Source organism: Capricornis sumatraensis, chromosome 16 (genome assembly GCF_032405125.1).
Source record: "Capricornis sumatraensis isolate serow.1 chromosome 16, serow.2, whole genome shotgun sequence".
Lineage (NCBI taxonomy): Eukaryota > Metazoa > Chordata > Mammalia > Artiodactyla > Bovidae > Capricornis > Capricornis sumatraensis.
In genome coordinates, this window is record NC_091084.1 from 74,630,096 (window position 1) to 74,915,735 (window position 285,640).

Genomic DNA, 285,640 nt, shown 5'->3' on the forward strand with positions numbered 1-285,640 from the left:
TGCAGAGGATCAAGCCAGCTAAAGGAAGATTGGTGCCTCTTAGGCCTTTCCTGGGTGAGCTAGCAGCCCTTGGCATGTAGGTTTTTAGATTCTCAGGGAACCAGTGGCACTTTTCACAGTCCCCTATGGACACGTTTTTATTTTTAAGCTTCTGGCTCTGAGTGGGACTAGGAGAGGGGAAAAAAGGAAGACAGGACGGGAACTACAGTTGATAAACACTACTAGCCAGGCTCAGTGCTAGCTTTCATTATAAGCCTCTTTACCTGATTCTTATAAAAATTCAGTTGGTTCTTCAAAAAAAAAAAAAATTACCTATTTGGCTTCACTGGGTGAAGGTGTGGCATGGGGAGCTTTGGTCTTCAAAGAGAAGAGCTCTTTAGTTGAGATCTTTAGTTGCAGCGTGCGGACTGCTGGCTGTGGCAGGTGGGATCCAGTTCCCTGACCCCCGCCCCCTGCCTTGGAAGCCAGGAGTCTTAACCACTGGACCACCAGGCAAGTCCCCAGTTGGTTCTTTATGAGCTCATTTACTTTACAGATCAAGCAAGCAAACAAACAAGGATCCAGAAAGGTGAAGAAATGTGCTCCAGGGCACATAGCTGCTTAAGTGGTGACCTCCTGTCTGTCTCCACGGCCCTTGCCTCTCTACCAGTGTTTCTCAGTGGTGAGATGATTTGAGGTAAACAGATGACCATTCAACAGCTCTAATCGCATGCTTGTGAGTATGTCTAGTTTGTACACCCAACTCATGACTTTGTGCTTAGGACAAGGCATATATCAGTATTCAACTTTTAAAAGTTAGTCTAAATACAATTATTAAGTAGGATGTGAGTCACATGGTGTGTTGTCAGGGCAAAAGTTGAGAACGATGGAAGTTGACATGATGCCACGTACCGCCCGTAAGGCCTCCTCTCTGACACTGGGAGTTGGGCTGGGCAGGACCCAAAGGGCTACCTGTCGGTGTAGTGCCGTCCGGTAGAATCTTCAGTGATAATAGGAGTGCTCTCCTATCTGCACTGTCCAACACAGCAGCCACCAACCACATGGAGCACTTGAAATGTGGCAAGAAGGAAAATTAAATTTTTAGTTGTATTCAATTTGAATGAATATAATTTGAATTTAGGGCTTCCCGGTAGCTCAGCTGGTAAAGAATGCAGCTCCAATGCCAGAGACCCCGGTTCGATTCCTTGGTCAGGGAGATCGCTGGAGAAGGGATAGGCTACCCTCTCCAGTATTCTTGGGCTTCCCTGGTGGCTCAGCTGGTAAAGTTTAAACAGCCTTATGTAATTAGTTGCTACTGTACCAGCCAGTTCAGCCATAGACCAACCTCATCACAACTGCTCCAGAAGTCATCCATTGAGTGGAGAGTGTGGCTCTCAGGGCCCTTACCCAGGAGGCCGCAGACCCAGCCTCTACCCTGAGCCCCTGGACTGTGCAGCTGTGCCCCTTAGCCTGAGGCACTTAGCCATTCCGTGCCTCAGTCTCCTCATCTGTAAAATAGGAATGCTAATGCCTGCCCCACATATCTCACAGGCTTGTGATGAGGGTCATGCGGAATAATACAGGAAAGAAGGGTTCATACACTGTGAAGTAGTAGAGAAATGAAAAAATTTGTTTAAAAAATATTTTCGCATAGATGAGTCCCTTGGGAAGATGGGTTCAGGCTGGGCCAGGGTGTGGAGATGTGGTATGAGTGAATTGGGGGTAATGGAATATAACAGAGCCTTGACTGTTCCTGTCTGCTACATAGCCTAGGGCTGAACTTGGACTGTGGGTTGTTCCAGACTAAAGGCACCAAGTGATCAGTGAAAGCTTCAGGGAACTGATTCTGACCCAAGGCTGGATCCACACACACAGTCCTGATCTTCCCCTCAGATTTACCCCTCCTGCGGTTTCCTTACTCCAAATGGCAACTCGAGCTTCCCAGTTGCTCAGGCCGAGGCCCTGCCTCATCCTTGATGTGTTTCTCCCCACCCCCAGGCCTCATATCTGATCAAGCAGCAAATCCTGTGGCCTTGACTTCTACCCAGCATGCAACCACTTCTCCCCCTGCTCACCCCCTTAGCCATGTTATCCTCACCACCTCACCCTGGGCTCCTCTGTCTCGTCCCATCCTTGGCCTGCTTCAACAGCATCCTTTCCACATGACAAGGATATTGCTGTTGCTGTTGTTCAGTCACTACGTTGTGTCAGACTCTTTGCAGCCCCAGGGACTGCAGCACGTCAGGCTCCTGTGTCCCCCACTATTTCCCGGAGTTTGCTCAGATTCATGTCCATTGAGTCGGTGATGCTATCAAACCATCTCATCCTCTGTTGCCCCCTTCTCCTTTTGCCTTCAATCTTTCCCAGCATGAGGTAGCCACAGTATTGGAGCTTAGAGGGATCCTTCCTGCCACACCTGGCGGTGGGGGAAGGGGCGGGGTAGGGGAGGATGGAAGCGGGGCACGGGGAGGGGGGTGGGGGTCGGGGATGGGGGGAGTTGGTGGGGGGAGTCAAGCTTCTTCCAGTGGCCTACAGAGCCTACCTGTTCCATCTCTGACCTCATTCCCAAATACTCCACTCCAGCCATCCAGCCTCTCGTGGGCCCTTGAACACACTAAGCCTCAGGGCCTTTGCACTCACTGTTCCCTCAGTCTGGAATGCTCGTCTAGCGATATCCTCACAGCTCACCCTTCACTGATTCTAGGACTCTGCACAAATGTCATATCAGAGAGGCCATCTCTGTGCATCTCTAAAGCTGTCTTGTCCCACCCTGCATACCCACCCGCCTCTGACAGCGTGTGGTACATAGTTGTTGCTCAGTCACTCTTGGGCAAATGACCTTCGGGACAGAAGGGGTCACAGGCAAATGTGCAAGGCAGCAGTGTCAGAAGATACCGACAAGCTGCTCATCCTGTTGGATTTCAGACTCAATGAAATCTGCACAATGAGCCCTAAATAAGGGACTCAACAACGCAGAAGATTCCTCTTCCTTTCAAACAGTCTGTGATCCTGAGCTCCTAAGGGTCCCTGAAATTCTAGCTGCGCACTTGCCCCATGGCTTGGTGAGCTGGCCCTCCAGAGGAGCATTAGACTTAGGCTCACCGAGGGACCACTTAGGAAGGAGAAGGACAAAGTCTAAGCTGGGGCCCCTGGGGCAGGGCTGGAAAGGGTAAGGGGACAAATTTTGCAGAACTCGAACCTCTTGGAAGTGCTTCCATTGGCCTGGATTCATTTCAGACACTCAAGCCAGGGTCCCCTGGGCCTCTGTGTTTCCGTTTTTGTTCTTTTTTATGTACACAAAGGGGCTCCTCCTGGTCTTTCTGGCTCGGTGGTGTGGTGACCTCTCTCCCCTTGGTCTAGCAAAGTCTAGCTCCGTGTCCTTGGTTTCCCTGCTCCCCAAAGCAGTGATTCCTCAGGATTCTCTGGCTCCATGGATCTGGGGAGCCCTGACCTGACCATTTCTTCCTTCCCTTCTCCAGGAAGCTTCTTCTCCCCACCTCCCCCTCCAGCCCCAAATTGCACAGCCCCCCCTCCTGTTTCTCTAGGATACAGGCATCAGGGAGGCAAGCCCCCCTCCTTCCATCCCTCCCTTCCTCTTCTCCAAGCCCCAGAAGGGGCCGCCTGCTGCTTGGCTATTTTTATCCCAGGAGCTTTCTCAAGGAGAAAGCAGCGTGGTCCCTGAGCCAAAGCACAGGGCTGTGTCCCTGTGGAAAACCTCCCTTCATGGGGAAAGAATCCAGGGGATTTTTTCTGGGTCCTGGCTGGGAGCCTTTGATTTTTGTGAGTCGCGCGCACATTTGTCAAGGTTTCAGTTTGTTGATGTGTTGTTTTATTATAGAAATGAAGGCAACACCATATTATGAATCAGGTCTGATTGCACAGCTGTGATCATTCTGGGGCTTGGGTTTTTCAAAAAAGTGCTTATCTCATTGGTGTCAATAGCAGGATGGAAACGAAGTGCTGTAAGGGAAGACTGGAAGGCCTAGAGGCAGGGCCGAGGGCGTGGGGGCAGAACCAACGTGCATTGAACACCCACTAGCTCCAGACTCCATCTGCTGTGCTTCCAAGGCCTCTAGGAAAAAAGGGGCAGTGGGTGCCCAAGTTTTATATGCAACAACCGATTGGTTCAAGACTGAGAAAGGAGGGTACAGGGCTGTCTGCTGCCACCCTGTCTGTTTGATCTGTACACTGAGCGCATCATGAGAAATGCCAGGCTGGATGAGTTACAAGCTGGACTCAAGATAAGTGAGAGAAACATCAACAACCTCAGATATGTGGATGACAACCACTCCACTGGCAGAAAGTGAAGAGGAACTGAAGAGCCTCTTGATGAGGGTGAAGGAGGAGAGTGAAAGAGCTGGCTTAAAACTGAATATTAAAAAACTAAAATCATGGCATCTGGCCCCATTACTTCATGGCAAATAGAAGGGGACAAGATGGAAGTAGTGACAGATTTCCTCTTCTTGGGCTTCTTGCTTGCTTCTTGCCTACTTCTTGCTTCTTGGCAGGAAAGGTATGACAAACATAGGCAGTGTGTTGAAAATCAGACATTACTCTGCTGACAAAGGTCCATACAGTCAAGGCTATGGTCTTCCCAGTAGTCACATACGGTTGTGAGAGCTGGACCGTAAAGAAGATTGACTGCCAAAGAATTGATGCTTTCAAACTGTGGTGCTGGAGAAGACTCCTGAGAGTCCCTTGGACACCAAGGAGATCAAAGCAGTCAATCTTAAGGGAAATCAACCCTGAATACTTGTTCGAAGGTTGCTGAAGTTGAAACTCCAGTATTTTGGTCATTGATGCAAACAGCCGACTCATTGGAAAAGTCGCTGATGCTGGGAAAGATTGAGGGCGGAAGGAGAAGAGGGCATCAGAGGATGAGATGGCTGGATATCATCACCGAAGCAGTGGACATGAACTTGGGCAAAGTTTGGGAGATGGTGAGGGACAGAGAGGCCTGGCGTGTTGCAGTCCCTGGGGTCACAAAGAGTCAGACACGATTGAACAGCTGAACAACAAGTATCCAAGTTTTATGCATGGGAAACTGCAGCTCAGAGAGGTTAGGTAACTTGCTCACGGTCTTTCTGGGACACATAAAGGAGCAGGGAGTCACACCCAGGGTTTGGGAAGCACCTGACTACTCAACTTCCTTCCACCTGGGTCTAAGTCTCAGCTGTGCCACATGGTAGCTGTGTGACTTGAGGCAAGTGGCTTCACCTCTCCGAAGCTGTGTCTTCACTTGTAAAGTTGTTGTTCAGTCGCTCACTTGTATCCAACTCTTTGCAACCCCACAGACTTCAGCATGCAACACGCCTGGCTTCCTTGTCCATCATCAACTCCTGGAGTTTGCTCAAACTCATGTCCATTGATGCCATCCAACCGTCTCATCCTGTCGCCCCCTTCTCCTCTCACCCTCAAGCTTTCCCAACATCAGGGTCTTCTCCAATGAGTTGGCTTTTTGCATCAGGTGGCCAAAGTATTGGAGCTTCAGCTTTAGCATCATTCCTTCCAATGAATATTCAGGACTGATTTCCTTTAGGATGGCCTGGTTGGATCTCCTTGCAGTCCAAGGGACTCTCAAGAGTCTTCTCCAGCACCACAGTTTGAAGGCATCAATTCTTCAGAAGGAGTTGTAATTTTGGCTCTATGGGCATTGGGGAGAATGAAGTGAGATACTGCGAGTAAAGGGCTTGGGGCAGAGAAGACCATAAACCCTACCTCATCACCCCACCTCCACCCCCCGCTGCCACCATTCCTTCTGTGGAGGCTCCTGGTCCGTGTCAGTTCCTGCAGAGCCGGGTCTGTCTGGCCCCCCAGGCGTGTCTGTGGAGGCTCCTGGTCCGTGTCAGTTCCTGCAGAGCCGGGGTCTGTCTGGCCCCCCAGGCGTGTCTGTGGAGGCTCCTGGTCTGTGGTGTCAGTTCCTGCAGAGCCGGGGTCTGCCCCCCAGGCGTGTCTGTGGAGGCTCCTGGTCCTTGTTCTCCTTGTCCTTGGAGTTTCCCCCTCCTGTGGCCTTAGAGCTTCTGTGGGCTGTCTGCCCTTTTGAAGATGCCTTTTCTCCTGACAGGAAAAGTGTCTGGAAAGAAACAAAAGGAAGCATCAGGCCGAGGTTCAGTGGGTTCGAATCTAACAAGCTTTCCAGCATGTTGGTTCATGTCCTCTGAGAAGCAGACACCAAAATGGGATTCAAAGCACAACATATTAATTGGAGGAAACACCTGTGAAGGATAAACGGGAGGGAGTGGGAGGAGGCGGAGAGCCTCGTGACTGTGGTCCTCGTGAAGGAACGAGAAGGAGAGGGCGGGGCAGGAAGAGTCTCAGACCACAACAGGATTCCAGAAAAAGCTCAGTGGCCCCCACCGCCCCCCCTCCCACCATGGGGAGTCCTCGAGTCAAAGCAGGCTGAGGGGGGATTTCCATATCTCCAAGGACCCGGCCTGTGTGAGCCCCCTCATCACAGCCCATCACGGGCTGGGCATAGCCTGGGGGCAGCAGGAAGCCCGCCTCAATGAGGGCTCATGGTGAGGCCTGGGGAACAGAGCTGGGCTGTCTTCCACTCAGCTCCCCCAGCAGGAAAGCCAGAGAGTAGACAACCTTGGCAACCGTATTCGAGCTCTCTGAAGCTCAGGGTCAGCATCTGTGAAAGGAGGATGATGATCTCAGTGTCTGGACCTCGGCGATTGTGTCCAGTTTCTCTTGCCGCGTGACACACCATCCCCTGAACTTAGGGACTCAGACCAGCAGCGATTTGCTGTCTCTCTGTTCTGCGGGTCGGTGGGGCTCGGCCAGGGAGCTGGAAATGGGCAAGGTGGCCCCTCGTCCAACCGGCTGCCTCCCCACGAGGCTCCTCACCGCTCCACAGCCTCGCCTGAGCGTCTGTGCAGCTGAGGATGAGCCCCAGGGCGCAAGCGCTTGTCAAGGCTCTGCTTGCATCATGCTGGCTAACGTCCCACTGGCTGACCCACGACACGCATCGCCAAGCCCAGAGCTGGCACGAGAGGGCACTGCACAAGGGCATTCATGTGGTCACCAGCCTGACGGGCTGCCACAGGGCTGTGTGTTGGTGCAAGGGAGGTGTTGCTGAGAGCTCAGCGCAGTGTCTGGCCTGACCTAGGTGTGTGTCCAGGGACTGGCATGATGAAATCGCCCTCTGAAAGGCTCTGGGGTGAAGGAGTCCGCTCTGACTCTGCGAAGAACTTACAGTGGGCTGAGAAGAACATCAGAGTGGGCTGATGGTGGAGGGGACCCTTGGACCTTGTACCTGCTCAAGAATTTCTAGGAAGAAGGGAAAGCAGTAGAGTCCAGCTTTGCAGATTCTGGGTTTGGGGTGAGGCCCTGGTCAACAGAAGCCCAATAAATCAGAGCAGGCCTCCCAGGGGATGAGGAGAAGACATCCTGCCAAGAAGATTGCCAGTGGGAAGGAACTCACAAATGTGGTGTGACTGGAAGAAAATGTCCTGTGGAAACTCAACCCGCTGTCATCTGGGTCTCCTGAGTGAGACCGAGGGGAGTGAGCTCCTTCCAGAACATTCCGTGTAACGACTTGCGTCTTGGGAGACTGGCAAGGGCACAGTCGGCCTCAATAAACATGAATTGAAAGAAGGAAAGTCGAGACGGTCGGGTGGAGGAACAGCTGGGAGGCTCAAATTTATAGTCGTTATTTCACGTAATTTTCTCACCCCCTCTTCCCTCGCCTATTTTCCACAGATGAGAAACTGCTGCCCTGTGATGCTTAATAATTGACTTATGGTCACACAGTTTCCAAGTGGCTGAGCCGGGATTTGAACTTGTGACTTGACACCCAGACTTTTGACGACAACTGCGGATAGATGATACCACAGTGCGCCATACGCCATTCAGAGAAAGGGAGATTTCAGGGGCTCACAGCAAACCACAGGGTCCAGACAACAAGCTGATGAGCTCAGCACCTGCCAAAGCCAGACAACACCGCCCGCCTAGGGAGACAGGCCGCCCAGTCCCCCACGGCTGCCTTCTCCCGCCAGCTCTCCCCCGGCTCCCCCAGGGCCGAGGTCACTCGGGCCCTCTCCCAGGACCAGCACTCCTAGAGGGGGCCCCTCGGCTTTGAAGTATGGGTGACAAGAGTAGATAACGTCCACAGATAATGAAACAAAACCCTTTTCTTTGTGTCCCGGGGCCAGTATTCTGGGACCTGGGCAGCGGTGGGCAGAGAAGGGCGGCTGGAACGAACTTCTCTTTGATGGTGAAGCAGGAAGACCTTGGGGGAAAAGCAAACAGAAAGAGCCCAGAAAAGCCGGACTTAGCTGAGCCGCAGCTCTGATGAGGATAACAGCTTATTCATATTTGAAGAGGTATTGAATGCTGGCAACATACTGAGTATTGGAAGGAAGAGAGACGCTGCCATTGAAATAGACTGAGGCAAAGTAATGCGATGGAGAAGCCGCAGGAACAGCATTGGCAGGGGGGCGGGAGGCTGGGCGGGAATGAGCAGGAGGGTGAAGGGGCGGTGACGGCAGGGTGAAGCCCGGCGGTGGGCTGCTACTGTGCTTTCTCTGACAGGCCTACGTTGTTTGCCTGGGAATATGATTCTTCATCTTTGGGGGACCCTGATGAAAGCCTGGTCCTGATCATTCCTTTAACACCAAATGTGCCTGCAGATAAAATTTGGGATGGGATGAGCAGTTCCCTGAGGCCCACCCACAGCCCCACTCATTAAGGTTCGTAATGAGTGGTCTTCATCCTCAGGGTCCACCCCAGACTTTCTGGGTCTGAGAGGCAGAGGTGGAGCTTGGCCTTGGTTTGGGGCAACGCCTCCCAGGGGACTCCAATGTGGCCCAGGGTTGAGAATGTTGTTCTGCGACTCCAGGAACCCCAGAAGAAGACCCTGGACTTTCAAGGAGCAAAGGTGGTCTACTTGGGCACCGAGAACAAGGGAATCCAAGCCAGGCATGCACCTCACACAGCCCCAGGTGTCCTGACTAGTTTGGGACCCCCTCTCCTCCCCCCGCCAGCTCCACAGGGCAGTTACTCACTCAGATATGAGCTCTAGAGCAGCGGTCCCCAACCCTTTTTAGCACCAGGGACCAGTTTCGTGGAAGATGATTTTCCCACAGACCTGAGGTTGTCGGGGGATGGTTTGGGGATAATTCAAGCACGTGACATTTATTGTGCACTTTATTTCTCTTATTATTACACGGTGATATATAATGAAATAGTTATACAACTCACCCTGTGGAATCAGATCATCAGGCATAAAGATTCTCATAAGGAGTGTGCAGCCTGGATCCCTCGCAGTTCACAGTAGGGTTCACGCGCTTATGAGAATCTGACGCTGCTGCTGATCTGACGGGAGGTGGAGCTCAGACTGTAACAGGAGCAATGGGGAGCGGCTGTAAACACAGGTGAAGCCTCACTCACCGCCGGCTGCTCACCTCCTGCCGTGTGGACCGGTACTGAGGCCTGGGGTCTGGGGACCCCTGCTCTAGAAGATCGGTACTGTCTTCCCATCATGCTCAGAATAAAGAGCTTAAATCCTCATCAAGATTCACAAAGCCTGTGAGTCTTTCCTCAGATGCTTCCCTGATAGCTCAGTTGGCAAAGAATCTGCCTGCAATGCAGGAGACCCCGGTTCAATCCCTGGGCTGGGAAGATCCCCTGGAGAAGGGAAAGGCTACCCACTCCAGTGTTCTGGCCTAGAGAATTCCATGGACTGTATAGTCCGTGGGGTCTCAAAGAGTTGGACACGACTGAGTGACTTTCACTTTCTTTCCCTCAGATACAGCAAATACGTGTTGTCACCCAGGACCTTTGCACTTGCGGCTCCCTCTGCCTGGAGCTGTTCCTTCCCTTCCTGTGGGTCTTTGCCTAACTTCCCTGTCTAAACAGCACTCCCTCTTGCTCTTATCCTCTGCCCAGCTTGGGTTTTCTTCACAGAAAACCTTATCCAGCTCTACTGGTTTACGTATGTTGTTCACTCTCTGTCACCTGCTTTAGGAGGTAAATTACAGAGGGTCGCCCCTGTTACGTTGCCTTCTGTGTCTCCAGCGCCTAGAACGGTGCCTAGCACATGTCAGTGGCTCATTAAATATATGTTGAATGAATAAATAGTGATAATTCATTCCTCCTAGTTGTCCTAAAGGACACAGAGGTCATTTACAAATTTTGGTTAAAAACTCCCTGGACACAGAGAGCTGCTTTTTAGATCTGTTTTCCCATGTAAACAGTCAACAAGTAAACCGAGAAGCAGCTCCTGGACACCTACTGTATACTCAGCCCCCATAAGCTAAAGGGAGGTACAAGCAGAGAGCTGGTCTCTCTTCCTCCAAGGTCTTTACAATCCAGTTGGGGGTGAGTGCCCAGGTCAGAGAATGCCTCACCTGGGTAGACAGCTGCTCAGAACCTCGAAGGGCATTGTTGGAGATCGGAAGGGCTGGCGTAGTCAGGCTTTCTGCAGAAGGGAGCACCTGCAGTGCCCTTTGAAGAGCAGCTTCTGCTGGGTAACTGGCTGGAAGAAGCATGTTCCCCAGAGGGCAACTAAGTGGCAGCCAGTGGAGTAGCTGGCCCTGCTTGTAGTCAGTAGGATGGGTTGAGTGGGCCAGAGCCAGCAGACCTCAGCATCGTGGCATTCTTTCTCCTCAGGCTCCCACTCCAGGGCACCTCATACAACCTGGAGACCAGGCCAGACCTACTGGGATCGTTAGGATACTGTCGCTGTGTCTCAGGAACCCTGGAGGAGAGTGCACACTAGGAATCAGGTGAATGCAAGCAGCATGAACGTGGACAAGCCTGAGGAAAATTTGCTGGGCCTCAGTTTGTCATTGTTCAGACACTAAGTTGTGTCCGACTCTTTTGCGACCCCATGGACTGTAGCCTGCCAGGCACCTCTGTCCATGGGATTTCCCCAGGCAAGAATATTGGAATGGGTTGCCATTTCCTTCTCCAGGAGATTTTTGCAACCCTGGGATCGAACCTGCATCTCTTGCATTGGCAGGTGGATTCTTTACCACTGAGCCACCAGGGCAGTCCGGGCCCTCAGTTTACCCATCTGTAAAATAGGGCCAAGGATCCGTTCCTCACCGTATTGCTGGGAGGCCCAGGATGTGGAACTGTGGATTCGTGTCCGCCAAGAAAGCCCATCATTATAGACTCCCAGGTTCTGGCCACAAGGGTGCTCGGGTCGGGGTTTTCTCAGGTCGCCCCCTCTCTGGGCCTCCATTTCACTACTATGTATCTCAGAGATGGGTCGGGGACACTTTGCAGTCTCCTCCCATCCTGCGTTTACTCCGTGCTTGCCAAGCTCCTCTCTCCCAAGTGAATTTGCGTGTGGCCAAGTGGCTACTTAAACGCCTAGGGAACTGAAATCAAGGGAGCAAGGGTGATACAAGGGAGGTGGGGCTGGGGGGAGGGTGGGAGCTGAGGGCAGCTGCTTCTGTGTCCTTGAGGGAGGAACTCAGCCTTTGCCCCACCTCCCGCTGCCCACTCCTTGCTTTAAGCCCCACCAGAAACAGGACCCAAGGGCTTTCTACATGAGGCCCAGTCAGACGCTGGGCTTGCAGTCTTGCTCTGCTTTTGCAAGGGAGATGCCCAAAAGAGCTGGGAGGGGAGGGGGGAGGGGAGGCGGTCGAGGGTGGGAACGACAGGGTTCAGCAAATCTGAATCTCTGATCCTACCAGGAGGTCTAGTGGTGCTACGCTGGCTGCCCAGCGTTTTTGAGCCTGGGATCCTATCAGAAAAACAGATCCTAGAGGACCCTAAGAGTGCAGGGGTCATAGGCTTGGGCGGAGATCATACTGCCTGCCCCTAGCGCTGTGCTTGGCTCGTCTGGGTCTACCTAGGGGCGCGCGCTCTGCGGCTGGCCGGAGAGGGTGGGGCCTTCGCCCATCTTTTCTCTCATCCTCCCATCTCCGCTTTCTCTGCGTCTGCACAGGCCGCCACCCTGAGTTCTCTGCGCCTGGAGGGAAAATAAGAGTTTAGCGACCCCTCTTGGCGAATCCATGTTACAGCTGTGTTTTCCAAGGGGTCCCAGGGGCAGATGGTGGGAAACCGAGGAGGTTGGGGCGGGGAAGGAGGGTTTTCCTCTGGGCATGTCTTCGTTCCACCGTCAGCAGGAACCCGGTGACTACAATTGATTGACTGGTTCCTTCATTCCCGTCCTCGGTCCCTCATCAAATAGTGACCAATAATAGTCAACAAACACTAACTCGAGAACCCCCTCCGTACCTTCAAAACTGAGAAGCCTGACTGTCCAGAAGGGGACCCAGACCTCAGATAAGTGTGTTAATATTATGGCATTCGTTCATTTGTTCCGTTGTCCATGCATCTACCCGTTCATTCATCCACTCTCTCATTCATTCCTAAATACTGTTGAGCTCCCCTATGGGTCAAGTACCTGTTCTTTACATTTGAGGAAAAAAAAAAAAAAGCAATCAAAACACTTGCTCTTGTGAAGTTTATATTTTAGAAGAGGGTATTGAAAATAGTGCACCTAACAAATAAGCATACAGCACGTTTGAAGGAGAAAAGTGCTATAAAACGCAAAAGACAGCATGCGGGGAATCACTGCAGTGTGGTGGCAGCAGGCGGCAGAATGAGGTCGGTGATCACAGCTGGCCACCGAGAGAAGGTGATATTTGAGCAAAGATGTGTAGGAGGTGAGGAGCAGGGCAGGTATCTCCGGGGAACAGAGGTCCAGGTGTTGGAACCCAGCTAGAGCAAAGGCTAGGAGGCACTGCTGTGTTTTGTTCAGTTCAGTTCAGTCGCTCAGTCGTGTCCAACTCTTTGCGACCCCATGGACTGCAGCACACAAGGCCTCCCTGTCCATCACCAACTCCCGGAGTTTACCCAAACTCATGTCCATCGAGTTGGTGATGCCATCCAGCCATCTCATCCTCTGTGTTTTGTACTGTAGGCATAAGCAGAGAGGATGCAGGCTGCGGCCCCTGCATCCTGCCTAAGTCAGGGAGGAAGTGTCCTTAGAGAAGGTGACACACAGGTGTTGCTGGCCAAAATCTTGGCTTCCTCTGCCCATCGAAGCCGAATGAAAAATACGGAGACAGAGTTTGGAGGAAACTGAAAGATAGCTTTAATTCTCAGCCGGTGGAGAGGAGAAACCAGTAGGCTCATGCCTCAAGAACTGTGCCCCTCTGCCAAGCCACGAGGAGTCTAGGGGCTTGTATAAGGCAAGGACTCGCAGTCAGGGGTCGGTGATGAGGAACAGAGGTGATAGGATCTTGATTTCTTCCTCTTGCATCGTTTCAAAGACAGTCATAGCCTGGCGTCAGCAACCCAATAATTGAGTCTGGCATTTGGTGGCTCTGTGGCCTTCTTTCTGATACATGACTACAAGGGGAAGGATGTTGAAAGGGTAAGCACCAGATACAGGATATATTTAGCATAGAGTCAAGAGAAAAAATGTGAATTGTAGCTCTTGCAGAGTTACGGAGCAGAAAAGCAAGCTTTGTTCCAGACATGCAGAGTTAGGAGCAATTGAAGTAAAAAAACTAGGAATGTTCAAACCTGCTCACTGTTCTATCTATTTTCTTTGTTCTCTGGAAAGGGAAAGAGAAAAACTCATTCCTCTTTTTTCATTTTCTCTGTAACACAGGCACGGACTTGAAGGAGAAGCAGAAGTCTGCCAAGTGGCTGGGTCTGTGAAACGTTTTCTGAGCGGAGGGAACAGCATGTGCGAAGGCCTAGAGGAATGAGAGATGGTGGTGAGTGGGCCAGGAGAGTTACAGGAGGCTCAGCTTTCAGCTTTGCTTGTTTGTTGATCCTCAGGGAAGGCAGACTAGGAGCTCCAAATGCATGGTGCTCATTCAAGTACACCATTCCCATCCATCACCCTTCGTGAGGTCGGTTTCCTCTCCCTTCATCAAAGAGAAACCGAAGACCAGAAAGGCTTGGGTGGGTTTACCAAGGACACACAGGCAGGTAGGGCTGAGAAGACTGGACCAGCAACCCCCCACCCCTGGTCATCACTCCAGTGCTTCCTCGTCAAGCTGTCTGTCCTGCCCTCGGTTAACCCACTGCAGCCTGCTCGCAATTGTGGCCTCAGAGGTTAGTAGCTCACTTGTGCTTTAATTGAGATTTGCTTGCTGATGTTGCCAAGTATTCAAATCACCTGACAGTCCTGAGGGTCTACCCAGGCTCAGACCCTCGCCCACCTCCCAACTCCCTCCTCCTTGCGAGCTCTCCAGGTGACGCCGATGCCTCCAGAGACTGAGAGCCACAGCTCCAAAGTGTGGTTCTCACAGGCGTGGGGGCTGCTGAGCCCTGCACCGTAATAGTTCAAAGAAAGGCCATGTTATTCTCAACTTTTGGAGGAATCTGCATGCTGTTTTTCACTGTGGCTGTGCCAATTTACACTCCACTTCTGGGTTTATTCAAAGAAAATGAAAACACTAATTTGTAAAGATACACAAATGTTCATTGGAGGGTTACATATAATAGGCAAGATATGGAAGCAACCCAAGTTCCATCAATGGATGAATAGGTAAAGAAAATGTGGTACACACACACACACACACACACACACACACACCGGAATACTACTCAGCCATAAAAAAGATGAGATCTGTCCATTTTCAACAACATGGATGGACCTTAGGGGCTTCCTAGGTGGCTCAGTGGTAAAGAATCTGCCTGCTAGTGCAGAAAACACAAGAGATGTGCATTCGATCCCTGGGTCAGGAATGTCCCCTGGAGGAGGAAATGGCAACCCACTCCAGTATTCTTGCCTGGAAAATCCCATGGACAGAGGAGCCTGGCTGTCTGCAGTCCAAGGAGGTCACAAAAGAGTCAGACACGACTTAGCAATAGAGCACACGTGCACTTGGATGGACCTTGAAGGTATCATGTGAAGTGAAATAGACGGAAAAAGACAAATACTATATGATTTCACTCATAGGTGGAATATAAGAAACAAAAAACAAAATAGATGAACAAGACCAAACCAAATGAAACAAACATGTAGATACAGAGAACAGAGTAAAGGTTATTAGAGGGAAACGATGGGAGTGGGGTGTGAGTAAAGGGTATTAACTGTGTGGTGATGGAGGGAAACTAAATTTTTGGTGGAGAGCATGCAGTAAGTGTATACAGAAGTTGAAATATAATGTTGTACATGTGAAACTTATATAATGTTATAAACCAATGTTACCTCAATTTAAAGTAAATAATTTAAAAAATTTTGTAAAAAGAAAGGCCATATTAGGTAATTAAGAGCACCTGAGGGAGATCCCCTTGGAAAGGACAAGGTGGAGGTTGTTGCCCTTGAAACCCTTAAAAGCAGAGCGCGCAGGCCCAAAGCAGTAAGCAGGCTGAGAGGAGCATGCGGTGGAGCGGTCTCTGAGGCTCCCAACGATTAAAGGATTTTGACCAGAGCAGAAATGAGTGGAAACAAGGAGAGTGGTAAGAGCATGGTGGTTGGGTTGGAAGCCACGGATGTGGACTGAAACGGAGCTTCACCTGGACCCCCCAGTGGGGTGGGGCCAACGATGGACTTTGGGGCTTATGGATTCCTGATAGTGAGTGCCAGGCTTTGAGGGTGTGTGTACCCTTCCAGCAAGCATCCTCGGGAAGGGATGGTTAAGAGGGCAGTGGAGCCTGGGGTTTGCAGACTTGGATTTCAAGCCCCCCCTTACCCATCCTGCTACTGCTGCTAAGTCGCTTTAGTCGTGTCCGACTCTGTGCGACCCCATAGATGGCAGCTTACCAGGCTCCCCCGTCCCTGGGATTCTCCAGGCAAGAACACTGGAGTGGGTTGCCATTTCCTTCTCCAGTGCATGAAAGTGAAAAGTGAAAGTGAAGTCACTCAGTCATGTCCGACTCTTAGCGACCCCGTGGACTGCAGCCTTCCAGGCTCCTCCGTCCATGGGATTTTCCAGGCAAGAGTACTTTCCCATCCTACTTGTTTGAATTAACCTCCTGCCTTTGAGCCTCCTGTTTTTAAGCCTCTTCCTTTAAGCCTTACCTGTAAAGTGAGCCTAATGGTGGTACCCTCCTCATTTGTTATTTTTGTTACTCAGTTGTGTCCAAGTCTTTGTGGCCCCGTGGATTGTAGCACACCAGGATCCTCTGTCCATGGAATTCTCCAGGCAGGAATACTGGAGTGGGTTGCCATTCCTTTCTCCAGAGGATCTTCCAGATCCAGGGATTGAACCCAGGTCTCCTGCATTGTAGGTAGATTCTTTACCCTCCTAATAGAGCCACTTTGAGGATTAAATATAAATATAAATATAAAGAACCCAGACAACAGCCTGGCTCAAGGCAGTACCCAGTATAAACTGTGATTGATAATGTTGTGGTTTCAAAGGGCCTGTGACCCCCAAAAGCTTACACCATTCAAATCAGGCTGGGTATATTAGGGGACTGTGTTAAATTCAACAGCCTATTATAAATTATGTCCTTATTCACCCAATCTGCAAATTGTGGATAACTCTCAACTCCTAGCAGCCAGGATGAAGTGGAAATAAAGCTGCCTGTGGCTGGGGCTTCTGGGCAGTCACTAAGCTCTCTCATTGGGTACATGGCCTGGGTTGAAAACACTGGTCTAAGTTCGTCTTATTTTTGGTGCATGTGCTTCCTCGTTTTTTCCTTGATTAAGTTAGCTCTGCTTGCATCTCTCAAGAACCGTCTTTTCATTTTCTTCTAGTATAGTCTACCAAAGTCTAGCCAGTGTATGTTTGCCACATGGGTGTAGCTGTGTTCCAATAAAACTTTATTTACAGAAAGGTGAACTGAGGGTACTTCCCTGGTTCAATGGTTAAGACATCACTCTTCCACTGCAGGGGTCATGGGTTTGATCCCTGGTTAGGGAATTAAGATCCCTGCATGCTAAACAGCCAAAGGGGAGGGGGGAATGAAATGGGGTCCTAGTCTATAACTATACTAAATTCTTTTGTAAAGCATCTGTTAATTCTTTTGTGTCTTCCAAGTAGCCATTAGTAATCTGTAGATAGTGTTAACTCAATTTCCTATTTTTAACTCTAATTTCTTTCCTTGTCTGATATTTTTGGCTGAGACCTCTGGTGAAATGTTAGGTGTTTTACAGTGACCATGGGCAACCTTATCTCTTGCTCAGGATTTCAAACCCTTTGGTTTCTCAGCTAAGTTGGAGGCTGGCTTTTTGGCTGAGAGATGTCTTATGTTAAAGAGGTGGCCATTCATTGTATTAAGTTGTTTAAATCAAGAATGGGTGTCTAATTTTGTCAGATATTTTTATAGCATCTATAGATCAAGTGACTTTTATTCCCTTAGGATCTACTAATGAAAAGTTAATAGAAGTCATAGAATTGAACTTCCATTCTCAATATGACCCCACGTGGTCGAAAGGTTATTTTATTATGCTGCTGGATTCTGCTTGCTAGGTGCTATTCAGTTTTAAGTATTGATAATCTAATCATTTGTCCATAGATTTGTCCGTAGGTCTTCATATAAAATTCATCAAGTCTAGATATCGTTGTTTATTTGATTATGAAATGTGGATTTTCCTTTTCTCTAGTTTAATAGCACTGAAATAATATACTCCTTTATATCTATGATGACATTTCCTTATGAGACCCGCTGGGCCAGATATTCTCCAAGAGACCTAACTCTTTGATAATGTCTATGGAAACTGATTTGCTTAAGATTTTATTTCTTATCTGGGACTGTGAATAATTAATTACATTTTTAAACTAGATTATCCATTTTTTTCCAGACTTAATCATATCCATTAGAACAGTGCAAAACAGTCTCTAGCTCATCTTATTTCAGTGCATGTGCTTTCTCTTATTTTTCTTGACGAAGTTAGCTATGCTTGTCTCTCAAGAACTGCCGCTTTGTTTTTTCTACTATAAATTAATCATGCAAATATCCCTCTGCATAGTTGGGGCCTGTTCCCATAGTGGTCTTTACACTGGAAGGGCTCACATTGGAGATAAACTTATTTAGCTATTTATAATCTAATGGAGCCTTAAATTGGGCTTCTCAGATGGCTCAGTGGTAAAGAAACTGCCTGTAATGCAGGAGACTTGGACTTGATCCCTGAGCTGGGACGATCTCCTGGAGAAGGAAATGGTCACCCACTCCAGTATTCTTGCCTGGGCAATCCCATGGAGAGAGGAAGCTGATGGACACAACTTAGTGACTAAACAGCAACAATAAAGCCTTAAATTAGCTATACCTGCATTTTAAAAACCTACTTAAATATAGCAAAATTCATAAGAGTACACCTTGAGCTTTGACATATGGTTACAGCCATGAAACCATCACCCTGTTAAGATATGTCAATATCATCTCCCCAGAAAGTTTCCTGCATCCCATCACAGTCAACTTCCCAACCTCCTCTCCAGGGAGCTGCTGTTCTGACTTCTGTCATTACCAATTACTTTCAGTTGCCCTGTAAGTAGAACTGTACCGTATGGACCTTGTCTGGTTTCTTTCACTCAGTTGGCTTTAGCTTTTAAAGGTGAACCTACTTGCTCTGATTAGTAGCGTCTGTCCTCTTCCACCTCTCGCTACTTGCCCTAATTAGTAGGTCCTCCGCAGTAAATCCAACCCCTCTAGTGGGAGAAATTGGTACTGCCTGTCGAAGTGGAGATGTGTGATGGCTACAAGATTCCAGATTGGGAGTTATTCCCTTTCAGCATATTGACAATAGAATATCACTAACTTCAGGTTTCCGCTGTTGCTAACATCAGCTTTTGATCTGTGATTCCTTTTAAGATAACTTTTTTTCTTGGCTGCTTTTGAAATGTTTCTTTGTCTTATTTTTTTTGTTGCTTCACAAAGAAGCTACATATATATATAATTATAATTTATCCTAATTTGCATTTTTACCCTTCTTGATGCTATGCTTTGGTGCCTGGTTATTTGGCACTGATGAAACACCTGATTCAAATTGCTTCTCTTCTGCCCCATTTTCTCTTCCTTTGGGACTCCGAATGAGTATGTATATGTGTATGTATACCTTAGATTTTATATCTTTTATGTCTCTTCTGTGTCTTCATGCCACATTCTAGAAAGTTTTCTGCAGCCTCTCTTTCCAGGTCACTAACTTTCTCTTTAGTTGTATCTAATATGCCATTAAGCCTTTTCCATTGAGGCTTTAAGTTTTCAATAATTGTGTTTTAACAACAGAATCTCCTGTTTCCTTTAGATCTATCATTTTAACAACTTTTAATTTTTGTCAAGTTCCAGGCTTGGGTTTTATCTCCTTGAACAGAAAAGCAACGTTTTTACAGTTGACTCCTGGCACCTCAAGTCTAGCCGGTCTTCGCTGTCTCTGCTGGTTTTAGCTCATGCTATTGATTCATTGTCCAGCACTCTTGCCTGGAAAATCCCATGGATGGAGGAGCCTGGTGGGCTACAGTCCATGGGGTCACTAAGAGTCGGACACGACTGAAGCGACTTAGCACCAGCAGCAGGGCACATTATGTGAAGTGAATGTGCACAGACCAGGCTGGAGTCTGTGCTAGCACTGGTTTCCTGCCAGTTCACTCTCTTCTCAGGAGTTCTAGGCTACCATCAGAAGGCTGAGGTTTAAATCTTGGTTTTATTATGGGACATTAGAAGTTCCTTGCCTTCATGGAGTCTCAATTTTACTTCCATTTGAGGTAAGTATTAGGATTCCCTGGTAGCCCAGCTGGTAAAGAATCTGCCTGCAACGTGGGAGACCTGGGTTCAATCCCTGGGTTGAGAAGAGCCTCTAGAGAAGGGAACAGCTACCCACTCCAGTATTCTGGCCTGGAGAGTTCCACGGACTGCATAGTCCTTGGGGTTGCAGAGTCGGACACAGAAGTGACTTTCCCACCTGGTATGAGTAACTGGTGCCCAGACAAGAGAGAGAATTCTTCCAACATCCTACAGTTGGTGAGTGGTAACAGAATCTAGTCTTCTCAAGGCTGCTTTTACCTGAGTTTTCAGTTTTGCAACTTGTATTTAGGGATCTATACCCCCAAACACCTTGCTTCCCATGCACATGAGGCAGACTTGATGATCATTATCATTATGTACTAATTATTATGTAGTAATCTTAATTACTACATTGAGAAGGAAGAATCTCAATTAGGTTAGGGTACTGAGACACCAGGGAAGGCTGATGCATGGCAAGGGGAAGGAAGGCCAGATGGCAGATCGAACTAGAAGGGCTTGTAGGGTACTAGAGAAAGAAGCAGAAGTATCCTGGCATAAATGGTATACCCATGTACTGGCATCCCAAATGAACAGGAGACTAGCTTCCTAGTTCATTCCCCATTCTCGGTTTTTACTGTTTAAGGTCTGTCTTTCAACTCCTATCAGAGGGTAACAGCTGGGCTGGTTCTGAGATTCTGCTTTTATAGAAATCCCCTGTGTATGCTTTGGCAGGAAAATAGTTTAAAGGTGAGAAATACTGAAACTATGAGTGTAGCCAAGATTGAGAGTTTGTGTGTCCTGACACCAGACAATTGAGGGCTGAGATTTGGGGACATTATGGCCTTTGTGGAACAATGTCAGTCACAATAGACTTTTCTTATAGAAAAGACCAGTCTTGGTGGAGGTCTGACTTCTTGGTTTTCCCTCAGCCTTGCTGCATACTCACTACCTTATCAGAAAATACATTTGCCAGGAAATACATACTTTTTGCAGTTACTTGCCTTGGCCCCTGCCTGGAGAGCTCTAATTCCAGCCAGTCTCCCTCCTCCAGTGCCTGCTGGGCCACGCTGACCTCTGGTTTCCTGCCCCTGCCTGACCCATTTCCTATGAGCCTGAGGTCCCTGACTGAGGGCTGGGTGGATGGAAGGACCCTGAGGTCCACCCACGTTCCTGGAGGACAGCGTGACCTTCTCAGCCCCAGAGTTGAGAGCCCCATTGCAATGGCCCTGTTACTTCTAGGGGATGGAGCTTGGCCCAGAGCAAAGCTTTTGCTTGTGAAACAAGTATTCGTCCAGCAATAAGAAAATTTTGTTCAATTTCTATCTAAACATTAGGTTTCTAATAGCGGTGAGAGAAGTTCTCTGTATTACTGATGAAAGGTTGGCTTCCTAAGTCAAGACTCGGTACCTGTTTGTCCCGTGGCTTCATCCGACTGTCGCTCCATCTTCCATAGCTTACAGTCTCCAGTCGTAGCTTATCTCTCCACGGAGTCAGCCACATCCCTGGGGTTGCGCCTCTCCTGCTAGTTCCCTGTACGCCAGGTGGTGTGCTAAGGACATGATGGGGAAGGCTGACCGGGGCAGATACTGAACAAGTAACAAAATGAAGTGTCATTACAGAGAAGTAGAGGTTGTCATGGAAATATCACAAGCAGACTATTAGAGAGGTTGGGCAGTGTGTCCAGTATTTTGACGCGCTGGTCCCACAAACTGTAAAAGTAGCAACAAGGTTTTGCATATGTGGGGGGATGATAATGAAGAAAAACTTAGAAGATGACATTTGATGGAAGGTGTGTAAGTCTAGATTTTTAGAAAAAGGGATCTCAGTGACTGAGGATATGAGGATTATTTTACAATGAATGAGAGGCAGTGGTCCGCCTCACATTGTCATACCTCCTGGCTTCTTAATACTTGATTTTTTTTTTTTTATTCTTCGATGCTTTACAAAGGTGTACAAAGTCTTATCCAGCATTTGGACTTCTTTTCAGACAGAAGGTTGGGCTGAATAGTTAAAGGTTCAGAACGTATAGTCCTAGGAACTTTGTTAGAACTGCGATTACTCAGGCTCCACCCCAAAACCCCTGAAAGAAAGTCCAGTGATGAAGACTAGCACTGTGTCCTTACAAACCCTCGAAGTGATTCTGGTGGACTTTCAAATTCGAGAATCATGCATCTTGCCCATGGTTACTGGCGATGGATGTCCAAGGCAGCCGTCGCTGTGAGCAGGTCGACGGTGTTTATAGGAAGTGATACGAAGTAGGAGGATGGAAGAAATGAGTTTTGAACGTCTGGTATGACCAACTTGGGGGAAAAATGGAAAAATGAAAGGAACGACCTTCTAGAACAAGCCTTGGCAAACTTTTTCTGTAACAGGCCAGATAGTAGCTATATTAGGCCTTATGAGCCATACGGTCTGTGTTACAACTTTTCAGCTCTGCGGTTGAAGCACAAAGGCAAATATAGATAACACACAAACAAGAGACCATGACTATGCTCCAATAAAACTTTATTTACAAAGACAAATGGAAGGCTGGGCAGTAGTTTACTGTCCCCTAGTCTAGCAGAATGACTTAAGGTTTTGGTTTATTGGTTTGGTTTTAACGGCAGAACCCCTTTTCTTCCTTAGAACTGTATAAAGCAGGAGTCTCTCTGATTGAAGAGTCTACCTCTTCCATGTCTCCTTTTCCTTGAAGTGGACCCTAAGGTTCTTCCTAAGAGCACATACTAATGACACTTACGTCCGGTGCTCTAACGTCTGAGCTTGGTGCCACCTAGGCATTGCCCTTGAATGAGCAGGTAGCCCTTCCTCAGCCAGTTTGGGCCTGTAACCAAGGCGTGGTGGTAGAAGGAACTGGGGGCCAGCCTGAGATCACGCCTGGGCCTGAGGTTCAGGAATTCTCTCCTTTGCTGCATTGCGTGGTCTCTCTCTGCAGGTTCCAGCCAGCCTGCTGAGGCCAGTGGGAACACCCAGAGTACGAGGGGCCCATCAGACACCCCCCACACGCCCTGTGTCCAGATGAGGGGCCAGGCCCTCAGATACCGCAGCATCCACACCCAGCTGATGGAGATGGTGCTGACCTTGCGGCAGACTGTGGAGGATCACATCACGCGGCTGACGACCAGACCTCAGCGGCAGGACCTGGCGCTGGAGGAGCAGTGGCACGGCCAGGCCATCAGGGAGCAGGAGGCGCTCCTGGGTCGCTTATTGTTCCAGATCGTCAGCTTCCTGCCAGCTGGGGCCCCAGGCGACCAGAGCGCCCAACCACCTCGCACGTCCACGGACTCCAGGGGTGATGTCGGAGGTGGGCAGCCAGTCCAAGCAAACAGGCAGACTGGCCAGATGCTCTACCAAGAGAGTGGTTTTGAAAATACAGTTATCAGCTATGACCTGTCCAACCGTGGGATTGACATCTCTGCCTTATACCGCTTGAGATTCCGGGACTATGACACCTACCAAGGAAACAAATACCACAAGGACAAGAACACCTTGGTGAGGATGGGGGGACAGGCTTGAGGGCCCCCATCACTGGGATTTACTGAGTCCTGTGCCAAGATCTGTGCGTCCTCATTGATTCTTCCCAGCCCCATGGAGTAGGTGCTATTGTCCCCTGTAGGTGAGGGGGGTGCACAGGAAAGTTGACAAGCTGAGTCTGGTTTCCCCTCCTGTCCTAGCTCTTATCTACCAGGAATCGCTGTGGTCACTGTGGTAAGTGAACCTACCCTTGTGGAACTCAAGTCTAGTAACAGATCTCAGCTGCTGGGGAAACAGATGTGAATAACGTTCCCAAGAGCACCAAGGGGCTGCCTGCTTTGGGTGGTCAGGGAAGATGGTTTAAAGGTTGAGTCCGTCAGTCAGGTGATGGGGGTGAGGGAGGGGTCTTCCAGGAAGGAGGAACAGCATGGGTGGAAGCTTCAAGGTGAGAAGAGCTTGGAGTGATTGGGAAAGGAGGCCTGTGTGGCTTGAGCAGAGATGGTGAGCGCTGTAACAGAGGTACAGATGGGATCGGGCCATTGTAAGATGTTGGGATGTTATCCCAATGGTGATGGGATCAAGAACAGGCTTCCAGCAAGGGAGGGTCCCAACAGTTCTCCAGCCAGAGGGCAGGGGGCTACAGTAGCCTCAGCTTTCCTTCTGTTCCCACCCAAGGGATATGTGGCCAATGGCCATCGGCTTTTCTGGGGCCAAATGAGTCGGGTATCCTGATCGGCCTCTGAGGGGCCGTGCCCCTTCTAGAAACTTGAAGGGGCCCTTTCATGTAAGTGGAGATGGCAGAGGTGATACAGGCAGGGCCTGGTTAAGGAGCCAGGCTCTGGGGCCTGTCAGGTGAGATGCTGCTCATCACCAAGGTCATGTGGCTAGTGTAGTTTTTTCAACCTTTCTGAGCTTTACTCTTTCAGCAGGAGATCAGAGCATTTTCTCAGGAGTTGTGAGAATCAAGGCAATTGACAGGAACCACTTAGTCTAATGTCTAGAATATAGGAGCTCAGAGAATGATGGCTGGTATATAATATAACTATCACTACTTACGTTGTGGGTTGGCCAAAAAGTTCATTCAGTTTTGAATAAAAATAAGACACTTTTCATTTTCACCGAGAACTTTATTAGAACAAGGTACTCACTAACTGAATGGACTTTCTGGCCCACCCAATATGGGGCTCTAAAGAGGGAAGTTTGCAAGCTGTTAAGATTTGGGAGAATTTGTGGAATTTTTTTTCTAGTATTAAGGTTGTCAAACATGGATTTTATTGCCTCATGGAGCAGGGAGACCTCCATTTGGGCTCATCCAGATGAGTAATTATGACCTGTTTAAAGAGGTCCCTGGTGGGCAGGGCAAGAAGACTGACCTTCGATTCTGCCTATCTCCAGGGCTACATTAACCTTGGTACCAGTGAGAACAAGCTCTGTACTGATCTTCTGGCTGAGAGGGTAAGACACGTTCCAGCCTGTGCTGGGACCCACCTTTAGGCCCAGGTCCCCCAAGAATGGGTCTTTTAGCACGTGGTAGACACAAGAATAAGACTTAGAAATTTGAGGAAGGGAGTGGGGAAATAGCTTCTAGAATAGCGCATCTAACCTGCTGACTGGCCTTGCTGTGTTGGGAAGTTTTCTCTGGATGGGTATGTGGTGGGTAAGCTGCCAAGGGAGCGTCTAGATCAAATCTAGGGTTGGGGAGGTTGTCAGACACTTCCCGGGGGAGATCTAGTTGTATAATCTTTGACACGAAGACTGAAGCTTCTGTTCATCAGGGAGCATGTAGCATAGATGCCCATTTCCCTCCGGGCGGCCCTGTGTTGTAGGGCAAACGCCCATGGGCATCCTAGGAGTAGGAGGAAGCCTCCTGGGCACCCCGGCCCGGCCGTGCTCACTCTCTGTTTGTCGACAGTTGAGTCAGAGTGACGTGACCTACATTGATGAAGACCTACTGCAGTACTCTGATTGGAGAGGGCAGCCATTGTAAGTAGCCCCTGAACCTGGGGTCTCCTGGTCTACAGGCACCCGTCCGCATCCAGGGAAAGACTCCCTGGTTCTCTGCGGGGTGCCTACCTATTTTGGGCGGTAATGACGTCTAGAAAATGCCTAGTGTAGACTATCAGAGCAGGCAAGCTGGTGCAGTAGAAACAGCGCTGCTCTGTCATTCAAGAGGCCCAAGCTTTTGTCCGTACTCTTCACATCTGTGTCTCCTGGGGTGTTGAGAGCCTTGGTCCCCGTTCATCCTGTAAGGACCCTGAGGTTGCATGCTCTGCTCTCGTGAAACGACTGAAGTCGAGGCTGTGGGGAAAGCCCAGGGCTGATCCTGGGAACGACCGGTCTGTCTGGGTCTGTCCACAGCCTGCGGAAAGAAGTGGCCCGGTTCCTGACCTTCTACTGTAAGACACCTGAGCCCCTTGACCCAGAAAATGTGAGTCTCTTCCCAGCCTTCCTGACACCCTGGTGGAGGACCGTATTCTTGGGGACCTCTGCATTTCCAGAAGAGCCTCTGAGTTGGGGCAGGGTGGAGGCCAGTGGGTCCTCGCTGAGGAGACTCCCCGCGGGGAGGGAGATGGGGGACCGATCCCTCTTACAAGGATTGGTTTTCAACTTCTGCCTTCTGTGTGTCTTCTCCAGGTGGTCATTCTAAACGGCTGCTCCGCTGTCTGCTCTGCTCTGGCCATGGTTCTGTGTGATCCAGGTGGTAAGTCAGTGGGATCTGCGCTCCCTCAGGGACATAGCCCCACGTAGGCAGGCATACATGGGCCCTGGGCCCTGAGGGAGAAGAGGGTCTTGACTGAAGACCTTTCTCCTGAAGCACTGGGGTGCCTCCTGGACCGATTAGAGCATCTTCCTACTTCTTCTGCAGGAGTGAGGGATTTGAATTCCCATTTAATATGGGCATGTTACAGGCCTCCAGTCTGCCCCAGGAATGGTGACATCTGGAGCCAACTCTGTCTAGTATTAGTCAGACTTTTGGTCTCAACCCCAATACAGAGAGTCCTAGTCAACTGGCTTAGACAATACAGATGTTCTGTCTCTTCAACACACAGCAAGTTGTGTGTCTCTGGAGACTCCCTGGTGGCGCTAGTGGTAAAGAACCTGCCTGCCAGTGCAGGAGACTTCAGAGACTCGGGTTCAGTCCCTGGGTTGGGAAGATCCCTTGGAAGAGGGCACGGTAACCCACTCCAGTATTCTTCCTGGAGGATCCCATGGACAGAGGAGCCTGGTGGGCTATAGTCCATAGGGTCGCAAAGAGTTGGACATGACTGAAGCAACTTCAACAAACAAAAACACCGAAATAAAAAACTAGGTTCTAGATCAAGTAAAGCTTGAGAGATCTGTTCTTGGTCTCCTTAATGATGCCGCTGAACAATTTGAAATAAGAAACTCAGATTTCTTGATGAGCCTACTGCATGGGACACTTGTTACCAAGATGGCCAGTTTCACTGGAAGGGGTGGGTCCTTGATTAGCTCATCAAGGAGGCCAAATGGATGGAAAGAAAATAACACATGAAGTCACCAAGTCCGGAAGAGCTGAGCCACGTAGAGAAATGAGAGCCCTCTCTGCGTGTGGACCTCTGCCTCCAGTGTCGGCCTGGAGCTGACAAGACTTGCGGATGGCTCATGCTCTACCTGCTGCAAGCCTAGCTTGAGTCCCTGGATTCCGAGTAACTTGCAGCAGTATTCTCCCCTTTTCTCTTCTAGTGTACCCACAAAGAAGAAACTTGGGTTTTGTTTTCCTAAATAACATTTTTAAGAGTAGATTATGTATAGAGCACTGGCTTATCATAGCTCAGATGGTAAGAAATCTGGCTGCAATGCAAGAGACCTGGGTTCCAGCCGTGGGTCAGGAAGATCCCCTGGAGAAGGAAATGGCAACCCACTCCAGTCGTCTTGTATGGGGAATTCCATGGACAGAGGAGCCTGGCAGGCTACAGTCCATGGGGTTGCAGAGTTGGACGCGACTGATCGGCTAACACTTACACTTACGTATACAGAGCCTGTGCTGCAAAGCGCTCACCCCTAAGTAGGAGGGATTACACAGGAAACCTTCTCTGAGGGGTGTGTTGCTGCTGATCTGGGGGACTGCACTGGGAGACCCTGAACTAACGGCACTGTCTGTCTGCTTCCAGAGGCCTTTCTAGTCCCCACCCCCTCCCATGGGGGCTTCGCCTTTAGTACCCACCTGTATGCGAAAGTCAAGCTGGTTCCTGTCCACCTGGAGAGTCAGGTCAGTGTCGGTTCAGTGTCGACTGGTAGACTGGTTCTACCGACCCAGGCAAGGGAATGGTCTAGACATTGCCAAGGTGGAGGTTGGTTTTGCTTTTCTCCTGTATAAGTTATGGGAGAAGGATGGCGAAATTGGGCCAAAAGGGCACGTGGGACTAGTCCCTGGGTATGAAGGGAAAGGATTGTTCAGGGTTTCTAGGAATGAGGAATCCAGGCCTGGAAGCTTCCAGATATGTGGTTCTCAGGCTGGATCTGTCTTCCAGGTCACTGAGGCAAACGACTATCCTTTCCAGCTCACTGTGGATAAGCTGGAGCAAGCCCTGCTCAGGGCTAAGATTGAGGTGAGGTGGGAACCGGGTCTCCAGGGTGGGCACTGCTGCTCCGGAAAGGGGCTGAATATGGAGACAGTGGGATAACTTGTTCACCAAGACAGTGTGGGTGCCTTCTTCAAAAGAGGCAGTGTCCCAGGGCACATCCCCCGAGGAGCCCTGAGCCTGGCTGTGGGCCCCCAGAGCTCCTTCCTAGTCCCCTCTGTGGGCACCATGCTAGTTGCTCCTCCAATTGCCCACTGAGCCCTTGATAAGGGGTCCGATCCTACTCGGTGCCCTGGCCTTGACCTTCAGCTGAACTTGATGTAGAGGTGAAGGATTTGTGTTCACTTGGTTATGCTTGGTACTTTTCAGGGGAAAAAGGTCAGAGGTCTTGTGCTAATGAACCCTCAGAATCCTCTGGGAGACGTCTACTCCCAAGACTCCATGATGGAATATCTGGAATTTGCCAAGAAGTATGACTTCCACCCCCTTGAGATGAAGTCTGTAAGAAGGGTTCCCATCACTCACAGTCAAGGAGTCAGAACCGGAAATAATATACCCTAAGTGTTCTCACTGTGTAGTATACTTTCTGCAGTCATGGACAACTAACAGAAATGGACATGAAGGAAAAGGCACCCACGTGCTCACTGCTTCAGACCGCCACTTCCCTCCTAGCCTTTGCTTGTGTGCACATACCCACATAACAGTCACACACCCTGCTATTTCCCACCCCTCATAGCATAAGCTCTTCCTGCATCCATTTCCCAAACTCCTTGGCTTGAGGTGCCAAGGAAGGTGTCTCTCTAGAATTTTCCTGTCCCTGTTTCTAAGAACATGTTAACATCAGTTATTAATATCTCTGAAGTCTGGAAATAGCCTTCTTAGGGTAGATAATCTTCCACGGTTGAGAAGAAACGTGTATTCAAACTTCATAACACATCCAGACCAACTGATGGTGGCCCATGGGGATAAGAGGAAGAGTGCTGGGGGTGCTCTCCATGCCAGCTCTAGCACGGGCTAGGGGAGGGATTAGCGTTCTAGCTCAGAAACCAGTTTCTTCCTGTGAAACAGAAGTAACAGTACAGCTTCAGACTGCTGGGAGGATAAAGAAGATAAGGCAGGTGTGCATTTAGCCCACTTCATATCCCTGTTTGAACCAGACCCTAGGTGGGAGCTCTTTTTTTAAAATTTTGTTTGTTTATGAACTGCACCGGGTCTTAGTTGTGGCACACAGGATCTAGTTTTCTGACCAGGGATTGAATCTGAGCCCCTTGCATTGGGAGCCTGGAGCCTTAGCCACTGAACTACTGGGAAGTCCTGGTAGTGCCTGACTATACCAGCGGAGATGTCTCTGGGACGTCCAGCCCCTACCACGGGTCTCTACTTGATGGTTGAAGCGTGGGGCCGGATGTTCTCACGCATGTCCCTCAGGTCCTGTCCCTTTCTAGTACCCCCAAGTCAGGATAGAAGGTCCCCTCTGGTGAAGGAGAGGCCCCCTTCTACCTTTCCACACCTCTTGGAAACTTTGGATGGGCTTCTGGGGCCTTAGGAGTGTCTGATCTGTGTTCAGAAAAGCCTAACAAATGAGGTGTGAGTTACAATTGGAGCCTAGATAATCGTTCTCTTTCACCCAACCTGTAGGTACAACCTCCACGTGATTGTAGATGAGATGTACATGCTCTCTGTGTTTGATGAAGCCATCACATTCCACAGTGTTCTGAGCATGAAGAGGTGAGTTGGTCTCAGTGGGAGCTAGGAACGAGAACCATGAAGCTCCTGCTTTTTCAGGGTGAGTCCATGGGCAGTAAACTCCTTTGGCTATGAGCCAAGAATTGAGCTTAGAGCCCCCAGGAGTGTGAAAGTGAGCAAAGCATCATTTGTCCTCCAAAGTGTCTTCTCTAAATGCCGCTTTGTACATGAGATAGTTTAAGAAGAGGGTAGAATGAGCATGGTCAAAAGTCACGATGAAGCCCTACAGAAGGTCAGGGCTTCTTGATAAGTAGTGCACAGGGAAAGAAGAGAAATAGAGGAGAACTTTCTTCAGGGTTGGTATTTGGGCCTAGGACAGGATCCAGCAGGCAAAGCAAGAGAAGAACATGCCTAGTGGATGGAACAGTTTCACCAAAGGTGGGGCAGAAAGAAAGAGGTGAACACATTTTTGAAATGTTTGGAAAGTCTAGAAATGGTGGCCCACTTGCATGAGGAGCCAACTGCCAAGAAGGTGGCTTTTGGACTCGTTATAGGAAGACCCTGAGCCAGGCTGAGAGTCCTCAAGTACCTTCAGTGGGCACATGAGAGCTCTCCCATCTGGTTCGGCAAGGATACCTTTTGTTGACTTCCTGGCTTAACTGGGGCAACTGTGTCTTGGACTTTGGGTCCCCAGGCCCTTCTGTCTAGGAAGGCCCTCAAGGCCACCTTCATCTTCCCTTCATAGACTGCATGTCATCATCCTTCAAGTATTTCTCCATCATCTTGACTCTTTCCTTTCCAGTTTGCCTGACCCCAACAAGACCCACGTGATCTGGGGCGCCAGTAAGGTGAGCCCCAGCCGCCTGTCCTTGGGTAGGGAAGGAAGTGGAGCCAGGAGCGGAAGGCAGACCCACCGGGTATCCCCTTCCCTTCTTCTCTTCCTCTAGGATTTCTGCATCTCTGGCTTCCGCTTTGGTGCCCTGTACACCCACAACAGGGAGGTGGCCTCTGCCATGAGCTGCTTCGGCTACCTCCACAGCATCTCTGGCATCGCCCAGTACAAGCTGCGTCAGCTGCTTCAGGACAGAGGTACCGAGCCCCGTCCCAGGCTGGACATCGTGGCCACCGGAATTTCTGGGTCTGCATGGGCCTCTGACATGGCTTCAGTATACTGAGAGCCTGTTCACTGTCTCGGGTTTAACAGTGGCAGGACGGGATGTTTATAGGAGGGCAGATGCAGTTGGGTACAGAAAGAAGACAGAGATGCTGGTCTAAAACTGACCATCTGACAGCTTGTGCTCTGCTTGCAAAAGGGATAGTCAATTGTACTCTAGGACTTGAAGGTGGGAACTTCAGAGACTGGCCTTTACAGGAAGGTCAATTTTTCCTCCCATTTAGGTGGCGCAGTTGGTGAAGAATTTGCTTGCCAATGAAGGAGATGCAGGTTGGATTCTGTGTCTGGAAGGTCCCCTGGAGGAAGAAATAGCAACCCACTCCTGTATTCTTGCCTGGAAAATTCCATGGACAGAGGAGCATGGCGGGCTACAGTCCATGGGGTGGCAGAGTTGGATACAACTGAGCACTGAGCATAAATCTGGCTTATTTCAGGCAAAGATTACCAAAGAACAGCTGACTCTTCAAATACGACTTAACTTCATCTTCCAGGGTGGCCAAAGGAGAGGCCGTTTGGGCAAGCTGGTGCTCCTACATCTATGGCACCTGAATTTACCTTCCCTCTTAGATCTTAAGTGAATGCGGCTTCAGAGGGAATTTCCCACCTTTAATACCATGGTTCAAACTTAGATAAGAGCTCCCTTTTAAAAATTCCCTGTCATAGAGCAGATGCCAGGCCCAAGGATTTAAATTGAGAGCAGGGATACAGGAAACAAAGTTATCAGATAAATCTGATTTAGAAAACAATCTGCTTTCAGCTTTGGGTGGAGAAAGTGGTAGATAGGAGAAATCCAACTGGATGCCTCCCTGCAAGGTGCCAGGCCCTCTGATATTTGGTGGAAACCAGATTCCCAGCTTCTTGAACACTGGTTCTCAAATCTTGGATGCACGTGGGAATTATCTCATGAAGTTGCTCAGTCCTGTCCAACTCTTTGCAACCCCATGGACTGTAGCCCACCAGCCTCCTCCATCCATGGGATTTTCTAGGCAAGAATACTGGAGTGGGTGGCCATTTCCTTCTCCAGGGGATCTTACCTACCTGGGGATCGAACCCGGGTCTCCTGCATTGCGGGCAGACGCTTTACCATCTGAGCCACCAGGGAATCCCTCCTGGAGAATTTAAATACCGATTTGTAGGGAATTAGGGAATTTAGTCATTCAGTCGTGTCCGACTTTTTGTGACCCCATGGATTGTAGCCTGCCAGGCTCCTCTGTCCATGGAATTTTCCAGGCAAGAATACTGGAGTGGGTTGCCCTTTCCTTCTCCAGGAGATCTTCCCAATCCAGGGATCGATCCCAGGTCTCCTGCATTGCAGGCAGATGCTTTACCATCTGAGCTACTAGGGAAGCCCAATGTGTAGGCTGCATCCACAAAGATTTTGAGTTAGATGTCTGGGGATATAATCTGGTCCATTATGCCTTTTAAAATCTCCCCAGGTGGTTCTAAAGTGCTGCCAATGCTGAGAATGGTTGTGCTAGGATCATCCCCAAGCATAATGAGGTTCTTCACAGTCCATTTGTTAGGGTCTAAAGCAGAAGGTGCAGAGAAGGCAATGGCACCCCACTTCAGTACTCTTGCCTGGAAAATCCCATGGACAGAGGAGCCTGGTGGGCTGCAGTCCATGTGGTTGCTAAGACTCGGGCATGACTGAGTGACTTTACTTTCACTTTTCACTTTCATGCATTGGAGAAGGAAATGGCAACCCACTCCAGTGTTCTTGCCTGGAGAATCCCAGGGACAAAGGGGCCTAGTGGGCTGCCGTCTATGGGGTCACACAGAGTCTGACACGACTGAAGTGACTTAGCGTCAACAGCAGCAGCAAAGCAGAAGGTGAGGGAACTATGAGTAGCAGCTACTTGCCCGGTTGACAACAGCAGCATCAACCCCATTTAGGGGACACCTCAACTTCTTGCCTCAAGGGTGTAAATTCAAACATAACCTGACTACACAACTATTGAGAAGCCCACTATCCCCACCTTACACAATGGAAGTGGTGTCGTGGGTGGTGGTGTTTAGTTGCTAATCGTGTCTGACTCTTTGTGACCCCGTGGACTGTAGCCCTGGGATCCTCTGCCCATGGGATCCTCTGCCCATGGGATCCTCTGCCCATGGGATCCTCTGCCCATGGGATCCTCTGCCCATGGGATCCTCTGCCCATGGGATCCTCTGCCCATGGGATCCTCTGCCCATGGGATTCTCCAGGCAAGAATACTGAAGTGGGTAGCCATTCCACTCTCCAGGGTATCTTCCCTACCCAGGAAACAAACCTGTGCCTCCTGCATTGGCAGGTGGGTTCTTTACCACTGAGCCACAGGAAAGCCCAGGTGTTAGGTACGATCAGCTCAAATATGATGCAGTCAGGGTTGGATAGAATCGGCAGGCATGAAGTCCAGGGAGGGAGCATTTGGTCAGGAGCCCTCTGGCAGATGTCAGCCCTGAAGTATGTAACGGCTCTCTTCCTCCATCCGCTCAGAATGGATTGACAATATATACCTGCCCAGCTATCACTTCCGGCTGCAGGAGGCTCACAAGTATGTCACTCACAAGCTAAAGGCATTGAAGGTCCCTTTTCTCAATCGTGGCTCCGGCCTCTATGTCTGGATCAACTTGAAACAGGTGAGCTCTGGGAGTGAAGACGGGTGTTAAAGGGCAGATCTGCCGGCTGGGTCTTGAGCTCAGCTCTGTCTCTCCTCCCCAGTACCTGGACCCGTGCACGTTTGACGAAGAGCTGCTCCTCCATCGCCGCTTCCTGGACCACAAGCTGATCTTGTCCCCGGGCAAGACCTTCATGTGTAAGGAGCCTGGCTGGTTCCGCCTCGTCTTTGCAGCCAGGCCCCACCTGCTAAGAAGCGGTGAGTGGAGCTGACCTGCCAGTCCTGGCATCCTTCACAGATGCCCCAGCCACTCCTCTGTAACCCAGGAGTGGAGTCACTCCTTATTCACCTTTAGCAGCCTACATAGCTCCAGTCCTTCTAGGCCCTCTGTTACCACTTTCATACCTTCAAGTGAAAGTGAAAGTCGCTCATTCATGTCCGACTCTTTGTGACCCCACGCACTGTAGTCCATGGAAGTCTTCAGGCCAGGATACTGGAGTGGGTAGCCTTTCCCTTCTCCAGGGGATCTTCTCAACCCAGGGATTGAACCCAGGTCTCCCACATTGCAAGCAGATTATTTACCAGCTGAGCCACAAGGGAAGCCCATATCTTTAAGCTCCTTTGCAAATGAGAAACTGTTAGGCACTTGAAGTATATTATACTCTTGGTATGTCAGGTCTGTGTGTGTCGCTGAAGAGGTGCTGCGACTGTAAGCTATCCAGAAATGGAGCTCTGCCCATGCAGAACTTGCCAGCTACCAGGTGAGATAGATAGCACGTGATCCAGAAGTCCCTGTGTGCTATACTGTGGCGCTGCGATTCTCCTCTGAAGGTTACAGAAACATGACAATCATTTTATCTATTGCATCTCAGCACATGCAGGTCACTGTTCTACCTGCTGGGAACATAGCAATGAATATTTATGTTACATATCTTTTGGGCTAATGTGGAAAATAGACCGAGGGAAGGGCCACTATAGGCAGACAGAAAATGAGGCCAAGGCTATAAGCTGCTGCTGCTGCTGCTAAGTCGCTTCAGTCGTGTCCAACTCTGTGCGACCCCATAGATGGCAGCCCAGCAGGCTCCCCCGTCCCTGGAATTCTCCAGGCAAGAACACTGGAGTGGGCTGCCATGTCCTTCTCCAATGCATGAAAGTGAAAAGTGAAAGTGAAGTCACTCAGGCGTGTCCGACTCTTAGCAACCCCGTGGACTGCAGCCTACCAGGCTCCTCTGTCCATGGGATTTTCAAGGCGAGAGTACTGGAGTGGGGTGCCATTGCCTCCTCCAGGCTAGAAGCTAGGTGACAGGATTTGATCTTGAGTCATGAAGGTAATCTGGCAGGCAGGGGCTGTGACAGTGAAGCCAAAAGGAGCCATGGGGGACGTGGCAGGAAGACTTGAAATCTGTCCCCCAAAAGGGAAGGCTCAAGTGCAGCATCCCTGAGGCAGACATTCTGTGGTGGTCTACTAGGACCTGCATGTACCTGGGGCCCATGTGCACACCCGCTAAGTATTTCTCTGTCTTCATTTGGACCCTCTAGCCATGCGTCGGTTCCAGCAGGTGCTAGCGGAGCAGGCGCAGGATTGCAGAGTGAAGCTGCTGGAGGATGCAATGAAGGAGGAAGTGTCTGCCTCTCAGCCAGAGGCTCCAGCCAGTCCCGCTCTCAGGAAGTCCTGATGTCAGCCTCGGATCTGGAAGGCTGGCCGCTGGCCTGGAGCTGTGACCAAACAGTGGGCTCCTCCGGGCATGAGTGCGTTTGACCCACCATCAGCCCGCTTAAGCATCTGTCATTTTGGAAGCTTTCCATCTTCTTAGTCTCTAGGAGCCATTGCGTATGTGCAAAATGTTTTTATGGGGATTCTGGTGGGAAAGCCTAGAGGAGGAATAAAGGGAGCTCTCTGGGCCCCTGTTTAGGTGGGTTAACTTTTATATTCTGTATCTAATAAATTCCATATTATTTAAATTGCAGGCCTGTTTTATTTCACATTCTTCATATGACCTTTTGGGAGCTAGATGATTTTAAAACTTAATTTTTAATTAAATTTAAATTACATATTATATTTAGTTTTGAAATTCTAAAGCAGGTAAAGCAGATTATATGTGAAGAACACTTTCTAGGGCAGGCCAGAAAGGAAGGGAAATCATGATCCCCAATTGGTAGAACATTTTATAGGTGTTGGATGTAGTGTCCCATAGGATCCTTACATAATCACACTCACCTCAGACACATGTGACTCCGTGGTAGAGTGAGAGGATAGTTTCAAATGTTTCTGCCTTCAGATATGAGTTCTCTCCATTTTTGCCTTTTTGAAAGGCTTTTAAAATGAATCTCTGGTGATAGGCCTGAATGAAGTCTTCCATTTTCATCTCTAGGGTTTTCAACTGTTCAAATCATACCTCCTGAGCATTTCTCTGCAAAACATTTGCACATCTGAGCTTTAGTCTGAGCATCAGAGTGGTGAAATGGGCAGAGTAGGGGCTACTACCATCTTATAGATGTTGGAAGAACTATTAGCAGCCACTGATGGCTTTGATCAGTCACTTGGGTTTGGGATCATCCTCACTCTCTTGGGCCGCTTTGCAAGCCCACCAACAAATCCTGATTCTTTAAGACTTTGACAGCAGGCAAGTTTCTTTAGAAATAAACTTGAGTAGCAGACACAGAAAGAGAATTCTCTGGTTGCATGAAGGATTTCATGAGACCAGAAGAGATGATTTTCCCTCTCTTCAATATATATGTCTCTTATTTTTCTGTTGTAATTTCGTGGCCGAGAACCTCAAGTACACAGTTGAATTAAAAAGTAAGAACATTCTTGCCTTGTTCTCAATCTTAACAGGATCGCGTTTGGTCTCTCATAAGTATAATGTTACTGGAAATATTCTTCATACTGCCTTTACCAGATAGAAGAATTTCCTTCAGTTCCTAGTTTGCTGAAAGTTTTACCATAAATGTGTGTTCAGTTTTTACCAGATGTTTTTGCCTGTACTTTTAGAGATAATATAATTCTTTTAGTTATTAATGTGATGAAATTATATTGATTAAAAAACATTATAGTCCTGCAATAGCCCCGTAGAGTCATGATGCATCACCTTTTTATATATCGTTGGATTTGGCTTTGATGTTAAAAATTTTACATCTATTTTCATGAAGGATATTGTTATAATTTTCTTTCCTGATATTGAAATGAATTTTTTGATCAGTTAATTTAAATGTTTATCGATTGTATTAATATTTTCCAAAGACCCAACTTTTTATTTCATTGACTTTTTTTTCCACCCCTATATGTTTCTCTTCTGTTTCATTTCTACTTTTTATTTCCTTTTTTAAACTTTGGGTTCAATTTGTTGTTTTTCTAGCTTTTTAGTAGGGAAGACTAGACCAAAATTTTTTTAAAGTTATTGATTTCTCTCCAAGCATTGCTCTAGCAACATCCCATAAATTTTGATAAGTTGAGTTTTTATGATCATTAAGTTTTCTACTTTTCCTTGTGATTTCTTCAGTTCTGTCACTCAGTTGTGTCCAACTCTATAATGTATTTAGCAAATATTTAGTTTCCAAATATTTGGGGTCCTTCAGCTATCTTTGTTAATGATTTCTAGTTTAATTCCTTTGTGATTAGAGAACAGAAACTACTAATTTCAATCCTTTGAAACTGAGACATTTTAGGGCCAAGTATATGGGGGCTTCCACCCATGGCCGCTCAAAGGTAAAGAGTCCGCCTGCAATGCAGGAGACTTGGGCTTGATCCCTGGGTTGGGAAGATCCCCAGGAGAAGGGAATGGCAACCCACTCCAATATTCTTGCCTGAAGAATCCCATGGACAGAGGAGCCTGGCTGGCTACAGTCTATGGGGTCACAAAGAGTTGGACACGATTGAGCCACTAACACTTCCATTCTTAGCTATAACTTTTGACTTTTTAAAAACTGTTTGCTCTAGATACTATATATACATGTATATATGTGTATATATGTATGTATACATATGTGTGCATACATATACATGTGTGTATACATATACATGTGTGTGCATACATATGTGCATATACGCGTGTGCATACATATGTGCATATATATGTATGCTAAGTTGCTTCAGTCGTGTCTGATATATATTATTACATACATAATATATAAATAATATACTTCCCATATATGTATGTATGTATATATATGTATATATATACACAGACACACATATACTGTATTGACGGATCCTGCTAGGTTTTTTTTTTCCCCATGGGAAAAGGAGAATTTTACCCTAAGGCTCTGCGTAGGCCCAGGTCCTGGGTGGTCTAGTTCTTTTCCAAAGTCTCAGAATGTATAGGTCTAAGGTAGAGTTCAACAAGTGTTCTATAGTACGAAAGGAGGAGGAGAAATGACAAACTCAGGTCAAAAGCTCTCTCAGCAGAAGGATGTTTTAAGGATGCACACGCCTTAATCCTAAAGGCTTTTCCATAGGCCCCAACCAGGCATCTATTTGCCCAGTAACCCTGGTAACTGCCTTAAAATGGGTAAGCTAAGGCCTGGAGGCAGAGGAAGGCGCCGGCGTTTGTGGGGCGGGGAGACCTGGTCGGGAAGGCGGTCAGCGCGCCGAGGCCGTAGAGCGCGGGCGGTGGCAGCGGGCGCCCGCCCCTTCCTGGACCGGCTTAGGCCGGGGCCGCCTCCCCTTCCCTGGCTTTCCCTCCGGCTTGGGCGGCCAAAGGTGGGAGCCGGTCTCTGGGAGAGAGGCTCTGGGGGGCCCCCAGCCCCATGGTGCGGCCCCTCGTGCGCCCACTGCGCAGACTGGCCCGAGTGCGGGTGCCTGGGCCCGGGTGCGCCCCGCTCAGCGGCGGTGGACGCGTCCGGGGGAGGACACAGACCGCGCGTCCCCGGAGCCTTGGGTGCCGGCGCCTTCAGCTCCGCCGAGGAGGTGCGATCCCCGCTTTGCAGAGCAGGAGGGCCCGTGGGGGCTCGGGCTCGAGGTCTCTGTGCACAAGTCCCGGCCCTTCCGTCTCGAAGCCCTCGGCCCCAACTCTCACTTCCTCCCGGAGAGCGGGAGCCGGCCCCCGCGGGCACTCGCCGCCTGCAGGGGCCTTGCTCTCTGCCCCCAGCCCTGGCCGCCCTCTCGCGGATCTCCGAGGCCGGCCACGTGGGTGTCCGGCTCTGAACTCTCCCGTCCAAGGCTGCGGGGAGGGGGATTAAGGCGGAGTGGGGGGTGGTGATCCGAGTTAAGGCTCAGGAGGCCCAGTCAGTTGGGGGAGGACCTAGAAATGACTTCATGGAGCAAAATTTAACCCGGCAGCCCCCGTGCGTTTCTGAGCCGCTGGTTGGTCCCCCATCATCGGCTGTTGTGAGGCTTGGGCATCAGGACTAGGGAAATTGGCAGGGAGTTTTATAATATCAGTAAATATAACTTACTGAACTTCGGCCATGAGTCAGGATTGTTCTAAGCCATTTACACTAACTCATATTTTTCTGTCCTCACCAGGGCTACCGTATGGAATAGTTACTGTTACACCCACTTTGCCCAAGAGGACACTGGCTTAGAAAGTGGAGTTCACATCAGAGCACAGGATCAGACCAGCCTCTCCCTGAGGCCAGAACTGCCCCACTTTGGGAGTGAAGATGGAATTCTAGGCGCTGCCCCGGGTCCCTGCACTTGCAGTGACCCCCATTTCCCTCCTCTCAGGCCTCATCCATTGTCTGCTCCAAGTCGTCAACATCAGTCACCGCAAGACCCGTGGACTCCAGGCCCTTTCTGCTCTAAGTCAGAAAAAAAAAATTTTTTTTTAATTGAGATCAGCAAGAAGGGAAAAAAGAAGCTGGTGACACTTTAGCCTGCAGAATCAAAGACTTCTCCAAAAGTGAAAGCAAGCGGAAGTGGCCATTAGTTAAAGTTGTATACAGTAGCAAATAAACCCTCTGCCTGTAAATCTTTAGTAGGGTTGATGCCTTGAAGCGAATGCACACATGGTCGCAACTAGTAGGGGACACAGGAAGTGATAACTGTATAAACTTAAAGGAAGAGGAGACAGAGAAGGGGGAGGGCCCCATGCCTCACAGTTCATTTTTTAAAAGATTTTTTGTATTTGATGCGGACCACTTTTTAAGTCTTTATTGCACTTGTTATATTATTATTATTTTTTTAAATTTTGGTTTCTTAAACCACACGGCATGTGGAATCTTAGGCGCCCCCCCCCCCCACCAGATATTGAACCCTCACCTCCCTGCTTTGGAAAGGGAAGTCTTCACTGCTGGACCTCCAGGGAAGCCCCCCGCACCCCTAACAGTTCATTTTTGATGCTTGGTACTATGGAAGGTCTTTGATCAGATCAGAGATTGAATGCTTTTGTTTTTCTGCAGAAGTTCACCCTCCCTCAGAAGGAATCCAGGATGACTACCGCCTGTCCAGATTCAGACTCCATACAGGGCCTGCCCGGTAACAAGGGAGATGGTCTGGAAAGAGAATGCTCCAGAAAACCCGACCAGAAGCCGCTGAAGTTCTACGGAGTGGGTGACCCTGCTGCCATGCTCCCCTCCAGCAGCCCCTACCTGTCCTCTAGAGGAAGCATCATTAAATGGTTCTGGGATTCAGCGGAGGAGGGCTACAGGACCTACCACATGGATGAATATGATGAGGACAAGAACCCCAGTGTGAGTGACGCCTCCTTCCCCACCGGGACCCAGGAGAGAACTAGGGGAAGGCACCCTACCTTGAACGATAAGGCAGCACCCAGCTTGCTCTTGTCACGTTAGAGTCATGGACTTCTGACTCCCAGTGGGGTTTCCAGTGTTGCTTAGAGAGGTCCCAATATACTACCTGAATCAGAAAGTGTCCCGCTTATAATTAAGGGAAACTTGATTTGTGGGGGAGGAATTCAATAACCAGGGAGTGCTCTTATATGGCTTCTGGTCCACAGCCCAACTATTCACCTTTAGAGCTGGGACAGAACTAGGGTTCAGGCTGAAAGGGTTGCACTTTCAAGTTGTATATTCTTGAGCTAACTACTTAAAGTCTTTGAACTTCAGTTCATCTCTATATTGGGGTAATAATACCTGCTATATTCTGTACTGTCACAACTAAATGTTATCAGGTATGTAAATTATTAGCACAGTGCTTCACATAGAGCATTCAATAAGTGGTAACTGCTATTATCATAAATGTATTATTATAATAAAACAATTACTACATATTATAATAATACAATTATTATAAACATATTTTAATTATTAATTATTATATTAAATACTTATAATATAGTAAATATTATAAAATATATTATATTATAATTATAATATTTTATTAAAATTGTTATAATTATAATATGCTTTATTATTATAAATTATTACTATTAATTATTAGTTATTGTAGTAATAGTGTAATATTATATATTATAATTATAATATATGATATATTATGATTATATATTAAATCTAACATATATATTATTATAATATATTATGTATAATATAATATATAATCATACAATATATTAATATAATATATAACAACTTATTGCACACTAATAATTTATTACTATATATTATATAATGTATTACATATTATATAATACTATATATTATATATAATATATTAATACTGTATTAATATATAAAATACTTTATTATATACTAATAATTTATTAGTATATATTAATATGTATTAATATAATGATATAATATAATATGTTAATATATAATTTATAATCTATAATATATTAATATGATATAACAATATATTATATAATAAGATTATATTATATATAATTATATATAATATATCAATATATTTTTATTTATTCATTTTTATTATTTATTCTATAATATATAATTATATTAATATTATTATATATATAATATGTTTATATTACATATTAATATAATATAATATATTGATATCTTTAAATTATATCATATAATAGAATTATATTTTCATTTTATTATTTATTGTATTTATATTATATATTATAAATATATATTTTATAAATTATATATAATTATATTATATTAAATATAATAAGTATATTATCTATAAAATAAATAAATAGAATATATTATAATATTTATTTACTTATTTATTTATAATATATTTATATATTATATTATAATTTGATATTATACTAATTATTACCTGTTATTATAAATTATTACTAGTAATACTTCAGAGCACAGAGAGCTGGCACAAATAACCCTTTAATAATTTTTATTTATTGACCATGTGCCAGGTGCTGGCACTGTTCTATATGCCAGAATTACAGCCATGTTTGCCCTCATGGAGTTTATAAGATAATATGGGAGATGGGCAGTGAACAGACATAAATATATAAAATATTTTGTGGTTAGTGTTGTAGAAAAAAATAAAGCAGGGTAATAAGACAGAGCCTGGTGGGGTGGGCTGGGGATGTTGCCATTTAGGTGACGTGGTCACAGAAGGCCACTTTAATATGGTGACATTGGGGCAGAGACCTGGAAAAAGTAAGAGATTGTATTGGTTATCTCTTGCTGTGTAACAAAGTGTTTCAGATCTTAGCAGTTTAAAAGAAACAGATCACAGTTTCTGGAATTCAGGAATCAGAGTGGTGCTTCAGGCTGAAGATATTCTGGGAAGTTGTGATGAAGCTGGGGCTGTGGTCTCACCTGTAGACTCGGTGGGGCAGGGAAATCATCCATTTCCAGGCTCACTCACATGATTACAGAGTGGGCAGGAGGATGATCCCTTTCCGCACTCACTCACATGGTTATTGGCAGGCCTCGGTTCCTTCCCACATGGTCTTCTCCATGGGGCTGCTTCATGACACAGCAGCTGGCTTCCCCTGGGGCAAGCGATCCAAGAGAGAAAGAGAGAATGAGAGATGAGGAGTGCCCAAGATGGGAGCCACAGACTGTAGCCTAGTCTTGGAAGTGACATCCCCTCACTTCTGCATGTTTGGTTCATTAGAAGCAGGTCACTAGGTCTATGCACACTCAAGGAGAAGGGATCACGCAAGGCCCTGAACACCCTCAGGGGGTCACTGAGGGCCATCTTGGAGGCTGCCTGTCACAGGGAGTGAGCTTTGTAGTTATCCGGGGGAAAAGCATTCCAGGCAGAGGGGACAGCCAGAACAAAGTCCCCAGAGCGGGTCAAGGGACAGCAGAGGGGCTTACTGGCTGGAGGCTGGCGTGAGGTCAGAAAGGAGATGGGGGCAGGGCTGGCACTAGATCTGTAGGGCCTCATGGGACATGGTGAGGCTTCTGATTTTAGACCAGATGGGATGGAAAGTGCTCAAAGGGAGAGCAATGGGATCTGATTTTTCTTTTAAAAAGATGACTCAGACTGCTGGATGGAGATTCAGTTCGGGGAGAATGGGGATGAGGGAATGATCAGGAAAGGAAGGAGGGAAGCTATTGCAGTAATGTAGACAAGAGAGACTGGTGGCTTAGCAGTGGAGGAGAACTGCTTGGACTGTGCCTGTATCTGCAGGTACAAGAGACAGGATTCGGCGATGGATTGGTGGTAGGGAAGATCCTATAGGTTTTCTCCCCGGGGCGTGAAGAAGCACTGCCTTTTATTTGTCATAAGCTGAGCGCAGTGAAGCTCTACTCTTTCATCCTGCCTCCTTCCCCATCCCCTCTAATACCTTCGGGGTCAGGAATTAGCTGTGCATGAGTCTTTTCAGGGACCCTCCAAGGGGCAACTTGAGCTGTGCCTGCCCTCCTCCTTGTCCTATGAAAACAGTGCCTTATGGGTGTGGAATCTGCATGCTGTGTAATGTGGCGTGGGTCCCCACCCCAGGGAGAATTTCCACCAGCCCAGGGCCTCTTCTTGTTGTATAATCAATCACCCTTCTTCCTGTTCCTGCCAGAGCACCAGTTTATTGTGTACACATTCTGGCAGCCTGTAAGCTGAGCCTCTTGAGAGATTCAGTGTGTGTCTTGGGCATGTGGTGTCTTCAGGGACCTTCCCATGTTGTAGGGGAGAGAAAGCCTGTACATCAGGCTTTGTGACCTGGGATGAAAACTGACCAGTGCTCTCAACGGGGACAGCTAAAGCGCTTTGGGGTCCCGAAGAAGAAAAGATCCCCTGCAGGTGGGATTTTAAGGAGGGCTTCCTGGAGGAGAAGGCATTTGCACAGAGCTTTAGAAATGGGGAGATGCGATCAGGGAACCCTGTGGAGGGCAGCGCTTGAGCAAAGACCGGGTGGGGTGGTGGGAAGGTCGAGATTGCAGAGCTCCACTTCGCTGCCTTGTGCGCTCCTGGAGCCTTCTGCTGGCACCCTCTGCTGTGCTTACGTGGCTCTGTACCTCTCACCTCCAGGGCATCATTAACTTGGGCACCAGTGAGAACAAACTCTGCTTTGACCTGCTGTCCAGACGGGTAAGTCCCACTGCACCTCTGAGTGGCATCCGCAGCTCCGAGGGGCTGTCTTCTTTGGGATTCCCTGGAATGCTCCCTCCGGAGAGCCGGCTGCTTGCCTCAGTTGCCCCAGTCTTGGAGTCAGGAGACCCAGCTCTGCCTTGGGGAGCACGTTCTCTGCCGTCTGGGGCGACTCTTGATTCTGCTGCGTCTCCTCTTCTGGCTCTTTCCCGCCTCAGCCCCTCATGCTGGGTCCCTGCTCTCAGGGGGAGACACTCAGTGACGTGTGGTCAGTGTTTACCAACTGGCCCTGGGGCAGGAGAGGTCCGATCTGTAGCTTTTGCGGAGTCCCCCACAGTGCACATGCCCCCACTGTGACTGGTTCTGGGTCGTGCTGTACTCTCAGTGTACGCAGAGCTGGGAAGAGAGGCGCACAGCACCATCATGTGCTGGCCCCACCATGCGGACACCTGGCCGGGAAAAGCCCCCGGAGCCCAGATGGGAGCCAAGTGGATAATGTCGACCATAAGCAGTATTGTCTGAGTACCTTTTCCCTTTCTTTTTACTATGATTTGATTTACTATGATTTTTACATATGTTTTTATGTTTGTTTTTACTATGATTGACTTACATAATATCTATATAGTTTATGTAATTTCATTTTTGAAAATGACTGGTTTTTAGCACATGTTGAAAAATTGCTGAAAATGTAATAATCACATTATTTTATTTATTTAACTTGAAGTTTACTTTCATGCATCGGAGAAGGACATGGCAACCCACTCCAGTGTTCTTGCCTGGAGAATCCCAGGGACGGGGGAGCCTGGTGGGCTGCCGTCTATGGGGTTGCACAGAGTCGGACACGACTGAAGGGACTTAGCAGAAGTTGCAGTGTAATTGCTACACAGTATTATTTAAGTTATAGGTATATAACAGTGATGCACAATTTTTTAATGATTTTTTAGTTAAAATTTTTTTTAATTTTAAGAAAAATTTTAAAGATTATATTCCATTCATAGCTACTATAAAATATTGACTATATTCCCCATATTGTACAGTCTATCCTTGTAGCATATTTTGTACCTAGTAGTTTGGACCTCTTAATCGCCTACCCTTATTTTGCCCCTTGCCCTTTGCTCTCCCTGCCCACTCACGTATAGAGAGAATAATCAGGTTTCTTGAGCTAGTGAGAGCCATCTCTAGCAAACCACGGGAACCACCTGTCTCTTAAGGCCTAGGGGGCAGAGTCTGGGGCTGTGGAAAGAGTGGTACTTCACCCAAACGAGCATGTTTCCAAAGGGGAACGTCTGAGCCGTGATAGGAGAGGGATACAGGCAGAGGACTTGAAGAGCCTGTTCTACCAAAGATATCTCCCTGCTCTAAGGCAGCTCAGCGCCATCCAGTAGAAATAAAATGTAAGCCACATATACAATTAAAATTTTTCTATTAAACAAGTACAAAGAAACTGGTAACATTCATTTTCATCATGTATTTTATACAGTTCAATATATCTCAAATTTGGCCATTTCAACATGTAATCAACTTAAACATTATTAATGAGATATTTTACATGTTGCTGCTGCTGTTGTTTAGTTGCTAAGTCGTGTCTGACTCTTTTGCGACCCCATGGATTGTAGCCCACCAGGCTCCTCTGTCCATGGGATTTCCCAGGCAAGAATACTGGAGCGGGTTGCCGTTTCCTCCTCCAGGGAATCTTCCCGATCCAGGGTTCAAACTCAAGAATTGGCAGGCGGGTCCTTTACCACGGAGCCACCTGGGTAGCCCCATGTTTTATGTACTTATTTCATACACGTCTTCAGAATGCAGCGTCTCCCTTCAGGAGAGTCACACGTAAGGAGCCAGGAACCACAGTGGCCAGCGGCCTCTGTATTGGACAGCGTGGCTCTCAGGAGAGAGGGAGAACAGGAGGAGGGTGGAGTTGTGGACACATGGCTGATTCCCTCTGTTCCTTTTTGTTCCACCGTCTGCGGCTCCTGCCTTTCCTCGACTTTGTGTGCAGGATGCCATGGAGCCCCTAACCCAGCACCGGGGCAGTGGAGGTGGTCTGGAGATGGCCGCATTTTCCAAAGTGTGAGATTGAGCTGAGGCTGCAGGAGGAGAGTGGCCTGAGTCCCTCCAGGACTCAGAACCAAGACCAAAATAGGGCACCCAATTCTGGGGCCTCTTCCGCCACCCCGCAGAGGAGCTGAGGGCCGAGGAGCTGATCTGCCTCTACAAATCGACCCTCTGGTTTTGCTAGGTGGCGTATTGTATAAAGAGCCCTGGACTAGGGTCAGAGATTCTGCTTCATCTCAGCTCTCTACTCGCTAGCACTGTACCGTTGCCTAGCTACCTGACTGGTTTTGGCCACGCTGCATGGCTTGTAGATCTTAGTTCCCAAATCAGGGATGGAATTTTGGGCCTGCTGCAGTGAAAGCCAGGAGTCCTAACCACTGGACTGCCAGGGAGTTCCCACACCTGACATTTTTAAGCCTCAGTTTCCTCATCTGCAGAATGGGCATGAGAATGCTGTTCCTGGCCTGCCCCTGCCCCTGCCCCTGTTCTCCGATGAGCAGCCCTTGGATTGAGAGGCCCCAGTGCTGTGTGAATACGGGCGCCCATGAGCGGGTGTGGCCCTCAGTCCTGCTGTCCCCTCTCTGTCCCCAGCTGAGTCAGAGCGACATGCTGCACGTGGAGCCGGCCCTGTTGCAGTACCCCGACTGGAGGGGACATCTGTTGTAAGTAGGACCTGTGGGCCAGTGGTTCTCACCTCCAGGGTGGTTTTGCTTCCCAGGAGACATGTGGCAACATCTGGAAACATTTTTGGTTTTTGTAACTTGGGGGAGTGGATGCTGCTGGCTTTTACTGGGGAGAAGTCAGAGATGCTGCTAGATTCCCTACAATGCCTGGGATGGCCTGCATGGCAAAGAATAATCTGGTCCCAAACATCAACAGGCTTGGGTTGAGAAAGCCTGCCCTGGGCTGAGGCCTGGTCCTGGAGAGCTGGTGGTCACAGGGTCTCGTTGAGCATCTGCAGAGAACTGGTGCCTCCTGCCTGTCCCACCCCCGCTCAGAGGCCCCCAGACTTGGTCTCTCTGAGTCTGAGGCACGGGAAGGGCCTTCAGGCCAGGAGTCTTTATTCCCAGTTTCTCAGTAGCTTTATTTAGAGGAGCCAGAATCAGCTTGGGAACTCCTGCTGCTGGTAAGATGGGAGATGATAAATGAAACTAATAAGCCTTTATATTTGTTGGGCACTTACTAGGGCCAGATGCAGTCCTAAGGATTTAGTGCTGGAGCAGGACTTGATTCCAAGGGTGATTCCAAGGCACCTGCTCTTGTAATAATGAGGATGGTGGCCCTAGAGTCAGACCACTGGGCTTGAGTGTGGACTCTGCTGCTAATCAGCACATGACCTAATTTCTTCAAGCCTCAGTTTCTTTGTCTGTAAAATGGGAATAGTAGTAGTTGTGTTATAGGAGTTTTATGAAGATTGAGGAAAATTCTCTAATACCTGCATAAGGTAAATGCTTGTAAATGTTAGCAATAACTATGATAATAGTTATTGTTATAATAATTATGTTGTTATACATTATACATTTTTTATGATAGTGTGTTATTATTATTATTACTATTAGCTAGATCTACATAGAGAGTGTTACTTGTGATATTCCTACAGTCTGCTGATTAGGTAGGTAGGGTGTCCTACAACTATTGGACTAAAAGTTTCCATGCATGTGGATAGTGTTGGGGCCAAGAAGGGAGGTGGGGGCCAAGGAGTGGATGCCTGAAGATGCGCCAGAGGAGCTTTGGGATGGAAGGGGTTGGGGAGGAGTTCAGGCCCCGCTGACAGTCACTGCTGTCTGTCTGTCTGATTTCCAGCCTCCGGGAGGAAGTGGCCAGGTTCCTGTCTTTCTACTGCAGAAGCCCCGCACCCCTTAAACCGGAGAATGTGAGTTACTCCCCTCCTCTGCTCTTTCCCCCTCTTCTGCTCCCTCCCCAGCTTCTGGCTGACCAGGGGTCTGGTGGGGTCAGTTAGTTTTGATATGGAAATTAGGAAGACACCCCTCCCTTCTTTCTCCTCACCCTAGATGTTTAGAGTTTGGGTATAATTTCTGCAGGACTTCCCAGGTGGCTCAGTGGTCATGAACCCGCCTGCCAGGCAGGAGACACTTTCAGATTCCTGGGTCAGGAGGATCCCCTGAGGAGGGCCTGGCAACCCACTCCAGTGTTCTTGCCTGGAGAACCCCATGGACAGAGGAGCTTGGTGGGCTGTAATGCATGGAGTCACAAAGAAGTCAGACGTGACTTAGCAGCTAAACAGCAGCAGCAGCGTAATTTCTGCCCTGCTCTGTCCTGTGGCCCCTCTTTGCCTCCACATCTTCGGGCCGGACTCTCTGAGTGACCAGCTCCCTCTTGCTTGCTCAGGGGATCTGGAACAGGGTCCTCACAAATGAGCCACACAGATGGATTCGGCTGTTAGTCAGGAGGGGCCTGCGGGGGCCCCCATGGCTTTGCTGTGACAGTGCCCAGGTGGGCCCCCCGAGCTGTGGCCTGGCCCTGCCTCTGTGCCCCCGGGATCCAGGCTGCAGGCTCCCTCCCACACAGATTCATCTTGGTCCCGTGGACCTGTCGCCCTCAGGTGGTGGTTCTGAATGGCTGTGCCTCTCTCTTCTCTGCTCTGGCCACGGTGCTGTGTGAGGCGGGGGGTGAGTAGACCTTGGCCCTGGGCCTGCAGCCCCCCTACCCTGCCACCTCCCCCACCCCTCGCCAACCCCAGCTGCTGGGCCTGGAGGGCTGCATCAGATGCTTTTGCCCTAATAGACTGTTAGACCATCGCGGGGGGCTGAGCTAAGTGCCCTGACAAGACAGCATGGGTTGGCAGTTCCAGGGAAATGAAGGTGATGCCAGGCTTCTGGGCTCTGCCTCCGTGACGACCTTGGTTTTTCCTCGCTCTCACCAGTGGCACCCACAGCCTCACGTCACAGCGTGTCCTGAAGCAGGAAGAGAGGGAGGCTGTGCTTTGCCTGTCTCTTTTTTGAGGGGAGGGAGGAAATGGGTCTACTCTTTTCCAGGAGAGTCCCTTTCAACTTTCTGGCCAGAACGGACTCACAAAGCAGTCCCTGGCAAAGAGTAGGAGAACCCTGGTTGGTTTAAGCCGAACTTGCTTCATCCCCAGCGGCTGGGGGAAGGTCCGCTTTCCTTGGATTCCTTGCTAGTCATAGCTGAAAAATCTGTGTGCTCTCTTAGGAGTGGATGTTGCCTGGCTAGCCAGCAGCGCCTATTGCAAGAGCCACGGTCATGTCAAGGACATGTTGTCCGTAGCCATGGTCAGGGTTGTTGGCTGCCAGGAACGGAGGCCAGCTCACACTAGCTTAACTTCTAAACTACTATTAGTAGCTTTTATTGACCACATACTATGTTTCAGGCACTGGTCTAAGGCTAGGCACAGTCTGTCATTTAATCCCCACTATAACTTCAATGAGATAGGTTCTGGGCTTATTCCCATTTAACAGATGAGGAGATTAAGTCCCAAGGGGTTGAGTTACTTCTCAGAATCACACAGAGAGCTGTAATAATTTGAACCTAAAAGAAAGATTCATTGAAGGATGTAACAGGCAATTTCCTACCCATTCGAGGACAATCAAGAGTAGGAGAAGCACGTACTCTCTGTCTGTCCCTGACGTGTGCGGTCCCCCTCCCTCTTCTTCTGGACCATCCTCAACTCTGTAGGGCCCCGGGTTGTTGACCCAGCTCTGACTCCATGACCTCTGCATTCGAGTGCTCATTCTCATCTCACAAGGGTCTTTGCTTCTTGGAGCAAAGTCTCGAGATACAGAGAACGTGATGGCTGTCTGGCCAGCCGGTGCATTGGCTCCGGGGGTCATTTGTCTACCTCTGGTCCAATCCCTGTGGTCAGCGGAGGGGACATGTAGGACAAAGGCCACTCCTTCCAGACCTGGGAGTTGTGGGAGGGGGTTGTGCTGAAGGGAAGGCTGAGGAGCTCAGCCTGACCGGTGTGACCGCTGCAGAACTGGGGCGGTGCCTTCACCTCTGTGTTAGAGCAGACCTTGGACATCATCTCATCAACCCCCGTCCACAGCGTCTTCTGCATGACACCCCCTCCCACCCTGGTGGTCTCAGCCTTTGGCTCAGTGCCCCCACTCCTCCAGGAGCAGCACGTCCTGCCTCTGGGCAGTTCTAGCCACTGTCAAGTGTATCCATTGGTCAAACCCAGACCATCGCCCTGCAGTCTCGACTCCTGGTTCCAAATCTGTCCTCAGAGTGACCCAGCGTGTCCTGTGCTTCTGAGGGACTTAAGTTTCAGTTTGCTCATCAGTACAGTTAAGATAATAACAGAGTGGCTGTGATGATCAAATGAGATTAGAAAGTATTTAGCACAGAGCCTTGCACATAGTAAGTGCTCAATAAATGTTAGCTACTAATTATTGGAAAAGGGACTGATCTCAGCGGATCCAAGCTTTAGAAAGAGTTTTGGGAGCTGAAAGAGAGGAAGCATGCTCCCCAAGGACACTGAAGGCTTAGAGAGGCATGGGGGTTCAGTGGATGGGGCCTCTGGGCATCCTGGCCAGAGGGTGACAGGCCCTGGCTCACTCCTGCCCCCAGAGGCTTTCCTGATCCCTGCCCCTTACTATGGAGCCATCACGCAGCACGTGTATCTCTATGGCAACGTTCGGCTGGTCTGTGTCTATCTGGACAGTGAGGTAAGAGTTTCTGGGACCCCCGGTGGGCCTGGGCCTTCCTGTAGGCCAGGATGTTTCTGCTTCTGAACTTGACCGTGGTCCTGAGAGGAAGTGCATGCCATGGGCTCTGGGGTTGTGGCCAGAAGGAGAATGGGGCCCATTGGCCATGGCTGCCCTTGCCTGGGCGCCCTGGGGACCTGTTTCAGCTCTGAGATCCCTAGGGTCCATGTAGAAGCCAAGGGCATCCCAGGGAGACCACACAGAAACGGTGGGGGTGAGAACAGGGCAGAGCAGATCTCCACATGGAAGCTCAGGGACCCCAGTCAGAGGGCCTCAGGGGGCTTTTCTCCAAACCTAAGAGCTGTGAGGCTGTCCCTGACCTGATGTATGTGCGGGTAGCAGTGAGAAGGAAGTGACCCCTCACATCCTGTGTTTTCTGAGACTGTCCTAAGAGGAGGCTAGAGACGACAGTGGGGAGGTGAGACCCCCGCCTTCTGGTCCGGAGCGAGGTGACTGAATCTGGCGGGTGGCTTTTGTGGCTCTCTTTCAGGTCACTGGGCTGGAAACGCGCCCCTTCCAGCTCACAGTGGAGAAGCTGGAGATGGCCCTGCAAGGAGCTAATTCTGAGGTCTGGGGATCACATTAAACCCAAGGCTGGAAGTGGGTGGGTCTGAGCAGGGCAGGGCCCCCTTCCCGCGGACTGATCTCCTAGGGAGAAGGGTTGAAACTCTGTGTTGGGGATGGGGATAGGGTGGAAGCATGGAACCATTCTCGGGGTCAAGAAGGAGCCTGCCCACAGAGGTCTTCCCACTGGAGAAAATCCCTGAGACTCTCGGTGTGCAAAGAATCAACCAGGGAGCCTGATTAAAACCACTACCCCCTGCTCAGCCTGATTTTGATTCAGTGGGTCAAGCATGGAGGTTACAAGTCTGTGGTTCAACGATCTCTCTGGTAATTTGAATAGGTAGCCCCCTCGCTCTGAGGGGATCCTGAAGAATGAAAGAGACCAGTGGTTCCTATCCAGTCCACTTTTCAGAAATCTATCAATCTATCTTTTTTTTTTTTAATCTTTTTTAACCTTGGTCATAAAAGTCATACATGACCACTGTGGGAATTTTAAAAGCACGACCTTCCACCCATATTTCTACCAACAAAGGCAACTTCTACTGGTGTTTGGACATATTTCCTTCTGAGCTTTGGTCTCTGCATTTGTTTTCTTTTATAACTGATACGATGCTGCAGATATGATTCTTTGGTCTTCTTCATTTCATGTTGAGTGGTGAACAGATTTCCCCGGGATCCTGCCCAGTGCCCGGCCTGTCTGGTGGGACTCTGCGGCCTCGGGGAGGAGCTGAAGGTCTCCTGCCCTGCTGATGTTTCAGGGTGTGAAGGTCAAAGGCCTCATCCTCATCAACCCCCAGAATCCTCTGGGTGACGTCTATTCCCCAGGGGAGCTGCAGGAGTACCTGGAGTTTGCCAAGAGGTGAGATGCCCCACGCTCACCCCACAAAGCCTGGGACAGGTTAGGGTTCTGATGTGAGCCTTGGTGTGGTGCCTGCTGCCCTCTTGACCCCACTGTAGGTTCCTACCTGCTTCTATCCTTCCTGGCAGGAGAGTCGGGGGTGGGGCGGGGAGCAGTTCTCTGGTGGGATGCTGGTTCTCTCTTTTTTGTAACAACTGTCATTTATTGCCCGTTCTGGGGGCCAGGCCCCTGCTAACCCTCATGCTCTCGCTCATGCGATCCTCTCAGCAGTCTATTAGGTGCAGATACTGTCTTTATCCCAGTTGACTGAGCCTCAGAGTGAGGGGTGGAGCCAGCTGTGAATCTGGGTCTGTCTGTACTTAACTAGGTGTGAGTGTTAGTCACTCAGTCGTTTCTGACTCTTTGTGATCCCATGGACTATAGCACCCCCAGCTCGTCTGTCCATGGAATTCTCCAGGCAAGAATACTGAAGTGGGGTGCCATTTCCTTCTCCAGGCGATCTTCCCAACCCAGGGATCGAACCTTGGTCTCCTGCATTGCAGGCAGGTTCTTTACCATCTGAGACACTTAAGTGTCTCACACCTAACTGTGTCCCCCTGTAGGGGTGCCTGGGGGCTCTGCCTCCCCTCACAGCGGTTCAAAAGCCCCACTGTCATCTCTGTTTGAAAAAAAAAAGAAAAGACAGAAGATGGATATTCTTGGAAAAAGCAAGTTGGGTAACCCTGGGGTAGACTGTGGTCCTTCTGGATTTCTGACTCACTGCCATCCCACCCTGCTGCTGCTGCTAAGTCACTTCAGTCATGTCCGACTCTGTGTGACCCCATAGACGGCAGCCCACCAGGCTCCCCTGTCCCTGGGATTCTCCAGGCAAGAACACTGGAGTGGGTTGCCATTTCCTTCTCCAATGCATGAAAGTGAAAAGAGAAAGCGAAGTCTCTCAGTCGTATCTGACTCTTAGTGACCCCATGGACTGCAGCCTACCAGGCTCCTCCATCCATGGGATTTTCCAGGCAAGAGTGCTGGAGTGGGTTGTCATTGCCTTCTCCAATTCCACCCTCAGTTCAGTTCAGTTCAGTCGCTCAGTCGTGTCCAACTCTTTGCAACCCCATGAATCGCAGCACACCAGGCCTCCCTGTCTATTACCAACTCCCAGAGTTCACTCACATTCACGTCCATTGAGTTAGTGATGCCATCCAGCCATCTCATCCTTGGTCGTCCCCTTCTCCTCCTGCCCGCAATCCCTCCCAGCATCAGAGTCTTTTCCAATGAGTCAACTCTTCACATGAGGTGGCCAAAGTACTGGAGTTTCAGCTTTAGCATCATTCTTTCCAAAGAAATCCCAGGGTTGATCTCCTTCAGAATGGACTGGTTGGCTCTCCTTGCAGTCCAAGGGACTCTTAAGAGTCTTCTCCAACACCACAATTCAAAAGCATCAATTCTTGGGCTCTCAGCCTGCTTCACAGTCCGACTCTCACATCCATACATGACTACTGGAAAAACCATAGCCTTGACTAGACGGACCTTAGTCAGCAAAGTAATGTCTCTGCTTTTGAATATGCTATCTAGGTTGTTCATAACTTTTCTTCCAAGGAGTAAGCATCTTTTAATTTCATGGCTGCAGTCACCATCTGCAGTGATTTTGGAGCCCAAAAAATTAAAGTCTGACACTGTTTCCCCTGTTTCCCCTGGGGGGGGGCACATTTAACCAACAAACCAAGCTCTCTCCCCACAACCCCCACCCTCCCCACACCTGCCCTCCAGGCATGAGCTGCATGTGATGGTGGACGAGGTCTACATGCTGTCCGTGTTTGAGGAGTCTGCTGGGTACCGCAGTGTCCTGAGCCTGGAAAGGTGAGATGACTCTTTCAGCCCTGCCCCCGCAGGGCAATTCCTCTTCGTTCCTGCTAATCCTGCAGTCTTCAGATCCCCCAAGGAGAAGAAGGGAGGCGGGGCCAGTCACTGGTTTTCTAACTGTTCTTTGGGGTTTCTGAAAGCTCCAAGGAAGGGTCTTAGGATTCCATGAGGGAGGGTTGGGAGGGTGGGAAATGGGCCTCTCTGCTGTTGCCTTCATCTCCAGAGTGGCTCCATTTTCTTTCATTCACTCAGCAAATACTCCTGGGGCTCCCTGCGTGTGCCAAGCCCTGCCAGCTATCGGAGCTTTTTTTTTCTTAGATGCAGTTTGAGTCAAGTTAGATTTATTCTTGAGTCAGGCATGTGTAGGCAAAGCACCTGTGAGATCACTTGGAGCAGGTCATCTGTCAAGCCCGCATATCCAGCATTCAGGGATTCTGACGGTTCCATGTTTGTTTAGACCTTTCAGCCCTGCTGAGTCCCTTTGTGTCTGGGAGAGGGACCCCTTCCAGGGCCCGAGAGTGGGCTCGTGCCTAGCACTTGGAAGTGAATTGTCCGAGAAGACACGCATGCTGACAAAGCAAGAAACTTAATTGAGAAGGGGCGCCTGGGAGGAGACCAGCAGGGCATAGGGACCCAGGAGAAGCGCTCTGCCACGTTGCTCAATATCTCGGGTTTTATGGTGATGGGCTTAGCTTTCTGGGTTCTCTCTGGCCAGTCATCTTGCTTGTGCCCGTTTTTGGTTCAATTCAAGCTCCTCCCTGGCAGCATGAGCATCTCTCAATCAAGATGATCTCCAGCGTGAGGGCTTCTGGGAGGCTGGAAGGACATATTATGGGCTGGTGTTTCCTCCCTCCTTTCGGCCGCTCCCAGATTCTTCTGGCAGGCAGTAGCTTGTCAGTTGATCAGGTCCTTGATCAGGACCTCTCTCTTGCTGTGAGATAACTCACACGAGTGGCTATTATCCTGCCTGGCTAGGGTGGTTTCAGTCAATGGTCCCTTAACATTTTCCTTTGCTCTGTTCAGTCAGTCCTCACAAGGCTCTGCCAAGTGGACGGCACGTGGGGTTAGGAGACTGAGACTCGGAGAGACAGGGACTTGCCGCCTACTGTGGTCCAGATGCTGTGCTGTGCTGGAGATATGTCAGTGAGCAAGAGAGACACAGGCCCTTCTTTTGTGGACCTTATATTTCTACAAGCTTTAGCAACTAGATACATAGCTAATCATTTGATGATTAAAAAGTAGGTGTCTGTGGAGACAGCAGAGGATCGGCTTGGGGTACCCAGTTGGCCTGGTCTACAGGGAGGTGGTCAGATGAGCTCTGTTTGAGGAAGTGATGCTTGAACTATTCTCTGTATCAGAGGTTGGCAATATTTTTGGATCAGATGGCAAATATTTTAAGCTTTACAGGTCATATGGTTGTTCACTCAACTCTGGCATTATAGTATAAAAACAGCCCTGGATGGTATGTATGTGAAAGAGTGTGGCTGTTCCCCTATAAAGCTTCAATTCCAAGAACAGACAGAAGGATGGATTTGGCCTGTGGGTTGCAGTTGGCTGACCCCTGCTGTAAGGCATGTAAAGGAATTAGCGAGTCAGGAGATGAAATCAGGTTCGTCCATACATCTCCTCATTTGACCAACTCATCCTGTGAGCTCCCGTGGATCTGTGTTGCCTCTGTTCCCATGCTGTGCTCTCCGCAGGCTGCCTGACCCCCAGAGGACCCACGTGATGTGGGCGACTAGCAAGGTGGGTTCCTGGCTGGCCTCGGGGGTGTCAGGGAGGTGGGAGGGCAGAGAGGTGGGTGGAGCCGGCTTCCTCTGGGAGGGCTGGCCACCGCCCACGGTGCCTGTCTCCTGCAGGACTTCGGGATGTCTGGGCTCCGCTTCGGCACGCTGTACACAGAAAACCGGGCCGTGGCCACGGCGGTGGCCTCCCTCTGCCGCTATCATGGCCTCAGTGGCCTGGTCCAGTATCAGATGGCACAGCTGCTCCGGGACCGTGGTGACTGCCTGGGCCTGGCCCCTTGAGGTTGCGGGAGGGACTGGCCTGGGGTTGTGGATACTTCTCCCACGAGACGAATTTAGGGTGGTGTTTGAGAGTGATCGGAGAAGGCAATGTCACCCCACTCCAGTACTCTCGCCTGGAAAATCCTATGGACGGAGGAGCCTGGTAGGCTGCAGTCCATGGGGTCGCAAAGAGTCGGACACGACTGAGCAACTTCACTTTCACTTTTCACTTTCATGCATTGGAGAAGGAAATGGCAACCCACTCCAGTTGTTCTTGCCTGGAGAATCCCAGGGACGGGGGAGCCTGGTGGGCTGCCGTCTATGGGGTCACACAGAGTCGGACACGACTGAAGTGACTTAGCAGTAGCAGTTGAGAGTGCTGGCTCTGAGCCCAGACTGGGTTCATGCCCCACTCCATCACTTCCTGACTACGTGGCCTATTCCTTCACCTCCCAGAGCCTCAGTTTCTCATCTGCAGAGCAGGGATCATCATGGACCCCATCTTGTAGGGATGGTGAAATTTGTCATTCAATTAGAATGGCGCCTGGGATATAGCAGGCACTTAATCAATGTGAACTCGTTATTCTTAGCTGTGAGCCCTGGGAAAAGAGCAGACACTATTATGGGAAAATTGTTATAATGGAAGTATATCTTTCTATGCAGATCGGTTCTGTTCCTGGGTTCAGAGAGTGAGTTCAGATAGAAAGGTTACCTGTAATCGCCCCCATTCATTGAGCCCTGCAAGATGCTCTCGATGCATCATCTCATTCGCCCCTCCCCAGAATCCTCAGAAGCAGGTGTACCTGTAATTTCCCCATTGTTTTATAGATGAGGAAAACAAGGACCAGGTACTACACACCTGCGGTAGTAGCTACATTTAAAAAGATAGTGATAGTATCAAGTATTGGTGAGGACGCAGAGCAGCTGGAACTGTCATTTGCTGCTGGCGGGAATGTAAGACGGAACGGTCACCTTGGAAAACAGCTGGGCAGTTCTTTATAAAGCTCAGCACACGCTTACCAAATGGCCCAGCAACCCCACTCCGAGATATTTGCCCTTGCGTGTGCGCTAAGTCGCTTTAGTTGCACCCAACGCTTTGTAACCCCATGGACTGTAGCCCGCCAGGCTCCTCTGTTCATGGGGTTCTCCAGGCACGAGTAGTGGAGTGGGTTGCCATGCCCTCCTCCAGGGGATCTTCCTGGCCCAGGGAGACCTTTGCCCTCATGGTCACAAAAAGCCTCTCCATGAATGTTAATAGCTGCTTTATTCATAATCACCCCGAACTGGAAACAACCCGAGCGTCCTTCCGCAGATGGATGGAGAAGCAAACTGCGGTTCACCCACACAGTGGGATACTGCGCTGCTCTAACGCCCACGATGACCCAGCACAAGGGCATTGTGTTGAGTGAAAGGAACCGGTCTCAAAAGATTACTGTACAATTCCACTTACGTCATGTTCTGGAAAAGGCCAAAACTACAGTGATGGAGAATAGACCAGCAGTTATAGGGAAGGGGGTGATGTGACTTCAAACAGCATGAGGGTGTTCTTTGGGGTCAGGAAACTATTCGGTAGCCTGCCTGTGTGTTGGGGGGGGGGCGGGGGTTGGTTTACACAAATATATGTATATATTACAGTTCATCGAACTGGACACTGCAAATAAAGGTCAGTCACAACATGGGGAGGATCAGGGAGGTGAAGCTGTCCAAGGCTCCACACCTCATCAGTGGCCACACTGAGATCTGGGCCTCGGCCTGGGTGACTCAGAAGTGTCACTGTGTAATGGGTGCACCTCTGGTGAGGGTCTGGGTCCTGAGGGACTCTGGGGGCTCCTGAATGGCTGAATACCTGGATTTAAGGTGCTTTTCACTGACTGTTCCCATCACCCCCAATCAGTCAGCAGGGTGGGGCTCACCCAGTCTGGGCAGCTCCGGGCTGTGGCCCTTCAGTGCTCCGGCTCTCGGGACACAGTGGAGGGTTGACGGGAGGTTGATCTTCTGGCTTCTGTTTCACCCACGCAGACTGGATCAACCAAGTGTATCTGCCGGAAAACCACGCCCGGCTCAAGGCTGCCCACACCTATGTCTCAGAGGACCTCCGGGCCCTGGGTATCCCCTTTGTGAGCCATGGGGCCGGCTTCTTCATCTGGGTCGACTTGAGGAAGGTGACGCAGGTGGAAATACAGGTGGTGGGGTGGTGATGGGAAAGCTCCCTCCAGCAGGCGAGCATCCCGAGCTCCTCTCACCCCTCCCAGTACCTGCCCGAGGCCACCTTTGAGGAGGAGGTGCTACTCTGGAGGCGATTTTTGGAGAACAAGGTGCTGCTGTCCTTCGGCAAAGCCTTCGAGTGCAAAGAGCCTGGCTGGTTCCGCTTGGTCTTCTCCGACAAGACCCACCGGCTTCGCCTGGGTGAGCGGTCTCGCCTCCTGACCGTGCCCTTCAGCCCGCCCTCCCACTTCTGGCCCCACTGGGGCCCCGGCAGCCCGAGCTGGTTGGTCTGCACCCGCCCAGCATCCATGCTGACCCTCACTCCCGCTTTCCCACCTCCCAGGGATGCAGAGGGTCCGACAGGTGCTTGAGGGCCAAGCCCAGCTGGCAGACGGCGCCCCTCCCCGCCAGATCCAGGAGCCACAAGGCCCCCACAGGTGAGCTGGTCACTGCCTCGTGGCCACAGGGCCCCACAGCCACTGTGAAGACTGATGCTGGACAAGCCATTTGCCAGGCAGATACCCTTCTCAGCTTTGCCCTCGAAGAAGAATCCTTGCTCCTTGCTCTCCCCGGGGGCAGTGAGATGCGCCTTAAGTTGTGGTCCACCCCCTCTCTCCTGCTATTAAAATGAAACAGGGAAAAACTAGAAGCCTCTGCTGTGAGTCATTTACGGAACGGCGGAGGAGTCGTGACTGTGCCTCACGCAGCCCTCGGCACCCCAGGACGTGAAAACAAACAACCTGTACCTCCTTCTGATGGTGCCTTCAGTCTTCTGTCTTTATTGCCAGGGAAACAAATCAAAGGAACAACACATGTCAGAGAGAGCACGCCCCCCAAGGGAGAAAAGAGTGATAATTTCCAAAGTACCAGGAGAAAGGAATTCAGCTCTGTTATGTTCAGGTTATTCTCCCTGCACGTAGGATGTGGGGGCCTACAGCACACCTGGGACCAGGACGCGGGACCAGCCTCCGCTTGGGATGAAGTGAACGGGCCCCTGGGGGGAGCCGGGCGGGGCGTCTGTCTCCAGGGTGCGGTCTTCCTGGCAAGGAGCTCCCTTTACCCTTGATGCTGTGCCAGGGTGACCTTGCCATGACTGCAGGGAGATCAGGGGCCCTGAACTGCTCAGGGGACGAGCTGTCCCAGGCTGGCCTTTCCCCCCCTAAGCATGAAAGGGCCACCCACCCCATCCCCAGGGATGCTTTCTTTCCGAGCCCAAAGGAGCTTTCTGAACCGCTGCTCACTTGAGGCCCCTTCTCTGGTGCTGGTGCTCCTGTTTGGAAAAGCCGTCTCTTTCCTCGTTCCTCTGTAAAGAGCATGTTGGTGAAATCAGCGTTCACTTTCTATAAACTGTGCTCTGTGGGTTAGGATTTTTCCTCTTCCTGCCTTTCACTGATGGAGAAGGCAATGGCAACCCACTCCAGTGTTCTTGCCTGGAGAATCCCAGGGACGGGGGAGCCTGGTGGGCTGCCGTCTATGGGGTCGCACAGAGTCGGACACGACTTAGCAGCAGCAGCCTTTCACTGATTGATCCCTCTGCCCTGTCTTTACGTGAATGCCTTGTATGCCTGGGACACCACGTGGGGTGATTTACAGGTAGCATTCCTAACTCTAACCACACTGGGAAGCTGGCATTATCACCCTCCATTTTAGAGATGAGGAAAGTGAAGTCGCTCAGTTGTGTCTGACTCTTTGCAATCCCATGGGCTGTAGCCTGCAAGGCTCCTCTGTCCATGGGATTTTCCCAGGCAAGAACACTGGAGTGGGTTGCCATTTCCTTCTCCAGGGGATCTTCCTGACCCAGGGATTGAACCCAGGTCTCCTGCATTGCAGGCAGACTCTTTACCATCTGAGCCACCAGGGAAGCTGGAGATGAGGAAACTGAGTCCTAAATAGATGAAATGACGTTCCCAAAGTCACATACCGACAAAAACAGCAGAGCCAAGATTCCAAGTCAGGTTGTGTGCGTGCTAAGTTGCTTCAGTTGTGTCTGAGTCTGTGATATAGACTGTAGCCCATCTGGCTCCTCTGTCCATGGGATTCTCCAGGCAGGAATACTGGAGCGGGCTGCCATTTCATCCTCCAGGGGATCTTCCCAACCCAGGGATCGAACTTGAGTCTCTTACATCTCCTGCATTGGCAGGCAGGTTCTTTACTCCTGGAAATTGTGTTTTGAAAAGTCATGACCCCAGTTTGGATGAAGGCCAGGTCAAACAGAATTTCCAGTTCTGATGTGAACATTTCTAACAACAGTTCTAAGCCTACATGATTCTCAACAGGATATTTAAGGTTTGACATCATGTTTTCTCAGACTCCACCACCCTAAGTCAAAATTTAAGGCCTTCGTTTTTGCTTACAGAGTCTGAAAAAGAATTCAAAAGAAACTAAGACTAGTATTTGCCTACAGGGTAGGGGAATTGGGAGGATGGGAAACAAAAACAGCGGTGAGAATTTTTTTTTTTCCTTTCACTTTTTTTGGTTTTCTTGGGTTTGTCTTTAATGCTTTTTGTTTTTTAAAACCATATGAAAGTTGTACACAGTAAAATAAAAAATTCTACTTAGGGAAAGCCCTAGGAGAGTTAAAAATACCATCTAGGTCTAGTACTGCTCTTAAAAGTCTTTTGAGCTTCAGCTTAAACATTGCATTCTATTGATTTGTTAAAAATGTGGTAAAGTTTACCTACAGTGAATTGGACAGATGTTCATTGTAAGACTCAATGGCCTTGACAAATATATACATCTATGTAACCAATATCCCCATTGTGATGTGAAACACTGCCATTACTGTATAAATTCCTTTAAGCTCTTACTGAAGTCTCTCAATCCCCTGTTGCTGTTGTTTGGTCACTAAGTCATGTTCGATTCTTTGTGACCTCATGGACTGCTAATCCCCTACAGGCAAATGCTATTCTGACTTCTAGTTCCACGCTTAAAGTTTCCAGGTCAAAGGAATTATATATTTGTTCACTTTGGGGTCTGGGTTATATCACTCACCTTGATATTTTGAGGTCTATATGTTTATATATATGAGTAGTACATTCTTTTTTTTTTCTTCATATAGTAATATCCCCCCGTCTACTCCTCATATTGGTGACTTCTGTTCTACATTTATTTTTATCACGAAGTCTTATAATGTCTTTTTAAATCAGTTTTACTAGTTTATGAGTTATTCATGAGGAATTATTACTTTTGTTCATTCTTTCTGTTGCATATTTGTTTCCTAACTTAATTTCTTTTTTTAAGGTGTTTATATGAGTATAGGGGAGGTATAATTTTTGTATGAAGGAAAAATCATTTTTCTCCTTTCTTCTGCCATTACTTTTCGCCCTTCATCTGCCAAAGCTCTTGTTATTCCCTAATTTAAAGAAAAAGTACAAAATATGTGCATGTTATTATACATAAATTTTATCTCATAAGAAATAAGAACTGCAAAATATTGATCTCTAGTTCATTATATACATTCAATAAAATATTCAGATGGAACTGCTGATATCTGCAACTTATTTTGAAATGTAACAGAAAAATGATGGATCAGGAAATAGATAGATAGACATGTGACAAGTACTGTAAAATAGTAATGGCATATATAGATGGTGGATATATGGGTATTTGCTACAACATTTCCATTTTTTTCTTTTTGCCTTTCACCCCTTCACCCAGTTCTTCCTCTCCCCACCCCCACCTCTGGCAGCCACCATTTTCTTCCCTGTGTCTATAAGCTGAGTTTTTTGTGTGTTTGTTTTGTTTTTTAGATTCCATATAAAATAACAGGGCTTCCCAGATGCACTAGTGGTAAAGAACCCACCTGCTAATGCAGGAGACACAGGAGACACGGGTTCGATTCCCTGGGTCAGGAAGATCGCCTGGAGAAGGAAATGGCAACCCACTCCAATATCTTGCCTGGAGAATCCTATGGACAGAGGAGCCTGGGGGGGCTACAGTCCATAGCGTAGCAAAGAGTTGGACACAACTGAGTGACTCACACACTCCTCTAAGAAAGATCACTCAGTATTAACATTTGTATTTCTCTTATTTCACTTAGCAAAATGCCCTTGAGGTTCATCCGTGTTGTCAAAGATGGCAGGAGTTACTTCTTTTTCATGGCTGAATACTATTTCACTACATGAATATACCCCAATTTCTTTATCCATTCTTCGTCCATAGACAGGTTGTTTCTGTATCTCAACTAGTGTGAATAATGCTTCAGTGAACATGGGGGTGAATGCCTCGTTTTTAATTTCCAATGTGTTATCGTTATAGTTTTATACAAGGACTATTTGTTTTGATTTACCCATGAGTTTGTCAATTTCATAACCTCTCTACTTCATCTCTTTACTTCTTTATTTCATCTCTTTTATCTTGGTGGCTCAGATGGTAAAGAATCTACATGCAATGTGAGAGACCCAGGTTTGATCCCTTGTGTTGGGAAGATCCCCTGGAGAAGGGCATGGTAACCCATTCCAGTATTCTTGCCTGGAGAATCCCATGGACAGAGGAGCCTGGTGGGCTACAGTCCATGGGGTTGCAAAGAGTCAGACATGATTGAGTGACTAACACATTTGCTTTCACTTCACTTTACTTCATCTCAGTTCTTTCTTCTGGTTTTAATATTCTTTTTCCTGAAATACATCTCTTAAGATACTCTGTTAGGAAGGGTTTGCTGATGGTAGATTCTTCCTATTCGTATTTGTCTGAAAATGTGTTTCTTTCTTATTCTTTTTGAAAAACGATCTATGTATTTGTTTATTCTGGCTGCGCTGGGTCTTCCTTGCTATGCATGGGCTTGCTGTAGGTGCAGCAAGTGGGGCCTGCCCTCTCGTTGTGGTGCTCGGGCTTCTCATTGCAGTGGCTTCTCTTGCTGGGTAGCACGGGCTCCAGGGTGCGTAGTCTTCAATAGTTGCCGCTTCCAGGCTCTAGAGCACCGGCTCAGTAGCTGTGGTGCATGGACCTGTCGCTCCGTGGCACGCGGGAATCTTCCCAGATCAGGGATCAAACCCGCATCTCCTGCCTTGGCGGGCAGATTCTTCACCACTGGGCCGGCAGGGAAGTCCCCTTTCGTTTTTGTTGAGGCGTCTGCTGTTAGTCTTCTTGTCCGTCTATTACAGATGATCTCCTTTGTCCAATACTGGAAGAATCTTGGCGACCGTCTCCTTGCGCACTGCTCCCACCGCACTTACTCCGGTCCCTGCTTCTGGATATATTCTGCGTTTTCTTCGTTTATTCCCCCCCCCCCCCCACCCCTTCAACTTGCCTGTCCTGTATTCCATCTCCTTGTGTGTGTTTTTTCCTTGAATTTGCATTCTGATTTATTTATTCAGATCTCTATCTCAGTTGATTAATTGTGTCTAACCTATGATTTAGCTTATGCATTGCGTTTTTAAGGTCAATTTTTATATTTAGTACTTCAATCTCTTTGGCCTTTGGGGGAAAATCATCTTGTTTCTTTCTGATATTTAGTGTTTCATCTCTGAAGTCTCTGAGCACCGTAAACTTCCTTATTTTCTATCTGTTTCTCATAATCCAGTTCTCTGTTCTGCAGGTGAAGTTTCTGCTGTTTGTAAGTCCTGCTGCCTGGTGTATTCTTTGTGTGCTTCGTAATTCCAGATTGTGAGCTGCTGTTTGTCTCGGTTTGATCTGTCAGAATCCTGGACAGCTTGCATTGAGGGCGTGACCCTCCAGAGAGGATTTCTGTCTCCTTCATCAGGTGTCACCAACCTGGGTTGGTAACACTGCAAGTTACTCTTCAGGTGCGGAACCTCCTGAACCATGCCTGAAGTGTCCATTCAATGCCACCTTGTGAAGCTTGAAATTAAGGACTCAGCAGAGACTCTTCTTTTTCCATTCTCTAGACCAGGATAGACAAGCTTATTTATTTATTTTATTTTGGCTTATTTATTTTGCTACTGATGTTGAGCAAGTTCTTTTTCAGTCTTCCACCTCAGGCTGATAGCTTTACATGGGTTTTCCCACATGTGCTGTTTGCCCACGCTGTAACGTCAGCCCTCAGTTTTCTCACATCACCTTCACTTTTGGCTCCTTGTATATTTTCTTTACTTCTTCTGTGAGCTCAGGGTCCTTCTGAGAGAGTTCATTATATTTGCTCTGGTATTGATAGATGTTTTCTGGTCCACCAGGCTGCCTGCCCGTGTTGTTTAAGCTGAGCCAGCGTCAAATACAACAGGATAATCCCTTCACGGAGTCTTCTTCCTCGGGGAATATAACTTTCTCCATTCTTGCAAGCTGATATGATGTAAAGGAAGTGGTAAGCCTGGGATTCAACTCCACACTAGCAATGCTTCTTCGTTGTAAACTCACTTTCAAAAAGTGCCCAGCAGAGAACTCCAAGAGTGGTGAAAGTGAAAGTCACTCAGTCGTGTCCGACTCCTTGTGATGCCATGGATTATACAGTCCACGGCATTCTCCAGGCCAGAACCCACTGGAGTGGGTTGCCATGCCCTCCTCCAGGGGACCTTTCCAACCCAGGGATTGAACCCAGGTCTGCCAGATTGCAAGTGGATTCTTTCCCATCTGAGCTGCCAGAGAAGCCCAAGAACACTGGAGTGGGTAGCCTATCCCTTTTCCAGGGGAACTTCCTGACCCAGGAATAGAACTGGGGTCTCCTGCACTGCATGTATATGCATTGCATATCACAGCTTCTATACTTTCTCATCTCTTAATTCCTCGCATGATTTCTACTCTTTTAAGTGTAGCCCCATCATTTTAGCCACACTGGATTAACCCTTGCTCTTTCTGATTGCTTCTCCTTCTTTCTTGTATCTATGCCTTTGATTATGCTTTTTTTTCTCTGCCTGGAATGCCCTCTTCACCCTCTACTTGTCAAAATCCTAACTATCCTCTGGGACTGGCAAAGGTATTAATTTTTGCATGAAGTCTTCCTGTGTGCATACTAAATCACTCAGTCATGTGCAACTCTGCGACCCTACGGGCTACAGCCTGCCAGGCTCCTCTGTCCATGGGCTTCTCCAGGCAAGAACAGGTCTAACCCACGTCGCCTGTGGCTCCTGCATTACAGGCAGAGTCTTTACTGCTGAGCCTCCGGGAAAGTTGTCCTATGTCTTTCCAATTGGATGTGACCACGTTCTCTTTTGAACTCTGTGGCATCTTGTTTATATTTTCCTATGTCACTCTTCCTGCTCTGCTTTGATGAATCCTCCTTGCATCTCTGTTTTCTTTTTATTGAGCTCCTCCCAGCATCTGGGCACCCTTTAATTCTGGGTACCCTTTAATTCATTCAAAAAGTATTCATTTAGCACGTTTCATGTGCCAGGCACTGTGCATGTTTAGGGTTATATAAAAAGTGATTAAGATAGGCAGGTTCTTCAAAGGTGATGCCTAACACTGGTCTTTAACACAGAAAGTCTTCATTTAATGAAAATATGAATAGTTAATTTAAAACATACTATATATATATATATACAGAAAAAGAGAAAAAGAAGAAAGTGAACATGCTTTCCACTTATCCATATCTCAGATGTGGTGTATGTGTGCTGAATGTCTTATCATTTTTAAGGGGGATGTGGGTTTGGGGAGCAGAGCAAATGTTCTCTTAGATGTAGGGATGCAGAATGTGGGTTTCCTGTCTCCAGAATAGTCTTGTCCCAGTCTCTCTGGATCTGTGACAAGCAGGCATTACCTCACAGGAATATTCTTGGAATCTCTGTTGCTGCTGGAAGCCCCAATGTATATCTAGCTTCAGATTTACCCTCATGAATATTTAAGCTCTAAATGACGGCTTCCACCAGATGGTGCTGAGCTACAGCTGGGACTAGATGGATATGGATTCTGCAGCCAGTGTCTATAAACTGCACAGGCTCAGTGGGGTCATTTCATTAACTTCTCAGTAACATCACTCTGCATTTTGATTGAATTTTTAAGACTCCACTTACTGTCTTACATAGGGGTTTTGCTGTGCATGAAGGCTAGATCATGTAAATAATACAGAAAGAAACAAAATTAAAGTGAAAGTTTTTCCTCCTCCCATTTCCACCTCCACAATTAATTCCTTTAAAACTGTTTATTGCTTCTTGGCTTCTTTACAGAAAAAATGATATATATGTGTGTGTGTTTATGTATATATATCCTTTATATATATAAAACATATATATATGCCTGAAGTTAAGCATCTATCTATATATTTTGTCTTCTGTTTCTGCATACATATATATGTATATTTTATTACATAAAGAGAGTCATACTTGTCTACCTTTTTTTTTTTTAAACAAAATTTATTTTGTTTTGGCCATACCGGGTGGCATGTGGGATCTTAGTTCCCCAATCAGGGATCCAGCCATGACCCCTGAAGTGGAAGTGAGGAGTCTTGACCACTGGCCTGCCAAGGAAGTCCCCTGTCTACTGTTTTAAACCATGTTTTCATATTAACATGTTTGTGATTTTTCTATACCAACATACTTACGCATTCTCTCATTATTATATTCTCATCATAATTTATTTTGATTAATATCAAGTTTTCCATAGTTTATTTTGGTTGTGTTTGGGTTTTTGATATTATTAGACACAGTACTGTAATGAATATTTTTGAGAAAATGTCCGTTGAGAGTATCCATAGGGTAAACTCCATACAGAGGGATTGTTGGGGAAAGTTACTGGCATTTTATGTTTGATCAGTTCAGTTCAGTTCAGTTGCTCAGTCGTGTCCAACTCTTTGCGACCCCATGGACTGCAGCATGCCAGGCTTCCCTGTCCTTCACCATCTCCCTGAACTTGCTAAAACCTATGTCTACTGAGTCGGTAGTGCCATCCAACCATCTTGTCCTCTGTCATCCCCTTCTCCTCCTGCCTTTAATCTTTCCCAGCATCAGGGTCTTTTCTAATGAGTTGGCTCTGTGCATCAGGTGGCCATAGTATTGGAGCTTCAGCTTCAGCATCACTCCTTCCAGTGAATATTCAGGGTTGATTTCCTTTAGGATGGACTGGTTGGATTTCCTTGCAGTCCAAGGGACTCTCAAGAGTCTTCTCCAACACCACAATTTGAAAGCATCAATCCTTCGTGCTCAGGTTTCTTTATGGTCCAACTCTCACACCCATACATGACTGCTGGAAAAACCATAGCTGACTAGACGGAGCTTTGTCAGCAAAGTGATGTCTTTGCTTCTTAATAAGCTGTTTGCTGCTGCTGCTGCTAAGTCACTTCAGTCGTGTCCGACTCTGTGCGACACATAGAAGGCAGCCCACCAGGCTCCCCTGTCCCTGGGATTCTCCAGGTAAGAACACTGGAGTGGGCTGCCATTTCTTTTTCCAAATGCATTAAAGTGAAAAGTGAAAGCGAAGTCCCTCAGTCGTGTCCGACCCTGAGCGACCCCACGGACTGCAGTCTACCAGGCTCCTCCGCCCATGGAATTTTCCAGGCAAGAGTACTGGAGTGGGTTGCCATTGTCTTCTCCAATAAGCTGTTTAGCCATAGCTTTTCCTTCAAGGAGCAAGCGCCTTTTAATTTTTTTGCGTGTGATGGATACTAGCAAATTACTCTTCAGGAATGTTGCACCGTCATCAATACTGATTATACTCAGACTGCTACATTTCTGTCAGTTCTACATTTTTACAAGTGAACCGTTGTTCAGTTTGCAGTTTCTTTCGTTGTGAAGGAGGCTGCCGGTCCTCTGAATTTCCCTGGGAGCCTGAGCCTCACCCACCTGCCCGGGAGAAGCCCTGAGCGGTGCCCTGACTCCTCCCGTCCAGCAGGAGGCGCGGCCCCGGCCGCTCCCGCATGCGCGGTGCGCTGGGTGTCAGACCGCCGAGCCCAGTGGCCTTCCCGGGGCTCCTCCGCTCGTTCCCGCACTCCCGGCCCGGCGGTGGCGGCCGGGAGCTCCGCGCCATCCCACTCGGGCGGCTGTGGCCCGCGCCCCGCGGCATGAGCCGGTGACCAGCGCGGGGCCCAGCCGGAGGCAGCCGTGGCCGAGGTAAGCGCGGCGCGGAAGGGCCGGGCGGGCCCCCGATGCGGACTCGGGCCTCCCCGGGCCGCGGGATCTCCGGGGAAGCGCGGGCCGCGCGGAGGTCCGAGGGCTGCGGGAGACGACCTCCACCCCCTCCCTGGCGGAGCCGCTCCTGGTGCTCTCCCGCTTGGGGGGCGCCTTGACTCCCGCCCCGCCTGCTCCTTCATCACCCGGCCCCTCCCCGCACTTTGGTTGCCCACCTGTCCCCCTCGCTCGCTTCCTGCACCTTTCCTTTCTCCCGGGATCCTGTGGCTTCCTTTCCCGAAGGGCCCACCCTCTGCCGTGACCTTTGCCCGCTGCCAGCTCCTCCCCGCGAGCTCCAGGGTTCTGCTTCCTCCAGCGGGGGTGTTTGAGTTCTGGGCCCTGCCGTGGGCAGTGGCGTTCCGTGCGGTACCCGATGCCTCGGGCAGGACTGGATGCTCAGGTGAGCCGTGGCCAGCGGTATTTGGGGCTCTGGGCAGCTACTTGAAACTCAGAGGTTATTTGGCGTTTTACATACTGGCGGTGGGAACTAGATAATATGTATACAATTTTGAGGTTAAAGTTGCTCGGTGTAACTTACTGGGAAGCGCTCATCTAGCCCTGTCCTTGATATATTTGTCTGAAGATGTCTTGAAACAGAAATATGTCCATTTCAGTCCCTTTTCTCTGTCAATTGCATGCCCTGAGAACTTAAACTGGACTTAGTCTGTAAATTTCAGAGCTCAAAGGCTATTTAGAGTAATAAATATATGACTCACTTTCCATCACTCCTCACTTGCAATGACTTTAAGCCATCTGGTTGCAAACGCTGGTATAAAATGGATAGATTTGCCTCTGTCTAGTTATGCTGGTTAACTGAGAAAAGAAAAAGGTGTATCTTATTCAGGCTTTTAAGGGTCACTGCTGAGGAGGCAGCTCCACCTGGGGGTTAAGAGCTCAGGCTCCAGAGCCAGACTGCCAGCCTCCAAATCCTAGCATTGGCATTTTCTAGTTGTATGGAGATGTAGCCTTCCTTGTTACACTTTCCCTGTTTGTAAAATGAGGATAATCATAGCTCGTCACTTGAGACTGTTAGAAAGTCTGTGCTATGCTTAGTCACTCAGTTGTGTCCGACTCTTTGCGACCCGATGGACTGTAGATCGCCAGGCTCCTCTTTCCATGGGATTCTCCAGGCAAGAATACTGGAGTGGGTTGCCATGCCCTCCTCCAGGGGATCTTCCCAACCCAGGGATCGAACACAGATCACCCGAATTGTGGGTGGATTCTTTACCAGGTGAACTACCAGGAAAGCCCGTTAGGAAGACTAAGTTAACACCAAGTTAACAAAGTACTTAAAACAGATCCTGGCATGTAGTAGGTCTGCAGTAAAGTTTAGTTATTAGTTCCTTAATCATATGCTTTGCATTAATTATAGTATAATTCTCACCAAGGGACACAGGGTTTTTATTTTTTTTTAATTTGAAATCATTTTTAGGGGTAGTTAGCTTTAACAGAACTTTAATTATAAAGGACCCTATCAGGTAAGGCAGTGAATTGGAGATTTTCCTGCTTGGGCCAATATTTAGTTCCTTTGTTTTCAGGAACAGGTGGGTTGAGTTCCACTGTAGCAGGCCCTCCAAGAGTTCAGCTTCTACACAGTTTAAGAAGATGAGAGTTTGTGGCTGAAAACTTTGGACTAAGCATCGCGGAAAGGTTATTCAGGCAGAGTTTAGGAATAAATAATTCCAGGAACAGAAAACGCATCTCATCTTGACAGTCGAGTTGGAAGATTTTTCCAGTGATTCAGTGCCTGACCTCCAGCCGGATGATTCCAGTGTTTAACAGGGACAAGTTTGGTGTGCTTCAAGAAGGCTATTGTTTATAGGACTTTGCTCTGAAATTCTTATTTTGACCCATGTTGTGGTATTATATGGAACAAACATTCATCATTAGAAAATTCCTCCTGGTTCGTCCTCTGTGGGGAAACTCAGTGTTAGGGGAGAAGAGGGCAGTCAGGGGTAAGTATGGAAAATTCTGTCTGTGGAATTACCTGGCCATTTTTCTCTTCTTTGGAAACCCTAATTCAAGAAAGAAAATAATCAAAGTTCATCACCATGTAATTACTCAAAACTGGGACCTTGAACAGTGTGTGCATTGACGGAGCCAGGAGGGATAGAGACACTCCCTTCATTCAGCAAACATTTCTGTTTATGTGAAGTGTGTTCTAGACATGGTATTATTAGGTTGGTACAAAAGTAATCGCAGTTTTACATTGTTGAGCTTTGCCATTTGGTATTGGAATGCATTCTTAAATAAATGTGTTTATGCTATACATCATTTCAATGCTCATTTCTCGCCTTTTTGGCTAATGAATTATTACTTGCTTTTTATTTTATATGTATTTTAGACAATGGAAAGGTTGTTAGGCAAAAAGCAAATTCCAATGATTTTCTTATTTGAGTTTAAAATGGGTCATAAAGAAGCGGAGGTAACTTGTACCATCAACAGTGTATTTGGCCCAGGAACTGCTACTGAACGTACAGTGGAGTGGTGGTCCAAGAAGTTTTGCAAAGGAGACAAGCGCCTGGAAGTCGAGGAGTGCAGTGGCTGGCCATTGGAAGTTGACGGCAACCAACGAGACGATCATCGAGACTGATCCTCTGACAACTGCATGAAAACTTGCCCAGGAAGTCAACATTGACCATTCTAAGGTCATTCAGCATTTGCAGCAAATTGGGAAGGTGCAAAAGCGCGTTAAGTAGGTGCCCCACGAGTTGACCAAAAATAAAAAAAATCATCATTTTGAAATGTCATCTTTTATTCTGTGCAGCAACAACAAACTGTTTCTCTGTTGGATTGTGAAGTGCGACAAAAAGTGGATTTTATACAACAACTACTGATGACCACCTCAGTGGCTGGACTGAGAAGAAGCCCCAGAGCACTTCCCAAAGCCAAACTTGCACCAAAAAAAAAAAAACGGTCATGGCCACTGTTTGGTGGCCCGCTTCCCATCTGATCCACTGCAGCTTTCTGAATCCTGGCAAAACCATTACATCTGAGAAGTATGCTCAGCCGTTTGACGGGATGCATCAAAAACTGCAGTGCCTACAGCCAGCACTGGTCAACAGAAAGGGCCCAGTTCCTCACCTGACGATGCCCAGCTGCACATTGCACAGAAGTTGCACCAACTGGGCTGCCAAGTTTTGCCTCATTTGCTGTATTCACCTGACCTCTTGCCAACTGATTACCACTTCTCCAAGCATCTCTGCAACTTTTTCAGGGAAAATGCTTCTATAACCAGCAGGACACAGAAAATGCTTTCCAAGAGTTTGCTGAATCCCAAAGCGCAGATTTTTATGCTACAAGAATAAACAAACTTATTTCTCATTGGCAAAAATATGTTGATTGTAATGGTTCCTGTTTTGATTAAAATAGATGTGTTTGAGCCTAGTTATAATGATTTAAAGTTCAGGATCTGAAACTGTAATTACTTTGGCACCAACCTAGTAGATGCTGGGAATTTTTAGCAGAGATGAAAACTCTGACTACAAGAAAATGATGACCAGTCGAAGGGAGACTTACAGTTATATAACCAGTTAATACAATCTGGCGAGTGCTGTAATGAAGCCTGTAAAAGCTCTCTGTCCCTAAAGCTCCACTTGGTAAGGGGCTGTTTTTTGTTTAAGGCTCTTCCCCTCATTTCTTCCATTAGGAGTTTTTATTCCACCTTCAGGACTTGTCATCTCTCTCAGCTGTTTTTCTAAGTGCTCACTTAACCAGGGCAGGTAAACCTCAGAAACATGAGTCTATATCCTGGGGAACAGCTCTCAGTGGAGGTGAGGGGGTTGGAGAATGGGTTTGGATGGATTTTAGTGGATGATGTCCTTGCATGGAACGGTTCTCAGGTGCGTTTTTCAGAGGGACACCAGTAGGAGAGCCCGATCCGCCCAGTTCAGTATGGCATCCAGCTCAGTAGCGCCCTCCTGGCTTCCCATTCTTCCCTGACTGTGCTCCTTACTCCCTCTCTGCTACCTGCACCCTTAGTTTGGCGGAACATAAACTAAGGCTGCTACTGCAAGCGGCTGTAGAAAGCAGGCCCTGAGAATAGTGTTGTGAGATTGGACTGACTCACCCTAAAGTGGCACCCAGGACCCCTTTGGTGGGGGTAAGTAAGGTGTTGAGGACCCCCCGGCGCCCTCTAGCATCGCTGAGCAGTCAGACTGACCAGTGGTGGATTGGGATGAGGTTCAGGTCGAAAGGAAAGCATTGGCTAGGGCAGGAACTCTTAAGTGCTTGAGAGCGTGTGGACCAGGGTCAGGATAAGGCTGGTGGAGTTGGTTGGCCCTTGTTAGCTCCCTTGGAGGCCTTGAGGTGTGATCTGGGTCAGATTAGCCAGGTATCAACTCGGGAGGCACTGTGAAAGACGTGGTTCCGTGGCGGCATTTCCTGAAGCTGGCAGGAGCGGGGAGCTGGGGAGCACATCCTGTGTTGAAAACCAGGCCCAGAATTTAATTGCAGTTGTGGCAGAGCTGCAGAGGAAGTTGAGTGCATGGCCTTGATGCACCGCCTCTGCTAATGTCGGGGCCATGATAGGGAAGAAGTGGGACCCAGGGTCTTAGGATGGAGATTTTGGGTGATGCGCTGAAGAACTGTCAGATTTCCTAGATCCCCTGGACCAGCCCAAGTATCTCTCATTAAGAAGAAACTCCTCCTGCCTAATGCCCTGCAAAGCCCTCTCTGGAGGAGGATACCTCGCAAGGTGGTGCTTCTCCCCCCTCGGTGTTGCCCGCCCCTCCCTCAGATCTCAGCACCAGCTAAGTGGGGGAGTACAGCCCCTGCTGCTGGGATGGTAGCTGTTGCATTGGAAGAGCTGTAGGACCTGGCTCCTGTGGACCAGCGGGAACTTGAGGAACACATGGGCAAGAATCTTGACAGGGTCAGGCCAAGCGTGGGGTAGCGGGGACTGTGAAGCTGAATGGAAGAGACTTTTGGAAGTGTACTCCCCGGATTCAGAATGTAATGGCCTGGCAACGACAAGCTGGTTCTGATATGCCGCTGGGCAGGCTCTTGGAAGCTTGGACATGGCAGTGATACAGTTGGTTCTCAACTGGGGGCGATTTTGCCTCCACAGGGATTATTTGGCAATATCTGGGCATATTTTTAGTTGTCATAACTGGTGGTTGCTTCTGGCTTCTCTTGAAGAGACTGAGGATGCTAACTAAACCTTCTACAGAACAGCTCCTCACAGAAATGAACCATCTGGCCCAAAATGTCAGTAATACTGAGATTGAGAAACCCTAGTCTGGAGTACCTGAGGTAAGGGTGCGGGAGCTGTGTTGGCAGGATATTGAGGAAGGGCTTAGAAGGTTCAGAGAGGTGGAGATTTAGAATAGATTTATTACCTGAGGCCGGAGGCTCAGCTCCTGCCTGTGTTCCCAGGAGGGCGGTCTCCCTTCCCTCTGGTGATGTGGAACTCCGATGAAGGGACCAGCATGTTTGAGAGGCTCAATGTTGGTTCTCCTTTGTAGACCAGGATTGACTTTATGAGGTTTGACCGTGGAACTGGGTCCCCAACTATCAATGAGGATGACAGGATTCTGAAATGGCAGAGGCTGGGTGCTGGCACTAACCATCAGAGGCAAGGTAGACACGATATTCATAATAAGCAATGAGGCCCAACTCAAAACCAGTGTTTCTGGACCCGCTGTGATGCTAACAGAGCCTGGAATTCCTATAGACAGTGTAGACGGGCAGCCAACTAGGGTATTGCTTCACTGTATAACCTGAAGGAAAAAAAAAGGCAAGAGCTGGCAGGTGAAAGGCTGATGTCAGCTGCTGCAGTGGAAAAGTCATGATCACCTGGTTTTTAGATGTGAGCCCGCACCCCGACCTGTGTCCCATGGACTGAGGGGGAGGCTGGATCTCTTGGAAGAGAACCTTTGCCGCATCCCAGAAAATATAGACAGATACCCCTCCCCCCCCCCCCCCCACCAATTCTTCCTCAAGGGAACTGCAGGTTCTTATCAGACTTGTGGTACATCGAGGAAAGGATAATAATATCCAGACCTTTCGAGGGCTGTTAAGTACAGGGTGTGACCTGATGCTAACACGTGGTAACTGGTAAGCAATAGTGGATAGGAGTCGGCAGATAAATGCCTTGGCCTCTCCTCCTTCTGAGGGACGTGTGAGGTCTGCATGGCTCCTCAGAGGCTTCCTAACGAGCCCCTGTTACCCAGCTTAGTGACACACTTGTAGTGGCCTTCCCTGGTTCCCTCTCTCCCCTCGCTCTGTACTCCAGCTCCTGGGTAAAACTACCTGCACCCCCGTTCGGTCTCTGGTTCTTTTTTGGGGGTATTATGGGGAGACCCAAACTGTGACAGGTAGGAAGCAAGATGTGACGCCTAGGTGTCTAGCATGGTAGGTGTCAGACTCTCCTCTCTCCAGGCCTCCTGCTCCCCCTGTGGGACCCTGGAGGTCATACTCCTCCTCTTGGAGTCCTGTGGCTCCAGGTCCCCTCCAGCACTTGGTGATATTTGACGCTGACTTTTTCCCATGCTTGTGTGTAGATGTCTCTTGTGGTTTTGCTTTCCCTGCCCATTAATTCGGAGAAGGCAATGGCACCCCACTCCAGTGTTCTTGCCTGGGAAATCCCAAGGACAGGGGAACCTGGTAGGCTGCCGTCTATGGGGTTGCACAGAGTCAGACATGACTGAAGCGACTTAGCAGCAGCAGCAGCAGCCCATTAATTAGACTAAACATCTTTTCAGATGTTTCTGTGCCATTTTGTTGCCTCTATTGTGAAATTCTTGTTTAAATCTTTTGTCTAAGTTTTCTTTTATGTTGGATTTTTTGTTTGTTTCTTATTACTTTGTAGGAGTTCTTTATTCTGGTTGCTATTAATAGTCCTTATTGGTTATGCGTATTGCAGATATCTTCTAGTTTGCAGCTTATCTTTTTATTTCCTTATGATGTCTTTTGATGTGCAATATTTCTTAATTGAAACACTGAATTTAATCTTATGATTTGTGCCTTCTGCATTTCACTTTGGAAATCATTCTCTGCCTGCCATAGATATTCTCTTCAGTGTTCTAAATGTCTTTAGCCTGTCACATATAGCTTTTAATCTTGAGTAGATTCCCTCCCCTCTAGCTGCTTTTAATATTTTTCTTTGGCTTTCTTTTCAGTGGTTTTATTTTGACATATCTAGTTGGCGTTTTTGTTTTTGTTTTTTTGTGTGTGTGTTTTGTTTGGTACGTATTGTACTTGGAGTTGAGTATCTTGAAGCTATGAGTTGGTATCTTTCATTATGCTTGGAAAAACTTAACAGAAGACGGGTGGATTCTCACATCTACTTCTGCCTTCAGTCTTTGCTTTATCACACATCATGTCATCTCTGGCAAATGAAGGTGAAAAAATAATGTCCACATTGTTATAAAAAATAGTTTAGATCGTTTGAAAGAATCTTGGGGACCCTCTGGAGTCCCTAGACCGAAATTTGAGAACCTCTGGTCTAAGATTTTTGGTATTAATATTATACTAGACTCCTAAAATAGGTTGGGGAATAGTTCTTCTTTTTTCTGAACTTTGGAGTAATTTGTGTAAAATTGGAATTATTGTTTCTTGAATGTTTGGTAGAACTTGGGAAATCTTTTGGACCTGGAATTTTTTTTATTGGAAAAGATTCTTAATTTTCGATTCAATTTCTTTAGTGCTATAGAGCTGTCAAGGATGGCTATTTCTGCCTGAGACTGTTTTGATAAGGGATAGGATAAAACAATTTTCCCATTTCATTCAAGTTTTTAAGTGTATTGGCATAAGTTCATTGATACCCATCTCATCTTTTAAATACATGCAGTATTTAGAGTTATGGTCCCCATTTCAGTCCAGGTATTGTGCTTTATTCTCTCTTTATCTTGATTAATCTTACCTGAGTTTTGTCAAACGTCAATTTCTTTAGTCTTTTTCTTTTTAAAAAATTTAGCTTTATAGATCCTGTTTGGTTTTTCATTTGTGTTTTTTAATTACTTAATTACTTCTATTATCTTTGAATTAATTTTGTTGTGATAATATCTTTTTTTATGATCTGTTACTCATTAAAATTTGTAAAGCTCATATTTGGATACTGCTTTTGTTCCCTTAGCCCCGGTTTTGTTAGATATGAAAACAGTATGTTTTCACATGGTGGGTAATTGATAATTAGGTGGTATAATCATTGTAGTAGGCTATGGCCAGTATTTTAAAAAACAGCGATAGAATAATACAGGAATACAGTGTTCACATATTCTATGGCTAATACTGAGTATTAAGGTTAAATAAGCATTGTTTTGTGAAACTTATTTCAAATACATCTGTGTCTGTGTTAGATCACAATATAAAATGTTTTATTGTAGGTTTTAGTAAAAAAAAAAAAAGTTTAAACCACTGTATTAAAAGGCAGTTGGTCTCACATTTAGTAAAGATTTCAAACCTGGCTGCCGAAAATAAACGTGTGAGGGGCTTGCTATTTTGACACATTCTGTGACTTTATTTTAGGCCTCCTGCTACAACCCTCCAGTGCTGGGGCCAAGGGCTCTCTTTTAACATACTCTGCCTGTGTAATTCTTACAGTTCGGGTGTTTGAGAACCACTGATTCAGGATACAGATAGACCTTGAGAGCCTGTTGGGCTGCTGTGACACGGGGCTTGTGGAGAGTACGGCTCCTTGCATGCATCTGTCCCAAGGCTGCCTCTTTTCTAGCTCCAGGGGGGACATGGGGAAAGAAGGAAAGCGATCGGATGGGCCCGGTGGTAGTAGGGGTCAGGGACTGGCTGGGAACATCTTGTTCATTGTTAGGATGACAGAAAACGTGAAATAGCTCTCGTGCCTGCATTTCTGGCAAGGAATCGGTTAGTGTATGTTGAATGGCTAATGTATATACCCCAAAGATGATTATCTTTAAGCTTAAAATGTATAAACTTTCATACATTAGTCCATGACAATCGTGTTCTTTTGATACGTCGCAGACCATGGTCTCAGATACAGCAGATACAAGTTGAAACCATTAATGATCTTTCAGCACATTTTATCCCCAAAGCTGATAATGATTGCAACATTCAGGGCTTGACAAGACCCTGCTAAGGTAGGCAGGAAGCAGTTTTACCATGTAGACATGGTTGGAGAGAACTCTGCCTAGCCAAAGTGAAAATGGTTCATAAACCCTAAGATGGTCTATGAGCTTTTCAATTATTTTCCTTTATGATTAATGTGTGCTTGGTCGCTCAGCTGTGTCTGACTCTGCGACCCCATGGACTGTAGCCCACCAGGCTCCTCTGTTCATGGAGTTTCCCAGGCAAGAACACTGGAGTGGGTTGCCATTTCCTACTGCAGGGGATCTTCCCAACCCAGGGATCAAACTCGCATCACTTCCATCTCCTGCATTGGCAGGTGGATTCTTTACCACTAGCGCCGCCTGGTTTGAATAACTTTTCTGAAAGATCAGAGAGTAGAATGAGACCATTTTGAAGAGTGGAATCTTGACACAAGGAATGCCGAAGTCACTCGTTGCAGTGACATGACTGTGACAGATGAAGGAGTCATGCTCAGGGTATCGACATAGTAGGTCGGCATCCGGTGTTGGGGGGCTTGTTTGGTAAGGATCTTAATTTGTGGTCTACAGGGGTACTTCACATTTTCAGCTGAGGACTAAAGATTTTTTTTTATGTCTCAGTCCATGATGCGTATTGGCTGTTTCATTTTTTTATTGCTACGTTACCAACCTCTACAAACCTTACAAACAACAGCAGCACTAGCAATCATATGCTCACTCAGGATTCTGCCATCTGTGCAGAGCTCGCTGGGGATGGCTCATGCTGGCTCCACGTAGTCTCTGCGGTCTTCCTGAGCTTCCTAACTGTGGGCAGCTGGCTTCCAACGGCTACAGGGTCTATTAAAGCCTGGTTTCAAAACCCCCAGAATCTTACCTCTGCCACTTTCTCTTGGTCAAAGCAAGTCCCAAGTCTAGCCCGGATTCGGGTAGAAGGAAAAGAGATTCCACGTTGTGAATGGACAAGTGGCATGCGCGTTCATCAGTGGGAAGAATTTTTGGCATCTGTCTTTAGAAACAGATCTACCTCACTGGCCTTTCTTTTCCTCCGCCTCTCCTTTCCTCCTTCCCTATTTCTTTCTTCATTTCTCCCTTCCATCAAAATGTGCCAACTATCCCCTTATTATAAAACATCAATATATATTTATTTAAAGATTAGTCCTTTTTTCTCTAATACCCTTTTCCCCTTTCTTGATATTTTCCTAGTGGTGTTTTTACATTGTACATTTTGTTATAGTTTTGTGTATCTCATTAGTATCTAAATTCCTCTAAGGTAGATCTTTGCTTTCTTCTTTAGGTTTTCTATGAGGTTTGAATGAATGAATGAATGAAAACTTTAGTATATCAAACAAAGGGCCAGTTTGTTCAGATGAAGCATCAGTTTTTGTTAGGCAAGTATTTAAAAAACAGAATGAAACAAACTGTCCTTCAGCTATTCCACCTCTAATTTTTCTTGCTTCCTCAGCGCTCCTCTTCTTAGGCCCGACATTAACCAGCTTATGCTTTCAGAGAATTTGTATTTATAGAATATATTCTATAGTAAATATATAGCATATTCTCACATGTACAGATATTTATTTATTTATCAGTTCAGTTCAGTCACTCAGTTGTGTCCAACTCTTTGTGACCCCATGGACTACAGCACGCCAGGCTTCCCTGTCCATCACCAAGTCCCGGAGCCTACTCAAACTCATGTCCATCGAATCAATGATGCCATCCAACCATCTCATCCTCTGTCATCCCCTTCTCCTCCCACCTTCAACTTTTCCCAGCATCAGGGTCTTTTCAAATGAGTCAGTTCTTTGCAGGGTCAAAGGTCCCTCTTCATTATTTCATCAAATTGCGTAAGGGAAAGAAATAGGCCGATTGAAAATGTACCCGGGTCCTTTCAAGGGTCATCTGTCTCCCTGAAGGCTTCATTTTTCTCTCTTCTCCCCTGGTAACCAGGAGTGTGAGGAGGAGGCTGTCGGGGTCATTATGTGTGCGTCGGTCAAGTACAGCATCCGGGGTCCCGCCCTCATCCCGAGAATGAAGACCAAGCACCGCGCCTACTACATCACCCTCTTCTCCATCGTCCTGCTGGGGCTCATCGCCACGGGCATGTTTCAGTTCTGGCCGCACTCCATCGAGTCCTCCGGCGACTGGAGCGTGGAGAAGCGCAGTGTCCGAGACGTGCCGGTGGTCAGGCTGCCGGCCGACAGCCCGGTGCCCGAGCGCGGTGACCTCAGCTGCCGGATGCACACGTGTTTCGACGTCTACCGCTGCGGCTTCAACCCCAGGAACAAGATCAAGGTGTACATCTACCCGCTGAAGAAGTACGTGGGCGAGGCGGGCGTCCCGGTGAGCAGCACCATCTCCCGCGAGTACAACGAGCTGCTCACGGCCATCTCAGACAGCGACTACTACACCGATGACATCACCCGCGCCTGCCTGTTCGTTCCATCCATCGACCTGCTCAACCAGAACTCACTCCGCGTGAAGGAGACGGCGCAGGCGCTGGCCCAGCTCTCCAGGTATCCGCAGGTCTCCCAGAAACTAGGGGCAGGGGAGGGCAGGCTCATCTCCTGTCTCCTAGGTGGGCACGTGGATGGGCGGCTGACTTGGAGGACCTGTGCTGCAGCAGCCGGTCTCTGCACCACCCTCTTGGGCCACTGCTGTGGGTCCCCAACTTCTTAACATTTAGAAGCTAAGGAGGGTTCATCTTCCCAATCCTTTCCTTTTAAATGTAAATGTCTTTCCCCACCTCCCCTCTTTATTACTCACATATACATATTCACTATAAAAAGCTTGAAAATACAGTTAAGCCAAAAGAAGAAAGTTAGACTCATCCCATAAGCCTGCTTTTGACATAATCATTAATATTTTGATGTTGCTTCTCAGTCATTTATGTATAAAACAGATACAGGGGCACGCATATATGCATTGTAGTATATATATGCACACGTGTATACACATATGTGTATATATAACATTTTGGTCAAGAGTGGGCTCACACGGCAAAGCGTATTCTTTCTGCTGCCGGTTCCCCTTCATTTACCATGAATGTGTTTCCAAATAATTTCATCTTTGTATGTCAGTGCTCTTTGACATATACACAGAATGTATATGTATTCGCATATACAGTTCTGTATGGGACTCCATTTTGCACACGTTCCCTAATGTCCTTAATTAGCCTTCTATATTTCTTTGTGTTTTTGTAACCAAATGCTGAACACTGTGGTAGCGTTCAGATTTTCATCAGCGTAAGCAGTTCTGCAGTGGACCAGCTTGGAGGACACACGCCCTGGCTTTCCTTTGGAGGAGCCAAGCCAGTGCCCGCATGCACTGGCGATCTTCAGGCATGCAGGTTGCCCTCCTGAGAAGTGACCCTGTTACAAGTCAGGGATGCTCGCTACTTGTTGTCCGGCTTCCTTTGTGGCTCATATCGTGAAGAAGCTGCCTAATGCAGGAGGCCCGGGTTCGATCCCTGGGTCTGGAAGATCCCCTGGAGGAGAGAATGGCTACCCATGCCAGTATTCTTGCCTGGAGAGTCCCCATGGCCAGAGGAGCCTGGTGGGCTGCAGTCCGTGGGGTCACACAGAGTCATGGCTGAGCAACTATCATTTTGACTTGTCATCCAGAAACTGACTTGTCTGTTTCCTCATAGTTGATGTGTGAATTCTACATGTTTACTCTCTCAATAGGTGGGATAGAGGTACCAATCACCTCCTGTTCAACATGTTGCCTGGAGGCCCCCCAGATTATAACACGGCCCTGGATGTCCCCAGAGACAGGTAGGTATATTTGGGGTTGTCCGCCTGACGGGTTTCTGAGGATTAAGTCAACGTAGGACCCTTTTGTTCACGTGAAATCGTATTTCTAAGCCCACTAGGACATAACGTTGTAATCAGAATTGTTTGTTCAAGTGGAAGATTGTCCTCCGTCTTTTCCTCCCCGAGACCTGGCAGCATTGAGACCTGCCAGAACCTGTCCCGGGAAACTAATGGAGGGTCGGGTTCCAGTGGAGCATCTTAGAGGTCTGTCTTGTCTTAGTCTGGGTTGTGTGCTCCTGAGCGCACCCTCTTTCCCCTAGAAGGCCTGGTTCGTATCACTGGCTTGTGTCAGCTCTCTCCACATTTGGGAGCATTAAGTAGTCTCAGGTCCTGGGGGGAGCAGGCGTGGACGTGTCTTTGGAGCCTGTAACGTCCGGGAAGTGAGGCACTCTAAGTACCGCTTACTCTCTTCTTTCCTTCCTTCCTAATGAAACTTCCAAACAGGTAGAAGTGGCATGGGGTGGCCACGATGGCGATTCAAGTTCATGTAGTGTGTATTTGGCCCTTTCGTACCGACTGCGTCGCTTCCTGGAAACCTCAGAAGGGAGGTGCCCCTTTAAGGTTCTGCTCCTAGTACTTGGCCCGAGGCTCCTAAGAGAGCGGGAAGTGTGGGCCTGGCATGAGGGTCCTGGGCAGCACCCACCGGAGCGGATTACTGTAAGTTCAAATATGAACTCATTTATGACCAGCTTTGTTGCAGTTGATGTTTAATTCTTGAAATCATTGTTACTGAAAGAGGTGAGAACAGCCTCAGGCCCGCTGTGGTCTCTGCTTACTTGAGGCCAACATTGTCATTTGTGAAAATCTACACTTAGTACCGCTTTTCCCCAGAAAATTAAGTCTAAGCCCTCTTTGCTTTTAAGTGCTTATCTAGAGTCAGTATTGAGTTTCTATCTGGAAAGATGATTACACTAGAAAAGACCCCAGCGCCATCCCTCAGCTTTGGTGTAGAAACCATTTTGGACGGTAGAGGGCAGTCAGGCCACACAAGTTCTGTAGAAAGCCGCTGAACACAAGGTGATCTCTGATTTGGCTCTTAGCCCCAGCGTTCCTGAGTGCGTTACTGTCTTATGCATTTGCTTGTTCTGGGAAAGTGAAATGTGTTAAGAGGACAGAAAAGGGAAGGCAGAGAGGTGCTGGGAATGCAATGTCTTCACCTGCTGTTCTGGGTTTAGTTTGAGAAGGGTTTATTTCTGTTTGGGACATGTCGGTTCTTGTTGACACTTTGGTATATATGTATCTGATTGGGAGAAAGATTTCATTTTTATCGAGTGCACATGTTAAAAGGAGTTTCATTTCTCTGCAGGAAAGTGTCAAGTAATCAGGAGAGAGTTGAAGTTCTTGCTGGTGCTTAGGTGTTAAGGATCGGGAAGGTTAAATCGTTTTCCCTGGGCGTGTATTTTTGGGAGTGATTATAGGCAGTCCTGTAGCAAGTAATGAATCGTCGTCCAGTCCTTCTTTATCTTTCCACGTGGGAGATTTCATTTGGAAGCCGAGGTGGTCTTCGACTGGTTGGAGTAAGGAATAGTAGATTTGCTTGTTAATTTTTCTGATTCTTTGTCCTTGCTCCTGGATTCAGAGGAGGCAAGAACCATGCGTGTAAGATGGTTTTAGCAGAAGCTGCATATCTGGTTATTCAGAAATTAGAAAACAGGCTAGATTTAGACTGTTTCTAAGATGTCCCTGAAATCTAAAGTCATAAGTGTGATTTTTTTTTTTTTAAGAATTATCTGACTCAGGAAGATGCAAGGACCAGGACTAAAGCAAATGTCAGCTCAGCAGATACATCTTTTATCCTGGGTTTCTCTTTCAGTTTTTGAAAATCCTATGTATGGTACACATATACCTTCTGGGTACAAGATTGAAACAATGTGCAAGTATTCAAAGAGGAAAGTGTAAAAATAGGTTTTCAAATTTTCCTCTGGTTTTACTGTTTTACTGAGAGGTAATCATTGTTCTCAAATACTGTGTATTTTGTGAGTCTTTGTTTGATGGATTTCTAGTCAAACACATGCATATATTCACCTACCCATTTTATTTTAAGTCAAATGACAGCAAATTATACCTCTTCAATGCCTAACTTTACTGATCTTTGTTTTCTCAGATACATTCTGTAATTTTATTACTGCTTTAGATTTTTGTTATCTTTTCTTTGCAAGTATCTTTCTCAAATTTTTACTTTTGTATAGGTGTATATTTATTTAAACTTCTTAGAGAAAAATGTAAACCCATATAAAAGAAGTACAGTGAGCCCCACATAACCACTGTCCAGCTTTGTTAATTGTCAACTTGATTCATCTATACTCCTACTTTCTCCCCACCAGATTATCTAGAAACAATTCTCAGATGTTGTATCATTATGTCTGTAAATATTTCCATTTGAGACTGCAGAAGAGGTTTTTGTGTATAACTCAGTGGCTTAGTCGGTAAAGAATCCGCTTGCAATGAAGAAGACCCTGGTTTGATCCCTGGGTTGGGAAGATCCCCTGGAGAAGGGAATGGCTACCCGCTCCAGTATTCTTGCCTGGAAAATCTCATGGACAGAGGATCTTGGCGGGCTGCAGTCCATGGGGTCACAAGGAGTCGGACATGACTAAGTGACTGACACTTTCAACTTTTTTCAAGGGCTTTTTAAAAAATATAACAGCACTAATATCATCCCTACAGCAATTTACATTCAGTTCTTTAACATCACTAGATAGTCACCAGCTATCTAGCCGTTGCTCAGATATATGTGTGTCTCATTTTCTTTTTTTACAGTTTGAATCTGTAAACAAATGAGGATAGCCAGTCGAATTGGTCAGGTTTTTTTTTAGCAAAACCTGAAACTTAAATCTTTATATTTGAGGGATTCGCAGGCCTGATTAAAAGGAAGCAAAAGATACACTTGCAGACAGACTGTGTTTCGGCTCTGTGGATACTCAGATGGAAGGAGGCGAGCTGTGAGAGCATCTGGGGCAGACCCAGTGTAGGAACAAGGGTCCACAAGACGGAGAGGAAGAGGGCTCGGTGACGTCCATGGGTCTGCAAGTCCCGGGAAGTGCTGAAGATGCTGGCGGACACTTCCAGCGATAGGACACCTGGCCTGGTGTGAGTCGTGGTGCTCATAGTCATGCTTTCTTAGGTGCACGGTTCCCATTCATGCTCTCACAGCTTTGGAACGGATCTCCGATTTGGGGATACATAATGGGAAAACAGCGCGCTTCTCAGCAATTCACTTTTCAGTCAATGTAAAACACATGTGCTGTAAAGCAAGGGAGGCTTACACTATTTTCTCCTTGGTAATGTTCAGGAAAGCTTGGCAGAAGAAGACACGGCGATCTGGAGTGGAGGTCTTGTCAGCAGCAGGGCCGGTGGGAGGCTTGTTTGACTAATTGCCGTGGTGGCTCCCCCCGAGAGCTCCGACGAGGTTGCATGTGCGTGATCTGTGACATGAGGCATGCTTCCGGTTGCCTGCTTTTCTCCTCCCAGGGCTTAACCCCCTCCCTCAGCCCCGGGGCCCCAGGGAGAGAGTAACGGGGAAAGTTGGTGTCGTGTACACCTGCTTTCTCACCACAGACGCTCGCCCCTTCCTCTGGGGCGTGGGTGTAATTGCATTACCCACCATGCCGCTTACCTGGGCCACTTGGTGCCGGTATATTGGACCCATGTTTCCTTCTCTGCACATCCGTCGTGGGGGCCCCTGCAGTCTGCTTGCCATCATGGTCATGGAACCCACCCAAATTCATGTTGGACGGAGTCACTGCCGAATGCTAATCAGGAAAAATGAGACCGTATGTTGGTACTACGGCTAGTCATTAAGTTTTACAGAGCGGACTGGCGGCTGGAGAGGTGTTCCAGCCTGCACATTACCTCCCTAACCAGTTCTTGGTTTCATAAAGCTTAAACAAACAGATTGGGATTTCCAGGGGTGGTTTGGAAATCTTTGAACTTAAACTGGTCATGTAAGAAGGGAATGTAGGCTGTCATCAGGGCAGGGAGGGGATTGGTAGCAATCAAGATTGCAAAAAATGTGGCTTTGCAGTTCATACATTTTGGCTCAGACTGTGCCGCGCACGGACCTGGCAGCACTCTGCCCCAGTAAGTGACTTGATGGGCTCGGGGCCCCCCGGGACAGAATAACCGTAAACGCTGGTGCAATGCACACCTGCTTCCTTTCTAATGAAGTGTCACTGTACTACTTGCTGGATCCAGTTAAGCAGCGTGTTCATGGTTTTCTAATTAAGGAGAATAAAAGCTCGTGTGGGTGGACTTGCAGGAGACGCACTCGAGGTCAAGTTCTGGATTCTGCTTCCTGTGGAAGGAGTGGGCTTGATAAGACTGAGTAGCTGGAATGGGTGGTGAGAGCTGGTAGAGGCTACACGGTGCACACGTAGCTTTGGGACAGCAGTGGAAAGAGCTGCTCTGGTGGGAACAGGAGCAGGCTGGGGCGCAGGCAGCGTGAGATGGGGTACTTTGCTGTCACCATGGCTTTTATTTCTTTTTTTTGCTCATTGTCCCCTGAGCTTCCCGTCAGTGGGACGGTAACTGACTGCCCCAGCCAGTCCTGTTATTCGTTTTACTGTGAATGGGTTTAAGAGTCAGGGCCTCCTTGGTGGCTCAGATGGTAAAAATTCTACCCGCATTGCGGGAGACCCTGGTTTGATCGCTAGGTCGGGAAGATCCCCTGGAGAAGGGAATGGTAACCCACTTCAGTGTTCTTGCCTGGACAACTCCATGGACAGAGGAGCCTTGAGGGCTACAGTTCATGGGGTTGCAAAGAGTTGGACGTGACGGAGTGACTATCACTTTCACCATCTGTGACTTTTGGGAGGGGTGAATGGGATCCAAATAAGGTAGCGAGGGGCCGTTCGTAGGCTGTCCTCCTGGCTGTGCTGTATGTTAAAGTAGGGAAAGTAAGGAGAGACTGCTTAGGACCCCAGAGGAGGGCGGGTGACTCAGGAATAGGTTGCAGCTAGTGTCCAGGAGACGCTGTTGTACAACGTTTAGCACAGTGTCTTTCTAGAAAAGTGACTTGGTAAACATCAGCTGTGGTTGGTACTGTTATGCATATCCGGCTTCCCCTTTTCCACAGAACGAAGACTGTCTTTCTTTCTCATCGTTTGACAAAACCCTTTGCTTTTCAGGGCTCTGCTGGCTGGTGGTGGCTTTTCTACATGGACTTACCGGCAAGGCTACGACGTCAGCATTCCTGTCTATAGTCCGCTGTCAGCCGAGGTGGACCTTCCGGAGAAAGGGCCTGGGTAAGGCTCCTTGGCCCCAGCCAGCCGTGCTGAGAGATGCCAGTGAGGGCCAGGGGGGCGGGTCGCACTGCAGTCGAAACCATCAGTGACAGGCCAGGGTCCTTGAGGGTCTGTCATTCCTGTCCCACCCCAACCTTATTTATCCTTCAGTTCTCTCTCTGTCTCTCTCTCTCACTCAGTCTCCAGCGCTGTCTACCAAGCTCCCCAAATCAGAAATCTAGTTGCTGTCCATAAGTCTTTCCTCTCCTTTACTTCCTGTGTGGAATTCCAGGCTTCCAGAAGGAAAGCAGGCATTCAGCATAAATCCTGTCATTTGTACAGTTTTCCCCCGAAATCGAAGTTCCCACGCACCAGCCAAGGGCCAGCCTTTCAAAGAAGAGAGCCGCCAGGCCTACTGTGTTAAGTCTGTTCTGCATGGGGGACTGTGGGCAGCTAACAAGCGGAGGTTGGTGATGCCTCTAAACTTCTGCCATGCCCAGGGCGGCCCCTCACCACAAAGCATCATTGGGTCCAATTGTCAGCAGTGCTGTGGCTGGAGAAAGCCTGGGGGAGATAGGGTGAGCAGTCTTAAGATAGCTCAGACTAAAACTGTATCATCTACTCTCCCGAGTGTAATCTAGGTCTCTAATGTTGGTTGAGGACTGGCACGTCCCTTAAGATTTAATCCAGGGCAGAAAACACCCTGCAAGGAAAAGATTGAGAGAGATTGAAACGAAGGAGAGCAAACCACTCTGAACAGTACAAATTACCTTCAAATAATAGTTTCCAAGAATTACAAGCTTGCTCTGTTGGTGGTATTTTCTTGGTAACTTGATCTCTAATTTCTATGTGTAACTAGACTTAAATGACGATGCTTACATGGTTTAAGGCCGCTGTTGATTTCCAGAGTCCTGAGGCTCTAGAAACCAGAGCAGCAGCACGATGCTGAAGACATAGGGCCATGTCCTCCCCCTGCCGGACAAGCGGTGGATTTCTGTGGCCCGACAGGGACCCACCCGCCTCCGTTTCCCCTCCAGGGTTTGCCGTTGGGCCCTGTAGTTCTGCTGTTTCTTTTACAAACAACACTTCTCTGCCTCAGGGGAGAAAAAAGAAAAAGAAAAGCAAAGACAGGCTCTAGGCTCATCGCACTTTCCAGGGATCTGGGAGGAGGCAGTCTGGGTGACCTCACGGCAGCATTTGGAATCTGTTGCTCTTTGTGAGAGTTGCTTTTTAAGGGAATTCCCACATCTCTTGAGGGCTGCGTAGAGTAGCAAGAGCTTTGTTTTTATTTTTATTTTAAATCTCTCTCAATATTGTCCAATGGGAAGCTGAGGATTGGTGCTATTGATAGCTTCTTCTCACAGATGTGTTGGCCTCAGCTGGAATTCTCGTCATTTCTCTCTCTAAAAGGAACTAAATTGGGAGTTTACAACGGTTACTATGGAGGGAAACTTGGAGTTCTCAGCAGGATTTTGCTGAAGCTTCGATATCAGCCCTGCTGGGAAGAAACATGAAAGTCATCGCTGGTCATTTTAGTCCTCGAAAGAAAAACAAACCCACCTTAAGATTTTGTTTGCTTAAAACTAAAATGGGCCTGCTCCACCAACCCACCATCTGCCAGGTCAGGGCGAGCCAGCAGGCAGGCAGGGGAACGTTTTTAGGCTCTTGTTCACATCTGCGCATTTATGTGGAAAATGGTGGTGTTGGGTGGGGACCCACTGAGCGTGGTGACTGAGCGTCTACAACAGAACTGTGTTTCTTAACAACAACAGCAGCCCAGAGTCTGTCTTTCCTCCGGAGTTTCTTTGAGCACCATGTGTTAGCATCTGTACTTATTTCTCGTCTTATATAGATGGCTCTCTCTCTTGTCTACATGTATTGAAAACCATGCCTTCCCATCTCTCTCTCCTGTTCCATCCAGTGCTGCAGGGTATTCTGGCTCTCTCTCTTTCTGTAGCTGTAATTTCCTTCTCAGGCAGTGAGGAGTCTGGCTCCTGTTATCCCCTATATCATGCACACCCTGTCGTGCGTGACCGGAGCTCTGTGGTTGCCTCTGCCCCTCACTGTGCAGGCGGCCTCTGTGCCCCCACTCAGCTCTGACCCCCTGTGCCGCGCTCCCGCTCCCCGTCGTCACCCTGGGGCAGGCCCCCTCCTCACCCTTCCCGGGCTCTGACCCCCACACTGGATGGGCGCTGCCCGTGCCATCACCCTCCCTGTGCCCCTGCAGCCTGGGCTGCCCTCCTGCCCTGACGTGGCCTCCGCACCCCAGGCGGGGAGGCCCTGACTCCCTCTGCCCCCTCCCTGCTCCCTCTTTCAGGGATCGCACAGTCTGGGCCAGGCCACCTGCCCACTCTTCCCCCAAGAAGTTCTCCCCCGACGAGGACTAGAGCACTCCCAGCGGGCCCCCCTCACCACACGGAAATGCTCCCTCCCCTCCAGGGCGCCAGCACTCCACTCCCGCCTGCAGGGACACCCCTCGGACACCGAGGCAGCCTGGAGCAGCAGCTTTGTGTTGGCAGCTCTACTTAAATAGGAAGTCTCCGGAGACACCCAGAAAGTCCCAGGGCCCTGTGGCAACCACCGTAGAGCCAGCGTCTTGGGGATTGGAAAGACCTTTAGAGGCCGTTTAGCTCTCCCTTTGGAGAAGAAATGGCAACCCACTCCAGCATTCTTGCCTGGAAAATCCCACGGATAGAGACGCCTGGGGGGCTACTGTCCATGGGGTTGCAAAGAGTCTGACACGACTGAGCGACTAACACTAGTTCTGACTTAATGTATACCTCGTTACTGCAATTTCTCCCTGAAAAGTTTTCTGATTTGTAGTAAAAAAGACTCACCACCTCACAAGACAGTTCATCTTCAGATGGTGTGAGTTGTTGAGGTAGTGTCCATGCTTGTGTTGAGAGTTTGTCCATCTTCCTCCTGTTTTAAGCGGACGAGCTCGGTTACAGAAGTCCTCCCTTTGAGATGACTGAAGAGCACTCCCTATACGTGATCTTCCCATCGATACCTCTCCCGTCTGAAAACCGATGATTTTACAAAAGAAGAATGATTGAGGCTCAGGGCTGGGGGTAGCATTCAAGAGTCTGTTTCAGTGGCTAGAAGGAATCCTTTTGGCTGTCAATAGCCAATGTATTGTTCAGCAAAATGCAATTGAAGGAGAAGTTGTCCAGGATGAGAGAAGCCAGTCTGTACGGCTGATCCAAACTGTCTCCTCGACGGGCAGCTCTTTGGTATCTTTCTTACGTCTGCTTGCCTCTGCCCTGGGCTCAGGGTCTGCACTGCCATCCGGGGCAGCTCTCTCAAGCAGGACTTTCAGTGAGGAGACGATCTGTGTTTAATCAGGTGCCCACTTCCACATGTAGCCGTTGAGCCCTTGAAATGGGGCTAAGGTGACCGAGGAACTGGATTTAAAATTTTTAATAGATTTCAGTGGTCTCACGTGGCTAATTGCTATCGGACAGTGACGTTCTAGGGGATCTGCTTGTCCCTGTCTTCCCTGCCTGCCTTTGCTTTCAGTTTGGCTGTAGAGAGAAGTGACCGGAAGAGATGGTTCCAGGGACTTGAGGGCCATCAGCTGTGGTGTGCGCAGCCCCATTTGCTGGAGTCGAGCTGCTCTGCCGGCTGGGAGAGCGTTCGTTTCCTCACTCCCTGCTCTGTGTCTTTTGGGTGTGACACTTAAAGCTTGGGAAAGATGACACCTTCTCAGAGAGTGATTCTTTTTTTGGCCACGGGTAGATACGTAAGGTGTTCTCCAGCTGGACCCTCCAGCTAAGCCTGAGAAATGAAAGGAAAATAAAGCAATTTCCCTTTCTTTCTCTCCAAGGCAAGAAGAAAAGGGGGTTCGGGGTTGGGTTCAGACTAGAGGGTTTGAGTCCTTTCTTACACACCGCTTCCTGTGAGCTCCCCTGGTGGCATTGCCTAGAGATGGCTGTCTTGGGTGTTTCCCCTGGTCTGTACAGTTTGAGGAAGATTGGAGTCCTGCTTCTGGGTTTGATGGGGGTTTCATTTCTTCTGGAGCCTGCTTCATATCATTCCTTTCTTCTTCAGTGATCCCTGCTGGTTCCTTTGCCGACGTCGTCTTTATGGCCCCTGTACCCTCTCTGCCTTGTGGGAATCTTGCCTTCTCAGAGAGAATTACTTACCTTCTGGTCTCCCCAGTGTGTTCACATTTTGTTTCTCATGGAGATCTGAGTGGTGCTGATGCTGCTAAGTCACTTCAGTCGTGTCCAACTCTGTGCAACCCCATAGACAGCAGCCCAACAGGCTCCCCCGTCCCTGGGATTCTCCAGGCAAGAGTACTGGAGTGGGTTGCCATTTCCTTCTCCAGTGCAGGAAAGTGAAAAGTGAGAATGAAGTCACTCAGTCGTGTCCGACTCTTAGCAACCCCATGGACTGCAGCCTTCCAGGCTCCTCCGTCCATGGGATTTTCCAGGCAAGAGTACTGGAGTGGGGTGCCATTGCCTTCTCCATGAATGGTGCTAGACCCTTGGAAATCCTTTCTTCAGTCCATTTTCTCTTACGCATCCTTGCTATCCGATGTTAAGACTGGTTCCATCCGTTGGCGAAGCTAGTTTTTTCCATTTGTTCTCCATGACCAAGTTTGGTCTTCCTGAATCCATCTGGCCTTGAGAATGGGGACTGCCTTTCCCTGGAGCTCCCCCATAGCATAGGGTGCCCCTCAGCAGCTGGCAGTGGTGTGCTTTCACCGTCAGTGTGGCCCGTTAAGACCCCTTGTTTTCCTCTTTGAAGCTGCTTTTCAGAGCAGGGAACTCAGATAGAACTAATGCTTACATTGGATGTTCTTCCAAATAATCAACCAGTCAGTCAGTTTCTCTCTTTACACTGACACACACACACACGCACTTAAAGCATGCTCCCTAAGCTTGGCTTATTATAAGCATTTACACATACACACACACACACCCCCACACACACACATACCATGCTCCCTAAGCTTGGCCTATTATAAGCATTTGCTCAAAACGCTAAGAACTTTTCCTAAATGAACCCTTTAACAACATGATGCTTCAGCATGTGAATGGTCATCGCTTGCCTTCTCAGCATGTATAATAGTTTAAGTATTCAGCAGTGCTACCGAGTGTGGTTTCCCCAAAAGTCAAGGATGTGAGCAAAGATGGGTGAGAAAGCACTCGTTGCCCTCGGCTCTAGACCCAAAGTTGGCCTCACCGTGACTCACGCAGTGGCTGCCAGGGTCGCAGTGCCCCCGTTTTCTGCTTCGCAGGCCGAGGCGGTACTTCCTGCTGTCGTCCCAGGTGGCCCTGCATCCGGAGTACAGAGAGGACCTGGCCGCCCTCCAGGCCCGACACGGCGAGGCCGTGCTGGTGCTGGACAAGTGCAGCAACCTCTCTGAGGGCGTCCCCGCCGCCCGGAGGCGCTGCCACAAGCAGCAGGCCTTCGACTACCCGCAGGTGCTGCAGGTGAGTGCTCCGCCCGCCTCGCTCCGGGCCCGGGCTGGGGCTGACCCCGGCCAACAGGCGCGCCCCCTCCAGGCCGCGCTCACCGAGCTCCCTGAGGGGAGAGCGAGACCGGAGGGCTCTCCACTGCTGCCCGGTGGACTTCCGGGAGCTTCGGGGTCCGCGTGCCGTTAGTGCAAAGCTGCTTGGCTGGTAAGCGTTCCTGCTCCTTCCACAAACTCATCTTACTGCAAAAAGACACCCCCCATAGATGTACAGAGGAGCTGTGTAGTCAAGGCAGGCGCGCCTGTGTTGCTTTTATTCCTATATTCCTTATCCAGCCCGGAGGAGCTTGCTTCTTTAAGCTGCAGCTTGTATCCGCCGACTGAGCCAGCTCACACGGCCACAGCTAGTTCTTCCTGGGAGTGGGAGGTCTGTATTTTTTGTTACCGTTTGGTCTCTTGGTGTTTTTGCCACCCAGTATGTGTCCTCCTGGTGTCGTGGGAGTGCCAGCACTTCGTAACTGCAGGCAGAGTCGTCCTGTATTGCACTCCTGTATTATAAGCAGGCTGTTTGATGCTCCAGGAGCCAGGGGGCCGGGAAAGCACAAATTGAGTTTTGCTCACTCCGCTGTTGTCCCGCCGCTCAGTCGTATCTGACTCTGCGATCCCATGGACTGCAGCCCGCAAGGCTTCCCTGTCCTTCATCATCTCCCACAGTTTACTCACACCCATTGCTATCCAACCATCTCATCCTGTCATCCCCTTCTCCTCCCACCTTCAATCTTTCCCAGCATCAGTTCTTCACATCAAGTGGCCAAAGTATTGGAGCTTCAGCTTCGGCATCAGCCTTTCCAATGAATATTCAGGACTGGTTTCCTTTAGGATTGACTGGTTTGATCTCTTTGCAGTCCAAGGGACTCTCGAGAGCACCAACAGTTCAAAAGCATCAGGTCTTTGGCACTCAGCCTTCCTTATATTTTAAATATTTTTTTCGCTTAAGTATTTAAAATACAAATAGTTCAGTGCAAGGAGAAATCTTAAGGGGCTGGTGTGATCGTGTGTGATTTTTATTTTTTCAAAGTCTCTGAAGAGAACTGGCCTGTGCTGGGATTGTTAAAATACCTTCAAAAAGTGCTGCATCTCCTCTGGAATGTCTGACTGATAACAGTGGTGATGTGAGCAGGAGTATTTATAGTAACCTTTGTCTAGACAGGAAAAATGGTTATCAGCACACGTGTCCACATCTGGACGCTGACTCTTCGGGGCCGGCTGAGCGTCCACCTGCCCCTCCGCGCGCCATGACCGATGCCCCTTCTCCACCCTTGCCCTTTCTCATCGCTTTCTCCTTTATCCCCAGAGGAATTTGGCATATTGAGTTACTTCATATTTCTTCTGAACTCTCCTGTTCTCTAGCTTTAAAGATTAAACAGTATTTTTGCTTTTTTTTTTTTTTTTTTCTGTTTTCCTCCTGAAGAGGCAAAAACTGGAAGAAACTTGAGTATTAGAGACAGGAGCTTTCCTTATTTTTTCGGTTGACCTATTACAACCTTGTTTTTCTCTTGTGCATCTCTCCTTTGCCCAAACAGGCCCCACACCCAGTGGGTTCGAGGGAGTGAACGAGGAAGACCTTTAGTGAGGTCTTGCTTTTGTTTCAGTTGTACCCAAATAGAACCTATCTGCCTTAATGTGTTTTTGAAGGCATAGCATTCATGAGATGAATGTCTTCTGTATGCAAAGCACACTGCTGGATGCTGTGGGGGGTAGGAAGATGAAAGGAGATTTGATGCTTTCTGTGTAGGGGGTCCTCTCAAGAGCCAGATATGCCCAGTCCAAATAACAAGGCAGGCAGAAGTAAGTACTCTGAGCCCTGGGAAGCCATGGTGTATGTACACAGCACCTCAGGGCTGAAAGAATCCAGTCCGTGGGAAGTCACGCTGTTGAGTTTCCAGAGGAAGACCTGGAGGTGAGTTGTGAACATTTTCAGAATCTAAGCAGCGGAGGGATTGCAGTGACACTCAAGAGTGGAAATCCAGAGCATTGCAACCGCTTCAGCTTTTCAGTCTCACCCGGGTGAGCTGTTATCTTTTAGCATTTTCGGTGTTGCTTGGCTTCAGCCTTTGAGAGAGCTTTGTGGTCTGCCGGGATCAGAGTAAGTGGATCAACGGAACTGGTTTGTAATCCCCTGCTCTGCCTGTGTTCCTGCAGGAGGCTACTTTCTGCATGGTCCTTCGTGGAGCTCGGCTGGGCCAGGCGGTGCTGAGTGACGTGTTACGGGCCGGCTGCGTCCCAGTGATCATCGCAGACTCCTACGTTTTGCCTTTCTCTGAAGTCCTTGACTGGAAGAGGTGGGTGTTACCTTCTGATGAACCTTTATCCCAGGGTTCCTGCATGGATTATTTTTAAAGTCCCCCAGCAATTGTAATGCATAGCTAGGTCTGAGAACTTCTCCTTCAGATTTGTTTTGCTCCACTTTCCATCAGGAGAGTTAGTCCGTGGACCTGCAGCAGAGGTTGGTCACCTGAGGCCTCTGGACCACATGTGGCCTGCTGCCAGAGTTTGAAAATAAAGTTTATTGCCTCACAGCACACCCATTCACTGACACGTGATCTTTGGTGGTTTCTGAGCTCCAGTGGCAGAGTTGAGTCCTGCAGTTTAAAATGACACAGATTATGTGGCCTTGCACTTAGTAGGGGCTCCATAAATACATGCTGAATAAATGAATGGATTGGGGAATACAGCTGAAGGAGAAGTCATTGTTAATTTAGAATGGACAGTGACAAGTGAAGACGAGTGTACCGGGCAGGTAGAACTGGACACACAAAGGCCCTGTAGTCGGGCAGAGTGTGGTGTATTCAGGAGGCTGAGAGGGTACCTGTGTGGCTGGAGCACAGTGGGGAGTGGATGGAGGATGGCAGAGGCGTGGAGTGGTGACAGGGAGGTGAGAGATGGAGCTGGGGGGAGCTCCTTTGAGCTGATCGGCCCCGAGGAAGGGAGAGGAAAGAGGGGCTGCTCACAGCAAGGACCCTGGGGCTGAGGGAGGCATGGGGCATTGTTGCCTCGGTTTGTGAGACCTGAGCGGGACACACATGCAGCCGTGCTTTGTATGTGGGGCTGTCCGTACATCCGCTGTCTCCCTCTTATCTCTAGAGCATCTGTAGTTGTGCCAGAAGAAAAGATGTCTGATGTCTACAGTATTCTGCAGAGCATCCCCCGAAGACAGATTGAAGAAATGCAGAGACAGGTAAGGGGCCAGGCAGCCCTGCGGGGGAGGGGGCGAGGGGGAGGTGAAAGGTGGCCTCGACTGCTTGGATGCAGAGCAGTATCCGTGCCGCTGAGAGCCGGCATGGGATTGATGTCCTCCGCTGAGTCGATCAACCAGACCTAAAAGAGGAAAACAGCGTTAGGGAGTTGCATCAGAGAAGGCTTGGGATAATAAAGATTCAGAAACGCTCCTGAAGCCAGCCTGTTGCGATGCCAAGGCCACACCTCCGCTGTGTGTTCAGGACGCAGAGCTGCCCGTCCCTGGAAGGTTTACACAGCAGGTGAGGGCTGCGGTGACTGAGACGGACATGGAAGCCGGTGTGTTTCAGGGTGCTGCTTCTCAGGAGCTTTGACCTTGAGTGTTGCGTATCAGCTAGCCTGGGTCCCCACAGAGTGCTGAGCAGAGTTTCCTGTGCTATGCAGTAGGGCCTTATTAATTGTCTATTTTATGTATAGTAGTGTGTATACATCAGTCCCAACCTCCCAATTTATTCCTCTCCCCCTTCCACCCTGGGAACCCTGAGTTTGTTTTCTGCATCTGTGACTCTGCTCTGTCTTGTAAAGAGGTCCATTTGTACCATTATTTTCGATTCCACATATAAGCAATGTCGTGTGCTATTTGTCTTTCTCTGTCTGGCTTCGCTTACCTCTGGGTCTGTCATGGTGCTGCCAATGGCACTATCTCCTTTGTGTGGCTGAAACTCCATTGTAGATGTGTACCCGTTCCTCTGTCCGTGGGCATTTAGGTTGCTTCCTTGTCTCGGCTGTTGTTTAACAGTGCTGCCGCGAACGTTGAGGGGGGTGCCTGCGTCCTTTCAAATCATGGTTTTCTCTGGTTCTTTTTCTTCTTTTAATGGACTTTTACAAGTTTTTATTCTCATCAAAATTATCTGTGTAGGTGACGAGCCGGAGAAGAGGTTCGGAGGGTTAGGGTTAGGCTGTAGCCTCCTCCACGCACCCCGGTGTCTAACTTGGTCGCAGGAATGAGCCTCAGGTCTCTGTCCGGGTGAGGGCAGGGCCGTCACTGGCGGTGTGGAAGTGGGGAGGGGCTCTGGCTTCTGGCGGCTGCTCACACACGTTGTCGGCCTGTCCTCCCGCCCCGAGCTCCGCCTCTCCCCCGAGTGCGTGTAGTGGAACGCAGGGGTTTCTCCGCTCCTCTCGAGTGTGCTGTCTTGGGCCTGTCGCGTCAGCCACCACCTGCTTTCCTGCTTCCACACTTTGGTAGTGTTAGCTCCTTCCCCGTTCTCTTTATCTTTGATTATGCCTTCATTTTAGGGTTTTAGGAGGGAGTTAGTGGATGTGTTCAGTCCATCTCTTTATTTTGATACCCAGCTCCTTAGACCAAACAGATGGTTCATCACACAGTGACTGAGTCTGTAGGTTCTGACCCCAGACTGCCTGTGTCGAATGCCGCCTCGGCCAAGGCTCTGCCTTCTGTGGACCCCCGTGACCTCATCTGTCAAGCATTTTGACGTTCCGATTTGAAAACAAATCACAGGTTAAGTTTAGCCTCCCCGTAGTCTTTTTCCTAGCACACCCATGTTCAAGTTTCTGGGCTTCCCTGTTTGTTGCTTAACTGCTGACCTCATCTGAGTTGTAGTGAATTAGAAAATCAGCCTAGAGATCTCTATAGTCTTGATCTGAACTTGTGGTTCTTACAGCTCATAGGAAAAAAAAAAATGCTCCTTGAAGGGACCTGGTGTTTATGCTCTTTGTGTTTCATTTTGTGGCATCTTGATTTGTTAACATAGTAAAGAGGGAATCATCTGCTAAACCAGATATCATCTTTTATGGATTTATAAAAGGCTAAGAAAACACCAGGGAGGTAAAAAGGAGCAAATTCTGCCCAGTTACCTTCTCTACCCCACTACCTTCCTGTTGGGAAGAGAATCACTTAGTTTTTAGAGCAGAGCACCCAGAGCCAGCTCACAGAATGTGCTTTTGCCTGGGAACTTGGCTTAGGAACCACAGGTCTGAGACAAGCCTTACCAGTCTTTCCAAGTGACAGGTTCAGAATCCTAGAATCATTGAAGCAGAGTGACTAAAGGTTACTTAAAACTGTACTTTTAGGTTCTTTGGGTTCCAAGAGACACATGTGGGGTCTTTAAAAGACTCTGGCTTGAGCCCTGTGTCTATCTCTATTAATTGTGCGACTGTGACATGTCTGTGACCAAGGCTCCTCGGACTTCCTCATTCATGAAATCCAAGGTGGGCTAGATCAGCTCTCATGTTCCACTCAGCTATTAAAAAATACTGTGAAACTCCTGTCCTTGACAGCATTAATAATGGAGTGATCATCTCTTTCCCATGACCACCTCCTGTTATGAGGGCCTGTTACTGTCTCTGGTGGTGAATAACCTGTATTATGTCCACTGGTACAATAAAGGTGATCTCAGTACTTTCCTGGGCTTCCCTGGTGGCTTAGATGGCAAAGAATCCACTTGCAGTGCGGGAGACCCGGGTTCAATCCGTGAGTTGAGAAGATCTCCCGGAGAAGGGACTGGCAACCCCCTCCAGTATTCTTGCCTGGAGAATTCCATGGACAGACAAGCCTGCTGGGGTACAGTCCATGGGGTCGCAAAGAGTCAGATATGACTGAGCGACTCACACTTTCGCTTTCAGTACTTTCTTCCCTCCCGTCCTAAGCCTCCCTTCTGCTTGCTGATGCTCTTCTCTGTGCTACTTTCAGACCTTCTGAGATGCTCCGCAGCCGTGGCCCATTTAGTCCTGCTCCACTTTCTGTGAATAGTCTGCTTCCCCAGAATGACCTCTTTTCTTCTCCCAACGTCACATTTCTAGACTGAACTGATCTCAGCCAGAGGTGAGATTATCCGGTTGAAGCAGTTCCCAGAGAGTTCGAAAGGATGGCTAGCTTCCACTCCCAGATGCCAGTGGTACACCTGACTCCCAGATTGTGACACCTTGAAATGTCTACAGATGTTGCCAGATGCCCCCCACGGGGGCAAAAGGGCTTGGGAGCCGCTTTCCTGTTGATACCGTGGTCGTCTCTCTTAAGATTAGAGACAGCTCTTTTGTTCTTTCCAGAATATGCTTGTCCTTTATCTTTTGTGTCCCCCTCATTGATTCAATCAGACCTTGGCAAGAGTAACTGAGAAAATAGCACACGCTTGGTTCTTGAAAGTTATTACACCTCAGTGAATTCTCTTTAGGGAGGTCCAACTTGAGTCTTTGTAAGACAAGGATAAACTTTTAGGGGAAAACCTGTTACATCAGTAGTTGATACCTTAGAACCCGGGGTTGTTTATGTTAGAATGAGCTGAGACTGAGGAACAGATCGAGGGTCGGATTTTCTTGCTGAGCAGCTCAGGACCAGCCCGAGGGGCTGCACGCACAGTTGGAACCAGCAGAGGGCTCCATCCACTTTGAAGTGACTCATTTTCCTTCTGAGTAGCCGCGTCCAAGGAGTCCTGAGTGCCCTGAGCTACGCGGATACCGTTCTTCAGAGCCGCTCTCTAGAGAGACCCGCTCCTTCCTGTGCTTTTTAGCACAGGATTCTGCTCTCCTGTGATGGATCAGAGCCAGAGTTTCTGAATTTGACCCCCGAGATACGGGTGGGATCTTGGTGAGGACGGTGATGCAGCTGCGAGTTCAGGGGCTATAATCTGATTGATGGATACGCGGTGACAGCCCTTAACATGACCCAGGAGTTAGGATGCACCCAGAGAGGAGGGTGTTCTGCCTGACAAGGAAGCGTAGTTAACTTTTCCTCCTCACCTGAGATGCGATAGTGAAGCAGCCGTTAAAGTTATATGCAGGGCTAGAACCTGAAGCAAGAGCTAGACGTAAGCTAAGACTTTTGAAGTACAGCCTGCATCTGTGTTATCTACCCCTGAAGACCAACAACCGGCTGTGTTGGCGTACGTGGCATTGGAAGAGCTGGGGTGGCTTAGAGAGCTTTCTGTGGTTTAGTTAGCAATCAGTTCCTTTCATTAATAGAGGTTAATAGTTGCTTTTGTTGTCCAGTTGGTAAGTCATGTCCAACTCTTTGCAACCCCTTAGACTGTAGCATGCCAGGCTTCCCTGTCCTTCACTGTCTCCCAGAGTCTGCTCATCTGCTACTGGTGCTAAGTCTCTTCAGTCGTGTCCGACTCTGTGCGACCCCATAGACGGCAGCCCACCAGGCTCCGCCGTCCCTGGCATTCTCCAAGCAAGAACACTGGAGTGGGCTGCCATTTCCTTCTCCAATGCATGAAAGTGAAAAGTGAAAGTGAAGCCACTCAGTCATGTCCGACCCTCAGCGACCCCGTGGACTGCAGCCCACCAGGCTCCTCTGTCCATGGGATTTTCCAGGCAAGAGTGCTGGAGTGGGGTGCCATTGCCTTCTCTGGAGTCTGCTCAAACTCCTGTCCATTGAATCAGTGATGCTGTCCAACCATCTCATCCTCTGCTGCCTGCTTCTCCTCCTGCCCTCAATCTTTCCCAGCATCAAGGTCTTTTCCAATGGGTCTGCTCTTTCCATCAGATGGCCAAAGTGTTGGAGCTTCGGCTTTAGCATCAGTCCTTCTAATGAATATTCAGGGTTGATTTCCTTCAGGATTGACTGGTTTGATTTTCTTGCTATCCAAGGGACTCTCAAGAGTTTTATCCAACACCACAGTTCAAAAACACCAATTCTTCGGTGCTCAGCCTTCTTTATGGTCCAACTCTCACATCTGTACTTGACTACTGGAAAAGCCATAGCTCTGACTATGTGGAACTTTGTCGACAAAGTGATGTCTCTGCTTTTTAATAAGTTGTCTAGGTTTGTCATAGCTTTCTGTCCATGGAGCAAGCATCTTTTAATTTCATGGCGGCAGTCACTGTCCACAGTGAATCAGTAGAGGTTAATAGTTATAGAGGTATAAAGCCAACTTGTCAGCCTTTTATTATCTTATTGAGCTGTATTAGCTCGTTGACTTAGTGGAGCCCTAATTATGTTTTTTTTTTTTCCTCCAAGAGGAAATGATGGGAGATAATTAGAAATTTGTGACCCCTACCCACACGTGCCTAATAGCCATCCTGGGGATATGTGGGTGTAAGCCCAAAGAAAGCTGAGAAGATGGTGCAGATTTTCCAAAGCATGTTAGTGGTCTGAAATGGGAGGAAGTCTGGGTTAAAGCTGTTAGGGACAGATTTATTGGGGAGGTAGTATTTGATGGCAGCCTTAAAGATAGAGGGTTCCATCTACTATCTTTCTCATGTTGGAAGCCAGGAAGAAGTTATGCAACTAAGTATTTTTCTATAGTCTAATGGAACATTCACGTCCCCAGTCTCCTTTGGAATCACAATGAAAAAGAGAGCAACCCAGGATATTGGAAGGCTGACTAGACACTGGACTGTATAGTTGGCAGTGTTTGTGTGGATAGGGAGGAAGGTGTAAATGGATCCTCAGTTTATCTGTTGAGTGGAGTTTCCAAACATTCTTTTATTGGTCAGTGGCTCCACCAGCAGTGACCTCTAACCTCAGCCACACTAGGAGGTGGAAGTCAGGAGCCTGCCTTGCCTTTGAACTCTTCTTTGTACTCAATTGACTGGGAGCCTTTGAGGTGGCAGAAACATTCAGCATCTTCTTTGCTGTCTCTCGTTGAACGCGTGGCCAAGTTAAAATATCAGTTTCTTTTCTATTACCCTGACCCATCTCAGCCTGCCTTCATATTTTTCCTATTATACTAAGCATACCAATTATTTGTTCTCCGGAGGAGTATGTGAAGATACAATGGGCTGATTAGGAGAAAGAACATGTCTTTTGAAGAATACGTGGTCCCCTCACCTGGCAGGACGGTTGTCAGGCCTGGCTGTGGTCGAGGAGAGAGCAGAAGAGACCGCAGAACAGTAAGTGTGTGTGTGTCCACCGGAGTTCATGCACTTTATTCAGGGGAGAGACCCCACAGGAGGCTGCTCTTTTATCTTACCTGTGATTTCAGCACATTGAACTGCCTGCTTTCCATAGACATGGTAGTTTCGAAGTTACATCTTTGAAGGACCAGAAAGGCTGTAAGTGAGGGGCTGTGACATGGGGCATCTGCCAGTCAGGCATGAATAGAGAAGACGGAAAAGCTGTTTTAAAAATAGAACTTGGATGGAATGCTCTGTAAATAATAAATGCTGGAGAGGGTGTGGCGAGAAGGAAATCCTCCTGCACTGTTGGTGGGCATGTAAATCGGTATAGGCATTTTGAGAACAGTATGGGGGTTCCTTAAAAAATTAAAAATAGAGCTGCAATATGACCTTGCAGTCCCACTCCTGGGCATATATTTGGAGGGAAACTTGATCCAAAAGGAAGCATGTGCCCCAGTGTTCACTGTAGCACTGTTTACGATAGCAAAGACGACCTGAATGTCTATCGACAGAGAAGTGGATAAAGATGTACATATATACAATGGAATATTACTCAACCGTTACGAAGAATGAAATAATGCCATTTGCAGCAACATGGATTGACCTGGAGATTGTCATACTGAGTGACATAAGTCAGAGAAGGGGAAACAGCGAATGGCATCCCTTATATGTGGAGTCTAAAGAGAACTGGTACCAATGAGCTTGTGAAACAGAGAAGGACCCGCAGACCTGGAGAGTAAACTTATGGTTGCCAAGATGAGAGATGCGGGAAGGAAGAGCTGGAGAGTTTGGGATGGACCTGCACACTCTGCTGTGATTAGAATGGCTAGCCAAGGATGCCCAGCGAGGACCTGCTGTATAGCAGGAACTCTGCTCAGTGTTGTGTGGTGGCCTGGATGGGAGGGGAGTTTAAGGGAGAATGGATACGTGTGTATGTATGGCTGGGTGCCTTCGCTATTCACCTAAAACTGTTATAACATTGTGTGTTAATTGGCTATACCCCAATACAAAATAAAAAGTTAAAAAAAATGGAACTTGGGACTTCTTGGCACTCCAGTGGTTAACACTTCACCTTCCAGTGCAGGCTGTGTGGGTTTGATCCCCTCCCTGATTGAGGAACTAAGGTCTCACGTGCCTCATGGCCAAAAATGCAGAACGTAAACAACGGAAGCACTATTGTAACAAATTCAATAAAGACTTTTAAAAAATGGTCCACATCAAAAAACAAAAAACTCAAAAAATGAAAACAGAACTCTCAGCACGCTGGATACATGGCAGACAGCAGAACATGCTTTTCGATATCCTGGGTGTGTCCTTGTAAGATGGTAGAATTCCTTGGTTCAAAGAAATATGTACGTGTTTGTTCTGCATGTTTTGGATTTCTGGCATCCGAAGGAGTCTTACCATCACTTTGATCGTTGAATATAGTTTCTGTTTTGTCGCCTTGAAGCTGTTTCTGATGGAGCATCTTAAAATCGTGGAAATACAGAGACGGCTGTCCTTGAGAATGCCCTGCAATCTTTTCAGGGAAGGTTTACATTTCGCATATGTAAACGTGTTTTTAAAATACTGGCATTTCGCGTCAAGTATTTTTTAAAGTTTTCTATCTAAAATAATCTGCTTTTATTTTTTTAAAAGTGTTTTGTGATCCGCTTAAAGGTGTCAGCCCTCGGATGTCTAGAACCCCTAGTAACCTGGATGGATGCGTTCTCTGAGGGTCCCCTGCGCTTGACTGTTGTGTCTGTTGACAACTACATAGCAGTCTGTGTCCATTTCTCCCTCCCTCCCTGCCCCCAAATACACACAGTTTACAAAGCAAACTCTATAAACAGAGCAGTGAGACTAGGCAGTGAGAAGAGTGATCTCAATTTTTTTTAACATGAGCCGTGAAGCGACGTGAAGCCGTGAAGAGCCGTGAAGCGACGCTCCGGAGACCACACAATGCGTGAGGGACAGATGGGGAACATACTCTTTTTTGCTGCCCACAGCTTTATTCAAATCCTAGAGCTCTGTGGCCTGGATTGAGGTTGAATGTCAGGATGAGCTTCCCAGCAATTCAGGTTAACTGCTTATTGGATCGTCTCTCCTAAAAAGTGGTTGCCCGAGACACTGGAGACTGGACACGTCTCTGGAAATATGAAGAATGTGGAAAAGACTTCACTTCTAATTTCCAAGATTTGACATTGTAATGTCTGTCACTCTTCCCCGCCCCTCCCCCCCGAAAAAACTTTAATATGCAAAAAGTGAATTCTCAGGGCTTTGAAAAAATGCCAAGCATTCCCTTCCTCCCCCTGCTCTCTAGTCCCAACATGCCACTCCAAGCTCTGTTTGCCAATCTCTGCTTTCATACTCGCCCTTAAAAAAGCTACTGGCTCACCTACCCGTCAACGAAACACATTGACCTTGATCCTTGGCGTTCTCCTGGTGAAACAGACAACCGTGGTTCTGATACAAAGCCAGGCTCTTTGGCCAGTGGGAGAGCCTTGGGGAAGAGTGTGATTATGGGATATTTTGAGTTTCATAATTTTGTTTCAATTTTGTTACTCTGTTGGAGTTTTCCTGAAGGTATAAATCCATATTGTGAAGGAGATCAGTCAACTTATGTTTAAAGCAGGATAAAATAAGGACTCATTTAATTGGAACTCTTAAGGAAGAGCATTTTTATGTGTTTAACTTTTTTTTTTTTCAACTTTAGCATTAAGAACCTTATTGGAAAAAGACTTTTGCCAAGTATCTGATGGGAAGCCAAGAAAAGCATTTTAATAGAACGGTCTCAAATTTATAGTACACTAGGGCCTGTAAATAAATTTCCCTGTCTTTAAGGTTGGGGCTGATTTGCAGTTATTTTCTATAGCTTCTGAGATTTAAATCCTCACAGTCCAGATGGGGAGACCATAAAGCTGCTTTCCTTGGCAACCCTGGCATACATTGTCCACGGCGAGCTCTGTCTGTAAATGCTCACTTCCAGTATTGTGATGCCAGTTTTAATTGGTTTAGTGACTTTTCCTAGAACAGCTCCCCCCACCCCAAATATTCTCAAAATCTTGGAGAATTAAGAGTCCTTGATTTCATAATGCAGACTCGTCAAATAAGTATGTATTAAGTACCTGCTTTTTTGCCAGAATTGTATAGGTATATTAAAGGAGATTTTTACAACGGGGAAGGGGAGGAACACAGATCCTGTCCTCAGGGTGCTAGGGAGAGCACTTTCAGTAACAGTGAATGAAGAGGCGAAGTGCTGTCCCTCAGTTGAAGTGTGGAATGGATCAGGAAGCGAAAGCAGGCTTCGTGACTGGGTGGCCTCGAATAGGGTGAGAGGATGCTCTTGCGAGGTGCTGAGCTCTGCCCAGAGGTTGGCTTCTGTGGGAAGACTCCGTAGGTCAGATGGAGCAGCCCGAGGGGGAACTTGAAATACCAGCAAGAGAGAACTTTCTAGGGAGCAGGAAGGACGGGAAAGGCAGTGGCAAGTGGAGAGTGATGAAAAAATGCGCGATGAAAGGGGAAAGCAGTATCAATTAAGGAGACTGAGGGGGAAAAAAAAAGAGCTGGAAGGAACCTTAGCAATTATTCAGCCCTTTCTTCGTATTTTATAAATGAGGTGGAAGTCCTAGCGTTCAAGTGATCTTGAGGATGAATTGTTAGGGCCAGAGCCTTGCCTCGCCTCGAACCCAGGTTTGCTGACTCCAGCTGATGGATTTTGGGTGGAAGGGGGACCTTGTGTACTACAGTATTTTTCAATTCAGGGAGTCTTGAGTGGCATTTTATTTTTTAAAAAATGAAGGATAATATAAAGGAAGACATCAGGGTATTACCTAGCAAGGGTAAATCTTTCCTGAAATCTTTTCTTTCATATGTATATGTGCAGTGAGTGCCAGTATTTAATGTATTTATATGTTTCTTGGTGTGGGTCCCAGTCCAGAAAGTTTGAGAGATGTTGATAGTGAGTGGCAAGCACATGGGCTTTTGAGTTGAGGAGACCTGAATTTGCATCCCAGGCTGGGCCTTCTGTCTGCCAGCTTTGTGAGCATGGGCAAGTCACTTTGCCAAGCGTCAATTTTCTTATCTCAGACCTGGGGATAATAGTCCGACTCTTTGTGAGCCCATGGACTAGAACCACCAGGGCTCCTCTGTCCATGGAATTCTCCAGGTAAGAATACTGGAGTGGGTTGCCATTCCCTTCTGGAGATCTTCCCGACCCAGGAATCGAACCCAGGTCTCCTGCACTGCAAGCAGATTCTTTACCCTCTGAGCTACAGGGAAGCCCCCAATAATACAATAGAGCAGTTGTGTTGTTTAAATGAAACCCTTGACTTAAAGCATCTAGAGGCCGGTCTGCCTGCTCTGTGTTGGCTGTCTGGGAGTGCTCCGCCTGGGTCTGGGTTTGAACACTGGTAGGAGCCTCCTGGTTTGGAGCTTGGGCTTCAGGAACCACAGTAAGTTACCAACGCAGATGTATTATGCATTTGCTTCTGGGCTTGGAAACTTGAAACAGAACTTATTCCTGTGGGTCTGGTGTGCTTTCTACATCTTGGAATAGAGGGAGGTTCCCCTCTCTGGTTTTCAGAATGGCTTATGAAAATCAGTGGTTCTTTAGCTGGCCTTAAAAAAAATTCATTGGCACGTTTGGGTGCCAAAATTCATAAAGCAACGTTTGGGTCAAGTACTATTACTTTTTCCCCTTTCCAATGAGAGCGATTTTCATACTGAGTCTTTTCCCCCCCTCTTTTAATGTATCCTCTGCTGGATCATGATTTTACTCATTTTTTTTTTTTTTTGAGCCAAAAGATTAAAAAATAAGCATAAAGAGAAAAGTCAAAATCAGAATTGACATTTGGGTGGTGAACACTTGGAGAACTGGCGTTTTACTAGGTATGTACTGAAAATAAAGCAACTTTTTTTTTGTGAATTTAAGAGGACTGGTGAGATACCTCTTAGGAATAGCTGTTGTTCGCTTCCTACTGAAAGGGTAATGAGTTGTATCATCTGGTTTTCCTGGTTCTCTGCTGTTCCCCTCGCCACTGCCGCCCTTCCCCCACCCCGTCCCGCCAGCTCCATCCCATATTTGAAATCCCGCTGGAGAGCGAGTCGAGCGCTTCATCCCTAGATGATTTGGGCCAGGGGCTAAAACACTGCCATAAATCTGCAGCTCATTTTAATGCCACGTTAAAACAGTGTGAGCGGCTGGTTTCCGTGGCCCCTGCCCTCTTTCTTTATGGGCTTCTTTGGCTCTTCTTTATAAAGAGGCCCTGTGGAGTCATTTTAAAGTTCTTATCAGTTTGCTGACAGCTATATGGGCCTTTCTGCCGAGTCCAGGAGCTCAGGCAGGCGTGTGAAACTTCTGATATTAAAATTGAAGAAAAATGCCAGGCAGAAGGGATTGGGGAGCGCAGCGGTGATTTGGAGGTGAAAGACTAGCGAGGTAATTAACCTCTGCAGGTCCGGAACTCCGCCCTTGGCCGGATAAGTTGCTCCTGGTTGGTGGGGGCAGGGCAGCAAGGGTTAGGCCGGGAAGGGCTTTCCAAGGGCTTTTATTTTTATCCCCTGATGAGAAATGCCGTTTAGCTGGCAGCCTGTGCTTTCAGGCTTCAGCAAGTGAGTTGGGCAGTCCTGAACGGCTAAGGGAGCCAGGTTTACAATGCAGTTTTTTTGTTTGCTAAAGGCTGTCTGACTGGCTAGACCTCGGCTCGCAAGTCTCTGGCAGCTCCAGCTCACTGTCTCTATGTCCACAGCATCGCTGTTATCGAATTTAAAGGGACTTTCATCAGTCTGCTCCGCTGCCCCTTTTAGACCAGATTGCTAACTCCCAGTAATCCTCGCAGAGTGCTTCGTGGAAGCGCCAGGCCCTCTATAAATGTCAGCCTGCAGAGCTTGGCCCTTTTTACCCTCTCAGTTACAGAGAGGTGGGCTGGAAGCTGCTGCTCCCTCTCCTCCACCACTTTTCTTTTCTCTTTGCTGGAAAACTCTAGCGGCAGACAGCTGAGGGGAAGGAAAAACCATTACCTGGATCAAGGCCAGGGGCTTGATGGAGCCTCGAAATCTCTGGCATCTCCTGACCAGAGTGTTTTTCCAGGCACTTCAAAAAGTACACCCTCACCTCCTCCAGCTTTCAGCTTTCCAGCCTTGATTCCAGGTGGGCTGGCTGGGGGCATCATGCCCTCAGAATCTGTATCTGTCTGCTCCTCTTCTCCTAACTAAAGTGTTTAGGAAGAGGACAGTAGAGATAAGCAAAATCCGGTGGACATATATTTTTAACTGCCCTGCACCCTTTTGGCGCAAACACGTTATTTTTCCTTTTTCAAGTAGTTTTGGACACGAGTACTTTCACAAGTGTATTCAATTTAAAATAGTCATTTAACTTGAGGTTGAAGCAAAAGCAAAGAATTTTTGTAGTTAGTCAAATTACATAGCTGTTGGTCTAGGATCGATGATTTTCATTGAGCAAACAATAAAAAATACAGGTTCATTTTAATACTTGTGTGGAAGTAGCCCCTGTGGGGAGAGTAATTAGGTAGGAAAACTGACCAAGCTATAAATCAAAATAAAATACCCCAACCTCCAAAGCAACCAAGCTACTTTTTTGAACATTTCTGACAATATCAATAGATACTCTGATATTCTGAACAATATCAGTAGAATAAATTGATTTTCTATAATTAGTTAAGTTTACTGAATCAGAAGTTTTTGCTTGTGGTATAATTTTAATAAATTTACTAAAAATATTTTACAAATAATGTACTGAAAGTTCTCAGTAAGTATATGATTATGAGCAGTCTTCATTATACAGCCTTTGCAAGAGGTGTGGTTATATTATATGACCAGTTTCCTCCTTGGGCATTGGTTGCAGAGCCGGCTCTAGAGTTAGCCATGGGTTAATCCCGTGTAACAAGTCCCCAATATGGGGCATTGCTTTAGGAAATGGCCTCTCTAATAAAAGTGTTAAACATTAATTTGCAGCCTATATAAGGATTGTCTGACTTTTGGGGGCTGGTTTCCTACAGAGTGGAACTATTTGTGAAGCATTTCTGAGAAATAACTGCTCATTACAGGAAGTGTAGTGCAGGCTTTGTGAGTTCATTATATATCTACTTGGAAAAATATCTAGGTTTGTTTACAGAAGAATAACTTGTAAATTACCAAGTGTTGATACATTTGGTAAAGAATTCACTATGGTCAGTTCTTCAGTAAGGGTCAAACTGATCCATTAGATTTCTGTCTGTATTTATGAATCTTAATATTGATTATTTTATATTTGAATGTATTTTTCTGTCTCCCTCAGCATTGAAGAGGTTGAGAGAGTTTGGAGTTGCCTGACTACTTTGTAATAACACCATCTTGTAATTCCATGCTACTGTTCTTGGGAATGTAAGACAACAATCGTGTGTATTTATTTCTTTTTATTTGACTAAGTGACCTTTAATACTGAATCAGACCAGGACTGGTACAGAAATAGCTTCATATAAGTCATTTCTGGCAATGTAGTTCTCTCTCTCTCCTTATAAGTTTAAAGGTTAATTTGTATTCAAATGAGCACTTATTTCCCATTTTGATAAGATTTCAGTAGTAAGTAAGCAGGTCATTTGTTATTTTTCAGAATTCAGTACTTTTTATTAAAGGGAGCAAGTGGTTTGTCTTCAAGTGTTTGAAGCCCATATATGTGTATATATATATTGAAGTGTTCTGAATTCTCAGGTTAATTTGGCCAGGTCTTGATGATCTTATATATATAATTTGTATTTTAGAGAGATCTTTGAGTTTTGTCTGAAGCTACAGACTGAGGGTGAATTCTCTTAACTCTTGCTCTCACTCAGATTCTTAGATGCTTTCTGGAGTGGGGAATGGGGACATAAATTTCTCTTTAGAGTCCTTGCCATGATGAACCTCAGCTATTCTTACTCAAAGGTAAAGAAGGGCACGGGGTAAAGATGAGAACGACTCAGAGCAAGCATAGCTCTTTCAAACTTCTCCCTCTGTTCAGAGTCCCAATTTAGGGAAAACACGTTGAGGTTTCCACCCAGGATCAACAGGAGAGCATGTCTTAATACCTGCCTTGTGATCGGACCCAGGCGCTTCCCAGCCGCAAGCAGCTTATGTGGCGGGATGTGGGCTGAAATGAGCCCTCAAGTTCTGTCCTCTGTCCCTTCACACATGCTGTTTGCGTGTGTGTCTTAATTAGAAGGGGTCAGCCTTTCAAGTGTGCCTGTTGCAGTGAGACTTGTTTTATGTTTACCTTTTCTGATCAAACAAGCTTGCAGCTTTCTCCCTGTTTTGGGATAGCAAACATGGGAAATTTCACCCCGGGCGGATTCCTTTACAACGAACTGACCCAAGTCATGCTCTTATTTATTTATTTTTGATGACAGATCCTGATTAAAGGTTTCCAGTCCAAACCTTTTAACTGGTCCATGAACCCAGCCAGGAGAGAGGGCTGGTCACCTGCTTATCGCCAAAGAAGCTCCCCGACCTGACTGAGGGAACAGTGTAATTCAGAGGTGTGGGTAACTGGGGAACCGAGCACAGCAGAAATGAATCTCTCGTCTCTTTGCTGAGAAGGTTTGACCAAACACGGTTTTATTGGTTAGTGGCTCCTGCTTTAGTAACCTCTCACCCCCATGGCTCTTGGAGGTGCAAGCCACTGGCCGGCCTTGCCTTTGAACTCCTCATGGCTCCCGTCACCTCAAAGACTCCCAGTTGGAGCTTGTGTTTTGCTTGGGATCTCTCCTCACAGCAGGGCATCAGCAGTTGGGAAAACTGATCCTTTGACATATTTGAAGGTGATACCCCTGAGACTTGAAACCTATGGCTTTCTATTTCAGGAGCTGCCTGTCACATGTCAAGAAACACGACTCAGGCTGCCCACTTTGCTCCTCTGTCCCTCCTGGCTTCCCATAGAATGGGAGATTGTAACATTTGAGCACACCCTACAAGTATTCACCAAGTCCTCCCCTCATCTTCAAGCTCTTTTACCCATTTTTCTTCTGACTTGCCCCAGATAGAGTCTATTTTGAAATAAGTTTTCTTTTAAATAAGGCAAAAACGTGCAAATCTAGCCATCTTTGGTGTCTGGGACCTTGATGCATGGTGAAGATGATGCAGTGAACGTGTCCCAGGGCTTACATTTACAAGTTCAGTCTCAGTGGTTCCAGGTCAGATGAGCCATACTTTTAAGATGGCCCAGCTTCCTTGTGAGATGGGACACTCTCCCCTGTCTTCTTGAGTCGTTCTACATTATGGAAGAACTAGATCTTGCAAGAAGAGACAGAAATAGCATGGGTTGTTCTCCCATACCTGCTTGGCTTCCAGCCTACGGAACAAGAGTAAAAGCTTTAGTGTTGGGAGGTGAATCCAGGGACCCATGGTTATTGGACGACTTCAGTAAAGCTTCTTTGGCAAGAAATCAAACCTCATATTCTAAGAATATTGAGTTGAAAAATGCCTTCTACTTATGATGCCGTTAGCTTAGCAAAGGAGTAAATGATCTCCATCAAGTTCCTCTGCTTTCCTAGAATTCAGGTAGAACATTACTGATAATCCTTAGCAGAAAGAACACTCTGGCAGAGTCTTTTTCTGCTTCAGAGTAAAGGTTGAGTTTTTAGCAGGTACCCAGGTGTCAGAAATGGCAGCCCACTCCAGTGTTCTTGCCTGGAAAATCCCATGGACGGCAGAGCCTGGTAGGCTACCGTCCATGGGGTCGCAAAGAGTCAGACATGACTGAGCAACTTCACTTTTCACTTCAGATGTCAGAAGAGGCAGGCCTGGTTTTTCTGCTGTCTTGTTCTGTGGTGTGAGTATGGTCGGGAGCTTGCTCTTGACCAAGGGAAGCTTGGCAAAGGGATGGGGAGAAGTAGCATTTATGTTAACTCCCATGTCTGATAACTGACCTCATGAAAATCTGATGAGGCAGTTGTAGTTCTTCTAATTTTTACGGAGGGGGAAGGTGAACTTAGATGCTAATGGATGGTCTGTAGTTACAAAACTTTAGTGGCAGCTTGGGACTGGGAAGAATTTGTAGCATATTATTAAAAAGTTCACTTTTCTCACCTTTCCTCTGGGGGCATTTGCCTTTTACACTGAGATAAGTATGTCTTTGAGATGAGTATAAACCATCATCAATACAGCCATTGCTTCTCCTTGCCACTATTTTCTGTTTTCCACCTACTGGCAAATTTAGTTCTCCCATTTCTAAATCCTGTTGCATGACTCTTTGGAGAAGGTAATGGCAACCCACTCCAGTACTCTTGCCTGGAGAATCTTATGGACCAAGGAACCTTGCGGGCTGCAGTCCATGGGGTCGCAAGAGTCGGACACGACTGAGTGGCTTTGACTTGACTAGGACTTTTGCCTGGAAAATCCCATGGATGGAGGAGCCTGCTAGGCTGCAGTCCATGGGGTCGCTAAGAGTCGGACATGACTGAGCGACTTCACTTTCACTTTTCACTTTCAGGCATTGGAGAAGGAAATGGCAACCCACTCCAGTGTTCTTGCCTGGAGAATCCCAGGGATGGGGGAGCCTGGTGGGCTGCTGTCTGTGGGGTTGCCCAGAGTCGGACATGACTGAAGTGACTTAGCAGTTGCATGACTTAGAGAGAGGAAGGAATTTGAAATACCCTTTCTTCACTTGCCTCTCTTCGTCCCATGTTCCAGTTCTTTCTCTGTATCCTTTCCCTGATGAAAACTCAGATTTTTCAACTCTTTATGGGAATCAACCATGTTATATGATGCCATGCAAGCTGATAAGGAACCTGTACATATTTGATTAGCCTTTGAATAAAAAACCCATGTCATCTAATTAATCATTGTGAACTTAACTGAGCACACCGTCTTGCTATCAGAAAGTATTGCCCTGGCCTCATCCTCCTAACCTCTTCCTTACATTTTTGTCATTCTTCTAAAAACATGTTTACTTCTTTATCTGGCTTTGCTGGGCCTTCTCTGTGGCACGCGGGGTCTTCTGTCTTTATTGCAGCGCGCAGGCTCACCTAGTTGAGGCATCTGAGCTCGCAGTCGTGCCATATGGGATCCAGTTCCATTTGAACGTGAGCCCCCTTCACTGGGAGCCATTGGACCACCAGGGAAGTCCCTCGTGATTCTTAAGGAATATATGCTGGAACTGTTTTCTCTGATAACTGTAGGTGGAACTAACTGCATGTCCATTCTTTAATCACTCCCCGTAAATATAAATACGGAGGCTGGAGATGAACAGAAGGACATCTTTGGTTCTAAATGGACGACATGTGCTTACGTATAGGATTTTTGGGGATTTTCTACACAGCTCTGTAGCAAAATAGGATTTGAATGCTTGTCCACATACTTGCTTATTTTCTAACCTTTGAATGACTCAGGGTTTTATATGTAAAGCAAGGTCTAGAACTCCTAGAAATAAGCACAAATGAGCACAGGTGGGTGTGTTCAGCTCTTCCTATGAGGCTTGGGCTGCGACTGGTGTTGAGAAGCCTTCAGCAGTTGTTGGGAGCAGGCTAGGGGGAGCTTGGCCTGGAAGACTGTGTAAAGAAAGACCTCTTCCTCTCAGCACCAGGAAAAGGGGATTACATTGAGGAAAGTTAAGGGATGGTTAACAAAAATGGTACGCAGGGAGAGAGAGAAAACTAGATTTAAAGGAGTGAGGACTCTGCAGCCAGCCAAGGGGAAAGGCTGTGAGCAAGTTCTGAGAGTCCTCACCAAAGGGTGAGAAGGCGAAGAAAGGGCGCATTTTGCATGGCAGAGGCTCATAGCCATTTGTTGTTATTTGCTAAGTTGTGTATGACTCTTGCGACTCCATGGACTGTAGCCCGCCAGGCTCCTCTGTCTATGGGTTTTCCCAGGCAAGGGTACGGGCAGGAATGGATTGCCATTTGCTTCTCCAGGGGATCTCCCCAGTCCAGGGATTGAACCCATGTCTCCAGCTTTGACAGGTGGATTCTTTACCACTGAGCCACCAGGGACACATTCATAATGATGGTCACCATTATTAAGGTGATTTTATTTTTCTCTTCGCTACCTATGTGCCAACTGGGTAGAGACTATTTTAAACAAGACACAACAACAACAAACCTACTGTGGATTCTGAATTCTGATATATTTTTAGAAGGCTGGGAATGTGGAAGAATGTGAAAATAAAAATAAAATAGAGATTAAATCCTAGGAGAGATTAAAGTTCTAGCAAGAATCATCAGGTTCTATATGAGATCCAAGGAGGAGAGCAAAAATTTGTTCATTAGGTGTGATACATTAGATCTTGCACTCGGTAGTGGCTGCATTTCACATTTATTATGGTTCTCAGCTGTTCCCCTGCAGTGACCCAGCTGAAAATAGAGGCCTTGCTGGTTAAGCCAAGTCTAGTCAGTCCTGCTTTGCTGCTGCTGTTGGGGAAAATGAGACATTGAGAATGGCACTCTATCCCCTTAGTCTGCTCCAGTTTCTCGACACTTGGGCATCACTTTAGAGGAACTGTAGGATACCAGCATAAAGAAGCCACGAGAACCCGCGGAAACCTACGGCCCCAAATCTGTAGTACGTATGGGCCGAGTTTTCAAATCCTTGCCCTTGAGTGGGGCCCAGCAGATTTTGCTGTTTACTCAGGGCCATCAAAGAGTTTTCAGTCTAACTAGGAAGATAAGTATTTTCACCCCATGAGATAACAGTAGGGCAGAGAATAGATGCTGACTCTTGTGTAGAAATTGTCAGGTGAATTGGAAAAGGGCCTCAGGATGCTTTCAAGGAGATAATACTTGAAGTCCAGGTAGGATTTTTTGTTTTTTAATTACTAAATTTAAAAAAAGGTATGTATTTAATTTATTTAGTTGCCCTGGGTCTTAGTTGCAGCTCGTGGAATCCCGAGTTGGGTTGTAATGCAAACTCGGTTTGCGTCACTAAGAGTTGCAGCGTGTGAGCTCTTAGTTTCAGCATGTGGGATCTAGCTCACTGACCAGGGATTAAACCCAGGCACCCTGCATTGGGAACTCGGAGTCTTAGCCACTGGACCACCAGGGAAGTCCCTTAATCACTAAGTTTTATTTTTCAGAGCAGTTTTAGGTTCACAGCAAAATCAAGCAGGAGGTAGGGAGAGTTCCCACACACCCTGTGTCCCCACAGATGCATAGCCTCCCAGCTAACAGTGAGCCACAGCGGTCTATTGTTAGAGGGGACCCTACACGGACACAGCCTTCTCTCTCAAAGTCTGTAGTCCTTGTTAGGGTTTGCTCTTGGGGTTGTCTATTCTGTGGGTTTTTAACAAACGTATAATGTTTCCTCCATGTCACTATTTCTAATTTAATTCCATTGCGGTCTGAGAGCAGACATCATATGACTTCTTTTCATGGTTGTTCAAGTATGCTTTATGGCCCAGAATGTAGTCTGTCTTGGTGAATGTTACATGTGAGCTTGAGAAGAATGTGTCCAATCTGCCACTGTTGGATGAAATAGTCTACAGATGTCAGTTATTTGGTGCTGTGAATACATTCAACTATGTCCCTTACTGATTTTCTGCCTTCTGGATCTGTGTGCTTCTGACAGAGGGCAGCTCTGGGAGAGGATTCATCTGTTTCTCCTTGAATTTCTACCAGTTCCTGCCTCATGTATTCTGATGCTGTTTTGTTGGTTGCATACACATTGAGGAGTGTTATGTTTTCTTGGAGTATTGACCTCTTTTTCATTGTGTATGCTGCTTTTTATGGGTTGTAATTTTCCTTGTTCTGAAGTCTTCTTTGTCTGAAATTAACATAGCTACCTATATTGTCTTCGGATTAGTGTTAGCATGCTATATCTTTCTCCGTCTCCTTTATGTGTATCTGTTTATTTAAAGTGGGTTTCTCATAGACGAGATATAGTTGGGTCTTGTTTTCTCATCCACCCTAACAAGCTTTTAATTGTAGTATTCAGGCCATTAGCATTTAAAGTGATTATTGATATACTTGAATTGACATTGACCATATTTGTTACTGTTTTCTATTTGTTGGCTTTGTTCTTTTTTCCTGTTAATATTTTTGTCTTCTACACATTTTATGTCTTTTGTGGTTTTAATTAGTAGTTTATATGATTTTATTCTCTTTGTTAGCATATCAGTTACATTCCTTTTTAAATACTTTTTTAGTGGTTGCCCTAGAGTTTGCACTTTACATTTGTATCAAATCCAAATCCATTTTCAAATATTCCTGCTTCAGTGATAGTGCAAGTACCTTCCTTATGTTAACACAGTAATCCTGGTTCTTTCTCTTGCCCGTTGTATCATTGCAGTCACTCATTTTACATATGCATATATATATACACACAGAATCAAATAAATTTTTTGCTTTTATAGATTATTATCTGTTAGATCAGTAAAGAATAAGAAAAGTGAAAATTTTAATTTTACCTTCACTTACTCCCTCTCATGGAGAAGGAAATGGCAACCCATTCCAGTGTTCTTGCCTGGAGAATCCCAGGGACCGTGGAGCCTGATGGGCTGCCGTCTGTGGGGTCGCACAGAGTCGGACATGACTGAAGCGACTTAGCAGCAGCAGCAGCAATCCCTCTCTGTGGAGAAGGCAATGGCACCCCACTCCAGTACTCTTGCCTGGAAAATCCCACAGATGGAGGAGCCTGGTGGGCTGCAGTCCATGGGGTGGCAAAGAGTCAGACACGACTGAGCGACTTCACTTTCACTTGTCACTTTGTTGCACTGGAGAAGGAAATGGCACCCCACTCCAGTGTTCTTGCCTGGAGAATCCCAGGGACGGGGGAGCCTGGTGGGCTGCCGTCTATGGGGTCACACAGAGTCAGACACGACTGAAGCGCCTTTTAGCAGCAGCAGCAGCAGTCCCTCTCTGATGCTCTTCCTTTTCTATGTACATCTGTTTCTGACTACATCGTTTTCCTTCTCTCTGAAGAACTTCTTTTAACATTTCCTGTAAGCAGAAATACTGGCAACAAATTTTCTCGATTTTTGCTCGAGAAATTATTTATTTCTCCTTTACTTCTGAAGGGTTTTCCAGGGTATAAAATTCTGTGTTGGTGGGTTTTTTTCTCTTAACCCTTTATAGGTGTCATTCCACTCTCTTCTTGCTTTTGTGGTTTCTGAGAAGTCAGATGTAATTGTTACCTTTGCTCCTCTATAGCTAAAGTGTTTTTTCCCCCCCTCTGGCTTCTTTCAGAAAATTTTTAAATATTTGTGTTTCTAAAGTTTCACTATGCTGTGCACAGGTGTAGTGTTTTTGGTATTTACCCTACCCAGTGTTCTCTGAGCTTCCTGGATCTGTGGTTTGGTGTCTCATATTAATCTGAGGAAATTCTCAGTCATTATGTTTCCTCTCCCATTTTATTTTTTCTTTCGGTGTTTGTATTATGTGTATGGGACCCCTTTTATAGTAGTCCCATGGTCTTGGATATTTTGTTCTTTCTCTTGTCTTTTTTCTCTTTGCAGTTTTTGCAAGTTTCTGTTGTGATATTGCCAAGCTCAGATTTTAGCTTGCTAGTTATGAAAACTCACATGTCCAGGGACTGCACCCAAACTGTGTCACAGAGCATCCATTGTCACATAGTATCCGTTGCTACAGAAGAGGCTGGGTAGTTTAGTATTATAAAGTTGATTTAGTATTTTTAGTTTTATATAAGTTGATTTTGTTAGGAAAGATGAGCAAGGTACTGGATACTGGGGAGGCAGCTTAATGTCTGTCTGGAGGACTAAGCAGAATCTGGATGGGAGGAGTGAGGGTAATGAGATGAGCTTTTTCCTTCTTTGGTTGGGCTGGGTCTTCCCTGCTCTGCGAGGGTTTTTCCTGGTGGCCGTGAGTGGGGACTACCCTCACGGTGCAGGAGCTTCTCACTGTGATGGTTTCTCCTGCAGAGCACGGGCTCTAGGCACGTGGGCTTCAGTGTTGCAGTGCTTGAGCTCAGCAGCTGTGGCTTGTGGACCCTAGAGCACGCGGCTCCAGTAGTTGTGGCACAGGGCCTGGGGAGTCTTCCCCAACCAGGGATCGAACCCATGTCCCCTGCATTAGCAGGGGGATTCTTTTCCACTGTACAACCAGGGAAGTCCAGTAGAATGAGCTTTGCCACTAATTCTTTGAATGAGCTTTGCCACTAATTCTGTGTGTGTGTGTGTGTGTGTGTGTGTGTGTGTAAAATCTCACTGGGAATTGCTGGCATAGAAGAGTTTTGTTTTTTGTTTTATTTATTTTACAAATTATTTTGTAGCTGGCCACTTTATTGAACTTCCTTATTAGCTTTGATGGGTTTTTAGTTGATTTTCTAGGATTTTCTTAATAGAAAATGAGTGGAAAGCTCTTGGATGTCTTTTCAAATACTCTTCCTTTTTCTGTTTTCTTATTAGTTCCTGCTACTAGTTTCCGTAGGTTTTTTTCCTTTCTTTCCCAAATTATCAGATTGGGGTGCTTACTCTATTTTTGGATGATAATTCTGGGTATATATCAGAGTAAAATTAAAATAGGAGATTAGAAGCAGTTGAAATTTAGAAATATTTGCGGTCTCAGTAGATTTCATCTCTTAAGATGTTTAGTAAAAACTGGCTACATGCTTTTTCTTTTCAGTAGCTGAGATATCTTATCAGGTTTCAACTTAACATTTAAGGCAAATGTCAGATTTTTTTATTTAGTGGAATTATTCAAGAAAGAAAATGTTTTATACTTCCCTAAGCCACAAATACCCAGAGGCTTAAGGATTTTAATAAAATCCTGTTCTGTATATACGTAGACTAGCTGTGTGAGTGTGTGTGTGTGAATAGAATTTCATAGGTTTTAATTCTTTTAAACAACACCAAAAACAGTATGCTATTTCTCTGATACTGCCTCCTCCAGGATGTAAAGCTTAATTATCTTCTCTTTGAATATGGTCTGAACATAGTGACTTGGTTCTAATGCATAGGCTGTGAGATGGGGATGATAACTTTACAGTGGAGAAACCTGGAAGACCTCACCATTAACTAGGTAATCAAGGTGAACTTCCCCTGTAATAAGTCATGGAGATACCCACCATGTGTCCCCAGTTATGAAGTAAAGAGAAAGGCACATCATCTGCGTAGTATTCTCCAAAATCCGTAACCTCAGTCTTAACAGTTAAAGATCCTCAGACCGACCAGACTGAGGGACATTCTACAGAATTCCTGACCACATTTGGCAAGGTGTTAAGGTCATGAACTATAGGGAAAGATTGAAACTGAGGAGCTGTGGCAGCCAGAAGCAATGCAGGGTCCTGGATAAGATGCTGGGTCAGAAAAATGACCTTAGAAGAAAACTAGGAAGATCCAAAAAGAAAACAAAAGTCTTTGGCTGAGTTAATAGAATTAACCTAATTCTAACATCTCAGTTTGGATCATTGTACCATGGAGATGAAAGAGACTAACGTTAGGAGAAGCTAGTGAGGGTATTCAGAACTCTGTTGCAACTATTCTCTAAGTCAAAAGTTGTTTCAAAATGAAAAGTTCAAAAGAAAGCGATTACAAGTAGGCCTGGTAAATAAAAACATTTTTTATATTTATCAAAAAATTGTAAAGTGAAGTCTGGCACTGTTACCCGAACAGATGTCTGTGGCTTTGTGGAAGGGTCAGTGACTGGTGGGTGTGAGCGCCTCAGGTGCTGGGATCAAGCAGTGGAGATAATGGGACTGGAGAGACTGTGGTAGGTGCCGGAGAAGGGCTTCCGGGGGCACTAGGGACAGGTTCCGGTGCAGGATGCTGGTGTGGCGAATGCGAGTGAAGTAGCTTTGTGAGTACAGAAGTGAAAAAAAGCACTCTCATGTTTTACGGAGGAAGGCATTTCAGCTCAGTTCAGTCGCTCAGTCACGCCTGACTCTTTGTGACCCCATGAACCGCAGCATGCCAGGCCTCCCTGTCCATCACCAACTCCTGGAGTTTACTCAAACTCACCTCCATCGAGTCGGTGATGCCATCCAACCATCTCATCCTCTGTCGTCCCCTTCTCCTCCTGCCCTCAATCTTTCCCAGCATCAGGGTCTTTTCTAATGAGTCAGTTCTTCACATCAGGTGGCCAAAGTATTGCAGCTTCAGCTTCAACATCAGTCCTTCCAATGAACACCCAGGACTGATCTCCTTTAGGATGGACTGTTTGGATCTCCTTGCACTCCAAAGGACTCTCAAGAGTCTTCTCCAACATCACAGTTCAAAAGCATCAATTCTTCGGTGCTCAGCTTTCTTTATAGTCCAACTCTTACATCTCTACATGACCACTGGAAAAACCATAGCCTTGACAAGACAGACCTTTGGCAAAGTAATGTCTCTGCTTTTGAATATGCTGTCTAGGTTGATCATAACTTTCCTTCCAAGGAGTAAGTGTCTTAATTTCATGGCTGCAGTCACTATCTGCAGTGATTTTGGAGCCCCCCAAAATAAAGTCTGACACTGTTTCCCTGTCTGTTTCCCGTGAAGTGATGGGACCAGATGCCATGCTCTTCGTTTTCTGAATGTTGAGCTTTAAGCCAACTTTTTCACTCTCCTCTTTCACTTTCATCAAGAGGCTCTTTAGTTCTTCATTGCTTTCTGCCATAAGGGTGGTGTCATCTGCATATCTGAGGTTATTGATATTTCTCCCAGCAATCTTGATTCCAGCTTGTGCTTCTTCCAGCCCAGCATTTCTCATGATGGACTCTGCATATAAGTTAAATAAGCAGGGTGACAATATACAGCCTTGACGTACTCCTTTTCTTATTTGGAACCAGTCTGTTGTTCCATGTCCAGTTCTAACTGTTGCTTCCTGACCTGCATATAGGTTTCTCAAGAGGCAGGTCAGGGGGTCTGGTATTCTCATCTCTTTCAGAATTTTCCACAGTTTATTGTGATCCCCACAGTCAAAGGCTTTGGCATAATCAGTAAAGCAGAAATAGATGTTTTTCTGGAACCCTCTTGCTTTTTCGATGATCCAGCGGCACTTAAATGTAATTAAATTAACAAATGATTTAAGTAAAGAAAAAAATGGTGTGCTGATAAATCCTCGATATGTTGACCTCTTTTGCTTCAGAAATCTCTTATTTTAAAGCAGATAAACCCTATTTATTATTGTTTGTTGGACCACTGAGTAAAAGTATCAAATGTCAATGAGCTTCTCCTTTAGAGAAACTGACAGCTTGGGCCTACTACATTTTTATAAAACCTTCAGTCCTTGAGAATTGCCCCGAGGGGATTTTGTTGATTTTTTTTTTTTTTTTTTTCCTCTCCCTGTTTATGTTGGCAGTTAACGCTTTGGTTTATAAAAATGGAGTCAGCAAAAGAATAAACAAGAAGCCAGTCTTGCAGTAATCTCCACTGGGAATCAGGATACCCTGATTATCCCTCGACCTCACCGTTGTGTGTTTTCAGCTGCCAGGCGGAGGCTGTCCATGCCTGTCTCCGTTGCCTCCAGGCTGGCCATGGGGTTAGCCGCACCCCGGAAGTGAGGTTAGCAAGAAGGGCACTCGGGTCCCTGCTCGGGCCCCTCACCTGCCCGGGAAGGTGACGGGGAAGAGAGCCCGTGTGACCCTGCAGAGCTTGCCGTGTACGAGGCTCTGGGGCTGTCATAGGAATGCTCACTGGCTCCATTTGTCACAGCAAAGAAACGAAAAGGAGCTCGTCTGCCGGTGGTACGTTAGTGGTTGGAAAGCCTCGGAATCCCTTTGGAAGTTTTCAGATTCACCTTCAGACACAGCTTTGAAAAATTAATCCATGAGGCGTGGAAATATTTTCCAGCCCTTCACCTGAGATAAATGGATCTGTCAGTGCGGTGAGCTGAGAGAAAATCTCCTGGCCTCAGATCCCCCGGAATCTCCCAGGTTGCTGCTCAGAGGCAGAAAGGCTTCTGCGGCCCGAATGGTGCAGCTGTTTCTCAAACTTCCAGAGGGAGAAGGCAAATGCTTTATTTAATCTGCCTTGGTTCTCTGTGCTTATTCAGTCTGTTTTGTTGTTTTTCATTAATTTGGGAAAACTCTTAGCCACTATTTCTCTAAATGTATCTGTTGCCTTATTTCTGAACCCCCTCTCTGGAACTCCGGCTCCAGGTACTGTTAGGACCTTCTTTGTGGTTCTAGAATTCTTGGAGACTATTTTCTTGTACTCTTTTTCTCTTTCATTTCGGTTTGGATCATTTCTTTTTTATTTCCAAGTTTACGACCACATTTCTTTCCTCTGCTCTATCTAGTGTGCTGATAAGCCAGCTGAAGAAATTCTATGATACTACGCTTTTTATTTCTAGCATTTTCATTTGGCTCTTTGTTTACAGATAGTTTTCATCTGTCTGCTGAATAAGCCCATCTGTTCATGCAGGTTGTCCACCTTCTTCACTAGATTCTTTCACATATTAATTATAGTTATTTTGAAGTCTCCATCTGGTAGTTCCAAATATCTTGGCCATCTTTCAGCCTAGTTCTGTTGATGGGTTTCTGTTGTGACAGTGGATTGTTTTCTCTCATATTTTGTTTCTGATAAACTTTAATTGAGTGATGGACTGTGTTAGAAAAACAGGTGACCTAAAGTAAATGTCATGTCTAGCAGTGGGCAGACCTCTTCTGTGAGCCATTCGCATGGGAGGTTGACTCAACCTAGCATATAACAGGAATGGGTCTGGGTTTTTCTGTCGCTGGACTTACCTTCAACACCACTGACTCCAGATGCTGCCAGTGGTCTCCTCGTTCTTGTGTGGGGCACAGGATACTGGGGCTTTTCTCAGAGTTCCAGCTCCGCCCTCCGCTTCCAGCAGGCGCTGCCCACCTGCACTACGCAGGGAGCCATGCTCCCGTCAGCGGGTGGGTAGACTTCTGTTGCCTGTATGTGGTGCCAGACCTGCAGTGGGCCAGGAGGGTTCTGTTCCCCTGGTCCGGCCTCAGTCTCGCAGGCTTCTTTGCTGGGGCCGTGGGGGGGGTGGAGGGCTTTCTCAGTGTTCCTGGAGCAGCTGGAGTCTGCCCTTTGTCTGTGGGGGTCTGGGGATGGAGGGAGTCTCCTACCCCTCCCCTGGGAGCAGAGGCTTTTGCTTCCACCCCAGCCACAGCTATGGCCTGCTGGGAGCTGGAAGGGTTCCTGCCCTCCCAGTACGGGACAGGTTGCCTGTCTCCTCCTCTCCCAGAAGCCGAGGATCTGCATCCACCTTTGGGGGTGAGGGCTTTTCCTGCTAACCCCCCAGCAGGTAGAGATTTGGCTTTGGATGAAAAAAAAAGATTCGAGAAAGGGGCATCTTTCTGGTTTCTTCCCCTGCCCCCGTCTTTCTCGAGAACATCCAGCAGAAAAGGGCTCGAAAGTGAGTGCAGATTCTGCTTGTGTCCAGAACTCCCAAACTGCCCTACTAGCCCACACTCAGTTTGAAGAATCTGTTAAAATATCAGCTGGTTTTGGCGACTGCCTTTGTAGCAGCCACCCTGCCTTCTCTGCTCTTCCCGAGCTGGAGTTGAGTGCCCATGGCTCCTGGATGGCACTCATGGAAACTGGGTGTCCCTGATTGCCTTCTGACCGCAGCTCTCCCACGTGCCCAGGGCAAGTTACAGTGTTGGTGATGTATCTGGTGGCTTTTTCTCATTGTTCCCGTATATTCCAGGTTTCTTTGTGACTTTCTAGATCCCAAGCAGAGGCAGATCTTTTATTTTGTGGCCAACCAGTGTGTGGGGGTGGGGGAGTAGAGTAATATTGGGGTACCTACTGATCCACCGTTAACGTGTTTGGACAGCGTTGCCAGTTTTCATTTTGTGGTTTTCATTAGAAATGTCCTTTTAATATATTAAAACGAAGTCTGTTGGCGTGGGTCACATTCAGGAGTTTCTGCTGGAAAGGGCAGTGCGCAGCTGGCTGCTGATGAAAGGGTGTTGGAGACTCGTCACTGTGCTTGGGATGCAGTCACCCTTGGACTACTTTGGGGTCCTGGGGTGGTTCTGTGTAATTTCTTCATGGTTAGATATCCTGGACAGTTCCAGGTCAGACTTGCAAGGCATAGTTCTAACTACTGATTCTCTCGTGGTCTATACACACACAATATAAGGGACACCCATGATCCCATTTCCGCCTTGCCATTTCACCTAGAAACAAGTTTTCCTTTTTTTTTCCCCTCAAGTCCACTCCCTTCCCCCCACCATCTTTTCCCTTTTAAAATTCTGCATGCAAGAGGTGATCCTTTTTATGAAATGACGGTTTTCCTCCTTTAAGGTCATGGGCTGGTGCTTAGAAGATCTGGAGGGTTCCGTGAGATGTGTGTGGTGCCTATGAGGGAGATGGATTTGTTCTTTCAACAAACATTGGACTGTCCACTCCTTGACAGGTGCTGTGCTAGGGGCTGCAAGACCAGTGATGAGCAAAACCAGATGTGCCCCTACTCTCACGGTCTGCAGAGAAGGGCTGGCCTCTGCCTTGGAAGCTTAGAGACTCAGGTAGAAGAGACATGTTAGTGGGTGAGATATTTTTCAGTATTAAGGTCTGTCATCCTTGTATTTATTTTTATTATACCTACCTCCCTTGTCTGACCAGTTGGATTCTTTCCCTGGCTTCAAGAATTGAAATGAATGGAGTGTAACCTTAGAATCCCTTCTGTCTCTCCCCTTCCCCATCTCCCTCCCCGCCCCCAAATCGCACGGAATGTAGTATATACTGTAAGTGACCTCGAGGGGCAGGATGGGTGCAGGTGTGGAGGAGATGTTCTGATTATCTGCTCTGCACGGGGCAAGGAGCTTTACAAACCTCATCTCACAGAACCTGCAGCTCCAAGAGAAAGGTGGTGTGGTGTCCATCACATAGATTCAAAAAATAGAGAGGGTTAAGCTGCTTAACTCTCTTGCTTTTTCCAATGATCCAGCGGATGTTGGCAATTTGATCTCTGGTTCCTCTGCCTTTTCTAAAACCAGCTTGAACATCAGGAAGTTCATGGTTCATGTATTGCTGAAGCCTGGCTTGGAGAATTTTGAGCATTACTCTACTAGAGTGTGAGATGAGTGCAATTGTGCGGTAGTTTGAGCATTCTTTGGCATTGGCTTTCTTTGGGATTGGAATGAAAACTGACCTTTTCCAGTCCTGTGGCCACTGCTGATTTTTCCAAATTCGCTGGGATATTGAGTGCAGCACTTTCACAGCATCATCTTTCAGGATTTGAAATAGCTCAACTGGAATTCCATCACCTCCACTACGTTTGTTCGTAGTGATGCTTTCTAAGGCCCACTTGACTTCACATTCCAGGATGTCTGGCTCTAGGTGAGTGATCACACCATCGTAATTATCTTGATCATGAAGATCTTTTTTGTACAGTTCTGTGTATTCTTGCCACCTCTTCTTAAAATCTTCTGCTTCTGTTAGGTCCATACCATTTCTGTCCTTTATCGAGCCTTCTATTTCTGCTTTATTGACTATGCCAAAGCCTTTGACTGTGGGGATCACAATAAACTGTGGAAAATTCTGAAAGAGATGGGAATACCAGACCCCCCTGACCTGCCTCTTGAGAAACCTATATGCAGGTCAGGAAGCAACAGTTAGAACTGGACATGGAACAACAGACTGGTTCCAAATAGGAAAAGGAGTACGTCAAGGCTGTATATTGTCACCCTGCTTATTTAACTTATATGCAGAGTCCATCATGAGAAACGCTGGGCTGGAGGAAGCACAAGCTGGAATCAAGATTGCTGGGAGAAATATCAATAACCTCAGATATGCAGATGACACCACCCTTATGGCAGAAAGTGAAGAGGAACTAAAGAGCCTCTTGATGAAAGTGAAAGAGGAGAGTGAAAAAGTTGGCTTAAAGCTCAACATTCAGAAAACGAAGATCATGGCATCTGGTCCCAACACTTCATGGGAAATAGATGGAGAAACAGTGAAAACAGCATCAGACTTTATGTTTTGGGGCTCCAAAATTCCTGCAGATAGTGACTGCAGCCATGAAATCAAAAGATGCTTACTCCTTGGAAGAAAAGTTATGACCAACCTAGATAGCATATTCAAAAGCAGAGACATTACTTTGCCAACAAAGGTCCATCTAGTCAAGGCTATGGTTTTTCCTGTGGTCATGTATGGATGTGAGAGTTGGACTGTGAAGAAAGCTGAGTGCCCAAGAATTGATGCTTTTGAACTGTGATGTTGGAGAAGACTCTTGAGAGTACTTTGGAGTGCAAGGAGATCCAACCAGTCCATTGTGAAGGAGATCAGCGCTGGCATTTCTTTGGAAGGAATGATGCTAAAGCTGAAACTCCAGTACTTTGGCCACCTCATGTGAAGGGTTGACTCGTTGGAAAAGACTCTGATGCTGGAGGGATTGGGGGCAGGAGGAGAAGGGGACGACCAAGGATGAGATGGCTGGATGGCATCACTGACTCGATGGATGTGAGTCTGAGTGAACTCCCGGAGTTGGTGATGGACAGGGAGGCCTGGCATGCTGTGATTCATGGGGTTGCAAAGAGTCGGACATGACTGAGCAACTGAACTGAACTGAACTGAAGCTGCTTAATGGAGAAGGCAATGGCACCCCACTCCAGTACTCTTGCCTGGAAAATCCCCTGGACGGAAGAGCCTGGTAGGCTGCAGTCCATGGGGTTGCTAAGAGTCGGACACGACCGAAGCAACTTCGCAGCAGCAGCAAGCTGCTTAAAATCATGCAGGACACTCATCACCATGACTCTTTCTCCCATATTGTGCTTGCTTCCTTTAAATACTTGTTATTGCTAGTCCTGTTGGCTTTATGTTACTGAAAATCAAAGAAATTAAACCACGGTAGCAGTTTTAGTTTGAAGTTTGTATTTGCTTGAGATAGTTTTAAGTTGGCCCAATCCTTGCCTTTTGCTTCATGATTCTAATGTTTGAAAGTGTCATAGGACCTTTAGTTCCCATGCTTTGAAATCTGCTTTTACAAAATTACTGTGATATAGGTTTCATGAGGAAAAGTTAAATGCTTTGTTGGAGGTTGTTGTATGACCTTTTCATATATGACTTAGCTTTCAGCTGTGTAGATGCATAGAGTAGAGCATGTGGGGAATCCGCATGTTTGTGGAAGAATCCCTCATTTCAAGTTTTCAGGTAGAGATAAGTGTGGCCCATATTGATGGGGGAAAAAACCTCAAAACAAAATGAGTGTTTGCATTTAGCTCACTGGATGGGAATGGTGGTGCTTTCGTGTATTGCAACAGAGCTGAAAATTCCTTCCTCTCTGCTGAAAAGTGGCCTAGGCTGAGTCCTGGGGGCGCTGTAAATTATGCCTTCTAAATGCTGCAAGGTGTTAAAGAGGTCCTGCAGAAATAATTAAGCCTGTGAAGTTCACTTATCCACAGGCCAAGACACTTCAGCTGTGATTATTGGCAAGGCTTGCTTCCTTTCCAAGAGAACTGCAATTTGGTGGACAGGACGAGATGATTTGAGACATCTTAAATCAGAGTCTCTGTCCTACACTTGTGCCTCTGGCTGGTATTCTAGGTGGATTTGTTCCCAGTCATTGTTTCATGTAAATCCCAAACGCTGCTGTCTCCACTGTGATTAAATGTGAACACAAAGCTTTGGAATGCTTGAGTTTGAGTGTGGTGTGATTTGAAATTAAAATAAAAAATGACGATGAACCCATTTGGGTAGAAAAGGAGGTAAATATTTAAGCTGTGTTTGTGTGTGGGCTCATGCATCTTGGTGCCTTGGTAGAGGACCATTTCCTTACTCTGTGCTGGTACTCTTCATATTCTAGAATGAGATAAAAAGTCTGACTTTAGAGTTAGGATTCACGGGTTGGATTGGTGACTTTGCCACTTAATAGCTCAGTTTCTCACATATAAAATGAAATTTGTATCTGCCACCCCACCCCCAAAAGTTGACAGACTTGGTTATAAAGAGCAAATGAGATCATGGGTACAGTAGTGCTTTGCAGCAGGCAAAACTTTCTAACATTTGTAAGGATACTAATGAGAAAGAAAAAATGCCAGTTTCCACAGCCAAGAAATTCACAGTGTAGCTGGAGAGAGAAAAGTGGTCATCTGAAATGCCTGTAAAGCAGTGTTAGAACGGTGTATCAGAGAACTAAGCTGTAAGGTAAAGGCTGTGAATGGGGTGGGATGTCTTAGTAAGGGAAGATTGTTGATGTTGGGGGTGCTTAGTAAAGGTTTCACAGAAAAGGTAGGTTCTCTTAGGCCTCATGAACTGTAGATGCTTTGGCTGGACGATGGGAGGGGAAGCAGCAGCGTGGCTGAGCAGGAAGGAGACTGGAGTGAGTGGAGTGTATCTACGAAGTAGCAGCAGGCAGCCAAGAGGCCCCCCTGGCTGTACCCAGATGGCAAACCGCAGGACGGCTTAAGTCAGATGGCCCTGGAAGCTAAATCTGTTTCTGATTTTCTCTGAATAGGAGAAATTCTCATTGTGATGCTTTGCCTTCTCCTTATTGTTAGTGGAAACAATAGTTGCCATATTACTCAGAAGTTATCCAAGGCTTTAACTAATAGAGGACTTGTCCAGGAAACCGACCCAAAGTCAGTAAGTCTAGACTAGAAAGTGTCTTTTTTTCCTCTCCCTATTTTGGTTATGCTTCCAGTTTCTCATGCTAAACTTGGATATGTTCGGCCCCCTTGCATAAATGCAAACAGCCTCTGATTTTGAGTGGGATCGTAGGCTGAATGAAGCTGGAGAGGTCATCGGCATCAGCATCCTGCTTTCCTTAGGAATTGAGTTTAAACTCTGCTTGGATAAGAAACTGTCTTCTTTCAGAAGACTCTGACAGAGTGGCTGGTTTGGGAGTAACCCTCCTGTCAATAAAAGAAAAAGAAGTACAGAAGCTCATTATAATAGATGAAACAACTGTTCAGAGAGCAGCCAGGACTTGAGGGACAATTCCTGAGAGACAGGAGCACCCTGAGAGGAGCTGCCTGTTCACTCTGACACCATCCGCCAAGGACTTCTAATTCACAGTCCCTGGTATGAAGTCTTCACTGGAAACAGCAGCCCCAGAGGGCTGACAGGTTGGGGTTAGGGGGTTCCCAGAGTATCTGGGATTTGAAGGACAAAAGTCTCAAGAGAAAGGGAATCATGGGGAAATAAACAAAAAATGAGTGTGCAGTCTTCCGTTAAGGTCTTTGCCAACTCCTAAGGTGCAGGCGATCAGAGCAAGACTCCTGGAGTCCCTGCAGAAAGAGGCAGCTGGGAGCCTAAGGGGCTGTGCAGCTATTTCGGCAACCATATACAGCGCTAATGAGACAAAGGTCCATGTTCAGGGCTTGCCAGGATGGAGGGGTCCTGGGAAACACCCCAGGCTTTAGTTGAAGGCCCAGAAGGCCACAACTTCAGACTAAGGGCAAGCTGAAAGTTAGTCCTGACCAAAGTTGAAGCTGACAGGATTAAAGTGGTCTGACTGCATTCTCTGTGCCTGCCAGCAGAATGTGTTATATTCTTAAGAGAAAGATAATCTGGATTGTCCAGAATCTCCATAATTTTTAATGCAGAATATTGGTATCTAATAAATTAAGATGCAAGCTAGAAATTGAAACCAAATGACCAAAATGAAGAATAAAAAGAGATGGCAGAAAGAGACTTAAAGTTTATTCAGATATTGGAGTTATCAGTCAGGAACTAACAATACTCAATAATATAGAAGTAAAGGAGGAGGATTTCAACAAAGATACAAAATCTTCTTAGCCAAGTGGAATTCTGGAAATGAAAAATATAAGAAGTGAAATTAACAGTTCAATACATGGATTTAATAGCAATTTATAGACTTACACACACAAAGGATAAAGGATTATTGGAAAAGGAAAAGGATTATTGGACCAGAAGGAGTATTAGTAGAAAAATACACAGATTGAAGCACAGAGAGCAAAAATACAGAAAAGAGAATAAGAGACATACCGGACATGGTGAAAACATTTACATACATGTGTATTTGGAGTGGTAGAAGAGGAGAGTGTGATAGAACCAACATTTAAAAAAATACTGACAGAGTTTTCTAAAAGCATCAGGAGACATAAAGTCACAGATTAGAGAAGCTATACAGTTCTCAGTAGGATAAATACAAAGAGCTGCACTGAGGTACATCTGTGGACCTCTGTGAACAAATAAAATGAGCAAACACTTAACTGTATCAGAAATTACATTAAGTATAAATGGACTATATGTACAACTGAAAGTCAAAGATTTTTAAATGGGATAAAATATTAAAATCCATTTATATCTTTTTATGAGAGATAATCTTTAGACAAACTTTAAGGGCAGAAATTTGAAAGAAAAAATTTTGGAAATAAACACATACACACATGCATACAGGCAGAGAACAATCAATAAAGGTATAGAATATTTAGATTGTACTAAATAATCAACTTACTCTGCTTGACAATTGTAAAACATTACACTCATCAGCAGCAAAATACTCTTTTTAAAGTGCACATAGATCATTGACAAAAATAAACAATGTGCCAGGCCATAAATCAAGTTTAAATAAATTGCAAGGTTTTGAAATAACATGTATGTTCCCGGACTACAGTGCAAAGTAGAAATCAGTAACAGATAAATATAAAATCTGAAAATGTTTGGAAGTTAAACCGTATACGTCTATTAATAAATGCCCTTTGGGCCAAAGAAAGTATTACAATGGAAATTAATTTTTTTTACCTAAATTATAATGAAAATGATATGTAAATGTGTGGGATGCATTTAAAATAGTACATAGAAGTAAATTTTTAGCTTTGTATTTATGTATTAAGAAAGAAGAAAGGTTGAAATATCTAAACTTCAATCTCAAGAATCTAAATGCAGTATGGATTAAAGTCCCCCAAAACCAAAGAAAGTAAAAATAAAAGCAGAAAGGAACAAAATAGAAAAAAAGTTAGGTGAAGAATTAAGTAAGTAAGTAAGATACCGCACAATTGCACTCAGCTCACACGCCAGCAAAGCAATGCTCACAATTCTCCAAGAGGGGCTTGAACAATATGTGAACCGAGAATTTACAGATATTCAAACTGTGTTTAGAAAAGGCAGAGGAATCAGGAATCAAATTGCCAACATCTGTTGCAGAGAGTTCCAGAAAAACATCTACTTCTGCTTCATTGACTATGCTAAGCCTTTGACTGTGTGGATCACAGCAAACTGGAAAATTCTTAAAGAGATGGGAATACCAGACCACCTTGCCTGCCTCATGAGAAATCTGTATGCAGGCCAGGAAGCAATAGTTAGAACCGGACATGGAACAATGGACTGGTTCCAAATAGGAAAGGAGTCCGTCAAGGCTGTATTTTGTCACCCTGCTTGTTTAACTTCTATGCAGAGTACATCATGAGAAACGCTGGGCTGGATGAAGCACAAGCTGGAATCAAGATGGCCGGGAGAAATATCAATAACCTCAGATACGCAGATGATACCACCCTTATGGCAGAAAGTGAAAAGGAGCTAAAAAGCCTCTTGATGAAGGTGAAAGAGGAGAGTGAAAAAGCTGGCTTAAAACTCAGCATTCAAAAAATTAAAATCATGGCATCCGGTCCCATCACTTCATGGCAAATAGATGGGGAAACAATGGAAACAGTGACAGACTTTATTTTCTTGGGCTCCAAAATCACTGCAGATGGTGACTGCAGCCATGAAATTAAAAGATGTTTGCTCCTTGGAAGAAAAGCAGTGACAAACTCAGCATATTAAAAAGCAGAGACATTACTTTGCCAACAAAGGTCCATCTAGGCAAGACTACAGTTTTTCCAGTGATCATGTATGGATGTGAGAGTTGGACCATGAAGAAAGCTGAGCGCTGAAGAATTGATGCTTTTGAACTCTGGTGTTGGAGAAAACTCTTGAAAGTCCTATGGACTCTCAAGGAGATCAATCCAGTCAATTCTAAAGGAAATCAGTCCTGAATATTCATTGGAAGGACTGATACTAAAGCTGAAACTCCAATACTTTGTCCACCTGATATAAAGAGCCAACTCATTAGAAAAGACCCTGATGCTGGGAAAGATTGAAGGCAGGAGGAGAAGGGGATTAAAGAGAACAACATGGTTGGATGGCATCACCGACTCAATGGACATGAGTTTGAGTAAGCTGCGGGAGTCAGTGCTGGACAGGGAGGCCTGCCTGCTATAGTCCATGGCGTCGCAAAGAGTCAGACATGACTGAGCGACTGAGCTGAGCTGAAGAAAAGCAACAAAATGAAATGGAAAAGATTAATAAAATTGATAAACATCAGTAAGACTGGTCAAGTACGAAGGGAAAACACACATGATCAATATCCGGAATGAAATGAGAAGTATTACTACAGATTTTATAGGCATTAAAAAGACATTAACGTACGTTTAGTCCAAACATTTAACAGATTAAAGTGAACAGATTCGTTGAAAAATACCACCTACAATACTGACATGAAAATAAGCAGAATCTTATGTCTGTGAAAGAAAATCCATGATTTAAAATCGTTACTCACCCCACCCCACCCCCCAAAAAACCTGAGATGGCTTTTTTGATGACTTCTCAGTCTTTCAAGGCAGAAATAATGCCAAACTCGCCTAACATTTCTCAAAGAATAGAACTTTTTCTACTCACTTTTCAACTCCTTTTATGAGGCCAGCATAACCTGACACTGAAATCCAATTTCAATATTACAGTGTTCAGCCAAAGAGGTCCGACATAGAAGAGTAAACACCGTTTGGTTCCATTAATATGGAATTCCGTAGTGGGCTAGGAGAAAGCAGAGTAGGGATTACTCTTGGAGAGGTGAGATGCTGATGGGGTGCAGCAGAGCAGACTCTCCTGGGGTGCTGGAATGTTCTATATCTGGATAGTAATTATAAGAGTGCTGAATGTACTTTATGTGCACTTTAGTAGTAATATTCAAAATAAAGACTGTAAACTTGACATTTCATCCCCACGTCGTTTCTTTGATATCTAAATTGAATTCCATGTGCGTTGCCTGAGCTCATGTCCCGTTTTGACTGCCTTGGATGAAAGCCCACTCTGATGGAGTTGCCTTGCACAGTGGGCAGGCTTTTGCCTTGGGCTTGCTCTTCTTTGAGAATAAGGAAATGACCCCGACCCAGAGGTGCCTGCGATGGAGCCTCTAGTTCTTCCCTCACACAGTGTGGTTTTCTTCCCAGGCACGGTGGTTTTGGGAAGCATACTTCCAGTCAATCGAGGCCATCGCCCTGGCCACCCTGCAGATCATCAGCGATCGGGTCTATCCGTACGCCGCCATCTCCTATGAAGACTGGAACGACCCTCCCGCCGTGGTGAGTAAATGCTGGGGTGAGCCGCGTCAGGCACAGGCCAGCTCACAGGACGATGGAACCTGTACTGAATTTGTAGAGGTGATTTAAGTTTGAGCTTTCTAAGATATAAGAGTGTGCTAGAATATGTGGGTCCCAGTAGGACCAGTTTTGGTCTTCCCTGTTGGCTCAGATGGTAAGGAATCTGCCTGCAGTGCGGGAGACCTACGTTCAGTCCCTGGGTTGGGAGGATTCCCTGGAAGAGGGCATGGCCGCCCACTCCCGTATTCTGGCCTGGAGAATCCCCGTGGACAGAGGAGCCTGGCGGGGTACAGTCCGTGAGAGCAGGACACGACTGAGCAACTAAGCACAGCACAGGACCAGTTTGGGCTTCCCCGGTGGCACTAGTGGTGGAGAATCCACCTGCCAGTGCAGGAGAGGTAAGAGGCACGGGCTCGACCCATGGATTGGAAAGATCCCCTGGAGCAGAAAATGGCAGCCCACTCCAGTGGACAAGAGAGCCTGGCGGGCTACTGGCCCCGGGGTAACGAAAGAGTAGGACACGCCTGAAGCGACTTAGCACACACGCATGCGGGACCAGTTTAATTTTTAAATGATGACAAAAGTAACAAATACTGAAGCAGCAGTTTGTTTTGAATGTGCTTAGGAAGACAGTGTGTTTGTTTATTGCAGAAATAAATTGGGAGGCCTGGGTCTTGTTGGAAATGGAAGACTTCCTGATGGCTTTTGCAATGGTGGTGCTGAACTCTTGAAAAGATTCTCTAAGCAGTTTAGTGATGGCTTATATTTTGAGCACTCCCTCTTGTGCTTTATGCTAACTAAGTGCTTTACATGGATGTCAGTTAACATTCAGGCCCCTGGTAGGGGACATCATCAGCAAAGATGATAGAGAGGCATTAGGGATTGCTCAGGGTGGGGAGACCCCTTGGTCCTTCCAGCAGCAGGATGGGGTGGGCAGATGCTGCTCTCAGAGCTTCGTCCTTAATTGCAGGAGTCATGAGGCACCTGTGGCCTGGGAGGGACAAGTACCTGAAGCTGTGGGGGGCACAGTCTCTGCTCTGGGGCACACCTGCTGTCTGGCTCGGAGACCCCGAGCCCTCCGCGTGAAAGAGCTCGGCTCCTCTCCTCTGAGTCGTTGCTCTTCTGTCTGTGGGCAGCCATCCTTGTCTCCTGACTCTACCCGCTCTTAGCAGTGCTCTGTGCTGCCATCTGGTCAGCCTTCTCTTTCCCTCCCCACCTCCCTCCCTCCTTTCTTCCTCCCGCCTTTCTTAAGGGGTTATTGTGTGCCAGCCCTCTACCAGGTGCTGAGAAAGCAGAAGAGGAAGCCAGGCCCAGCCCTCTGAGGAGCTCAGCGCTAACTTGGGAAGCCCGGAAAGAAGGGTGTTGTAAGAGTTGTCCTGCAGTGGAGCTGCGGGTGGAATGCCCAGGGAGCCCTGGGCGAGGGCGGGCGGTGCTCCTGAACGGAGTGCCCCAGAGGAAGTAAAACGGTCAAGGCAAGCGAAACAGTACCAGACATCTTTCTGTTTTCCTTGAGGGAAGATTTCCTTCTGCCCATCTCTTCCCTTGACTTCATTGCTAAAGGTAACCTACCAGAATGTTTCTGTTCCTGTATAGACGTACTGTATAATTTTAGAATACAGATGGGGTCACACTATGCATATTATTCTCAACCTTGCCTTTTTTACTTTAAAACTAAATCATGGGCTTACTTCCATTTCATTCTGTATAGGGATACTTCAGTTTTAAGGACCGCTGGAATCACGTCTCGGCCTTTTGGCTAAGATCGTGCGTTGGACCGCTGTATGTGATCCCATCGCTTAGGTCTATCTTACAGGCAGGTCAGTTTTCAACAATAATAGGGGGAATGCATATTATTGCATCCACCCATCCTTTCAGGTGTGTTTGAACATAAATGTGTGAATATATCTGTAGAATCAATCACAGCAGAGACATGACTAGAAGAATAAGCACACTTTAAATGTTGATCAGTCAATCAGTGAGTTCAGTCGCTCAGCCCTGTCTGACTCTTTTCAACCCCATGGACTTGAGTGTTGATAGATACTAACAAATTGCTCTTTCAAAAGACTACATACAGCAGTTTATAGTTCCACCAATAACATTTTGGTTATTCTGGTTCTCCATGCCTTCAGTAACCCTGAGTACTTGAATTTTTGCTCACTTGGAAGGTTGATCTCTCTCTCCGTTGCTCCCAGAATACAAATATAAATGCTATTTGAACTGTGATGGTCACCTGATTTTTAGATTGTTTTTGGCATGTATTCATTCAGTGGGTATTTCCTGAGTGCCTGTTTTATTCCAGGCAGTGTTCTTGGTACTTGAGATATGTCAGTCAACAAAGCAGAGAAAAATCCATTGCCACTGGGAAGTTTACATTGCAGTAGGTCTTGCTATCTGGAAGCAAGATTTGTCTTCCTAGTAAAATTTTAAAGCTTTCTTTATACAGGTCCTTTACAAGTCTTGCAAAAATTTTTCTTAGGTGTTTTATCATTCTTTCACTCTGATAAAGGAATTCATGCTTTCTGACATTTTAGTTTCTAACTGATTACTTTTGTATGAAGACATTGTTGGCTTTTATATATAAACTTGTAATACTCAGACTGAGTTCTGTAATTTGACTTTTTTCCAGTTGATTCTCTTGTGTCTTCTAGATGTACAGTGATACCTACAAATGCTAATTATTCTTTTCTCTAACACTTGAACCTTTTGTTATCTTTTATCTAATTGCCTTGGCTGCTGCTTCCAGAACAATGTTAACTGACCATCATTTAATGTTGTTAAGCGTTAAAAGAGAAGGGTGGGTGTTGTGTGAGAAAGGGGGAAGTTAGGTTTCCCCCTCCCCCAGCTTACCTCTGGTGCTCTGGAGGACAAAGACTCAGGCAAGTGAGCGATAGATGTGATACAGGGAGGGGGTGGGCCAAGAATGATGAACTTTGGGGTTTCTGGTTCCATCCAGAAGGAGCAGCAAATTCAGAGGTCAGAGGGACAAGAGAGCATGGCAGCTTCAGGAACTTTGAGGGGGTCAGTGTGGCAGGAGTGAAGGGTTTGTGACGGAGACGCAGAAGGTGGAGCCTTCCGAGGGCCCAGATCGCCAAACCCCTGGCATCTTAAGGGAGGTACTGGAATGTTTCCGGTGGGTGATGGGAGATCAGCAGAGCACCTCCACAGGAGTCATGTGGTGAGATTGCATTTTTGGTCATTCTGACATCAGTGTGGAGGGTGATTCTGTTGTAGGAGGACAAGGCCAAAGGCAGGAGGAGACTGTTTCAGGAACCCAGGTGAGAATCAGTGGAGGAAAAATGTGAGAATCAGGGAGGGTAAATGTGAGCGATGGGGCTTTCCTGGTGGCTCAGTTGGTAAAGAATCTGCCCGCCGTGCTGGAGACTGCCTGCAAGACAGGAGACCTGGGTTTGATCCCTGGGTCAGGAAGTTCCCCTGGAGAGGGAAATTGCAACCCAGTCCAGTATTCTTGCCTGGAACGTCCCATGGACAGAAGATCCTGGCAGACTGTAGTCCATAGGGTCGCCAAGAGTTGGACACAACTTAGCAACTAAACCACCACCCAAATATGAGTGATACCAGGGACCACCGGCCGTGCTAACTGGGAAGGCGTTTAGGAAGAGTGAGGAGCATGGTGTTGTCTGTCCAAATAGGGAGTGCGAGTGCATGGGCATTGCGGGCCAGGGTGGCGTTGGAGTCCAAACATGGCCTGGCAGCAGGGCCTTCCACAGCCCAGCGCCAGGCCTCCTTTCTAGCCTGATTTCCTTCTGTCCCTTTTGGGGAGCACTAGCTTTCTGGCTCCATAGCGCTGTCCTTCCTGTGTTTGCTCTCTGCTTTTCTTTCCCTGTGCCCTTGTGACCATTACTCCTTTCACTGGACGCTGTTCTTCACCATCATCTCTGGTCTTAGGCATTTTATTCGGAGGCCCTGGCCATGTACCCCTTTCTCCATGAGATTTTTTCCTGGACCCCTTACAGAAAGTGATCTTTCCTTCTTGTAAATCTTAAAGCATATTATCTGTTTCTTTCCTGCCATTTAACATCCATAGAAGTACAATTTCCTGTAAAATTTTAAGTTTCTGAAGGGAATTTCTGAGTTATCTTGGTATTCCTTATAATACCTAGAGCAATTTAATTCAGGTAGGAAGCCCTTTATACATAAGGAAGGAGGGATTGAGGAAGGTGGAATTTCCAGGACGTGAACCATCCACAGCTCACTCACATGCTGATGTGACAGCCTTTATTTTATTTGACCTTCATGTTACTGGGAAGGTAAGAAAAGCGAAAGATTCCCTCTCATCCCTGAAGCAGACCTGGTGAGGCTCACAGAGCCTGATGACTCGTCCAAGGTCACGTAATGGGCAAGTTGCGTAAACAAGCAGGAGCCCAGGCCTTCTACCTACAGAATGTCTTAACTGGCTTACAGAGTTTTATGGGAGCCATTGAGCCTCCTCCGGGCTGAAACATTTCCACTCTTCTGAGCATATGGTACAAGCTTGAGACAAAGAAGATCACATCTGTTGCTCTGCGGGAGAATTCATACAGGTGGGATAATCATGACCCAGCTAGAGAATGTGGAGACAGTGGGCGCTTTCCTGTACTTTTATCTAAAGCTCCAAGAAAAGTGTATGAGGATAAATGGTTGAGATTCTGGTGTCTGTCTTCCATAAGAATACAGACTAGGAGAAAATAGTATATGAAGTTTCATAGTTTTGAAATAGGCATATTTTAATTGAGGACAAAGCAGAATGCTGGACTCAATTTGAGAAAGAAGATGAGTATAAAAAGCATAGATCTGAATAAGCAACTGGAAAATATATTCTTTATTTATTTATTTTTCTTTCTTAAGGGGAATTTAGTGTTTACCACATTCTAGGCGCTCAGGTGATGAGAGCCCTGATTTAAAGCTGTAGGTTGTACATTTCTGCTTCTTCAGTGAAAGCAACTGACAGAAAGCCTGAATAGCGTTGATTTATTTGTAGTTAACTTCCCCCCCGCCCCTTCAGAAATACTTAACCTGTCCTCGATGTGGTTACTATGAGCCCAGCCTGCAGGGGAGTCTCCCCTCTAGATTCCATCAAATTTACCATATCAGGCACCCCGAGGTGGGAGTCGGCGTGGATCTCAGTCAGTAAATCAAGGGTTGGCCTGACTTTTTCAAAGATCTGCAGTCAGGGCCTCCAGCCATGCTCTGAGCTTGCTCAGCTGGAGAGGAGGGCTGGGAGCAGAGAGCCCTTTTTTGGCCAGATGCCACTGCCTGAGTTTAATGTTAAAAAAAAGAGAAGGCTTGTGTGTGCATGGTGAAGATGGAGGGGTGGTGGCCGGCCGTGCAGAAACCCAGAGCCTGTATCACCAGATGCTCTGCCTTCCTCGTTTGTAACCGGAACGGGGGCCAATTGCAGTATCCGCCTCGTGCCACACTCTCAGACGGTGAAAACGTTTGAGTAGGTCATTCTGGATCACAACTTTAAAGTGGCAGAGTGGTCCAGTCTGGAGAGATGGGCCCTTTGTCTCAAATCTTCTCTTTGGAAGGAATTTCTCACCAAATGGAAGTTTCTTTGTGAGGGATGACATATTTGTTCTTAATCATTAAATTTTTTAGCTCCTCTTGTCAAGGATGCCTGCATTTTATGGTCTCTTGAGGCTTTCATTTCTCCCCCTCTTTTTTTTTTTTTTTTTTTTGCAAGTATCAGCAAAACTTTACCATCTCCCCAAACACTCCCCGCCTGTATTGCTTCTCAGGCGTGTGCCATTTCTGGTCTCCCCCTTGGCGGGCCTGGTGCCTGGATCTGGGCCTGGCCTGGGTAGCTGGGGGGGTCTCTTCGGACACCCTCCCTCAGCTTACCTCTGATCGCCTGTGGGACATGAGCTTGTCGGGAGGACACAGATTGAAGCCCGGGAGCAATGAGGATGTGCAGATATGGAGTGGGCCAAGAGCTGTGAGTGTTTGGATTTCTGGCCTGTGCCAACAAAACCGTATCCTCTCGGTGACCATTAAAAAAAAATAATAAACGTAATATAATCCTAAAATCACGTAGAGTGGAATATTTTCCCGTATTATTTTTGTACAGCATGATTAGAAGGGTTATACTCCACCTTGTCATCGTGTCCTAACGTGATTTGGTAGTGTCAGTCGCTCAGTCGTGTCCGTCTCTGTGCGACCCCATGGACTGCAGCCCGCCAGGCTCCTCTGTCCGTGGGATTCTCCAGGAGAGAATACTGGAGTGGGTTGCCGCGCCCTCCTCCAGGGGACCTTCTCAACCCGGGGATCAAACCCAGGTCTCCTGCATTTAAGGTGGAGTCTTTACCATTTGAGCTACCCGAGCAGGTAAATTTTATTTACCTAGTTCCTTCTGGCAGAGTTTTTCAGATTTGTTGTCATAGATAACACTAGTATAGATAACCCGGGTTGTTTTTTTTTTAACACTGACTGTACTGGACCTAGAGCAACAGAAAAGGGGACAGCTGGGGTCCCGTAGCTGTTGACAGAAAACCTGGCAAACTGACGAGAAAAGTGGGGAAGTGACTGACAATGGGTTGTTGCACCCAGCATAAGAATAAGGGTGACTGCAAGAACTTGTTCCTATGAAATCTAGCCGGTGTGGCGGCTTTGCTGCAAGCCAGGCCTCAGACGCGGATTATATGCACTCACCTAGGCATCCTGTAAGCCTGGGTCCAGGTTTTGAAGATAGAGGGGGGAGGCTCAGCAGGCGGCAGGACTGTAGAAGAGCACTTGCTCGGGTGGCAGTCCTCACCCGTGAAGGGCAGGGTCAGAGCTGTGGACTTGGTGCAGCAGAGCCTGCTGTTGCCCCTAGTTCTTGGGGAAGTGGTTCCGTCAGGACGTGTCAGAAGCTCCCGAAAGGCTCGTGAAAACGCAGATTGCTACCACTCCACCCCTAGTTTCAGATGGTGTCGGTCTGGGTGAGGTCCTCGGATTTGCATTTCTAGCAAGTTCCCAAGTAGTGTCAACGTAGCTAGTCCAGGGGCTGTGCTTTGATGTGGGATTGGTTCACTGTGTGTGTCCTGACTCACTGCCTGGAGAAGGCGCTCCCTCTCCCCCCATCCGGTGCCTCTTCTGCACCCCTGGAGCTTGATTAGAAGCTTCCAGAGCCTGGGCTAAGCCCACATCTGTCTCAGCTACAAGAAGAACTCAGGGCTACCAGTATTTAGATGTCCAGATAGCAGCCCTCCTCATTCACAGAGGTTGTGGTTGTATAAGCCGCTGAAAATATCACTCAGCTGTAAATACTAACAAGCTATAAATCACTCTGCAGGCCGAAGAAGCGCCAGCTCAGATGCATGGAGCAGAACCCTGATTCTGTTTAACTCCACTCCCTGCCCTTTAACTTCCAGGTTGTGGAATGTGTCTCTGGAATTTGAACACCTCCCCTGCCCACCCCCCTCTCCCAGGAGGCCTTTTTGGCTTATTTTCTCCCCTTCTTCCTCCCACTGCCCAGACAGATATGGCTGAAGTATGTATGGAATTCAGAAATTTTAGCTTGAATTTTAAGTAAGTTTAAGTGTTTTGGAGTCTCTTGTTTTTAGAGGCGCCACATTGACAGGGTCACAATTGCACACAAGGCCCGCCTTCCTGCCCCCAGTGCCAGGCCTTCCCTTGAGGTGCCTTCGCCATTGAATTGTCTCATAGCTGTACTTGCTTCTGCGGAAACAAGCCTGAAGGTCTCAGGTCATGGAGTCAAGAAAGCCGGGTTGGGTCTGAGGAGCGAGAGACGCAAGAAGATCCCAGGAGCTTGACCCGGGGCCCCATGCCAAGAATTCTGATGGTCAGATAGTAACGTGGGAAAGACGAAGTCGCAGGTCAGATCCAGGTGGGGAGGGTAAGTAAGGCACAGGAAGGGCCAGACTCAGGGGGTGCTGCGGAGGGGGTCCTGTCAATCAGAGCATCCTTCCTGGAGAGGGAGACTCGTGTGACCGGGTAGCCATGCATGCACGGCGACTCCAGCGGTGGCGGAGGTCAAGCCACGCGCGTGGTTTCCCTGGATGCAGACCTTCCCCACCCACCCGGGCTTTTGTAGAGTTCACTTTTATGATGCTGGTATTCATGAGTCAACACCTGACTGCTTCCTTATGTCCCATAGAGGAGGGCAGCGAGTGAAGTAGTTTCTCGGAGGCCGTGGAGCTTGGTCTGGCAGCAGATGAATTGAGGACACCTTGGGTATTTTGGCAAAGCCATCCTTCACACACCAGCTGTCACTCACTGGCACATCCGATTCCCTTTCCCCTTGCTTCAGGGCCCACTTTCTTTCTCCTGCGAGTCAGTTTAAGAGGTTCAGTAGCAGAGGTTACTGGGAAAATGGGTTGTCGGGTATCACAACATCAGGGGTAATGAATTCTATTTCTCATATCCTATACTGTTTACATAGACCTATCAGTTAATATTTGAGTGTAATTTTTCTAATGAGAGGGTCATTACAGCTGCAGAGGAGAAAAATTCCCGCATTGCTCCAGCTGGAGTTTGAGTCTTGATTTTTGGTTCTGTTTTATCTCTCAGCTATATTTCTTAATTTCATGTTTAAGAAAAAAATAGAATGGCTTAACACATGTGTGGTTTAAAAAGTCAAATTATAAAATAACGCCTGTAACTAAAATTAAGGCCCGTTCCCGAGGGGCAGCTGCCTCAGCTCTCCTCTGATATTTATTTTCCTATCTTCTCATAAAAGGCTGATAGTGCTGTTTTTTTAATTTCTCTATCACAGACATTGTCTCCCTACTTCCGTGGAGTTAGTGCTCCGTTTCCTGTTCCTGCCTCTTCCTCTGCACTCTTCCCTCTCATCTTACCAGTGGGGCAGTGTCGTCATTTTTCATTCGAGCAATGTTTGTTGTTGCATTATTAGGACTATATAACTGTTGGTGTCAGCGGAACCAAGTAGTAAAACATGGTTATGTTTCCTTTCTTGTATGACTTTTTTTTTTATTTTCCAGGGTGTAAATGCATAGCTGCCTTAAAAAAAAAGAAAACAAAAACAGTCTCTTAGTTTTCCGTGTTCCTATCACTGCTTTTTACTAAATTCTCCAAAGAAAGAGTGAAATGGTCAAGCGCAAGTGAACTATGGGCTTTCCCCCCTCCTTCCCTCTCTCTTTCCCTCCCTCCCACCCTTCTCTTCCATGGCCTGCACCTGCAGCTCCAGTGTGGATTGATTGCTCTCTAGGTCTCCTGTGCAGAGGTCAGCCTCAATTCTCTGTTCACCATGATTCTCGCAATTCTCTTCTTTTCTCTTCTTTGTTGGATTCTTTGTTTTCAGGTTCTAACATCCTCTTTCTTTTTGTTTTTTTAATCCAGTAGCTTCTCCAGAAAAGGGACTTGTTGGGGGGTAAATTTGCTGTCATTTTGCATGTCTGAAAATGCGTCTATTCTCTTTCACCTTGATTAATAGCTGTGTGCAGTGCTGTGCTTGGGCTAGTATAACATTCTGATCGAGGTGGCTTTTCTTCAGAATTTCAAAGGCATTGCTTCATTGTCCGCTAATCTTCCTGTTTTAATCTCAAAAACCTGAGATGTCATTCTAATTACTGATCCTTTTGTGTGAAACTTTTAATCTTCCTGGAAAATGCTGTGTTCTGAAACTAATGATGATACACCCTGGTATGAGTGTTTTTTTGTTCACTGGATACTGATTTGGGCCCTTTATAAGGAAATTTTCACATTTTATATCTCCCCTGTCCCCCCCCCCCGCCCCATTTTCTCTCTTCTTTTCTGGATGGAACTTGGGTTACCTTTTCTTATCTTTTCTTTCTGTCTTAATGGACTGTTTGTTTTAATTTCTTAGATATTTTCTCAATTTTATCTTCTAACTTTTCATTTTAAAATTTTTGTTCACTTTTAATTTCTGAGTCTTTACTTGACTTCTACTTAATCTTTTTTTATAGCTTCCTATTCTTGTTTTAAGGATACAGTACTTTCTCTTTCTGAAGATATTTGTGGTTTTGTTTTTATTTGTCTTAAGCTCCCTGTATTATTTGTTTCCTTTGAATTCCATCATCAGGTCTTTCTTTTCTGTCTTTCATATTGGAAACTTTCTTCAAATACCTGATGTTTTTCAGCAGTCTATTCGTATTTGAGTGAGCCGCTGAAAACTGATGGGAAGCTCTGTGTGCGTGGTTTGGCTTGTCAACTTTCGGGCTTTGCTGAAGTTTATGGACGGGGACTCAACTGTTTACCCCGTTGTTGGTACTCCTAGGTTATTTCTATTGGATTGGTTCACTGACCCAAAGGATATTCTTTCTGCCCTTGGGAGCAGGCGAGGATGGATAGTCAGTCTGGGCTGCGTGTCTTTGGGGAGGAGGATGGGGAAGGAGGCCGGGCCTCATCCTTCATGCGATGGGTGATCTCTGGATCTGCCGTATTTGGTGTGGCACCTCATCCTGCCGGCCTTGTGTCTCTGGAGTGTGAGGTCTCTCTAGTTCTTTTTCTCCAGAGAATAAACCTCCTGCTAAGATGCAGTGGGTGGAGAGGACAGGGAGGGCATGGACCTGCCTGTGCATGTAGGTTTAAGGGATCTCGGAACCAACTTTTCTTACTCCTGTTTTCAGAGTCCCTCCTCCCTAGACACCTAGGCCTTCCCATTTCTCAGTCTGCTAACCATCATCCTTGGAAGGGTTAGCTTTCCACAGTTTGCTAGGCAGTTTATGTTCCTTTATCTGGCTTTTGTTTGTTTGCTCAAACAGACCTAAAATTATGTATATTTTTTAACTTTTTATTTTGACATAATTTTAGACTTAAATTTCCAAAACCAGTGCATAGTTTCTGCACACCCTTCATCAAACACTAATATTTTGCCACATTTCCTTTATTCTTTTCTGTGTGTGTGTAAGCACACAAACGCATATGCATTCATATTTATGTATTTTTTTTCCTGAACCATTTGGAAGTTACAGATATGAGGCACCTTTACTCCTAGATCTTTCTCATAAAATCACCCAAATTATTTGTAAATAAAAAGTGATACAATATGATTATTTAACCTATAGATCTTGAGCTTCCCAGGTGGCGCTAGTGGTAAAGAACCCACTTGCCAGTGCAGGAGACATAAGGGGTGCAGGTTCAATCTCTAGGTCGGGAAGATCCCCTGGAGGAGGGCATGGCAGCCCACTCCAGTACTCTTACCTGGAGAATCCCATGGACAGAGGAGCCTGGCCAGCTACAGTCCACAGGGTCACAAAGAGTTGGACACCGCTGAAGCAGCTGAGCACACACATGCAGACCTTGCTTAGATTTTTGTCAGTTATCTCCATAACGTCCAGTACAGCAGAAGAAGATTTCAGGCAGCCCTTGTGTCCAGTTGTCATGTCTCTTTAGCCTCTACCAGAACAGTTTCTCAGGTCCTTCTTTGTCTGGCATGACAGTGGTCTTTTTGAAGAGAACATGTCAGTTATTTTGGAAGGTATCCCTTGATTTGGATTTGTCTGATGCTTTTGCATTAAAGTATGCATTCCATTTCAAATTATTGAAATTCAGATTAAGTATTTTTGGCAGGAATGTCACAAAAGAAATGTTGGTTCTTGGTGTATCACATTGGAGGACACATGATGTCAATTTGTCCCGTTGGTAGTCATGATAACTTCACTCAGAGGTTTCTCCAGTGGGAAGTTACCTCTTTCTTTTAATGTGTCTTGTGAGGAAATACTTTGAGACTGTGTAAATATCCTGTTACTCCTCAAACTTTTACTAGGTTTAGCATCCACCAATGATTTCTTGTCTGAATCAATTGTTATAATGGTTGCCAAATGGTAATTTCTAATTCCCATTCTCTATCTGCTTTTGAGAGTGATTTTTATTCTTTAACCTGAGGGTTTGTGTCTTTTAATCAGTGTTGGAATATTCTGAGTCATTTTCTCTTTGAATATTATGTATCTGTCATTCTCACTGATCTTGGAATCCTGTTAAATGCATGTTAGACCTCTTTAATTCTGTTGTTGTGTCTCTCAAGTTTGGTTTTTCCGCCCCCCCTTATGTTTTACACATTTTTAACTCTTTGTGCTGCATGTTGGAAAATTTTCTCTCATCTATTTTGCTCTTTTCTTTAGCCATGTCCAATGTGTTTTTACCCATCCATTGGGATTAAAATTTCAGTAGTTATTTCTAGAAGCTCTGATTATTTTTCAGATCTGTCTGCCTGATATTTTTTCATAGTATCTTTTTTTCCCTATACAGACTTTCACTTCACTCTTTTGTATCTTAAATATTTGAGATACTCACCTTATATTCTCCAGTAATTCGATTTTAAAATTTCTCGTAGGTTCTAATCCTGTCATGTGTCTACTGCCTGTTGCTCTTGTTGCATTTTTTCCTTATATGTTTTGTAATTTTGGAATGTGAGTTTCATCTCTGGTGAGGTTTTCTATAGAAATCTTCACCACCTGGGGGTAAGAAGGTATTTCTCCAGAGAGTTTGTTCTTGTTTTGTGGCTTGTTCCAGATGTTCCAGGAGGTATTGCAGAGATAAATCACTTTTTAACATTAATTTCTCGGTCAGAGGTTTCCATACTGCACAGGGAGGGTCCATTTAAACCCCACACCAGTACGAGGGCTAGCCTCTGTTGGAAGCATCCCCCGTCCAAACTCAGGTTGAAAAGGACGGATGATTTTCTGTGTGTCCACATTCTAGGAGGGACTTTCAGGACCACCTTTCTGCTGATTGTACAGGCCTTCAAGGGTCCAGGCTTGGTGTGTAAGGCCCCCTGGCAGCTCCCTCTGCCCCCGTGCCCAAAGCTGTACTCCTCGTCCAACGTGGGTATGAGTGTCCACACCCTGTGCCGCTAGGCCCAGTGACAGCCTCCCCATGGTGCCTTCAGCTCTCTTTGCAGTTTGCTCATTGATTTGGGTTCCTGGCATCTTTCCATTTCCTTAATATTTAAAAAAATTTTGTTATATTTTATCCTACATTTCTGTCTGTCGTCCAGCAAGAGACGCTGTCTTTTTCGCCTCCCCAGATATGTTGAGCTCCTGCCCACTGTTGATTCCCTGCCTGTCCTTTGTGCCCTGTGGTTCATGCTCCCCCCTCCTCCCCGCAGGAGGAAGCAGAGCTAAAACACAGTAGACAAAACATACACCTTATTGGAATTCCGGAGAAGTTAAGAAATGATTGCATTTTAGAGGTTGTTCTTTCCACTTTGTATTGACCTTAATACTCCTGTCAGCTCAAAACTGTACAAAAGCTTTGATTTTCTTGGTCATAACTGTGTAGGTACTTTGAGCTTGGAGGCCACAAGCTATAACTTAATCTTTCCCAAGAGTGTCTGTTTACCAAGCTAGTGATGTCTTCCTTCATGCCATAGCTGACCTCTGAAATACAGTCAGTGGGCCGCCAGCAAACATTTTTATGCGCAGGCCAGAGAAGGAGCCTGTCTTTCAAACTGAGTATTTCAGGTGTGGGATAGCCAGATGAAACTGTAAAGTTGTTTTCACCTCTCGTGAGAAGTAGTGTTTTGAGTCGCCGTTAGCATTCTTGAACACTTGGGATTATAGATCAGCCTGTTTGCTTGAATCAGAGATATTACTAGCTTTTTCACTGAAGTTTTTTTTTTTTTTTTAAGTGTTTTTGGTATAGTTACTAAGTAACGGATCCAGGGATGAGGATGGTGAATTTGAAGACTGTGTCTTAAGAATAATCCACGTTTTTTACTATCAAACAGCTGAACTGTTATTTTTAACATACAAAGTTAAGAACCAGTAAAATCAACATGTTGAATTTGCTCCTGCTTTATTGTATTTACCCATTTAATTGATTAGACAGTATCTTAAACCGTTTTACCACAGATATATTTAGTGAAATTTATTACTTGCAGACTGATATAACTCATGAATTATTAAAAGCAGCAGCACATGAAACCCTCTCTCATCTAGATTCTTTGAATACGGCTTAGGTTGAGCCATTTAACTGGCTTCTGTCCATCCCACTGATGGAAGCCACAGTCAGATGAGGGTTCTTATAAAGGATTGGCTTCCTTTCCGAGCAAGAAGAGGATAAAATGTCAACTTTTTCCTCTACTACCTGAAAAGCAATCAGGAGCAACCCTCCCGCTCTTCTTGACAGTAGTTTGGCTTTATAGAAGAAGGGCAGGCGTTGAGCCAAATGTGAATTTCAATGCTATATAAAGAAAAAAGTTAAGTAGCTGAAACTCCGATAGTAACTGGAATTTTTAGAGCAGTACTCAGATGGGTTTAACCTGTAAGCTTTCAGAAAGCTAACAATAGCTCAGAAATACTTGAATTGCAAGGTTTAATCCCTTCTTTCCTGGTGATGATCCCAGTAAATTGAGGTTACTTACCGAATGTCTCTTCACAGCAATTTGCTCATCTGTAGGACTGGGTTTAGGGGGCAATAATAGTTTCAGAAGAATAGGGTAGTGGTTAGTGACTGATTACCAATTACTAATCTAAGCCATTGAAAAGGACATTTGGGAATCAACCAGAGTTCCAGACCATTTAGGAACCTGACATTGTGCTTTCTTGTCTCTTTAAAATTTGTTATCCTTACCTATAAAATGAACTATTACTTATTTCACAGGATTATTATGAGATAGTAATGAAGTAATGCATGTGGGAGCATTTTGTAAGTGGCATTGATATAAGGCTGCTAGTGTAATGTTCTATCACATGGAAACATACATTGCAGAATTGGATGGGACTCTGGAGAACAAAACTGAAATTTGCAGAGGGCACAGTTTTGTACCCAGATAGGCTCTGCTCTGTATTATCTGCTGTTGAATCCTTGCATCCCCAAAGTAGCATTCTGCTAGCACCATTCTTACAGATGAGGAAGGGGAGTCTTGTTATTTTTAAGACCTGCCTCTCCATCATCATATTTCATACACGAGGAAATGGAGGTCTGCAGAAGTGTGGTGACTTGTCTGACGCAGAGATTCTCAGTCCATCATTGCATCTGTTACAATAGGTTATAGTATTGTTGCAGTAATTGTTTTTGTCTTGCACACAGACTTGGCCCTGAAATTAAACAGGAAGCACAATAGCACCTAATTAGATTATTAGTGTAAATATAGAAAGACTTGTGTCACTGGCTTCTTGGTGGATTAGGTATGCTAAATGACCTTCCCAACTGAACAACAAAAATATTGAATGAAGTATGATAAAGCCTGTTGCTAAGCTGGGTGACAAGTAAGATACTTGTTGACCCTAAACAAGTGAAGCCAGGTGTCCTGGGAGGTGCTCTCACTGCAGACATTTGCAGAGTTCGGTGGCGTGGAGCCCCAGCCTGGTTGACTGTCTGAAGCAGGGAGCAGGGGAGCGGGAGAGAAAGTGTGTGGCCTGAGCAAGTTGGAGAATCTATCAGGAGCTTCCTGGGTGAAGCCAGGGAGCTAAAAGAGCCTCTTGAGTGAAGGGGTAAAGAAGAGCAAGTCTGTATTGACCCTGCTGTTGAGCACTGCATTCATAAGCCAGCTTCACATGGTTTGTGGTCCATGTTCGTACTACAGGTGTAGTTCCAAACAAACCTTAAGAGGAGAATTTCCTCGAAGGTGGCCCTGAGTTGATAGGGACCAGCAGAAGTAGACACAGACCCTCTCTGGAGGGGTTCATCTTCAGTCCAGCTCTTCAATAATTAAATGAGCAGCTCACTGTAAAACAAAACAAAAACCCCACAATAAGAAATAAGGCAAACCCCATAAAAAAATAAGGCAGTATCATGCACGAGAACCAGCAGAAACACAGCTGCAAGGCTTGGGCAAGCTCTAGAAGGCAGTGAAGATCAGGGAGGCCTGGCATGCTGCAGTCTGTGGGGTTGCAAAGAGTTAGGCGTGACATAGAGCCTGAATGACACTTCAGATGGTTAGATTCAAAGAAGTGGTTCGGAATGCAGCCCAAAGAGACAGAAAACATTAAAGAATTGAAGTTACGTGGAGAACAGAGGGCCAGGGTCCAACATAGGTCTAATCAGAGTTCCGGGAGGAAGAGAGAGACAATGGAAAAGAGGCCCGTGTTTGAAAGAATAATAGCGGACAGTTTTCCAGAGCTGTTGAATGATAGTAGATGTCAGAGCTAGGAAGACCAGCAAACCACAAGCTGGACAGTCAGAGTGAAACTGCAGTGCACTGAAGACAAAGGAGCTTTTAAACACAACTCGATGTTCAAGCTGGTTTTAGAAAAGGCAGAGGAACCAGAGATCAAATTGCCAACATCTGCTGGATCATCAAAAAAGCAAGAGCGTTCCAGAAAAACATCTGTTTCTGCTTTATTGACTATGCCAAAGCCTTTGACTGTGTGGATCACAATAAACTGTGGAAAATCCTGAAGAGATGGGAATACCAGACCACCTAGCCTGCCTCTTGAGAAACCTGTATGCAGGTCAGGAAGCAACAGTTAGAACTGGACATGGAAGAACAGACTGGTTCCAAACAAAGGTCCGTCTAGCTCAAGGCTATGGTTTTTCCAGTGGTCATGTATGGATGTGAGAGTTGGACTGTGAAGAAAGATGAGCACCGAAGAATTAATGTTTATGAACTGTGGTGTTGGAGAAGACTCTTGAGAGTCCCTTGGACTGCAAGGAGATCCAACCAGTCCATCCTAAAGGAGATCAGTCCTGGGTGTTCACTGGAAGGACTGATGTTAAAGCTGATACCCCAATACTTTGGCCACCTGATGTGAAGAGCTAACTCATTTGAAAAGACCCTGATGCTGGGAAAGACTGAAGGCGGGAGGAGAAGGAAATGACAGAGGATGAGATGGTTGGATGGCATCACCGACTCGATGGACATGGGTTTGTGTGGACTCTAGGAGTTGGTGATGGACAGGGAGGCCTGGTGTGCTGCAGTTCATGGGGTCGTGGAGTCAGATACAACTGAGCGGCTGAACTGACCTGAAACACATCTAGAGGAAAAAGAGGCTAACAGTGAAAAGGTCTGGCTTGCTCCTATGACCCTGAGTTAGTCTCAGTGGCTCAGTTTCTTTGGATGTTACAGTACCTGTTTACTCCAGTCCACCCAGATGTGGTTAGATCCCTTCTAAGACCAACATACAGAAAACTGATTTGTGAGGACATTACTGTAAATAAATTGTAAGAATTCTAAGTTGATAATTTAACTATCTTCCTTAGTTGTGTCTACAGCACTGAAAGGGATTTCTAGCCTTCGATTTTCATCTCTCATGTGTCTGTTTAATGTCAAGTCAGGGAGATTTAGCCATCAGCATTCTCCTTATTTTTCAGAACGGTCAGGTATTTTTTAATGGGTGGGATGAGGCAAAGACGCAGTGCAGCAAGCAGCCTTCAGGCTTGTCCCTGAATCCTTTCCCTCTCAATGTTAAGAGAGCCTGCTGGCACACATTCTCCAGCGTCCCAAGTCAGCACACACCCAGGGCAGTGCTGTGCTGCAGAGAGAAGCTGCAGAGGGTTAATGATTAAGGCAGTGTGGGCCACGTTACTGATTGCCCCTTTCAGATCTCCCAGCACCCATTAACATAAATATCATCTCACCATTTTGGACAGGGGACACTACCCTTATGCACGTTAGTAATGTGATGCTAATGCTTAACCCTTTCATTGCCCTCTCTGCTTCAAAGGCCTTGCCCTATGTCCGTTGATAGGGAGGCTGTTTGAACCTGGAGGCAAAAATGAAAGGGTTAACTCCTTTTGGTTTTGCCCTTTGACCACTGCAGGATGAGAGGCATGATGAAATACTTTTCAAAGTCTTCAGTGGAAACACATCATGCATAATTGGAGCAAAAAAGAATAAATCAAAGCTCCCCCCCACCCCTTTTAGTCTGGTAATTCATAATTGAAACCACATTGAGGTAAGGGTTGATAACTTCAAAACAACCATGAAAACTGCCCTTTCGATCAAGGTAGGGATAGGTAAGGCTGCTCATAACCAGGGGCTTGAAAGCTTCTGTGTAACAAGCCTCTCCTCTCTTCTTTTCCTTTCTCCTCTGACTTCTCACTTTTCTGCTTTGACAAAATAACCATCTAAATCAAATATGGGTGGACTCAAATATCTGCTTAATTCTCTTCTTGTCACGTGACATTATACATAGTGATGTTAAAAAAAAAAAAAAACCTCTGCTATAATAGGGATTAAATTTTGGATCATCCTGCTTTGAACTTGATTTCTTCTGTTTGGGTTTTGCCTGGTGTAGGTTGAGAGAGTCCTTTCGTTGATATTTGAATGTGTATTTTATAATCCTCCAGTAGTTCCAGCAAGACCCTTTCAGAATGGCTCTAGCAGTTTGCCCACCAGCTTCCTCCAGTTTCTGTCTGGTAGGTAACTTTGGCCAGGATGGTTTTGGTTAGGCTCACATAGGGCTCCTATGACCCTTCAACCAAGGAAGTCAAACAGGATTGCAGGAAGGGCCCAGACAACTTCCCTGTGTGTGAGACTGCCAGAGGCACACCTAGTTAGTTGAGTTGGAATCCCTTGCTTGAAGGAGAAGACTCCTTTGAACTGGTGGTGGACTTTAAGCCTGATCTCCCAAGGCTTCTCTTTCAAGAGATCCTGCCACCTGAACCCACAAGTCCGTCTCGCTGGTCTGTCTGTTTGCTGTTAACTCATTCACCAGGGTGCTCCAGGATAAGCGATGTGATAGAACTTCTCGAAAGTGGGCGTGCTGCTGTGACAGTTGGCATGGCTGTCGTGGATTAAGTTAATAGTCTGGGTTTCTCAGCTTTCTGAAGAATGTTTGTTCTGAGTGAGGAAGTAGGGGTAGGGGGAGTGCTGGATGAAGGAGGTATTTGGCCTCAACGCGCCATGCACACACTCCCTCCTCTGCTATCGCCTCCCATCTTGGAGTGAAGAGTTTCACTGAGCGTACCCGAAAGTTCCTTGAGAGCCAGTGTTGCGGGCTGCAGCTGCGGTTGCGGGCTGCAGCTGTGGTAGTGGGGCTCTGCCTTCTCCTCTGGCCCCTCTGTTGCTGGGGGCCTGGTTTCGTGCCCCATCGTGCCATGATGGAGATTTAATCAGGCTGCCGAGTTAATTGCCAGCGCTGTTTGCCTTTTCTCTGGCAGAAGTCAGAGTCTTGAGTAAATTATGGAGGTTTAAATTTGCTTGATTTCCTGCAGAAAGTGGGGTCAGGAGGTCCCAGACTGTAGACACTCTCTTTGGTCAGCCAGCAGGGGGTCGGTCCTTAACGGTATTTCAGAGGTGACTAAACGCTGTTTTTGAAATGTCCTTCTTCAGTGAGTTTTTTTTTTCCTCTGGGGGTTGGTCTGTTGACCTTACCCTAGCGGAGTGGAGTGTCTGTATGAAGGCGCACACCCCAATTAAAGCTGCCTTTCTCCTCGCTGTCACCGGGCTCCAAAGGCAAATGGAATCATGTTTGTGGACGGACGGAGAGGCACCCAGCACAGAAGCCCAGCTGCAGACCAGCGTTTCCTGTTTCTGACCTTTTCAGACAGAACGTGAAGGTAGCCGTGTTAATTTATTAGCAAAACAATACTCTGGACAAGAAAGCTTCAAAACAAATCAACAGAAAACCAATCATGAGACTTAAAAAGAAGCTTCTGTCGCGTGGGCTTTTCATGATGTGGCTTTAGTCTGCCTGAGTCTGAGGTCCCTTGTCCTGTGCTCCCCTCCCTCCTCCTAGCCTTGGCCCTGGCAGAGTCTGCCTCTGGCGGGCAGCGAGGAAGCAGCCCTCCGCACTTGCCGCTCGGCTTGCCCTGCGGCTGTTTGGTTAGCTCCGTCCCCTCCTTACCTCCTCCAGGAAGATGGAGGTGACTGTGGATCTTCCTGGGCCCACGGGACTTGAGGACCTTGTTTTAGTACTTGTTGTTTGCGTTATAATTTGTCTTTTTACCTAGCTGTCTTCCCTACCAGATTCTGAACTGTTTGAGGAGAAGGAATTTGTCTTTGCGTCTTTAACCCTATTCTTGGCTTATAGTTTATGCTCAGGAAATGTTGACTGAATGAATGAGCACCAGAAATCATAGTGATGGAGTGATTGCTGAGCTGCTAATACTGTTGTTTTGCCAGATGAGAATATGAAGTGGAGCGAGCTAGTTTTTTGTGTTTGCTTTCAACTACCGTTCCTAGTTCTCCTGATAGCTCAGTTCATTCAGGGCTTCTCGGAAAGCTCAGTTGGTAAAGAATCCGCCTGCAATGCCGGAGACCTTGGTTCAATTCCTGAGTCAGGAAGATCCCCTGGAGAAGGGATAGGCTACCCACTCCAGTATTCTTGGGCTTCCCTTGTAGCTCAGCTGGTAAAGAATCTGCCTGCAATGTGGGAGACCTGAGTTCGATCCTGGGTTGGGGAAATCCCCTGGAGCAGGGAAAGGCTACCCACTCCAGTATTCTGGCCTGGAGAATTCCATGGACTGTGTAGTCCATGGGGTCGCAAAGAGTCAGACATGACTGAGCGACTTTGACTGTCACTTCACTTTCACCATCCCTGGAGCTCTGTGTTGAGCCCTGGGCTGAGTGCTCACGTGCATAATCTGGAGGTAGGTGCTGCCAGGCTCGCCATTTTACAGGTGAGGAAACTGAGAGTCACAGACGAGGCTTTCCACACCACAGTAAATGTCAGCCTCCAGATCCACACTATTAAATATCCTAATACACTTCTTCAGAATACTTAGCACGATAAGATTGTGGATGAGTATTTTAAAATGAATGAACTAAGTTGGAAACCATTTCAGAGCTTTGATGTCACTCATTTGAATGTACATTAGCTGTTCACACCCATGCACAGAGAACAGAAAGAACACAGTTTAGGCTTGGTCATTTTTAAGCAAGTTTTTGTTGAGTCACACCAAGCACTGTGCTAGGCACTGGGTGTTAATAGCAGTTATGACTCTGGTTTTCATGAAGCTTTCAGGACAGCTAAAATATAATGAATAGGACAGAAAAGAGAAAATTATGAAAATGGAAAGTGTATTTGGAGAGGAAGAAGAATCCAGGAGAATCCAGGTAAACCAGGACCCCAGAGCATGGTGAGGTGAAGGTAGAGAGGAAGAAGGGATTCATTTAAAATCCTAGTGGCTGGAAGATAGCTCATGATCACTTAGCCACCTCCCACCCTGCTTTTGAGACCTGCAGAAAGTGAATCCCAGGGAAATTGCTATTCCCATAAGACTACCTGTTGGCGTCCTTTATTGAATGTTTGTGTGTGTCAGGCACTTTACATTTATTACCTTGTTACTGTTATTAACCACATCTAGATTGTTAAGAAATAATAAGTAAGACATGTTAATAATTTAATTATTGTGTTAAGTAACACTACCTAGAAAAGAGCTTCCCTCATGGCTCAGTGGTAAAGAATCTGCCTGCGGTACAGAAGACCCAGGTTGGATTCCTGGGTCGGGAATGGCTACCCACTCCAGTACTCTTGCCTGGGAAATCCCATAGACAGAGGAGCCTGGTGTCCATGGTGTCACAAAGAGTATGACACAACTGAACGACTGACCCTTGTACTTGTACCTAGAAGAGCTGTAGTTTTAACGTGATCTTATAGATTCAGAAACAGAGGTGCAAGAGAGGTTAAGTGCCTTGCCCAGGCCACGAAGCTGGTAAGTGAAGAGCCTGGGTTCTGATTAAGGACATGTGATTCTAAAACTGACCTCAAATGTGCTGGCTCACTTTTTTGAAGGTATTTGCATCATTGTTGGCGGAGAAGGCAATGGCACCCCACTCCAGCACTCTTGCCTGGAAAATCCCATGGACGGAGGAGCCTGGTAGGCTGCAGTCCATGGGGTCGCTAAGAGCCGGACATGACTGAGCGACTTCCCTTTCACTTTTCACTTTCTTGCATTGGAGAAGGAAATGGCAACCCATTCCAGTGTTCTTGCCTGGAGAATCCCAGGGACGGGGGAACCTGGTGGGCTGCCGTATGTGGGGTCGCACAGAGTCGGACACGACTGAAGCAACTTAGCAGCAGCAGCAGCAGCATTGTTGGTGGCATGTCCTACAGTAAAGTGTCAAGCTTGTAACACAATAGATTCATGCTCAGCAGTTTCTGTGTTGCCTCCGTGTTCATCTCAACGCCTGTGTTTTATGGGAAAGTGTTGGCAAGATTTCAGAACTTGTTACGCTCCTTTATGTGCCCTGTCTCCCCCAGTATGCTGCTGTTTCTGCTTTTCCAGTCTTCAAGCCTTGTTTGGCATGCGCGTGAGCAGTGTGGAAAAATTGAGAGCTGAGACAAGTTACTATCCATTACCCACCCACCCTTCATCTCCTCCCGCATCCCATAACCAACGGCTTCCCGAAGGGAGCTGGCATACGGGATGACACAGGATCTATTGTCTTGCCAGAGACTTCGTTTCTTCTCCTGGCAGCGCTATGAAACCAGAGCTGTGATGCCTTTCAGGGGGTTTAAATTCCAAGGGATTCATTTTCTGAAACCAGGCTTTGCATCTATCAGGGAATTTTTCCCCTCTTTTGAATGTCATAGAGGCATGCAAGTGTGCTGGCGTTCCCCACTTCTGAACAGACCTCATTTTGTTGGAGGTTTAATAGTTTTTCCTCCTGTGTTAGAGGTGTATTTACCTTTTTAAATTTATGTGCTCCCTTTGTGTCAGTGTTATGTATTTGGTGTGTTTTTATTCCATGTACCCTGTGAAATCATAGTGTTTAGGTGGGCTCTTACTTATTGGCCCAGATTTGATCATCAAGAATCAAGGAAACCGTCAGCATTTCTCTTCTCTTCTCTTCTCAGAGAAGAGCTACCAGTAATAAGCTCTGGAGTTTCCCACAGTTCCAGAGTCTATAAATGGTGATGCTTACCTCAAACTGGGGAGGGACCATGAAACGCCACATCCTGGTGTTCTGGAGTCGGACACCCCAGGCGCTTTCCTGCTCTGTCATGTATAGGTTATATGACCATGAACATCATTCACTATTTCTTCTTTCCTTTCTGGACTGGTAAAGCAAATGATTAGACATCATTCACTATTTCTAATCCCACAGTTTCATCATCCGTAAAATGAGAGTGGTAGCCGTCTATTTTGGGGTTGTCATGAGGCGCAAATGAGATAATGTATGTAGCACAGTGCCTCACAGTAAAGCCGTTCAGTCGTGTCCGACTCTTTGCAACCCCATGGACTATACAGTCCATGGAATTCTCCAGGCCAGGATACTGGAGTAGGCAGGGATTGAACCCAGGTCTCCCACATTTCAGGCGGATTCTTTACCAGCTGAGCCAGAAGGGAAGCCCAAGAATACTGGAGTGGGTAGCCTATCCCTTCTCCATCAGATCTTCCTGACCCAGAAATCGAACTGGTGTCTCCTGCATTGCAAGCAGATTCCTTACCAGCTGAGCTATCAGGGAAACCAAGGTGTTGAGTGAATCTTGACTATTTTGACATCACATATTAAATTATTTTACATACTTCTTTAAAAACTATTTTTTCTTTTCCATTTAAAATGAGGATTTTCAAGCACACGAGTTTTGTGTTGGGAGGGGTTGATGGGTGGGCTGGGTTGGTGAGGGCAGAGAGACCACGAGCCTCGGTGATTAACTGTGGTTTAGTGGCACAGGGCTACTTCCTGACTTCCGTTTCCATACAAGTCAGGAAACTGTGATGAGTAAGACAGGAACAGAAAATGAAAAGGTGTTCCTGCAGAGGTGATCGGATGCAGGGTAGAAACACTAAGATTCAGGCACCTTCCTAAGACCACAGCTTAATGCCCAAGTGTGATATTATGGAAGCAAGAAGTCAGCCTTAGGAAGATAGTCTTTCCTGTTGTGTCTCTTGGTTGTGAAATCTTAATTATGGCCTGTTGTGGACGTTTTGGCTTTAATATCCTGATGACATTAGGACTCCAGGAACCCCACTCAGTCTCCCTGAGTTCCCATCCATGTGTAGCCCATGTGCTTGTGTGCATTTCCTGCCCCACACTGTCACATCTGGCACCCAGCTGTTGTCATAGACGTGGTGATGGCTGTCCATCAGTGATATGGATGAGGTTGACAGGGGAAGCCTTGGAAATCCCAGAGTATGAAAAGACTAAGGAGCGTGAGCAGCCAGAGTAACAGGCCATTTCATATTCAGCCTCCTCCTGGTGAAGCTGAAGTCAGGTCCTAAAGTTAGGCTTTTCATGTAAAAACAAATGAATGTAAATGTAATTCATGCCACTGAATTGTTCACTTAAAGATGTTTGAGTGGCAGGTTTTGTGTTATATTTTACCAGTTTTTAAAATTTAACGGTGTAATGTACCAAAACCCATTGTATACCTTAAATGGGGGCATTGTTTAGTACATGAATTATTGGGCTTCCCTTGTGGCTCAGCTGGTAAAGAGTCTGCCTGCAATGCGGAAGACCTGGTTCAATCCCTGGGTTGGGAAGTTCCCCTGGAGAAGGGATAGGTTTCCCACTCCAGTATCCTGGCCTGGAGAATTCCATGGACTGTATAGTCCATGGGGTCACAGAGTCAGACACCACTGAGCAACTAAACCACCGCCCTCTGCTTCTTCTGTTCTGTTTTCTCTGCTTCTTGTTTTTCTTCTTGTTCACTTGTTTCCTATTGTTCATGCTGAAGGTGTTCTTGAAATGTCTGATTCTAGGATCTGTGGAAGCTCTAAAGAGCTGATCAAAAGTTTTTTGTTTGAGAGAAGCTTGTTACCGGAGGGCTTCGCTGTAAGATGGTGGGGCTTAAGGTGGTGGGGCTTGGCTGTAAGATGGTGGGGCTTGGCTGTAAGGTGGTGGGGCTTGGCTGTAAGGTGGTGGAGCTTCTCTGTAAGATGGTGAGGCTTGGCTGTAAGATGGTGGGGCTTGGCTGTAAGGTGGTGGGGCTTGGCTGTAAGGTGGTGGAGCTTCTCTGTAAGATGGTGGGGCTTGGCTGTAAGATGGTGGGGCTTGGCTGTAAGATGGTGGGGCTTGGCTGTAAGGTGGTGGAGCTTCTCTGTAAGATGGTGGGGCTTGGCTGTAAGGTGGTGAAGCTTCACTGTAAGATGCTGGGGCTTGGCTGTAAGGTGGTGGGGCTTGGCTGTAAGGTGGTGGGGCCTCCCTGTAAGGTGATGGGGCTTCGCTGTCAGGTCATGGAGTGGCAGGTAAACCACATGGCTGCTAGTGTTTGGGTCGCTAGAGAGAGAAGAAGCCGTAGAGCTCATCATTCAAAATATAAGCTCTAACTGCATTTCCCTCTTTTCAGTACCTATGTTTCCATGTCTAGAGCTTTCGTGTTTTTCAGAGAATCAACCTCCCTTCTGTAGCGTGGGTAAGGAAGAAGCGTAGTTTTCTGGCTGAGTGGGCAGGTGATGGGAATGCTTATGCCCTGAGCCTGTCGCCGCTCCTTATTTTAGCTGTTGCTCCTATGCTCACCCTCCTCCTCTTACCTCATGAGGTCCCACCGAGCACAGTCCCTGGGCCACTGTGGGCTAACAGTTGGGACTTGCTTGCCTTGCTGCCTCACCACCCCCCTTTGTGGTACTTGGGCTGCGACTCTCACCCTTCTGCTCCATCACCACTTCTCCAGCCCCTTTCAGTCTTTCAGAAGCATGTTGATGCTGCGCATCAGCTGCTGTCTCTGTTCCCATTTCATTGTCTGGGTAGATTTATATTTTATATCTATTAATTGCCGTTTTAGTGGGTTTGGGGATGGCATGGAGATAAACGCGTGTGTTTAATCTGCCATGTTTAACTAAAAATCTCTTAGCTGCAAAAATTATCTGCTCCTTTTTTTAAGGGTATCAGAGCCAAACTCATTTAAAGAGCATCAGTGCAGATTTTGAGGTGGGGAAGACTTTGAACAGTTGCTTGCCTCTTGGTTTGGTCATGGTAGAAACTACATCGAGTCTCCCATGTTCAGCTTTATTGGTGATTCTGAGAAAGAGACCAGCACCATTGTTACTAGACCCTTCTCTGACCCACATTAATCTGTTCTCTTGCAGAAGTGGGGCAGTGTGAGCAACCCTCTCTTCCTCCCCCTCATCCCCCCACAATCTCAAGGCTTCACAGCCATCGTCCTCACCTACGACCGAGTGGAGAGCCTCTTCCGGGTCATCACCGAAGTGTCCAAGGTGCCTAGCCTATCCAAGCTGCTGGTCGTCTGGAACAATCAGAATAAAAACCCTCCTGAAGGTAAGAAGAGTGGAGAGACTGGGTGTCCAGGAAAGGCCAGGTTTGGACGTTTTGTGTTTGTCTCAATGGGATCGAGTTTTTTTGATGGACAAATGATTTGCAGCCTTTGTCTTAAATGAACTTTCCTGCTTTGTCAACAGTAATGCCACTCCTGAGGCAGCATGCCCCTGGCTTTCCCAGTCATCTTGTTCTTGTTCTAGGGTGGCCCGTTTAACTCTTAGCCCATGGCATGCTCTGTAGCCACAAGTGTTTGAGGGCTTAGGAATCAATAGGATCAAAGGCCATCAGTCTTGAGAAAACAGATCTCAGCTTCCCTCAGCCCTCTCAGCTGATTTGTTTACATGAAAAGTCAGTTTAAAAGGCATTAGTTTTCTCCTTCCTTATCTCGGCTCTGATACGGTGCTCTTCTTCAAAAAGGACGGCTTCACCTCTGATGGGCAGAGTCAGCACAGCGCGCCCTCCCAGGCTTGAATCAGCTCCTTAAAGTGACCCCTCGATGGAAGTTCCCACCAGCTCATCCTGAATCACTCTGTCCCTTGCCTTGGCCACCCCTATGATCTGCGGACTGGCAGCTCAGGCTGAGCCTGTTTGATTCATTGGATTTGTTTTTAATTCAGGACGCATAATGTACGTTCCGCCTGCATTTCGTTTCTCATTCAGCCCGTCTATTATGGATCCTAATCCCAGGGACTTCAAAGCCCCTGCCCTTTATAGCCTGTTAAAGCCAGGAAGTTGCTGATGGATCAGAGCAAGGAATGAGTTTGAAGTTTGTAATGTGCGCCACTGCCACTGATAAGGTCTAGTTGATTGCCTGACAGTAGCATCTGCACTTTTTATGGCTGTTCCCGCTTAATTGGTTATACTGAAGTCGGGATAGTCAACCTTGGAAACCCCAGTAGTAGATCCCTAGTCTAGGCTGGGAGAAGAATGTACTTCTGTCTGTGAGGCAAATCAGGATTTAAATGCCCTCTTGAGACTTTTAAAATCTTTTCCTTGGTGGGACTTTTTTCCTCTGCATCAGTACTTGCTTTTTAGATTCAGGGAGCCACAGTTTAGTAAACAAAGTTGCTATTTTACAGGAAGCCCCATAGTATGCCCTGAAGCACATGGCGTTTATTATTGTTGTTATGATTACCATTTTTTGTGCCAGGTTTTTTTCCTCCCAACATTCTTGGATTTTTGTTTTGTTTGTTTGACTCTCAATAAAGGGGACAGAAAAGGGTAGAAGAAAAAAGAGGATGTTGGCACCTTCTCAGAGGGAGAGAGGATGAAGCTGACGGGAAAGGGTAGGAGGAGGAGGCCGAGGGGACAGAACGGGACAGCAGGGAGGGTCATCAGAGCCCCAGGTCCACCCAGAGTGCGGTGGATTGGAGGCACTGCATTGCTGATCTGTGTCTTCATTCATAAAGAACGGGTTGTGTTTCAGAAGGAAGGCTGCATGTCTCTGGTCGGAGCTGGAACAGCTGTGTGTCATATCTGCAGTCACCCCCCTGCATGCCGAGGCCACCAGCTTCCAGGGTGGGAGGCCCCCAGCTGCACCCCACCCTCCTGCCCAGACAGGCAGTGCTGCTGCTAAGTGCAGAAGAGGCTTCTCCTTAGAAACCCGGGTCAGCCATTTTGGGTGTAAGGTGACTTATTTAATGTGACTTTGAGTCACTTCTTTGGAGCAAGTATCACTGCAAACTGTGCGAAAAGAGAAATCGTTTTCTTCCTTCTTGGTCTAAGGTCCTGCCTACATTGCCATCTCTAAAAGCAAGAGCACAAACCTAGGTTCTGGAGTTGGGTGTTCAGTTTTAATTTTTGGTACACCCTACCAAAGTGTAGTGGTGAATGTCATGACCAAGAGTGTAGTTTATTTTTGAAATATTTTGGCACTAGAGAGGAAAGAGAGCCCTCAACTGATGAGACCCAAAGTTTGACACATTGAGGGGCTGGACCAGCTTTTTTTCTAACAGTGGTTTTTAGGTCAGGGCTCTGGCTCTGACGTTGTGGTTGTTTGGGGAGAACATGAACCGTGTTTAATCTTCTGTGGGGTGTTTGTTCAGTTGGTACATGGGGCTGTCAGCTTTGGCCCTCGTGCCAGCAAAGGCATCTGATTTTTCATGTATGGCGTTAGTAACATATATATTTTTCAAAAGACAAGTCCAAGGCTTTGAAATATTAGAGGCAAAAGTGATGTTTTTCACTTTCTCTACATTTACTAAAATAAATATTGTGGTTAACATGTCTGCTGCTGGGAGGATTAGTGTAGGCAGAAATCCCTCCCCTCTACTGTTTTTTTTTTTTTTTCACTCTCCAACCCAACCAAATAGTATTTTCTTTTTGGTTACATTTAAGTCTAAATTGCTGGGTTTGAAGTTTAAGTAAATACTTAGATTAGGCAATAGAAATTTCCAGCGAGCTTTCGTCACGTTGGTTTTGAGCTCTGTCAGATGAGAGAGGCAAGCCACTGCCCTCCTCCGACCCCAGCTTTTCAGTTTCCCGGCTTGATGGATATAGAGGTTGTTAGGCTTGGCCCCTGGCCTCAGCCTGAAGGAAGCTGTTACATCGTACATTTCAGATAGGTTTAACTCAGCCTTCTGTTTTAACTGATTTCAGTTTTTAAATTTGAATTGATCTCAGGGAACTCCCCTATGGCCACCCCAGCTTCGGGTTGCTACTTCCACAGTTCTTAATAGGCCGGATGGGATTGGCTGAGTGTTTCAGGGCGGTCCATCAGGATGGAGGCCATTGAGAAGCAGAAGCAAGAGTGCCCTTCCTTCCAGCTGAATCCTGGGACCGTGGGGAGTGAGGGTCTGGGGACTCGCTGTTCACCAGGCAGGTTGAGGACTTCTGGAGGGAGCTCGATATTTGTACAGAGATAACCTGATGGTTGATTTTGTGAATCTGTGGTTGTGTGTGACAGTGATCCCCAGGATGGACTTGGGGTCATCATCAGACAACCTGAACATTTCGTGGTACCTTTGCCAAGTTGGAGAATTCTCCTAGCTTACATGGCTCCTGGCATCCAACTTGGAGAAAACTGTTAATCAATACATGTTTTTAAAAAAATCCTTAACACAAGGAGTTCTTTTTCTCCTTCAAGTTGGACTAAAGCTCAGAACTGTAAAGTTATCAGGTCAGTTGGCTCAGCTGTTTGTTTTTCATAAATTTGGCAATGTTTTTGAGAAATCTTATTTTTCAGACTACTTTGTGTGAATGGAAGGTGACATTTCTATTTTGCCAGCTACAGATTCGCAGGATGAGACACAAGCTACAATTCATGCATTTAGAAGTTAAAAGAGTAAGGAAAAAGACCCCATCTGGGCCAAGCAGTGGGGTAAGAACCCAAGGTTTATAGCTGAGACACTGTTTCCTTCTGCATCCTAAGGAGTCACACCATATTCTTCTGTCTACACCTCTTCAAAATGTCAGAGGCGAAGTGAAATTTGTAAGACTTTACAAGAATCCGTTTGTGAAGATGCCTGGGTAAGGAAGATCTCCTGGAGGAAGAAAATAGCAACCTATTCCCGTATTCTTTCCTGAAAAATCTCATGGACAGAGGAGCCTGGCGGGCTACAGTCCAAAGGACTGCAAAGAGTCAGACACGACTGAACCAGTGCACACATTTGTGAGAGTGAGAATGTTACCGTGTCGTTTTAACATGTATTGTGTACCTTTTATCCGAGGAGTGGGAACTACGCTAAGTGCTTTACAGGCATTGTCTCTAGTGCTTCTAACAAACCGGAAAGAAGCTGATATTATCCCCATTTACAAAAGTGAAACTCAGATTAATTGAGTAATTTGCCCTAGGGCTTCCCTGGTGGCTCAAACAGTAAAGAATCCGCCGGCAGTGCAAAGACCCGGCTTCAATCCCTGGGTTCGGAAGATCCCCTGGAGAAGTGCATGGCAACCCACTCCAGTATTCTTGCCTGGAGAATTCCATGGACACAGGAGACCTGGTGGTCTATAGCCCATAGCGTCACACAGAGCCGGACACAACTCAACGACTAACACACACACATCAGAGATCTACAGAAATGAACACAAGTCTCTCTGGATCCAAAGCTCATGCTCTGTGCCCGAGCCCCACTGTGTCTATTCAGATTGCTGTTTAGCAGCAGGGAGATCATGCTTTATCAGGTCTCTGATTTGGGATTATGCAGATCAACCAGGTTCTTATCAGGGGCTCGAAGAGAGGCAGAAAAATAAATCTTATTCTTTTGAAAATACTAATGGAAAGAAAAATACAAGTCTTCTGTTCTTTTTCACTTGTGTTTCTTTCCTGCCTTTTTTTTTTTTTTTCCAAACTGTATCGAAATCCTATATCAGAATTGTCTGCTTTAAGGCAGGGAGTAATTATAATGCTTCTTTGGCTAGCCACTTTCCTGTTCCCATGTTCCACAGAAGGGATACCAAAGCCCACGGAAGTTGGGTCCCCTCCTTAGAGACCTGTGCTATTTGAAGCTGTGAAAACAGAAACTGGGAGTTCTACTTGGAGCCCTTCCTTGTGGTCGTGATGGCTCATAGGGAGCTGGACCGTGGAGATGGAGACTCCTCTTAGCAAAGCTGCCTTTGGCTCTCCACACCCAGCTCAGAACACGAAAAGGTAATCACCTTTCCAAGAAAGCCACGATTCATTCTATTTCCATCTGTACCCATTTAGCTTTCCTCACTTGCTGAAACTTCCCTATCAAAGACCTTATCGAGGAAGGTTGTTTTTAGACATTGAGTAATTTTCTGGCTACACACAGGTAAAGAACATGGAGAACTCTCTGTTGAAGATGTTGTGCACACTCCCCGGGTAAGAGTCCCTCTCATCCAGGGGAGAGGAACGTCTCCTGGATGAGAGCAGCTAGCCTGTTTTCTAGCCTCTCTCTGTATTGCAGAAAGAGGGGCTGTTTGTTGCCTTGTGAAATTTCCTTGGCGAGAGTTCCATGTTTCTTTGTTCCGTTGGCAAGTTAGGTTTTTTCAGTTCTAGAGGATTAATGGCAGGGTTTCTGCTGGTCTCAAAGTGAGCTTTGAAGATAAAAGCTGAGGACATGCCACTAGACTGTCAGAGTGATGTACGAGATCTAACGTGTGCCACTTTGCCACCACTGCCTAGGGTTCGAAAACATCCTTTGGTCTGTAAATAGACAGAGACCTGCAAGGGAAAGCACAGCCAACATTTGGTGGAAGTTCTGCCACATGCTGGGCACTGAGCTGCTAAACGCATTCCTGTTCCTCCTCACGCCTTGCCACAGGTGAAGATGGCATCACTATCCCATCTTCATAGTCAAAGAAACAGGTACAAAATCATGGACCTGTTCAAGATCACATGGCTGATAAGGGATACAAACACCTGAGATTTGAAGCTCTTTCCAAAGACTCTTCTCTCTGTGAAATGTTACTGTCCGTACAGTCCGCAGAGGTATCTTGTTTGGTCTCTGAAGTTAGTACATTTCAAGTAGAAGGGCACATAGTGTTGCTGAAGGCATTTCATTCCATCAGAACATTCTTACCGATTTTGAGCCTGAATCAGTTTCCCTGTAACTTTCACCCAGGCATTGGTCATGGTTCTAGCTTCAGAAGCCATAGAGAAGCCATTCAGAAGCCTTTTCATCTGAGAACCCTTCTGATAGCCCTAGTGTGTCAGTCAAGTTCCAGGTGGGAGGCAGAAGCCACACAGCAGCCTGACCAGGAAATGTTCAAGTATTAACCAGGAATTGTTAACTAGGACTAGGAGATGGGTGGCTAAAGGGTAAAAAGAGCTCTCGGGATTATAGGAAATCAGCCTGGGGATTGAGAGCGCCTCCCCCAGCTCGGTCTGAGATTCAGACCCACTGCATGGTGGAGCTGCTCAGATGCCACAGGCTGAGACTGGCAAACAGGAAACCAGCAGCCCCTTTGGATACCCACGGAATTCAACAGGAAGCCATCCGGGGGGTGTTATTGGACTCAGTGGGGTACTGGCGAGGGCTTCAGTTCCTGAGGAACCACCTGAGGGAAGAACCTCAGCTGAGTTGCTGCTGAAGGTATCATAGAACCTGCCAGGAAACTGCCTGCAGAGGAGCTGTCAGACTCCTTAGGAAGCCTGTTGGGGTGTCTATAGAACCTGCTGGGAGCCTCCCTTGGGGGTGCCACTTACACGTGCTGGAGAGGGGTGCTGCTACCTGCCTGCTGGCCAAGTACCAAAGGAGCAAGTAAAAAAGGCACACCTGAAGCAGGAAGCAAAGCCCCTTACCTCCCAGCGTCCCTCCAGCACCTGCTGCTGATAAAGGTTAACGTCATGTCAGCAGGCAAAGGGGAAATTGCGATGGGGCTGGCTGCCAGTATCACCTACAGGGCAATGAAGGGTGAATTTGAAGCTGAGAGGCAGTGTGTGACAACTGGCATATTCAGTCTAAAGAGGTCTGGATCTGAGGACCTGTACTGTCCTCATCAGCTCCTCCTATCTCCCAGTTTGTTGGTTCTTCTGTTGTGAGCGTTTGTTGGCAGGTCGCTCGGTCGTGTCTCACTCTTTGCAACCCCACGGCCTGTAGTCCTCCGGGCTCCTCTGCCAATGGAATTCCCCAGGGAAGGATTCTGGAGTGGGTTGCCATTCCCTTCTCCAGGGAATCTTCCCGAACCAGGGATTGAACCCTGGTCTCCTGCATTGCAGGCAGATTATCGTCTAAGCCATGCTGGGCAGCTCTATTGCAATACCCAAATCTAAACACAAGGTCTCGAACACAGACAGTCCAGGCACTGCAGAGCATCCCTGAGGTCCTTTCACAGGGTTGGTGAGGCTGAAATTCTTTCTCTGAGAATGCTGAGTCACCCTGCTTTCCCACGCTTATATTTTTCACATGTGCATAATGGGGTTTTCCAGGGGCTGCCCAACATGGGATGACATTACCACTCTACTGGCTGACGGAGTGTGTGCTTGTGTGTCCTGAGGTTTTAAAGTTCCCTTGGTGTTCATTCAGAATAAAATAAATTGTGTGTGTGTGTCCCACATAAATAAAACCTCTTTGGGGATCTCAGCAGTTTTTAAGAGCACGAAGGAATCCCGACACCATTTGAGAACCACTGATCTAAAGATAACCACTGATCTAGTTAGAGCTATAACTTCCTTCACTTTTAGGTATTACAATTTAGTCATGTTTTGTAAGGATTTGGATTTATGACAGGGATTTCTTTGACTTAACTGGAAGAGGGAATGGGAAGCAGAGAAGAATAAGGATGATTGTTTTTGTTCCAGATCCAGAGAAACATGACATTTTCAAGCTGCAATAAGTGGTGCAGGTCCTTTTGGTCTTTGATGCTAAACAGACTTAGATTTAAATACTAGCTGTATCATTTAGCCCTAACCCCAGCCAATGTATTTAACCTCTCTGAGCCTTGTGAATCCTACTTTGTAAATAATTTCTGCTCCATAGAGTTGTCAGGAGGATGAATGACAGTGCATCTATGAAGTATCTGGCGTATACTGGTTGCTTAATGAAGGTTCCCTTCTCTCTCTCCACTTATTCTTACCCTGAGAAGAAGGGACCTGCCTAAGAACCCCATGGGTAATGCAGAACTCAGGTCTCCAGTCTCTTAGTCTTGTGCCTATCTATTTATTCTGAAGACAGTTTTGATTATGTCATTCTGGACCAGGTTGATGATTGATTAAAAGGCACTGACCCATTGGATCATTTCTGTGGTCTCCAGTCCTTTCCCAAACATGCTTTTTTTTTGGAGTTGAACACATTTTTAGGCCCTAAGCTTTTTCAGGCTCTGAAAGTCTTAGTAGCTCAGTTGCATCTGACTTTCTGTGACCCTATGGACTATAGCCTGTCAGGCTCCTCTGTCCATGGAATTCTCCAGGCAAGAATACTGGAATGGGTACCCATTCCCTTCTCCAGGGGATCTTTCCGACCCAGGGATCGAACCTGGGCCTCCTGCATTGCAGGAAAACTCTTTACAATCTGAGTCACCAGGAGTTTTAGGCTCTAGGCTTATTTAGAACTTGAGGAATATCTTCTTCATATATATATATATATATATATATATATATGAAGAAGAAGATATATATAGATAGATAGATACACAGATAGATAGATGAAGGAATATCTTCTTTAATTACAGGGCCTCTCACTTTCACAGGCCTCTTCCAAGAACCTAGGAGCACCTTACCTGGACATATTGTACATTATGCAGAAGTTAAGATATTTTATCTGATGTCTGTTAGGGCAACCTTTTTTCCTCCTGATTTTCCCTCTGTCACACTTCTCCTTCGGTATGGTGACTTTGGAGTGGCCACAGGCATTTTGGGGCTTCAAGACTCACAAAACTAGACCATCCCACAATTATGTGTTAGGTTTCTGGAAGCAATATGATACCTTTCTGTTCTCATCTGACGAATGTTGCGTGAAGAACAAACTGCCCTCTGTAAAGCACCCTGAGGTCTGTGGACGTAGGTCCTGTACCAAAGAAGTGTTAATTTCATTCTCTGCTAAATGCATCACTTTAAAATGAGGAACCTGAGGTTGAATTGCTTCAAAGTAGAATGGGAAAAAATTCGTGGGTCTTCAGTATACCAGAAAATCCCATGTAATCAGACCTAGAAATTTGATATTTACTCTGTAAATTGGTCATGATGAGAACCCAAACCCAGTGAATCAGGAGAGAGCAGCTGTTGAGCAGTGAGGTGCTGAGTTAGGAAAGCTGAACTCATTCAGGGCCACGGTTTTGTGAGGGTGGCTTTGGCAGCCTTGGGAGCCATTGGTGGTGGAGGTGGGCACTCTTATTTTCTTTCAGCATATGTTTCCCAGAGGGGCTGCAGGCGAGTTTGCGGCTGGGTGTACACACCTGGAAGGATTATGCAGAGGTGGCCAGGTGGTCAAGTCCTGGTGTTCAAACCGTGGGCCTGAGAATGAGGCAGACAGGGCCCATGCCTGCTCCTGTCCTGCCCTGTGACCTTCATCAAGTCATTTGGCCCGCCCCCGCCCTGCCTCTCAGTTGTGGCTTGGAGCCTGTTTGTGGATTCTGGTTAAGACAGCATTGAGCAGCAGCAGTGTTGTAAGGATGTAGAGAGAAGAGATATTTATAATATATTATAAAAATCCATCTTTAAGAATGTCCTCCTATAGTTGTGCATGCGGTTTTTGTTTTTCCCCCCATGTTCTTGTTTATTTATTTTCGGCTGTGCTGGGTCTTCGTCACTGTATGGCCTTTTTCTCCAGTTATGGAGAGTGGGGGCTACTCTAGCTGCGGTGCGAGGGCTTCTCCTTCCAGGGGCTTCCCTTGTTTCCGAGCGTGGGCTCTAGGGCGCACAGGACTTCCGTAGTTGCGTCTCGTGAGCTCAGTAGGTGGGCCTCCCGGGCTCCAGAGCACTGGCTCAGCAGTTGTGGCACACGGGCTCGGTTGCTCTGTGGCATGTGGGGTCTTCCTGGATCAGGGATTGAACCCACATCTCGTGCATTGGCAGGCTGATTCTTTTCCACTGAGCCACCAGGGAAGCCCTGTGCCTGTGGATTTCATGAGAGTCACAGCTTTGAGTTGCTGCTTCTGTCTTATTTGTGAGACACGGCTTTTACCAGTTTATCTTTTCAAAGAAGTTAGAAGAGTCATAAATACCTTGTTTTTTTTTTTTGTTTGTTTTCTTCCTATTTCCAGATTCTCTGTGGCCCAAAATCCGGGTTCCATTAAAAGTTGTGAGAACAGCTGAAAACAAGTTGAGTAACCGCTTCTTCCCTTACGATGAAATCGAGACAGAGGCCGTCCTGGCTATTGATGATGATATCATCATGCTGACCTCTGATGAACTGCAGTTCGGTTATGAGGTAAGGAGGTCTCAAACAGTGTGTTTTCATATTTAATATTTATTGCCCATTATTGCTTGTCTTTTGTAATACAGAGGGTTATATTTCATTCTCTGAAGTTGTGATTTGTAGTAGTACCCAAAAACCGTGTTTGGGAGTGTGGGTCACGAAGCTGTTCTTTAGAGCTTCGGGGAACCCCTGTTCCAAAATGACAATTGCGCTGTCTGCCAGTTTGGGGAACTCCCAAGGAGAGTCCCAGGGGATATTTTCAAAAGAGCATCTATGAGATTTAACAAGCCCTTTACTGATGTCTCCATGAAGAGCACTGCCTAGACTCAAGCAGCTGGGCATGGCTACAATAAAAACATCAGTAAGTGAAGAAGCTGGCGACACTGACAGACAGAAAGCAGACCCCGCTGATGGCTTGCTCTCTGAGTTTTAAGTGCAGAGGCTGGCTGCCTGTCTTTGGGGAGAAGCATTCTCTATCACCGTTCATTCAGTGAGGCTGATGGATTAGGCCGGGTTCAAGGGTTAAGTATGGAGACCAGGAAAGGTCTCCCCAGGGGAAAGTGCCAGAGCCGAGCCCTGGTGAAAAGCACTAGGAATTGATGCGTCCTGTCAGGGAGGATGTCCACGAGATGCGTGATGGTGACAGGCAGAGGCCTGGGGCTGCGGGGGCGAATTGGGGGTATCAGAGCCAACCAAAACAGGGTGTGCACATCAATTAGCCACAGCCGGCACAAGGGAAAGTGGGGGAATTTATCCCCAGTAGTCATCCTGCTTTGGGGAGAGAGGTAACCATCTTCTCTAGTTGACTCAGGATCTGTTAAATTTGAGGTTCCAAGAAATCCTGAAACCTTATTTAATGAAGCCATATTTGGTACATGTGTTATAGAAATCTATTTTCTAAGCCTTAAAAGTGGATTTTTTTTCTTGTTTTTTAAATTATCAAAGTAAGATAGCACATTTATAGGAGACTTGGCAAATACAGAACAAAGTTACATATAGTTCTGCTATATATTACAGTTCTTTTTTTAAAGTAGGTAAATTAAGATTTTTAGTTGGAGTTTCAATATCAGACTTTCAAAAATTAATAGAATGAATATGCAGAAAAGTAGAAAGATATAATAGACCTGAAAGGCACCATGAACCAATTCAGCATAATTAAGATTCATACAACTTTCACACAATAATGGGATACAAATTCCGTTCAAGTTCCCATAGACTGTAAACTAGGAGACATTGGAACATAGCCAGGGACATAAAACAAGGTGCAAAAATCTCGTGGTCTAAAGATATTGAAATCATAGAGTCTGTTCTCTTAGCACTGTGGAATTATGTTAGAAATCATATTTTTAAAGATATGAAAATAGCACACCTATTTTCCAGTGCGGTATGACATTTACCAAGAGATATCTTTGATTTAGCCATTAAAAGCCTCAATAAAGTTAGAAGACTGAAAAACAACACAGTTATTGCAGAGAAAAAAAGCATTTAAATAAGAAATTAATATCAAAGATACTTTAGAAAACCTCATGTATTTGGAAATTCAGTGTCCACTAAAAGTGGATTTTAAAGGGAAGAAATAGGAATCCCCCCTGTGACCACCAGCACCAAAAATTAAAAGCTCATACTCCGCCAGGTGTAATCCCATGGACTGTAGCTTACCAGGCTCCTACGTCCATGGAATTTTCCAGGCAAGAGTACTGGAATGGATTGCCATTTCTGTCTCCAGGGGATTTTACCGACTGAGGGATTGAACCCAGGTCTTCCACATTGCAGGCAAATGCTTTACCCTCTGAGCCACTAGGGAAGCCCTTTTTATATCTGGACTTCCCTGGTGGCTCAGAGGTTAATGCGTGTGCCTGCAATGCAGGAGACTTGGGTTCAGTCCCTGGGTTGGGAAGATCCCCTGGACAAGGAAATGGCAACCCACTCCAGTATTCTTGCCTGGAGAATCCCATGGACATAAATAATTTAACATATATGGAAATATATAAAAATAATTATATATAATGCGTATTATATATAAATAACTATATATCAGTTCAGTCGCCCAGTCGTGTCTGACTCTTTGTGACCCCATGGATTGCAGCATGCCAGGCCTCCCTGTCCATCACCAACTCCTGGAGCTTACTTAAACTCCTTTCCATTGAGTTGGTGATGCCGTCCAACCATCTCATCCTTTGTCATCCCCTTCTCCTCCCACTCTCAATCTTTCCCAGCATCAGAGTCTTTTCAAATGAGTCATCTCTTCACATCAGGTGGCCAAAGTATTGGAGTTTCAGCTTCAAAATCAGTCCTTCCAATGAACACCCAGGACTGATCTCCTTTAGGATGGACTGGTTGGATCTCCTTGCTGTCCAAGGGACTCTCAAGAGTTTTCTCCAACACCACAGTTCAAAAGCATCAATTCTTTGGCACTCAGCTTTCTTTGTTGTCCAACTCTCACATCTGTACATGACTATTGGAAAAATCATAGCTTTTGACTAGATGGACCTTTGTTGACAAGATAGTGTCTCTGCTTTTTAATATGCCATCTAGGTTGGTCATAACTTCTTTTCCAAGGAGCAAGTATCTTATAATTTCATGGCTGCAGTCACCATCTGCAGTGATTTTGGAGCCCAAAACAATGAAGTCTGCCACTGTTTCTCCATCTCTTTGCCACGAATTGATGGGACCAGATGCCATGATCTTTGTTTTCTGAACGTTGAGTTTTAAGTTCAACATTTTATAATTATATATAATGTATATTATATATAAAATATATTTATGTATCCATTGAGTATAAAAGAAATTGCTGTGAAACAGGCTGATATGTGAATACCCTGGTCGATAGCATTACTGGCCTGTGAAAGGCATGAAAGTAGCTAGTGCATAGACTCACCTTCCTGGGTTTATTTCCATTCATAGAGATGTGTTTCCTATCATCACACCTAGGGTGTTGGGTGATTTTTCATACACTATCGTTCCCTTTTTTAAAAAAAAAGCAAATTACTTATTTCTCTAGCCAACTCATGGCAAACACACCTGGTTTTTTTCCTGCCAATGTTTTCTCTCTCCATTGCATATAATGGCTTCAAACTATAGCCATGTGTTTGTTTTTGTGGTAAAAGGAAGGTGGGAAATGGGAACATTTCAAATGAGGAAAGGTAGCCAAGATGGACAGAGTGCTTGCCTCTTTGCTATCTGCAGTCGGTCTAAATGAAGTCTGATGAAAGAAAGGTACCCTGGATGAATTCCTTTCAACCCTGGCTTAAAATCTTGGGACCTCAGAAATATTGCAGCCTGAAATCTCTTTCAACCTTGAGTTCATTTAGAGCGACAAAAAATGTATTGATGAGAGGAAGTGCAAAACCCAGAGGGACTGAGCTTAAATCTTCATCTCTTTCCTCTGATGCCCTGTGTTTATTCCACGTTACCTCTGAAGAAGTCAATTGTGTATCAAGAGGTAGGAGGCAGGGACACTCTTCATCTCTAGTAATGGGGGGTCTTCTCCAGATGCTAAGAAAGGAATAGCTTGCCTAACTACCATCTATGTGTTGCTTACTATGTTGCTACCAGTTTGCTTATGGGTGTCTACATACACCAGTGGAGACCAGTCCTGGATGTTCACTGGAAGGACTGATGCTGAAGCTGAAACTCCAATACTTTGGCCTCCTGATGAGAATAGCTGACTCATTTGAAAAGACCCTGATGCTGGGAAAGATTGAGTGCATGAGGAGAAGGGGACAACAGAGGATGAGATCATTGGTTGGCATCACTGACTCAATGACCATCAGTTTGGGTAAACTCTGGGAGTTGGTGATGGTCACGGAGGCCTGGCGTGCTGCAGTTCGTGGGGTCGCAAAGAGTCGGACACAACTGAGTGACTGAACTGAACTGAACTGAATGATCTTTTCCCAAACCTCCTAGGCAGTTATTGGGTTTTGTTGGTTTTTTTTTTTTTCTTTTCTTTACTGAGACTAAGCAAGATTAGATGACTTGCCTACAGTCACGCAGCTAAATAAGTGGAAGAGTTGGGATCTGAATCCAAGTTTGGGTAACACTATATTGTCCTCCTTGAGGATTTTACCACGTCAGAGACTACTGGTCCTCAAAAGTAGTCCTCAGAACCATCTGTCTATCACTTGTCCATCACTGAATTACCTTGGTACTAAAGAAAACAAATTTATTTCTCAGGCATCCCTACCACTGGTGCTTTAGGGTGCTGTTGTAAAGTTATCTCTTGCATAATAATTAATAGTCTAAAAAAGTTCGTACTGGACCTAAGTTTCTATCCTGTCACCATGGCCGAGTTATGTACTCTGTCTGGGTTGTGGTTTATTCTTGCACAGGATGGTGCTGACAGTGTCTGCCTCGCTGGGTTGGCGTGTACAGTAGCTAAGATTGTGTAGCGCCACTGCACGGGCAGCGCTTAGTAAGTGCCTGTGCTGGCTGGTGGGCCCCATGCTGTGCTCTGTATGAGATGCTTCATCAGCTGCTCTGCCACGACTGCTGCCAGCCTTCTCGTGATCCAGTGATTCATGGGGAGGGTTTGTGGTTGTTTTCATCATTCAGAAGGGACAGTTCTCTTCCGGGGAGGGTACCCAGTTCTGTGTTTAAAATCAGAAGACAGAAGAGGATGGTACTCCTAAATCCTGTTTTTTATGCCAAAGCCTGGGATTATTTTCATGTAGACTTGATGGATTAAGAGAATAAACAAATCAGTTAATAAAAATTTATGTCCTAGGGGGTTATGTGGGAGCCCAGAACTACTTCTTTGTCACAGTTATCACTGTGTGTTAGGATTATATCTATCTTGTTGACTGTTTTTCATCCTTCAGCACTCAGATCAAAAGAAGCTTTCAGAAAGTCTCCAGACTAGAGCACTCACCCTCTTAGTAAGCAAATGATTGCGAAGTGTGTTGTTTAGCGCCTGCATTTCTTCTAGAATGTAAGCCCCATAGGGACAGAAATATGGCCGTCTTATTCATTGCTGCATCCTCTGTGCCTAACCCAGCTCAATCCATTCAGCAGTTAGTAATATTTGATAAATGAACAAATTTTCACTACCAGCATGCACATGAAAGATAGGAGACAGATTATTCTGGCCTGCATGCCTTTCCACTTTACTGTGGTCCATAACCTAGATGCAACCATTTTAGACAACAGTTTGGTGTGTAAAATGATGAATGTAAATCTACAATGTGACCCCACTGTTCGTTCTTCCCACAGAGATTTACCCTAGAAAAATGAGAGCATATGTATACATAAATACTTGTACACTAATGTAAGTTTTAGTGTTTGTACTTGCAGTGTTTATTTGTAAAAGCAAAAAACTGGAGGAAAAAAAAATCTTATCAGAAGTTAAATGAATAAACTAATTGTAGTGTATCCATACAGTAGAGCACTACTTAGTAATAAGGAGATGAGCTGTTGACACATACAGCATCAATTCAGTTCAGTTCAGTCGCTCAGTCGTGTCCGACTCTGCCACCCCATGAATCGCAGCACGCCAGGCCTCCCTGTTCATCACCATCTCCCGGAGTTCACTCAGACTCACGTCCATCAAGTCCGTGATGCCATCCAGCCATCTCATCCTCTGTCGTCCCCTTCTCCTCCTGCCCCCAATCCCTCCTAGCATCAGAGTCTTTTCCAATGAGTCAGTTCTTCGTATGAGGTGGCCAAAATACTGGAGCTTCAGCTTTAGCATCATTCCTTCCAAAGAAATCGCAGGGTTGATCTCCTTCAGAATGGACTGGTTGGATCTCCTTGCAGTCCAAGGGACTTTCAAGAGTCTTCTCCAACACCACACTTCAAAAGCACCAATTCTTCGGCGCTCAGCCTTCTTCATAGTCCAACTCTCACATCCATACATGACCACAGGAAAAACCATAGCCTTGACTAGACGGACCTTAGTCGGCATAGTAATGTCTCTGCTTTTGAATATGCTGTCTAGGTTGGTCATAACTTTTCTTCCAAGGAGTAAGCGTCTTTTAATTTCAGGGCTGCAGTCACCATCTGCAGTGATTTTGGAGCCCCAAAAAATAAAAGTCTGACACTGTTTCTACTGTTTCCCCATCTATTTCCCATGAAGTGATGGGACCATAGATATATTTAAAAATAATTATGCTGAGTGAATGAAGCAAGGTGAAAAAGAGAACATATTTTATGATTTCATTTATAGGAAACACAAACTAAATCTTCAGTGATTGAAAGATCAGTGGCTGCATGGAGAAGGGTAGGGCAAGTCAACTTGAAAAACTGAGTAAAATGTGTGCCCCGTTGGTTCAATGAAAGCTATAAAACATTGCTCAAAGAAATCGAACAGCTTCATAAATGGAAAGATGTATCATACATCTGAATCCAAAGATTCACTATTATTAAGGGGTAAGTTCTCCCCAAACTGATTTATAGATTCAAGGCAAGCACAGTCAAAATCCCAGAAGGCTTTCTTAGAAAACTAAAATTGACAGCGGTTCTAAAATCGAAATGGAAACACAATGGACCTGAAAAAGGCAAGGCAGTTTTAAGAAAGAAGGACAAAATTATAAGACTGCCTTATTTTAAGACATAGAAAGCTAACGTAATCAAGACTCTGTGGGATTGGTGTAAACTTAGACGTGTAGATCAATGAAACAGAATATAAAGAGTCTAGAAATAGACTCCATGCGTGGTCAGTCAGTTTCCTGCAAAAGACCCAAGTCAGTTCAGTAGAGGTGGAATCGGCTTTTCACTACATGGTGCTGGAGCAATTTGATATCCACATGTCAGTTCAGAATAGATCTTGTCCTACGTACAAGAACTAAAATCATAAAAACGTCTTCAAGGTAACAGTGAAAAAAGTTCTAGTGTGCCTGAGCTAAGCAATGACTTTTTTTTAAAGTAAGAGACAAATAACATAATTTATCAAAGAAATCATTGGGTTTCATCAAAATTAGCAACACTTAAAAAGGCACTTCTAAGAAAATAAAAAGGCAGTATATAGACTGAGAAAAATATCTTCAGTATATATAAAGAGCTGTTCACACCTCTATAATGAGAAAACAAGGCAATTAGAGATTTGAGCAGTTCCTTCATAAAAGAAAATACAGAGGTATAGACTAACATATGGAAAAACTCTCCACCTCGTAATCTTTAGGGCAATTCTACAGTAAAAGCGCAATGACTTATCACTATATACCCACTGCTGCTGCTGAGTTGCTTCAGTCGCGTCCGACCCTGTGTGACCCCATAGACGGCAGCCCACCAGGCTCCCCCGTCCCTGGGATTCTCCAGGTAAGAACACTGGAGTGGGTTGCCATTTCCTTCTCCAATGCATGAAAGCGAAAAGTGAAAGTGAAGGCGCTCAGTCGTGTCCGACTCTTCGCATCCCCATGGACCGCAGCCTACCCCCTACTATGACTAAATAAAATTGAAAATGCTGACAGTGCCACACGTTGGTTAGATTGTGGAGCAACTTAGAACTCTCATACATTGTTGGTAAAAATGTGAAATGGTACAACCAGTTTGGAAAAACGTTTAGCAGATTCTCATAAAGTTTAAAAGAAAAAAAAAAAAAGTTTCACTTTTCTATGACCCAGATTCCAAAAGAAATTCATAGCCTCATTCATAATATAGAAAACCTAGGTACATCAACTTGCAAATGGAGAAACAATATGGAATACCTACGCTGTGCAATATCATTCTGCAATAAAAAGAAATAAACTCCTGATATATCCAGCAACATGGATAAATCTCAGGACTGTTATACTGAGAGAATGAAGCCACGTGCAAAAGACCACTTACTGACATGCTCTGTGCATTAAATTCTAGGAAAAACTATGTTGCCAGGGGTGAGGGTGGACCTGACAGCTAATGAGCAGAAGGGACTTTTCAGGATGGAAATGTTCTCTTATGATCGTGATGATGGTTAGATGACTGTGTGCTTTCATCAACACAGACTGTGAACTGCTGATTCTATTATAACTAAATTGTTTTCCAGTCCTGGAGAAAAATTGTGGGATGCAGCTAAAGCAGTTCTTAGGGGAAATTTATAACAAGCAAATGCATATAATAGGAAAGAAGAAAAGGTTAAAAGCAGTCACCTAAAGTTTGTTCTATTTTAAGGAGCTAGAAAAAGAAGAGGTAAGTTAAACTCAGAGCAAGTAGAGAAGGAAAGGATAAAGATAAATGCTAATAAAATCAATAAGCTAGAAAACAGAACAGAAAACTAATAGACACCAAAATTGACGTTTTGAAAAAATTAACAAAATTGATAAATCCCTAGCCAAACCACTCAAAACAAAGGAACACAAGTTATCATTATTAGCAATGAAAAGGAATTAAGGAAAGGTTACCATTATAGATCTTACAGGCATTTAAAGAGTATTATAACAAAGAAGGGCTTAGAGGAAGACACAGGCAGAACTCTCTCTGACATAAATCACTGCAAGATCTTTATCAATCCACTGCCTTGAGTAATGAAAATAAAAACAAAAATAAACAAATTCGACTTAATTAGACTTAAATGCTTTTGCACAGCAAAGGAAACCATAAACAAAAAAAGACAATCCACAGAACGAGAGAAAATATTTGCAAACAAAGCGTCCAACAAGGGATAAATCTCCAGAATATACAAACAGCTCATGCACTTCAATGTCAAAGAAACAAACAACTCAGTCAAAAAAGTGGGCAGAAGATCTAAGCAGACATTTCTCCAGAGAAGATGTACAGATGATCAAGAGGCACATAAAAACATGCTCAACATAACTAAGTAATCCACACATCACTAGAGAAATCCAAATCAAAACTGCGGTGAGGTGTCACTTCACATTGGTCAGAATAGCCATTGTGAAAAACATCAGCAGGCAGTAAGTGCTGGGGGAGGTGTGGAGAAAGGGAAACCTCCTGCACTGCTGGTGGGAATGTAAATTGGTACAACCATTAGGGAGAACAGTATAGAGCGCCTTAAAAAACTAAAAATAGAGCTACTCATGATCTGGCAATCCTACTCCTGGGCCTGTATCTGCAGAAAACCATGATCTGAAAGGGTCCATGCATTCATTGCAGCACTGTTTACAATAGCCAAGACATGGAAGCAGCCTAAATGTCCACGTCAGAGGAGTGGATAAAGATGTGGAGAGAGAGATATATATATATTTTAACATATTTATGTAGAGGCAGAGGATGGGATGGTTAGATAGCATCACAGACTCAATGGACATGAGTTTGAGCAAACTCTGGGAGATAGTGGAGGACCGAGGAGCCTGGCGTGCTACAGTCCCTGGGGTCTCCAAGCGCTGGACACAACTCAGTGACTAAACAACAAAGTATCACCGAGTTAGTGAGTCACAGCAATAAGGACATGTAATTCAGATCAGTGCTGTTTTCCCCCTGCCATGCCAGCTGTAAAGATGCCATTGTGTAACTGTTCCATTTTTGCCTCTGTGCCACTCAGACCCGTTTGTTTGGAACCTCTTTTTGGTGAAGGTAAAAACACCTGAACATTTTGTTTCATATTTTAATATTCACAAATAATCCATATAGTCAGGAAAACAGAATCTATACTAATGGTTTCAATAGAATGGATTTAACGTATGAAAATTTCTAGTACAAGGTGTTAGAGAGTTGAGAGGGCAGAGAGCGAATACTGAAAGTACAAAGAGTTAACAACTCCAGAGTGTATCCACCACTCCTAGGATGGGAGAAGCAAAGGAAGAGAGGGAAGAGGGTGGGGTTGTCAGAACCTGGAAGCATGGGAGAGACACCCCGTCCCACTCCCTTCCTGCCAGGGCTGGGCCTTAGACCTCTGAGGGGGGTGGGGCCACTGGCTGCTATTGCTGGTAACTCCAAGAGGTCAAGATGAAGTTGGTTCTGCCAGGAGAGGTTAGAACCACCTGCCGACATGGGTGAAATGCCATGCTGTCGGGGAAAAGCAGGCAAAACAGAAGTAATTTTCTTCTCCTTTTCTCCAGTTTTCTAATTTCTATCTGGTGCCCCTATTGACAGAATCTAACAGGAAGTCACCATGAGATATTTGCTGAGTCTCAGCCCCCACATCACAAGGCAGAATTTAGAGTCTAGGAGCTGCAAGTCCACCACCCCTTCGGCTACTCCACAGCCCCCATACACACCTTTCTACGCATATTGGTACTTCCATGCAGCAGCAACTTTGTTCTTCCACTGAGAAGATGTAACTATCCTTTATGCAGAGAGAGGCCTCACATTCCCTCTCCAGAAGGGGAGTAACGAAGTCCCAATGGTCATAAATATCACTGTCTGTGTAATTATGAATTCCTTCTCTAATTTAGTCACAGGTCTCCTTAATATTTTTATACCTTAGTGAGTAAATTCCAGGCTTCCAATTCTGGACAAGATTGAGCAAGCACATCCCATCCTGTTTCTGGAAAAGAAAGACGGACTGGTTAGGATCCTCAGGACTTAAGAGATGTTCCAGCAGTTCCCTTGGATTTTTTTTCCCCCTTCCTTTCTTCCTCCATTTCTCCCTGCCTCTCATACACCTTAGCCTCAGAGCTAGAGATGGCTATGGCACAGGGACAGGTAACACGCTAAACAAATGTGCAGACACCCATCCCCCACTTTCTCTTGTAAGGGCTGGGAAGAAGGCGGAGAGGCAGATGGAACCTTCTGACCATACCTGCTGTAAACCAGGCAAACGTCACCAAAGAAGCCATATGTCCCCCTGCCAGCTAGAGGCTGTGGTTATAGAGATTGTCTACAGAGCCCTGCCATCCATCCCCATCCTGCACTAACAGGAGCAGAGACGGCGCTCCTGCCCTGCCCCCTGTCCACTCTGGGGACTGTGAATGGAGCCCACCTGACCATCCATGTCCTCCATGAAGCGAATGTCAGCGGAGAGGCAGCTGCAGAGACTGTTGTGGGGGTGGGGGGAATCCAGTCTGCCATCCCCAGCCTGCGGCAGAAAACCAGGCAGCAAGAGGCAGCATCGCATCCCTTCCCAGCTAGAGTGGAGGGAAGGTTGCATTAGGGAGGGGTTCTTTAAATCTGTGTGTGAAGTTCTGAGCCTCTCCCTTCAAAGCGGCCCGTGCATGAAACTGACCAGAACCAACACAAGAAAAGCTATGAGAAATAAACTATGGTGTAGAATACTGCCCAGGTTCCAGAGTGGCCCCTGGGTAGCATGCAAGTTGGGTAGACCAGAATAGCCCCAATATAGTCTTTGAAAATTAAATTAATATTCAGCCCACAGAAGTGGATCAGGACATGCATTCTGAACCTAAACTCCATGCTAAAATTGAACACGTACAAGGCAGCAGCATTGCATAGTAATACTCAACATGTTCAGGGAAAAAATCCAACATTACTCTTCATACAAAGAACCAGGGAAATTGCAACCTTACTGAGAAAAGATAATCAATAGTTGCCAACACCAAGATGACACAGATGCTGGAATTCTTGACCAGGATATTAAAACCGCTGTTTAAAAAAGAATCCTCTAATAAGCAATTAAGAGCACTGTTAAGGGAAAAAATAGAAAGTTTCCACTTTCAGCAAAGAAACAGAAGATATAAAGAAAAACCAGATGGTAATTTCAGTACTGAAAATTTCAGTAACCAAAATTTAAAACTTGATGGGCTCAATCAGTGAATGAAAATAACAGGAAATAATTGGTGAACTTGAGGATGAAACAATAGGAAGTATCCAGTCTAAATAGCACGGAGAAAATAGATTGGAAAAAAAACAAAAAGTGGACAGACACTCAGGGGCTGGTGGGACAGTCACAAAAGATATAACATTCATGTCATCAGAGTTGCAGGAGAGGAGAAAAAATGTGGGGCAGAAAAAATATTTGCCGAAATAATGGCTGAAAGCTTGCAAAATTTGTCTGTAAGGTCATTAAATTTATAGACTTAAGAAGCTGAGGAAACCACAGACATCCAAAGAACACGTTGTATAAAGTATGTACCTTGTATGTACCAAGTAAATCCTGGCAGTAATTCTTGTATCAAATAGTCATTGGAAGACAAGAGGAGACAAATAAATTGGGATGTATATGCATAAGGAATGGGGCTTCCCTGTGGCGCAGACAGTAAAGCGTCTGCCTGCAATGCAGGAGACTCGGGTTCGATCCTTGGGTCGGGAAGATCCCCTGGAGAAGGAAATGGCAACCCACTCCAGTATTCTTGCCTGGAGAATCCCGTGGACGGAGGAGCCTGGTGGGCTGCAGTCCATGGAGTCTGATGCGTAAGGAAAGAAGAAAGGCTCATGGCTGCTCTTTTCTTGTTCCGGCAGCTTGGTCCTGAGCAGCTACCCATCTCCCTTCCCTTTGTTCTCAGCCAGCACTCTAACAGGTTTATTACAGACCCAGTTTCTTCAATGGCTCTAGTACTATTCAGACTCTGTATTTCTTCTTGTGTTAGTTTTTTTGATAAGTTGTGTTTTCCAAGGACTCTGTTTATTTCATCTAAATTGTGAAATGCATTGCTATAAAATCATCCAGAGCATTATCTTGTTATTGTTTATAAATTCTATAGATTTTGAAATGATGTGTTTTTTTTTCATTCTTGATAATTTTCATTTTCCCTCTTTTTCTTGATCAGCCTTGGTGAAGGAATGTCAATGTCATATTCTTTGCAAAGAATCAACTTTTGATTCTGTTATACACTTTTCTTTAGTGTTTACTTATTTTATATTTATTAACTATTCTTTTCTTGATTAATCTCTTCCTCAGTTTCAGGAGTTTAAGTTGCTGTTACTTTTCTAACCTCTTGGCTTGATAGTTTAGATCAGTGATCTCAATATTCATTTTTCTAATATTTGCATTTCAAGCTGTAAATTTCTCCTTAATTAGGGCTTTAGGTGCCGTTCCAAGTTTTGACTAGTTCTATTTTTATTATCAAGTTTAAAATATTTTCTAATTTCTATTGTAATATCTTCTTTGACCCATAAAAGCATTAATATATTGCATACTTTTGTCAGTTTTAAAAATTATGTTTTTCTTATTGATTTCTGATTTGGTTCCACTGTGGTCAGAAAATGTACTGCATAGGATTTCATTGTTTTGGAATTTATTGAGACTCTATGGCTCAGTAAAAGGTCTATTTTGGTAAATGTTCCGTAGGCCCCTAGGAAGAGTAGACGTTCTGCAGCTGAAGATTTAACGGCCTTAGTAGGTCACTTAGGTGAGGTTAGGTACATTGGCACCTTTAATATAATCAAAGTTTTTTATTTGATTGTTTTTATTCTTCTCTAGAATATGCAACTTCGTTTCTTCTGATTGGTTTGGTTGTGTGTGTCTGTAGCCTTTATCATTTCTGTAGTAGTTACAATCACAATCTTCTTTTAAATAAAAAATGATTTAAACAGTGCTTAATATGTGGGAATCAAAGGGAAACCATGCGGCAGACCTTTCTTACTGTGACTCCAGAGACAGAGGCGTCTCCCACATGGGAATTTTTCCGAAAGGGGCAGCCAGCGGCCCTCCAGCGTCCAAGGTGGTTTTACTAGTCCTGCCTGGAGCCGAAAAATAGGCCAGATGACTTCCCCCAGTCCCTCAGCTGTAATGAATCTAAGGGATCAGAAGTCAGGCAAACGTGTAAGGTGGGGTTTCATGTGAAATAGTATCCAATGCTATGCGTAGGAAGTGTCAGACTCCCTCTGAGGATCCGGGGATATTTGGAGGTGGTGCCAGCAGAGCGTTAGGCGTGGAAGGGAGAACCGGCCGCTGCCTTAGTGAAGGAGAATGTGGTGACCGGGGCCTGTTCAGATCATGGTTCTGCTGTCCCTCTTCAGACCTAACATGCAGGCTCAGGCCCCAGAGTCTCTCACAAACCACAGGGCAATCTCACAAACAAGCATGTCTCTCACCAACCAGGGCATTTTAAAGCAGAGCTGCTTTTGGAGGGTTGGAAGCATCACTCCACAGAGATGGTTTTAAAGCACCAGGCTCCACGGGTTGCTTAAGGGGCTTGGCGCAGAAGCTGAAGGCAGCTCGGTGATGGCACACTCCCTGCCTGAGCTATGAGAGAGGAAGGCAGCCCCATGCAGGGATGAAAGCAGTGAGGGGGAAGATCTCTGCTACCTGAGCTGTTAGCTTGAAACCGCTCATGACCTCTGGAATCCCTTTTCCGGAGGCCGTTGTTGGAGCCACAGCAGTGCTCAGCCAGCCTCTGCGAAACAACAGCTCACGAAGGGAATGTTGAGGCTGTCCCGGGATCCCCCAACAAGGCTGCTGCACCAGCCTGGTTCAGAGAGGATCCGAACCTCCCTGCGGCGGGTGCCATTCATAGCACCCCAGGCAGAAAGCTGTCTTGGTGTCAGAACAGGAAGGGAACCTTGGAGACCGTTCTATCACTTCATGCTTTATTCCTGAGAAAACTGAGGTGTGAAGAGGTTATGTTACTTCTCTAAGGTGTTAAAAGTGCGTTGAATATAACCGTTTAAGGGACACCCTAGCAAGTTCTCGGGACTGAAAGGCCAGACCCTATAAGAAAGGCTTCTTTTTTTTTCCTTCCAGTGTCTGTGACTTGAGCACATAGACATTTGGATTCAAGACTTAATGCCTGGGTATCATTATTTATTTAATTGGAAGAAAACACAGGGGTCATTTGCCTGTTTAAATGGGTCGTATTCCCTGTTGGAAGGCAAAGAGCTTTGGGAAATGTTACATTCTCTAGCCAGCCCCGAAATCAGAAGCAAAAGAGTGATCTTCTCTGGCCCTGCATGTTTCTGACTTGTTTGACAAGCTCTAGTGAGCTACCAGATGTGGAAATTCTTTTCAGCCTGGGATAATTTATTTATCTGTTTATGTATTTTACCAGGAAAGTATCTATTGAGTATCTTGATACTCATTTGCAAGGAGCTCCTGGGGGAACAGTAGCAGTGTATAGTGTTACTCGAATGTTTGATTTCCACCCCCCCCACCCCACCCCACCCCCCCCGCCATGTCCGTCTGCTTTTATTTCAAACCTAAAGAGGGGAGAAATAAAATGCAACTTGTTCCTTCTCCCCTCCTCCGCCTTTCAGAGAGGCCGTTTAAAACATGTGGCAGAAAATGAGCCATGCGGACTTGGCTGGCTGTATGAACCCGGGAATTTATTTTTCCTTTCGTACTTTGATCCTCATTTCCAACCATAAAAATTATTGGTAGCACTGAAGTGTTGAACATTTTTCACCTGAGAGATGTGGAACTCTCTTGGCTAATAATCCTGGTTATAAAGTCAGTCGTTCGCGTGGGGCTGAGAGTTGACTACGAGCAGCCATGTGCTGTTTGGCCCACAAAGTGCTGATCCCTTCCTCTGCTGCCTCTGCACCCCGTAGGTGGCAGCCGCTGGGTAAACGGCTTGGGTGCTAATAAATTATGAGAATTTAATCTCTGTTATTTTGTTCACAACTCCACAAGGTGATGGCAGGTAAAGAATCAGGAGAAGACAGCAGAATAGTGTGGAAGGCCCCACTTTTTTTTTTTTTCTTGAGGACTCGAAACCATCTCCGGGTGGGTTTTCCTGCTGTAGAAGCAAGAGGAAAAGCACCTACGTTAGAACATGCTGGGTGAGTGTGGTCACACGGGGCACTCATACGCCAATTGACGTGGTGGAGGCAGAACATGTGTTTGGGTTGACATCGGAAGCTGGGGTTGGTTCACCCATGTAGGGCCAGGTGACGGATAGGCTAAGAGGTCAGCTGAAAAGTCGAAGGCAGTGAAGAGGTGTTGTAGGTTTCCAAAGACATATATGGTCCAGTCAGTGAGATCACAGGATGAATTAGAGGTTGAATTAGAGGTTGACAGGTTGAAGACAGGAAAAGCCAGTTAGATAATGGTCTTGGTAGCTTAACGTTCACCTGGGTTGAAGAACAAAGGGAGAAGGGAAAGACGGGTGCCTCTAGGGCTCGGATTTGATTGGTGTTGAGGGAGCTTGGCTAGTTGGAGAATTCCGGAGCTGAGCCTGTAGTATCTAACAGTTACATTTTAAATAGAATCAGTTAACTTTAAAGGTCTCTATATATTCATCCAGTGAGAGATGATATATTCTGTGATTCTAAGTAAACCATCCCGCTTTTTCTCTTCTCACTAGAAGAACAGAAAGATGGAAACAACCTATCATAGACTTCATAACAACCCTTTTAAAAAGCTGGTGGGTAACTTTTGAAGAGGAAGAAAGGCTATCTCTGTCCTCCTGGGTGCCCCCTCTGAGCTGCCTGCAGGGCCAGGGCCTCAGACACCGCGTCTTGGGCTGGGTCTCACCGACCTGTGGCTGTGATCCTTCCGACAGGGAATTAACTGCTGTCCTCGCTAGACTTCAGCCCTAGAGTCCTAAATCTGAAATTGTGCTCAAGAGTTGTTGGGAATCCAGGGAGGGTTTTCTTTACGGTACTTGGAGCCACCTGTCTCATCCTGCCGTGGGCCCTACAACAGGCCCCACGACACCCTGTGGTTTCACCTCGGGCACCAAGATGCTGGGTTCTTACAGCCTGCATGGATTAAAAACAAAGCCTCCTTAAAGGAGAGCCCAGATGCAGATAACAGCCCACAGGGGGAACCAGCGCCACTGGTTCCCGTCCCTCGGCATGTGGTCTGACCCAGAGGCTCCGGTGTCTCCTGCTCCTCTCTGGATGATGGGCTGTAGCAGCAGCTCCCCGTGGAGCCAGTGCAGGAGTCGGTCCACATGGCTGCTCAGGCGTCCCAGCGAGCCAGGCCTGTCCCTGTCTGGGACATGGGCAAACTCAAACCTTGCTAGAGCGGTTCTGGATCAGCATTCATTTGTACTGGGTCTGTGCTCAAGCTTTACAATAGCTAGCTCCATTTTGCCCAAGCTGAGCTTTTTTTTTTTTTTTGGAATGTAATTGCTCTACAGTGTTGTGTTACTTTATAATGTTGTGTTAGTTTCTGCTATACAACAACATGAAACAGCCACACACACACACACACACACACACCCTCCATACACACACACATACACACACACACACACACCCTACACACACACACACACACACACACACACACACACACACACACACACCCCCTCCTAGAAGCCTCCCTCCCCCCCCTCTGGGTCCTCATGGAGCAAGAAGCTGAGCTCCCTGTGCTACACAGCAGCTTCCTGCCAGAAAGCTGAGCTCTTTGCAAACCAAAGGCTGTCTGGGACTTGCGGTGACTTCTCCACTTAGAGTCTGAAGAAGCTGGTGACTGGAAGCTGTCTGTGAGCCTTGTGTATTACATCCGAGTGGGTGACAGTTCCCCCCGGAGTCCCTTTCCTGGGCCTGGCCACCCTGCGGGTCAGTAGAGTGTGGACTGTTGAAAGGACATCTGTCTGTCTTTCTCCTTTCCTTTTATTCACGTGAAGAGCTGCCTTTATAGAGATTGTTGTCTCGAGACGAGAGAACAAGCTGGAACGAAAGGACCCGCTGGTGAGGGAGTGACTCGTTCTGTGAGGGTCCCTGCCCACCAGGTTCAGTCAGAGCATCCCTCACAGGAGACCCGAGGAAGACTGGGGTCGGAGGGAGTTGTCCTCCCTAGAGCATGACCTCCCTGGGGTCCTCTCCACATCACTTCAGGCTCCCAGTCTCCAGCCTGTAGGAGCCCTGAATCCTCTGTTAGGCCTAGGCTGTCTCCAGCCTGCACTGATTTGCACCCAGACTCGCGGGGCCTGGAAAGAGGCTAGTTTTCAAGTGCCGCGCTGCCCACGAGCTGCTGAAAGCGGACCCCAAGCAGTGGGCCCGGGCCCACGGAGGTGCTGAGAGAAGCTGCCATGAGGTTTGACCTCTCGGAGCTTTCCTAAAGCACCCAGTCCCCATCGGAGAGTAAGTCAAACAAATATTAAGGGAAGGAAATCGAATATGTCTGCTGAACTTTGAAACAACATCTGATGGTTTAAAAAAAAGAAAAAAAGCCCCCAGTTGGGAATTAAAATAGAGTGACACTTTTTCCTTCCCCACTGAGCAGAGTAAAACAGCAGGCCCAGAATTTGTTTGCCTAGCCGTTAATGAAACAGTAAATGGAGGACTCGGGCCCCTTATCCCGAAGAGGAGGGAGGTGCTGCCTGCTGGCACATCTGACCACCGAAGGGCGTCTCCTCGCAGTCTCCCATCCCACAGAGGTGATTTCATGGTTTTCCGTGGAGCTTTGTGCTGGTGAGGGAAGAGCTTGCTGACCTGTCCACTCCCTGCCCTCTGTGACCGCCCCCCACGCCCCGCTTCACCATCTTTTCTGTCCGCAGCACCAGCAGGCCCACCTGGCTCTGCAGTTCTCTGCCTCAAGAATGAATGCTTGTAATGTGGAATAGTTATTTTAAAGAGGTGTTGGTCCAGTTGATGGTTTAAAGAATGCACACTTTCCCTCCCCCTATTCTGAAGGAGAGAACTGTCACGATACTCCAGCTCTGACAGGATCCATATGTTTGCGGGTTGTTGTTCCAAAACCTGCCTGTTGTCTCTTTGGGATTGATTACAGACCTTGGCTGCCCCAGGAATCCAGAGCTTCAGGATTTGGTTTATGATTTGGGGATAGAGGGAATTTGTCTTGCATGGACTGCTTCTCTGCCTTGATTTTGATGGAGGTGCTTAGAGGAGGTGTGTGGGCAGGACTTGGCATGGGACCAGGGGAAATGAAACCCACCGCAGCTCTCTCAGGAGGGCAGTGCCCGCAGCCCTCCAAGCAGGATTCTGTGGTGGGGTGTCCAAGTGTGAAGCTACACCATTCATTGCCAGTTATAAAGCTGCTTGCAAAGTCAGGACTTTGAGACAGTGGTTGGTGGGTGTCATTGGATTAGACAGAGCAATTCCTGGTTTTGAAAGAAGAGAAAGAAAGAAAGCTTTAAAGGAATGGAAAATTCCCCTAATCTTAGACATGTCGCATCTGGGAGAAGGAATCTCAGGAAAGCAAGGTGGGCCAGTGGGTATGATATATACAGTTCACTTCTCAGATCAGATTTATTTCTTGGTGCTCCAAAATTGGTGTGTACGGTTCACCTTAATCGTGATTATAGCTGCTACTATCTGTTGGCTGCTTTAGAGTAAGAGTTGGCAGCCTTTAAAAGTAAAATTTCTAGGATCCCATCTAGCCTTTGGGTTGGGCTGTAGATTTGAGAGGTGGGGCAGAAGTCCTGAACACATGTGGACACTGCCCCTGGAAAAGGAAGGAAGGGGCTAACTTCTTATAACCAAGGTCACTAATTACATCCACGATATAGATCTGGGGCTGGACTGACAAATTTCCCTTGAGCACGGTCCATCCAGACAGGCTTATCTGCCTGGTTTGCTGTGTATGCCTAGAGTGAGTGCGGCCCATCCAGACAGGCCTGTCGGCCTGGTTTGCTGTGTATGCCTAGAGTGAGCGCGGCCCATCCAGACAGGCCTGTCTGCCTGGTTTGCTGTGTATGCCTAGAGCTTGACAAATAGTGGGTGCTCAGGAAATACTCATTGACCGAGTGGACTTAATGTGATTGGACATTGAATTTTCTTATTTATAGTTTCCGTGAGTGAAATTATAAGGTGTTTTTCAAAGTTAAGTGACTCCATATTTTGTATTCAGGGGGAGATACCTGGTCTTCTCTGGGTTAGCAAAGAGTAAAACTTTGTACTAGTTATTTATCTGATTGAGGGAAGTGGAGATTTTAGCTGAACTTTGTAATTTAATAACTTTCTTTTCCTTTCTCCCCTTAAAATTCATGAAGCTTTTTCCTTCTTCCTGCTTTACCACCCCCGACTTAACTCATTTTTTTTTGTTTTGTTTTTTGTACTTTTTCCTGGATGCTTACTTTATTTCATCTCCAGTTTTTTCATGTAAATGCCATTAGCTTTTCTAAATAGTAAGCTCCTTAGTAGCAAGAAATATGCTTTGTTTTTGTATTCACTCTTTGAAGTGTAATTCAGTCGCTAAAAATAGTTGGGGGCAGCTGATTTTTGCCCAAAGGTGCAAATGCAATTTGGTGGAGGAAAGACAGCTCTGTTACATGATGCTGGACAAACTAGTCATCCATAGGTAAGACTTTAACCTTGACCTAAGCCTGACACCTTATAGAAAAATTAACTGGAAGTGAATCATGGACTTAAATGTAAAACATAAAATTATATTAAGTTCGGGAAAAAACTTGAGAAAAATCTTTAGGATCTAGGATTAAACAAAGAGAAGCATGATTCATAAAAGGAAGAGTTGGTAAATTAGACCTCATCAGATTTTAAAACTTTTGCTCTATGAAAGGCCTTGTGAAGAGGGTTAAAAGAGAAGCTGCAGATTGAGATGCAATATTTGCAAACAATATATCTAATAAAGGACTAAGCATCTAGGATATATAACTCTCAAAATTCAGTGGAAGAATTCAGCAGAATAACAGTAGAAGACGAACACGCCAGTTGGAAAATGGACAAAGGACAGGAGCAGTGATTTCACTAAAGAGGAAATGCAGATGGCAAATAAGCCCATGAAAAGATATTTGACATGCTTAACCATTAAGGAAATGCAGATTAAAATGAGAATTATGTAATACCTGTCAGAATGGCTAAGATTTTTTTAAAAATAGTGACTACAGATAAAGATGCAGAGAAACCTATTGAAGACGCTGAGAAACTGGATCTCTCGTACATTACTGGTATGAATGTAAAATGGTACAGCCACTGGAAACATAATTTGTGCCACTTCTTATAAAACTAAGCATGCAACTACCATATAACTCTGCAGTTGCACTCTTGGGCATTTATCCCAGAGGCAGTAAAATTTATGCCTCCACAGTGGGCACAATGAATCTTCATAATAGCTTCATTTGTCGTGCCAAAAAATGAATCAGCCCGGATGTCTTTCAGAGAATGAATGGTAACCAACTGTGGTACATCCACACCGTGGAATACCACTCACCTATGAGAAGGAGCAAACTGTTGATACACACAACCACTTAGGTGACTCTCTGGGGAGTTAAACTGAGTGAAAAAAACTAATCCTGAAAGGGTATATATGCTGTGTGGTTCCACTGATACATAGCCTTCTTGAAATTATGAAATCGTAGAGACAGAGACCAGATTAGCAATTGTCGGAGGGAATCTGGATGGGGAGGATCTTTAAAAGGTCGATAGGAGGGACCCTCGGTGCTGGCAGTGCTCTCTATCCTGGCTGTATCAGTGTCAATACCATGTGGTTAAGTCACACTGTAGTTTTGCAAGATGTTACCATTGGGGGAAACTAGGGAAAGATCCGGAGAAGGCGATGGCACCCGACTCCAGCACTCTTGCCTGGAAAATCCCATGGACGGAGGAGCCTGGTGGGCGGCAGTCCATGGGTCGCTCGGAGTCGGACACGCCTGAGAGACTTCACTTTCACTTTTCACTTTCATGCATTGAAGGAAATGACAACCCACTCCAGTGTTCTTGCCTGGAGAATCCCAGGGATGGGGGGGCCTGGTGGGCTGCCGTCTCTGGGGTCGCACAGAGTCGGACACGACTGAAGCGACTTAGCAGCAGCAGCAGGGAAAGGTCATACAGGATCTCTCTGCATTATTTCTTGCAGCTGCTTTTGAATCCACAATTATCTCAAAATAAAATGTTGAATTGAAAAACCGTGAAAACTCAGTAAGTATCCAAGGGTTAAATGTGTAAATGAATTAATAAATAGGAACACTCACATCTCTTCATCCCTATACTATGACTTTACTTTGCTGTGGGATTGCTTTTCTAGAACTTCACAGCAGGATTAATATCTCTAAGATAGGTGGAATACCTTTATCTCTTAAGATGGTTGGAATACCTTTATCTCTAAGATGGGTGGAATACCTTTGCATCTTTAAAGAGAAGCTGTTGAGGGCATCATCTGTTTTGATAGTTTGGACTTTATTCTAGTTATTGCCTTTTGTAGTAAACTGTCCCAAATCATTTTTGGGGACGTAGGTGGGGTCAAAATACATAAGGAATTTAAAAGAGTTCTTCTGCTTCTTGATTCTCCGCTAAGATATTACGGAGTTTAGGCACATAAGGAGGGCACTATGGTGGATTAAAGAATCAGTTCAGAACCACATTTATGCTTCAGAGTCAGCCAGGGTTATAGTTTGTGGTCAATGCCGTTTCCTTCCTTTGCACAATAAGAAGAAAACAAACCTGGCCAGTTCCACGGTGTCTTCTGTGACAAGTGATCTGAGTCCCCAGGGCAGTGGCTTGAAGTCACGAGAATTTCTTTCTCTTGCTGGATGGAGCTGGTGTCTTTGGTCCCTAGTCAGTCAAAGCGAGCCTCACCAAGATCAACTTGAAATTTTGAAGGCTGGGTAATGGTTATTTTCATTAGAAATAGAAACTTAGAGTCTCTGTTTATATACCTCTTATAGGATTTAAAGAGAGTAGCCATTTGGGTTACAATCATTGTTCTCCTTTTGGCTTCATTCAGTAATCCCCTGGGACTAGACTTAGAAACAGTATGACCCCCCCTCAACTGGAGTTGAGGTTATGGAAATAAAAATGATTTCACGTTTAGTGGGTCTTAAGGAGCGCAACATTTGAAAGCCCATGACCTGACGCTGACCCGTGTCTTCCTCCTCCCACCCCCTCAAACTCATGTCGCATCTCCCCTGCCTCTCTCTATTCTCTCTCAAGAGATTCATTGCCTCATGAAAAATTCGGGTTGAGTTTAATCTTCCGTTCAGCTGCTCTTTGCTTGTCCTTCCCTCCTGGCCCCAGAGCCTCTGGGTCCCAGGGTTCCAGTAGGCGCTCGGGGGTCCTGCGTGGCATCTCTCTCGCTTGTTCCGCAGGCTGATGCGAGTTCCTTCTCTCAGTGGGTGAGCCTCTGGCTTTCTCTGCTGAATGGAAACCGTGTTCACAACGAGCCTGGGGCTATCAGAAGACAAGTGCTGAGGGGACCAGAAGGTCTTGTTGTTTTCCCCGCCGCCTCTCGCTCGCTGTCCTGTTCCCTCCCTGCTCATTCCACGTGCTATGGGACCCTTGACTATCTCTGCCACCAGCTGCAGCCAGCTGAGCACACCGATACCGGTGTGACCTCAGACGCCGTCACCTGACTTCCTTGACAAGTGAGGGTCTGAGCTGGGGAAGAGGAGGTGCTTTTTAGAACCAGGAGAGCGGGCGACCACAAGACTTCATGAGCAGAGGCTGGACGGGAAGTTAGGCGGGACCACATGGTGTGACCTCGGGACCGCCGCCTCCTCTCCAGCCCTCATTTTCCATCTGTCCAGGGAGAGGATACCGGACCAAGTGACCTCTGCCTTCCTGATGACCCCCGAGGTAGCGTGGATGGGGCTCTGCAGCTTAGACTGCCCATGGGACCTCCATCTGGGGAGAGAGGGGAAAGGTTTACTGGCACACACTCCTCTTACCAGCTGTGGCCAGCCCTGGTCTGGCTCCTTAGCTTCACCACTGCCCCAGGCCTGAAGAAAGGGCTTGAGAGGAATGGTGATCATGTACCCCAGTGCCAGAGCACTACATCCAGCCGGACTGGGGTGAATAGGGTTGCTGCCAAAACCCAGAAGCCTTCCCATGGTGCTGCTCTTGCCATTGGCTTATTTTAAGCAGAACCCCACCTTGGGTTGGAAAGGTCTCTGGGGCAGACTGAAATGATCTATCTAATAACAGGTAAAGCTTAATACACAATGCAGCATGTACATGCGTTTGTGAAAACCCATCAGCATTAGGGCACTCCAGATGACAGCTTCGGGGCTCACCGGCTCTAGGTGCCCAGCATGAACATTTAATGATGTTGGTGATGGACAGGGAGGCCTAGCATGCTGTGATTCATGGGGTTGCAAAGAGTTGGACACGACTGAGCAACTGAACTGAACAACCACCCTTGATGAAAACTACCATCCACCATTGTAATTAAAAGCATGAGCTGAAAACAAGGCCAGTCAGTCCCTCCATCCTACTTCATCTCAGGAAATTCCAAATATAAAAGGTGAGCTTTGTTCCCAGAGGGCTGAGAGTGAGTCCAATAACCGGCTCCTCTGTAGAAACCAGCTAGAAATTGGAACCCCGGCAGCCTCCCCCTCTCCCATCTGGGGAGCACACAAGACAAGCCCGACGGGAAGGATGGCCACTAATTCCGAGGCGTTTGCACGTCGGGTTCCTTACAGCGCTGCCCGGACTCACCTGCGCACGTGGCCGCAGGGTGAGGGCTGGATCATAGCGTTCTATTCCGCTTTGATGGTCAGGGACTGACACAATCGAGGGGATGTATGCAAGGAGAGGAATGAATCCTAGCCCCGTTTGGGGTACCTTGGGCCCACCGTCCCCCGTTTCCCTCGCCACTTCTTAGTCCGTCTCTTGGTTCACGAGTCCCAGTCATGTGGCATTCTCCTCAGGCAGTGGCAGTATCCTGTGGAGCTCTGCCTTTGAAAGTGTGATGACTGCAGTGGCCACTTCAGAGGGTCCCTTTCCCCCTGGAGCTAACCCGTGAGCTCATCAGACATCCCAGATGGGCGCCACCTGTTGTTATGCCTTCCCCACCCCCTCACCCCCCCCTCCCCCGACACCTAGTCTGTTTCCTGAATCTGACTGTGGTTAGCACACACCCTGGGTTTAAAATGCACTTGCTTAGCTGGCTTAGAATATAGTGCATTATCCTCTTTTCAGGAACATTTATTGGGTACCTGTATGTGTATGGCATTTTAAAAACAAAGTTAAATAATGCAGACCAGCAACTGATCACAGTTGCTGAATTAGTTTCCTTGGAAATAGGTTAGTGGGGAAGAAGATATAAGAATTTAGGCCTGAAAGTGCATTAGAGGTCATTTAATCCAACCCCTCATTTTCCAGAGGGCAGAGAGGAATCAGGGCAACTTGAATAGGTCTTGGGCACAACTTGGCCATGGCAGAACTGTTCCTAGGTATACGTTAACCATGTCCCATGGTGCACTTTCTATAGGCATCAGTCAGGGCTACCTCCTTTGCCTTTTAAACAAAGATAGAAGATCTTAGTTTTATCCTCTAGGAGTGGGAAGCCACAAAAGACGTCAGGAAGCTTACAAAAGAAAATATATATATAAGTAGGTAACTCTGAAAATAGACACATGAGCACAGCTGGCAGTCCAAAGAGGAGGAGATTTCCATAATCCAAGTAAGAAGTGGTTGGGACCAAGATTATAAAAATTAGAATGGAAGGAAATAGGATGGTATTATGTTGTTACCGTCTTTGTTGGAATAGTGATATAGAAAGTGAAAAGTGAAAGTGAAGTCGCTCAGTCGTGTCCAACTCTTTGCAACCCCATGGACTGTAGCCTACCAGGCTCCTCCCTCCATGGGATTTTCCAGGCAAGGATACTGGAGTGGATTGCCGTTTCCTTCTCCAGGGGATCTTCCCAACCCAGGGCTCGAACCCAGGTCTCGGCCCCAAATATAAGGACTGTTTGGATTTCCCTAGTGGCTCAGATGGTAAAGAATCTTTCTACGGTGCACAAGACCAGGTTTAGTCCCTAGGTCGGGAAGATCCCCTGGAGAAGGAAATGGCAACCCACTCCAGTATTCTTGCCTGGGGAATCCCATGGACAGAGGAGCCTGGAAGACTACAGTCCATGAGTCACAAAGAGTAGGACACAACTGAGCAACACACACATGTGTGCACACACACATGCGCGTGCGTGTGCGCGCGCGCACACACACACACACACACACACACACACACACGGACTGTTCGGATCACTGCCAAGCCCCTGATCGAGGCGTGGGTTTTGTTTTAACAGACATGGGCCTCTGTCTGCAAAGATGTGTGCAATTTAAAATAGATGACACTGTACACAAAAGATGTTGATAGTACAGGCAAGCAATTGAATGATGGCTTTGTGACTTGAACATATTAATAGCTCTGGGAGCACTATTACTCCAACTATCGGGATGTAATGTGAAGTTTCAAATGCCTGCACTACAATATATAAAGGCATCTGTTAGTAATGACAAAAGGCTGACCCCAGAGCATTTCCCTGAAGTCAAAAGAAAAAAAGTGGAATTAGGGCGGGAGGTGGGGAGCGATGAGGGAAAGGGGGTCGAAGTCGGGTTCCCGCTCTTCTGGCTGGGAAAATGCTTTACTGTATACCTAATCGGGCTTCGTACTACACCCGGGCTCTGCGAGAAAGGGCCCGTCCCCTTCCGTTCCGCTCCGTTTTGATCCTGCAGTCAGCTGCAGAGTTATAGATGAAGTGACAAGGATGGTATCTTGATTGCATCCAGCTGCCTGGAGCAAGTCAAGGGCAGAGAGGCCCCGCCTGAGGAGCCGCGCTCGCCGAAGCCTCCAAAGGCGTCTGAGAGCCAGGACACCTCCGATGCTTTCAGAGCGGCGGCATTCAGCGTTCCGTGACCCAGTGTCACTAAATTAAGTTTCCCCAGAGAGAAGCCTGGTAAGTGGCTTGAGCTCACAGGAAGAGGACTGAAATCAAAACAGCCTTCGACCCTAAAACTGAGCCCGTGTTGTTATCGTTGCTGTCAACTGGGGGCTTGAAAAGAAGAACCCCTTGGGAAGGTGATTTCACCTTCCTCCCCATGGATTAGAGAGCTGTGCTGTGCCTAGTCGCTCAGTCGTGTCTGACTCTTGTGACCCCATGGACTGTAGCCCACCAGCCTCCTCTGTCCATGGGGATTCTCCAGGCAAGAATGCTGGAGTGGGTAGCCTGTCCCTTCCCCAGGGGATCTTCCCAACCCAGGGGTCGAACCCAGGTCTCCTGCATTGCAGGCGGATTCTTACCAACTGAGCTACCAGGGAAGCCCCAGATTAGAGAGTTGACTCAAATACACGTGGGTGGGGGGAGATGGGATTCAGCTTCCATCCAACAGAGGTGCCAATGGAATGGATGCCCCCTGCCCTGCCCCTTCTCCTCTGCCTTGCCCGTCGCTGGTGCTGAGTGCAGTTGCTTGTGCCCATAGCCCTCCAGAAATCTCTTTCATCCCGTTGAGATGAATTGCTGATGGTGGTTGTGATGTGGCTTGAACAGGCAGGTGCTCAGTGCTAAGCAGAGAAACCTGTCCGTGCACTTTGGGTCTACCCCGGCCTGCAGGGCCAGATAGAAGTTAGGACCCACAGCCTGTGTTGTGGCTCTGTAATAGTATTATATTATTTTAATCTGCTGAAATACAAACCCCAGAGTAGAGAGAACACAGCCGCAGCATTATACATCTGAAGAAGTGTTTGACACGGATTCATTTGTCTGCAGCTATTATGATGATGCCTGTGGCCGATTAGCTCTGTTGATTACAACATGGTGTTCATGAGGCCAAGGCTGTGGGTTGGAGAGGCCTGTTAGGTGAGCTGGTTCCACACAAAGGAAACCTCTTTCTGCCATGCCAGACCACTTTCAAGACCCCAGTCAGACATCCGATGAAAGCAGATAAATGATCACAAAGACTGGGCAAGAGAGTGTAATGCCTCAGCAAAGGTCCCTTACCCACTCCTGGAAAAGCAGTTTAAAACATGTGCTTTAGCGATGGTGAGTTGTTACTGTGGTCTTCTCACACAAACGCTATCACATTATTATGAATGATGACTGGTGATCAGTACTGTTGCAGGCCTCCTTTCAGAATGAAGAAGTATACTAGCTCTGGCTATGAAGAAAACAGGAAGGGGCTTTGGTCCCCTTCTTTCCTGCTCAGCTTTTTCCTGCCAAGGTTTTGCCTGTCCGTCCATGCCTTCAGCAGGTGTGTGTAGAAGGCTGTCATGCGCTTTGTACTTGGAATGCCACCGTGAACCTCTGTCCTCATGGAGTTTAAACTCTGCGGGAAGAAAAGAGATAATAAAGAAAAGTACACGATGAGTAACCAGTGCTGTTTTGTGAAATGGAGGTTTGATAAAGAAAACCATGGAGTGAGGGGTGTGATGAAGAATGGCTGGTCAGAGGATGGCGTTTACCTTGGATGGGAGGGTCTGGAAAGGCCTCTCAGAGTAGGTGATAGTTAACTAGAGACCTGACTGATGAGCAGGAACCAGCCTTTTGAAGAGCTGGGGGAACAGCCCATCAGGTAGCAGGTACAGAGGCCTTAAGAACGTGGTAAGAGAGAGGCTGGAGGGAGGAAGGCCGTTTAGAACATGCTGAGGAATTTGCGTATTATTCTTAGGAGGAAGCCATCTTTTGTTTTGTTTCATTGGTGGAGCATTTTTTAACGATCTTGTCGGAGGGGATGTTATGGATTGAACATGCCTAAAAAAGGTATTCCCTTTTTTACCTTTCACCAAAAGACTTCCCTAGTGGCTCAGACAGTAAAGCATCTGCCTACACTGTGGGAGATCCTCTGGAGAAGGAAATGGCAACCCACTCCAGTACTCTTGCCTAGAAAACCCCACGGAAGGAGGAGCCTGGTAGGCTACACTCCATGGGGTTGCAAAGAGTCAGACACGACTGAGCGACTTCACTTCTTCACTTCAAAAAAGGTATGCTGAAATCCTAATCCTTAGTAACCTTATTGGAAATAGGGTCTTTTCAGAGGTAACCAAGTTAAAGTGAGATTGTTAGGGTGGGCCCTAATCCAGTTTATCTGGAATCCTTATAAAAAGGAGAAATTCAGACACACAGGAACACACTCAGAGAAGAAGTCCACGTGAAGACAGAGGTTTGGAGTGGTGTGTCTGCAAGCCAAGGAATGCCAGAGATTTCCAGCCACCCACCAGGAAGGAGCTGGGGGGAGGCAGGCAGGATCCTTTCCCTGGGTGAGACGGCCCCACCAGCACTTTGACTTCTGATTTCTAGATTTCTGTTGTTTTAAGCCCACCCACTTTATGTTTTAAAGCAGCCCTGTGCTCAGTTGCTCAGTCATGTCCGACTCTTTGCGACCCCAAGGACCGTAGCCCACCAGGCTCCTCTGTCCATGGAATTTTCCAGTCGAGAATACTGGAGGGGGTTGCCATTTCCTACTTCAGGGGATCTTCCTGACCCAGGAATCGAACCTGCATCTCTTGCGTCTCCTGCATTGGCAGGTGGATTCTTTACCACTGTGCCACCTGAAAGGTGCAGGAGGGCGAGGGTCCTAGCATGCTGACTTTGGGAAAGCAGTGGTGTATCTTCCCTGGGGGGTCAAGCCTCTGGTTGCAGTAGCACATATGACCATATGACTTAGATACATGTGGGTAAATATATAATGAATATATATATAAATTAATAGGATGGCACCCACTGGTTGAATCACCCTGTAAAGCATACCCTACTCTTTTTTTAGGAATGGTCCTTTTAGGGATGCTCTGTAAATGATGGTTTGGAAGGGCAGGGGTGGGAGCAAACAAGTTGGAAGCCTGTTGCAGTAATCCAGGAATCCACAGTAATCTGGTAACGACGGTGGTTTGAGCTGGGGACAGTGTAACAGAAGCAGTAGGAGGGCGTCAGAAGTAGAGTCAGCAGCACCTGCTAGAGGGCTGGGTGTGGGGAACGAGGAAAGAGGAGGAAAGGCTGGCTCAGACAATTTACTGAGACAGGAAAGACTGAGAGGATGGCTTTTCCCAGGCTGTGGCATCAAGAGTCATGCTTTGGACATGTTGAGTTTGAGGTGCCTGTTGTTAATCCAGCTGAAGGTATTAAGTAAGTAGTTGGTTGTATCAGAAACATTCAGGGCCAGACCTGCATTTAGAGGTCATCAGAGTCTCAGTTCAGTCCAGTTCAGTCGCTCAGTCGTGTCCAACTCTGCAACCCCATGAATCGCAGCACGCCAGGCCTCCCTGTCCATCACCAATTCCCGGAGTTCACTCAAACTCATGTCCATCGAGTTGGTAATGCCATCCAGCCATCTCATCCTCTGTCATCCCCTTCTCCAGATGGTATTTAAAAAGACTGAAGCTAGATGTTGCTTGTGGGGAGAGTTTAAGAGGGCATAGCTCTCCAGGACTAGGCCCTCGGGAACTCCGCTGTGTAGCGGTCTGGGCGAGGATGAGGACTCAGTGGTGCTGAGCAGAGGCCCCAGGACAGCTGGTAAATTGTCAGTATTCACTAATGGTTAGTAGTTTAAAGGCTAAGGAAATTGTATGGAAATACATGGATGAAAGTATTGGATGTACCCCACCCTTGTATACCAATTCTGTTTAACAAAACTATATCTCAGAGCCTTTCCAAACGTGGAAATCAAATTTTTATTTTCAGTATGTTATAGTTCATAAAATCAGGCAACGTCTCTATACCTAAGGCTTCCAAAAGATCATAAAAAATGTCTTTGTGCTCCAGATAGATTTTTTTTTTCTTTTTCAGAAGCAGAGACTTTGTAAGTTTCCACAATCATCAAAATTTACCATAAATCACGGTTTCATTTATGCTTCATTTGTGCGTTCATTAACAGTGGAGCCTATTTCACTAATCGCCTGTTGAGAGATTATATACCTTGGCGCAATTCAAGAAGCTATTATTCTACATTACTTGAAATTTCCGAATACAAACCTGAAAGTTTTAGAGGAAATTAGAATGAATATTTATCTTTGAATACTGGCAGAAGAACTAGCACCTGTTGGATCGAATTTCTTCAGAAGCCCGTTCTGCTCTTAGTTCGTGAGGATTTGAATGCAGGGATTCTGTCATTTAAAGAAGCTGAGCGCCGTGCTTGCTTATTGTCTGAACTGAGAACTGATTGCTGATGTGTTTCTGTCCTCAGGTCTGGCGAGAATTTCCTGACCGGTTGGTGGGTTACCCGGGTCGCCTGCATCTCTGGGACCACGAGATGAATAAGTGGAAGTATGAGTCTGAATGGACCAATGAGGTGTCCATGGTGCTCACAGGGGCAGCCTTTTATCACAAGGTCAGGTGGGGACAAGCCTGAAGCAAGTGGGGCTAAACTGACAAACACAAGAGTATGATACTCATTTCATTTCGCCCAAACTAATTTTCGCCAAGTTTAGGAAAAATGTTCTATTCAGAGAGCTTAGAAAGGCCATGTTTTGTGATATTTTTTAAAAAAATAAAGTTATTTTTCTAATTATTAAAGTATAATTGCTCAAATATGGAGCAAATTTATTGTATAAGAAAAATCACTTAAAGTTCTATCATAGGACTAATGGTAGATAAACTATTGGGTTGGCCAAAAAGCCCATTCATATTTTTCTGTAAATATTATGGAAAATAATGAATGAACTTTTTAGCCAACGCAGTATTACTATTATTTAGGTGTTTTTTCCAATTTGTCTTTTTTATTTACTGATTCACACATATGGTCATAAATATTCTCATCAACTTTTGTGCATGTATTGTGAGTGTTTTCCTTATGTCATTAATATTTCTTTATAAACAACCTCTACTTAACATAATTGCTAATATACCATTATATTAATATTCCATAGATCATAGACAGCTGTTTCTCTGTTATTGGATATTTCAGTTCCGTTCAGTCACTCAGTCGTGTCTGACTCTTTGCGACCCCATGAATCACAGCACGCCAGGCCTCCCTGTCCATCACCAACTCCCGGATATTTAGGTTATATCTAATTTTTTTGCTAGATAATACTTTGTATCAAATGCTTAAATAATGATCAGTATCCATGTTCATAACTGCCTATACTTATGATCTTTATGATAGATTCCTAGAAGAATTATGAACATTTTGGGGAAGCTTTATTATATATATATTCGTTGGTTCTCAGTATCGTTTGTGCCAATTTACATTCTCACCAGCAAAATATAAAAGTGTCCTATCATACTCTTTCTTGCATGAAATAAATTAAAAAAAATCAAACTTAGCTATTTTGCTAAGTGAAAATTGATTTTATTGATTTCACTTTGATCACTTGGGGTCTGAAATTCCTTTTGTGTATTTAGCCTTTTGTATTCCTTCTGAGAATTGTCGCTTTATTTTTTTGACTCTTTTTTATTAAAGGGAGAGATTGAAGGGTATACATTGGGCTTTAGAATATTATGTTTGGTGGTGAAGTGCTCCCTGGGAATGTGCGGCTTAATGAAACAGTAATGACTTGTCAATTGTCAGCAGTGGCATAAGGAACTGATGTCGGGAGAAAGATGTGTTCAGCCCAGTGCAATTAAGTTGACTTCACTGTATTTACATCAGCTGCTTGCTGTGATCTCAGCATTGCTGCCCTCATATTTTTCAGGGCTCTTGATCCAGAAATGAGTTTTTTTTTTTTTTCTTATCAAAGCATAAATAAATATATAAGGTTTATAATTCTTGGGGCTATGATAGACTGCAGATGTATTTCTGTATTATACCACAAATTTCTCTATTATTTCATACATGTAGGTTATGGTCGTTTTGGAATTGCCTCATTTTTGTTTTACTTTAACAAAGGACATGTCTGCAGTGTCAGTCCACCATCAATATGACTCTGTTGCTGTCTGCAGTCCGTGGGAAGAAGATAAGAAACGGTGGCGCACTGTGACTCAGAGGGAAGGAGTCAGTAAAGCTCAGGGTGTAGTGTGTCTCTGAACGATGTTTGTTAAACACATCCGTTCATCAGTCCAAAGGGCCTGCACCTTACAGGGACTTCATACCGTGCCTATGTTCCTCTGCTTACAGAAGGTGATTTTTTGAAAAATGACAGTGGTAAAGACGGTTGGTCACCTGACCACAAGCGTCCTAATACTTCCCTTGGCCTTTGTATTGATCCAACATTGTGACTCGTCTTATGAGAGAAAGCTTGTCCCCCTGCCATGGCTCAGTTGCTCTTTGTCTATCAGCCACAGGGAACTGCTGTTTGAACGTGTCTCCTCTTTTGTCTCACTTGGCAGTATTTTAATTACCTGTATACCTACAAGATGCCTGGGGACATCAAGAACTGGGTGGACGCTCATATGAACTGTGAAGACATTGCCATGAATTTCCTGGTGGCTAACGTCACAGGGAAAGCTGTCATCAAGGTAGGAGGCATCTGTGGCCAGCTCTGGGGCACATCTTGGGCAGCTTTCTGAGTCTCCAAAGTGTTCATAGCTATAAATGAAGACTTGGAATAGATAAACTTTCAGCTGCCTTTTAGCTTTAAGATTCTCTGATGGATGTTTGACATTGTGAAATTGAAGCTCGGCATATTTTCTTTTGTTATATAAAGTTTCTTAAGTTATAGTTTTTTAACTGCCAGCATCAGAAAGAAAATCTATAATGGTTAATCTACAAATCGTGTTTGTTTTAAAACTGTAATTTTATTCTCAACACTGATTTGTAATCTAGTTCTTCTAAAGAATGCAATTACATCTTTCTTAAGGTAGCTGATTTTTTTCCAATAAATGTTGAGAAGATAGTATACTTTGTACAATTATACCGGTAGTTGTCCTAAACAGTGTTTTAAGACACTGATTACCAATTTTTAAAAGTACCTTTCCCATAGCATATTAAAAGCGGAGAATATGTAAAGATCATGTGGGGATCTTTGTTTCTATAATAGATGTCTATTCCTGAAATGTAGGTCTTGCCCAAATCAGGTCCCTAGAAATGTAGAGAGAGTACACTTCTTTATATCAGTGGAGTCATCTTGACCTGTTTTTCTTTCTGGATTAGAATTCCACATGTGAAAATGGCCAATGCTTCTAGGCCAGAATCCTACACTGGAAGCTTATATTGGAAACGTGGTATGACATTCCAGAATGATTCCTCATGCTATTAATATTAATTGATGAGAGAAGCCAGATTAAGCCAGTGACTAAGAAAAGAGGAAAAGTCACTGTCCAGACTTGATCCAGTCTTTACGGTATCCCTCTGCTCTTTAAATAGCTCAGTGAACAACTCACTGCAGGGACAATTAAATAATATAAATTGCAGAACTAGTTTTATTTATTTATTTTTTTAATTTTTATTTTCCCTTTATTTTGCTTTACAATACTGCATTGGTTTTGCCATACATTGACATGAATCCACCACGGGTGTACATGAGTTGCCAATCCTGAACCCCCCTCCCACCTCCCACCCCATATCATCTCTCTGGATCATCCCCATGCACCAGCCCCAAGCATCCTGTATCCTGCATCGAACATAGACTGGCGATTTGTTTCTTACATGATAGTATACATGTTTCAATGCCATTCTCCCAAATCATCCCACCCTCTCCCTCTCCCAGAGTCCAAAAGTCCGTTCTATACATCTGTGTCTTTTTTGCTGTCTCGCATACAGGGTTATCATTACCATCTTTCTAAATTCCATATATATGTGTTAGTATACTGTATTGGTGTTTTCTTTCTGGCTTACTTCACACTGTATAATAGGCTCCAGTTTCATCCACCTCATTAGAACTGAAAGAACTCCTCTTATCTCCAGATTCATTTTTTAACATTCTTCAAGACATTCTTTAGCTGTGCCTTCTTACTCTGGACAGTAATTCCTCGAGTCTGTATACTTCTCAGCCGGCTCTCAGTAATCTAGCTTTCTTCCCCGCCCACCCTCAACTGTTCACTTATCTTCACTGGGTTACGGTAGCAGCCTCCCCTGAGTTTGCTAGAAAAATATTCGAAGTTTGAGGTGTGGGGAAGGTGGTGGGGAGAGTCAGGGAAAAGGATTCAGAGGGCACAGGACCACTGGATTTTTTTCCTGACTCAAAGGGGTTGCAAATAACGTGACGTCTTCAAGAGCACGGTGCCGCCCGTAGCTTTTGCCATTAGCTGGAAGAAGGAGAAAGAGTGCCTGTTGGAACTAAGGTTACGGTGAAAGTTATGGGAAGCTGTATTTCATCGCCCTTATGGCTGCAAGAACAAATGGTGTTTATACAAGGACCTTGGCAGTGAGAAAACAGTCATTAAACAGGAATTAAGGAGCTTGTCATCACCACTTCTTTCCAGTTACAGAAGGCAAAAGCCCTCCAAGCCTCTTTTATTGGGCCCTTGTGAGTTCTGCCGTTGGCCGAGCCAGACAGAATTGAATGGAGGAGCGGTGAGGTGTGTGTGTGTGTGTGTGTGCACGCGTGTACATGTGGAGAGGGAGCAGGCATCTCAGCTTACAGAACAGAAGCATGCAGAGTGGTGTCGCAAGCATGGTTTTATTGTCCTTAGCACTGACAGCCGGGTATATTTTTGTGCTCCTCTGGCAGGTAACACCACGAAAGAAATTCAAGTGTCCTGAATGCACAGCCATCGATGGGCTTTCGCTTGACCAGACACACATGGTGGAGAGGTGAGTGGGCCTCTAGACAAAAGTCTGCCCTGGCCTCTGATCCCATTTCCTGCTGTGGGCCTGTTTATGGGACTTTGTTGCAGATATAAGGACAGCAGCTGGTAGCCATAGTCACCTCCTTTTGCACGTGGGAATTGGGTTAGTTCAAGCCCAGGTCACCCAAAGAATTAATTTGGAATGCTACTCACTCAATTTGTAATGGCTGGAAGGGTCTTAAAAATATAGCTGGCCTTAAGCTCCAGAAGCCAGATTCTCCATGTGGACTAAACAGTTAACCATCCACAGTCACTCAAGTGGAAGTGAGCTAATTCCGAGGAAATCCTGGATTGTTTTTCAGGGTAGTATCTCCGTGTTACAGTAAAAGTTCTATTAGAGAGAATTATTAAACCAAACCCACCAGAGGCCAGATTACCTTTGTGGACACACTAAAACACCTACCAAAAGCAGAATTGAAAGCACAGCTCTTTACATTTCAGAGAGCGAAGCAGGGCAGCTCTGAAATACCTGCTTTATACTGATTCAGTCACTTAGCCAATAAGCACCCCTCTGGGTGGATGTAATACAGGGCCTTGTAGGTGAGTATGAAGGAAGTGGGAGATGTCTGTCTTCCCTCAAGACCGTCTCACTTGTGTCCCAAAGGCCCCAAGCTTCAGATCTCCTGAATCGAACCTAATTCTTCCAAAAGGCAGCCTCTTACGTAAGACAGCGAGCTCTGACAACCAATGGCATTTTTGTCAAGGGACCAGAATGCATTCAGAGAATGTTGTGGTAGCTGTCAGGGTGAGATATCTAGCTCAGGTCTCCCTGGGTCTCGTCTGCGTCTGCGTGCAGCACTCATTTCTGAACCCTATCAGCTGTATCAGGGTCCTTCAAGCCTGGAGGACGTTGTACAGGGGGCTGTTTCAGTTGGCCTGGACCCTTCTATAATGCTTTACTCCTTCTTACGCTTACTTCTTACTCTTACTCTCTAAATAATCTCTTTCATATGTAAATATCTTACCCAGATGACTTTTACCAACTGTCGATATGAAATAATATATTATTGTGACTTTGAAATATCTGTCACTGGTATCAAGTAATCACCTAGTCAAGGACAGTGACATTCCTGACACAGCTCATTTGGAAGAGACCCCAATTATAGTTCTATTAGAGCACATGGAATTGTTACTTAAACCTATGCCCATTCTATGTTGAGAATTTCATAGCATTAAACAGTTAGTTTTTGATTGGGGTGAGTTACATGTTGGGGTTTTATGGTCTAAGAAGAATTGTATTTAGAAAATTTCACCCAATACTGGCCTTAAAGTTCATGTTAAAGCTGAAAAACTGAGATGATAACAAATGCAATGAGAAAGATCTAAGTTAGGTATAATTATTATTAAACACTGAAGAAAGTAACTAAGGGAAAAGGGTTTTGAAAATAGAATAGGCACTGCCCAGATGTTGGTAGGCTTGATTTTATCAGATTTTTATAATTAACAACAGTAGATAAAACACATGTGTATGTGTGTATTGAACCTAGTCCGAAGCTATGTGTGATAAGTCAAAGGAAGGCTCAGAATGTTGTAACTGGTCAGAGGAAAGAAAAGTGACTTCTTACTAGGTCAGTTATTATGAATGATTTTGTAAGAGGTGGCACTTGAAGTGAGCCTTCAAAGATTGCTAGGATTCCAGCTAGGCAAGAAGAGGAGATCCTCAGCAGGGGAAACCGGATGGCCCAAGGTGCATTTGGCAAGCAGTCAAGATATCCAGTTGTGCTAGAGCAAAACATCCTGGCCCATCAGTGCCAAACTGCTTTTTTCTCTAGGTAAGCCATGGAAGGTTTTTGAATAGGGAAGTAGTTTGATTAGAGCATTGCTTTGAGGTTGATTTGGAAGTAGTATGCAGGATGAAATAAAGGTGAGATTGAAGAAAGAAGAACAGTTAGAAGGCTTGGACTAAGTTAAGTGTGGAGAGAAAGGGTTGAATTAAATTACGAGGTTGGTTTCTTTTTTTTCTCCCAAAGGAGAATGTGCTAGCATTTGGTGTCCAACTGGATAGGTGTGGGGAGGTTATGGAGGAGCTGACTGAGACGGGAAGAATGGTAGTACCTTTAACGGTATAAATGATATAATTAAGAGGGATGCGAAGTAGGGAAGGGGAGGACATGAATGCTGTACCTTTCACAGTGTAGTTAATGAGGCCAGGAGATTTTAATGGTGTGTCAAGTTGGAGAGCAATAAGGCAGGTGAGTTTGGGCTCTTACCCTCTGTATATGCAGATACAGATATGGAGCAAGCAGTTGGAAATACAGAACGAGGACTTTAGAAAAAGATTGAAACAAAGATGGAGATTTGGAAGGCATCCACCCAGAGATGACAATTGATTGAAGAAAAGCTATGGGTAGAATCTTGAGAAATTCAGACAGTTAGGAGACAGAGTAGTTGAAAAGAGAGAAGCAGACACTAGAGAGAGGCCAGGAGAGAAGGGTCTCCAGTGCCAGCAGCGTTGGAGACTTTGGAAAAAGTAATGCCGTAGGGTGATGGGCTGAAGGGCGGTAGCGTGGGAGCTGACAGGGAGGACGCAGAGTCAGTGATGGCAAGGCTCCCCTTTTGAGAAGTGTGATGGAGACCAGAAGGAAATCAATCTTGAATTAATTAGAAACTGCGAGCAAAACTATCTGGATTAAGGTTAAATGACTGAATTATTAAATAAGACACTTAGGTTGGGGCGGGGGAGGGGGGATATGATTTAAGCCCTGTTGGGTAGGCCAAGAGATGGAGTTACAACTGCAGAATTGTTCACTTGTTTTGAAATAGTTCCCTTTGCGGAATCTGCATTTTTGCACAAAACGGTGAAAGGAGTTAACTGCTCTGCACGTTCTGCCCTTGCGTTGAGTTGTGTGCTTCAGTAAGCTTGTTTATTCTTATGTTTGGGGTCTGGGATCAGAAATCTCAGCTGTGGAGGAGAGTGCTTTTACTGCCCTTCCTCCATTTCCAGGTCCTGATATTAGTTAATTTAAGAAAAAGAAGATTTTGTAACTTCATTTTGCCCAGTAGCTTTACCCATGTCAAGACAGTATGGCAGGCAAACAATGGTGATTTAAGAAACAACCATTGTATTTTGATTCAGGTCAGTCTTTGTTCAAATTATGAATTAGCCACTTATTAGCTGTCTGACTTAAGGACTTTGACTTACCTTATCCTGAACTTCCAATCATTTCATCTCTGAAAATAGATATATTAACTGTCATATTACTGTATCCATTCAGGAATTCAACAAATATTTATTGAGCATTTTTGTATCAGTGCTAGGAAAGTCTGAGGCCCGGGGCCTGGCAAGGTTAGTCTGCTTCCCAATTTCCCCAGCGCTGACCCTCAAGCTCCGTGTTACTTTAGGTAATAGTATGAGTTTGAAAGGGAAACAGAAAGCCATTAGTCTTTTCTCCCTGGCCCTTGCAGCACTTTAGAGATAGACATTGGCCGTTCTTAGCCTATCTGTTGGTTAGAAAACCAAGCTAGGGGAACAGTTACTGACACAGTAGCTGGACCCCCAAGAGAACAACTCAGGTAGACCCACCAGCAACTAGCCCGACTCATAATCTACCCTGACTTGTTCCCCACCCCAGGTCCCCTGCCCTGCATGTAACGAAGGTAGGTGACACTGTCGGTACCTGGCAGTCGAGGACTCGTACCATTCCGCACGGCAGTCGCTTCTCCAGGGTGGGCTGCGTGGAGGGAAAGGAGGACTCAGCAGCCTGGGTCAGCCAGGGGCAGCTGTCAGCAAGCCGAGCTGGCCTGAGCCCCAGCGGCCTCTCGCCTGTGGCCCGGCCCGGCTGGCCAGTCTAGTCACAGAGGAGATGTTGTCCTTGGTGCTCCCCAGGGGCCCGTAGAGCCACCAGCCCCTGCCAGGAGCCGTGATTCTTCTTTCATCCATGTTCGCTGGCACCCTGTGCTGGGCACGGCTGGGCTTTGCTGGCCAGAGTCCACAAGCAGAATCACTGGAAACTACAAGAACTGACCGTGTTTATAGGCAGAACAACTGTCAAAAGTGAGTCCTTGGGGAGAGTTGACTTAGTCTGCCACTGTCTTGACCCCGTAAAATAAGGTGAGCAGAGCTGTTGGCCGGTGCTCGCTTCCTGTCATTTTATTAAAACCTCTCTCAGTGTTTTCCCAGTCTCCTGTCAGTTTGGAACCTGAGGCTGCAACCTCCTGGGTCTCGAAAGACTGCCAGCAGGAGGGGAGCTCAGTGAGCTGTGGGCCATTGTAGAATGCGATAGAAAGACCCAGGCCTCTTAGTACCAACGCAAGCCTGGGTTTGAACCCAGCTGCACCACCGTCCAGCTCAGCGTCCTTGGGAGAGTCCCTTAGCCTCTCTCAGCCCAAATCTCTCAAACCATACCAACCCTCGGGTGTATGGAGGGGGATACTTAAAGGAATTGCTGGGTCATGGATGTAAATTAGCTGCCACTTAATAGGAAATGGCAACCCACTCCAGTACTCTTGCCTGGAGAATTCCAAGGACAGAGGAGGCAGAAGCCTGAAGGGCTACAGTCCATGGGATTGCAAAGAGTCAGACATGACTGTGCGACCAACTTTCACTTTTTCAATAGGTGCTTAACAGTTGTTAACTTCCAGCTTCTCTCTTTGGACCCTAGAAGGATGATGATAAATAAATGTGTCTCATCTCTTGGTGAAGACTTCAGCCTCAGCAACCAGAATGCGTGGGCTTGGCTCTGCCCTCTCCGGTTGTTTGGCTTTGGTGCTGTCTCTGAGTCTTCCTGTGGTCTGCCTCTGTCTTCCTAGTGTGCCATGGGAAGCATAGGAGGCCTGCCTCATGAGGCTGTTGTGAGGGGAGACACGTGTAACCTAGTACATGCCAAGCACTTTTAACACAGTCCGGAACATGGAATAAGTGACAGCCACTGTTGCTTTGTGGCTGTGGGCACAGTGATGTTATTAGCTGGGAGAGCTCACAATGAGATGGTAACACCTTCTGACCAGCAGAATAAGCGCAAGAAAAGAATTGATAATAACTGGCTTCTTTATTAATTGGTTTCTTGCTGAAGCTCAAAGGCCTCAAATAAAAGCTGTGGACTGAAATAGCTTGAAGCAAGGCTTACAGTCTCTCTGAGGACAGAAGAGCCTTGCAGTCTGTGTCTTGAAATTTGGCCCTTCCCTGGGAACCGGTTCTCAGGTGCCGTGGGCCTGACTGAGGGGAGAGAATACTGACCTCGCTGAAATCCATCCTTGAGGTCCCCTCAACTTCAAAAGCGGTTTTTGCGGGCTCATTTCCCGCTTTGGTCTGACGCCGAAATGTCCTCATCACCCGCTGTCACACTCAGTTGGCCTGACTGACCAGTGCCCTTTCCTGCCCGTGTATCTGAGCCGCTCCCCTCTGAGGGGGCTGCTCGCGGGGTTGGGGTAAGGGCCGCACCCTCCCCTCACCCAGCGGTGCTAAGTTGCTTGTTGCTGCTGATTCTAACACGAGAGCAGCTACCATTATGAAAGCTGTCCAGTGTGAACCTCAGCTCTCACAGAGGAGCTTATGGAAGTGGACTGATAATTCCCAGAGATTGCCACTCACAGCCCTCGATAGATGTTGGTTGAATGCCTGAAGTGTTGTTTGAAATTGAGGTTCATGGCCCCCGTTGTCTCCTCTGCCTTCCATCGCCCCACGTGTAAGAGCCTTCCTTCTCCCTTTTAAGCTCAAGTGAGCTGAAGCCAAGATCCAGCGCTTTGCCTCCTCCCTTTGCCTTCTCTTCAGCTGGCAGGGATGGGGTTAAGGCTTGTTGGCAACTAATCCACCTTGGTTAGAGGCCTGCTTGTAAGGAGCTGGAGGAATGACTGGAATTTGAGGGGGAGGGGAACGATACTCTGACCTCTGCAGGCCCATGGCCTTCGAACAGCTCAAACAGCATCCCTGGTTCCCTTTCTCCCGCTGAACTAATAGAGTACCCCCAGATCACTTTGTCCCTCCAAAGCCTCCCAGCCGTGGGAAGAACCCAGGAGCATGCTGGGGATCCTTGCGTTTCTCTGGCCAGTGTTGAATACGATGTATTTTTGCTCTCAGCTCTCAGCCTCTTGAACGTTTTCGTTGTTCCCCACCCCTGTCCCTCTGCCCCACTGCCCTCCCCAAACCCCCTAGGTCCGAGTGCATCAACAAGTTTGCTTCCGTCTTTGGGACAATGCCTCTTAAGGTGGTGGAGCACCGAGCCGACCCCGTCCTGTACAAGGACGACTTCCCTGAGAAGCTGAAGAGCTTCCCCAACATCGGCAGCTTGTGAAGCAGGCCACTGGCGGAGGTCTCAACACGGATGCGGACGGAGGGAGAGAGCTCAGCCCCCAGCCCTCTGACCCCCGGATCTCAGAGTGGAAGACTGGCACCTCCTCACCTGAAGAGCAGAGGCGCCAGGAGGACACCTGAGCACCTCTGGCGTCCTCCGATGCTCTTAATGGGTTCTTTCTGAAAACTCTAGGTGGAAGCCTGTGGCAGGCTCCAGGGGAAGGCCAGATCAGGCTTTCTTTGTTTCCAGCTCCAGTACAATGATCTGAGAGGGACCGTCCCTGGCTCTAAGACTGCTGAGAAACCTCCAGCCCGTTTCAGATCTGTGATATCATGTAAGAGCTACCTGACTGTCACTGTTTGTTATTTCAAATCAGTGAGTTCTTCAAAGGAAGAGCCACGCCCAGAATTTGGTACACAATCCAAGCATCTTAGTGGCATTTGACGCCTTGGGAGCACCAGCTGCTGAGCTGGGACCTATAAATTCCATGAAACTCTTTGGTTTGGCTTTTGGATATGCTTAAAATTATTTTTTATTCTGTTTTGTATGACGTCTTAAATATTGACTATGGAACTTTGTGCGTATGTACCTTGCACCTTCTGACCTCAGCTCCAGCCTCCTTCCCAGGTCTGGGAAGACAGTCGGCCAGGAGGCATGTCTGGTGCCATGCTTATCCAGCAGAGAAGAGCTTCCAACTACAAACATTCTTAGTGTCCCCAAACCTACAAAGGAGTCTCTGTGCTTGCTGATTAGATCTAGATACTCTTGGGGGAAAACAGAGGGCCTCTCATAGCCATACGCTGAGTTGCTCTGCTGGTACCACGCTGCAAAATTGAGCGAGTTGTGACCCTCACCCCAAGGGGATGCCAAAATTTCCCTCATTCTTTTGGTATAAACCTAACGTTAGCCAGGGAGGCTCTGGCTAATGTTAAATGCTGCCATAACAACTGCTTTGCAATAGTTGCCGGTATATTTAAATCATTACATTTCAGCATTTAGTAATACTGCACATGTGTGAATTATACCTCTTTAAGCTCAGTTGATGAACAAATCTACTCTGCCAAATGTTAGATGTTAAGGATTCGAAACAGATTTATCTGACTCTAATATTAAGATTAGCCACAGTTTGGGCTTTCGCCATAACATATGTCCCCAGAACACAAAATACATAACAATTTGCTTGGAATATGGATATAATTACTGAAACTAGTTGTGTGCCCAGTCCAAGTCACTAAACCACCACTCATTGTTCTGTTGAGTGACGCGGAGGTGAGCTGGCCTCATGCTGGTGTTTTCAGACTTGCAGTTTTAGAAGAATCACTTCAGATGTGTTCATGGACTTTGAGAGACCAAAGGAAACTTTGAGAAGTCGCACAACTGAAAGTGGAAATCTCGAGTCTGATCTTTCATATTTAGGCCTGGTGGGATGGCAGGCTGTTCTTGGCAGAAGGGATAAGATAGCATCTCCAGGTCATTCATTTTGCAGTTGCAGACACTGGAGCAGTGATTCATTCACGTGCTGCAGCTGCGAATACCGATACTTAATCAGTCCTTTTGATTTGAATAATTATATCCTAGTCAGCAAGGGGAGATGGGAAGGCATTCTGGCCTCATAGTACTGGGGGTGCTATGATAGAAAGCAAGAGAAAGGGGCTTTCTCTTGTCACCCAGATACCAGTAGCTGACACAGCGAGTACCTCTGATCTTTCCAGGGGTTCCCTGGTTTGGGGCAAGTGGAAGGGGAGGAGGACCTCACATTTAAATTCTAGCTAAAATCTAAGAGCTGTGCTGACATTGTCTACTGCATGGCAGGTGTTGGCGCACACCCTCGGCGTGTATTAGTAGTGCTGTGCTCCTTTCAGATGACCGGCCGCCCTGCATTCGTGGCTGACTCTAAGCCAGCTGCCCCTCTCAAAAGGGCCCTCTTTCCTCCTCCTCCTCCCCGCCCTCCTTCTCTCCCTCTCTCTTTATTATTCCTTTGATTCTGGAAGAGAAATGCTTCAGTAGCAGGTCATTGGGACCCCAAGGGGACAGAGCCAGTGGACCTTTATCACCTTCTGAGAAGACATTGGTCTTCTAAGGGCATTAAAACTCCATTTCAAGTACCTGACTACTCCCAGAAATATTGGGGGTTAGATTTTTGCACCATAGCATACAATTTTTTTCTATTATTATTATAGAATAAATATTACATCCTAGGCACTGGAAGCAGAGAAGGCAATGGCAACCCACTCCAGTACTCTTGCCTGGGAAATCCCATGGATGGAAGAACCTGGTAAGCTACAGTCCATGGGGTTGGGAAGAGTCGGACATGACTGAGCGACTTCACTTTCACTTTTCACTTTCACGCACCGGAGAAGGAAATGGCAACCCACTCCATTATTCTTGCCTGGAGAATCCCAGGGATGGGAGCCTGGTGGGCCACCGTCTGTGGGGTCACACAGAGTAGGACACGACTGATGTGACTTAGCAGCAGGCACTGGAAGCAAACCTCAAAGCTTCTGTCTAGGAAAAGAGAGAGGGTGCAGGTCACAGGGAAAAATTCAGGACAGGAGTATAGCAAGTGCTCATGATTCATGGGTTCAGAGGGGACGAGGAGCCCCACCCCGTCCTGGGTGGGTGTATTTCTGAGCTGCTCACCAGTAAGCCTCACTCATAAGCTTGGGCCGGGATCATCTGCCCTTGGGATGCCATAGGTTCTGGTTTCAGAAGCGGAACAATAATGCTAATTAAAATGTCATGTTCTGGCCTACAACAGACAACAGCTGGTTTTAGATTAAGAAATCTTTTTTAAGGAATTGCATCGTACTGGCCTGCACCAACGATGAACCTGAGCTGGTGCTGGCCTTGCCCCGAATGTGTGTACCAAGCCACTCGCCTTGGCCCCCAGGGACCTAACTGGGGTGGGCCAGCCTGCTTGAAATGCCAGTGTTGACTGCTGCATGCTCAGTTGTGTCCAGCTCTCTGAGACCCCATGGACTGTGGCTCACTAGGCTCCTCTGTCCGTGGGATTATCCAGGCAAGAATACTAGGGTGGGTTGCCATTTCCTTCTCCAAATGCCAAGGTTGGAAACCCTTCTTTGCTGGGTAAGTTTAGGTAGCTGTACATACTCTTCTTATCTGATATATTTTAGCAAAGCTCACACATGTTTAGGCAAAATCCTCCTTTTCTGGGAAAATTAAAGAGGAAGATATCCACTTTTGTCCTCAGACTCTCTGGTTCCCTTCCTGTAAGTGATGCTATCCTGTCTCTTCTTACTTGGCATCACGAAGGTCAGAACTCTGTCTTCTCTGCTGAACCTTCTGTGCTTCCAGCTTGTGGTTTTTAGGAGTTTCTCTGCTGCTTCTGGAGAGATTGGCCATCATCCTGGCCTGTGCTGACCAGGACTGGGAGCTGGAAGAGGCCACCAGCCTCTGTGCTTTCACTTGCCAAAGGGTGGCTGGTAGCTCTGTGATCCAGCTTCCTCCTGGGACAGTCCCTGAGGATCCTTGCCACTGAAGGGCTACAGGCTCCTGGCCACGAATTCTCAAGGTCTGATTGCTGGGCTCAAGTCCAAGACCCCTTGGTGGTAGAATTAAGAAGTCGATGAAGCAGAGTCCGGGTCGGGAAGTGGTTCACTCCTGGGGGAGCTCTTCCTGGCTCTACAGTCACAGGCTCGCAGAGGAACCCGGCCAGGAGGGCGGAGGTTTCAAAGGTTCCCCATCGTCTAGCTTCCCTGAGCCTGGTGGGTTTCCTCTGCTCTCCCAGTGGCGTCTCCAGGGTAAGCAGTTTTCTCCAGTTCTGTTGGTCATCTGCTGCTGCAGCAGCCGAAGCCGCAGCACGCTGTTCCCCGAGGAGCCCTGGCTCGGGGAGGCAGAGGCAGAGAACGCCCAGCTGGCCCCACGCCCCTTCAGCCACTTCCCGAGGAGCCATCCTGGTGGAAGTGCCAGCCGGACTGGCAGGCAGCGGCTGTCGAGGGAGGCTCTGGAAGAGACGGGCTTTCCACTGAGGGCCCGGAGGCACGTGAGCCCTGGAGGCTGGCTGCTCACCTCATCCCAGAGCTCTGTCCCAAGCCCCAGGGCTCCTGTGCTAGGCCAGTGTTTGCTTCTAAATGAAACGGGGGGCAGCTTTTGGCCCCACTCTGCCAACCAGGCCCGGTGAGATGATCTGAACCAGTTTCACTGAGCTGCTCCAGACAGAGGACAGAGAGGCAGGCCAGATTCTGCTCTCACTTGTAAGGTTTTCCCCTCTCCTAAGCTAAGGTCTTCCCTGGTGGCTGGAGGTCCAGGTTCAGTCCTTGGGTCAGGAAGATCCCCTGGAGAAGGGAATTCCAACCCACTCCAGTATTCTTACCTGGGGAATTCCATGGACAGAGGAGCCTGGCGAGATAACAGTCGATGGGGTCACAAAGAGTCGGACATGACTTAGCAACTAAATAACGGCGACATCTTCCTAAACGGAACTCACAGCCTCTCTTCCACCTCCATTAATAGGCCGTCAGGGCTCCCCAGCCTCAGGCTCTGTGACGTCCGGGTTCCCTGGGACAGGGTGTGGGCTGTGTAGGCAACACTGTGCTACAGCTTTTTCATGTCCAGCTCACCACTGCTTGCAACTCAGGGCAGGTGACAGGGCAGCTTGCCCCCTCTCTCCCCTTTCCAGGCATCTTTCCTTCTCAAGAAATTGTTGAGTCACCCACCTCTGTGTCTGGCATCTCAAATTTAACAGCCTTTGTAGGGTAGAGTGTTTTCCTTTCTTCTGCTCCCAACTGTTTGGGCCCATGGTTGCACTTCTTTCCAGCCTCCCTGGAGGGCACCAGAGCCGTCAGGCAGAGACGAGGAAAGGGAAAGATGTCTGGGTGCCATTCGAGAGGTACCAAGCAGCTATGTCTGATAAGAGGTTTCCCCAGCAAAGCACCAGCTCACCCATAGCATCTCAGGAGCTGCCTGTGGAGTGACAGCTGCCAGCAGAGCTGGGATTGGAATCTGCGTGTCGTGGACCCAAGCCTCCAGCCACTCCATCTACCCTTCAGAGCCTTCCCTTCACAGTGTATCAACGTGAGCTCTTATTTACAGCCACCAACTTCTATCATTAGGTGCTACGCCCAAGAAGAAGCTCAAAGAATGTCTGGTTTTCTGGTAATCACAGCTGAAGAACAACCAGCTCGTTACTGACCAAGATGAGGGAATAATTCAGTCATTCAGTTTTCTAATTGTTCATTCATTCATTAAAATGTGCTCTTTGCCAGAACCTGTGCTGCGTCTGAGACAGTGGATTAAGTGGAATAAGACACAGTCTTGACCTCCAGGATCTTGGGTTCCAGTGAGCGTTCTTGGCTCTGTAAGATGGTGTGAGTCCATCAGAGGCCTGGGACTCCACACATACGTTTTAGTCCTGACTGTTCAGGAAGACTCCATTACGTGAACACCATCTTCGCTGGTGCCCAGGGGAGGCAAGGATTGTTTTGTTTCCCATTCTCATAGCGCCTTCCTTTGAGTTGAACCCTGGGCCTTTCTTGGCCTTGAGGGATTCCACTCCCTTGCCTTAGTTTCCTCAATCAGAAATTGAAGATGGCAAGAGCACTTCGACCCGGGTGGGTGAGATGCAGTGATGTATCAGATCTCTTCCCCTCTCTTTACCCAGAGCCCTTGCCAGATTGTACCTGGTGATGCTGGCAGCCAGCCCTCTTCCGGCCCCTATTTCTGCTCACCCTGTTACCAGAGAGCCTGGGGGTCTGGATCCTATCTGGCCCCGTCAGGGTAGATTACCAAATGAGTGGTTCTTTTGCCCCAGTGCCTTTCCTGTGCTATAAATAAGCCCCATGTTTATTTTCTAATGTTATTGAAATGAGCGCTTGGGATTTGGGCCTCTTGACTAGTCCGGAGAGCGTCCACCCGGTGCCTGGTGAGGGCCCTGTGTGGCTGGCTGCTGTCTGAAGCTATTTGGAGTCCTCCCGCTGTGTTGTGGATGTGGCTTCGTTTCAATAGTAAGGGCTGTATGCAGCCCTGTATCTGCTGATTTTCAGGTTTCAGCTTTCTGCCAGCCTCACTGCCTGCTTAGAAGTAAAGCTGTGTTTCTCATTAAGGGGATAACGGCCACAATTGAGATAATTAACGAAAATTGTGTATTGGTGGCAGCAGGCCCTATAGGATTTCCAATAGTCTACCTAGTAGATCCTGAGGGGCTTTACCTTCATCTCCTCCCTTCTGCCTACCCTCTGGCCCAACCTCTGTTCTTGTTTTCTGGATATAGTCCCAATAATTTCTCTCCATACAGCCTTGTTCTTGTCAGCAGTTTGGTTTGATGTACTGACAACTTGACCAAATGAAGATTTCGTTAACTGCATCTTCTCCAAGGCACAGAAGATGCAAGGATTTGCCCCCTCTTCCCAGAGTATCTCCCATTTGCTGGTTGTACCTTGGCCCTTTTAAAAATGTTATAAGAAGAATATCCATTAATAACAGATAGATGTTCCCTTCACTACTGTGGCTGCACCATCTCAGTGGGACAGTGCTGAGACGGAATGGAAACGTGACAGCCCAGTGCAATGTCCTATATGGTATGTGGTCGTCTAGGAACTAGGAAGTGTTCTGAATTAGGATTTCCTCAGGAGTGGTTTCAGAGAAGGCAATGGCACCCCCACTCCAGTACTCTTGCCTGGAGAATCCCAGGGGCAGGGGAGCCTGGTGGGCTGCCGTCTATGTGGTTGCACAGAGTCGGACACGACTGAGTGGTTTCTAGCTCCTTCACGCTTTGATGTTGCATCGAAAGTATCCAGTGAGACTGAGCAGGACACAGCATTGTCTATCAGAACTTGGGCTAAAGATCATTATCTACTGCTCAGGAGGGATTATTCTGATAAGTCACTCAGTAGAGAAATGTTTGCACGAACAAACCAGAACCTATAGCCTATTCATGAACAGTTACATCTAACAACCAGATTTAATTCACTTTCAGACATGGAACCAGAAGAAAGTGAATTTTTACTCATGTGTTTTTAGTCTATTGACTCCTAAAGATTCTTTCCTCTTAAAAAGTAAAAAGTCTTTTGTGATGGATTCATATTTCTTGAGCACTTATTATGTGCCAGATACTGTTCTCAATTATGAAGATGCTGCATTGGACAAAGTGCCTGCCCCTGCTAAGTGTACATTCTAAGAAGGAAGACAACCAAAAAAAGTAAACGAATATAATTGCAAATGGTAAAAAAATTGCTAGGAAGAGAACAAAGCAGAATAAGGGGAGGTGGTTAGTGACTTGGGCATGAGGAGATATGTTGGTCAGAAGTGGCATTTAAACACAGATCTCGGTGTTGAGGAGTGGAGACAGAAGGATGAGCTAGCATAAAGTCCCTCAGGCAGAAGAAGCTCAGCTTGTTTTAAGAACAGCAGGAACTCCTGTGTGGCTGCAGTGTATTGGGTATGGAGAACAGGGTAGAGATGATGCCAGGAGAAGGAAGTTAGGGCCAAATTGTGCTGGAATCATGCCGGACAAAAGGGTTCTGGATTTTTATTGTGAGTGTGATGGGAAGACACTGGAAGGTTTTAAGCCGGGGATTGGCATCCGAATGGGATTTTTGTTTAAAGAGTCGTTTCAGCTATTACGTGGAGAACAAGAATGGAAGAAAGGAAGTCAAGAGGCTGCGTTACAGAGAGAGATGGCAGAGGCTTAGCTAGACTAGGATGGCAGCAACAGAGACAGTGAGGAGTTACATTGGGAACAGACTCTGTTGGACTTACTAATGATTTGGTTATAGGAGATGAAAACAGAGGATTCACAGCTCACTACTAGGTTTTTGTTGTAACTGAGTGACACAATTGAGTGAAATAGGGCGGACTGGGCAGGGTAAGGACAGAGAAGTGTGAGAGGGGATACCAGGAGCTCCACTTTGGATGGGTTAAGTCTGAGATGCCTTTTGGTCATCTAGTGGTAGTGCTATTTAAGCAGTTAGATATCTAGAGCTTAAGGGGAAAGTGAGAACTGAATATATAGATGGGATTTAAAACCACAGGACTAGATGAGACTACCCAGAGAGTCAGAATATGTAGAGGAAAAGATTTACAGGGAGAGAAGAAAAGAGGAGGCAGAAAAGGAGACTGAGGAGTTGCCAGCGAGTTAGGAAGAAAACCGGGAAGATATCTGCAAGACAGACTGGGATGAATTAGAGACACACATTGTAAACCCTGAAGCAATGGCTAAAAACATTTTAAAAGGAAGCATAGCTAATAAGGCAATATTGGAGATAGAATATGATAAAAAAAAAAGTATTCAATCAAAAAGGATGGATTGAAGAAAAGAGTAAACTGAGAACAGATGGGACACAAAAAAAGCAGGACACTAGACTTAAACTCTAACATAGTAATAGTGACGTTAAATGCAAATGATCTAAACGTTATAATCAAAGGACGGAGACTTTCATTCTGAATTAAACATCAAGGGCAATCGTATGCTATCTATGAGTAAAGCACTATAAAATGCAATTGAAGCCGAAGAGTGAAGAAATTATACCAGACAAATAAGAGTCACAAGGAACTGGAAGCGATTTTACCAATAAAGGGCAAAATAAACTTCGAAACAGGAACAGTTCCAGGGAGAAAGAGGAATAATTCCTAATGCTAAAGGTGTCAGTTCATTAAGAAGGCATAACAGGTAATTCTAAGTAATGTAGGCACTAAATAACAACGCTTAAAAATATATAAAGCAAAATTGACAACGGAAAATGAAATAGAAAACTCCACAATTATATTTGGATATCTCAGCACTCCCCTCTTAGTAACTGATAGAACAAGTTGATAGAAAAATCAGGAAGATAGAGATGACCTGGATAATGCTATCAACCATTTTGGCCTAATTGACAATTATGGAACACTCCACCCACCAATAACTAAGCAGATACTCTTCTCAGGTGCACTTAAAACACTCAGCACCTGTGTGGCACCATAAAAAGTCTGTTTTAGAGGAAATGAAAATACAAGTATGTTCTCCAATCATAATGGAATTAAATCAGTAACTGATATCTGGGGGAAATGCCTAATAGTCAGAAATTAAGTAGCATATTTCTAAATGCATGGGTTAATAAAGACTCAAAACAAATTAGAATGTAATTTTAGGTGAATGAAAATGTAGCTAAATGTGTCAGGTGGAGTACTCAGATCTGTTCTGGAAGTGCATGTTAGAAAAGAAGAAAGAACTGAAACTAATTATGAAAGCTACTACACAATAAATGGAAGAAAGAATAAAGATAAGCTTGGAAATAAATGGAGGATGGACAAACAATGGAGAAGAATCAGTTAAACAAAACCTGGTTCTTTGAAAAGACCAATAAACAGGCTGTTCAAGGAAAAAAAAAAGAATATATAAATTTACCAGTATCATAAATCAAACAGGGAGCTTTGGTACAGATTCTAAAAATATTAGAAGTGAAATACATCTGAAAATGTTATACTGTTAAAATCTACAACATAGATGAAATAGTTGCAAACTTTGAAAGACACAAAGTTGTAAAAACTACCTCAAGAAGAAATAGAAAAATCTAAGTAGCCATATCCATTAAGGCAGTGAAATTTGTAATTTAAAACTTCACACAAAGAAAAACCTAAGTCCACATAGTCTACTGACAAATTATATCAAATAATTAAGAAATAACACCAATCTTACACAAACTCTTTTCAGAAAATAGAAGAGAAAGAGATGTGTCCAAGCTCATTTTATGTGGCCATTATTACCCTGTTATCAAAACCAGACAAAAATATTACAAGAAAAGAAAACTGCAGACTTAAAGCCCTGCTGAGCATAGACACAAAGATCTTTTTAAAAGTTAGCAAGCCAGATCAACACGCAAAAAAAGATAATACAACATGGCTAAAGAATATAAAGTCTGTCAAATATTTGAAAATGTAACTCACAATAGCAATAGAATAAAGGAGAATAGTCATATGATCATCTCAATGGTTTTTTAAAAAAAACAGAAAACATATATCCACACAAAGACTTGTACACAGACGCTCTCGGCAGGTTTGTTCATGATAGCCAAAACCTGGAAAAGAAGGTTAAACAGCAGATGAATGCAGAGATAAATGGTGGTATATCCATGCAGTGGAATACATCTAAGCAATAAAGATAATAAGCTACTGAGACACACAACATGGATGTGTTTCCAAAACAGGTGAGCAAATAAGCCAGACATGAAAGAGTCCATACTTTACACACATACTATCCATACATACAGGGTGTCCCTGGTGGCCCAGGGAAGGGTGAAATTCACCCTCAATTGTTCAGTCTTATACAGTGGACAGGACTCTTAAGGGCTTATCTCCTGTATTAGTTTGCCTGGGATGAGGCTCAAGGGAACTTTTGGGAGTGAGGAAAAGTTTTCATATTTTGATCCTGGTGATGGTTACATATATATATATATATATATTTGTCTAAACTCATCCAACTCTACATGTAAAGTTGATGTGTTCTTATCTAAGTAATACCTCAATAAAGATTATTATTTTTTCAATGGTAGTTAAAAACTGTCATCTTTCACAGTTCCTTTGCTTTGTCATGGACCAGCATCCCTTTTCCCTCCTTTACCTGGATGTTTGCTTAGGGCCTCAGGGTCCAAGCTGCCTCCAGTTCTGTTTAGTGTTTTCTCTCGTGTTTTGATGTGGAATGCAGATTTGCCAGCCATCCAGCTGATACTTATCAAATGCTTGCTGTAATACTTTACCAAATATTGCAGATAATTCTGCCTTATAATCAAGCTAATACAGGAGATAAGTCCCTAATAGTCCTGTCTACTCTGTAAGATTGAACAGTTGAGGGTGAATTGCACACATTCCCTGCTGTGGAAGGAGCGTGTAATCACTTCTGACTTGGTGAAGGGGTGAGACTTGAGGTGGGCTTTGGAGAATTTTCTGGTAGAGACAGGCACTGAGTGGATAGGGGTGTGCTGGGAGGTTGGGCAGTCACTTTGACCTGAGGGGAGTGAAAGGAAACAAGAAGATGAGGAAGTATGCTGATACCCTAGATCTGTAGGAGCACTAACTCCAGGTTGGGACTTTTAGAAATTATGGCACTGGATAGGGGTTTAGGGCTAGACAAAAGAGCTAAAAGGTTTGTGGGCAGTGTGCAGGCTTTGCAGATGGTTGTTCTGGCTGGGAGCGTGATCAGAGCTAGTCTTAGACACTCCCACATTGGCATCAGCACAGATGAGGGGGCGGAGCAGAGAGGGACCAGGAATGGGATGTAACTGCTTAGCAGTAGCCTAGGTGGTAAGTGACACGGAACTGAGCCCAGGGGTTGCTGGACTCATTTGGGAACTTGCTGGGACCTGCTGAGATGCTTTGGGATATGAAGTTGAGAAGAGCAGCCACTTCATCCATTTAACACATACCAGCCAGTCTTCTTGTTACAGACTAAATTATATCCTCCATAAAACTCATATGTAGAAACCGTAACCCCCAGTGTGACGGGATGAGGAGATAGGGCCTATGTAGAGGTAGTGAAGTTTAAGTGAGATCATAAGGGTGAGATCTTAATTCATTAGGACTGGTATCCTCAGAAGAAAAGGAAGAAATAACAGAGCTCTCTTTCTGCGAGCAAAGACCACGTAAGGACACAGTGGGAAGGTGGCCGTCTACCAGCCAGGAAGAGAGGCCTCAGCAGAAACCAGATCTGCAGGCACACTGGTCGGGGCTTCTAGCTTCCTGCAACGGTGAGACAGTAAATGTCTATAATTTAAGCCACCCAGTGTATGCTTTTTGTTACAACAGCCCAGACAGACCAACACACTGCTCACCACCAGATTCCTCACCACCTGCCTTCCCAATTCCCATAAATGGAATATTGAGGGTTCCCGGTGCTTTATATTCTGATGACATACTTTTGTGAAACAGTACCCCAATCTCTGGCTTCCTTCTCTTAGCCGTCCGGATAGAAGTCAACCCTGCTGGCCCTTCCCAACCGTCAGAGTGTGTAATTCCTCCTGTCTCTACAGCTCTTAATTATTTCTAAGTATTACTCATTTGGATTTCATAACCACTCGTCTCACTTCCTATGACATAAAGCAGGCAAGAGTTGATTTGACCCCATTTTACAGATGAAGAACTTGAAAATCGGGATTTTCGTGGCTTGTCTAAGATAACCAAGCGGAGTTGCCAAGTCAGCCCATTAAATCCGGCTCTCTCACTTCACCGCACAGCTTCCTGGCCTGTGCTTTTCTATGCCTTTGTCTGGAGAGAGCTTTCTGTTCAAACCTATCTTGGAGAGGAGACGTGGGCTGCCTTTGGGCTTCCTTCTTCCCTTCCTTCCCTTGTCCTCCCAACACATGCATACACACGTGCACGCGCACACGCACACACACACACACACACATTTATTTTTGTTCTCTCTCCATAGTGCAGCTTGGCCTTAATGTCATAGGAACAAGGAGCTTCTCCTTTTCCCGCAGAGCCTAAGCATGACAGACCCACCTTGGGTAGAGGACAAAGAAGGGATGGGCAAGGGGCTTATGGTGCAACCAAAAGGGAAACCTTGGAAGGTGTGGCAGGAACGCTGTAGCCCCTGGGCTGTCTGAACTGCATCCTGGCCAAGGCTCTGGGGGGCATCTCGTGCGGGCCCCACAGTGGGTTCGCTCCCAACTAACAGTTAAGGCAGCACCTTAACACATGGTATGCACATGGTCATAAACCGAAGCTCCTTTCGGAAGTTTGCCCTTCCTCAAGGCTGTTGGTCTGTGTTGAGCTAAAAAAAGAAAATCTGTTTGGAATCACAGAATTCCTGGGAAAATGTCAACTCTCACACCCCATTGTCTTTGGAGCTGGCATGCGTCTTCTCACTTCTGAGCCCCATTTTAAGGGGCGGGCTGTTTGTGGAGGGCCTATTGTTCCCGAGCAGCTGAGCATGCAAGTCTGGGCCTGTGTGTGTATGGAGAAAGACCACCACTATTGCATCACCCCCCACCAGCCGAATCAAGGATTTCTGCTGAATCACAGACCAGCCCGCCTGTGGCGCCCTGAGGTTGGCAATTGTTCTTGTAGCAAGACCTGGGACAATGAGATTGGTGAGAAAGATTCACTGGTGGTTGAGGCAGAGTGGAGGTGGGGAAGGAAGGTTTAGAGCATGAGGATTGTCGAGGGATGACGTGGGGGAAAGCAGGCTTTGAGCCCAAGGATAAATGGGAAAACCTCTGAGATGAGCACTCTCAGATTACAACACCTAGCCATCTCTAGGAGCTGGCCTCATGCCACCCAAACCCCAAGAACACTAAAGCGGTCAGGCTTCCTGTCCTGACCTTGGCTCATCGGGGATGCATATGACCCCTGGAGGAAGAGGATGGACAGAGCCCACAGACAAGTGGAGGCTGTGAGTTCACACCAGGCTCATCTCCAGCCTTCCTCTTCCCATCCTGAACCAAAAACAGAGCCTCTCCTCATTCCTACCTTCCCATTCATTCCCCCAGTGAATTGCAGTTACTCAGTGTACTAATTTTCTGAAGGATTCATTCACAAACAGAATTGGCTTGTCTTTTCTTGGCACTTGGAAGGCAGCTGGGGCAGTCAGACAGATACACAGGTAACTCACATGGTCTCATATGCTAAGATACTATTATAAACAGTTCTGTGGGAGCTTGGAGCCACAGCCACTGGCCTGGGGGTGGAAGCTGGGACGGGGCATAGAGTTAAGGAAGAACTTCACATAGGACATCCTTATTAGGAGGAAGCCAGAGAGGATTACCAGGAATCTTCCTGAAAGAGTGGGCTGGGGACAGGGCGCAGGCATTCTAAGGAAACAGATGGCAAGTCTACCACTGTGGCCAAGTGAAAGGCCCCAGATGGTTTGGGGGAGCGATGAGTGGTCCTGGCAGCCAGACGGGGAAGGGCTGCTGACAGGGGAGTGTCCTCCCCAGCGATGCTCCTTGGAGGCACAAATCCCAGGAATGGGTTACTTGAGTCCCCAAGGAGGACCAGATGACCCAGCAGCCATCCTGCCTTTGGCAGGAGCACTCAGCTGGACTCCAGACACTGTTGGGGTTGCTAAGCAAGGACTTCAGGCAGGCGGCTTCCCACGCACAAGAAATTTCTCCCTCGGCTTCCATTCCCACCTTGGGACTTGGCAGCGACTTGGTGTGGAGAGTCCAAGAGCTGCCATGACCCTGTCAGATGGCAAGGGTCATTTTTAAAAACAAGTTCCTAGTTCAAGTCAACCTAAAGCCATCTGGGTCTATAGTGAATGAAAACTTACCCTAGAGATATGGTTGCAGAAAAGGGGACCCCTTCCAGGGCCCGAGAGTGGGCTCTTGTCTAATACTCGGAAATGAATTGTCCAAGGAGACACACGTGCTGCCAAAGCAAGAGACTTTATTGGGACAGGGCACCCCGGTGGAGAGCAGCAGGGGAAGGGAGCCCAGGAGAACTGCTCTGCCAGGCGGCTCGCAGGCTCGGGTTTTATGGTGATGGGGTTCGCTTCCAGGTTGTCTTTGGCCACTCGTTCTGACTCAAGTCTTTCCTGGCGGCGCGTGCACTGCTCAGCCAAGCTGGATGCCAGTGATAAGGATTCTGGGCGGTGGCAGGACAGCTGGCAGCTCCTTTTGACCTTTCCAGACCTCTTGCAGTTGGTAGTGGCTTGTTAGTTCCATGTTCCTTACTAGGACCCCCTGCCGTAAAGTCACTCACGCAGATGGTTACGATTCCTAGCCAGGATGGGTGGTTTCAGTCAGAGTGCTTCCCCTAACGGTACCAAATCTGAGATGTGGCTCCCGGAAAGCAGCATTTACATAGTCAGAAAGAGAAGATGAAAAGGAGTGTCATGTCAGGCTCAGAGCTGGTAGCCGGAGGGTGATGTCTTTCTCCAGGAATAATCATAGCCCTTCATGTCCTATTGCCACACCAGCTTACAAAGCCCAGGCATAGGCCATTGCCCCGCAAACCTCCCCACGAACTGGTAAACTGGGCAGAGACCGGCTTCTTCCCCTCCTTCAGATGTGAGAGCTGAGGGTCAGGCAAACAAGGATGCCTCCCCTTCAGCATAGAGGGGTCCCTGGGAGACTTAACTGCTTGAGTCACCTTTAGGCTGGAAAGCAAGGAAGCACCTATGGCAAAGCAAAATCTAGGCCTCCAGCTTGGCTTTATAATTTGTATATTAGTGCTTTGCTTTGCTTTAAAAAATCCGCAGGCCTTACCTCCTGCAAGTTCTCTCAGCCACTAAGCATTAGAGCTGAGACAGAGACCTGCTATCCTGGAAGCCTGTCCTGCACCACTTTTCCCAAGCAGCCGGGTCTCCCCACCCTGACCTCCATGCCCTGGCTGGCCCCTCGCTTTGAGAACAGACCCCGGAAACCCAGATGGCACCAGTGATATCGAGCGGCCGTGATGAGCGCGCTGGAGACGCAGGGGAGGCCCCTGATTTCCCTCCGCTGCTTGTCTGCCGTGGAGGCAGGTCCTCTGGGATGATTAGCTGGGGGGGTGCTCCAGCCCCTCGCGGGCCATGCACCCCTCTTTGTGCAGGAGCCCTGGCCGGCCACCTGTTGTTAATCTAGCCCTGGTAATCCATTCTGTACTGTGTCAGCAGTTCAAAAGGGCACTGTTAGTATTTTTTGCCGACTTCAATTAACGTGAGATTTCAGAGGCCCCTCTGATCACATTTCATCTGTCACAAGTTAGGAACAAAACAGACAGGTTCCAGTTGAGGGGAGGAAGGAGAAGGAGTTTATTGCAAACAACAGCCAAGCGGACAGTGTGGGCTGTGCCCAGCCAAGGGCGCTCTGTGAACGCGCAGCGGCACCCACGCTCCACTTGGCCCCTCGCCTGGACCCCGGCGCCCCCTACTCGTCAACAGTCCAACAGTCCTCCCCTCCCCCCAAAGATGTAAGTGCAATAACTTACTTTAAAAGGCAAGAACTTTTTTTTTTTTAATATTTTGCTATAATGTAGTTACATGGTGGTATAGGCAGTAAAACTTTATGGAACCGACCTCCTTTTTTTATACATTTTTTTTCTGAATTTTTAATGTCTTTTTCATATATATTTTTAATATTCCACCCCAGGCCATTAAGCTAAAGGAAAAGTTGCATTTATACAGGGTTACAATATCTTACAAGGAGAACAGTCATTATTGATTGAGGTTCATGTTCCTTCCAGCACTCAGCTCTCTTTTCAACCCACTGCACACCAAACAGACTATTAGACATTAAAAACTGTCCTTCAGAATCAGTAGTATAAAGGCCTAGCTCTATGTGTGTAAGTGAAGGGGAAGAAGGGACAGGGCAGGGCAGGTTACTGTCTGGTTGGCCGGAACACGTTTCCTCCCCCTAGCATCTTTACAGATGTCACATGGGTTCCCTGGGAATTTGAGGAGCTGAGTTTTCCTTATCTTCCCAGTTTTCTCTTTTGTGGTCATGGATTATTATCCTGGGGGCCTGTTTGCCCAGCCATCCTCACTCCCTGCCAGGCCTGTAGTTGGCTTTGGCACCCGCCAGGCCGTCAAGTGGACCGGCAGCCCCAGAATTGTCCAGCCCAGGGGGAGAAAAGCCGCAGAAGCAGGATTCGTGGTCGTTTGCATGGAAGAGCTCCTCTCGTCGACCCAGCTGGAAGAGGGCAGAGGAGACACTGGCGCTGGGCCCGATGTGGCCACGGCCACGTGTACTGGGGACCCACCTCACGCTTGTTACCGCCAGTCCCCGGCAGTGTCTTTGAACCAACCTGGCCGCCATGCTTCCCCACCCTGGGGGCGTAGCGGTGAGAGACAAGAATCAAGTATAGTGGAAAGAATTCAAGGAAAGTTCCGAAGCCCGTGTCCTCCAAGTGCCGTCGAAGACTCAGGGACAAGCCTCTCCATGAGTCCCCGGAGCCCTCTCTCCCCATGGTGCCCTGGGAGCAGCGACGGCATCTGAGGATGGTAGCAGCACCTTAGTGTCAAGCCTTGGCCGCCGAGTCTGGTTCCCAGCAGGATTCAGGGGGCTGGCAGCTTGAGGAGGCTGCCCAGGGGGCCTGCCAGCCACCCATTATTTCCGGTTTTGTGTGGCCATCTCTGTTGAGATTTTAGGCAAAAGGAAAAGGAAACCCCACCTCTTTTAGCTTATTTATTGGCTTAACAGTGACCCCCGGAGCCATCCACTCTCCCCTGCACCTGGCTTCACCATACCGTGCTCCTGAGGATGCCACACCCAAGCTTGCTTTAGCCATCACAGGAGAGGCTGCAGGGTATCTCCCGCCCCAGCAGCTGAGAACGCAGAAGGCCTGGGCCCAGCCCCCGACCCTGGGGAGCTCCACGCAGCATCGATCATCAGAACCCCTCTCTTAGCTCTGCCTCAAGTGAAACGTGGCTCAGAATGATCACCTTCCCCACTGGGGACTGGGGTCATCTCCGTTGTTAAGGGATTGGGCAGGCTAGGTTTCTGATCCCTTCCTGCTCGGTGAGTCTGTGATTGTTAGAGTGTCAGGCAAGCCCTAGGGGCTAGAACAGGGCAAGGGCAGGCCTAGGGGTGGGCAGCTGCCCGTGGGGAGATCAGAGGTGTTTCATGCTGACGTTTTAGTCCTAAATACTTAGCTGCATCGGTGGGACAGGCGGTCAGTGCCAAAGAGCCTTCTTCTATTGGAAGATTTTTCTTCTCAAGCCTAGGGAAGGAATTTGCCTGACTGAGGTCTGGCCCAGGTGGAAAGCAGACACACAGCGGAACTGATCACCAGAGGTCCCTTCCAGAAGGTTCCACTTAAGACCCGTGTCTCTCCCTTCCCTCCCCCTCAGTGTCTATCCTGGTTCTCTCTCTCTGTCTGATTCTCACCCAGGTGAGAACATATCTCCCAGGTCAAAACATATGTCCCAGGTCTTTCCAGCCATGATGGCATTTAAGGAGGAACAGGGGGGATTGTCTCCAACCTGAAGCCATTTCTTCCTTCCTTTTCCTAGATTTTGGGAGTCTTGAGTTGTTTCAGCCAAGCTTAGAACTAAAAAAGTCTTCCTAAGAGTTATTCCCAGATCCTCAAACATAGAAAACACTTAAAGCTAAGCCTCCAAGAACATTTAATTCAATGTCCAAGATGCTTTTCACTTCGAGAAGATCAACTTTAGAGCTACGATTCCCAAAGAAGTCTGACTCTTACTAGGGGGAGGGTCGAGGCCAGCTCCTTCCATAGTCCTGTTTCCAGAGCATAAGAGGGCTTGAGACACAGCTGGAGACGGCCACATCCCCCAAAACCTAAGCAGCTCAAAGGGGGAGGGTCTCACCCCTCCCCGCCCACCCAAGAGGCTGTGCTGAGTCCGGGCCCCTGGGCCTGGTAGACCTAGCTCTCCTCACTGACAGGATTGGGGTAGAAGGGAGAAAAAGCAGGCCCTTCTCCTCGGGGATACCTGCAAGGGGGCCTCCCAGCGCTCAAAAGGCCTCCCTGGAGGATGGGTACCCCGTGCCCCAAGCTTAGCTGACCCCTGGGCCCTGGAGCTGAAACTCAAGCTGCAGGCTGCATGTCAAGCGGAAATGGAGCCCCCCCTGAGAAGGAGGCCCCTTCCTGCAGGCAGGGAGATTGGCTTCCAGAAAACAGTGTGTCCAGAACAGAGCAAGTGACCCCAAGGAGCTCAGCCCCACATGAGCCCTCCGGAAGCCAGAACAAGGGGCTGGGGTAGCCCGTGCCCCAGGGCAGAATTGCCAGGGCAGGCGCTCTCTGCCCTATGCCCGGAGGACTGCACGGAAGGCTCTGGGCGGGGGTGGCACTGGAGGCCACTAATCGGGAAGGCCGTCTGAGGCCACGTGGGGGCTGGCCTGCTGCCTGGAGGCCGGGCGAGTGTGCCCTCGTCATCTGCCAGACCCTACAGCCTGCTCTGGACCCTCTGGCGCCGTGCCCCCCAGGCCCTAGCGGCTGTGTCAAGATGCGAGTCCTTCCGCACCAGGACACTGGCCCAACAGCCCCAGCGAGCGACCAGGATCTTCAGATTCCCCCTGGAGGGGCCAGACTGGATGAGGAACAAAGCTACCCAGACCTGCCCCCTGCCACCATCATCCTGCCTAAGGCGGGGCGTCAAGGCAGCCGACGTGTGTGCATGAGCCCCTGCCTTCCCAGGACGCCTCCCTGCAGCCCTCCCAGCTCCTAGAAGCTTGCTTCCAGCACCGTGGGGGCCGCGGGCAGCGGGCCTCCTTCCCTGCACTGTTCACCCAGATCCAGAGCCTTGGGGTCCGAGGGGGCCAGCGTGGCTGGGTGACGGCGGGCTCCTTTGGCTCCAGCTCCTCTCTCTCTCTGCCCAGTCCCTCCGGGTGCATCCAGCACGGGGGACAGACAGCAGGACGGGGGCTCCTCGTGCCCTGGGTAAAGGCGAGGCAGGTGCCTTGGGTCTAGGAGGTTGGAGTCTGCAGGCTTTGAGGGAGAGCACAGGAGATGGGATGGCAGAGGCTGCCTGGGCAGGGCATCTGTTCTCCAGACACGATCACCGGGCTGGTGACTGGGGACCACACAGCAGAGGGAAGGACGGACGTTGACGGTACCGTAGCCACAGCTGGTCCAGGTGGGAATCTAGCCTCGACTCAATGGTCAAACCGGGCAGGGCAGAGGAGCAGGAGTGGGGAGAAAGGGTCTTCAGCTTATAATGGATGCAAAGCTGCAGAACTCGTGCCACCTGGCTGCCGCCACTGCCTCTGGCCAGGAGCAGGGGCCTGGCCTCGGTGCCCGCTGCCCCCTTCCCTCCCCGCAGTCCCCAGGGGCCTCAGACTTGGGGCGGCTGAAAGTGCTGAGGGTCAGGCCCCTGGGCCCAGGCCAGGTGCCTAAGAGGGGAGTCGAGTGGGGCGCTGGGGGCCTGGGGAGCATGGGTGTGGCCAGTGCCCCAGGGCTGGGGAGGGCGCAGGGATGGGGCGGGGTGGCCCTGTCATGTGGCCCAGGAGATGGCCGCGCTGTGCTCCTTGGCCTTCATGCGGAGGGCCGCGATGCTTGAAGTCTTGCGGTCCGGCTCCCCGTTGAGCTCATAGCCATTGAGGCCTGGGCTGAGGCCCGCGGCTCCAAACAGGCTGCCCATGTGCGTCTGGCCCACGTGGCTGCCAGCCCCCGAGACGCTCAGGAAGTCGGTGACGCCGCTGGCCCCAGAGCCGGGGGGGTGGGCGTGAGGGGACATGCAGGCGGGCACAGGGTCACAGGGCACCACACAGGCCGGCACGGGCGAGGCGGCCCCATTGTTGCCGATCCAGGACGGGTTCTGAATCTGGGAAGAGGGGAGGGAGATGCATCACAGGCTGGCAGGACATGGGGGTGCTTTCCTGTCCCTCACGGGGGAACCCTCTTCACTTACGAACACATCCTGATGATAAAACCATTCCTGAGTGTTTGCCTGGGAGGCTCTCCAAACCTGCCTGGCCAACCAGCCCCCTAGGACCCTTGGGGTTTTATGCTCTGGCTCCTCCGTTCCCAGGTCCAGGAGAGCAGCGGACAGAAACTCCATTTTAAGGCCTGAACTCTGAATTCCATCAAGAGTCCAGTGAAAGGGTTGTCCTGGGGCACGGCTCACCAGCTGAGGGCAGCCCCTGATTTTGTTTACTTATTTGACCACACCACTTGCAGGATCTTAGTTCCCTGACCAGGGATCGAACCTGTGCCCCCTGGAGTCACAGTCCTAGTCATTGGACCACCAGGGAATTCCTGGCAGCCCCGGATTTTAGACGCAGAGGCATACTCTGTCTCTCCATCCATGGACCCACTTAGGGTCAGCACCTGGGCCTCACCCCGCTCCGGCTCCTCCCCAGGCCCGGTACACCCTTGTGACTTGATCAATGGGAGGGGCTCTGGCATTGGCAATGTGGGCTCCGAAGCTGTCCGCTCTGAGAGTGGAAGGTCGGGGGGCCTCAATTCTCTCAGAAGCCAAGGTCAGTAGTGGAGGTCCTAGGGGCCGGTGCCCTTGAGGCTTCAGAAGTAACTCAGGGTCCGAAAGGGCTGCCTCAGGAGGTGGTAAGTGGATGGATAGAGCCAGGCGGGATGCCCACAGGCTCCAGGCTGGGGCAGAGACAGGCGGAGAAGGTGAAAGGTGCTTGGGCAGCGGGTGAGGGGTTGAACTGGACACTTTGTCTTCTCTCTGCGCAGCTAAAATCCTTTCCCCCTCCCCAGCTTCCAGCTCTAGACCCCACTTTCCCCCAGCATTTACGGGGAGGCAGAGCTGGGGACTCAGCCAGAAATGCATCTCTCCTGTGTGATCGGGGGCGGGGGGGGTTGGTGGGCAGGATGGGCTGTGAGGAGATGGTGCACCTCTCGGCCACGTGAAAGGGCTTCTCAGTGGTCCTGGAGCAGCTTCTGCCAGCCTGCCCCCTGCCCCCACCCCCCAGTGTTTGGAGTACATTCAGAGAAGTTTGTAATAAAAGGAGTGACTAGGGGGCTATGCCCCCAGATGCCATGGGGACGGCAGTGACAAGAACTGCTTGCAGGTTCGGGTGAGGGGGACCCCCTCTCTCGAGAGGCCTGGGGGATGTGGTGTGTGGTGCTGCGTGAGAAGAATGAGCATGAGCCCCTCTGGCGTGTGAGCTTGGGCAGCAGAGGTCAAGGCCAGGGAGTCCGGGCTGCAGGTCCATCCTCCCGGGGACAGAGGGAGGCTGGCTGGGGGAACTGAGAGAGGAGAGGAAGATATGGGTGGGGTGGGAGCTGATGCAGGTCGTGTGTGTGCAGGAGACCCCCCCCCCACATTCCCCAGCCTCACCCCTGGGCCTGCCCCTGCCCCTGCCATGTGAATCCCCAGAGTGGCAGCGGCAGCACGGGTCCCGTTGGGTACCCAGGGACCATGGGCTATCTCGGCTCCAGAAGAGTGAGGAAAGGGAGGCCTAGGAAAGCCTGTGGCCTGGCTTGCTGCTGGGCGGGCCCAGGCTTGGAGCGCAAGGCGGAGGCCACAGCACAAGGAGGCCTGAGAAGGAGGAAGCAGCCGCCTCTGCAGGGCAGGTTGAGGGGCGTCAGGACGGCACTCAGCCCCAGACGCATCTCTCCAAGGGTCCCGCTACCTGACTTCACCCACATCGCTTCCCATCTCTTGACATCCCACTGAGGACCCAAGTGCCGCCAGGAAGAGGGACTGACAGACAGCCGTGGAAGAAGATGCTCTGGAAGGGATGGGAAGAGATGGGCCAGACGCCTGGGAGAGCCGCGGCCATACAAGGCAACCTTCCTAAAACCATGTAATTCACAAAGCACTTTTGCACTATCTAACATAGACCTTCCAACAACCTTGTGAAAGAGTTTAGGCAGGTGCCTTTTTTTTTTTGGCCACATTGTGTGGGATGTGGGATCTTAGTTCCCTGACTAGGGGTTGAACCTGAGGCCCCCCGGCCGTGGAAGCACGGAGTCTTAACCACTGGCCAGGGAAGTCCTGAGGCAGGTGCTTTGAAAATACCCAATTCCTAGGTGAAGAAACTTGAGGCTCAGACGTGTGACTTGCCTGAAGGGAGAAAGCTCTGGAGCTGGGATGACAGCCTAAATCCTGGGTCTCAGAATCCCACGTTCATTCCAGCCTTGCCTCACTCACGTCCTCCGTCAGGACCCCCTTCTCCTAGGAAACACTCTGGGTGGCTCCCGGTGGCCTGGAGGGCCTTCAGCATTCCTCAGTTCCGATGCCCGTCACCAAACAGCCAAAGGAAAAGTCATTCTCAAGCTCCTCCCCCAGTCTCCCCTTCCCTAAAGTCCAGCCAAGGCTGGGTCAACGCTTATGGGGGGCAGAGAGAATTCTGGGCCTCCCACATCCTGGAGACACAAGTGCGCTCCTGGAACCTGAAGCGGGGGCTTGGAGCCCCGAGCTCTCTCTCCGGGGAAGGTGCTTCTCCTCAGGGCCCCAGAGCAAGCAGCTGCGGGCAGGGACTCACCTGGGCGTAGTTCTCCGCTCGGGTGAGGAGGGGCAGCTCATAGGCCGTGGAGAAGTGGGTCCGAACCTGCTGCATTTGCCCAAAGCGTTCCCTCTTCCTCCACTTGGCCCTCCGGTTCTGGAACCAGACCTGCAGGACAGAGCAGTTGTCGCCGGGGTCAGACCCGGAGCTGGGGCCCCCGTGTTCGGGGCAGCACCAGCCTTGCCCTCGAGCCCCTCCAGCTGTAGTTATAAGGTCAAGACTGTGGGGCTACAGATAACACATCTGCCTTGGTCTCTGTGCTCAAGAGCTGACCATCTGGAAGGATCGACGCTGAGAGCCAGGAAGGCAGTTTACACCCCAGTCGCAGGCGCGACGTCAGGCCAATAGGTTCGTTTTCTGAGCTTCAGAACCCAGAGCAGGCAAGTGTTAACACGCGCACAGAACACGTCACCGGTCACCTCAGCAGTCAACTAACCAGCCCTGACATGGGGCGGCCCAGTCCCCCGGGGCCACAGGCTACTGGGCAGAATCTGATGACAGCCTTGAAAGCTTCACCAGAGAATCATTCTAGGTGGCGAAGTGGTAAAGAACCTGCCAGCCAATGCAGGAGATATAAGGCGCCAGTTCGATCCCTGGCCCAGGAAGAGCCCCTGGAAGAGGGCATGGCAACCCACTCCAATACTCTTGCCTGGAGAATCCCATGGACAGAGGAGCCTGGCAGGCTAAGTCCACGGGGTCACAGAGAGTCGGACAAGACTGAGCGACTAAGGACGCACAGAGGATCACACACGTGTGGTTTTTCCATTGTTTTCCACTTCCTGAATCCCCCCATGCAGCCTTTTGTGCAGAGTTTGGACCCCCTGGGTTACAGCTTCTCTGGGAGACAGGGCTTTAGATGGGCTGTCGGAGGACAGTCAGGGACAGCTTTGTGGAGGGAAGGTGGGGGCTGGAAGGACAGAAGTCTAGGCTGAGTTTAGAAATGGCCCGGCCATGCCACCAGCTGGGAGAGGGATGGGAGGGGAAGGATCACGGAGTCAGATGATAGAGGCCCTCGAATGCCAGGTGGGAGGGTCACCTTGGTGTCAAGAGAGGAAGCTGCTGCAATCTCGGGCCCCAAGAGCAGCCTGATGCCGGGGAGGAGAGGAGGCCCAGCTGTCACTCAGCACGGGGGTGGCGCATGGGCTTGACCAGGGGACCTCTGGGGGAGTGTGGTCTCTGAGTCAGGTGTATGAGCCGGGGTCTTGTTTATCATACTTAGGAAAAAAATTGAGAACCTTCAAACAAAAGCTATTGGGCTTAATGGAAGCTTCCTTTGCAGGAGTGCTTCTGGCAGACTGAGAACTTTTCCAAGGCTCGTGGGCAAGAGCTGGCCTTGGGGTCTGCCACTGCTGCAGGTGACTTGGGGTCTGAGCAGAAGGTGACGGGGGACCAGGGAGGATGGGAGAGAGGGCGTGAGCAGGCTTGGCTTCAGGCTGGCTCACAGGCAGGCTCCAGAGCTCCTCAGAGGGAGACTCCTGGCAGCTCGTCGCACACCTGCCTGCTGACTCTGGTGCAGGACACGCCCCTGGCACCACAGTCCAGGGCACGGAGCTTCCTGGGAGGAGGGAGGCGGAGCCGGGCTGGAGGGCTTGGCCCGGCCCCCGCGGGGCAGCACAGAGGCTTCTAGGCCCACGGGCACCCGCTGGACTGCCCTGCATTTCCACGGGCCTCAGTTTCTGCATCTGGAAACTGGGCCAGCATCTGTGCTGCCGGCTTCCTGGGAGCTGTGCCTCCGAGGGCCGTAGGCGAGCTGGAGGGCAAATGCTGTCACGGAGTTTTCAGAGGACTTCGCCCTGGTTTATTTATAGCTCCCTTCCCGCTGTCTTTTTCCAGAAGAAAGAAGTAAAAAAATAAGGAGTAGGTGTGGCTCTTGTTAGTGTGGGGAGGGAGGGTGAGACTGTACCTTCCCAGCCAGTATACAAGCACCACACACACACACAACATACACACATACCACACATGCACACAACACACACACACATCACACATACACACAACACACACACACATCACACATACACACAACACACACACCCAAAGGAGGGTGAGACTGCACCTTCCCAGCCAGTATACAAGCATCACACACACACACAACATACACACATACCACACATGCACACAACACACACACACATCACACATACACACAACACACACACACACACACACACACACACCCAAAGGAGGGTGAGACTGCACCTTCCCAGCCAGTATACAAGCATCACACACACACATACAACACACATACACACCACACACACACACACCCCCAAAGGAAGGTGAGACTGCACCTTCCCAGCCAGTATACAAGCACAAGCATCACACACACACAGACATACAGCACACACACACAACACACACATAACACACATAACACATACACATAACACACATCATACACACACACCACACACCACACATACACATACACACCACACATAACACAAACAGCACACATACATAACACACACACCACACACATAACACACATACACATAACACACACATCATACACACACACCACACACCACACATAACACACAAACAGCACACATACATAACACACACAACACACACATAACACACAGCACACATACAACATACACACACAACACACGCACATAACACACACAGCGCACATACAACATACACACACAACACACACACAACGCACGTACATACCACACACACACACACACACCCAAAGGAGGGTGAGACTGCACCTTCCCAGCCAGTATACAAGCACCACACACACACACCACACATACAACGCACACACACACACACACCACATACACATAACACACACATACACACACACACACCCAAACAACCTCAAGGGAGGGTGAGACTGCACCTTCCCAGCCAGTATACAAGCATCACATACACACACACACCACACACACACCACACATACACATAACACACATCATACACACACACACCACACACCACACATACACATAACACAAACTGCACACATACACATAACACAAACTGCACACATACACAACACACACAACACACACAGCACACACACAGCACACACAACATACACACACAACACACACACATATAACACACACACAACACACACACAACACACGTACATACCACACACACACACACCCCCAAAGGAGGGTGAGCCTGCACCTTCCCAGCCAGTATACAAGCATCACACACACACAAAACACACATACACACCACACACACACACACACCCCCAAAGGAAGGTGAGACTGCACCTTCCCAGCCAGTATACAAGCATCACACACACACACCACACACACACACCACACATACAACACACACACACACACACACCACATACACATAACACACACATACACACACACACACCCAAACAACCTCAAGGGAGGGTGAGACTGCACCTTCCCAGCCAGTATACAAGCATCACACACACACACACAAAACACACATACACACCACACACACCCCCCCCCAAAGGAAGGTGAGACTGCACCTTCCCGGCCAGTATACAAGCACAAGCATCACACACACACACAGACATACAGCACACACACACAACACACACACACATAACACACACATCATACATACACACAACACATACCAGACATACACAACACACACACCACACATACACATAACACACAAACAGCACACATACACAACACACAACACACACAGCACACACACAACACACATACACATAACACACACACACACACACCCAAACAGCCCCAAGGGAGGGCGAGACTGCACCTTCCCAGCCAGTATACAAGCACAAGCGTCTCACACACACAAAACACACACAACACCCCACACATACATAGCACTCACACCCCACACATACACAGCACACACACACAACACACACACACCCAAGGGAGGGTGAGACTGCACCTTTCAGCCAGTATACAAGCATCACATACACACACACCCCACACATACACACACACACCCCACACATACACACCACACACACACACACACACACCCCAAGGGAGGGTGAGACTGCACCTTCCCAGCCAGTATACAAGCACAAGCATCACACACACACACACACACACACACACACACACACCACACACACCACACATACACAACATACACACACATACAGCACACATACACAACATACATACACACACAACACACAGCCCCCCCAAGGGAGGATGACACTCACCTTTCCAGCCAGTATACAAGCATCACATACACACAACACACACACACAGCACACACACACAACACAACACAGACAACATACACACATGTGCAACACACACACATACACACATCACATACACACATAACACATGCACACACACACACACCCAAGGGAGGGTGAGACTGCACCTTCCCAGCCAGCATACAAGCACGAGCATCACACACACACACACATCCCCAAGCGGCCAGTATCTTTCAGCATCACTGTTTCCCATCTTGACTCTAGTTCAGGAGATTCAGCTCTCCTGTGTCCCCCACCCCGGAGCTGATCCCCTCCCAGGCTGGGGCCTCAGCCGCTGTCCCAGAGCCTCCCGGGGGGCCCCCCTTTCCTCCCAGGGCTCCTGGAGTCCAGGCCCAGGCCGCCCACCGGGAGCCAAGGGTGGATCGGGTCTCCTCTCCGGGCCGCTGAAATGGGATCCCCCTTTATCAGTGGCCTGGAATGGGGGACTGGGGGCAGGATGAGAGAATGAATCAGAGGCGCTTGTTTTCATTTCATGTTTAATTTCCTGCAGGCTTAGCTCAGTCTTTCCGCTCCTTCCTCAGCCTCCCAGGGTTTTCTGGGCAGGGGGGGAGTCCAGGGAGAGGGGAGAAGCCCACTGGAAGCATCTAGATATATGACTGCTTTCTTCGGGGCTGAGGAGAAGCCTAGAAAAAAGTGAGGTTGCCACCGTGGTGGGGGCCTCCCCCTTGAGTCTCTGTGGACTCAGGTCCTACGGTGGGGTCCCGGGGTCCAGAGGGGCAGGTGGACGTGACACACACAAGTTCGGGCTGGCAAAGGAGGCCTGGGGGTGAGGGGAGGAGCAGAGTTGGGGGAGATGGAATGCTGGCTGGCGGGGGCGGGGGGTGGCGGCGGGCAGAGGCGGGGGAGAGGGGCGACCTGGGTTATCTGGGAAGACAGATGAGCCGGGGGAGAGGCAGCTGAGAGCGCTCGGCCTTTGGGAAGGGAGTGAAGAGGGTCAGGCAGAGGGGTTTCTTTGCAGGTTAAGATGGAGATCGTGGGAGGCGGCACGGCTGTGGGGAGCAGGCCGAGGGGAACAGAACTGCCCACCTCCAGCCCCTTCCTCCCTGGGGCCTCACCCTGCAGATGAGGCTGGAGCTTTTCTGCTCAGATAAGCCTTAAGCTCCATTAGCCTCCTGGTCTTCACTCTCATCATGCATAAACTTGGGTGGTGGCAGGGGTATCCTCCCAGGCCCCATCCGTGCTCACATTCATGGGCCCCCGAGGCTCAGAGCATCCTCCCGTTTCTGACCCTTGGAGCCCGGGGCGCTGACAGCTGCATCCCTAGATGCCCTGGGACTCAGGCTCTGCAGCCCCTAGGCTTGTCTCCACTGGGCAACCCTCGGCAGGAGAAGGGACCCAGAGGCCCCAGCCTTCCCTTCAGTGCGTCACAGCAGCCCAGGACCACCCCGCTCCTGGCCTACCCTGGCCTGGACGCGCTCTGCACGGGCCTCTCCCCAAGGAACCAACTGTCTTGGCGGAGGCCCCCGCTAACCGCAGCCCATCTGGGGCCAGGGCGGAGTGGCCCAAGGCGGGGAGGCCTCTGTCTTATTGTCTTCAGACACCAGCTGCATAGATTGGAATCCCAGACAGCACAGAGAGGCCCCTGCAGCCCCCTGGAGCGGCTCCAAACTCTGGGTTTCTTCCCAGGAAAGGTCCATCTCGGGGGTGGGGGGGGCCCCATCCCTGTCCCCACTGTCACTCTGCACCAGGCACCTGGCTTACCATCAGCTGAGTACGGGCCCCCAACAAACCCATCAGAGGCAAGCAGGGGGTTCTATCCCCAATTCCCCCCATCCCCAAAGCACTGCCAGGCGCAACCCAGAGGTCTGACGAACTTGCCAATCCCACCCACTCTGCCTTTATACAAAGTAAAGTCTCAGAACAATTAGGCACGTGTTCCTGGTGAAGCAAACTACAGGAAAAGAAGCGCTGGGCTGGAACTCAGGGTCCCTCATTCTATTCTCAGCACGGCCACCCCATCACCTTTCCTGAGTCACCTGGTCACAGGTGATGGTTTCCTGCCTCTGGGTCTCTTCCTCCTTGTTAGCAAATGAGAGAATGAGGTGGTCCTCTCCAGCACTAGCCTTCTAGAATTCTGTGGTCTTCCCTTGAGATGATAAGACCGGCAGCACATCACAGTTTCCCTTTTTGCTTTGGCGGCTGGGAAGCTCAGCATCGAAATCTGCGCTCAGTGGAATCTATGATCCTTAGCTTAGCCTAGGTCTTTGACATAATTACCTTCCCATTTCATGACATTGTTATTGTTCGAGGATGGAAATAGATATTTTAAGTGTAAGCTGCCCCAGCTCCTTTTTGGAAGTAGGCATAAATGTGTGTGTGTGTAGAGAGAGAACACTCCATCTAAGCTGTATTGTGGTGCCTGAAAAATGCTAAACATGTCAAATGACCCAGTGTCATTTCGTGTGTTGTACCAGAAGGATCATCCTAACAATGCTAAGCAAATTCTACTCCTGGGCACTCCTGTCCATTTGTTAGGGACACACATGTGCACACACATGTACACGTGTATACCACACACAGAAAACGGACAGTTTGCTTCACATCAACACAGCACCTACAGGAACGTCCCATAGCCAGCTGCTCTCTCTCTACTGACTCCTTATGCTCCTCTCAAATCCACTGGCGGAGCTGAGGCCAGAGGCTGGGGTTCCTGTCCAGAGTCTAGGGCACCAGAAGTCACATGACTCAGGTGAGACAGTGGGTGTGAGAAGGTTTCTGGAACCACAGTGAGGCCTCAGCTGCCTGTCTTCCTTCCCCAAACACTCACTGTGAGCTGGAGAGGAATAAGGTGGGAAGCTTGCTTTGGGGAATTTGTGAATAAATGAGCTGACCGTTCAGAGTCCCCTGCCGTTTCTGGATGGCTGTATATTCACTGGCAACTACTAGTCTCGTTTACACTTCAGCCATTTTAGATGATCTTGTTTCTGGACCATGTTATTAATACAAACATTAAACAGAGACTGATGAGCCTTTTATTGACACCGTAGGGGTTCCCTGGTGGCTCAGATGATAACAACTTGGCCTGCAATGTGGAAGACTTGGGTTCGATCCCTGGGTCAGGAAGATCCCCTGGAGAAGGAAACTGGCTACCCACTCCAGTATTCTTGCCTGGAAAAATCCACGGACAGAGAAGCCTGGCAGGCTACAGTTCACGGGATCTCAAAGAGTCAGACACAATTGAGAGATTTTTTTCACTTTAGGAACACTCTACTTTTCTGGTGACTTAGGTGGTAAAGAATCCTCCTGCAATGTAGGAAACCTGGGTTTGATCCCTGGGTTGAAAAAATCCACTGGAGAAGGGAATGGCTACCCACTCTAGTATTCTTGCCTGGAGAATTCCATGGACAGAGGATCCTGGCAGGCTACGGTGCATGGTGTCACAAGAGTCAGGCATAACTGAGCAACTTTCACTTCACTTCAGGAATACTCTGCAGAAGATTCTTTAGTGAAAAAAGGCAAGAAGGGGTACCCTTGGGGTCTGCTGAGTAACAGGGTTCTCAGTCCTGGCATCAAAAGGACCCCAGCTGAGCTGTGCTGCTTTTTTAAAAAGACTCCTCTTTGCTCTTAAGCTGTTGATTTCTATAGCCCACCAGAGAAGGAAAAACTGTTATCTGCAAGCACTTGATTTGCTATTTCAACATGGTTTGGGTTGGGAAGGCAGGCTGAACGTGGCATTCATTTAGTGTTACACTGAAGCTTGAGCTTTATCTTGTCATCTATGTTTGGGGTACTTAGAGGACTTTGCATCCTCTGTTTTTTTTCTTTGTTACAATTTCATGCAGGGAGGGGAGACATACCTCTCTGGACAAAGGAGGTCAGTTGGTCCACATATATTTATTCTTTGCCTTTTCTGATCTTAGTTCAGCCTTCTCTAATTGGTGGGAATTATAGTGATGAACAATCAGACGGTGCCTACCCTCATATTCTAGTGAGAGGAGACAAAGAGATGACATAATGTAAGCCAATCATAAATTCTAAGATAAAATAGGACAATGTGGTAGAAGGTGACGTGGTTTGTTTGTGTTGTGTTAGGTTGAGTTGAGTTGGGTTGGGTTGGGTTGGGTTGGGTTGAGCTGTATGGGGTTCCACTGTGGTGCGGTGAATTGTGTTTGGTTGTGCTGAGTTCTGTTGAGTTGAGCTGTGTTGGTTTAGGTCGTGATTGGTTGGGGTGAGCTGCACTGGGTTGGGTTCTGCTAGGTTCAGTTGAGCTGTGCTGGGTTTTGTTGTGTTGGGTTATGTGGGTTGTGTTGGGTTGAGCTGTTAGTCTGGGTTATGTTGGTTGTGTTGGGCTGTGTTCGGTTCTGTGGAATCGAGCTGTGCTGATTTGGGTTATGTTGTGTTGGGCTGTGTTGAGCTGTGTCAAGGCTATGGTTTTTCCAGTAGTCATGTATGGATGTGAGAGTTGGACTGTGAAGAAGGCTGAGTGCCGAAGAATTGATGCTTTTGAACTGTGGTGTTGAAGACTCTTGAGAGTCCCTTGGACTCCAAGGAGATCCAACCAGTCCATTCTGAAGGAGATCAACCCTGGGATTTCTTTGGAAGGAATGATGCTAAAGCTGAAACTCCAGTACTTTGGCCACTTCATGCAAAGAGTTGACTCACTGGAAAAGACTCTGATGCTGGGAGGGGTTGGGGGCAGGAGGAGAAGGGGACGACAGAGGATGAGATGGCTGGATGGCATCACTGACTCGATGGACGTGAGTCTGAGTGAACTCCGAGAGTTGGTGATGGACAGGGAGGCCTGGCATGCTGCGATTCATGGGGTCACAAAGAGTCGGACACGACTGAGCGACTGAACTGAACTGAGCTGTGTTGGGTTGTATTTAACTCTGTTGAGTTATGTGTTGATTTTGGTTATGATGGGTTGTATGTGTTGTGTTGGGCTGAGCTGTGTTGGTTTAGACTATGTTGTGTTGTGTTGGGCTCTGCTGGCCTGTGTTGAGCTGTGCTGGGTTCCATTAAGCTGAGCTGTGTTGACTTGAGTTGTGTTGTGTTGTGCTGAGCTGTGTTGGGTATGCTGGGCTGTGCTGAGCTGTGTTGGGTGTGCTGGGCTCTGTTGAGCTGAGCTGTGTTGACTTGAGTTGTGTTGTGTTGTGCTGGGCTGTGCTGGGTGTGCTGGGCTCTGCTGAGCTGAGCTGTGTTGACTTGAGTTGTGTTGGGCTGCACTGAGCTGTGTTGGGTGTGCTGGGCTCTGCTGGGTTGAGCTGTGTTCATTTAGGCTCTGCTTGTTTGTGCTGGGTTGTGCTGGGCTGTGTTGGGCTGAGCTGTGTTGGTTTAGACTATGTTGTGTTGTGTTGGGCTCTGCTGGCCTGTGTTGAGCTGTGCTGGGTTCTGTTAAGCTGAGCTGTGTTGACTTGAGCTGTGTTGTGTTGTGCTGAGCTGTGCTGGATGTGCTGGGCTCTGCTGAGCTGAGCTGTGTTGGTTTAGGCTATGCTTGTTCGTGTTGTGTTGTGCTGAGCTGTGTTGGGTGTGCTGGGCTCTGCTGAGCTGAGCTGTGTTGACTTGAGTTGTGCTGGGCTGTGCTGAGCTGTGTTGGGTGTGCTGGGCTCTGTTGAGCTGAGCTGTGTTGACTTGAGTTGTGTTGTGTTGTGCTGGGCTGTGTTGGGTGTGCTGGGCTCTGCTGAGCTGAGCTGTGTTGGTTCAGGCTCTGCTTGCTTGTGCTGGGCTGTGCTGGGCTCTGTTGGTGTAGGTTATGGTGTGTTGTGTTGTGTTGAGCTAGGGTGGGCTCTGCTGGCTTGTGCTGGGATTAGTGTTTTGGTGGTTGGCTGATGGTAGGGGGCAGTAGTCATGGTGATTGGGAAGACTTCTCAGAGGAGGCATTCTGAGCTGGGACCTGAAAGATGGAGGAGGAGGCAGCCAGCCTGGGCAGAGAGAAGAGTTGGATTGTCTTGGTTTCTGCCCAGGGGGCGCCATGGATGCCTTGTAAGTTCATCCTGTTTCCTTGCTAAGAGGTAGGCCTTCCAGAGCAGAGACCCATCATCGTCATCACCTCCTTCGCCAGAGAGCCTGGACTCACACACCACACAGAACTCAGCAGCATAGCTGACGGGCTCCCTGCCCCTCCCCTGGGAGCCCCACGCCAGCTCCAACCAGAGCACAAAGCAGGATGGGAACGTGGACAAAAGCAGACCTGCTCTGGTACGGCAGGGGCACGGGGGTGAGCTCCTACCCGTTCTGGTTACGGCAGGGGCGTGGGGGGCGAGCTCCTACCCATTCTGGTTATGGCAAGGGGCACCAGGGGTGAGATCCTACCTGCTCTGGTTACGGCAGGGGCGTGGGGGGCGAGCTCCTTGAGCCGAGGTGAAGAAAGCCCTGGTGCGCCTGGGGACGGGCAAGCGGCCCTGGCTTGGGCCACCGGCGGAGGGGCCGGCCCCGCTCTCCCCGCCTTCCCCGGCGCCCTCACTGACCTGCACGCGGGCCTCGGTGAGGTCGGTCCTCATGGCCAGCTGCTCCCGTGCGTACACGTCGGGGTAGTGGGTCTTCTGGAAGACCTTCTCCAGCTCCTCCAGCTGGTAGCTGGTGAAGGTGGTTCTGTTCCGCCGCTTCTTGCCCTTGTTGCTCTCCGAGTCGGCCTTCTCCAGCGGGCTGGGGAGGTCGGCGCTGGCCCGGTCCTGGGGCCCCTTCACCCCAGCTTCCTTCACACTGAGGTAGCTGCTGTCCATCCCCACCGTGTCAGAGTCGGGTGGCAACTCTGGCTCACCCAGGGAGCTCTCTTTGGCTGAAGGGGGAGGAAGCAAAGTCAGAGAAGCAACGGCTGAACCTAGCTTGAGAGGGAGGAGGGACGGGGGAGTCATTCCCTGCTTTTCCCTTCTCGGGGAAGCACTGGATGCAAGGTCCAGAGGCCTGGGTTCTAATGTCACTAACGTGCTGTGTGACCTTGGGTAAGTCCTCTCGGAGCCTCTTCGCCATTAGGTCAGCATGGGCCCCTTTGAGCACCCATGTCCTGTGACTCTGGGCCAGCCAATCTGACCTCTATAACACTTACCCTCCACCCCCGCTGACCCTGGGCTCCTCCCTAGAAGGACTCTCTTTGCCAGAAATTCTCCTTTGGGTGTTGAGGATGTTGACTCAGTCCTTCGGACTCAAGAGCTCAGCCAGCAGCCATGTCTGGCCCAACTGGCCTTAGGGTGAGGAGGAGAGGCTCCTCCCTGCCTGGCCTGGTTCTGTTTGGGGTTCAGCATCCTGGCCCCTCCAGGCGGGGGCTGTTTACTAAGGAAATAGGGGGTCCTCCCTGTGACATGCCCAGGATGCTGAGCTGGGGGCCCCAGCAGATTTACACAAAGCTCATGGCCCCGGGGCCCACAGCAACCGCGGTCTAGCAGAAGGGGACTCTGCCGGCTGATTCCTGGACGCTCAGAGCTGGCAAGGACCAGTTAGCCAGTGCAGATCAAGGTGAGAAGACAGAAGGCAGGGCAGGGAGGGCGACCTCATCCTTGTTCAGATAGCCCCGTCAGCGCCCTGGGCAGACACACTTGCCCCAGGGTGGAGGTTAGGGGACAGGCCCTGCAACTGGCCCCAGGGTGTGAGTTCCCCCCGTGTCTGACTCCTGAGCTGTGTGCTTGGACCGTTCGCTGAACCGCTCTGTGCCTCAGTTTCCCCCTCTGTGAAACGAGGGCACAGATACTTGGATCTCCCTCATAGGGACTGCCCTGGTGGCTCAGATGGTAAAGCGTCTGCCTACAATGTGGGAGACCAGGGTTCAACCCCTGGGTCAGGAAGATCTCCTGGAGAAGGAAATGGCAACCCACTGTAGTATTCTTGCCTGGAGAATTCCCATGGACGGAGGGGCCTGGTGGGCTACAGTCCATGGGGTCACAGAGTCAGACACGACTGAGCGACTTCACTTTCTTTCCTTCTTTTCTTTCAAAGGGTAGCTGTGGGATTAAAACATCTTACAGGTAAAGTTACTCCCGGTTCTGGTCTAGACTTGTGAGCAGCAGAAGAGTCTAGCCCTGGAGGAGTCCTCCCAGTGGGCAGGCCCTCCCTGGAGCCCCGGAGCCCAGGAGCGGGAGTGGATGGGGTGTGAGTCCCTCTCTGAGCCAAGTTCCATTGGGGACTGTGACTTTTATAGAGTGAGATGACATACAGGGTAATAAGACATGTGTGGGGAGCACCTGACAAAGCCTTTCACATGTGAAAGCTCTGATCACACCAAGCGTTTGTGGTCGGTGTGGGCTCCCACCACGCTGACCTTCAGTCTCCTCCTCTGGCAGTAGACCTGAGCCCCAGGTGTCAGGTGTCAGGACGCTGCCTCTCGCCCCGGTCCCTTGGTTCTGACCAGATCCTGGGGCCGAAGCTTTGGATCCGCCCTCCTCCCTGGTGCTCTGCGTTTACTGGGGGCTCTCTTATTGCTGGGAGCTGAGAGGGACAGGTTGCCTCGGTCATTCTCCCCAAGGCGGTGAGGAAAGGGAGAGGAGGTGAATGCTGAGAGCGGGCCTGGAAGCAGCTTCAGGAGGCTGTTCCTGAGGGCCACTGGCAGCATGGGTGCCAGCAGGCTGGGGGGCCGGCCCTTGGGCACCACGGATGACACCCATGTGAGTCCAGGCACACGCAGACCGCCACGGCTTCGGTGACAGCGTCATGCAAACTGCAGCTGGCAGCTGGGCTGAGAGCTTTCAGCAAAGATATTTATCCTCCTGGCAGACAAATACATTTTATGTTTTGGGTTTTTTGTTTTTTTTTAAAGAGAAGAAATCCCACCCAGTCTCACCAAAAATAAACATCTCTGTTATGCAACTTCCTGGAGGCCAGACTCGGGGGGCAGGCAGTGGCTGCAGCCCCTGCCCCTTCTGCCCAAGCCCTGCTGCCCAGACCCCATCCCATAACCCCGTGGACCCTTCCTGTATCCTCTGGCATCCAGCCTGGGCTCAGAACCACTCCACACAGCAAAAGGGGCTGGGCTGAGGCAGGGGAAACTCCACGTTATAAACATCGAGGGACGGTAGGGACTAAACTCCTTGTGCTAATTCAGGGGAAACGGAGGCCAGAGAGAGGAAGAAATGTGCCCTAATTAGGGACAGGGTGCAGCCTCTCAGCTCTGGGTCAGTCCTTCACTCCTACCCGGTGGTCTTGGGGCCTTTCCTGGGGAGACAGGGAAGACCAGAAGGAATCTCCAGGGCCTCAAGTAATCAAGAGGTGTGGTCTGTGCATCAAGGAGGCAGAGAACCAGTCCCCGAGGATGAGAGTGAGGATGCGGCCCCTGGGAGAAGCCCACCCCCGCTGAGCTGGTTCTAGGCTCACTGCGGGTGGAGTTGGCTGAACACCCACTCGTCCAAGTAGAGAAGTTTCCCCACCTCCACCCACCCACTGAAAGGGTAGGAGTGGGGAGACAGCATGGTGTGGGGAGCAGCGTGGGAGACCCCAGGCCCAAGGTGTGGAGATCTGCCTCGTCCCGGCTCTTCTGAAGTCTGCCTGTGACTTCAGACAATGCCTTCTAAGTGCCAGAGCCTCCCGTGCCAATGGGAGCAGGCAAGCCCTGTCCGCAGCGGGGAGAGCAGGCAGGAATGGCATCTCGACCTCGTGGGGCAGCCCTCCTGCCTTAGTTTCCAGTGGGACCTTCCCCTTGGGACCTGGAGTGGGGAGAGGTTGGGGGCATATCTGTCCAGGCAAACGTTAGCTAACAAGAAAGGCTTCAAGATTTCAAGACGGAAGGGATTCTGGCAAACCGAGGCCTCTCTGGCCCTTGAAGAAGGATGAAACCGTCCAAATCTCAAGTCTTGATTATCAATCATGCTTTACGTGGCTCAGGCGGTAAAGCATCTGTCTGTAATGCAGGAGACCCGGGTTCGATTCCTGGGTTGGGAAGATCCTCTGGAGAAGGAAATGGTAGCCCACTCTAGTACTCTTGCTTGGAAAGTTCCATGGATGGAGGAGCCTGGTAGTCTATAGGCCGTGGGGTCACAAAGAGTCGGACATGACTGAGTGACTTCACTGACTTCACTTTAGGTTCTGAGGCTGGGCCCCTAATTGAGACAGCAAAGGAAAATTCCCCAAGGTTCTGACCCAATCCATTAGAATGACAAGCCAAGGTACTCATTCCCAAAGAGCCAGGCTTGGGGGCATCAGTTCCCACCTCCTGCCACCCTATAAGCATCTGCACCTGGTACTGTCATTCAGGCTTTGGTGACGGAGCTCATCGCCCCCAGGACCACTGGAACATCTGTCCATAGGTCCAGCCTGTGACTTTCTCCTGTGGTCTGGCTCATTGGCGCGGGTTCTAAACCACCATGGGCCTTCCCCAAGGCAGCCCTGCAGACACCTGGAGATGGCTACCACGCCTCTGAGTGTTCCATCCTCCTGAATAAATATAGCTCTCGCTGCTGTTCTGTAGGAGGCCTCAGGTTTAACAGGCCCGTGTGAGACAGGTGAACGCCAGGGATGGGATGGGTGGTGATGCTGGGCCTGGGCAAAGCCAGCAGATTGCTCTCCAACTAGAGGATCCAGAGAGGCTGGGTAGAGACTTGTCACCGTGGCCTAAGACCTGGGCCTAGTCAGGACCCAGCTTGCTCCTTAAGGCCCTCCTTAAGACGGCTGAAGAAAACAGAGGGCCCAAGCCTCAGGCTGAATCACTCCTGAACAAAGGAAACCGCTGACCTCCTTGCTCTCCCTCACTCCTCCTCTGTCCACCTGCCTGGAATGTCCCTTTTTTCCAGCTGACCTCCAAGGTCCAGTCAAGCACCAGTTCCTCCAGGAAGCCTTGCCAGACTGCAGCAATCATACAGACCCCCTCCTTCTAGTTGCTGCCTATGTTTTAATCAAACCCTGAAGGTCCAGCTTCTCGTTAGAGAACCAGTTCCCTGAGGGCTGGAACCTTGGGCCACTTGTCCCTACTCAGCCCAGGATAGGGCCGGCAGGAGGTTACCGAGGAATCAATGGACAATACAAACATTACCGAGCTCTCCCCCCATCCAGCTACCTCTGTGCACTCACTGCCAGTACCTATAGGGTACGTGCAGAGATGTCTGTTGAACAAACGCATCCTCGGAGACAATGGAGAAAGGTGGTGAGGATGCATGAAAGGGGCATGCAGGGAGTAGAGCCTCCATCAGAACTGACAGCTGAAACAGGAGGAGAAGGTGAGATCACTGAGGGACAAGAGGGGAAGACAGCAGACCGCAAGGAGGGCAGGAGGAAGGACAGGTGGACACAGACAACGTCTCCACGCAGCGAGCAAGAGGGACACGCTGGGGGAGGCCACAGGAAGAGCGCCGAATAGGGGCTCTGGAATTGACATTTCCAGAAACCCGGTGCAGGATCCGCCAGGAACCGGCTCTGCATTTATTGTACTGGCACACCAGGAGACAGGAAAGGCCCCTGGAAACCCCCAGCTAACCCCTTTGCCGGGTGCGCCTTCTTGAGGCCACATGGCATCCGCTGCTGGTATGAAGCTGAACAATGACAGACCTCGCTAGGACCACCTGCCTGCCCAGCTGGCTTCCCCCCATCCTCCTCAGAGGAGCTCCTCCTCATGGTCTCTGGCCCTGCCCAGGGCGGGGAGGGACCCTTGGCGGGCTTTGTCCCAGGCTTTGGGGGCCCAAGACAATGTCCTCACAAGCTGCAGCTTCCCCTGGAATGTCTTGATCTGGAAATACATCCCAGACTACCCAGAGGAATCATGTATTGTGCACAGAGCATCGAGAATCTGGAGTGCCTGCCCCCCAGGAGGGATGCACACCCTTCAGAGACTCCCATGACCACTTCCGATGAGCGGGCGGCATTTGGTTCAAGGCTTATTCTTCATCCGGAGTCACAGACACCCTTGAGCCTCTTCTCCTCCTGGGGAGGAGGCCTCGCCTCTTCTGGGGGCCACCTGGTCTGTGCCAGACAGCCTTGGCTGTTGGATTTTAAGAGATACAAGAAACGGGGGACCTTTCTTCATTCTCTTGCTTGTGTGGTTAGTCACTCAGTTGTGTCTGATTCTTCGTCCACCAGAGTCCTCTGTCCATGGAATTCTCTAGGCAAAAATACTGGAGTGGGTTGCCATTCCCTCCTCCAGGGGTCTTCCCGACCCAAGGATCTAACCTAGGTCTCCTGCATTTCAGGCGGATTCTTTACTGTCCGAGCCACCAGGAAAGCCCCTTCATTCCCTTGGCTTCTATCTCCTCATCCTGGTTGAACCCTAGGGTGTTGCTCCAACCTAGTCTAACCTTTTTTTTTTTTTGACATGAAAGGCCTTGAAAGATTTCCAAAGTTCACCTTAATTTTTTTTTTCATGACTGTGATTTCAAGAGAATTATTTTTGTGACTGTGATTTAAGGAGAATGAGCTTCTGAAGCCATTTGGGGAGAGGATGCTGGAGACCTCTCTGCATGTATCCCTTTCGTGTGCACGGATGTGCGCCCTCGGGCATGTAGTACAAGCCTGCTGTTGTGAATGGGTGTGGGGAGCATATGTGTGGTTGCCTGCAGATAGGTCTGCGGAGCGTGCAGGCTTGTGTGGTCAAGGGCAGGCACACCAGTGGGGCGTGTGTGCCAGTGGATGTGTGCGTGTGTGTGAGTGAGCGTGAGCCTGCAGGCACCCGTGGGTGGGTCTGGACATGAGTTGTGTGTGTGTGTGTGTGTGTGTGTGTGTGTGTGTAGTTGGGCACACGCTCTGATGTATGGAGCGTCTGTCTAAGGGGCTGGAGTAATTTTATCCTCCATGGTTTTGATTATATCTATTTTTCCTCCAAACATCTGCTTTATGGGGGACACACCGCTTGCCCTGTTCTCGGGTGAGCCAGCCTCACATGCCCTGTGGCAGCGTGCACAGTGCCAATGCAATCTCCTTAAACAAAACAGGCCAGCGTGAGGCCCTTTCATGCTGTTTAAAGGGCACCAAGTAAACGCATCGCTGTCCAAACAGTTGTGCGGGGTTGGGGGCAGAGGTTAAAGGTGAGCCATCGATCATGTCCCCAGCCCACCTTATCTGCCACTGGGCTCTGTCTGGAGTTCAGCTTGGATGGCCCGAGTTTTAGGCCCAGGCCTAATAAAATAAACCAAAGGGGGAGCTCGTGCTGGGGCGACCTTTCAGCAAACACACGTGGAGCATATCTGTGTGTACTGGGCTGAGATGGACTGTGTTCCTGTCCAGGAGGAACTGCCAGGTGGAAGAGGACAGGTAAGCCAGGGACTCAGCCAGCCACCCACAAGGTGATGTAGGCACTCCTGCCACCAACACACACCCACCCAAGGCCCAAATGTGCTTCTCCAAACAAGGAAAGTCTGAGAAATGGTCGCACATCACAGGAGGCTGAGACATGGGGGACTAAATGTGATGTGGTTTCCCAGACAGGGTCCTGGAAGAACAGTAAAAAGCACATTAGCGGGAAACTAGTGAATGGGAATAAAGCGTGGCACTTAGCAGGATAGATGGGTAAACTATTTGAATGGACATTTCACCCAAGAAGATATACATCTGGTGGTTCAGACGGTGAAGAATCCGCCTGCAATGCAGGAGACCCAGGTTCAATCCCTGGCTTGGGAAGATCCCCTGGAGAAGGAAATGGCTACCCTATTCCCTTGCCTGGAGAATTTCCTGGACAGAGGAGCCTGGCGGGCTACAGTTCACAGGATCCCAAAGAGTTGGACAAGGCTGAGCGACTAACAAACATAATAACCAGCTCAATTATTACCTATTAGAGATTATTTACTAGGGATATTCATGAGATATGGCTACACACCTACTGTGATGGAAATAAACAACTCGACGATACCAAGCAATATCAAGGAAGTGAAGCGCGTGGAACTCGCTTCCATCACTGGTGGGAAAACAGCGCAGCTGTCTTACACCATGAAACACACTCTCATGGCTGGAGCCAGAAATCCCACTGCTAGGCATTTGCCCTCAAGAGACAAACACTTCTTTTCATGGCAAACCTGTATGCAAATATTTATAGTGGCTTTGTTCACAATTGCCTCAAATTGGAAACAGCCCAAATGTCCACGCAATGGGCTACTACTCAGAGATAAAAGCAGCAAACTAGTGATGTCAACTATGGCGTGGATGACTCTCAAAGACAGCATCACTGTCTGTAAAAGAGGCCAGTCTCCAGATGCATACGGTGCGACTCCACTTACTTATTGCATGCCATTCTGGGAAAGGTAACCAAATCAGTGGACGTGAATTTGAGCAAACTCCAGGAGACAGTGGAGGACCCAGGAGCCTGACAGTCCATGAGGTCACGAAGAGTCAGACACGGCTTAGCAACTGGAGAACAAACAAACGGTACCAGGACAGAGGACAGATCCCAGGTGGCCTGGGGCTGAGGGCTGGGGTGGCTTTAACCCCAAAGGGCTGGCGTGTGGAATTATCGGAGCTTGTATCCCAGGTGTGATTGTGAGTACTCGGGTCTGTACAGGAACATGTTCAAATTCATAGAATCACGCTCCCTCCTCAGTTTAAATTTTTCAGCATGCTATTTTAAAAGTAAAAAATAGGCAAAGTACAGGGCTTCCCTGGTGGCTCAGGGGTAAAGAATCTGCCTGCCAGTGCAGGAGACACAGGTTCGATCCCTGGTCTGGGAAGACCCCACATGCTGTGGAGCAGCTAAGCCCATCTGTCTGTCTGCCAGTTGCTCAGTCCCATTCGACTCTCTGCAACCCCGTGAACTGCAGCCCACCAGGCTCCTCGGCCCACGGGCTTTTCCAGGCAAGGATACTGGAGTGGGTTGCCAAACTGCAACGTGACTATCGAGCCTGTGCTCCAGAGCCTGGGAACCTCAGACGCTTAGCCCACGTGCGGCAAGTACTGAAGCCAAGGTGCCCTGGAGCCTGGACTCCACAACCAGAGGGGCCACCACAACGGGAAGCCCGCACACCGCAACTAGAGAAAAGCTCATGCGGCAAGGAAGATCCGGCAGAGCCAAAAATAAATAAAAATATTAAAAAATAAAAAATATATAAAACTATAGAGAAAATACAAAACTGGGTTTAAATACAGTAAAGAAAAACTAAGCAGGTAAAATGTTTGTATGTCTTCACCCAGAAGTCTCACCTCTAGGGATTTAAACTAAAGACAGAATTGTGGATGGGCACAAAGAATTAACTAGAGAGAAAGTTCCTCGTGGCATTATTGTATGGGAAAATTGAAAATAAGCAAAATACCTATTAATAGGAGATTGGTCAAATGAAGGATGATATTTCCATAACTGGAAGATCCTTCCTGGTTTTCTTTATTCTACAGACTTTCTCTCTTGGTATTTAACATGTATTATTTTGTATTTATTTGTTTTTTCCTTCATTTACTGTCTCTCTCTCTCCCTTCTATAAAATAGAGAATATATCTGAATATACTTGTTTGGCTTAGCCTTTTGGTTTAATGCCTAGTATTGCGGCCAGTATGCAGAAGGGATTCAATAAACACTGATGAAAAATGAAAGAAACTGATGTGCAAGAATACCATTTTATTACCTGAAAGTTGTTCATGCTACAGTAAACCTCATTTTGAAATAAAGGGGAAGTGAGGATGCAGTGTCTGTCCTTAGAAAATTCTAGCAGTTTCCAGAAGTAAAGAATATCGGTATCTGGGTTTAGTCGCTTTTTTTTTTTCCTAGTCTGACTTAATTTTCTTATTTGTCCTACCATAAACAGGAATTGCTTTCATGATTTTAAAATGCTATGTGAAAGCAGCGACTAGAATCCGGAATGGTGCCGGCTCTGGTAGGTTTGGGACTGGGCTGTGTGACGGGGAGGTGGAGGGAAGCGCTGCCAGGAACCAGGTGGAGGAACGGCAGTGATGCTTCAGAGAAAGGCCCCTTCCGCGCTGGGGACTAGCTACCGTTCTCACAAACTGGGCGCCGGCCCCCACGCCTCTGAGGCCTCGTGGGTGCTGGAGAGTCCCAGAGCTCTGGCTTACGTTCAGATCTCACCAGTTTCTCTGCCCTCAGACTCACCACGCTCCACTACAACCAGAGACAGTGTCTAAGACACACTCTCCTGGTCTAGGCCACCCTGTCCAAAGGCCTTCGCTGGTTCCCAGAGCTCCCGCTGTTGCTGTTCAGTTGCTAAATCGTGTCCGACTCTTTGCAACTCCATGGACTGCAGCACACCAGGCTTCCCTGTCCTTCACTAGCTCCCAGGGTTTGCTCAAACTCATGTCCATTGAGTCAGGGGTGCCACCCAACCATCTCATCTTCTGCCACCTCCTTTTCCTCCTGCCCTCAGTCTTTCCCAGCCTCAGGGGCTTTTCCAATCAGGATGGTCAGATAGAGTACAGGGTGCTCAGTCAAACTAGAATTTCAGAGAAACAGTGAGTCACTCTGTAAGTATAAGCATGTCCCAAATATTGCATGGGAAATACTTATGCAGTAAGTCCCCTACGAACAAACCTTCGAGTTGCAGACTTTCAAAGATGGGAATGTGCATTCCCTCAGAGTCAGACCTGAGTGAAATTGCAGCTTGCCCCCCCATCTCCTACTGCTGACAATCCTTCAGCTCTGCCATCTCCCACCTGTCCCTCCTCCAGCCAGCAGCTCTTCTTGCTTGTGAGCAGGATGCCAGCTCCTCTATGCCAGCTGTGATACTGTACTACTGCACGTTTCAAGGTACTGTACTGGAAGATGAAAAATGTTTTATTTTTTGTTTGTCTTTATTTATTGATATTATTTGTGTGAAAAGTATGATAAACCTATTTCCGTACAGTACTATATAGCCGGTTTTGTTAGTTGGGAATCTAGGCTAACTTGCTTGGACTTGCGAACCAAGTGAAGTTACGAACTCGCTCTTGGAATGGAACCCATTTTTATGTAGGGGCACAATGTACTGAACATTATTCATTGTTTATTTGAACTCCAAATTAAATGGAACATACCGGTTTTGTTGTTAGATTTTTATTTGTTATTTTTTGTTAAAACTGAAAATGCGCAAGTGGCTGACTGTGGCATTCAGGATTCCCCAGCCAGGACTGGCCACCGTCCTCCTCACACTTACGTCTTGCCACACCCGCCCCTCCACCTCGCTTCTGGTTCCACCGACCTGCCCGCGTGCCCCCAACACACTGCTCGAGCGGCTTCAGGCTTCCCCACCCCTGCGTCCTTCTCACTGGGATGCCCTCTGCCCTTCGTGCATCTGGCTAACTCCCACTCTCCCTGGGTATCTGCCTCTGGAAGCTTCGTGGCTTTCCTCCCCACCCTCACTTCATATAGTTATCTATGTTCTATATGAAGACAAGCCCCAAGAAGAAAACTATAATACATGAACAGAAAAGGGAAACATAATTTTTTATAAAAGTCTTTTTTAAAACCTATCACTACCCTGTACATCTTTCCATCCTATTCTATATTCTTCTGCTAACACATCATTTTTAACGGCTGCGTAGTATTCCATTGCACAGTTCAGTTCAGTCGCTCAGTCGTGTCCGACTCTTTGCGACCCCATGAATCACAGCACACCAGGCCTCCCTGTCCATCACCATCTTCTGGAGTTCACTCAGACTCACGTCCATGGAGTCCGTGATGCCATCCAGCCATCACATCCTCGGTCATCCCCTTCTCCTCCTGCCCCCAATCCCTCCCAGCATTACAGTCTTTTCCAATGAGTCAACTCTTCACATGAGGTGGCCAAAGTACTGGAGCTTCAGCTTTAGCATCATTCCTTCCAAAGAAATCCCAGGGTTGATCTCCTTCAGAATGGACTGGTTGGATCTCCTTGCAGTCCAAGGAACTCTCAAGAGTCTTCTCCAACACCACAGTTCAAAAGCATCAATTCTTCGGCGCTCAGCCTTCTTCATAGTCCAACTCTCACATCCATACATGACCACTGGAAAAACCATAGCCTTGACTAGACGGACCTTAGTCGGCAAAGTAATGTCTCTGCTTTTGAATATACTATCTAGGTTGGTCATAACTTTGCTTCCAAGTAGTAAGCGTCTTTTAATTTCATGGCTGCAGTCACCATCTGCAGTGATTTTGGAGCCCCAAAAAATAAAGTCTGATACTGTTTCCACTGTTTCCCCATCTATTTCCCATGAAGTGATGGGACCAGATGCCATGATCTTCGTTTTCTGAATGTTGAGCTTTAAGCCAACTTTTTCGCTCTCCTCTTTCACTTTCATCAAGAGGCATTTTAGCTCCTCTTCACTTTCTGCCATAAGGGTGGTGTCATCTGCATATCTGAGGTTATTGATATTTCTCCCGGCAATCTTGATTCCAGCTTGTGTTTCTTCCAGTCCAGCGTTTCTCATGATGTAGTCTGCATATAAGTTAAATAAGCAGGGTGACAATATACAGCCTTGACGTACTCCTTTTCCTATTTGGAACCAGTCTGTTGTTCCATGTCCAGTTCTAACTGTTGCTTCCTGACCTTCATACAGATTTCTCAAGAGGCAGGTCAGGTGGTCTGGTATTCCCATCTCTCTCAGAATTTTCCACAGTTTATTGTGATCTGCACAGTCAAAGGCTTTGGCATAGTCAATAAAGCAGAAATAGATGTTTTTCTGGAACTCTCTTGCTCTTTTGATGATCCAGCGGATGTTGGCAATTTGATCTCTGGATCCTCTGCCTTTTCTAAAACCAGCTTGAACATCAGGGAGTTCACGGTTCACGTATTACTGAAGCCTGGCTTGGAGAATTTTGAGCATTACTTTACTAGCATGTGAGATGAGTGCAACTGTGCGGTAGTCTGAGCATTCTTTTGCATTGCCTTTCTTTGGGATTGGAATGAAAACTGATGTTTTCCAGTCCTGTGGCCACTGCTGAGTTTTCCAAATTTGCTGGCGTATTGAGTGCAGCACTTTCACAGCATCATCTTTCAGGATTTGAAACAGCTCAACTGGAATTCCATCACCTCCACTAGCTTTGTTTGTAGTGATGCTTTCTAAGGCCCACTTGACTTCACATTCCAGAATGTCTGGCTCTAGATGAGTGATCACATCATCATGATTATCTGGGGCATGAAGATCTTTTTTGTACAGTTCTTCCGTGTATTCTTGCCACCTCTTCTTAATATCTTCTGCTTCTGTCAGGTCCATACTATTTCTGTCCTTTATTGAGCCCATCTTTGCATGAAATGTTCCCTTGGTATCTCTAATTTTCTTGAAGAGATCTCTAGTCTTTCCCATTCTGTTGTTTTCCTCTATTTCTTTGCATTGATCGCTGAAGAAGGCTTTCTTATCTCTTCTTGCTCTTCTTTGGAACTCTGCATTCAGATGCTTATATCTTTCCTTTTCTCCTTTGCTTTTCACCTCTCTTCTTTTCACAGCTATTTGTAAGGCCTCCCCAGACAGCCATTTTGCTTTTTTGCATTTCTTTCCCATGGGGATGGTCTTGATCCCTGTCTCCTGTACAATGTAACGAACCTCATTCCATCATTCATCAGGCACTCTATCTATCAGCTCTAGGCCCTTAAATCTATTTCTCACTTCCACTGTACAATCATAAGGGATTTGATTTAGGTCATACCTGAATGGTCTAGCGGTTTTCCCTACTTTCTTCAATTTGAGTCTGAATTTGGTAATAAGGAGTTCATGATCTGAGCCACAGTCAGCTCCTGGTCTTGTTTTTGTTGACTGTGTAGAGCTTCTCCATCTTTGGCTGCAAAGAATATAATCAGTCTGATTTTGGTGTTGACCATCTGGTGATGTCCATGTGTAGAGTCTTCTCTTGCGTTATTGGAAGAGGGTGTTTGCTATGACCAGTGCATCTTCTTGGCAAAACTCTATATAGTCTTTGCCCTGCTTCATTCCGCATTCCAAGGCCAAATTTGCCCGTTACTCCGGGTGATTCTTGACTTCCTACTTTTGCATTCCAGTCCCCTATCATGAAAAGGACATCTTTTTTGGGTGTTAGTTCTAAAAGGTCTTGTAGGTCTTCATAAAACCGTTCAGCTTCAGTTTCTTCAGCGTTACTGGTTGGGGCATAGACTTGGATAACTGTGAAATTGAATGGTTTGCCTTGGAGACAAACAGAGATCATTCTGTCGTTTTTGAGATTGCATCCAAGTACTGCATTTCGGACTCTTTTGTTGACCATGATGGCTACTCCATTTCTTCTCAGGGATTCCTGCCCACAGTAGTAGATATAACGGTCATCTGAGTTAAATTCACCCATTCCAGTCCATTTTAGTTCGCTGATTCCTAGAATGTTGACGTTCACCCTTGCCATCTCTTGTTTGACCACTTCCAATTTGCCTTGATTCATGGACCTGACATTCCAGGTTCCTATGCAATATTGCTGTGTACAGCATCGGATCTTGCTTCTATCACCAGTCACATCCACAACTGGGTATTGTTTTTGCTTTGGCTCCATCCCTTCATTCTTTCTGGAGTTATTTCTCCACTGATCTCCAGTAGCATACTGGGCACCTACTGACCTGGGGAGTTCCTCTTTCAGTTTCCTATCTTACAAACTCCATTTTCTTTCCTCAGTCCTTTACTGTTGGGCATACGGATGGTTGACTGTTTGAAATAGTAACAGGCCTGTGATGAATACCTTTATAGTTAAGTCCCTTGACATTTTTGTGGCAGTTACTTTTGTAAAAGTTCCAAGAACTAGAAATACTGAGTTAGGTCATAGTCACACCTTAAGAGCTCTGATAAGTGTGTCTTCTAGAAATGTGCCCCTTTTTTCAGCATGCCTGCCTGCTTCAGGACAAGTACCGATCATTACACTGTTTATAAAAATCTTTGCCAGTGTGATGGATAAAAGTGAAATCTCATTTGAATTTAATTTTTTTTAAAAAAATGTGGGCTTCCCAGGAGGCTCAGTGGTAAAGAGTCCATCTGCCAATGCAGGAGACAGCAGCTCGCTCCCTGGGTCGGGAAGATCTGGAGGACAAAATGGCAACCCACTCCAGTACTCTTGCCGAAAAACACCCCGCGAGCCTGGCAGTCTAGAGCTCATGAGGCCACAAAGAATTGGACATGACTGAGGCCGAGCACGCTTACACACACAGGCACACGATACTAGTGAAGTTAACTTTTTATTTGTTGCATTTCTTCTTTTGTGAATTGTTTCTACTGAGCTTCTAAGGCTCAATGCAAAGGTGACTCCTTCTTCCTCTCCGACCCCAGGGTCGGGCTTCTCTCGTAGAGGCTGAATTCCCCACTCTGAAGCACGGTGGTGTGGTCTGGCCTCCCGCTCGACCGTGAGCCGTTGGGAATAGGGCTGCCCTGATGCACTTCGGGGTCCTGAGCTGGGCCCCGGCTCCTTCTGCCTTTGGTAGCTCCAGGCAGCTCTGCGCGCCCTGCTGAGGGGGACAAGGGCACCCAGAGCAAGGGGGCCCGAGGCCGTGAGGCTGGGCTCCAGAGCCGGTGTCGGGCTGTGATCCCCCAGCACACACTGCTGTGGGGCGGCTGTGGCATGGGGCTGGAGCGTGGTCCTTGTGGGGTGATGGGGCTCAGAGAAGCCAGCCACGGGGCAGGTCGTGTAGGACCAAAGCCCCTTGTAGCTACAGATGCTGCTATGGCCTCGGGCAAGGCTTTTGGCTTCTCTGCTTCTTCACCTCAGCAAGCCCTGCCTGATCTCCTGCCAGGGAGAGGAGAGGAGGGTTACGGAGGAGGTGCAGCCCCCTCCAGGAAGCCAAGACTGGGATGTTCTCCTCACCCACAGGGCAGGTTTGCGGGGGGGCCCCTGCTTGAAGGCTCTAGGCACCCCCATCCTGCCGGTCAGGATCAAGGCTGCAGTGGCTCAAACTGGCCACCAGGAGGCACTGCAGTCCCAATTACCTTCCTCAGGGCCAGAAGTGAGGCCCCAGGGCCCCAGGTGTTTCTCCCAGTTTGGTTAAAGACCCAGGCCCCCTCCCCGGAGGACTGGCCAAACAAGTGGTGATTCAGCCCTACTATGTGTCTGCCGATATCCCACCCTCCACACAGCGGCGGGTGAGGCGGGTCCCTGCCCTTCTCCGCAGGGCTCTTTCCGCCTCCGGTTCTGAGGGTGTTCCCGTTCTTGGCGAGTCAGTCCCCAGCCTTGAGCGCCCTCATTTTACAGATGGGCAAACTGAGGCTCAGAGAGAGGGAATCCACTGAACGTCACCGCCACCGGGCGGCTGGCCTGACCCGAGTTCCTCTTATTGCCCGCCATCTCCTCCCTTCGTGGAGACCCAAGGGGCATCGCTGGCCCTCCGGATACTGACAGGTGAGCCATGCCCAGGTTACCCCACCCCAGTTTTGCCCAGTCGGCTGTCCAGGTGGCTCGTGGATTTGTTGCTGGCTCCTCTGTGGGCTCTTCCCCAGGGAAGTGTCAGCAGTCGCGGGGACTGCAGGCCCCTCTTCCATCACTCCACACTGAGGGGAGGGGTTTCCTGCAAGCCAGAGGATCGAGGGGGCTCCGCAGAATCAGGAAGGAAAAGGACTCAACCCTGGGCTCTCACTACACACTAGGAGCTTCATGGTTTACTAACACACTCTCACTGCTGTTTACAACAGCCATGTGAAATATGCCCATTTTACAGCTCCAGAGACTGAGGCCAGAGGGCGTAAAGGACTTGTCTAAGAATGCACAGCTGCTGAGAGGCAGGATTTGAACCCTAAGGCTGGGGCATCTTCCTCTGGGCCCTCCTGGAGTGGATACCCACTGTGGGGCTGGGACAGGGCAGCCAGGAGACAGAGTCAGGGAAGAAGGGGAAAAAAAGAGCGGGAGCCACAGGAAAATTCCTCCTCTCTGATGCCTCTAAATCTGCCCAACGTGTCCAGCCTTCAGTGCTGGCTCTGGTGAAACTGTCCTGATTGAACTTCATAGAACATCTGGGACCTCCAATGTGGAGCAAGGCCTTTTCTTGGGACCTTGTTTTCAGGGTCACTCCATCCCCCAGTTTACATTCAACTAATTCTTTCCCTCTTCCTGACACTGGGTCTGGATTTATATTCAATTCTCTGCTAAATACCGAAGTACTTAAAAGTAAAAAGGCCTATGTCTGCGACTTACCCCCAAACGGTTCTGAAAGAAATAATATGTATGTGTGCATCTGAGCATATATTAATATATACCTACAGAAAGAGCACACGAGAGAGTAAGGGCAATAATGCAAATATGGTAAAACTTTAAGATATGGGGGATCGGTGTCAGAGGGATCTGGGAATCCTTCGTATTCTACGTTTAACTTTTCCTGGTGTCTGAAAACGTGTCAAAACGAAAAGCTTTTTAAAATAACAAGAATGCAGACAAATAGGAAGAAACCACTTTATCCAGGAATCCAAGTTGTAAACCGGCATTTGTTACAGTTTGTATAGGACCCAGACTAGAGTCTAGTAAGCAATCTTTCGGCCTCCCCCTCACCAGCACCATCCACGACTTCTGCAAACGGGCGTGCACGCTGAAATCAAAATCACAAGGCAGATCAACTCAAGGGACAAACCCTGACTCCCCAGTCCTATGGAAACTCTCGTTTTTCCATAGACCCCATTAAAGCATGCAGTTCTTCCAAGACCGTAGGAGGCAGTATTTTGTTAGCTGAGGTCAAGCTATCCTTGGAACTTAAAAAATACTTGGTATTGTTTGAGCCTATTTTAATTTCAGCTCTCTTACAGTTAGTCCAAACGGGTAAGGCTTCCCTGCATCCAAAGAGAAGTGGTTAAAAAGAAAGCCCACCGACAATAGCTGGAACAGGCAAGCGACCCATGTTCATCGGTGGAGATGAACCTCCACACAGAGGACGATTATTCAACCTCAGAAAGGAGGGCAATTCTGGCACCTGCTACAGCACGGATGAGCCTTGAGGACATCATGGTTGAATGAAACAAAGCAGTCACAGAAAGGCAAATCCTGCACCATTCCACTTACATGAGTCCCTGAGTGGCCGAGTTCACGGAGACACAAAGTAGAACAATGGCTGCCAGGGGCTGGGGCCCAGGAGCGTGCAGAGTTAGTGTCTTATGGGGACAGGGTTTCAGTTTGACAAGGTGAGGAGAGCTATGAGGCTGGATGGTGGTGACGGTTGCACAGCACTGTGAATGCTCTTCATGCCACTGGACCGTACACTTGAAAATGGTGATGATGGTAAATTTTATTTCCACTTGTATTTTTAAATTTTTTTAAAAATTGGAGAGAAAGAAAAGAAAGTCCACCACTGGCTAGGGTCCCTGCGGGCCTCCGTCCGGCCTTCCTCCAGTCCCCACGGTCCTCTCCGTACCCTAGCTTAGGCCCCAGACCCTTTTCTCGTCTCTTCTCCCTGCCGCTGTGGCTTGGGTTGCATCTATTCATTCCTTGGTTGAGTTGCTTGTTCATTCACCAAGCACCTCCCCAGGGCTTCCCTTTAGACACGGCCTCACAGAACAGACAGACGACACCACGGCCTGACGGCAAGAGCTCGGCAAGGCAGGCTCTACGGGAAGAGTGGCCGGTGCTGGCTGAAAAGGTCAGGAGAGGCTTTAGCAAGGATGTGAACTTGACCTGAGTACTGACATCTCAGAGGCCTTGGCAAGGCCTGATGACCACATTTTATGGCAAAACAGGACACCCAGCTTTCAGCTGAACTGGTCCTAAATTACCAAGTGAGAAGCCCTAAGAGCCCTCCCCCAGGGCTGGTGACAACAATGAGACACTCACACAATTGCTTGCGTTGGAGCAGTTCTGACCCACTCACTGTCTCATCTGATTCTCCTCAGATCCCCAAGAGGTCAGTGATGAGGAAACTGAGGTCCAGAGAAGCTTGACTTGCTCAAGATCACAAAGCGAGGAGGGGCAGAGCTGGGATTTGAACCCAGATGGTCCGACTCCAAGCCTCGTGTCCCGTCCACGGCCTCTCACGTGGTGATGAGCTGTCTCTTGGACACAGGCAGGCAGTCTTGGGGGCTGGGGCGGGCACTGGCTGACTCGGTCTTGTCTTTGGGTGATACAGTTGAGCCTGAGGAGAAATTTCCATCTCAGAGGACTAACCTCAACAGAGCTTTGGGGTCACCACGTGCTGGCTTCGGTGGTATAGTCGCTCAGTCGTGTCCAACTCTTGCGACCCCACGGGCTGTAGCCCACCAGGCTCCTCTGTCCCTGGGATTCTCCAGGCAAGAACACTGGAGTGGGTTGCCATTTCCTTCTCCAGGGGATCTTCCTGACTCAGGAATCGAACCCGGATCTCCTTCATTGCAGGTAGATTCTTTACTAACTGAGCTACAAGGGAAGTCCATGGGTCACCATGAGAAGCCCCATTTATGATCTAACACTTAGACATCACCTCGTGATGTTCCCTGGGGTGGGCTGGGGTCGTGACCTCAGTCAGGGACTCTAACTACCCCTGTGAGCAGCCCTCCTCGTGGACACTGAGGTTTCCCAGCTCCCCGCTTCCTGGCCCAGCCCAGGTCTCATCCCCAAGCCCTGCCTCACGAGGCTAGAGGGGATCCAGGGACTCAGCAGGGGGAAGGGGCACCAGCCCAGGCTGGGTCTACTCCCAGAGAAACAGAAGGAACCTCCTCCATTCTCCCTTCAGCCCAACAAGAAGCCCCAGAGCTCAGGGGACACCCTGGGCCACCCCTTCCCTTTCAGGCAGGATACGGAGGCCCCCTGAGTGATCACATCGCCTGTCAGTGGAAGGACTGTCTTCTGATTTCAGGTCAGCTCGGTGGTGTGTCTGCCCCTTGTCCCCCTCTACCTTCACAGAACCATGTGGCCTTGGGCATGTCCTTATCTCCTTAACCCCTCAGAGCCTCCATTTCTCCTCTGCATCAGAAAACCTGCATTCCCAAGCATCCCCTTGGGGACACTGTAATACCACCGTTGGATCCAAGGGAGGCAAGAGGGAGAAGCTCAAATCCTGCTCTAGGTGAAATGAATGAGAAGTCTTTGGAGCAGGACGGACTTGGGTTGACTCCTGAAACTGCCCCTGACTTGCTGCATGCATTCATTCAGCAGCATTTCTGGAGTGCTAGTTATGTGCTGGGCAAAGCTCTAGGTGATGGAAACACGAAGTCCAATAAAGCACGGCCCCTCCCTTACAAAAGCCCTGCTTAATGAAGGAGGCAGTGATTACGGCGGAGGGAGGTGGATAGGGCAGGGGCATCTATCTAGGCCAGCCTGGCGTGGGAAGCAGTGTGTCTGGGGCCTCTCCAGATCTCTAGATGGGCAGCGATCTGGTTGGAGGGGTCTGTTGAAGCTGTGTTCAGCTAGCTCTGTGGATACGATGAGGAAATGTCAGCTCTCCCCATCAAAGAGATGGGGAAATTTCTCAGGGAGACTGTTTAGGAGGCTTCCAAGCCACTCACGCCTTGGCAAAGCGGGACTCGGCTTCCTCATCTGTAAAGTAAGGGGGAGGTGACCCAATTCCCAGCATGTTTGTGAGGTCTCAATGAGGCCAAGGGCGAGAAGGCACACCTCTGCCTGACACCCAGTGCGCTGTCTGTCAACAGGAATCCTCCATGGGAGATTAACACACTTATTATTTGGAGGGAAGTTAGGCCAGGGCGGCTGCGAGACCGCAGAAGAGCCCCTCAAGCTGCAGTGTCTCACCCTCCCCCTGCCCCCGCCCCCGCCCCAGGTGTACACTCTTCAGCTCAAGTTTCCCCAGCTCCAGCTGCCCAGAACATTCCACAGACCTCTGTCCCAAGCAGCTCCCCCCACCCCAGTCCCCTTCCAATCAAGGCTCATTTCTACATACATATAACAGAGAAATAAATGGGGTGAAACATTGAAACTATTCTGTTTGTCATTTGTTATAGATATTTAAAACTGCTAGCTGATGTTCAAGAAAGCCCCTTCCATAAATGCATTTTGACCTAGGTTAGGTTGCAACTTGTAATGCAGCCATGAAAGGAGGACTGTAATTTTAAGCGCTGCCCTGAAGACAGTGTGGCTTATGCGCCAGTTGACAAAGGTCAGAGCAGTTGCGAACTCCTTCCAAAAACCTCGCTCCCACTTAGACACTTGGTAACATCTGGATGACTCTCCAATGCAGGCACACCAATATTTAACGGCTGCAGAAGAATTTTCTCTTTGCGGCCTTTGCTGTCCTCCACCCAGCATATCACCCAAAAGCTATCTGGGGGTGGGGAGCGTCGAGAGGGATCGTTCCAGAAATGAACCGCTGCTCCCACTGGCACTGCTGTCTGCTGTCACATAGCCCTTGGTGATTCAGGGCTGTGTCAGGGCCCTTTCTGCCAGCGAATCCCAAATCACCTTTCCAGGCCCGAGTCTGTTACCACTTCCTCTTTGTAGATTCTCTGCCGTGCCCTCCTCCAAACTCCCCGTCTTCTTCGGTGAAAGTCGCTTAGTCGTGTCCAACTCTTTGCGACCCTATGGACTATACAGTCCATGGAATTCTCCAGGCCAGAATACTGGAGTGGGTAGCCTTCCCCTTCTCCAGGGAATCTTCCCAACCCAGGGATCGAACCCAGGTCTCCTGCATTGCAGGCAGATTCTTTACCAGCTGAGCCACAAGGGAAGCCCCCGAACTACTCCTAATAATTCGACGGCTTTTCACAGAGCATTACCAAGCGTGGATGCACGGCAGCCTCCACCATTAGACAGCATCTGCATCACAGACAGGGAAACATCCTGACAAACTCTGGTCCGTACATCTGGCACTCAAAAAATACCTGTTGAACAACCAACTCAACAGATACCTGAATTAAATGAATCTTGTTAAGTAACTGTCTCAGTCTGTCGAACGACCACATCGGCCTAGAGAGAATGTTTTTCCCACCAAAACCAAGTGTTTTCTTCCTCCAGATGTGTTCGTGGTAAAGTAAACAGTCATTTACAAGCCCCAAAAGCAAGAATATGTTTTCTCCCCTTGGACAAGAAGGGGAAAATTATGGCTGGATTAATTGTGAGGTTGCCAGTTAAAGTTTTCTGAGGTTGATAGAGACGGATAAGATTATTCAGGGCTACCCAGGGTGGTGGTAGTGGTAAAGAACCCGCCGACACAGCAGATGTGAGAGATGCGGGTTCATTCCCTGGGTCGGGACGATCCTCTGGAAGAGAGTATAGCAACCCACTCCTGTACTCTTGCCTGGAGGATCCTATTGGCAGAGCAGCCTGGCGGGCTACGGGTCCACAGAGTCGCAGAGTCAGACCCGACTGAAGCGGCTGCACAATACTCGTCAGGGAAATGACTCACCCCACGAAACAGTGAGAATGGACCTCACGGAGCACAAAAGTGGCTTTCTGTAATCTTATCCCAGGGGCTGAGTCCTGGGTAGCTCATTAGGTAAACCCTGGCCCTGGCTGCCCACTCAGGCAAGGTCTTTCCAAGGCAGCCCCTGATCCCTGGCTGATGCCGAGCCAACGGGGAGGTCGTTCCAGGAGCGGTCATTCTTGCGAGTTTAAGGAAGGGAAGCCTAAACTCCCCAGCAGACATGGCTTGAAGGGTCTGAGGGGCCTAGGACTACCCTTCTCCCCTCCTTGATCCCTGCAGCCCCCATGCTGGGCAGACAGCCAGCTTACACCCTTTTTTCATCACTCATCCATATTTTAAAATGCTTTGTCAACCACACAATATAGACTCAGCAATAATTTGTTGATTTTTCAATTTTATGCTTTCAAGTCAACCATAACTGTCTGTCAAAGTTTCCGGCCTCACCTACTCAAAGTTCCAGCAACATCCTATTATCAACAATAACAACTAACATTTATTGAGCACTTCTGCTCCCGTAAGCTCTTTACCTATATCACCCTACTCAATCCTCACAACATTCCTTCATGGTAGATATGATTCATATGCCCACTTTACAGACAAGGAAAACTGAGGCAAGGAGGCAAAGAGGTGAACTCATTTGCCCAAGGTCACTGAGCTGGACAGACTGAAATCTGTTCCCAGGTCCTGGCTATACTGGCCTCACTGAACCAAAGGCACCTGAAGCTTCAGGCAGCGGGGCAGCCCAATCGTAGGATGACCACGGTTTCTAAGATTCCAAGGCATTAGACGCTGCGCCTGTTACTTGCCTTTGGGCTTCCCTGAAGGCTCGGAGGATCAAGAATCGTCTGCCATGCAGGAGACACAGGAGACTTGGGAGATGCAAGTCCAATCGTTGGGTAGGGAAGATCCCCTGGAGGAGGAAATGGCAACCCACTCCACCTGGGCGGGAGACCAGGCCTCTGTTTAACCAACTGGGGGTCCCGAGGCAGGAAGTACTGGTCTCATGAGCGAGCCCCCTCTGGGGCTCTCACTGCTCCACCTCTCCGTTGCCCTCCGTTGCCCCCCGCCCCTCTGGTTACCCACCAGGGGCGCCAAATCCTACCTGGTCCCTGGCTGAGCCACTCCCTGGGCAGAGCTGGGGATGACACAGCTCTGGGGTGGGCCACAGGGAGCAGCAGACGCCTCTGATGAGGAGGAAGCAGAAAACCTTCAGGACATTTGCGGGCCAGGAGTACAGAGCAGGGAGGGGTGCACGGACTTCCCTCCGGGGGCTCCACCCAGCCCCATGGGGAAAGGGCTCTGGGGTCACCTTATGGAAGGGAGCCCTCTCCATCTGGTCCTCTTGCGGGGTAGTGTGAGAGCACATGAGAATCTACCCCAAGGCCATGTCCTCACGGGAGACTCAGCTGATGGACACGGGGGCTCCCAAGCATGGCCACAGGCCTAGTCAGAGGCCAGGGTTGGGGCGTGGGCACCCTCGCCACTAGCTTGGCCCTCCCCTGCTTCTCATCCGCTCTGGCTCCTGGTAAACAAATGCGTCCCAGACCGAATCTCTTTGGCGGGTCAGTTGTTGGCCTGGAGGCGAGGGGTTGAGCAGGATGACTTGACGAGGTTCCATCTCAGGAGGCCATGCCACACTGGGGACATTGACTAGTGCTACGGAACAGAGAGCCTGGAAATAAATTCTCAAAGACATGGCCAAGTGATTTTTGACAAGGCAGCCAAGACCATTCAATGGAGAAAGGGCAGTCTTTTCAACAAATGATACTGGGAAAAGTGGATATCCGCCTATGAAAGAATAAAGATTGATCCTTATCCTACACCATCTACAAAAATTAACTCAGAGTGGTTCAAGACCTAAACTTAAGAGCTACAACTATAAAGCTCTTAGAAGAAGACATAAGGAAAATCTTCCTGCCATTGGGGTTAGCGATGATTTCTTGAGTATAACAAGGAAAAAATTGATAAATTGGATTTTTTCAAAATTAAATTTTGTGCATCAAAAGGACACTATCAGGAAAGTGGGAAGACAACAATAGAGAAAATATTTGCAAATCATGTATCTGACAAGGGATTATCATATATATATAGGGTTCCCTGGTGGCTCAGATGCTAAAGAATCCACCTGTAATCTAGGAGACCAGAGTTCGATCTCTGGGTCAGAAAGATCTCCTGGAGAAGAGAATGGCAACCCAGTCCAGTATTCTTGCCTGGGAAATTCCATGAACACGGGAGCCTGACGGGCTACAGTCCATGGGGTTGCAAAGAGTTAGACATGACTGAGCGACTAACACACATATATGTATATAGATATACCCAGAATATACATAAAACTCCTATAACTCAACAACAAAAGCCAAGAACGCAGTTCAAAAATGGGCAAATAAATAGACATTTCTCCAAAGAAGAAAGACAGATGGTCAATGACGGTTTGACAAAATGGTCAAACAGATGGTTTGACAAAATGGTCAAACACAGAAGGACAAATATTGTGTAATTTGACATCTATGAGGTGCCTGGGGTAGGAAAGTTCAGAGAAAGAAAGTAGAACAGAGGCTTCCAGGGAATGGGAGGAGAGGGAGGTGGGGGATTATTGTTTAATGGGCCCATCTGGGATGATGAAAGGGTTCTGGAAATAGTGGTGATGGTCACACAGCACCACGAATGTACTTGATGCTGGTGAATTTCCACTTTAAATCCTTAAAACGGTAAATTTTAAGTTACGTATATTTTACCATGGGCTTCCCAGGCGGCACTAGCGGTAAAGAACCCGCCTGCCAATGCAGGAGACGCAAGAGACGCGGGTTTGATCCCTGGGTGGGGAAGATCCCCTGGAGGAGGGCATGGCAACCCACTCCAGTATTCTTGCCTGGAGAATCCTATGGACAAAGGAGTCTGGCAGGCTATGGTCCACAGGGTTACAAAGATTCAGACATGACTTGGCACAGCACATATTTTACCACAATAAAAATTATTCCTAATTAAAATAAAGATTTGAATGTTGAAAGAGGCCACACTAAGTCTGGGGTCGCAGCCTCTCACTGCACTGCTCAGAGGCTTCCAGGGGGCTTCCCAAAGTCTGAACCCCTCGTCAGAAAGTGAATGGCCCCCTCTGCTTTGCCCCCGCTGTCCTTCAGGCTGATTCTTGCCTGTACCCATCATGCCCGCACAAGTCACACACCTGCTCTTTCCCAGGCATTCCATGTACTTTCCTGACCCAAGTTCTCTCTGCTGACTTGAGTGCTGTTTCCAGCTCTTCCAGTTGGTGAACTCCTATTCAACCTCCAAGGCCCACCTCAAATGCCCCTACCCACTAAGTCCCAGTCCTTTTGCACTTTTCCCGAGAACCGCCATGTTTGCACATTTAGCTCCCCGTGGGCAGGAATCACCTCACTCACTGCCCAGTGTTCCACACCCAACAACACAGCGCACAACCAGCAGCAGTATGTGTTGGATGGAGAGGAGGAGCCTTTGGCTACACACCTCTCTCAGCTTGTCTATGCCCACCTCCTTCTCTACAGAGGGAGGGGTGAGCCCTTCCAGCAGAGTCTCCTCCACCTCTGTCGGCCGCCACCCGTGGGGGCTGACTCCATCCCAGGCTTAGGTCTCAATGTTTCTTCTCATCTGGGCTGTAAGCTCAGGACGGCATATAGGCCTGAGCAGAGTGGGGCATCCCCTGGGGCAGGGAATCTCAGAACCCTGGGGAGGGGCTGGGCTGAGTGGAGGGGGACGGACCCAGGGAGGAGCTTCAGCAGAAGAACCAGGGGCCCTGAACTTACTGCAGGGAAGCGGGGAGCCCCAAGGAGAGGAGGGTGTGTATGGGTGGGTGAGGGGGAGATGGCCCAGGAGACTGCAGCCACGGTGCTCCTCTCACTGCAAGAGCCTGAGAGGACACCAGGCCTGTGCAGAACGGAGAAGCTCAAGGGCTCCTTCTACCACGCTTCAGAGGGGTCCCCGCAGGAAATATTTTTCGCCAGGGTAGAAAAGAACTAGAAGTCGGGTTCTCACCCATGCCCATGCCTCCTTCAAAAGGAGGAGGAAAGGAAGGAAGATGGAAAGGTTCCCTCCCTCCTCCCTGCCTCCCGCCTCTCTGCCTCCCTCCCCTGTCCCTCCCTCTCTTCCTCCCTTCCTTCCCAAAATTCACTGAGCACCTGCCCCTTAGAGCAAGCCCTGCTCCAGGCTTTTGTAAGACAAAAGCCTCCTGCGGTCTCACAACCTCCCAGGAGGCAGGTTATTTCCTCATTGTTTGCAATGAGGTCTTCAGTGGTCTTCAGCTCCACCCTGCCCTGGTCAGAGGTTCTGGCACGACCCTGGGACCTCTGGGACTTAAGATGGAATCCCTCACAAGAGTTAAGAGGCGCGATGCCACACCTGACCGCAGCGCAGCAGGACACTTGAACAGGGAAGCAGCTAGGCCCAAGGACACAGGGTCAGGTCTCGACTCAGACCTCCTGGGGCCCCACGCCCATCCTTGACCTCCTCCCCTGCTACCACCACTGCACCTCCAGATGGGAGGGTGGGAGGAGCCCTTTGGGGGCCAAGTTTGTAAACCCAAATCTTTCCATCCCATGTCATCTGAGATAGGATGAGCTGTGTTTAGTCGCTCAGCCGTGTCCAACTCTTTGTGACCCCATGGACTGCAGCCTGCCAGGCTCCTCTGTCCGTGGGGATTCTCCAGACAAGAATACTGGAGTGGATAGCCTTTCCCTCCTCCAGGAGAGCTTCCCAATCCAGGGATTGAACCCAGGTCTCCTGCATGACAGGCAGATTCTTTACCATCTAAACCACCAGGGAAGCCTGAGCTAGGAGGACAGTGACCTCAAATCCAATTAGGATCATCCCACAGAAGGATGCCTTCTGGGTTCTTGGAGCTCTTGGCCATCAAGAACTTGCCTCCAAGCTGTCCTACATTAGGTAAGTTACTCATTTTCTTTTATCTGTGAAATAGGGGTGATAATAGGGTCTCCCTCACAGGTCTGGACTGGGGTTCAGTGAAATCACACCAGCACGGACAAGAGTGCTCGGAGATCATGAGCGTCTCACTGTGTCATCAGCGCCAATTCTTACCTCCTTTTGACTCACACCCGCCAGCCTCACGGTCCATGTCCTGCACGTGGGAAAACTGAGGCACGGAGCCAAGCAAGGCCTGCCAGACTCTTCCCCTTTTGCAGGCAAGACCAAGGAGTCTCTTGGTATAATGCCTTGGGCAGAGTGGTGGGGCCCAGAGCCCTCCTCAGGATCATGGGGGACCCACCAGTCTTTCTTGATGCCTCAAACCCAGGCCTGGAATAGCACAGAACAACCCCAGGGCCCCCGAAATCAACTAGTCCCAGGCAGGGGTTTTCAGATGGGAGACCAAGGCCCTGAAAGGAGATCTGTGCAGTAGAACTGGGGGCATCCTTCTCTTCTCTGCCCTTCTGTGAGCTCCCTCCTCGCAGGGGGTCTGGGGAGCTGTCCTACATCAGTGCTGGGGTGTGAGCCAGACATCAACCTGTGTGGCTGAGTGGTGGGCTGCACACAGGGCCAGGGAGACCCGTGGATATCAGTGCTCAGTTGCTCGGTCAAGTCCAACTCTTTTGACCCCATGACTGCAGCCCACCAGGCTCCTCCATCCATGGGATTCCCCGGGCAAGAATCCTGGAGTGGGTGGCCATTTCCTTCTCCAGAGGATCTTCCTGACCCAGAGATCGAACCCAGGTCTCCTGCACTGAGGACAAATTCTTCACCGTCTGAACCACCAGGGAAGCCCCTGGATATCAGGGAAGCCCACAAACCCAGGAAGGCCCCAACGTTTCCTTTCTCACTCTGAAACCTGATCAGAACACCCCCCGGCCCCCAACTGCCACCACCATTCAACATACCTTCATCATCTGCAAGATGAAACGAGAAGGCAGCATCCCTTAGTCCTTAGTGGAGACTGGCCACCCGTGCAGGATAACCCTGCAGGCATATCACCTCTCTGCATCCTCACATTTCCTCCCACAGAGGCGGGACTGGCCCACACAGCCCCCGTTTTGCAAATGAAGAAATAAACTAGAGAGATAAGCAGACCATTTCAAAAACACAGGCAATTTCCAGGGAAGAGCCAACATATGAACCCAGAGCTCTTGATGTCCAGAGAAGCCATTGAGGGGGGAAGGAGAAAGCAAAGAAGCAGCTACGGGCTTTTCGGCCACCAGAGAAGATCCAGCTGCTCTGTGGCAACTCTGAGCCCTCCCCTTACTGGGTAAAGCTCCACCCACCTGGGAGCTGGCTCAGTTTGGCTGCCCTTCTCTGCCCAGCCTGAGTTGGGGCTTCGCCTCTCCAGCACCAACCCATTAACTGCAGTGAACCAAGCTACTAGTCTGTCTCTCCAGCCCGTCCTGAAGGCAGAGGCTGTGTCCAGGACCTCACAGAATCCCCCAGCAGGCCTGGAACAGGGACACGCGAAGTTTGGTGAGGAGCTGGAGTTAGGCATTTCGGTCCCCTTCTCTGTGAAAACTGGGCATTTGGGCCAGGAGGCGTTTGGTGTCTCTTCCAACACTGGGCGGGACACCCGTCCCGACACCAGGACCCAACATGTTGGAGGGTTGACTTCCGGGCTTCTGGACTCAACCGAGGTCCCCGACCCGGCAGGTGGTCAGCCTCAGAGGAGGAAATAGGTCACACGTGGCCTCAGCTAATGGCCTTCGGCTCTCACTGATGGGTTTTCACACACTTAGGAAACAAAACCTGGGTTAGGGAGCCCGGCAGAGAGCAGAAGTCCCTGTCCCGCTGGGTCACATTTGGGGATGAGTTCCTGCAATCTCATCAGGTGCTCTTCTGTTGCCCTGGCAACCCCAGGAGCTCCTGGTGGAGCCATCTGATTTCTGAAGGAGAGGGAAGGGGCAAGCATCTACTGTGTATGAGACACAGAGTGTGTGGCTAACTGGATGGATTACAGTGAAAGGAGATGGAGGGAGAGGGGGCACAGGGAGCCCCCATCTCCTTCTTCCTTCTCCACCCTCCGCAGTCCTTCCTTCCTTCCTTCCCACTGACTTGCCTGTGGGGTTCCATTCCTCTTTAGGCCTCAGTTTGTTGTTGATTAGCGGCTAGGTCGACTCTTTTGCAACCCTGTGGACTGTAGCCTGCCTCTGTCCATGCGATTTTCTCAGGCAAGAATACTGGAGGGGATTGCCATTTCCTTCTCCAGGGGGGTCTTCCTGACCCAGGGATCGACCCCCAGCCCGTGTCTCCTGCATCAGCAGGTGAGTTCTTTACCACCGAGCCACCAGAGAAGCCCGGGCCTCCGTTTGCCAAATAAGATCTGCAACGCGCATAAAGATGGTGTGCTCAGGCCGCTTTCTCTTCCTCAGAACTAAGGAAATGCTCAAGAACTGGAGGTGGGAGGCGGCCCCACTGCGGTGTGGGTGGGCTGGGTGAGAGCTCTAGGAAGCCTCTGGGGCCTAAAGGCCCCAGGGAGACTCTGCCGGCTACTCGGTGAGTCAGCCTCCCCGGGGAGCCACGACCAGCCACGACCAGGGAGGGCCACAGGTCATGAAGCACAGGGTCTTTGTCACCGCCTCCTGGCCCAAGACTCTGGTGGTTGCACTGCCCACAAGCATGGTCCATTCCCCGGGGGAGGGGGGCGCACAGGATCCCATGCAGGTTCTCATTCTCACCTGCACGCTGACTATACTGGGTGTATCCCTGCAAGTGCTAGGGGGCACACAAGGCTTCCATATAAGCGTGCACAGGAATTGGTACGCATGCATGGTCCCTGGAATCAGCCTGGGACAGACACCCTGGTCCAGGACAGATGAGTGTGAGCTGGGAACACCACCCCACAGTCACGCGGGACTCGGGTTCACACCCACTCCCAGGCCTCCGCCCGCACCAGTAAAGGTACTGGGATGTGCTCACAGCTTCCCTCCGGACAAAAGAGAAGTGAGGAGGGTGAGGAGGGCCAGGGAACTGGGAGGGGCGGCGGGGCGGGGGTCCAAATTGGCACCAGCAGAGTAACCCCCAGAGGGCCTTTGGAAATTGTCCAAACGCCCGGATTTCATAGAAATAAAATCTGGATCCAGAAGGGGAAGGGGACCCAAGGCCGTGCGGGGAGTAAAGAACACCGTGGTGGAGACCCGCCACCATCTCAACCTGGACTGTGCGCCCTGCCGGGCACACGTGCCCAGCTGGACCTCAGCGCTCGCCCCAAACCTTCCACAGCCTCTCCATCTTCTCTGCCATAGCCCTGCCCTCGGACAGCTTGGAAAACCTGCTGCTCTGCCCCGAGCCGGACCCCGGCAGTCCATCTTCAAGGTGCTTGAGGCCGATGCCCAGGTTCCCGAACCCCTAGTTTGGAAGGAAATCCACTCTCCAGGACAATCTGCTTTAAGAATCCGATGAAACGCGCACCGACTCCCTCTCTAAAACGCACCGCTGCAATGCGCCCGCGCAGCAGCCCCAATTCTGTGGTTCCCAGTGCACGACCAACCGAGGTGCGGCCGGAGGGAAAGAAGGGTAGTTGGCAGGTGGCGGCGCCTCTGTCAGTGACCCTCCACGCGGGAGGGCTTCGATATCTCCCCGTAACCCTCCTCTCACGCGCCGTGGTGACTCTGCTAGCTGCCCCCGGAGCTGGATTCCGAAACCGCCCGCTGCCCAGTCCCCAGCCTTTCGCAGCTCCGAGCCTCCTCTTTGCACACCTCTTTTCCTCTCCGCCAAGCCTCAACTCCCCTTCCGCGGCTCCCTCTCTTCCTTGGAGCGGCTGGTCGGAGGTGGGATGGGGCAGAGAAGAGAGTCTTGGCTAAGGCGGCAGAATGTTCCAGGGAGGCGCGGGGTGCACGGCCGCTGGTTGCGTCTGGGGTCTCGCGACCCGCCCCCCCCGTGGACACACTGGAGGCTCCGGTCGCACCCCTGAGTCAGCTTTCCTGGAGAGAACGCCGTCCAGGCAGCACGGCGTCGGCTGCCCGCGGGCACCCGGGGAACAGAGGTGGGGGTGTCACCGCCCATCTGTAGGCGAGAGAAGAGGGCACAGGCTGCACCTCTGGGTGGGAGGCCCCTGGGGGACCGCCAGGAACTCGGATCGCTGCGAAGCACCAGCTTATGGCTGGAAGGCTTGTTGGCCAGACAGAAGTGTTTCTCTTAAAAGGCCCTGTTTTGAAGGAAGGCCCTCTTAACTCTCTAGTCTGGACCAGCCGTTGGCCAGTGGTGCCCACAGCCCCAGACCAAGGGGTGGGGGGCGGGGCGGGGAGGGTGCCTTTCACTCTGAATTCGCTGGGGGGTATCATCCCGCAGCTAAGGACCCGCTGTCTGGGTTTTCGAATCTGATGACCTGCCTTGTAACCGTAATACCTCCTGGGGAACCGGGTAGCGGGCGGAAGCATGTGGCCAGGTGGCACCTGGGTAAGCTGGGTCCAGATACAGGACCACGCTCCCACCGCCAGTGCCTCGGTCCTTCGGTTTCCTGGTGGGGAGCGGAGGGTCGTGGGAGCTGAGGACGCGGAGGTTGCCTCCAGCCAGGCATTCTCCCAGATCCTCCCCACCAACTCCCCTTTCTCGGCCGCGAAAGGCGCACCCGCTGCAGCTCGGGCTTCGCGGTTCTCCACCCCAAGCCCTCGGAGCCGCTGAGGATCCCGGCAGTTTTCCTATCCTTTCTCCTCCCGCCACTTCGGGCACCCTGGACTAGAGATGAACGGAAAAGTCCAAACCCCAGACAAACGCCGGGACCCCTCCTTCCCTCCCCCCCAGGCCCTGTAGACGCGAAGGCCGTTATTTCCATTTTATATTTCAATTTGTCACTGAAACAAAGCCGCACGCAGATTTGCGGGAAGAGAGAAAAGGACTGGGGCCAAGGGCTAAGGTATGGCCACGGGGAAGAGTGCGCGCAGCTGCTTTCTGAAACGAAAGTTCTCACGGAGCATGGCGACATTTTACGTTTGGTACTTTTAATTTGTTTTCCTGTTGTGGCCCCTCTCTGCAGCGCACAAAACTCGGGGCTTCAGCGACTTCGGGAGAGCCTTTGGCGGCAAGGTTCCTGGGGCAGCCGGCCGTTCCCTTGCAAGAGCGAGGACTGCGCAAATGCCCGACTGGCAAGCTTATTCTCTCAAGAAACGCCACTATCGGGAGTAGGTTCTCTGGCTCCCCCGAAGCCTCTTCAGAAATTTCCTTGAAACAAGTGAAAAAAAATCCCCCCCCTAGTTTTCGTTTAGGGATACAATATGTAAATGGTCTGTATCTCCTCCACATGGTAGTTATACCGTGAGCACGTAATTAACAATTCTTCCAATGTTTCATTAACCGGGTGCTTCACTGTATATAAATTATAATAAAGACACATCGACTGTTTTAAAATAATAGGAGACCTTTAATCTGGGACTCCTGTTTTTCTATTTAAGATTGTATGTGTTTAGGCTGAACTGTTCCAGCAGACTGACGGTTATAGAAATTAACAAAGTAAAAAATTAAAAGCATCTTTCTTCCTCTCCTCCCCACCCCCAATTGACTGGGGATCCTGGACGTCACAGCTCCTATGCTTGAGTTTTCTCTTCCTCATCCCACAATCATCCATGGGTTCTTAAGGCTAATGTGCACCCCTCAGTTTCTCCCTGTCTTTTTGGGGATCCCTCTTACACGAAGCATACCCTGGTTCTTTGGCTTAATTTGACTATGACCCACATGGAGTTTACACATTTCGTGGTGTGTGGATTGTGTCGGTGCTGGCGGGGGGAATAAAACATCTCTAGCATTCAATCACTGCGTCTAATTCGACAAATCAAGGCCAGCCCCTCGGTGGCGCCCCAGGGGTCTCCGGCCCGGCCCAGGTCTCCCAAGACCTCTGCGCTGAGAGCGCTGCCTTCGCAGGCGCCGGGATGGGAAGGTAGCAATCAGCTAGCAACGAAAACCTGCGTGCACCGAATCCGAATCGAAAGCGAAAGAGGAGGTAGCAAGGCTGCTTTCGGAAGCTTCCCGGTGCGCCTGGCCGAGGCCTGGGGTGCCGAGCGCGGCTTGGAGAGTTGGCCCCCTTTGCGAGCGAGATGCCAGGGTCCCAACTCCTGCGGGGATGAGGCTCTTCCAGCAGCTGAAAAACGTCGGGTCTCCAACATGGTGGGTCTCCTGGGGCTCAAGCGGCCAAGCATGGGCCAGGACTGGTGGGGACTTTGGAAGGGTGAAGTGTGGCCCCAGGGACCCTGGTGGGGTTGGGATTGCAGTAGGCAGGATACGGTGGGGCTCTTGCATAAAATAGCGAATGCATCTGCCTGAAGGGAACCGTGGAGTCACCTTGTTCGTGACCCTTTCAGTACTGACCGGGAAGCAGTGGAGGCGCAGTTAGGGGCAGGGACTTCTGCAGCCTGGATGCGTGTCTCCCCTCGGAGTTCCACATCTCCGAGTAGCACCCCCACTGGAGGCTGCAGGCGGCTCCCTGCTCCGGGCCCTCGGGCCGTGGCCCCAGTGCAGCCCCTGGGCCCACAGCTCTCCCGTCAAGGAGCGCTTGGATCCACGAACTGGCTCCCGGAGGAGGAGACCTCAGACCCTCACTTTTGCTCCGAGCAGTTACACAGATGGAGGAACTGGCCTCTGGCCCCTGAACCAACAGAGCTGGAAAGGTGGTTGCCAGGCCGAAGCCCCACTGGGTGGGGGCCCGAGCCACAGTCAGCCTAGCACCAAAGCTGAGTCTGTCTCTGGCTTTCGCCAAGCTCCCGGGAACCTCCGAGGTTCTTCCCTCCTACTCACTCACTTTCCCCCTTTGGGGTGCACACTCTCACGAATGTAGGGAGAGAACCATGTCGGTATGTATGTGCTTCAGAGTGCCTGCGTGCTGCCAGCTCCAAAGGTCCTCTGCCCAGCCGCCTCTGTGGGCGCCAGAACCTCACCTCTTGGTGCCTCGGATTCCTCCTTTGGGGCCTAATGTGCCTTTTTTTCCCCCCTACAAGAGCCAGAAATCTCCTCCTGGCCAGAGAGACAGCAGCTGCTGAGAGAAGGAAACGAATAAGCAGAGCTGTCCGTAGTTTGCGGCCGCGCCCTGAGCAGTGCCTCCATCTTGGACAGCCGGGGAGGGCAGTCCTGTTGGTGTTTCCAAGCTGCCTTTTGTCCCAACCTGCGGCTTTGGGTTTTTACCAGCGCAGGGTCAGCGCCCACCCTGTCTTCACAAGCGGGTGCTTACAGGTTCCCAACGCAGCACAGAGGCCGACGGAAGAAACATGGAGGGAGCAGGCTAGACTCTGCTGTCTCTCTGGGCTGGGGGGCGGGAGAGGGGGGCAGACACTCACTACCCACTGAGGCCTGACCGTCATCTCCCTGGGATGCAGGTGAGGAAACGGAGCTTTAGAGAAGCTCCTCACTCGCAGGTCAGCGGGGAGCCCCGTGGCCACTGCCCATCGAGGGTGCATTGTGGAGACTGATAGTGGGGGGCCAGCAGGGCTGCTCAGAAGGGTCTCACACTTTCCCCCTTTCCCTCTGAAGCCGAAAACATTTCCAAATGAGACATTGGGAGCCACGTAGGATCTCTCCTTGCCTACTTTCTCAGACGCCTTGCTGGGGAATTTCTCTAAAATATGAAAAACCAGTGCAGAGGGAGAGAAAACTGTCCATGGGGCGTTCCGTCTGGGATATGCCCACACCTAATGTTCCCAAAGGACAGGGGCCAAGAGGGGCCTGGGGGAGGAGGAAGCCTGAACCCCGGGGAGGTGGGGGGGCGCAGGGACAGGGTGAGAGCCCCTCGCTGCCTGAATGTGGAAGGAGCATCTGTGCAGAGCTGTGGCTGTGATTCACGCTGCCGCCTGAACTCATTCCAACAGGAAGGTGGAGAGGCAAGGTAGAGGAAGTGGGGAAAGCCCCGGACCTCTCAACCTGCTTGTCTGTTCTCTAGGTTTGAGAGCATGCGGCTCTGTGTGAGGCCACACGAGTGTACTAGGCATGTGTGTGAGCCTGCTGCTCCTAAAGAAGAGGTTTTGTGTGTGTGAGAGTCTGTGTAGAATCCAAGTGTAGACAAGAGTATGACCCTATGAATGTTTGTGCGTGTCAACAACCACTTAGTGGACCCCTTCTGAGCCTGTGGGGAGCCAGTTCCAGGCTGAGTGTAAAAAAAAAAAAGCATCCACAGAATTTGTTTCCTAAGGTTATTCCAGTCGCCAAGGCCTCCACCACGTCTCACCTCTGTCCCCAGGGCCTGGTGTCTCTCCATCCCACCTGGATCAGGGCAGCCAAACCCACTGTACCGTCAGAACCAGCTCATTTCCAGGTCCCTTTGTGAGGGCCGTGGCCCAAGGGGGAGCGTGTGAAACCAGCGCTCCTAGCCCAGAGATTCTCCCATCCGTCTCAGTTTCTCTCCCTGCCAGACTGGGGCTCACCAGTGCCGATCCCATAGCAGAGAAGGTTCTGGCCACAGGCCGCCCTTGAGAAGCCCTCTCCTCCTTTTTTGTCGTGGCGCTCCGGGGCCCAGGCCTGCGTCCCGCGGCCGCGTTCAAGGGGGCTTGGAGGTCATTTAGGCCTCGAGTTCCCGTTGGGCCCAAATCAGGACCCAGAACCTTCCCTCTGGCCCAGCACCGCGCCGCCTGGAGCTCTGTGGCTTCCTGTTTTCCCAGCCGCTCGGTCCTAAAGCGTGGTTCGGAGGCCGGCCGCCTCCCGGAATCGCCCAAGGCGAAGCGCTTGGGAACTCTGACTCGCCCGCCTCGCCTTCCGCGAGCCACCTCGATTCGGGTCATCCGCGGCCTCGGGCGTCTTCGAACCCGCGCCCGGCTGGCTCCCCTGCGCCACCGCACCCCCGGCGCGTCCCGCCGGCCGCGCTTCAGGCTCCCGGCCGGGCTCCGCACCTGCGATGCTCCCACCTGCAGCGCCGCCCGAGGAGCCTTCCAGCCGGCCAGGAGCCAGGCCTCGGCGGCCCGGGAACTCGGAGCCTAAGCGTTGCGCTGCGACTGTTTCCCGCCGCACGCCGGGAGCCGGTGCTGCGAAGCATCCGCTTCGAAGCCGGCCCGGCAGGCAGCGCAAGCGGTTTGCGTAAACGGCGAAAAGGAGGAGAAACGAACTCCGGCTTGAGTTTTAACAGCCAACGCTCCGTGCCCTTGGCCGAGGGATCCCAACGGAGATGGACGGATTCCCCCGGTCCCCTCGGACCGGTCGATCCCCATTTTCCGACCCAAAGTCACAAACCGCTCGGCCCCGCGCCTCCCCAGCCCTCCAACTCTCGCCTCTGGCAAGTTGATCGCGTTTCGAAGGTCCCGGAGCCCTGGGTCCAGGAGTCCCCAGCCCCGAGGGATTCACACGTGCACTCACCGTAGCAGGGGACCTGCAAGGCCGCGTTGTGGCCGCCGCCGCCTTCCTGGAGTTTGAGATTGCCGTCCGGGGGCGTCTTGCAGGCGCCTCGTTGCAAGTAGAGATGCGGCTGCGGCGCGGGCGGCTGCGGCTGCGGCGCGGGCGGCTGCGGCTGGAACTTGCTGAAGGAGCCCCGCGCCCCGGCGCCGCTCTCCAGAGGTGCCGCCGGGTCCTGCTGCCCGGCGCCGTAGCGGGCCCGGCTCTTGGCCTCCCCGAATCCCTGCCCTTTGGCGGCGGCCGACAGGAAAGTTGTGCTGAACTTATCACCGCCGGGGTATGCCCTAAAAGGCGACGAGCCCTCCCGGCTCTGCGACACCGGGCTGTAGTAGGCGTCCATGGCAGCAGCCGGCGACTCGCAGTAAGAGACGCAAGTCTCAGCATTCATGCCTGGCTCGCGCGGGCGACGGGCGGGGGCGCGAGCGAGAGCGCGAGGACGCCACCGCGCGCCTCGGCCGGGAGTTTGGAGAGGCCGGGAGGCGGTGGCTGGGCGCTCCGCGCGGGCCTGCTCGCTCCCCCTCCTCCCCTCCACGCCTCTCTCTCCGGCTCCTCACCCCCTCCTTTCTCTCCCTTCTCCCTCCCCACAGCTGGCCGAGGGAGAGAACCGAGGACTGTAAAAAGATTCAGATGTTTCGGAAAGTTGACCAGATCTCCCAAACCCTCTTAAGGTTTTTGAACCGGAAAAAGAGAGTGCCCTTTTTCCCCCCCCGACTCTTTCTTTTTCCCTTCCGTTTCCCTCTCCTCTCTGCCTACTCCCTTCTCCCTCGTCCTCACCCTTTCTCCCTTCCTTTCTTTTAAGGAGACGCTACTGATTCGGTCGCCACTCGGAGGGGATTCTACGCGGAGCCGCCCGAAGGCCTTTTCAAGTCAAGGCGGGGCCAGGGAGGTCTCTGGACTCCCGGGCTCCCGAGGCTAGGTGGGTCCAAGCTTTGGCCTATGGGAGGGGGGCATGCACAACTTTAGTGATGGATTAAAAAAAAAAAACAACAACAACGAAAAACAATCCAAAAAATCTGACAGGGTTTGACATTTGGAGTCAGAGAGGCCGCTAGCTTCTGGGTGCAGGCAAGTCGTTGGGGGCACATCCCTGCGAATTTAGCGCGCAGCTTCGGTAAACGTAGCGCGCAACTTTCGTCTTCCCAACTGGCGCCTTTTGCTCTGTTTCCAACCCCTTTTCCTTATTGTCGGTTCCTCCTTGAAAGTAACACAACTTTCATGTCACACACACACACACACACACACATACACCCGCGCGCTGCAGTCACCCTGCGCACGGCAACTTTCTTGTTAACTGTTTTCCTCCCCTTATGGGCACGAGCTAGGGTTGCGGAGGAATCCATGTTCACTCAGACCCTGGAGAAGCAGCAGGCTGGTCCAGTTTCTGAAGCTTTGCGCCCAGCCCAGGAGATTTTCTGGCTGGGTTAAGGGCGCTTTGAGAGTGTAAAGTTGGGAGACCCGCGCCTCACCGCTGCACAGTCACCTGCTCACTGCTCAGGTGGGGGTGAGACAGTCTCTAATCTCTGGCCTCACCGTCCCCACTGGAAAACTAATGGCATGGATTTGACGGGTTGTGTGCGCCTCAGGGCCCTGGAACTGGCCACAGCAAGGGAACAGGACTTTGCTACAGTGAGCCGCGCCCCTTCCACAGGGCTAATCACTGATTGCGCCTCACAGCAACCGTGCTTGATGGAAATCGGGGTCCCCAAATTTCCCGATGAGCAAACCGAGGCTCAGAGAGGTATGAGCCCTTGACTGAGGTCACACAGCTCGGAAGCAGCAGCGCCTCCCTTGAAACCCACGCTGAGGCTGGTCCCTCCGCCGATCTGGGATGACGTTGCTGACAGCGAAAACGAAAACACGCAGAACGGGGGAAACGGATCTCTGACTGCAGAATGACTCGGGTTTGGAGGAGCCCAGTAAGAGCAGTTCTGGATAAACTGCAGAGAAAAGGATAGAAGACATATCACAAGGGAGGCTGGGAGTGGGGTGAAAGGTGAAGGGGCAAAGTAAAATGAGAGAGGGCCTGAGCGCCCTGAACCCAGGAATGTAGGTCAGAAGTCAATCTTCTGCACCTAAAAGGTCCCCCTAAGAAGAAATATCGGGGGGGGGGGCGTCACGCTTCTACCCCCAACCTTATCCTAGCTAATCCTCACCCCCACCCCTCTGCCTTGGTATCTCTGTTCCTCGCCCTGCCGCCGACTGCGCGATCCCACATCTGGTTTCCATCGCGGCTTACCTTGAAGTGCTCGTTAATAAAGATATTCTGCAAGCCGTGGCCCGGGGTGCGCAGGCCCGAACCCCTCCCCCACTGCCCATAGGGACCCGCACCTCTCTGGCTCACAGGCCTAAGCCAAGTGAGGATCTCATATATACTGAGTCCTTATTGTGCCAAAGCCATCTCTTGGGGCTCCCCCAACAATCTGGGGATGCTGGTCGTCTCCTCATACCCATTTTCCAGATGGGTAGACTGAAACTCAAAGACACCAACTAATTTCCAGCCTCAGTTAGCCAAAAGTGAGTAAGCCTGCCATCGTCCCAAATTCTCCTGTTCAGCCCTAGTTTCTTTTAGTTCTTAGACTCTGCCAAGTTCTGGAATTCCCGTTTCATCCCTGTGCTTTTTGTCTTGCCAATAACTTGGTGTTCAGCAAAGAGTGTCTTCCTCCAGGAAGTCTTCCCATCTTTCCCAGTCTAGGTGCAGCTCTGTTTTGGACTTCAGGGTTGTCTGGTTGCTGGTTCAGTATTCATCTCCATCGCACTAGTCTGAGGTTGCAAGAGGGCAGATTCTGCGCTGCCTGGCGCCCCACAAATATTTACGGGATAAAATATTAGAGCCTGGGTTCCTTCCACTGCTCAGCGAGGCAGTTCCCAGCGTATTTGGTTTCCTCTAACCAAGGACGACCAGCTGCTCGCCCTCCCCCTCTTCATGAATCAAGCGACAAAATTAAGAGTAACCCTGGCCACACAAGAACAGTGAGTTCTCTCAGAGAAGGGACCAGGCCTGTCTTGTTCACTGCAGGGCTTGGCACATCCTAGGTGCTCATAAAATGTGCATTGAATGAATGAATGAGAACGCTGAGCGGTTTAGTCTGAGATCTTAGAGGCACATTTTCGCTAAGGCATTCCAAGCTGAGAAGGCTACTCTGGTCCCCTGCGCCCCAAAACTGGCCACTAGAACCCAGATGATGTCTCCAATCCTTCTACTTCTCTCCCCTCATTTTCCAGTTCCAGGAGTAGACACAAGGGGGAAACTAAGAGAAGTCAGCTATATGGGGTGGGGAATGGTCACTAGACAGGTAGAATGGCAATTACCATATTCTCTAGTAACTTCTGAGCTGCTCTGGCTGTCAATGCAAAAAGACAAAACCAAAAACAACTTTGCTGCGATCCAGAAAGCTTTCTTTTTGTTGGTGGTATAGTGCATAGCTGCCTTCCAGAAAGCTGTCTTTGAGTGCTGCCTCTTGCCACCTACCCACCCCACGATCTTATCATCAGCTTCATCACTGCTCCATTATTTAACCTTTTCCTGGCCACCCTCAACCCAGGGAGGAATTTCAGCCTCCCAGCCCTCCAGGCACAGACCCTGGTGTCCTCAGTCAGAAACCCTTCTGGTGCACTGAGGTCTTGGTCCTTGGAACCAGCAGGGGGGCCTTCTACCTTCTTTCACGGTACCTTAGAGGTGAACTCAGAAAGAGTGAATGTGAGCGTGGGGGTGAGAATGTGCATGCGGGTTTGCCTGTGACCAGTGAGAACATTCTGGGCATGCTGTTTTCCCCATGAAAATCTCCACAGACCACCCCCTGCCAAGTCCCTTCAAATATGTCTTTTCTAGGAGAATGAGAAATGTAGCTGGTTATTTCTGTGTGCGTTAAGTCATTTGCGGGTTGATTAGCCCATGCCTCCCTAATTCCCTTCATCTCTCCCTCCATCTCTCCATCCATCCCTCTATCCATCCATCCGTCTGCCATAGCTGAAAGCCAAGGCTCTCCCACCCAGTTCCCCTGCAAGGGTGCAGGGCCTCTTTCCAGCCAGAAGTGAGGTGGGTGACTCTCAAGCCTGGTTCTGGTCTTTGCTCTCCCCTCGCGTTATTGCTTCCTGGGCTAAGGCTCCTCTGGCTTGTTGATTGTCCCTCCATCACTGATGTGTCTGGCAGTAAGTAGCTCTACAATTCCAGTCACTTTAATGTACCAGGAATAGTGGGTGCAGCCAGTCCCTCTGCGTTGAGTCCTGATTCCTGTCCCCAGCCCTGGCAGACACACCCTTAGGCTGTCCCTTCTCTCTCCCTGTGGCACTGTCCCACTTCACCCACTTGGAAGCAGCTTCCCCCTTCGATAGGCTCCACACACAGTCTGGGAAGGGGGAGTGGTGACAAAGTCTTTGTCAAAGCCAAGTGCTCAGTGTCACCTCCTCTTGGAGGCCTTCCTTCACCACCCTAGCATCTGCCTGGTTATTTCCTCGATCGCCTCTATTCTGACCCAACATTTTCTCCCACATTTATCAACCTACTTGTTTCATTGTCTGTTTTCCCACCAGAAAGTGAGCCCATAGCTACTCTCACCCCGGGAGGAAATACAGGGCTTGGCACGTAGCACCACTCAGCACTCGATAAATATCTATTGAGCAAGTGACTAAATGAGTGAATGAACCAGTGAGTTGAATGAACAGATGAAGAATACCAGAGGAGAAATATCGTAGTAACTGCCCAGTCCCTACAGCTCAGGGTCAGGGCGGGAGCTCTTGAGGCTGGGATGTAGGACTTGAGTTGGAGAACGGGGAGGCATGGACTGGCAGACAGTCTTTTCTTTCAAAGGAGAGGACGAATTCGGTGGTCTGAGCTCCCTCCAAGCCATCCGGCGCTGCAGTCTCCACCTGCTACAGAGAGTGGAGCTGGGGAGGGGAGCAGCCCTGCTTATCTGCTACTTGACTTCTGACAGTGCCCCAAGTCTTGGCCCCCCGTGTGGGTAAAACCGGGACCATACCGCACCTCACTGAGTCACGTACTACTTGGCTTGCGCTTGCCACTTTGTAAATACCAGGAGGCAACAAAGATTGCTTGAAAGGTTGGGGCTGCTGAATAGACATTTTGGACATCTGCAGAGGGGGCGGGAAGAGTCAGGATATGAAGGGGGAAGGCCAAGGATCTTACAAATCTTGGGCAGAAATGCTTCTGCTCTGCAGACCCGGGCACACAGACCTCACATTCCCAGCAGGACATAAATTAGCAACTATGTTTCGGACAACTGTTAAAAGTCAGCTCTTGTGCACTGAGATCTTTGCAGTCCTCGAAACGGCCCTGTGGTGGTACTATTATCCTCATTTTACAATGATTTAAAAAATATATATCGAAGCACAGAGAAGTGAAGCAATTGCTTACAGTCACACAGCAAAGGAGACGACTTGGGATTCGAACTCGGGTGACTTGATCTCAGAACCCACGCTCTTAACCACTGCGCGTTCTCTGAGATCTCTACGGCGACACGGGTGGAAAGGTTCCCGAATCCTCTCGGCCTACCGGGCGCTCAGAGAAGCTCCCCGCTTCGCCAGTGCCGCGGGCATAAGGGGCGCGGGGCTGGGGGCGCTCGCCAGCCTCGGCCGCACGCGCGGACCCTGGTCCTGTGGCGGAGGACCAGGCTATCACCCCGAGGTCCGCGCCAGCGTTCCCCACCGGCGTCCAGCCTTCCAGCGTCTGCCCGATCTCCCAGGAATGCAGACACCTAGTCACCTTCCTGCATTCGGCTCCAGGCCCCGCGCAGCCCCCGGGGCGGCCGCGCCCGCTGGGGGATGGAGCCCGGGAGGGAGGCACTCCCCACCAACGTTCTCCGAAGACTCCAAGGCCCCACGGCGTGGGCGGGCGCACCCCCCAGCCGGTCCGCACCCTAGTGCGCCAGGCTGCCCGGGGCAAGAAGCGAGGGTCTCTTAGGCGTTTAGAGGCGAGAGAGGACCTCGCGAGGGGCCACCAGGCTCCGAGCGCGCCGGGTCGCCTGCCCTCCCTCCTCGCCCACGGCCTCCATCTTTCACCCGGACCGGTACCCCCAGTTTAGGTGTTTAGTCTTCGCGGTCTGGTCCCTGGTCGGCTCCCTGGTGGCGCACGCCCGGGGATTCAGCGCGGGGAGAGGCCCCAGAAGGACCTCCTCTTCCCCATTCTCCGCTTTCTAAGGCCGGGGAGCGAGGGGCCAAAAGGAGGTCTGCATTCAGGGACGTATCTTCATTCATATGGGAAAAACACTAACTCCCGAGATGCGGGTAAACGGGGCGTTCTAGTGGGTTATAGACGCTTGCACACTGTTCGGTCGGGAGGGTCAGTGAAGTACAAAGCTGGAGGGATGAAGGTTTTTAAAATGACCAGCCCCGACGCCCTCGCTCGCAGGAACACATCCCTCCACCGCCCTTCCCTGGCCCCACGGTGCGTTTCTGAGGTCTGCCTTCCCGGTCGCCCTGGTACTTTTCAGCGCGGGACTGGGTCTCCTGTCTGAAGGCGAGGTCCAGGCGCGCGATGGAGCCTGGCTCCCTGCGCCCTACTTATCCGCAGGGGCAGAGCAAAGAGCTCAGGGCAGGGAGAGAGAACTGAGAGGGCCACAGCTGGCGAAACTGGGGTCTGGCGAAGCCCCCCGGAAAACCCTATTTGGCTGGAAAGCTCGTGAGGGGAGGCCTGGACATCGCCGGGGCGACCGCCTTAATCCTGGATCCCGAGAGGAAGTTGGAACCGGAAGTCCTCCTACGGGGGTCCTTGCACCTCTTACGTATCAGTTACAGCTCAGCAGAACACAGATCATTCACCTCCGCAGATAATTCCCAAACGTCATTAGCCAAAACCCCAGCCAGGTGTTGGGACTGGAGCCCCGTGTCCCCTCTTTGTCTTCTCCCCTCTCCTGGAAGCCATTCCTCTAGGATTTCAAAAAGATGGGCGGTGGGAAGGTGGAGGCCGGAACACACCAGCTTGCATAAACAGGAGTCCTGAGGCGCCTCGTGGGCAGAAATGAGGTCTCATTTCCTCGAGGTGCTTCCTGGGTGGAGAGGATCTGCCCTTCCCTGCTCAGCCTTAGTTCTAAGGAAGTATATTTCGAAACTTTCTACCCATTTCCCGGCTGGGGACATGAAGGCTTCAGTGATGGAAGGAAGGGAGTGTGGACCGCCAGAGGGGCCTGAGAGCTTCCTCACACTGTGAGTCTGCGTGTGCCTGTTTCTGGGGAGCAGGTTTAAAACTTTCAACAGTCTCAAAGGGGGTCCCCAATCCCCCCAGAGGGGTAAACCTCATTGATTTAAGCAGAACTGGTCCCTTGGGACAAAACGGAGCTCTTTCCAGAGTCCCTCGGTCCCCTCAGACCTGGACTTTACCCGCTTCCTCCCTGGGAACACTTTTACCCCTGCGACAGAGAGGCCTCCGTGCCGAGCTGGGACAGTCGAGCTGACAGCCTACAGGTCTTACTGTAAGGGGTGGTCTTCCCAATCTACCGCTCAGAAAACTGAGCTGGAGCCAGGGAGGGGGAGAGGTGACTGGGACAGGCTAGGCTTCGGGTTCTCCCCCTCTCTCTCTCTGGGATGCTTGGGGTCAGCCCTGGGGGGTCCTTCCCCTCTGCGCTCCTGTCTGTCTCCACTCTGCTCCTGCCCACCGATGCCTGGAGCCTCCTGGCACCACACCCTCTCAGTGCCCTGGCCACACTCGGCTGCCATCACTGGGACGGGGTGGGGAGCATGGCCCCTAATTCCCTTTTCTTCTTTCCCACAACCCGAGAGTCCTTCTCCTCTAAGGTTTCGCTTGTTCCCTTTTCCCCTCTCTCCGCCCCAAGAATTCTTGGGCAGCCAGTGACAGTTGTGTTGCCTAATTCCTGCAGCCCCCCCAGTGCTGGTCTCATGGATGGTGGGAGGGGCTACTGGATTCCCTCTAGGACAGAGCTGGGCTCAGGAGCCGTCTCTGGCAGGCCTCTGGGGCTGGAAAAACAGGGGGGAGGGTGGTTCAGGGAGGAGGCAGAATTAGTGATTCCATTAGTGGTCAAGAGGCCAGCTGTAGATTCAAGTTTGAATCCCATTTCTGCCAATTTTCCCTGTGTAACATGGGCACTGTGACTTTGCTCATGGACCTCAGTTTCCTCTCCTGTAAAGTGGGGAGATGAGTAGCACCTATTTCACTGAACAGCTGCCAAGATGAAATAAGACCCTGCTCACTTAAGGAGTTTTCAGCACTGGTAATCTCCTTTCAG

General features: G+C 48.2%; 4 protein-coding genes across 6 annotated transcripts; 3 read left to right on the forward strand and 1 right to left on the reverse strand.

The window, feature by feature from the left end:
* The first annotated feature begins 21,761 nt into the window (after positions 1–21,761).
* Positions 21,762–34,714, forward strand: ACCSL (1-aminocyclopropane-1-carboxylate synthase homolog (inactive) like). Its single transcript, XM_068988049.1, has 15 exons — positions 21,762–21,801; positions 22,502–23,058; positions 24,436–24,495; positions 24,953–25,023; positions 25,399–25,468; positions 25,675–25,741; positions 27,174–27,271; positions 27,534–27,611; positions 27,954–28,054; positions 29,223–29,312; positions 30,073–30,118; positions 30,218–30,359; positions 32,918–33,060; positions 33,143–33,296; positions 34,578–34,714. Exons 1-15 carry the CDS (start codon positions 21,762–21,764, stop codon positions 34,712–34,714), a joined length of 1,854 nt encoding a protein of 617 aa, XP_068844150.1.
* A 2,979-nt stretch (positions 34,715–37,693) lies between these two features.
* ACCS (1-aminocyclopropane-1-carboxylate synthase homolog (inactive)) lies at positions 37,694–63,821 on the forward strand. Of its 3 annotated transcripts, none has more exons than XM_068988225.1 (17): positions 37,694–37,737; positions 38,503–38,651; positions 39,378–39,668; positions 43,309–43,368; positions 46,015–46,085; positions 47,227–47,296; positions 47,987–48,053; positions 49,972–50,069; positions 50,599–50,676; positions 51,431–51,531; positions 53,293–53,382; positions 55,086–55,131; positions 55,245–55,386; positions 57,411–57,553; positions 57,644–57,797; positions 57,940–58,033; positions 63,728–63,821. In XM_068988225.1, the coding sequence occupies exons 3-17, from the start codon at positions 39,408–39,410 to the stop codon at positions 63,747–63,749; spliced, it is 1,497 nt and encodes a 498-aa protein (XP_068844326.1). In that variant the 5' UTR covers positions 37,694–37,737; positions 38,503–38,651; positions 39,378–39,407; the 3' UTR covers positions 63,750–63,821. The 3 variants fall into 3 exon arrangements, with proteins under 3 accessions (XP_068844326.1, XP_068844328.1, XP_068844327.1); XM_068988226.1 differs by lacking the exon at positions 37,694–37,737 and adding an exon at positions 37,850–37,944; XM_068988227.1 differs by lacking the exons at positions 37,694–37,737; positions 38,503–38,651 and adding an exon at positions 37,830–37,944.
* Positions 63,822–67,426: 3,605 nt separating this feature from the next.
* Positions 67,427–209,114, forward strand: EXT2 (exostosin glycosyltransferase 2). Its single transcript, XM_068988369.1, has 14 exons — positions 67,427–67,531; positions 78,556–79,121; positions 80,292–80,381; positions 85,547–85,663; positions 90,888–91,083; positions 93,267–93,406; positions 94,209–94,302; positions 131,130–131,261; positions 157,062–157,251; positions 166,855–167,021; positions 197,475–197,618; positions 199,556–199,684; positions 201,838–201,920; positions 208,047–209,114. Exons 2-14 carry the CDS (start codon positions 78,586–78,588, stop codon positions 208,183–208,185), a joined length of 2,157 nt encoding a protein of 718 aa, XP_068844470.1. The 5' UTR covers positions 67,427–67,531; positions 78,556–78,585; the 3' UTR covers positions 208,186–209,114.
* Positions 209,115–227,995: 18,881 nt separating this feature from the next.
* On the reverse strand, positions 227,996–277,833 carry ALX4 (ALX homeobox 4). Its single transcript, XM_068989380.1, has 4 exons — positions 277,410–277,833; positions 241,617–241,927; positions 230,955–231,083; positions 227,996–228,325 (listed from the first exon to the last, which is right to left on the reverse strand). The coding sequence occupies exons 1-4, from the start codon at positions 277,831–277,833 to the stop codon at positions 227,996–227,998; spliced, it is 1,194 nt and encodes a 397-aa protein (XP_068845481.1).
* Positions 277,834–285,640: the final 7,807 nt, after the last annotated feature.

Coding starts and splice junctions, on each gene's coding strand:
- EXT2 (XM_068988369.1), top strand. CDS start 78,586: ATGTGTGCGTCGGTCAAGTACAGCATCCGGGGTCCCGCCCTCATCCCG. Junction 79,122..80,291: donor GCGCTGGCCCAGCTCTCCAG/GTATCCGCAGGT, acceptor CTCTCTCAATAG/GTGGGATAGAGGTACCAATC. Junction 167,022..197,474: donor AACTGCAGTTCGGTTATGAG/GTAAGGAGGTCT, acceptor TTCTGTCCTCAG/GTCTGGCGAGAATTTCCTGA.
- ALX4 (XM_068989380.1), bottom strand. CDS start 277,833: ATGAATGCTGAGACTTGCGTCTCTTACTGCGAGTCGCCGGCTGCTGCC. Junction 231,084..241,616: donor TCACCGAGGCCCGCGTGCAG/GTCAGTGAGGGC, acceptor TCTGTCCTGCAG/GTCTGGTTCCAGAACCGGAG. Junction 228,326..230,954: donor GAGCGGAGAACTACGCCCAG/GTGAGTCCCTGC, acceptor CCCTCTTCCCAG/ATTCAGAACCCGTCCTGGAT.
- ACCS (XM_068988225.1), top strand. CDS start 39,408: ATGACTACCGCCTGTCCAGATTCAGACTCCATACAGGGCCTGCCCGGT. Junction 50,677..51,430: donor TGCAAGGAGCTAATTCTGAG/GTCTGGGGATCA, acceptor CTGATGTTTCAG/GGTGTGAAGGTCAAAGGCCT. Junction 58,034..63,727: donor GAGCCACAAGGCCCCCACAG/GTGAGCTGGTCA, acceptor CTGGTCCACCAG/GCTGCCTGCCCGTGTTGTTT.
- ACCSL (XM_068988049.1), top strand. CDS start 21,762: ATGGATGTCCAAGGCAGCCGTCGCTGTGAGCAGGTCGACG. Junction 23,059..24,435: donor ACAAGGACAAGAACACCTTG/GTGAGGATGGGG, acceptor GCCTATCTCCAG/GGCTACATTAACCTTGGTAC. Junction 24,496..24,952: donor CTGATCTTCTGGCTGAGAGG/GTAAGACACGTT, acceptor GTTTGTCGACAG/TTGAGTCAGAGTGACGTGAC.